At 37.0% G+C, this 288,358-nt stretch overlaps 1 protein-coding gene across 1 annotated transcript; it reads left to right on the forward strand.

Annotated features, from left to right (window-relative positions):
* The first annotated feature begins 28,860 nt into the window (after positions 1–28,860).
* Positions 28,861–148,351, forward strand: LOC149249732 (putative polygalacturonase At1g80170). Its single transcript, XM_089458774.1, has 9 exons — positions 28,861–29,067; positions 104,460–104,594; positions 104,695–104,865; positions 146,775–146,795; positions 146,913–147,120; positions 147,235–147,316; positions 147,399–147,507; positions 147,610–147,750; positions 147,854–148,351. Exons 1-9 carry the CDS (start codon positions 28,861–28,863, stop codon positions 148,100–148,102), a joined length of 1,323 nt encoding a protein of 440 aa, XP_089314900.1. The 3' UTR covers positions 148,103–148,351.
* Positions 148,352–288,358: the final 140,007 nt, after the last annotated feature.

The raw sequence follows: 288,358 nt of genomic DNA on the forward strand, positions 1-288,358 counted from the left end.
GATCAAGATGAGGATTTCAGGTATGGGTATAACTCTGCAATCAGAGGAAAGCATGCAAGAGAAACTGATGCTTATATACAATTGGGAGGGGGAAGGTGGAGCACGGGTGAAGAAAGAAAATCCATACTTTATGATGATAAGGACTATATATTGTTATTATCATATAGGAAAAATGTTTAGGAAGAATAATCTTTATGGTCACGGCTTGTGGAACGTGCATGAGTTGATGCCTCTTGCAGTGGAACTTTACCAAAAAATGTTGGTGTCATGATGGTAGCGTCATGTGATGTGCCCCCAAAAGTTCAAAATATTCTAGGCAATGTCAAGGAAAATTTCTTTCTCTACTCCTTAACTCATATTTTGCCCCATCCACGTTTTGATAGACCAATTATCAAGATCATAGAATGATCTTTTCTTTAATGAAGGAGTCCAAGGGCTAACAATTTAAGGATATGATCATTTTTTTTAAATGGATAGTCTTGTCTGACTTGCAAGGACTTGGGTGTCAAACTTGTTGTCGATCCAATGTTCTTCACATGTCAAAATTTTGAGTGTGACTTGGAGTTGAGTTTGAATGAGAGGATTTTGGTTAATACTGTTTAGTCAAGGAAAATAACCAAATTCAGAGTCCATTTGAATTATAATTCATGAAGCATAGTAACAAAGTTGGTAAGCTTAATAGGGCTTATCCTTGTTGTGATGTGTTACATTCGAATGGCATGAATGCATGAATTTCAAAAGGTTGAGATATGATATAAATCTTGGGGAATTTGACCAAATAAATAACCCAAACCTGACACTTGAGATATGATATAAATCTTGGGAAATTTTAACCAAATACATAACCCAAACCTAAAACCTAGTAGTGTGAAATACATTGTTTGAAGTGTGGCTACTAAAGACAAATTTCTTAAATAATTTTAAAAAATATCATACAAATAATTTATAAAATCACAGAATTTCGTTGTCAATCAAATTTCAAACCGGATAATGATTAAAGAGATAACTCGCAATGACAATCCAAAATTGACAAGGAATATTGGACAAATGTTAAAAACTCATTGGGAACATCCTAATCCTACAGGTTTCTCATCTAAAGAAACCGAAGATGTTGCCTTGCCTAGGAAACATGGAATGTTATTGATATAAATGACAAAAAGATAAATAATTAAAACTGATTATTAGAACCAGCGCAAACAACAAATGATAAAAAAAATGAAAATGGGGCAAAATGTCACATACCCACTCCATGAGATTGCCATCTACTTCCATACTTGATGTTGCCAAAGAATAAGCAGGTCATTCCACTGGTGTCCACATCCTCGTATCCACAGTAGAATTCATCCTCGTATCCACATACAACCTGCATTAGTCATACCCTTCGTAAAGAAAAAGAAAAAAGAAAATGAAGTCTGAAATCCTTTCTACTAGTCAACGGTCTAAAGATTTTGAAGCATGTACTTAAAAAGAAGATTCTCATACCAATATCCTTGCTTGTTTTGAAACTCTATTCAAATAAATCACTTCCTCCAAAAACTTTACATATCCTGGATCGTCATAATTCAAGTCATCAATTAAATGAAGTTATATCATCTCTAGAGCATGGGTGCTTTGAAGAAAGCAACCTAATACATTGATTTCCCTATCATGAAATTTAGTTATGTCTACATAAACCTGTATATACAGAGATGAGAGAGTGGCGATTTGAGACGTCGAGGTATGGGATATTTTGAAAGTTCTTGCATTGCATTTCAAAACCAGAATAAGCCAACTCTGCACTCATTTATGAGGTAAAAGACATAAATATTCATTATGAACATCATGGAAAAAAACCATGGAAGAATTTCATGGTCTTTTTGATTCTTATAGTAGGTTAACTTTTTTAATTATAGTTAACCTAAGCTACATCAATATATGTTTTGTATAATTTTTTTTTATGCTATACCTAAAAATTGTAGGTTTTAACCCCGTACAGAAATTACCTGCATACGAATTCTAAAACACAGAAAATAAACAATGCGAGAGCATAACACATAAAACACATATACACAGAGATTTTCCCCTGGATCCCAAAACCGGGACTACCAACTTGATTTTTCATTATGTTCCTTTCAATGTTACAATACATATTTATACATGCTGAAGCATCCAATACCATGGACCGAAAAGCATCACGTCCAAAACCATGGACCCAAAACCATCGCATCCAAAACCATGTGAGAAAACCATGCACAAAACCATGGTAGGTCCACTCAACCTAATATAGGGTCCAAAAAGATTTTTCCTAGGGCGTTGCCCCAAACCCCGTAGAGGGGGGCTGCCTACCCCCCTCAAATGCCCCTGTGACCCGCCCCGCTATGCAATCAGCGCAACGAAGCAGTGGCTCCCTCCCCCGCCCCCCCTTTTAACCCCCCGGTTCACTAGATAACCTAGTCGCGGAAAGAATATAACACAACCCAACATTATCCCACTTGTTGTTTTCTTTCCACAGGGGGCCATAGGAGAGCTTAGTCATTTATCCAGCCCTACAATGCCCATTGTTTCTTTACACCAAGAGAACTTCTTAGAGCTCACAGATTTTTTCAATAAATCTGCAGTATTCTTCAAAGTGTCCACCTTTACCAACAACACCTTTTTGTCTTCTATCATATCCCTCACAAAGTGATATTGAACATAAATGTGTTTTGTCTTTGAATGATAAGCAGGGTTCTTTGCCAAGAAATTGCACTTTAGCTGTCACAGTCTATCCTTATAACTCCCTTTACTAACCCCATACTTGAACACAATCTCTACAACCAAACTGCTTCCTTGTTTGCATGAGTGGCTGCCATGTATTATGCCTCTGTAGTTGAAAGTGCCACTACAGATTGTTTCTTACTCATCCAACTGACTGTACCTCCAAATAGGTTAAACACATACCCACTTGTAGATCTTCTCTTATCTAGATCTCCAACCCAGTCCACATCAACAAAGCCATGAATATCCAACACTCTGTCCAATCATGGTCTTCCTTGGTAGCACAAACCATAATCAATAGTTCTATGCAAATACCTGAAAACCTGCTTCACTACTGTCCATTACTCCTTCCCTGGTTTTGACATAAACCTACTTAATACTCCCACTGCATGTGAAATGTTTGGTCTCGCACAGACCATCGCATACATCAGGCTACCGACTAGACTTGCATATGGAACATGGGACATGTCCTCTTCCTCTTCTTGTGTCTTGGGACATTGTTCAGCAGATAACTTTACACCTACAGGAATAGAAACCTTCATTGATTTACTATCCTGCATATTAAACCTATACAATATTGTCTTGACATACTTCCTCTAGTTTAACCAGAGCTTCTTCTTTGCTCGATCTCTTTTAATTTCCATGCCCAAAATATAGTTTGCAGTACTAAGATCTTTCATATTAAATTTGGAGGACAATTGGGTCTTCAAATCCTGGATAATTTCTTTGTCATTTCCAACTAGCAACATGTCATCCACATACAAGACTAGATAAATAACATGGTCACCAATTAATTTAAAATACACATAGTGATCTGCTTTGCTTCTGGTGAAGCCAAGTCCCTATATAAATGTATCAAATTGATGATACCACATCCTTGGTGACTATTTTAACCCATATAGAGACTTCCTTAACTTGCATACCAGTTCTTTCTTACCCTTCACCGCAAAGCCTTCAAGTTGCTTCATGTGGATCTTCTCTTCCATATCCTCGTGAAGAAATGTTGTCTTCACATCTATATGTCCTACCTCAAAATCAAAAGCATATACAATAGATAAAAGTAATCTAATAGAAGATACCTTGGAAACACGAGAAACAATATCACCAAAATCGATTCCCAACACCTCAGAATAACATTTTGCTACCAACCGAGCTTTGTATTTCTCCACCTTTCCTTCTGCATTTGTCTTCTTCTTGAACACCCATTTGTTGACAATGGGTTTCCTTCCAACCGACAACTCCACCAGATCCAAAGCTTCATTTTTGTGGAAAGATGCCATTTCATCAACCATTGCCTCTTTCCAGAGTTTTCCATCCTTTGAATCTACTGCTTCCTTCATAGTTTTGGGATCATCGTCAGTAACAGATAAAGAAAAATTTGAAAAGAAAGCAGATGGGCTATACCTTTCTAGCTGCCTTCTTTCTCAAACTGATCTTCTCACACCCAAAGTTTGTGGCTCCTCATCTTCTGTAGAGTCTAATTCTTCCTCCTTGAGCTCAAAATATATCTTCTCATGTTCCTTTGGATGGACTTCATGTTTAATAACATCTTTCACCTCTCTGAACACCACATCTCGGTTGTACACAACCTTCCTTGTTACTGGGTTCCAAAGCTTATAACCCTTTAATCCATCCTTATACCCAATAAAGATGCCCTTTTCAGATTTACTGTCCAACTTGGTTCTTTTCTCCTTTGGAACATGTACATATGCATCACATCCAAATACCCTCAGATGCGAAAGAGTGGTTTTCTTACCAATCCATACCTCTTGTGGAGTCTTATCTTCCAACACTAATAAAGGTGATTTTTTGACCAGGTAACATGCTGTCTCCACTGCCTCTGCCCAGAATTCCTGTCCTAACCCAACACCACTGAGCACGCTTCTTGCCCTTTCCATCAATGTCTTGTTCATTCTTTCTGCAACTCCATTTTGCTTAGGTGTGTATGGAGTAGTATTCTGTCGTGCTATACCACACTTCTTATAGAATTCTTAAAATTCCTTGCTGTAAAACTCTCCACTGTTATCTGACCTCAACACCTTTATCTTCTTTTTAGTCTGTTTTTCCACTAGAGCCTTAAATTCTTTAAACCTGTCAAAAGCTTCAGATTTCTTCTTAAGGAAATATATCCATGTATTCCTTGAGAAATCATCTATAAATGATACACAGTACATATACTTACCCAGTGATGGAACCTTCAAAGGTCCAAGCACATCACTGTGCACAAGCTCTAATATCTGTTTCGCCCTCTTACCACCAGAGGGAAAACTCACTCGATTCTGCTTCCCATATACACAATTTTCACAGAAATAAAAATCCAAGGAGCTATTACTCATACCTTCTACGATACCTTTACCATGAAGTATTTGAAGGCACTTCTCTCCAATATGTCCAAGCCTTTGATGCCACAACATGGTCTTCTCTCCAGAGACCACTAGATTTTCTGCTCCACTTTCAGGAACCACATAACTGTTGCAGCCACAAAAAATAGTGATACCTTGTAGCTTGTAAAGAGTTCCAATCCAAACTCCCCGCATCAATACCAGTGCTTCTCGAACCATCTTGTAGGTATCCTTCTCAAACACTGTTTTTACACCTGCATCATCCAACTTGATTACGGAAATCAGATTTCTGGCCAATGCAGGAATATGCAGAACACCTAGAAGTGTTCTAACCCTTCCACCTTGCAACTTCAAATTTACTTTTCCACGACCAACGATTCTAGCCTTCCTGTCATCCCCCAAGAAGACATCACTACCATCATATTTCTCATACTCACAGAACCACTCTCTATGGGTAGTGAAGTGAAAGGATGCACCTCAGTCAATCAACCATGCCTCATGACCTACATGTGTACTTGAAGAAGCCAAGTACACATCCCCACCTTCATCTGAGGTGGTTTTCACCTCTGGAGAAGGAGCATCATCAGATCCCTTTCCTTTCTTAGGAACTTTAGATTTACAGTCCCTTTTGTGTGCCTTTCCTTTTCACATTTCTAGCAAACCACTTTTACAAGTTTTCCTGAAGATTTAGATCTCCCACTCAATGACTATTTTTTTTTTTGTTCTGGGACCGTCCTCATACAAGCAAGGCATCACCATTTTGGCTCTCCATATTTTTCCATCTCATCTCCTCTGTCAGCAAGGATGAGACTATTTCATCAAACTGCAAGGCAATTGCATTGCTACCTATTGCAATAACCATACTATCCCATGAATATTGTAGATAATGCAACAAACTAATGCACTTATCTTCATTTGAAATTTTAATATCAATAGATAATAATTGACTTACCACAATATTAAATTTGTTCAGATGGTCTGTCACCAAGTCTCCATCTTTCATCCTCAGGTTATACATCTTTTTCCGTACAAACAGTTTATTCACGAGAGAATTAGATTGGTACAAAGTCCCTTACTTGTCCCACAAAGCCTTCGCCATAGCTTCCCTTGATACATTCAACAATACTGAATTTGAAACACACAATCGTATTGTGCTCTTTGCCTTCCAATCCAACTTCTTCCATTATTCATCAGACACTCCCATTGGTTTAGTACCTGGATCAACCGTGATACACTGATCTTTATCCACCAACAGATCCTCCATCTTGAGTTTCCATAACTCAAAACTCTGACCATTAAATTTCTCGATCTTTATCTTTCCACTGCTCTCCATCTTCTTTCACCACTAGAATCGATCCTGCAGATCTCCCATTGAACAGGGTCTACCACAGGCCCGAGCGAAACCCCTCAGCGACAAAGGTATCCCCTTGAAGTAAAAACATCTCTGATACAAAAAGTAGGTTTGAACCCCGTACAGAAATTACCTGCATGTGAATTCTAAAACACAAAAAATAAACTATGCGAGAGCATAACACGTAAAACACATATACACAGAGATTTTCCCCTGGATCCCAAAACTGAGACTACGAGCTTGATTTTTCATTATGTTCCTTTCAATGTTACAATACATATTTGTACATGCCGAAGCATCTAATACCATAGACCGAAAACCATCGCGCTAAAAACCATGGACCAAAAACCATCGCATCCAAAACCATGTGTGAAAGCCATGCACAAAACCATAGGTACGTCCGCCCAACCTAATATAGGGTCCAAAAAAAAATTCCTTGGGTGCTGCCCTGCCCCACCCCAAACCCCTTGGACAAGTGCGGCTGTTGCCCCCCTTTTGACCCCTCCGTTGCGCAATCGACACAATGAAGGGGGGGCTCTGCCCCCCCTTCTAATCCCCTGATTCACTACTTAGGCTAGTCGTGGAAAGAATATAACACAACCCAACATTCTAGACAAGGCATCACCATTCTGGCTCTCCATATTTTTCCGTCTCATCTCATTTGTCAGCAAGGATGAGACTATTTCATCAAACTGCAAGGCATTTGCATTTCAAAACTAGCATAAGCCAACTCTACCTCATTTATGAGGTAAAAGACAAATATTCATTATGAACATCATGGAAAAAAACCATGGAAGAATTTTATGGTCTTTTCACATCTTATAGCAGGTTAACTTTTTTAATTATAGTCAACCTAAGCTACATCAATATATGCTTTGTATAAAAAAAAAATTATGCTATACCTGAAAACTAAGTCGAAAATGTAAACATTCTTAAACATTGAAACATGTCGTTCATTGCACATGTAAAAGAAAAGAAGGAATTCTGTTTGTACCAAGATAAAGTTGTCATCCATTAACAAAAATTGGAGATTAGGAAGCCTCTCGAACAACAAATTGAGAAGACACATATTTATTTAAGAAAAGTCACAACACATATGACCAGCTCCTTTAATGATTTAAAGCTCCCCATCATCTCAATCAATATGTCCACAAAGAAATTGTATGCATTATTGGGATATGAGTCCATTTCTAGTACGGTCAAACTACTTCCATGTTGCATATTGAGTCTCAAGATAGAGCATGAAATCTCTTGAAACAATATCCCATTCACTCTCAAATATTTTATCATGTATTCCCCTGCATACACATTCAAGACAACCTACGTTTATAGTGCTTTATATTTTATCCACATACAACCTGCATTTACACTGGTTTCATTGTAAAGCATTGAAAGTAATAGTAAAATCCAAACTTACATGGTTGTAGTTTGAAGTAATGTGATTGAAGAGGTTTTGTCCATATCTAGTGGCTTTTTGATGCAAATTCAGTGTTTCCTCTACGGAGGACCACAAACAGAGGGAGTGCACAGAAGGTCAAATACTGACGATCAAATATTCTTTATGATTTGGCTAGTCGAGTGGGGTGTCTGATAAAATCGGATGAGCATAAAACTAAGCTTCAAAAGGGTTCCTATGCAAGTGCTTTTAAATGATATCCCTTGGAAGCTTCAATAGAGTACTCGGTGTCATCATACAAAGGACCACCCAAAAACAAACCATATGAGCCTGTCGAAGTTTGAAGAACCAAGTCAACCTTTTTCAGAAGACCATTGCTACTGTCATTTTGAGCAATTATTTTAATGTCAACACCTAGGATTGCTGGCAGCACTGACCCTGAATGTACTTTCCTAGGCACCCCACAAAAGAAGGAATATCAGGTTGGCACCCATCAGTTTTAACAACAACGTGCCAACTTCTTGGATAAAACAAGACCTTTTCAAAACTATTTTTCTCACTAGCATTCCTTTTATCTCTCAGAACAAAGACCATTTCATCTTCAATATTGGCCCAGTGAGTGTACTTATATACAACAATGTTGCTTGGTCCATTATCACTTGAAACAAGTTTGAAATTATTGATCATATCTATAAATTTACCCTCATTTTACCATATGTCTACAATAATTCTTTGAGACAACTCATTTTCTTTGGGATAGGAACTTGAATCAACATGTATTTCACCACTCAGTAGATATTTTTCACCAGTCAAATATATAGGCTTATGGTTCAATACATTGAATTCTAATGAATACATTCCAAAGAAAATGCACGAGTTCAAGAAAATAAACATGTGCACATGAGAAGCTTCTAAGCAGATTTGCTACCATCCTTTCTCAATCAACAAATTTATTGGTTCTTTATTTAGCTATATGATGTCAGAAGCCACAGGATGAGTAGACATAATACGCAACCAATAGCCGTTTTGGATAAACACTATCTCTGAATGATCAAAAACACCAATATTAACATCAATAACCTTTTTCTCTGAACACCAGTCATCATCCCAATCTAAAAAATCAGATGAAGGTCCATGTTTTACCTCAAGGCAAAATGCATCAGGTAGGACTTTCTCAAATGTGAAGTCACTGCTCTAATTTTTTAAACTTAAAGAGTTAAGCTTCTCTGAACCTGGAGTTCAACAACCAGAGAAGTAAGTGATATAGAGACCAAGGAGTCAAATCCTTCCTTGCATGTCACTGATCCATGGATATCAACAAGGGCCTTTATAAATTCAATGCCAAACATTGGTCTAGTTACTGTCACATCAATATGTGATGGTGAAAATTGAAGACTAGAATCACATTCTGCTATTGTGGTTAGTGAGGATATTCGATATTAACATGGTTGAACCTCGAAGGGGAAGTTTCCCATATCATCAATCCTCTTTAGTTGAGGCTTAAAATTGTCTAGCCCATGTGTCAAGCCAACTTGATGCTTGCCATAATATCCATTTGTCACTAATTTTAGGGAACCACAAATATTATAATGTGTTTCTTCTATCTTTGGGATTGAAGCCATGTTTGGCACAACCATGAAATTATCCAAATTGCTAAACTCAAAGTGATCCTTCTCAGCCTTGATTGTGTAGCATGTTGATGTTGCATGATCAATTTTGTAATATCCCTAGACATTTGTTGTAGCTCTTTCTCTTCCCTCAACGAATATCTTAACACCAAAACGGACTCCTTTAGAAGTCACCACAAGTCCTCCAACTGAGAAACATGTGACCTGAAATGGCTTAGATATATTAACATGACTGTGCTAAAAAAGAACCTCTATAGATGGAAGTGAAACATCAAATATTGTATTCACACCCTTGTAGAATGGCAACAACCTTTATTTTCCACATGGAATAAAATTAAAAGCAAATTTCCCATATGCATTAGATATTGCATGACAAAGTGCTTGATTTGGCAAAGGAGCTTCTTTGAAGGCACTTCAACTCATGGACATCATCTGAATAAAGGTATACATGAACATATAAAATAGGGTTACCCTGAGAAACAAATAAGCCATCCATATCATAACTTGGGACATAAAGGTTGTCATCTACTACTAGATTTCCAAAGCCCAACTCCATCTCTCGATAGCCTCTTTGGAAAATTGTTAAGAGAACATGAGAATCACATATTCAAAAGATAATGTTATAGAAAATATACTCTATAAACCTCAATCATTGTACGTCATGCGCAACGCCATCCTAGCTAGGATCGACATAAGGTATGACCTTGTATCTTCTTCCTCTGTTTAACAATTGGCTCACAGAGCCCGCTCTTTCCACTTCTTCATGTTTGATTTCATGGAGGGCTACTGTGTCCTCTGGACACTCATCCCTAAGGAATATCCAAACTTATTTTGCGTATCAAATGAAGGCAAAGAGAGAAAATTATCATGGCCTTTCCTTTTTGAGAAAAAATGTAGTGGGATTTGATATGACCTGATATTTTTATACTGCTTGAGGATTGATGAAGTTTATGCATTCATGATGGGAAGAAACCAACCATTATTTTCTTGGAGCAATATTTGTAAACATGTAACTGACTCCCTGCAACATAAACACATCATTAATCAGATCATTACTGGTGGAAATGAGTTCAATGTTCAAATTGGCACGACCTCCATTTATATCTAGACAACTTTCTGCTCCAACAACCCCCATCACTCTCCCAAAAATAGTGAACCCAGTGAACTGAAAATTGATGTCTTCATGGCCATTACAACCATTGCGATCCACTGATGCATATTCACTCATTTAAGATATATTCACCAAGTCAGGGAATATAAATATTTCCGATGTAATTTTTCCATGCGATAATCTTAACATCAAATCCAATAGTGTCTTGTTCATCTTCACATCAAATCTGAACTTGTCTCGAGCTCTTGAAACAAATTTTCAGAATTGTATCGAATTTGCACAAATATATTAAAAAAATTATTAATGTATGCTGGTTGATTACCAATCAAAATGTTTAAAATAATACAACACCAATAAATTTGTATTTCATCTCCATTGGACATAATTCACCTTCCTTTGTAGAATGCAAATGGCTCGTAGATCTTTTCCAGGTGCTTCAATTGTTGTAACATATATTTTGTAGATGATCTTGATAGCCCTGCTGTTTGCAATATGACTATCACTTTGCAATGATTCATTTTATGTATTTTTTTTTATAATTGTGGTAAATCAATAATTCTTTAGATTAAATAACGAGTCTACTGCTTGAACAAAGATTATATGCAAAGTAAAAGTAAAATTTACATGAGTAAACTTTTAACTTTTTAAATTCCACTTATATTCATCAAAATTTCTAGTAAGAAAAACAGTATCCTTACGACTTACATTGTTTAGTGAACTAACAGTTGTGTTTAGAGCCTTGTTTGGTGAACTAACCACTATGTCCAGAGCCTACCCATAATTCTCCATAGTATTAACACAGGTCAATTGCTCCAATAATTTTATTGGGTTTCCTTTGCGATCAATGTAGGGATTACATTTAAAATGTTCAAATATTATTTTTAAAAATTCTTGAATTGTTATGGGATTTACCACCGAAGAAGCGACCTGATAAAACTTTAGGCCATGCTTTCCTGGGTGTTTGTCCATGGCTGCTAAAGTTGCATTCAGCAACCATGTCTGCCGATATCTACAATTTGAGTTCAACCAAAAAAATAACACATTTAAGAGAAAAAGGATAATGGTTTTCTAGGTCGAAGATTTGAATACATATGTGGAAGATCTGATCAACCAAGAGAAATAAATAATGTATAGAAGCTCTAAAAAATCAAATAAATATGATTTAAATAATAAAAAATGTAAAATCTATGTTTGGAACCATCCACTGTAATCTTCCAGATATAGATGAAAAATGTAATCTAATAAAAGATAATTAATATGGAAATACTCTAGAAAATCTAAAATTAATTACAAAAATATTTTTCTTACTTTGTTAAGAGTTACTCAGCAGATCTAGCAACCAAGAAGCAATATAGTTGACCTTTTCCATAGTGCGTAACGATTGGATCAATCATTCTGCAAGTTGAATATTTGATTTAGCTCAACAACAATGTGAGAGTAATTGAGCATCAGATCTGAAGGTTTCTTCAACTTTGTCAAATACAAGCTTTCGAAGGAACCTTGGCATCCATTGATCTATGGGTAGTGGTTTGAACTTCCAGACATTTAATCAAAATCTGAAGAACCCACCATGTCTCCATTACAAGGAACTTTGAATCTAAAAACCTATTATTTTTTTTCCAGGTTTCAACAACACACTGCATCTCTCTTTCTCTAGTTCCCAACTAGTTGTCGCTAGTTCAATGCCCATAGAATCTGAAATCACTCTGATGGTTGAGATGTCTATTTTCAGGCACCAAACACATGGATCCACTGAAAATCCAACCACACGATCTGGATTAGTTTTATCTTCCTAGCGATTTGGATAGGTGTTATCTTGGTAGAAATAATGCCAAATGTAAAACAATGCCTTTACATTGCCAATTATCAAGGCAAGATGATCTATAACCCCTACAGTTTAGAGAAAAATCACCCAAAACCCCAAATTTACTGTAGTTTAAATTATTAATTTATTTGTAATTCAAAGTTTAAATAAAATAATTACAAATTTCTTTACTTCCTTTGAAAATAGAGTGCATTTTTCATTCAAATAATATTATTTTAACTTTCAATTAATTGAAATTTATTTTATTTTAATTAATATAAAATTGTTTTTGGTTATTTATATGTATTTTTCAAAGTTATTTGTAATTTCAGATTAAAAATAAAATAATTATTGCGCCCATGGGGTAGATCTCGCGTAAAAATGTAAACATGTAAACTTAAATGTAAATGTAATATTTAACATTTAACATTGTTAATCTAATGTCGGCCCTATTTAAAAATCAATCTAATTATTATTATGTATAAAAGCAACATAAATTTAAACTATAAAATAGTTTACAAATAGGTGTTACTTGGTAGAAACAATGCTAGATGTAAAACAATGCCTTTACATTGCCAATTATCAAGGACAGATGATTTATAACCTCTACACCCAAAACCCCAAATTTAGTGTAGTTTAAATTATTAAATTATTTGTAATTCAAAGTTTAAATAAAATAATTACAAATTTCTTTACTCTCTTTGAAAATAGAAAGCAATTCTTCATTCAAATAATATTATTTTAACTTTCAATTAATTGAAATTTATTTTATTTTAATTAATATAAAATTTGTTTTTGGTTATTTATATGTATTTTTCAAATTTATTTCTAATTTCAGATTAAAAATAAAATAATTATTGTGCCCATGGGGTATATCTCGCATAAAAATGTAAACATATAAGCTTAAATGTAAAGGTAAATGTAAATGTAATATTTAATATTTAACATTGTTAATCTAATGTCAAATCAATCTAATTATTATTATGTATAAACACAACATAAATTTAAAGTATAAAATGGTTTATGAATAGTAAAAAAAAGCAGGACACATAATTATTAATACCATGGGCCAATCACCATATTTATAAAAGAGGTATGATAAATAAATAAATGTTAAAGTGGTATAAAGATGTATGGTAAATAAATAAAAACATATCAAATAAGATTAGAAATCAACATCTGATTATATACCAAGCCTATGGGCCAAATACTATTGTAAATAAAAGAAACATGATAAATAAATAAAAATATAAATAAACAAGAGGTATGGTAAATAAACAAAAACTATTTTTATATTTTCTCCATAAACCTCTTTACGCTTACCAACACTCAAAAAATAGGTTTTATTTAGGTGAAGCCTATGGGAAAAATATCATGGGCCAAATTATTATTAATACCATGCAAAAAATATTATTAACCATAATATTAATATTAAAAGATTATTATTATTATTATTATTATTAAATCTAATATTCATATTAATATATCATAATATTGATATTATTAAATATAATAACTTTGTTTTAATCCAATATTAAATTTTTTATATTATAATATATATTAATATATCATGATATATATTAAATCTATATATATGGGAGGTAAGAACAAAACATAAAGTTATAGAGGTGGAGAGATGGAGATAAACTGAAGGAGAGGGGAGAGGAGGAATAAAGAGAGAGAGAGGTAGAGAAGGGTAGAAGAGGGAGAGGGAGACACAAAGGTGGAGGGGGAAGAGAGAGGAGAGTGGGAGGGAGATAGTGAGAGGATTGGAGGGCAAAGAGAGAGAGAGAGAGAGACGGGGGAAGAGAGATAAACGTAGGAAAGAAAGGGAAAGAGAGGAAGGATGAGAGAGAGGAGGAGAGAGGGAGGGATAGAGATATGGAGTTGGAGGGGGGGAGAGGTAGGGAAGAAGAAAGAAATAGAGAGTGAGAAGTGGAGAGAGGGACTGACAAGGGAGAGATGGAGAGAAAGTGTGTATGTTTAGGGGTGAGATAACAAGATAAATAAGGAGAGATTGAGAGAACGGGAGGGAGAAGGAGACATAATGAGAGAGGGAGGGATATAGTAACATAGGTAGAGAGAGAGAGAGAGAGAGAGAGAGAGAGAGAGAGAGAGAATAATTGAGAGAGAGAAGGACAATGATGGGGTAAGAGAGAGGATTAGAGGGAAAATAGAGAGAGAGAGAGAGAGAGAGAGAGAGAGAGAGAGAGAGAGATTTATGGGGGAAGAGAGAGGGAGATAGGAGAGAAAGGGAGAAAGAGGAAGTATGAGAGAGAAGATTTGAGAGAGAGGAGGAGAGAGGGAGGTAGAGAGGACGAGAGAGGGATGGATAGGGATATGGAGTTGGAGGGGGAGAGAGGGAGGAAAGAAGAAATACATAGACAGTGAGAAGTGGAGAGAGAGAGGGATTAATAATGGAGAGATGGAGAGAGAGTGTGTATGTTTGGGGTTGAGATAAAGACAAATAAGGAGAGATGGAGAGAATGGGGGAGAGAAGGAGAGAGGGAGGGATATAGTAGCAGAGTTGGAGGCTGAAGAGTAAGAGTAAGAGAGAGAGGATGTGATAGAGTGGAGTGAGGGAGGGAAAGAGAGATGGAGTTGGAGGGGGAGAGAGAGAGGTAATAAGAAATAAATATAGAGAGAAAGGTGGAGAGAGAGAGAGAGAGAGAGAGAGAGAGAGGATGGAGAGAGAGCGAGAGAGGAAATAAGTAGGGAAGAGAGATAGAAGCAGCGGAGAGGGAGAGAAGGGGAAGAGAGAGAGAGAGAGAGAGAGAGAGAGAGAGAGAGAGGAGGAGGAGGAGGAGGAGGAGGGAGGGATAGGTATATAGATTGAAGAAATAAATTGCATGTTTTGGCAGTGATATAGAGAGAAAAATTGAGATAGAGATATAGATGGAAAGTGAAGAGAGGAAAGAAGAGAGAGATGGAGAGAGGGAGGGAGGGAAAAATAGACTAATAGATATGAAGTGAAATAGCATGTGTGTTTGGGGGGTTGAGATAGAGTGGAAAATAAGGATAAATGGAGGGAGATATAGATATATATGAGGGGGGAGAGGGAAGAATATTTCTTGCACTTGATACATTGATTTTAGTGTAGATGTTGATTTCTAATCCAATTTTATTTCTTGCATTAGATGCATTGATTTTAGTGTAGATGTTGATTTCTAATGATATTAGATTGCTTTTGCTAGATGCATTAATTTCAATGTAGATGATTTCTAATCCTATTTTATTTCTTGAATTAAATGCATTGATTTCAATGTAGATGGTGATTTATATTCCTATTTGATCGCTTGCACTAGATGCATTGATTTCAATGTAGATGCTAATTTCTAATAATGTTTGATTGCTTGCACTATATGCATTGATTTCAATGTAGATGGTGATTTCTAATCTTATTTTATTTCTTGCACTAAATGCATTGATTTCAATGTAGATGGTGATTTCTAATCCTATTTGATTTCCTTCACTAGATGCATTGGTTTTAGTGTAGATGTTGCTTTATAATCCTATTTTCTTACTTGCACTAAGTGCATTAATTTCAGTGTAGATGTTGGTTTATAATCCAATTTTCTTACGTGCAGTAGATGAATTGATTTGAGTGTAAATGTTGATTTCTAATCTTATTTGATTGCTTTCATTAGATGCAGTGATTTTAGTGTAAATGTTGTTTTCTAATCTTATTTAATTGCTTTCATTAGATTCATTAATTTCAGTGTAAATGTTGATTTCTATTTTGATGTAATTGGATGTATGATGGTACATTAATTTTAAAGTGATTGGATTAACATTGTGCATTGATTTCAGTGTAAGCAAAAAAACATATTGACAATTCACATTGATTTTTGTGTTATAGTAATTCAACCTATTAATATTTGAGAGAAGGAGAGACAAGGATGATGTTTACTACAATAGATTGAGCTAAATATTTAAATGGTTTATGGTTTAACCTGTCCTTTTCATACAATCGATATGAAAATACGACAATCAATATGAAAAGATGACAAAAGCAAAAAGGGTGACAATAAGAATAATAGAAGAAAATAGTTTTAGATTAACCACAATGAAGACTATTTGTAATTGACTATATTCTTATTATTCACATTTTCTATCATTAAACACTATTACATTGTCCCTTTACATTCAAAATTTATATCTCATCATTTTTCATCATTAAAGTTATTATCATCCCAACAAACTGCGGCAACTAAGCAAATTTAAAGTTAAAATATATAGATTAATCTGATACATATTAGCATATTTAAAATTATTATACTAATATTAGATGAATGTACGTATTATTGTTAAAATTAATCATATGTTCGTTAGATTTTATTTTGCCACACATGACTAAAACCAACCTAGATCCATCTTAACTTTGGATCTTTCAAGCACTGAGAGGGATCAAACCTCTCAAAGTACAAACCTTTCCTCAAGTTTTGCACTCAAAAAAGAGTTTTGCACCCCAAGAGATGTGATCCCTCTCATCGCTTGATAGATCCAGAGTTAATATGGAACTAGGCTGACTTTATTTTAAAATTGAGGAAATTACCAACATTTTTGAAAGTAATTTTTCATTAAAATAATAATTCTTTACTTTCAATTACATAAATTGATATAAAACTAGCTTGGATCTATCTTAATTTTGGATTTACCAAGGGCGGAGGGCATCAAATCTCTTTTCACTTTAAAAAAGGTTTGTATATGCAAATTTTTTATGCCTCTGACACTTGGTAAATTAGGAGTAATATGATTGAATTATTAATTATAATTATAATTACTAATCTTATATTTCAATTTACTTATTTTTATTTTTAAAATCTACCCAAACTTTATTTTGCTTAACATTTTTGACATTAAATTTTCTTTTACGGAGTTTAGTCAAATTAAATGTTAATATTGATTTTCAAATAAAATAAATTGGCTATATTTTTTAATATTAAAAGTTATTTTTAATTTGCCCCATGGTGTAGATTAGTTGACTATAGAATGGGTTGTTAAGGCATTTCTTATGATGTTATTGGTTTAAACTTCGATTATCTCAGTGTGCCACGTGTGAGGCAATGTTGGTACACTTGGAGGTGATTGTGGTAGCAGATAGAATCGATCCTTAAGTACAAACATGCTATAGTTGTCTATTCTCTCATATACAAAAAAATAACAATAACAATAATAATCTTATTTTTTAAATTTTATTGAATTAATTATTTATCAAAATTAGGTTTTATTAAAAGAACTTGATTTTATTGGAAGTATTTTAGGTGATGGAAATAAAGGAAACCATTTTTCTTGTAAGCATTTTCTAAATTGTATCTCTGCTCAAACAATCTCATAGAAAAAAAAAGTCTTGACCCCACCCATCAAGCAAGCCACCCAATGTCACCTTGGTGGCCTTCTCTCACTCTTTAGACTACAAGAAGGATATCCCTATCTAGGGGGGAATCCTTAAATATCGAGCTAAGCTAGGTCATTGAGTAATGAAAGGAATTTCCTTAACGAAGACTAGTGATTTGACACTACTCACTCTCAAAGTATAAGGTCAGGGATAACTGTGCGAATAGTCAAACAAACCATGAATTATTAACGAATTTTAAATGATTTTAATTACAAAACTATGATTATTCATGCAACCAGATTATAATTGAAAAATGAAAGATAAAGATTGCTCAATTAACCATATAGCATGAGATGCTAACTAGTTCATATTATTGTATTTTTTGTTAGGTAGTCATATTTTTTTCCTAGACTAAATTAGTCATTTATGTTAGTCGTTTTTAGTTGGGTCTCTTCATATTGCTAATTTTTGGTAGTATTTCACTTGGAAAAGTTATGGTGACTAACTTTTTTAGTCACCTAGTCACTAATTTCATCATTTTCTAGTAGTGTGTGGCTCATTTGTTTTTCAATGAGATCATTTGATTACATGGTTTTCCAAAGAGTATAGTCTCTAGCAGGGACACTAGGTTCATAGGACATTTTTGGAGGACTTTATGGAAGAAAATTGGAATGAAATTGAACTTCAACTCAGCCTATCACCCATAATTTGATGGGAAAACTGAAGTTGTGAATAAGAGTCTTAGAAACCTATTGAGGAGTCTTATGGGGGAGCATCCCAAGTAGTGGGATCGTGTATTAGGTCTAGTTGAGTTTGCATATAATGATTTACAAAATAGGAGCACCGAGAAGAGGTTTTTTAAGATCTTGTATGGAATGCACCCTAGAGGAGTTTGTGAGATGAGATATTTGAGAAAAATTGAGTATAGGAGTGGTAATGGGGAGGATTTTGCAGCAACGATGAGTGAATTACATGAGGAAATAAAATAGAATTTACGTGATAGTAGCCACAAATATAAACAAAGAGTAGATTCAGGATCGAGAGAGGTAAATTTTGAAGTAGGGGACATGGTCTTAGCATATTTGAGAAAAGAGAGGTTCCCAAGAGGGGAGTATAACAAGCTCAAAATGAAGAAAATAAGACCTTGCCGAATCCTTAGAGAGTTTTTTGTAAATTCGTATGAACTGGAGCTACCTATGAGCCTAACTATTTCACCTATCTTCAATGTGGTTGATTTGTATCCCTATCAAGTTGATGATAAAGGTTCCACTACAACAAGTGGGAGTAGTAGGGAGATCAATCAACAACATTGGATAAAGCATATGCCTATGGAAGAGGATCCAAAGGTTGAGAGAGTTCTGGACACCAGGGTTGCAAAGAACACCAAGGGAAAGGAGTATATGGAGATTTTGGTGAAGTGGAAGGATCGTCTAAATGAGGATTCTACATGGATGAGTGTTGCGGCTCTACAAGAAGTAAGTTTTTCTATCGAGCACCTTATGAGCAGGAGCTCATGTGTTTTTCCCTTTCGTGGGAGTCTGATGCAAGTGTATTAGACTAAGTTCGTGGTGGAAAATGAAGGGGGCTTAACGTTTGTGGTGGATTGGACACATGTTGGGCTAGAAAAGTTGATTTTGTCTCCTTTAGTGAGAGTTTAAATAATGTAAATACAAACTTTGAATAAGTTGCATAGTTTAGGAAATGAAGAGTCATTTTCCTTACATATTTTCGACTTCCCTCAATTATAGTGAAGAGTAAGTGAAACAATTACCAAGGATGTGCATAAAAATAGCTTCGATTAAGAGGAGGAGAGCTTCTTCTCTTGCCTGGAACATGTGTCTGTGAAGTAAATAAAAGAAACGTGTAGCATATTCTTTCCATGGCTCTGTATTATTTCTCTGTGTGGTTATCTCTATGTTTAAATTGCATATACATTTGATTTCAGTCTAGAATCAATGTGACCCTAGGCCTGTAGCATTATGTGTTGGTGGAACTTTTATTTTTAAGTTGTGGTCGTTATGTGCTCTTATTATTGTGACCCAAATCATTAGTTTGTAGAGTCTTTGTTTTGCAAGCAATGACATAGTTATGTTGACTGAGCATACTCAATAATTTCATGAGTGGATGTTGGGTGCAAATCGAGTAGGAGGAGATCATTTTCTGTAGAAGACAACATGAAACAAAAAAACCAAAAAAGAAAACCTTAGTAACTTGAGTGCTGGAAAAAGAGCGCTCGTTATGAATGTTGTCATAGTTTTGTTGGACACTAAGCATATCCATTAGTAAAGGTGACAAGGGAGTCCATTCCTAAGCGTGAAGGGTGTGTTCTAAGGTGGAGATTCTAGTTTGGAGAGAGCATGGGGCACTCTTCCTTCCTAGAGATGAAAACAAAGGTTTCATGGGGGCTACGAAAATATTACTCAGTGTGCTACGAAAATTTTCCACAATGCACTACGAAAATATTTCATAACACCTCAAGCAATGTATTTTTGCCCGGTGTTATGCGCAATTTTTGCATCTGGTTGCCTCTATTCTGTCAATCAGTATGGTTAGGAGTGCTCAATCTTCTTGACTTCAAAGATGTTATGGATTGGTCAAACATAAAAAATTTCCTCCTTCAGTGGCCTGTTGTCAAGAGGAAACACAGGATTCTCCCCTTCTTTCTCTTGTGGGGCATTTGGCGAGCTTGCAATGCTCTTTTCATTAACTCAACTCAACTAGAATCTTTTAGGACTTGCTAATCTATAGTGGCATTCTACAAGGAATCTTCTTCTACCTCCATCCAGACTCGCCCTTCTCGCCCCCACAAGGATCTATGCATTACTTTTCTTGTTTGCTTCTTTGACAGGGCCACCTCCTTCGATTTCTGTAGCAGTGGCATGGTGATCCACTTGGACCCTTCCCATTATTTCATGGTGTCTCAGACTCGAACACTAGGGCCAAACTACTGGCATTATGGGGCGTCCTTCATTGTGCTAAGTGGTTCAACTTGTCTAAGATCGCCGTTTTTGGGAGTTCCAAGTTAGCCGTTGACAGGGCAAATGAGCATTGCTATCTTCAAACCATGGTTCTTCACAATTGGCAAGAGAGGATCAGGTTTTTGATGTTTTCCTTCCAAAATATCTCTTTCACTCACATTTTTCGTGAACAAGACAATGTTGCCAACAAACTATCTAAGCTTGGATTGTTTGTGTCCTCGAGCTTGATACTTTTTTAGGAATTTGCCTCAGATATTCTGCTGCATTTGTGCTAGATAATCCTTTGATGCTTCTATTCTTAAGTATTTATCTTTTGCACTCTGTTCTTGGGAAATTATGCTATAATTCTGCTTAACATCGAGCTTAACTTATTGATCTGTTAGTTCTTTTTTCAACTAAAATTTTGATCCATCCTCTGTGTCATCAATAGTTAGGGCTAAGTTTGTTGCCCTCGTAATCCTCTATGATTTTGAACAATTTGGAATCATGACTTATGTATTGACATTAAACTTTCATTCGCTTTTGATGAAAGCTTTTTTTTCCTTTTCGAAAAAAATAACGTATCACACACAATCTCCATACAACGTATCACACAACAGAATTAGGATGGTTTCACCAAACCTACATGCGCCTCTGCAAACCCAAAAATCCTTCCAGCGGTGCCATATCTACCATTTACCAAGAGCTTTCAATGTAGTGTTGTGCATTGCTTTCCACTAGCATGCCCTAGTATGGGGCTAGCCAAGATTGGATCTATTCCACAACAAACATCTCCAACTTTAAACAATACATGGCTCAACGGAAGATTAACAAAAGCAACAACAGATTCAGTTGTAAAAGCAAGACACACCCTCCAATGAGAACAATGATTGGGTTACGCACTACAATCTCTAGTTTTGTAGAAAAAAAAGGATTATCATGTAATACTACTAATACTAGTGGTTTATTCAAATCCCTTGCACGATATCTACCTCAATTATCCACGATTGTTTTTGATGACGATACAAATTCACTGATCTGATTCAACCTAGTTCCACTTCCATAAAACAATGTAGTTCCTCTTGTAATAACACCGTGTTTATAAAGAATGATGAAGGACATTGCTTCATTTCCAACACACCTCTCAGGCAATCGCGTTCAGCAAATTCAACACAAGCATGATGGCACAACAATCACGTCAACTCAGATCTGGAGGGGAAAAAGGAGGGGGAAGAAGTTCAAGTAAAGGAAATTTACTCAATTTTAGTTAAAGGAATCCCTTCTCCTTTTCTAAAATTTTTCCCGATGTCTCTGTGGAAAACGGGGGTTCCCTATAAAATGATCCATTTCTCCTGGCTTGTTTTTCACAATAAAAACCTCACTTGGGAGAATCTTCAAAAAAGAAACTGGACAGGCCTGGGTATATGCCTAATGTGCAAAGAGGAAGGAGAAAACAACATTCATATGTTCCTAAAATGTAGTTTCTCTCTTCAGTTATGGAATGATCTTGCTTCCTATTTTGGTTCCAGGTTGGTGTCTCACTCATCTATGCAAGAAGCACTGTTCTGGTGGAGTACTAAAAAACCTACATTTAGATCTATTCCTCTACTTCTTCTTTGGTCAGTTTGGAAGTGGAGGAATAAATTATTATTTCAATATGGGAAGGAAGATAAGAATTATGTGTTTGAGAAGATTATTTCCCTTCATAACTCTCTCCCAACCAAGATGTCTCCACATAAAAACAAGAATTCAAAGGTACAGAGGAGGGTACATATGATTTTTCCGAGAGCTTTTTTTAATGGGGCAGCACAACAGGGTATGTGTGCTTGCGGCCTTCTCATATCAATGAATGAGTACTGCATTTTTCCGTTTATTAGAATGGAGGCAATGGTTCAAACAACAAGGCTGAAGCTATGGCCCTTGCTGGTCCCCTACATTTTAGCACCTTCCTTAATATAAAGAATCTTCAGATTTACAGTGACTCTAAAATCATGATCGAGCATGTCACAGGGAAATTATCTATAAAGAACTTCATGTTAACAGGGTGGATGAATAGGATAAAAGTATTATGGAACAGAAGAAACGACTTTTCTATCAATCATGTGGACAGATCCTATAATCATTGTGTTGATGTCTGTCAAAGAAAGGGCTATCATTCCAGCCTGGTGTATGGAAAATGGAGATTCAAATGGGACCAACCACATATCAGATTGAAGATTTTTCCTTGCTGGGTACTTAATCCATTTTGTTTTTTTTGTCTCCCCCAGACTACATCCTTTTTGCTCATACCTCTACCTCTTCACAAAGGTATGTTTTCTCTATTACCTTTTTTGATATTCTCTATCTGGTGGGGTCGTTTTTATCTATATGGACCTGAATGGTCATCCTGGTGTCTATGGGTGGAGATTGTTAGTTTTGTTATCATATTTAAACCTTCATCTCTCCATGCAAAGTTTTCTTCAGTTTAGCTGTGCTCTGTTCAGCACAACCTTTTTATCATTTTGCTTCTAAGCATATCTATGAATCTCTATGTAAACACGCTTAATATAAATATAAATGCTTTTTTTTTTTTACTAAAAAAAAAATACTCAGATCTCGACACACCGATCCGTCCACATCTTTCTTCACACAGTAAACACACCATGTCTATCCATCCACATCATTCTTCACAAAAAAAACACGCCCACACTAGGAATCTAGATCAGGTCTCTCATAACATGGCATTTCTTGGGGCTGATACCAAATTAGAAAAACCAAAGTTTTCCGTAATTCGAAAAATTAATTTTTCCATAACAGGACAGTGAGCAAATACCTACACTGGATTTTATTCATCACATTATAGTCTACATGTATAAGAACACTTTAGAATATTCTTGGACAAACTTGATCCTATCAATTCTGAAAAATAGCAAACTATCAAATCTACGAACTAAGATAAAACCAACTTAATAATTCACTCAATTATGAATACCCTTGGATTGAGAGTTAAGACAATTAAGTGGTGATTGGAATTGCTTCTTCCAACTAATGATATAGTGTGGAGGATGAATATTATTAATTTTGTATAGGAAAATAACATAAAATTTTTCTTAATTTGGGTTTACAGAAACCTTTTTTTCTAGAAGAAAAACACACCATTATCTATAAATGAAAACAAGATATGGTTACAAAGCATAGTTTAGAAACCCCAATTTAGAGACAATGAGACGTTGGATCTCAGAATACATCAAAAGAAACTACAATTAATATCAGAAGATGTCCAAAGTAGCAAATAAAAACTAAATGGATCCCAGTGTACATCAAGAGAAACTACAATCACAATCAATATCAGAAGATGCCCAAAGCATAAAAAAAAACTAAAAATATGCACCACTGCTAGCAAAAGAGACTGTTAGACGTCCAAAGTAGGAAGAACAAAAACCTGCTCTTTTGCCAGAGAAAGAGACTGTCAATATTGAATATTAGAAGCCATCTGCTTGAGAGAGCCCAACATTGAAAATCTGAAGAGGAACTAGAAATCAATCTGTCTCGATTGAATTAGAGTGTCTGAGGAGAGTTCCTAAAAGTGTATCAAGTCAGGAGATGCAAAGACACTGTTTTTTGACAAAATATCAGCCTCCTTGTTGTGTTCATGATAAATGTGTGAGAAGGAGACCTGTAGGAAAGAGAGATATAGATTCTTGATCTGTTGCTGCCATGAGAGAATGTTTGGAGCCTGGAGATTATAATTGTTGGTGGCCCAGTCGAAGATGACTTTAGAGTCTCCATAGACGGAAATGTTATTTATTCCAAGCCAGGAAGCACAGTAAAGAGAGCCAAATAAGGCCAATAGCTCGACCCTAGTGTTCGAGCCCATTCCACCGAACCAAGAGAATCTGAAGTGGTGATTAGGATCCATAAATATAATAATTCCATAGCCATAAGAGCCAAAGCAACAGGCTCCATCAAAGAAGCCAAAGGGAAAGGAGGACCAAAGATCCAAGGAAGAGCGGCAAGACGAGGAGAGGGTGGGCAGCACGTAGGTGAAAATTCTTTGAAAAATGGCACGGTTGAAGAGGTGATTCTACAAACATAAGGTTGGGAGGAGTCAAATATTAGAGCATTATGGGCTCTCCAGATACCCCACAATAGGAAAAATAGAAGGGTCCTGAGTGATGTGTGTAGGGAAAACCAATGTTGGATGCAGCTAGGGATGTGATCCCAGAAAGGGATAGCAGGGGAATCAAGGAGACAAAGCACTTCTAGCCACACTGCTCTGGATAAAGGATAACGAAGGAAGATGTGTGAGGCATCCTCACCAATATCCTTGCAAAGGTAGCATCATCCTGGACCCTAGAACCCCCTTTTGGACAGATTGTCCCAAGTCAAAATTCGATTGTGGGCCACCAACCATAAGAAACATTTGAGTTTTAGAGGAACTTGCCAACACCAAGATCTGGGGAGCGATGGAAAGGTTAGCATCGAATCTGGTTGAAGAGAGATGATTTGATAGGCTTGTTCAACATTTATTTGCCCATTGAGGAAGCCTTCCTTCCAAGTAAGTTTGTCCTCCACTTGTGAAAGCGAGATCCATGAGAGTTGTAGATTATGAATATATGTAGACCATTCTAAAGATATATGGGCTCGGATATTCAGAGAGTGTGCATCTAGCCAAAGGGTAGTGAAGGAACCTGCTTCTGAAAAGACTGCAATGTCTTTGAGGACCTAGATATTCACACCATGAAGAAAGGAAATCAGAGGAAAAGAGAGGGAGTGGGGACCATCCATACTAGATAGGATATCAAGGCCAATTTTAGTAGTAGCTTCGTTGCCAATGTTCCAATATAAATTAGCTAGGAACCATTTTTTTGAAATGAGAAAACTTCTCCAAATTTCTGAGATCTTTACTGACACATGACCTCCATCTTGTATCCATCCTGCTAGGTCCTTATTATGGAGGTATTTTGATTTGATAATCCTAATCCAGAGACCTTCACCATTTACAACCCTACCAAGATTCTTCAGAAGAAGAGATAAATTGAAAAATTCCATGTTTTCGATGCTGCAACCACTGAGCGCAACGGTCTAGACATCAAATCCATCTTGAAAAGATGAAATTTCCTTCGAAGTCCATGAGATGCAACCCAAAGGAATCGAGAAAAAATTCTATTGATCTTGTGAATGATTCCCTTAGGGATTTTATATATGTGCATCCAATATACCAATGTTCTCTGTAAAACAGATTGTATGAGGATGAGCCTTCCACCCAAAGAGAGCCATTTGTGAGACCAAGAGAAGAGGTGCCTTTCTAGCTTGTCAATCAACGAGGACCAACTATTGTTCCTGTATCTCATCGATTTTAGGGTGAAGCCCAAGTATGTGAAACCCCCTTCCAAGGGGATGGAATGGACTCCAAATATCGCTGCAATTTCCAGCAATATTTCCCCTTCGTGGTCTAGCGATAGCAAGGCAGACTTATCTTTATTCATGAACAATCTTGATACCTAGCCAAATTTATTGAGGATGTCATGTAACACCATCCATTCGTTGATGTTTGATTTTCCTATGGCCAAGAAGTCGTCTGCAAACATTAAATGAGAAATTGTAATGTTTGTGGAGATGCAACATCCAAAGAATCTACCATCTGTCCTAGCTGCAAGAATGCTTCTGATCAGCCCATTAAAGACCAAAAGGAAGAGAAGAGGAGATAGGGCACAACCTTACCAAAGTCCTCTCGATCCGGAAAAACTTTCTGTGAGACTGCCATTTATCAGAATTGAAAAATTGATCGAAGTGATAAAGGCCTTAATCCAATCTAACATGATTTTTCCCAATCCAATTTTTGCTAGAATCATCCATAAGAATTCCCAATAAACACAATCAAAAGCTTTGGAGATGTCAATCTTCATCAAGCAAGCATCAATGTCTAGTGTTTTGATGGAATGGATGCACTCTTGTGCAATTCCTATTGCATCGTGGGTCTATCACTTCTCAAGGAAGCTAAGTTGTTCTGGAGAAATGAAAATAGATAGAAAAGGTTTAATCCGGATGGCTATTGTCTTGGAAATGATATTATATATTGTGTTGCAGAGAGAAATCGGTCAAAAAATTTGAAAACGATTCCAGCACTCCATATTTTGGAATTAGGGCAATAAAAGTTTCATTCACCACCCGAGATAGCCTGCCAAGTCTTCTAGACTCCTCCACTAAGTCAGTGATTTCATCGATCATTATCTCATGGAAGTGTATGAATAGTTCTGTGGTCTATGGTCCATCTGTCTGGACCAGGGCTCTAGGCCCTTTCCATCCCTTTAAGAGTATGCAAGATTTCTTCTTTGTCTACAGGGCATTCCAGAAGTGAGAAGGTCTCTGTATCTATCAAATGTAGAAAAAAAGAAACAAATTCCATAAAGTTCAGAGAGGGAGAAGTATCTTTGGCTTGCAAGGAGGATTAGAAATATATGAAAGCTTCTCTTTGGATTTCATTTTGCCTATATAGCGTTTCCGCCGAGCCATTTTTGATTTGCCAGATTGTGTTTTTCTATCGATTCCTAGAAGTCTCCCGGTGAAAAAACTTGGTATTTTTGTCCCCTTCACTGACCCACACCTATTGGCTCTTCTATTTCCATTCTTCTACTTGATGCAAGAGGATTTGTGTTTTTTCTCTATCCAAGTTTGCTAATTTCAGTTTGGAAGTCTCAGAGAAGTAATGAGAGGATTGGGGATCTTCCATATGTTTGATGCCTAAATAAAATTAGTATGATTCCTTTTATGTTTATTTTAAAGGTTTTCCTTTTATGTTTTGTTTAGATATTGAGAGTCAAAGACTCTACTTTGTTTTAGATAATTGAGGCTTGAGAATGAGATGACTCTAAAAATAAATGTTTTTGAGAGTAACAAATTTTGAACCTTTGTTTTAGATAATTGAGGCTTGAGAATAAGATGACTCTAAAAATAAAGGTTTTTGAGAATAACAAATTTTGAGCCATTAGTAATTATCATGAGTATGAGAATATCTTTCGAAATGATATTTTCTTCTAAACATATGATGGCTGAGAAAACTATCAAATTAATGAATAATTCTAATATCTAAACAAAATAAAAATCAATTAAATTCAATTTCCATTATAAATTAGATAGGTAGAAATATGTTATAATGATGAAATAAATTAAAAGTATAATGATTAAATATTTAAATCTTAAAAATGTGATTTATAAATTGGAATTAATTAGTAGTTTAACTTTAGATGACCATTTAAAGGACAATTTTTCAAATCCATTTAATTTTAAATATGTCTTATTCTTATTTTCTCATGCATAGTTAAAGTAGCAAATATTTTTTTGGGAGAAGTAATAGGATGATAAACTATAATGTTTAAGGAAATTTTTTAATAAGTTTTATTATTAATTATAATAATAATTTAATTTTATGGTATCTGAAATAATATTTTTTTAATTAATATAAATCTATACTTAAAATAATAAATAATAAAAATAAAAATATTAATTATTAGTGAAGAGATAAAGAAAAAGAGTTTAAGATTAAATAAAATTTAATATTATAAAAATATGATGAAATATTTAAATTTTTGAAAGAAAAAGCGTAAGTTGAATATTTAAATTTTTTATTAATATAAAATGATAAAAATTAAAATATTATAATTATAAATAATAAACTACTAAATCAACCAAAAATAAATCTAATTAACCATATAGTAAATCGAAAATTTTAAATAAATAACTATATAAAATAAAATAAATAAAAAAATTATAAATATGAAGAACCACAAAACATATAATCTAGATAAATGTTAAATTATCTAAGAATATTTAATGAATGAATATGAAATCAAAGAATATTTAAAAAGAAATTGAAATACTAAAGTGGAAATAGCTAAATTTGATATAAAATTAGATATCTTGATGGCGTTTTTAAAGGAAATGAATTTTATTTTATTTTTTATAAAAACTGAAGGGAGGAATACAGAAAAGTTGAACGATGAGTATAAGAGTTTTCCCTGAAATTCTTAGTTTATTTTTTATTCGAGTACAGTGGAGCCAATATTTTGTTTAGAGCAAAGATTCTTATTTCTCAATTAAAAATTAATTCACATAAAATTTGGCGTAAAATACTTAGTTTATTTTCTATTCCAGTTATTTAATTTTGTGATTTATGTTCTTTATTAACGTCTGCATTGTCACTGACTAAGATAAGAATATGGTGTACAGACTCTTGGAAAACTTCAGCATCTGGACACGATTATGCATCGTCAGCATATTTCTCTATACGGTGCTTTCCACACAAGAGGGATTTCGCTTCAACAATGAGGGTAGTCGAATAGAGGGTAATTTTACTGCTACTGCACCAGTTTTTAATGTGGATAGCTATGGAGCCAAAGGAAACGGCGTCTCTGACGATAGTCAGGTAAAACATAAATCTAACCATTGTCCTGATTCTATAGTGTAGTTAATAAAGGAAATTCTTCCTTTAGGTATGTAATTTGTTTCCATTTTGAATTACAAAATTTTCAAGATAATGTTGTAAAGGTGGTAGAATTTGAACGTTTAACGATATAAAATTTTTGTACAATTTTTTATAATTAATTTTCTCGTACAATCATTAATATAGATAACTTGTTTATAAGTAAATGTCTTGTATTTTTCTTAATTTTTAATATTCAAAATCAATCTATCATTATCATTGTTCCATGGAGAAAGATGTCCATGTTCCAAAGCTTCTAGAAATCTGTTTCTAAATCCTTTCCCTAAATTATTGTTCATATATCTTAAAGCATCATTATCAATTTCTGCTTAATATTAACTATACTAATTTTATACTTTAATAATAAAATTTTAGAAAAGTATATATTGGTATACATTTAAAAAAAACATAAATTACTTTACAAATATAAATTAAATGAATGATTGAAGATTTTCTATTTATTAGCTCCATTGATATTGCAAGTTGGATCTTGTTCTGGGATGTTAATGGAGTCAATCATCTATGTTATTTTTTCCAAGATCAGTCATTGTGCAATAAATCATGAATGCTATTTTTTTCAAGGTTAGTCATTTGTGCCATATTATTCTCTTCATTATTCCCTTGTATCGAAACCTACTCATTTGATTTCATTCAAAATGATCTGAACCAATCATCTATGTTATTTTTTCCAAGATCAGCCATTTGTGCAGTCAATCATGAATGTTATTTTTTCCAAGGTTAGTCATTTGTGCTATACTATTCTCATTTTTTTCCAAGGTCAATCATTTGTGCTACATTATTCACTTCCTCATTATTCCCTTGTATCAAAACCTACTCATTTGATTCCATTCAAAATGATTTGAACTTAAATAGGAACGCAACAAATTATATATATAACCATAAATACGAAGATGCAATAGAAATAACACTTCATTTCATTAATATCAAAATACTAAAATATGCATTTTTTGTTTTTTTGGTTTTTCACATTTAATTATCGAAGAATACTGAAGTGCTCTGCTAGGGTTTCAAATAGAAACCTTAATTCCACAACAATTGAACCGTGATGGAAATACTATCCTGCTGAGTCCAGACCAGATACAAACTATGGCGCTGAGAGAAGGCATGACTAAATCATAGGGGAGGCATAGATCCCCTCCTATTGAAACATTGCAGCTGGAGAGTCGAGTAGCCAAGGTGCAACAAACGATAGCCTAGGAGGAAATGGGAAAGGACCTCTAGTTTTGGGTGCTCAATGGCAGGCCCGCATGTGAGGGCAATGCCTGCCAAGAGCAAAAAATAAACCCAGATTTGTGATCCCAAACAAGTTGGAGACTTACAGGAAATATATGAAAGATCATGCCCTTATATGAAAATTTATCGAAGACTGGCCATTGGAGAAAGATCTGGTGAGGTGGATACAAAACAAATGGTAGCCAAAGGGCCACATTGAATTAAAACTAGGAGCCTGAGGTTTCTTTACAGTCATTTTCACTAACCTCGAAGACAAGGAATGGGTTTTTGATATATTTCTACAACAATGGTGGCCTCTTCATTCGACATTGGGAGGAGTGCTACAACCTTGATTGGGAGAAATTTCTTGCAGCTCCTGTATGGGTCCGACTATTTGGTTTTCCTGTTGATTTTTGGGATTCAGAGATTTTGGAAGGCATCAAAAACTCGATTGGCAGCTTCATCAAGGTAGCAGATACCACTCGATGGGGAAGGTATACTTCATTTGCCTGAATCTGTGTATATATGAATATCACAGAACCCCTACCTGAATCCATTGAGCTTGAATACCATGATGAGGTATGGCTACAACCCCTTGATTACGAGCATATCTCTTTCCATTGTCGTCGTTGCCACGAATATGGGCACCTATTTCGCAATTTCCCACTGAATCAAAATGAGAGCGAAGAACATGCCCCCTCTAACAACCAATCCAAGCAACGGGAAGATTCAGAGGGCTTCCAGGAGGTCCAAAGAAGAAAGAGGAACCAAAAGAACCAGCCCAATCATTCCCAGTCAACACCAGGAAAAATCATGCAGAACAGTAACAGATACGAGATCTTGCAGGAAGAGGAAGAGGAAGGGATTAAGATTGCAACCCCCAATCCCGATCCCCAACCAACCCTTCAGAAAGGAGGCTTTCATTCCAAAAGAAAGGCAGAAGCAGCCCCGACCCAAGACATGGATCTGGTTAAGGAATCCCCTACCCAAGAGCCAGATCAGACCAATATGGAAATCGATGGGCATAAGGAGGATATAAGCACTAAGGAACATATCATGCGATGATTATTGAATGAGTGGAAGCACCTGGATGAAAGGTTCATCCCGGAAGATCAAAAGAAACTCTACAAATAAACCTTCTAGTAGTATAAAGCCAAGCAAGGCCCGCATGCCTCTGAACAACTAGATCAATTAGGTTCCCAATCAACCCAAGGGCTAGAGCAAGGCCTAATGGGCAAAGGAGGAAAGAAGAGGGGATGAAATAATCTGAATGAGTCACTACAAATGTTAGGTGAAATGTTGGTAAACTGAGGAAGGGTGATACTGGCGTTAGTGATATTCAACCAACTCAATAAATATTCTAAATGATTATTACATCCTAGAATATACGAGGCCTCAACAGTAGAGGCAAGAAGATGTTTTTGAAGGATAGACCAAGTATTATGCTGATTCAAGAAACAAAGATTTCAGAGGCCAAAATTCGGGAGTTTATGAAGAGATTTAAACCCCAGTACGAGGTAATTTCCTAGGATTCCCAAGGAATTGTGAGTGGATTGGCTATCTTATGGAATCCAACAAAGGTATGGTCTGAATACTGGCTAAGCCTTCAAAAAATACTATCTGGAAAAGTTCGCCACATTAGATCTCGGGACTGGGTTCTGCTGTCAGGGGTCTATGGGCCACACCTTCCAAGAGAAAGAGGGGTTTTTCTTCAAAACCTAGCCAACCTGAGAAGTGTCTACCCTAAGGAACATTGGATAGTAGCAGGGGATTTCAACATGATCACCTCCTTAGACAAGAAAAAAGGTGGGATCTGTAGAGCAGATTTGGATATGGAAAAATTTTGGGACCAAATAACTGACTTACATCTCGTAGATGTGCCAACCACTAATGGGATTTTTACCTGGAACAAACAGAGGGGGTGTATTCATCAGATTTCCTCCCACCTAGATTGATTTCTAGTCTCAGAAGCGGTGATCAAAAAATACATCTACATAGAAGCCTCGATTCTCCCATGCTCAGGATCAAATCATTAGCCAATTCGACTGGAGATTGACCTTAAAACAAGGCCTAATAACCGACCCTTCCAGGTTGAGTCCTTCTGGTTGAGAGACCCCAAACTCATGGAAAAAATTGAAGGTGGTGGAGGGGCAGTGAAGTGCAGGGGCGAAATAGGATGCATACATTCCAACTGAAGTTGAGAGAGATCAAACAAAAAATCAGACAATGGAACAAAGAGGAGTTTGGCCACATCATGAAAGACCAGATCCAACTCAACAACAAAATGTAGGAAATCTAGCAAAGAATCATTAACTACGGAAGATCGATGAAATGGCAGAAGTAGAAGGTCAGATTATCAACCAGTTGGAAGAAATAAGGAAGCAAGAAGAAATCCTTTGGAAACAAAAGTCTCAGGTTACGTGGTTGTGGGAAGGGGAAAGGAATACTCGATTCTTCCACAAGGAAATGATTCAACACTGACAACATAACAAGATTTTCTCCTTGAAAGATGCAGTAGGGAACATGAAGGTGCAGCACGAGGATCTAGAGGATCTGGTGGTGGATCACTTCCAATCCCTCCTCTCGGAACCCTTGCAAGACATATATGAAGCAATCCAGAGAATTACCCAACAAATTCCACATCTTATTTTGAGGGAATAGAACCTGGCCCTTATGAGAGTGGTGTCTATGGAGGAAGTTGAGGAAGTGGTAAAAGGAATAGCCAAGAATAAGGCTCCAGGCCCAGATGGATTCATGGTGGAGTTCTTCCAAGCGGCTTGGCATTTTATAGGCCGAGACATCTGGGAAGTGGTGGAGGAATCATAACGCAATCAAAAGGTATGCCATGGTCTTAATGTCACTTTCCTAGTTCTAAGCCCTAAAATAGAAAAATCGGATGACCTATAAGGATTCTATCCTATCGCTCTCTACAATGTCATATAAAAAATTATTGCCATTGTTATAGTCAAACATCTTAAACATTTATTACCTGGTCTTATCTCCCCTGAGAAAACAAGGTTTATTGATGGTCGATAGATCCTCAATGGATTTCTTACCACTCAAGAAATTGTCCACTCTATGAAGATTCACAAAACCCCTGGCATGATGATAAAATTGGACCTATCTAAAGCCTATGATTGGCTCAGCTGGAATATCTCTCTAGCATTCTTAAAGCCTATGGTTTTGATTAGCGTTGGATTAATTGGATCTCAACAATGGTTTCTTCTCATGTGTTCTCTATTTTGCTTAACGACTCCCCCACTAGAACTTTCAATGCCTCACGCGGATTACACCAAGGAAACCATATCTTCCATTTTTTGTTGATTCTAGTGGGTGAGAGCCTAACATGATACTTTAAAGAGGAAGCAAGGGCCTCCCACATCTGGGGACTGCGACTTTGGGGCAATGATCTACCCATCACCCATAAATAGTTTGTCGATGATAACATGCTCTTTTGCCATGTCTCTCTGTGAGAAGCCTGGCATATACAAGCCATCCTTCAATCCTTTATGGAGTCTTCAGGCACCCTAGGAAACAATGACAAATCCTGTATTTTTTTCTTCAATACTTTAGTTAATCTCCAATCCTACTTGGGTCAGGTTTTGGGTTTCGAAATCAAACCTCTCCCCACCAAATATTTGGGCATGGCCTTATCTATCAATTCCTTGAAGACGTCCTGCTAGAAATCATTGCTTCAAAAAATTAAAGCCAAGCTTAAAAACTGGACCTTTAGAGCTCTTAATCTCACTAGTAGGACTATTCTCTTGAAATTTGTTCTCTAGTCCATCTCGATTTACTAGCTCTCAGGCCTCACTGCCCCCAAATCCTCTTGTGTCGAGATGGTTGATATCTTTAAAAAATTCTTATCGGGTGGAGCATATCAACTGAGGAAATCGGCCTTGGTGTCCTGGACCAACCTCACAATGTCCAAGAAGGAAGGGGGGTTTGGCCTCCAAGACTCATTCATTCTAAACCAGGTCATGGGAGCTAAATTATGGTGGTGATGTATGAGAGGTGGAGCAGACCTATGGAAGCATATATGGAAATGGAATTATGATATTCCTACCCCAGCTAAAGATATCCTCTGATATCAGGATCCTCCAAAATGATCAACAATATGAAACCTAGCTTCCCAGAATAGGGATCTTATCAACAACCATTTCTTCTGGGAAATTAGGAATGGAAAATATGCCCTGTTCTGGCATGACTCCTGGAAACATCGAAGTAAACTATTAGGGAGACATGACTTTCATGAAATATTCCTCTACACCACTGGAAGGAACTTCCTCAATGTGGACTCCATAAACAGAAGGATTGAGGAAATAGAAGGAGCATAGGGATTGGGCTCAAGCTCTAGACTCGAACCAATGGTAGTAGATTCAAAGGGAGTTATCATCCAGGAGGATTTTGCTTGAGGAAGGAGATGACATTCTACAATTGGGGTACACACCAAAGAGCACTATTACCATCAAGGAGGCATATACCCTCAAGGCCAAATGGGGACAAGGACAACTAAGCTTAATTTGGAAAAGGATTTGGAAGGGGGGATGGTGGTCAGAAATTGCTAGTTTCCTTTGGCTAGTGGGAAGAGGTTGGATTCTAACATTGGACCAAATATAAAAGAAAGGAATTGAGGGGCAATCCTATTGTATCTTATGTAGAAATAATGAATAATATTTGGAACATCTCCTTAAGTCATTCCCCTTTGCAAACCGGAAATGGAGCCAAGTGGAAGAACTCCTTGGTAGAATGGACAGAGCTCAACATAGCACTAAAGAAACCATTTTACTTTAGCACACAGACCTATTCTTGAGCCTTGTGTTGAATAGGGCATGGGTTTTCACCATTAGTTTCACACTCTAGGCCATCTGGAAGGAAAGTAATAACATGATTTTCAAGGACAAATCTCAAACCCAGGGTATTGTATGGGAAGGAATTATCTGAAACAGTAGGGATACCATCTTGGCAGAGAAATGGAATCTAGAGGACTGGCAAGTCACTCCCCAAGAAGCCAGAATTATTAGTCGACTGAATCTTTCTTCATCAATGATAGCTCTGGGTTCATGGAAACCTCATCCTAGCCAGGTGCTTCCCCTAAAAAATTTCTTAGTGCCTCCTAAGGGATTCATTAATTTAAGTTTTGACAAAGCTTCGAAGGGAAACCCAGGATTAGCTGGCTTTGGAGGTCTCTTTTGGGACTCACAAGCTAAATCCCAATTCATTTATGCAGAACACTATGGGTATGCAAGTAATAATGAAGAAAAAATTTGTAGCAGTTAGACACGACCTCCTAATGGCGTCCAAACTAGGTTACAAAAACTTGTGGTGGAAGGGGGACTCACAACTTGTGATAAATTTTTTTAAGAAACTGAGCCAAGGAGCTACCTGGGATACACTTAGCCACAACTAGAGAAAAACGATGTTTGTTCAGGAGGTGGGGAATATGCTTCGCCACATTGACTACATAGTCACTACTCATGGACTGAGATAAGGGAGCAAAGCAGTTTATTTTTTAGCAAATTGGGGTAGTGCACATCCAAATGACCATGTGGAGTTGAATTGGCCCCCTCACACTCAGGACCAAAGGTTCAACCAGTTTTTAGATATTCTTCAACGAGACTGGGATGAGAATCATCAACAATCCCACTCTACCAACCAATATCCTCGATCGGGGTACGACTTAGATTACATATCGCCCATGGGCTCACTATGGTGATGGCATTGGGAAGTACATCCACCCCACCTCACATGCTCGAAGCGGGTGGTGAGGAGGGCAAGTGCATGTAGGATTTTAAGACATATATCGAAGGTGGGAGAGGCCTTCAACATAGTTTGTGGTTAACTGTCTTGGCAAGCAATTTTCATCACGCCCGAAGTATGCTCTGTGGGAAGTTCAAGGAGGAAGGGTGCACTACTGAAAAGCTCTTGGTGCAGAGGCGAGCTCATCTCCTCTTCTCTCAGTCTGTTAGGTATGTTTTATGTCTCTTTCCTTCCTACTACATTTATTGGCTTACCAGTCTTTGGAAAATGTGGGTGTCTGGCCTTTCCTTATTGAGTTATCAAGGTATAGGTCGCCTTTGGTGCTTGCATGTGACCGTATGAATTTGTAATGAGGTTTGGTTGTGGGAATGTACCTATGTGTCAATGTTGTATGAAATTTTCTTGCCGAATATGGGTCTATATCATTTCCTGGTCTTATAGTCTCGACTTGGGGTAATGGTTTTTGGATTACAATTAGGGTTCTCATTTGTTATGCATCTGGGTTTAGTATTTACACCTGTTCTTGGGTTGGGAAGGGTCCTCTTGGTCAGCTACCGAATAAATTGGCTGTCTGGCGACAACATAACATCACCATAGGTGCTTGGAATGAGAAGAGTCATGTTGGGTCCTCGGTCAAAGGTATTTCATGAATGAGTCTGTGGGTAGGTCTGTGGAAGCTCTTCCTCCTCTTTAATCTCTATCGAATTACTAGTTTGTATGGAAGGTGTGTTTTTTTTTTCATTTAGTTTGTATCCTGGGGTTGAACCTAAATTTCTATGGTCATAGGCAGAGTCAGGGTGCGCTCTCTCATATAATTCTTGTGTTATTATGGTATTCTGTTGCTTCTCTGATAGGGGTTCTGGATAGTAAGACCACCTAGAAGTGGTTTTCCTCCAGGAATGATCCCTCTTTTAAGATTACAGTTACACAACCCTTTGTTTATCAAGTTCATTGGTTTTGTAAGAGAATGACTCTCTCATCGACAGCGTCTAGTCACGGCTCTACCTCTTGGGGCCAAGGAAAAAGAAATAGAGGGGCTACTCAGTCGCACCAACTTAGCACCTCAGGGGGGGAAGAGGACGGAAGCCCATCAATAGTATTATCAATGACGTGACCTCTGCATATCATGAGGGTACTACAGAGGAAATCAACAATCTCATTGAAGAATGGGAAGGAGAATTAAATAAACAAGATGACAACATGGAAATTGATGTCAAAGAAGCACAAGAAATGGTGTTGGATCCTAGGCACACCTACGGAAGAGTGACTCAGTACAAACAAACTTTTTTTTTATACTGGTCAATGAAGAGCCTTCTAGGCAAGGCACTGGAGTAGGTTGCAATACACATGGCAGTGATAGTCCAAAGCTTCCCAAACTACCATAAGGAGATTCAAAAACTCTACTTCCAATTTCAGAAGAAGGATGGTCGCCTCAAGAGATTTGAAGACCATATCCTGCGCCTATTTACTCCAACAGAACTCCCTCACTCGAATGTGAAGGATCCAACTCTGATCGAGTCGGTTTCAGCGAAAGGCATTGACTAGTTTTCTTGTTGATATCTCTCTGTTTTTTTTAATAGTAGTATGCATATAGCTTTTAGATTTAAATATGTTGTAATTATCATTGAAGTCATTGTAGCTTTTAGATACAGTCTAAGCTTGCAGGCATATCTAGCTTGGTGTGACACACTCCTTATTTTTTGCTACTGGTTGACCTATAATGACGTTAGGTGGTCGATTAACTTGGTTTTCCTATGGGAAAGTTATGACCACTTAACTAACTGTTATGTTGCTATAATTTTATTTTAAATTAATGAAAAGGAATGTACTACCAAGCTTAAAAGAAAAAATACTGAAATATGCTTACAAACATAATGGAAATAAACTAGCTCGAGCGATGGTATCTTATCTCTGAGAAGAGATGTGGTGGCTACATGCCTTTGAACTGTGTTAAAATGAGGCTCGAAGGCCTATCTATTATTAAACAACAAGATAAAACCCTAAACAACCAAAACCCTAACCCCATGAGATGTAACACCAAGAATTTGTGGGCCCCGTTGGGGTTAGTTGGGTAGAAAACTTCCCAGGGTTGTAACTTCGTCATATTATCTCCATTTGGCATGTATGGTACATTGTTGGAAAGGTCTCTCCAAGTACTACAGGATTTGTGACATGCCTTTTCCTATGGCTATGGGCCTACAACGGACCTCAAAAAAACATTGTTTAGGGAGTCAAAACTGCTCCGAAACTTCAGGACTCGAAAAACTACTAAAAATAGTAAATGATGAAGTAAACAAGGAAACAAATGAAACTGATTGGAGGTCTAGGTGGAATAGGTTGTTGGCCACCAATATCAACCTAGTTCATTACTCCCCTCTTAGTAATAAATGGTTTGCATTGCGTGCAGAGCCTCCATGAGGTGAGGAAATTTCTTTTGAACTTGGTCCCTAGTGAACCACTTGCCCTGGTGAAGGAGTTGGTCTTCTTTGAAAACTCGATATAGCTGGATCCTATGTTGTCGAGTTTCCTTGATCTGTGTGTCCATGAGTTGATCATTTGTGGCATTTTCCATGCAATCTGGGTTGAGCTTTGTTCGTGTGAGTTGTTCTGCAATGTCATATGTATCCAACAATGGTGGAAAGTATGGCAGAAGGTAGTCTACATTGAATACTGGGTACATACCAAGGAATGGTGGGATGTTGAGCTCAAAGACATTGTCACTGAAAACCTTTGTGATGGTGTATGACCCATATTGGAATGAGCGAAGCTTGTGATGGAGTTCAACTAGGAACTTCTTCTAAAAATATAGCGAAAATTTATCGCCTACCTGGAAGTTGTGTAGCGCTTAATGCTAATCATGAATTACTTGTTCTTAGCATTGGCTCTCTCCAATATATCATGGACCCCCTGGTAAATGTGTTGAATGTGCTTAATGAAGTTGTGAGCCCTGTCGACTTTAGACTAGAAGGGAGCCAATCTCCCTGAGTGGATACAAATGGTATGACCACATGAATGGGACATAATGGCTAAAATCCCAACTCTACCTGAAAGGGGTTATGGACCATTAAGATGTGGAGAGCTCTATTGTAGCTATGCTGGACATAGGGAGAACTTTCAACCCATGTGCGTGGATGCTTTGAGTTGTACTTTCATAGAATGTGTACGATTGTCATGTTGACAACCTCTGTTTGGCCATCATTTTGGGGATGGAAAGTCATGGACTTAGTAAGTTTTGTATCCAACATTGACTAGAGACTTGACCAAAAAGCACTCAGGAATCTGCTGTCCCGATATGAGACAATGGACTGTGGGATCCCAAAGTGTACCCACACTCACTCAAAGAAGAGCTTAGAAATGGCCTCTGTGGTGATACTCTTCTTGTAGGCCACCATGATGACCATCTTAGAGAATCTCTCAATGACCAGAAAAATGCAGTTTTTGTCATGCTTAGTACAAGGAAGGCTTGAAATTTAATCCATGGAGATAGATTCCCAAGGTTGACTAGGAGTAGGTAGAGGAGTATATAGGCATTTCTTCTTGATGGTTGGTTTAGCAATGTCACAAGCGATGTAGGATCTAATGTACTTCCCAACATCTTGATGAAGTTTCAGCCAATAAAAATACTTCTGCAATACCACCACTATTTTCACTACTCTAAAATGTACATTGACTTGAATGTAGTGTGCCTCCCAAATCATCTTGGCACACTCACTAGAAGGAACATAGATGTCTCTCAGGTGGCATAACAATTCATTTTGAAGGTGAAAATTTAGAACTTGCCTCCCTTCCAGGAGTGTCTAGTATGTGCTGCCGAATTTTGGATTGCTCTGGTAAACATGCGACCACCCCAAAGTCTCGCACCCCTAAGAGTCGAGCACAATGATAAACACCATGATTGGTGGTCAACTGAGGTAGTATGTAACATTATTGGTGCTTCCATTCTTATACTTAATGTTCAAATGGAACTGTTGCAGGTAGGTGGACCATTTCTGATGGCGACTGTTCTACAACTTTCCTTGTGTCTGTATGAACTATAGGGGTTGGTGGTTTGTGTGGATGACCCTTTCCTTCCCCAGAATGTAATGCTTCCACTAACAGAAGGCCTTCATAATGGAATACATTTCTTTGTCTTAAGTGGGATACTTTTAGACTATGTCTGAAATTGTCTCACTATGGTAAGCCATTAGATGCCCCGATTGAGTGAGAATTGGACCAATGGCATAGTCGGAGCTGTTTGCCTCAATATAAAATGGTTGTTGCATGTCTGGTAATGTGAGCACTGGTGTAGAGAAGAGGTGATTCTTCAACTTGGTAAATGCCTTCTATTAGGTTTCAAAGCAAAAAAAATATTCTTTCGCTCCGCCCTTGGTGACTTGACTTAAAGGCCAAGTTATATGAGAGAACCCCAACACGAACCTGTGGTAGAAATTGGAAAGACCCAGAAAGTTGCGAAGCTATGTTAGAGTTGTTCGGGTTGGAAAATCTCGAATGAATTGTATCTTGTCTGGGTCCACATGCACACCCTTCTCATCAATGATGTACCCTAGATATTGAACCTGGATCATGCAAAAAGTGCATTTCTCCAAATTGGCACACAACTTGTGTTGTCGTAGGGTTTGAAGGACCTGCCAAATATGGTGGAGGTGCTCTTCCCAACTTTGGCTGAAGATAAATATGTCATCTAAATATGCCACCATGAATGCATTGGTGAAGTGTCACAATATTTCATCCATCAATCTCACTACAAGAAAAAAGGACATTGGTGAGGGGTGAAAAATGTCACCATAAGCTCATTGGTGATAGTCAAAAGAACCATCATCACCAAAAACTGAATGTCACTAAAGGTGGCGTCACCAAAAGTATAGGTGTTATAGTGAAATTAAAAATCCATCACCAATAATGATTTATGATGACGGATAGCGACCATCTCCATTTCATATGAGCAATAGTGACGGACCATAGCCTCTGTCACAAAAAAATGAACGTCACCAAAGGTGGTGTCCCCAAAAGTAGGTGTTGTAGTGACATTCAAAATCTATCACCAATAATGATTTATAATTACAGATAACGACCATCACCATTTCATATGAAAAATGGTGACGGACCATAGCCTCCGTCACCAAAAATTGAACATTACCAAAGGTGGCGTCGCCAAAAGTATAGGTGTTATGGTGACATTCAAGGTCCGTCACGAATATTGATTATAATGACGGATAGTGACAGTCACCATCTCATATGAACAACAAGGAATTATTGTGATGGATCTTTCATGGTCGTCATTGTTGCCACATATATATGATGATGTTAGTTGACCATCACCAAAATCCGCATTGCTAGAAGTATAGGTGTTGTGGTGACATTCAAGGTCCGTCACGAATAATGACTATAATGACGGACAATGACCATCACCATTTCATATCAGCAACAATGATTTATGGTTACGGACCTTTGAGGGTCGTCACTATTGATGCATATATATGGTGGCGCTCATTGACCATCACCATTTGATATTTTGGTGAAGGTCAAAAAATGTCACCCAAGCTCATTGGTGAGGGTCAAAAGAGCCTCTGTCACCAAAAATTAATAGTCGTCATTCCATATGGGTGTTAGGGCATGATGGAATTGAACCACCAACCTCTTGCTTATAAAGCAGGTGCTCTTCCATTGAGCTAGCACCCCTTAAAGAATTAGACTTTTAAAAAGTATACCTTGAAACTTCATAAATTGTAAATACTACAACTTTCAATAAATTAAAGTCTCGGCAATATTTTACTAAACAAGAAAAGAAACATCGAAGTTGCAGGTCCCTACCTAATGGTTATGGAAGTTATGAAAAGTGGGTGGAGAGAAAAATAATTATGTATAAGAAAATCAATATGTTCAGTTGAATACTCAATTAGAAGTGAAACTCTGAAGACATTTGTAATCTATAAATGACCTATAACTAGCAAATGCACCAAATATTGCAAAGGAAATGTCATAAGTGGATAGCATATGGAAGAAGAACATTGATGAAGACAGATGCAACATGTTATAGGTTGAGTGAAAGAAAAATCTCAATGTTGTTGTTGTTTTGTGTTTAGATATCTGAATGATATCTAAACTTATGTGCAAATGTAACACGGATCTCTAGAAACCATGAATGACATATGATAAATAAATAAATAAATAAATAAATATATATATATATATCTATATATATATATATATATACATATATCTCTGTCTCTCTGTCTCTCTGTCTCTCTCTCTCTCTCTCTATATATATATATATATATATACATATATATATATATATACATATATACATATATATACATATATATACATATATATACATATATACATATATATATATATATATATATATATATATATATATATATATATATATATCTATATATATATATATATATATATATATATATATATATATATATATATATATATATATTTCCCTTTACATAAACTAACATGCAATTTGGAATTTTACAAGTCCACACCCAAAACATGACAACAACCAACAAATAAAAGAAATTGACTTGGACATAAAGCAATAGCTTCACCTTCATTCTTGAGTTTCTTTTGCTTATTTGAATTTGACTTATGACATTCTTTACCTGACAAGGAATCAAAATCATCACTAGTATTAAATTCATCCAACACGGACTTTGGAGATCCCACTGACATCTGCGTTTTTGTTGCCATGCCTGAAAACCATGGATATCCATGTCAATAGTAGAATAAGATGTGTGTCTGCTGCTTAAGAACACATTCCTTATAAACCATTTTTCCGGATAGAAACCAAAGAGACAACACAATATCAGCTTACACAAAATCCCCTACCGAAATATAATCATAAGTTAGCTAAGAAGTCTAAAAGATGTTGTTAATTAATAAAATTTGTATTTGGAAATTTTGTTTCTTTAGATTTAAAAAAGATTATGTTGTACAACACTTCTATCTATTTATCTAGGTAGTTATATCATAGCATATGTCACATGGTAGGAATCTACAGTACCTAAAGTAAAAAGACAAATTTGCTCAAGAAAAGAGATTTAGAAAAGAACTTTGAAAACTATATGTTTGTCATCAAAGCTTTAATTAGTTTAACAAAAAACTAGTTGGCGTTTGAATATCAAAACCATTCAAAGGAAATGAATAGGACGATGGCCAAAGTCACTTTCATACAAATAAAGCTAGAGTCACTATTGTCGTTGCAGATAACTGAAATTTGGGCACTGGTTTAATAGTTAGAGCTTATTTGCAGGGAAGACTTGTCAATACCATCATTTTCTTTTCCACGGTTTTTTGTGTCTCTAAATCTAGATCAGATAGTTTATTATTATCAAGTTCTACCTTTCAAGTGTTGATTTCTGGCTCACCTTTTAAAACACAATCCTACCACTCCATTTGATTTTGTTTTGTCGAGAGAATTGGTAGGACCTTGCCATCCTCTGTTTTACATCAACCAATAACCATCCAGTAATGATATAAAGACTAACAGATACACAAAAAAGGCCAAAGATGAGCTTGTTGTATACCTATGTTCTAGGAATCATCTGACCTTACTGGTACAAAGAGATCACCCTAAAAAAGTAGCAGCCACATGGAATTTACAAAACTTTTTAAAATCAAGCTCCAAGTAAACCAATAAAAATATGAACATCCTTTTAATCAATAAAATCTTTGACTTAAGATAAAAGTGGCCTAGAATTGAATGCTATATCAACCATGTCAAGTAACTAACATCAGGTGAGAAATACAGGCCATGCATATTGGATTAGCGAAATAATTCATGCGATAAAGCTCAAAATCAAACACATGACTTACAGCTAAGAAACGTGAATAAATGACTTAGAACTAAGACATGAGGTTTCCCTTTCGACACTATCGTTAAATAACTCTTTTTTATGTCACAGACCATTAAAATTTTTATGGTACCAGGTGGAAGTGGTATTGTAACATTAACCTCTTATAGAGTCTATGTCCACAACTACTTCTCAAGATCCACTCCATTACCAGCATTTGGGGCTAGATAAGATACATGCAAAAACCATCAACATGAAAATGAAATCTACATCCTTGTAAAAAAATGGGAGGAAAAAAATAATCCACAAATTGAAACAAATTGTAGGATAACTCATTCCTACAACATGATTATCCTGTCATGAACAATAAAAAAAGAAATCAGGAGAAATGTAATTTTTGCCACATTTTGACAATAATTTCCTTTTGCATATTCTATGAGCAATTGATGAAAAAAGTCAGCTAAAGCTTGTCAACATCAAGATTATAGTAAAACATAAAGGAACGACTCCAACACATATAATCCTAAATATAAGTATCGATACATATAATTATTTATTGAGGACATTGTATTTTGTGAAAATATGGAAGTAAAATCTTTGAAATAACAAAATTTATCGTACCACTTACTTACGAAGTCCATTCATTTGAGTATTTATGAAGTCCATTCAGGAATTTCTTCAAAATTAAAAATTCAAACAATTAACATATAGCTTAAAAACACTCAGATTTGAAAAGGAGATAACCCAACAATGTACAGTATATATCTCACATTTAAATATCCTACTTTCCAGACATTGAAATGACACTTTTTAGCATACTATTGTGAATTCAGCCCAAAATGCTAGAAAAAAATATTGATGGTTATTTTTTTTAAAATGGAAACTAGGGCTAAATTCCACTTTGAAAATCTCCTTTGGGGAATATAATTGTGGCATTGAATTCCTCTTTTCTAGAGGATCAAAATTGATCTAAAGATCGTCAAATTTGGATAAGTAGAAGCGGAATTTTGAATTTATGTTTCTCTCATGTAAATTATTGAGGTCGGCCTCAACTATATGTTGACTTAAGAAGATCAAAAGTCACATCCCTTTAACTCCACTGAATTGTATATATAGAGGAGCATTCTCTCTCATTTGGGATACATCAATCAAAAGAGAAAGATATTAAGTGGAGATTAAGGAGGATAAATTCTAGTTATTGTTGGGACTATTTTGGTTAGGGGTTTGTCATAACAGGTCCAAATTTGGAAGCAGTGCTTTGCTATGGTTAAGGAAAATATTATATATGGGTTATGGCTTGTTTCGTATGGTACTTCTTCCTGTAGTTTGGTTGCAGCTAGAAGATATTCTCACAGCTTGAATGTAGGCCTTGAATCACTTGCCCAAGAAGCTGAAATACAACATAAAGTCGTTGACCTTATATGATAGTATTTAGGTGCTTGTTGAGGATGATATGGAAACTTAAAATAGGCTAGGACTACTACAAATAATAGATCCCTTGCAAGAATAAAAAGGCCACACTGATTACGGAATTCAAGGGCTGAAGCAGCATGCTTTAGAAGCCCTAATCTAGAACCACAAAGATAATATCAACGGTGACCTTAATGTGGTCATAAACCAACTCCTTAAGCCAGCAAAAGGGAGCATCATGTGAAATAAGGAAGGTTAAAGTATAAAGGAGGATTTTTGGATCAGTCAACTTAGAAAGCAATGGACTATTGTTTCCCTAACCAGATTGATCTTGTACAACAATATGATTTGTCCTCTATGAACAAACTGGCTAGATTACAAGATTGAATGGATCCAAGAGAAGTGATGCCTAATCTTCATGTTGGCAAGTTATATTATATCATTTTACTCTCTCTCTTTCTTTATTGAATATTTGATGATAATAATAAGAAGATTTAATCAAGGGTTTTCCCCATCTTGGGGGTTTTCCCTGGCTTGAGCCATATTCTCGTGTCTTTCTATCTTGGCTTGTCTTCTGCATCTATCATTTATGTTATTTCGTCAGTTACTGTTATATAATGTCTGATGTGATTGGTAAATGGATTAATGGGCATATGGTTGAATGAAGTATCTAACCTAAACAAAGAACATGTTAATTGAAAATTAACATGGTATCGGAGCTCAAGTGAGGACAAGCCTAAGCTTAAAGAGATTGAAATCATTTAAGGATTTCATTGATACCTCCATCTCTCTGTGGTAAATCAAGTCAGAGTTCAAATATTGGTTATTTCTCAAGGTATTATTCAAGCCCTAATCAGTAAAAATGGGCACCAATCCTAAATATATTCAACTATCACACGCAAAAGTTGGAAGACAACAAGGTATGTTCTTGTACTTTATAGTAGTCTACTCATCAAGCTTAAGACTGTATCATCATCGTAAGCTTATGGAAAGATATTTTCTATGATCCCTGGAGGTAAGGTCAATCCTCTATAGATCTCTGTTTGAAATACTATTCTCATCTCTAGAGGACTGATCAAGTGCAGGATATATCGAATAATTCAGATAACAAGTATAAGATTGCATTCATTTTATCATTACTTTTGAAGTTGAGATTCTTTCCTAAGAAGTTACAGTCCTGGACATCGATCAAGAGTACCAAATCCTAGACCAAAACATATTTCAGAAGGGTCCCGGAATGTAAAATTCCTCCATCAAATTCTAAGCATGATCACCATGATCATTGATTAGTATCAACTATTCAACACCTATTCTCTCTATCAATGCCTCTGGTTTTGGAAGGATATTTCACTTTGAAGATAGAAATTTTTTGCGATAGGGTCAAGTCACTATGATGCCTTGCTTGAAGGATCGAATCATTTGTCTTGCTGCAGGAATAAGGTCGAGGGATTGTGTAAGAGAAAAGTTAAATAAGGATCCTATTGATCCCAAGAGACATATTATGGTTATGTTGGAGGTATCCCTAAAACAAGGTTATCGATAATCTGAGCACAAGAAGTTTTGATTACTCAACACATGCCACTCGATGGTCATTTTACACAATCTCTTGGCCTCCTTGAAGGTCATTGTTGCAGTATAATTATAGTATATTCCTGTTGTTGAAAGCTGCAGTAACTATGCAGAATTGGTTATTATTATTTGGAAGGCTCATATCTTAACCCTGTGGCATATTGAACTTGCTCGTTGACTGAAGCATGATAACCTTATCATTAACATAACTATGTGGCCTCCTTGAGAGAGAATTGATTCATTATATCGTCCTACAACTCACAAGTTGATTAGCTATTAACTTTAGATATATGTGAGCATGAAAGTTTAAATAAGCCATCTTTGTCAAGATTTTGAAAGAGGTAAACTATAGCAACAAGACCAAGATGACTCTATTTTATGGAAAACAATAACACAAATGAGACTAAATGAACATAGTCCACATAAAAATGGTTTTAAACTTTTATTGTTGAATATCTTACAATTGTGATAATTATCATCAACACATGCATCTATTGTTTTTTGATAACACTACAGTTTGATAACTTAAAAGAAATATAGGTGAAACATAAACAAAGAATTTACTACATGTAGAATTGCTAAGACTCTCATCAGATTTGTAGTCATGTGTTTGTGCTTTATTGTTGTGACACTCACTATTTCCAAATGAAGGAAAACATAGAAAAAGATACAAATAATTTGTTGAAGTTGAAGGCTCTATTTTCCTTATTAACATCTTCCTTTGACAAGGATATTGGTCATGTATAGGTCTTTAGGCACTCAACACTGGATGTTAATTGGATGAATGCACAAGGTCATATTCAGCATACTTCATTATCTCCCTTAGCTACTCAGATGAAAGATTTATCTAGGTAGTTCCAGATAATCAGAACCTCTCATGTGTTCAAAGAACTTAATAGGATAACATGTACTCTCTCAAAGGAAGGACTGCAGTTGTAGGAGAACTAAGTTCTGGAGAAGGAATTCATTGGTGGTCATTTATCTTATTTAGGAGAAAATCATAATAGGTTCCACCACATGGATACCTTCCTTCAGAGCATTCATATCAAAATACAATTGTTTAACATTTTTAATTTGCAGTAAGCAGAGAAAGGTAATTTTATTAATGTCCAACAAATGACAAAAGAATGCCAATGAGACTAGAATGTAGAATCAATTATTACCAATCTATAGGGGTGTCCTGGGCTACCCTGAAGGAATAAAGAGAAACTTGTTTAGTTTTTTTAGATTGTACTTGTGCCAAAGTTTTAATTCTAAATTTGGTTGCTCTTTACATACAACTTCTACACAAGTCTCCTTGAGATCCCACTTTTATCAATAAATGATACCCACATTTAGTGTAAAAACCACTAGTGGAGTTTTAAGGCCTCCTAGTCATTTGGGAAGTTGATTATTAGGATTACTTGCGACATCCTATGTATTTTTCAAATGCTAATACACCATATATAATTCTTATGTATTTTAGAAACTCCAATACAAAATCAATATTACTAGGAATTATCAAGGCCAACAAATATATCTTCAACCATATAGTTGGCCTTGATGATCCTAGTAATATTTTTGCCTTCACTAAATGTATATGTAAGATGAATTCACTCACATCCAAATATATGCTTCTAAGAAATAACTTGCTAGTTATTAAGGATCATTTAAAAGGTAATGTCCAAATCATCCAGCTTAATTGTGTGTGCAATTGTTGTAAAATTTAAATATACCTGATTCTCTTGTGCAATGCTCTATTTACATTTTCCTAAAGGCAGATAACATCATGTACCTCATGTGGAGTGCTATGTTTAGTTTGTCCTAAAGGTAGATAACATTAACTAAAAGTGGTGAGGTATACTCATCTGGACAATTGAAAAAAGCTATTTTGTTTACTATCATGTCTTGAGGCTACACTTCTCAACATACCACAAACACTTGAAACAATGGTGGTGGAAAGGCATGAGACCATGGAAAAGGTTGTACCACACCTGTCAATGAACTTGTATGAAACAGAAGCTTCTAGAATTCCTGTAAACTATTTTATTGTTGTTGTTGCTTACCCTTCCCTTTCTTCTTAGAGCACTAAGAAGCATATTGGCCATCCATACTCGAAGGTTCTACAATTCTTGCAAACTATTTTACTGTTGTTTCTTACCCTTCCCCTACTTCTCAAGATACTGAGAAGCATATTGGCCATCGTTCTTGCACTTGATATGGCTCAAATTATTCTTTTATTGGTTAGAAGAGCTTGAATCTTCCTTCTTCTTCTTCTAACCCTTCACAAATCCTATTTTATTCCCTCCTTTCCTCACCCTCCCAATGAGGGCTAGCTTTGTTACATCCTCATCACTAACTGAAACCAACTCCAATCTCATTTCATCCTCGATAAATGCATCCAACAAACTTTTGATTGAAGGTAGCTTCTCACAAGCACATACAAACTGTAGAAAATGGTGCCAAGATGGACCAAAGCCATTCGAACTGATCCAAATTAGTCCATTCTATTCTACATTGTCATCAAGTGTAGCTCGTTGATATCTCAATTATTGATCTTTATTAGATGGATAACTACTGTAGTGGTGTTTCTCATGCAAGTAATGGATGATTTCATCATTAATAGAATTCTCCTAGACATGTTCTCGCTCCAATACAATGTAATCAAGGTAATATGCATTTCCCTATCAATCGTTTTCTCTACAATGAAAGGGGTTAGATGATTCTTCACCAAATCCAAAACTATTCATTCTAGTTTGGCCAATTTCTAATCATGCTGAGTGAACTCCTTGGTATTTGTTGAAAGTAAAATCTCCTTCTCCTCTACGCACCACAATTCAACCTCTTCCAAGAGATGCTACATCCTGAAGTATAATAGAGTTGGAAGTGCCCTCCAACATGTGACAATCCTAAAGACCCTAACTACTTGTGATTACAACTCTTTAAACAAACATGAAAACATATCAAGAACTAAGAATCAAACCTACAACCTCTTATAGGTGGAGGCCACCTTTCGCAAACACACAAAATAACACTCCAATCCCTGGAACAACTGGGACATCACACCCCCATGGGCCACAACCTTTAACTGGTCGAAATATGCTTCACTTGCTGAAATTCGAGCATCCCACCCTTGAAACCCTTCAACGACTCCCTCTAACAAGTTGCAATCCTATCCATGCACAACTTCCTACTAGTTTCAGTGAAAGTGCTTCGATACCATGTAATCTAGACAATAGTAAGTAAATTTTTCACTAAAAGAATATTCCTAAGATCCTAGGTAATTTAAATCCCTTGATGGGTATACTAGAATCTACAAAAGCATATTGTAGAAAAATAAAAAGAGCATGTACACAAATCTGAACTCTCAATCACATCTATCTTCTATTGAATGTAGAGCAAAGAAAATACAATGCAATACCTCAAAACAAAAAGCTTGCTAACCAACATGAAAATGTTCACTACATCTCCTTTATAGAATAGGAAGATGAGAAAATATACAAAGTATCTAGTCACATGCATGAAGCACTCAAGGTGACTTAGTCAAACCCTAGGCCAAGTTTAATCATCTAGTGTACCCTTGCTGAATGGATAATTATGCCAGGTAATTGCATCTCCACTAGAAGACAAACAGAAGCATGCATCCCCTTCCTTGAGAATTGTGCCCCCTACCAAGACTGGAACCTTATCATGCAAAATAACTCTAATTATCTAGGGTTTTGTGCCCTCCAAATATTATATCATGCATGCAGAATTGAATTGAATTGAATCTGAACTACAAACTAAACTAAACTGAAGAAAAATGGAATTTCTTAATCTTAAACAACATGCAAACTGAAATTAACCGTGGATAGAAAAATTGGAAATATACCCTCTACTCTCTTACATAACAACACCTCCCTCGTACTATAATGTGCACAGGAACCATGACAAACTACTTCCATTATTACTATTGTATGGACCTGCCAAAGGTACACCCTAACTACTGTTGTACCTGCCAATTAGTTGCACCCTGGTACTGTGGAGAGGATTGTCAGAGTTAAACAAGGTAGAAAATATAACAAAGGATATGAACCAATTGATCAAAAAAATATTACCACAATGATAAATTGAATCCCTGAAAGAGTGACTAGCATGGAAGAGATAGAGTTAAGTCAAACAAAGTATAAATCTTTGCCATAGATAAGACAAAATTTACTGCATGCTTTTAAGAAAATTCATCTGAATGGGATAATAAATTGTTTCAAACCCCAAGATTGAAAGGAAAATGACTTAATGTACAATAAAATGTTAGTATTTTGTTAAGCCACATCTGCATTTACTCAGAGGTGTTGATTTGATGCTATATAATTCTTAAAGCCATGTTCAACCTACAATGAGTCTCTAGCTTTTTTGTTGTTAAAGATGCAGGCCTATTTTAGCAAATCCATAGGCTTTGATCATGATGAAATGTAGTTAAAGGGTTTTTTATGGATTTATATATTTTTCACAGTTTAGTTTCAATTATGCATTTTTCCATACCAAGTAAGAAATAAAACAAACCATTAGCAGACAAATAACATATCAATGAGAGCTAAACATGTCAAATAGAATGGATAAAGGATTTACAAATGCAGATGGAAAGTTTTAACTCAGAAACTGAAGAGACAATGTGGTGTTAATAGTACCTATATAGTAGGATTTGATATCAGGAGTAAATGCACACCAAGTCCATCAAATGCCTCTTTCCAAGAACCCTCAGTAAGAGTTTTCCAAAGTCCCTTTGATTTCCCAAATGTGCTAGTTTACATCTGAGCAGAGGTTGTGTCTAGTGGCTTTCCAAAACAAAATAAACCACCACATAACATAGTGTTTATTTATAAATTTGAGCAAGAAATGTACAAGTCAAAATACCAAAATTTGGCTAGAAAATTCAAATCACTAAGACAAAATAGGAAGGAAAGGAGTTGTACCTATGTTATCATAGCTGTGCAACCTCTAGTTGTAGCAGATACAACCAAAGTTTCCTTTGTTCCCATATACTTGTTCTTATGTTTTAAGTAAAATCTATTAGAATATAGCTATAATAGTATTGGTTAAATTTCTGATGTATAATTACTTGATGAAAATTGAATAAGCCAAAATCATGGTAAATAATATCACAAGAAATCATATGTAGATCAAAAATGGTTTTTCAACATGGTATCAGAGAAGTGAGATCAGGCAGTGGAGTGCCTCTTGGTGGAATGATCTTGCATCAAACAAATCTGTGTATTTTCCCTGGAACTAGTTTATCTGCAGATATGATAATTCAAGTGTGCATTACGTAAAGATCCATTGTCTCTAGCACCATTATTATACACAAATGCTTTTGAATTTTTGTTTTATCGTATTTTGGAACAAGTGTAAGAAGGTGAGAATGATCATTCTCCATAGTCAAGTTGAAGGGAGTCATAACATTAGCTGTGTGGAACAATAAATATTAATTCATGACAATTTGCAATCCGAAGGGCATGGTTTAATGTAGTCTCCTCTACTCCGATTTGCTTTGAGCACCACAGATATCAAAAACTCAAGGAACGATGAGCTTGGGAAATTTAAAATGGAACACTTCATCATTTAGCAATGATTGGAAATGTGATGGAATATATTCATGATAAACCATTTGATGTGTGTTGATGTGCATTGATGGGGTAACATGAGGCAGAGGCTATTTTCAAATAGATGAGGACCATAAACATACCTTCCAATACCATCTTGTATTCTATTATGATAAATGGATTTTCCAAGAAAGCCAAAACAGACGATGCTTTCAAATTGTTTGATGCAATGGTGGACCATTATATCAAACTCACGGTTGTCATTTATATTGCACTCATTAGTGGTCTCTCCAAAGGAGGCAAGATGATGAAAGAAAATGCCCTTGTAGAGGAAATGATGCCTAAATGCATGTTACCAAATATTGTTACTTACAATGTTGCTCATTCAAGGATACTACAAGGAAGGGGACACTGAAAATGCATTTAATTTGCTTTCCAAGATTGCAAGCAAAGGTTATTCCCCTAATATTGTGACATACAACACTCTGATACATGGATTTTGTAAAGAAGGTAGATTGAGATATGCATTGAATATTTTGACCGAAATGGGCATTTTGTTTCCAAATAATGTAACATATACCACCCTGATTGATGGAAATTGTAGAGAAGATAATATGATTGGGGATTTCAAATTGTGGAATGAAAGGGCTAGTGCCAGGAATGGTGACATACAGTGCCCTCCTGATCCATAAGCTCTATGAGGAAGGGAAATTGGAAGAAGCCAATAACCTTTTGTGTGAAATGGAGAAGAAGGGTCCTGAACCTGAGCACTTCACATGCGATATGTTGATCAATTCATAGTGCAAGAGAGGTAACATGGCTAATTCTTGGAAACTTCACAACAAGATGTTACAAAGCGGGATATTTTTTTTGTGTATACATATAATGATTTTATTCATGGCTTTTGAAAGTTTGGGAAATAAATGAAGCAACATAGGTCCTATTTAAAATGATGATTGCAGGTTTATGCCTAATTTTAGTGTTTACTCATGGCCAATTGATGGCTATTGTTTCCAACACAATGAAGAGGAAGCTTTGAAGCTTCTTGATGATTTTTTCGAAAGAGGTTTATCTGAAGATGTTTTTAAATAGTAACACTATTCGAGGTTAGTAAACCTGAGCAGGGAAAAAAACACAATCAATAAAATATTTGGAAGGGTCTTGTTGGTGATGCCCTTATTTATACTACTCTTATTTATGCATACTTGGGAGAAAGTAAGAGAAATAAAGCTTCAAAACTTGTGAAGAAATGGCCTAAAAAAGGATTCTAGTCAATCTTAAGAAAAATAAAATGTTTTTGATGTATTCTTTAGATATAGATGGAAAACCTGAGGTTTTATGGAATGGGATGATAGAGAGAGGCTAGGTTGTCAAATGTGCTATCAGAATGTGAGAACTATTGCACAAACTTCCATTTCTAGTATGTTATTTTGATATCTAAGTTGTAACATTAAGACTCTATGATCTCTTTGAGTAAAATATTTTTTTTCCAATAGCTTGGGATGCCTCTCTAGAATTTTTTGAATGGTGTTTCGAACACAAAAAGAAAGTACTTTAATACTGTTGAAAAGAAAACTAAATGGTTCAATGATTACAAAAGAGAATTATAATTAATGTTGCACTCAAAGGCTTCTTCAAAAATGAGTTACATAAATTTGGGCTTGCAAAAAATATCAGAATAAGTCCATGCCATCAACATCTCAGTGTTTGATATGGGGAACTTAGGTCGCACCATTTCTGGGGCCTAGTTTCATGGAGAAAACACCCTTATAGAAGTAGAACTCAGAGATTTAGGATAATTTCAACTAGTTTTAAAGTTAAAATTGTCCCAAAAAGCAACGTAATTTTAGTGCTAGATATCCCATGCTCCATTTATCAGTTTCGTATGTAGAAATCAATGTGGTTCAAGTTTACATAGAGGCTAATATAATGTTTAATGTTATCGAGCTTGTGAAATTGCATTTCATGCAATGTAGAAATGAAAGTTCTCAGGAAAATAAAATTGTAGCATGCTCTTTAGGCCAATTTTAATGTTTCTTAAGTTCAAAAGAAACACTTTCACAAATGTAGGAGGCTGTTAATGCAAACTGCAAACATCTTTCAATGTTATTCTATGGATTTTTTTGTTTTTCTCTAATAGAATAAATTGTAACCTAAGGCAAGGAGTTGCACAAAAGATCCACAAGGAAAACTTCCCTGAAGCAAAGATGAAGTCAGTCAGCAAAAAACTGATGTGAAGATGCTAGCAGTCAATTGCCCAAGGGTGATTTTGTATACTCTTGCTAGAATTGAAGGCTGTATCCCACTATCCAAAGTATGTTCTCTCAACTACACTTGGTATGCTAATAAATGCTTCTGGGAAAAATTCACAGCCTATTTTGCATAATTCACTAGAAAATGTATTTATTGAACAAGTATTGACTAGGCAATTCAAGGCTTGATCACCATTTCCGGTTCAAGAGCATACAATAGAAGCCCTTGCTAGCTTGTATGGAAATATTTGCTTAAGTAGCATGCTACAAAATGCAGAAAACAACTATTTTCTAGTGGGTTTACTTATAAGGGTTACAGATGATGTTTAGGAGGAACTCATAAGGTCTCTTAAAATTCTCTACAACAGTGAAAATAATATGTGACATGCCATTCAAGGTAGGGAAGGAGTATAATGCTTGATTTTGATTCTTGCCATCTCTTCAAATAACAACAGGAATGTGCAGTGGCCTTGCTTTGTATGTTGTCAAATGAAAATGACGAAAGAAAATGGGAAATTACTACCGCAGGTGGCATGTCTCCTCTAGTCCAGATTCCAGAGATTGGATCTTGAAAAGTGAAAAAGCACTCTAAAAATGTTATTGTGAACCTTTGTAATCGCAGTGAAGATATCCATTCATCTTTTGAAAGTGCAGACGATGTACCTACATTTATTTGGTTGTTGAAAAAGTGGTGACTTACCAAAAACAAAAGTTCATGTTTTGGAGGCATTAAGATGTGTATTGAAGATAGTACTAGAAATGATGGAATTGAAACAATGACTAAAATCCTTTGTTCTACTAATGATAGTACTTGAGCTAAATCTGTTTCAGTTATTGCTGCATTATTTAACTGTAGGAATTATTTATGTGAAAGAAATATAGTAATTGAATACATTGGACTAGTCCTAAGGCTTCGTAATGCACAATCAAAATATATTTTGATTGAAGAAACATGTTCTCTTGCTGCTATTTTTTGTTAATAAAATAGAGCCAGGAAGGAGTGAAGTTGTTGATGACCATTAGTTAGCCTTGCAAAATCTTCAGTGATGTTTTCAGAAAATATGGTCGTGAATTTTCCTGCATATAGGGTACTCGTGAGATGTTGGTCTGAATAAGGAAAGCTTTTCAAAGCTCTGGGAGATGAGATGTTGAAGTTTTCCCATCTTTTCCAGCAAGAAATTTATGCTTGTTTTTTGAAATGTTAATATATAACAAGAAGGATTGAGGAAGCTCTTGACTACATCCATGAGATCAAGGAGAGAAGCCTTTTGCCTAAGCCCAAGAGTTTCCATATGCTAGTTAAAGATTGTGTAAAAAATGGAAAAATGGATTATGTTATGCATTCAATGTCATGAAAGTGAAAAATTACATGCCTAATGAAAATGTTATGGCATCCTTATCGATGATTTCTTGAAAATAGGCTAGGTGAAGAGAGGATTTAATACAATGCATATCATGAAAGAACTAGTTTGAATTCCTATTGTTTCAAGCTACACTACCTTGGTTTAGCATCTTTTTAGAGAAATAAAATACAAAGAGGATAATAACTTAATAGGTACCTTTGGTAAATGCAAGAATGTCATTGTGAACATGATTCTCTAATTATCATAGCAATGATTGTTGAAGCTAGGGCCACACTTCTAAAGCATGGGAATTTTTCAATGCCATGAAAAGAAAGGGACTAAACCCTATGTGGAAACCTGCTGTATATTCATTTGTATAAGAATGCCAACTCTTCAATTCTGTTGGATATTAAAATCGTGGGAAAGTTGATCCTGAACAAGGAGACACTCACTGAATGTGTCTGAGTCAACAAAAAGTTTCTCTGTTTGTCAAAGTTCCTTCGCAACTTCAATACAACTTTTCTTGTGCAGCTATTGTTTTAAAAGTTCTGTTGCTTGGCTATAAAACCCTATGGGAAAGTTGATCCTGAATGAGGAGACACTCATTGAATGTGTCTGAGTCAACAAAATGTTTCACTATTTGTCAAAGTTCCTATACTTAGTACTTTTCATGGCCACGAGCATTCAAATCAATTGTAAATAAGTAAAAAGAACCCATTGTTACTAATGCAGTGAATAGGAATTAAAAGACACAGCACTGGAGAGGCTAATTATGTATTGAGTAGATGGTTTTCACATTGGTAAGAAAAAGTGCAACAATTTCTCCCGTCAGAGCTAGACTTCTCCAGGGCGATGAGAAATGCTCCTTCACAAGCTCGGTAAACAAAACATTGAATTTTCTTCTGTAGTGATCATCTACATCTCCCTTTAGTTTTGCCAATGCATCTGTTTGACTCACGGTGACTCCCTTGTATAGACCATTGAAGAGCTTGACTACCTCTAAATCACTCCCAAGGTAATTTATAATGATGTCACTTGTCCTGAGCACAGCTACATCTTCTTCAGAGTCGATCAACTCGTCCATTAGACTCAAGTAACATGTCACACAATTGATTTCAGATTCCTTGCACACCTCAAAAGCAATCATATTATGGAAGAGCACCTCTGTGTGATTAGTGATATTGATGGGTGGAAGATAAATTGCGGCACTTTTTACGCTCAAAATTGATCATTTGGATGCCTCCATCGCATAACGCAAATTTGATCCCATAATTTCCTAATTCTATGGTACAAAGGATGTGTCTGACGCCGTTTACTTCTTTCTCCACAACATTGCAGTCGATTTGTATAAGAATGTCGACTCTTCAATTCTGCTGGATATTAAAAATCGTGGGAAAGCTGATCTTGAACGAGGAGACACTCATTGAATGTGTCTAAGTCAACAAAATTTTTCACTGTTTGTCAAAGTTCCTTCGCAACTTCAATACAACTATTCTTGTGCAGCTATTGTTTTAAAAGTTTTGTTGCTTGGCTATAAAACTCCATGGGAAATTTGATCCTGAACAAGGAGACACTCATTGAATGTGTCTGAGTCAACAAAAAGTTTCATTGTTTTTCAAATTTCCTCCGCAAGATTCAATACGACCTTTACTGTGTAGCTATTGTTTTAAAAGTTCTGTTACTTGGCTATAGAACCCGTTAAAGGAGAGTTTTATATTGAAAGTATATGCACACCCAAGAGAATGTGCCTTATTTAATGAACTTGGGTGCCATTCTTGATGGGATTTTACCCTTTTAAAATCTTGGCAATGAATTTTGGATATTTCTCAGAGAATTATGCCCTCTAAGCCATTGAGAACCAGCCAATACTTAATTATTTATTTTTCTCAAGATTTCTTTTAGCAATGGTTGGGAACTAAATGCCCTCGATTAAGCATTTCAACCTTTATTCTACCATATGGAACTACTTCAACCATACGAAACTACTTCAAACACCAATAGAAAGAGAATTGCACACCAAATTCTCTCGAACTTCACTCATTATACATGCAATTACAAATTTATCTCATGGTACAAATATTTGTGAAAGAATTCATGAAATTAGTACCTTCGTGAGTTCCAAATCCTACCTAGTTTGCACCAATGTCAAATTTCGCTTCCAAAACAATGCAGAAATCTTGCTACAATCTAGCTAAGGCAGCACCAATGTCAAATTTTACTTCCACGACAATGCATAAATCTCGCAATCTAGCTAGGGCAGTACCAATATTAAATTTCTCTTCCACAACAATGCAGTTAGTTGCGAAATCTAGCTCCAATCTACCTAGGGCTAGTTTCTCACCACCAAAACTAATTTCCCCAATGGTTTTTTTGGACACTGTAGCCTCACAAGATTCCAAACGCTCTAAGAGTTTTCTTCTTCAAAAATACAAATGACCAAAATAAGGAGAATGCTCATTTTCCCTTTTTACAATTTCCTTTTCATTTTTGGCTTTTTATTTTATTAAAATTATTATTTTTTCAATTTCCCTCCTATTTAAAAAAATATTATTTTTTTAAATTTCCCTCCTATTTAATATATATATATATATATATTTATTTATTTATTTTTATTTTTACCTCTTACTTTATAAAAGCTAACATAAGCTGAAGTGGGAAAGGAAATTGCTTTGAAAATAGAAATGACCAAAACTAGGAAAACTCTCATTTCCCTTTTTATAACTTCCTTTTCATTTTTGGCCTTTTATTTTATTAAAATTATTAGTTTCTTCAATTTCCCTCATATTTAAAAAAAATATGATTTTTTTCATTTTCCTCTCTGATTTTATAAAAGCTAACATAAGCTGAAGTGGGAAAGGAAATTGCAAAGTGAGTGAATGATAATGATATGTTGTTTAAATATTACATAAGTTTTTTAATTAATTTGTAAAAAAATAATAGAATATCTATGGAAAAAGATCTATGGATAATGTAATAACATGATCTTTAAGATGATTAAGAATATTTTCACATACTTTAAACAATGTGAAGATAAGGGTTTTTTAATTGGTCAAATATTACATGAGTAGTGATAAGATTGGTGGTATAAGTGCTAATATTTCCATGTTTTGGACAATTATAAGGGCCCTCCTAGGTAGGACATGGCTATGGATGTATTGTCTCTAACCAATTCTTTCAATTTGAGAGTTAATGTTTAGAAAAAAGAACGTCTTCCTATGTGCTTGAGCCCTCTATACCTATTGACAGAATGTGATGTTCAAGGAGTGTATAAGGAAAAATGTGGTTTTCTTGGCCTCTAAGGAAGGTTTTTGGTTCATTGGAAATAGTAATGATGTAAAGACATTAGAAGTTGAGGAAAAATGTGTTCTTAGTTGTGGGGGAATATATTGCAGTCAACCAAATCCTTGACCTTTCAAGACGCACTTTGGCATGAAATTTTATTGGCAAGAGCGTAGGGATGGACTACTTTATGAGATAAATAAAGTAGAGTCAGAGTTCAAGTTTATGCTATATACTAGCAACTCACATAGTAGCAAGAGAGATGCATTCTTTTTGTCTTTTGGAATGAAGAAGGTGTAGTTTCTATATCAAATGAAGTTTGATTTGTGGATAGGTGTTATTTGTCTATAAAACCCCACCACTCCTTTTTTATGATAGGGATGAGACCATGTCAGACATCCTAGTATGGATAAAACTTCTTGGCCTCCCCTTGGAACTGTAGACTATTCAAGATTTATGCACAATTGAAAACAAGCTAGGAAAAAGTATTCTCATGGATGAACTGATTATTGAAGAAATGCGAGTGTTCTTTACATACACTTTCCCAACCGTCGATCAATTTTCACATTTTTTTATGTTGTACATGGTGGCCATAATTGTTGGTCCTTCATTTTGTCATAGTAAATATGACTTGTAACCTTTTCCAATTAATCAAATAGTATTTATATTATAAACGTGACTTTAAATTTAATTGATTTATTAAAGATAATTCAACCAACTAATTATCCTTCCAACTCTTCGTGTTTTGTAAGATTATATCATGTAGTGCTTTGAAGTTAGAATATTTTGTTGTGATGGTGGTGTTTGATCATGGATTTGTGGAAAAATCTAGAGTTTCCCCCCCTCCTTAAGCCATCTTATGTGATATTTTTGGCACCAGAGAAATTCTTCCTAAATGAAACCTTCTTCTAATTGAGTGAGAAGCTCACTTTCTTCCTCAACTAATTTGTCAGATCAACCTTCAAGAATAATGCATTGTTGGACTTATTCCATGTGATCCTCTAATTCCTATTTGATTTGGTGGATGTTCCAAAAATATTCCCTATTCCATTTTTTTATTTGAGCTTTTAAGAACTTGATTTTCTACTGGAATTGGCTTCCTACCACCATTATTGGGAATTTTCCAAGAAGGAAGGATCCCTAAGAAAAAAACTTTCAAAGTGAAAGGGTCTATTTTTGGGGCTTGCTTTGATATTTTCTTCCAAGCTTACAAGCCAATGATATGATATGCAACAGGGAAGGATTAAAACTTCCACAAAGGTCTCATTGTCCCAAGAAGATTTTGAGACCAAAAATATGTCAAATCTGGAAGTAATTTGAGGGAAACCACCTTTTCGATTATTCCAAGTAAATATCCCATGTATAGTATCTGCATATGTGGCATGCAGGTCTTGGATGAGGTCAAGGAATAGCTACGCATCAGAGTCCAGTTATTGCAAGCCACCTTTTTTCTTCCATCAATTTAATGATGTGGAAGTTACCCACTACTATCCATAGGTATTTTAAATATATGGAGTGGAGATCAATCAATAGAGCTAGACCACATGCATTTATAATTCTACCTATTGACTTAAAACTTTTGAATTGAAAATGACCTGAAAGAATGCATGGGGCTATAATTAGATTGGCGATGGTAGTTTCCATGGGATTTCATATAAGAGATAGCCTTCCTAATTTTCCTTTTGCATCCAATTCAACTAAAGCACTACCTTTCTAACATTTCTCTGGGATTTCACTTACACGATCATTTAAGAATTTTATTTTTTTTGTAGTATGAGTACTATAGGGATTTCCTTATTTTTTTAACCTTTTGGGAGCCTCAACTTTCATTTTTAGTTGAGGCCCCTAATGTTCCATGTGATTAATTTCACTAAGAATTATGGGGAACAGAGTGGAATACATCCGTCATGAGATCCATCTTACTTGAATCGGCTAGCATTTCGCCCACTTCTTGTATGAGGTTTTTGTTGCTTTTTTTTGCCATTCCTTTTTGCTTCCTTGTGGTGCTTTCAGGGTTCTTTGAAGTTATGAGTTTGGATGCCATATATTGACTAACCTTACCTCTGAGAGGTCATCCCTTTATGATTATAGAGTTTCAAGTAGGGTTGATGCAACATGTACACTATTTGTTCAGGATCGTTTACAAATATTTTCCTTTTAGCTCTTCTACCATGCTTGCCAAGGTTGCTTCTTCCACATACATTTCTTTTGCATCATCCTAGGTATCTCACAGAATTGTTGTTTTGCTTCTAGTTTGTATTCTCATGGCTCTTCTTGGCTGGTTTCTGGTGCCTTTCTTTTGGTAGAGCTTTGATCTATATTTGGATCCACAAAGTTTATTTCTTGTGATGGGTTATCCACATCTACACCATTTTTTCCGTTATCGTTTGCAAATTTTTCCTTTTAGTGCTTCTACCATGCCTGTCATGATTACTTACTCTACATCCATTTCTTTTGCATCATCCTCCATATCTCTTGGAATTGTTTCTTTCTTTTTAGGTTATCTATTCATAGCTCTTCTTCATTGGATTTCGGTGCTTGCCATTCTTTTGATAGAGCTTCGATATGTATTTTGATCCATAGAGTTCACTTATTGTATTTATCTATCTGACATTTCCATGTCCTCATCTAATATAGTTTATTTGTTCTTTTATTTATCAATTTCAATTGCATGAAGCAAAAGAGATATTGGGAGAAAAATTCAAGGAAATTGGAAAATTGAAAGCGGTTGTTGAAGAATTAATGGAATGAAAAACTAACATGAAAGTGGGTAAATAAAATGGAGTTAATCCAAAACCATCAAACAATGTAATAATTACATGTGTAGACTATTTAAATTTTTATATATGTTTGACGTATGTTTGAAAATAAGTTTGAGTTTGACCTTTGTTTTCTCCTCTTAATTTGCGTCATAGCCCCACATATGTTGAGAGTATTTGTGTAATTATGTTTAGAAGAAATCCAATACTAAAGAGCGAGGTGTTATTCTCACTAAATGCAAAAGGTAGATCTAATTGTAAGATTACCTTGGTTATTTTGTATTGAAGGAGCAAAAAATGGGGTCAAAAGGGGATGAACCTAGATATGGATAGCTTGAAGATTGGCCATTCGTGTAGTTGAGGATTTCTTGTGTCAGTTTAAAATATACTTGGAGCAACTTGGAGATGAACCTTACTTTATGCCTGTGAACTTAGATGCACTTGTGGACATTAGAATAACATATTTTTTTCCCTTTGAAAGAAGATATGTAGAAGATATTTGGGACAAATGTGACTATCCATAAAATGTGGATCAAGTTTAGAGACTTTCCGGCTCTTTTCCTTGAACCCTGCTAGTTCTTGGAGGTTGTATTTGGAGGGGTTAGTAGACAAAAACCTAATATGACCAAGAATATTAGTGTTGGAGCACCTATTGATTTGGGAGAAATGCTTAGGGGTTCTAGGATTTAAGCGGTTTAATGGTTTAGGGATCAAGGGTAAAGGGAAAAGGGTTAGGGCTTAAGGGTTGGGGGGCTGAGTACCATGGGGTTGAGGTCTATATGGGTTATAGGTTAATTTCTTAGTTCTTAAGGGCTTAGTGGGAGCCTATGTGTAGCTCTTTGATGGATGAAAGAGGCTACTAGAAGGCAGATTGGAGCTTAGGGATTAGCCAACCTAGATGAGTAGATTGGATCATCCCATGTTCATTGAAGAAGAAGCGAATTGCAGTAGTGATAGGTGGCAGCCCTCCTGGACACTCTATGTGTTTTCCTTTGATGGACTAAGGGGCATTTAGAGAGAAGAATGGGAGTGAAGGACCAGCAGGACAAGATATGACAGAGAGTATGCAACATGATTGTCATTTTACCTTGTATTCCATAGACTGTTGTATTATTTAGATTGGTTTAATATAATAAAGATTGGGTTGTACATATCTGTACAATATTTTTGTCAAAAGTTGTGTATACTTGTGCATGTGTGATTTACTGTTATTTATTTTCCGCAGTGCAAAGTAGCTTTTGTTGAGATTCTAAGATTGTAAGATTCTATCCTAGACCCAAGATCGTGGAAATTCAATATTTTTTGCTAGTTAGCTAGGAGCAGCCTATGCACATGGATTGAGGGAATTAGATGAAGGGTCTTGCAGGTGTTTCAAGCTTAGGACAAGTAAAGAAAACTAGATTGGTTTCCAGTGAAACAAAGTTGTATTGTAAGAGATCCATTGCTCATTTTCTATCAATAAAATTCTCAATCAAGGATAAGGTCTTCCCAGTTGAGTTCCTTAGAAAAATTGTGTTTAGCGATTGTGTGACTGTTATTTAATTATGTTCTATTTTTTTGAAATTAGTAGAGAAATTGTGTGTCTTCGTGTTACAATTTAGTTTTAGAATTGTTTGCTACAGTTGTGCAAGGATTTTTTACATGGTATTAGAGCAAGGAACAAAGTAAAGACCAGCATAAGTTGATCCATATATCACAAGAAGCAACGCAATCATAGCAGAACTTCTGAAGCAACCATAGCCTCTTGATCAATCCACATCACCATTGAATTTCCCGAAATTCTTGAAGATCATAATTCCACATAATTTCCCAGTCTTGCTAATCACAAAAAAAATATGATTGAATTTATAAACTCTTGTCAACCCTAACCCTCCCTTCTTCTCCATAATTCGATATACAAGTTTAAATTCTTTGAAATTTTAACAATAAAATCATAGAAATGAGATCAGAAAAATACCTTTCAAACATATCCATACACCTTGGAGTTCTTGAAGGTTGCAATTTTATCCATATGCGGACAACATGTTTTCTACTCTGAATTGCAGCGAAAACCTCCAAATCCAAATCAGGAGAAGAATATCTCAATTAAAGCTCGAAAAAGAGTGAACCCAAAAATGTTGAATCACATCCATCTTTTAATGCATTTCACTAGGGTAAAAAAGCTCAATATACCCTACTATCTTTTCCGGAGCATTGATAAGATGGCCTATATTGTCTAGAAAAGAGAGTATGAACATCAAATGAAGAGTTTCTTTCATCATTCCCTCATTAAATTCATAGTCCTTTATCATCTCAAAGAGCTCAACATTGTTGTTCAAACCAATTTCAGACAAAGGGAGACTTTGGGTTGGGCACAACACTGTTTTGCCAATGACTTGGTTGGGTTCCCAAGTCGCAAAAATAGTAAAGCTATCTATGAGGGCATGAAAATTAGGGAGTGCCAAGGTGTGCCTAGATTCTAGTCAAAGTAGATATCAAAGATATTTTATTCAAGGCCATTGAATTGGTTTACGAGGAAAAAGTCTAGACCCATAACATTGATTATTGGAAAATCTCATTTCATTATTTCAATTGTTACAAAGTTGGACATGTTCAGACCTAGTGGTTAGAGTTGAAGGCACTTTTCTTCGACAACAAGTAAAGTTTGTGTAATCTCTTTCTTTTTCCCAAGGGTTTTCACTGTCTTGGTTGTCGGATAGTGGGTCTTGTCAACAATTAATTACGTCCCACCACAATTTTAATGGAGGTTGATATTGTTAACTATGAGCCCAATAATGTCTACATGAGGCATTCAAATCCTAGTATGAATTTACAGTTGACACTTCATTATCTTAATAGATCATCTCCAACCAAATCATGAGGTGTTTCCAAGATGGATGGTGTTCCAAAGTAGATATTTAATTTGAGCATGATTTGTCCAAGGTTTTTTTTTCATTTTGAGCAAAAATAGTAGTGCAAAAGAGCTAATCTCTCATTCTAGCTTTGAGGTAGTAACTATCCCTAAGTCTCAGCCAAACTCCCTTTCATTTAATCTTTTTAAGCCTCTTTTGGTCCCCCATGGTTCCAGAGCTTTGTCTAAGCCAAAGCTCTATGTTAGAGTGAAACAAGATAAGTTTTCAATGGTCATTGGTAAGGATATTAGGTTCTAGGAAATCCCAAACTTGTTAGAAACTACTTTTGTAGGAATATTTTATGGTAAGAAAATGCAAAAGGCATCTCTGACTACATGGGTTTTGGAATTGGATGTCAGCCCTGGGTTATATGTCAGTTTTCCATGGATTTGTTCATGGTTGGATAGGCTTTCAATTTTGGTTGAGGGTGGACTATAATAAGATGAAGGAGACAGAATGGGAATGGGTGAAATCGAGCCTAGTCCTGGAAACATGGTTGGTGGATTTTGATCCTGCTCACAAACATATCTCGGTGAAACAACTTTAGGCTATATTGTTGAGCCCTCCCTTTGTCTTCTAGACAGAGGAGGCCCTTCACATTATTGGCAAGAAACTTGGTAGATTTATTTATGTAGACCCTAATTGGTATGTTTCGATTAATAGGCAGTGGGTCTAGATTCTAGTCAAGGTAGATATCAAAGAGTGTTTATTCAAGGCCATTGAATTAGTTTACAAGAAAAATGTCTAGACCCATAAGATTGATTATTGGAAAATGTCATTTCATTGTTTCAATCATTATGAAGTTGGACATGTTCAGACCCAATGGTTAGAGTTGAAGGCTCCCATTTTGAGGAAAAAGAGAATTTGGAAGTAAGTTAGAAGCAAGTTTGAACCAAAAACAACAATTTGAAATTATCAAAAAGTTCATGTCAGGTTGGAACCTATCCTTAAGGTTAAGCGAGAAGTTCAAGTAAACATTATGCCTCCTTCTGCTAATATTAATTCCCCCTCATATTCTTCTTTGGTTTTATCTCTTCATATAAATTCTTTTACTTTGATGGATTTCCCTATTATTTTTCATTCTCCTCTCCATCTTCCCTCTCTTTTCCTTGCCCCTTCTATTCCTAATCGTATCTCCGCCCCTTTGACCTTGAACTGTCAAGCCTCCCTAAAGAGGTTAAAATTGTAGTGGATAAGCCTAAACATTAAAATTTCCCCAGCATTCTCAAGCTTAAGGTTAGACTAATAGAAGAATGTTTATCAAAAGGAGGATTAGCTTCAGAACCACAAATATCAAATGCAACAAGTTGAAAATCTCACCTTCTTAATGCACAACAAAAATCACAACAAAATATTAAAAGGGGAAAAGGAAAAGGAAAATGAAATACCTTTCAAAGAGGTTGGGAAAAAATAGGACTTGTAGGAGGCAAGCCTACAATTGTAATAAGGGGTTGGGAAAAAGTAGTTTCAGATAAAGGGAGACTTTGGGCTATGCACAACACTATTTTTTCAATGACTTGGTTGGGTTCCCAAATCACAAAAAATGTAAGGCTATCTATAAGGGCATGATGACTAGGGAATTCCAAGGTGTGTTACAAAATGACAAGAAGTGCTAACACATGTGAGATGGTTCCAAGACATGTTAGGCATGCCAAGACATGCCAAGATGTGCCAGGTTCTAGGGTGTGGCACCAACACATGTTAGGAAGTGCTAGGGAAACATAAGGGACCACTAGTTTCAATTGCATGGAAATGAATGAATAATAGTGTGTGATAGGGAGTGTTAGCGAGTTCCAGGTGTGCTAAGGAGGATCAACCCCACCAAATCTAAGCACACTGACCCAAGGATAACACAAGGATCTAGTGACCCAAATTCCAACCAGATATAAACCCATTTCAAAATACTCAACCCAGATGATTTCTAAGGAAATACATGTGTCAGATATTGAATTCAGCAAAACTCATTCGAAAAAAAAAGAAACAACCCAGTTTAATTCTAAGGAAAATATGCGTTGGAGTTACAAACCTGTATTTTTGTCGATCCCCAGCATAAACCTCCGCTTAGTATTCCGTCTTACATGTATCTAAGGGATACAATATGGTAGCGCTGCTGAACCCTGCTATGGATCTTGAAGTTGCGTTTTTCAAATATTCAAAATCGACCCCCATTGCATAAAAATTCCACTGAATAAGATCTTTATCTGATATATATATATATATATAGATATATATATATATATATATATATATATATATATATATATATATATATATATATTGTGGGGTTAGAAAATCAGGTATTTAGAACCCAAAGTGTGAATACATAAAATTGATGATTGATGTTGGAAGTCCAATAATAAGAAGTTGGGTTTCTCGCAACTGAGATTCGAAATCAAAACAAACAATCTCCCTAATGGATTAGAACAGAGACAAATCGACATGTTTAACTAATCCAATATATGGGAGTTTTATGCAACTGTTGACATTGGCTCTTGACTTACCCGACTATCAGTTATGACGAAGTTCAGATTGCAGCTGTTGTTGGCAATTTTGACAGTGTGGTAGGTAGTAGGATTGGATGTTTGGTGTCTCAATTAACCAAGCTACGAAAGCTTCGACTGGATCCCTGTGTTGGTCTGGATTGAAGTTAGAGTTTTTTTATGAAGCTAATTTTGAAATTGGGCTGGAGTGTTTTATGTAACTACATGTAATGGTTCACAATGCTATTGAATGAGGTATTGTGCACTAGTCGAGTGGACTAGGAATTGGAATTCAACATTGTTATTAGATTTATTTTAGCTTGGATTAATCAAGTATTCAAGAATTTAGATAGATTAAATTTCTTTTTATTTTTAATAAGGAAAAATTTATTGATTTTCATTAATAAAAAGTAGATATATACTTTGGTATTTCATTATTAATGCTTTTTCATGCCATATATTAGATTTTAAAATAAAATGGTTAAATTTCTAAGTATCTTATTACTATACATTATAGTTCTTTTATTTTTCAAAATTGTCTACTATATCAATTTTCACAAAAAAAGCTTAATTTTTTTTTATGATGACAAATATAACATATATGATTCAAACATGACAAAAACATATCATGATCTATGAAAATTTTCATGGATGGATGACAAATAAACGATATGAAGGAAAAAATTTCAAGGGCATCCCTTTATAAGTTCAAAATCCATGAGTTGCAAAAGGATTCCTTTGTCGAAAACTGAGTAGAAAGTCCTCCTTGGCACATGTACAGTTGCATCCCTTCTTTGATAGGAGATCTGCCACTTGATTCTACTCTTTATAAACATTATTAGAGGCCAGTCTTTGAAAGGTATTCATCAAAGATCTTATGCATTGCATCCAGAAAGTAAGGGAAGGCGGTCCAAATTTTATTCTCAATTGTACCCAATCTAGGATCATCTTGGAATCTCCAAACACGGGCAAATCTTCAATTTCAATCTAGTTAGCACATAGAAGAGCCCCCAAGAGTATGATTAGATCAACTCTATTATTTGACCCTATGCCACTATACCAACTGAAATGGAAGGTGTTGTCTGGCTTCAAAACCAAATGTGTCCCACTTCCACAAACCCTATTGGTGGATGCTCCATAAAAAATAAAAAAAATAAAGTATGACCATAGCTCCATGAGTTGAAAATGTCTTCTACGTTGTTCCTCCTTCATTAACCATATCTCCATGAAATATGCAAATATCTTTAAATAGGAATTTCTTGTATCTGGTTCTGTTTGTTCAAAAATCTTCTCATTCCTGCTTCTCCGTATGCCCCACAAAATATAGAAAGGCATGGAACGATATGTCTTGAAACCTTCAAACCATTGAGTGAGACATGTATCAATGGAAACCATGTTCTAGATTACATGTATTTTAAGTGTTTGAAGAACCTCACTCCATACCAAGATCGCAAAAGGACATGTTAGAAATATATTTTCCACGTCTTCTAAATCTTGTTTGCATTAAGAGCATCTTCCATGATCCTCAAAGCCCCTTTTATGGATATTATCCCAATTTAAAATATTATTGTGGACCAAAAGCAACATAAAACATTTTAATTTGAGAGGTATATCCCATCTCCATGTGTTATGAAACCAAAAAGAATTATCATTCAAGCCACGTCCATGAGAAATATGTTTATAAATCTCTTTAACCGAGATCTACTCATTATACATAACACCTTCCCAATTTAGCTTTTTTTTCTTCTTAGTGAGTTTTAAACCTGTTAGACTTAATTTTGTTGGTAAACGTGCCCATTCCACAAATAGATCCTCTGGAAATCCAAGATCAAATGCATTAATCCAATAACTTGTAACAGAATAAGATCCTCAATCACAAGAGATATATTTCATAAAATAAATCCTTTTCTTATGTAAATGCTGAAGGATGTGAATATAAAGAATATGTATTCCCTCCACCTCTTTGATATCATCTAGTCCTATTTCTATCTTATTCCTCCTTCCAACCTCCCATCTCAAATTTCATTGTAGCCAACATTTGTTTCTCATCATGCTTCTCCATATATAAGATGCCACCTTCTTCTTTGGATCTACCTCTTTAATCCATTCCTTAAGCTGTCTATTTTTTAGATATTTCTCTTTAATAACCTATTACCAAATACATTTTCCCTTCAAAGTTTTCCATAATTTCTTGACAATTAAAGCCTTACTAAAACATTATGTGTCCTTTATACCCCACCCTCAATCCTTCTCATGTCTCGCAAGCACCTCTAAATAGACCAAAAGTATCTTATTTGTGGATTTAGGCCTAGCACAAAGGCACCTAACTATAATAGCATCAATTATTTTGGTCTAAAGATAATGACGGGGGAAGATACTGAGGTTTGAGCCCTCTAATTGCAATGAAATCACCTCCTCCCCATTTGTCATGAAATTCTTTGAAGATGTCAATTGTTTAAGGTTTGTCAAAGAGTGTAAGAAGTAGGTTACCATGAGCATCTCACAGGTATATTTTCCCTCAACTTGAAGGAAGACAAGCTCACCATTGCAACAACTGATTTCATGTTTTCAGTGGATTTCATCTCTCAAGCTACAAGCATACCAAACCATGGTGAAAATTGGTTCAAAAGCATGAACCTAGACCTAGAAGAGTACAAACCCTACTTGAAATCACAATACAAAGGAGCACACTCACATGTTTCCCCATTCAGATACTTGTTGGAGAGATATGCACCATTGATGAAGGTTGTCATAAAGTTCTTCACATGTGAGGGCATATTTTTAGGCTATATCAATACCACATAAGACTGCTCATGCACTTTACAACTGCCAAACCTCTAAATTTGTCTAGCTACTTGTATAGGAGCCTAACCAAAATGTCTGAAAGGGTGCAATTGAAAGGCAAAGTGCATTATCCCAGCCTCTTTCACCATAGCCTGATAAAGGTTATAGTACTCCATCAATTGAAAGAGAAGAACATGACATGGGACACCTTCATTGAGGTAGCCTTGAAAACACATATAACCACTTCACCAAGCTAGCACCAAACCATGTCAATATAACCCATGGAGGCGGGGTCATCAAGAAAACATGATGAGCCTAAATTTTCCAAAACCCACCTAAGCCTAGCTATGTAGCCTAAAATCCTTTACATTCTAGTCATCTCTTGGTTGTGATTTCATAGAGAGATCCCCCTCTAATTTGTAGGGCTAGATACCAAACTAAAATCGTGGTCTGTGGTTACCTTTGTCGATCTCCTCATTATCTTGGGACATTATGGAGGAATATAATAGAGGGCATGACAACTAGGGAGTGCCGAGGTGTTCTAGTGAATGTAAGGTTCCCAAGCCATGGAAAAATGTAATGCTAGTTGTGAGGTCATGATTGCCAATGTGTGTTAGGGAATGCTAGGGCATGCTAACATGTTCTAGATAGTATGAAGACATGTCAAACAATCTAATATGTGCCAAGTGCTAACGCATGCCAAGATGTAAAAGGGTATGAAAATGCATGCTAGGGACTTTCAAGGCAACAAAAGGTAGGAACACATTAAACTACAAGGAAATGAGCACATAATAGGGTTAATAAGTCATCAATTTACCTTTTCCATGAGGGGCATGATAGGCACACTAGCACTAGGTGACAATAGGTGCCAAGTGCCAAGTGTCAATGCATTCTAAGTTCCAAATGTTCCTCTGTTTCTTCTCATCTAGTTTCCAATAATTGATCTCAGATAACTTTAATATTAAACCATGCCAAAGCATACTAAGCCATCTCAATGCATGCCAAACATGCTAAGACTTGCCAAGTGCCAACAAGTGCCAAGTGTCAATGTGTGTTAGGGAGTGTGATGCATGCTATGAAGTGGAAGAGCGTACCAAAGAGTGCTAAGTTGTGCTAGAGAGTGCCAATGCATGCTAAGGAGTATTGGGGAGTACTAGGACAACACAAGGGAGCACTAGGTCAAAATGCATGGAAGTGAATGAATATAAGGGTGTGTTGGGGAGTGTTAATGGGTGCTAGTTGTCATGCCAAGGAGGGAGTGAAAAGGTATGCTAAGAACGGGTAAGGCATGCTAGGGCATATCAGGGAATGTCAAGAAGTGCTAGAATGTGTTAGGTAGTTTTGAGGTGTGCTAACATGTGCGAAATAGTGACAAGGAATGCTAAGTGCTAAGACATTTTAGGATGTGCAGGGTGCCAGAGTATGCCAATATGCGTCAAGGAGTTTCAAGGAAACAAAAGGAATAACCAAGCTAAGTTGGGACTTTATCTTTTTCAAAAGGGGCATGCTAGGCACACTAATAATATCCTCCAATACATGCCAAGTGCCAATGTGTGCCAAGTGCTAATGTTTGTCAATGCAATATTATGCCAAGGTGTTCCAGGGCATGCTAGGGACTACAGGGCATGCTAACACATGATAGGGGAGTGCTATGCTATGCTAGGGCATGCCAACATGTGCTTGGGCGTCCTACTCATGGAAAGATGTTCTAGGTACAAAGATGTTCCAGGTACAAAGATGTTCCAAGACATGCGAGGTGCCAAGGAATGTTAGTGTACTATTCCAAAGCATGTTAAGGTGTGCCATGACTGTCGAGTAGTGATAGGTCTCTCTCATTAATAGAATTGATAGAGTTTGATTACGTATTAAATAATATAGTTTATATACACACTAGTGGAATTTTATTTAAAGGAAATTTGATAGATAATAAACCTAATAGAGATGAATCATGTGTTGACTCATAGGAAAACTATATTCTTATGACTTGAGGGAAATGATAAACACTAATTACTTCTTAACAAATTGACTGACTATTATAACCACTATGACCTTGGACACATAATGAAAAATACTCCACAACAATGGTCTTAAATTGTTATCTTTTGACAAAAAATATAGTAACAAGTACATAGCATCATCAAAAACTCATTGGAATGATCAATGATGATGAAAATTTTTTTACCATCACCAAAAGTAACCAAAAAGAGCATTGGTGAGGGTCAATAAAAGATCATCACTAGAAGTGTCACCAAAGAGAGAATTAGTGATGGGCCTTTAATAACCCTCACCAAAAGTGTCACCAAAGAGAGAATTAGTGACGAGCCTTTAACGAACCTCACCAAAAGTGTCATTGAAAATGGCTTTGGTGACAAACCTTAAAGGACCATCACTATATACACTTACAACAATGATTTTTTAAAGACCGTCACCATATGCGACATTGGTGACAGACCTTAAAGGTCTGTCACAGGCATGAAGTGTCATCAAAAACTCATTGGAATGATCAATGATGATGAACATTTATTGACCGTCACCAAAAGTAACCAAAAAAATCATTGGTGATGATCAATAAAAGATTGTGACTAGAAGTGTCACCAAAGAGATAATTAGTGATGGGCCTTTAACAACCCTCACCAAAAGTGTCACCAAAGAGAGAATTAGTGATGACCCTTTAATGAAACTCACCAAAAGTGTCATTTAAAATTGCTTTGGTGACAAACCTTAAAGGACCATCACTATATACACTTACAACAACATTTTTTAAAGACCGTCACCGTATGCGACATTGGTGACGGACCTTAAAGGTCTGTCACAGGAATGACCCTCACCAATGACCTTTTTTCTTGTAATGTCTTATGAAGGTTGTGGGGGAAATTCCTCAAACCGAAAGGCATGACCAACCATTCGAGAAGGCCATCCTTGGATTTGAAGGCAGTCTGCCACACATTGGAGGGTTTGATAGGCACCTGGTGATGACTTGACTTCAATTCAATATTGCTAAAATATTTGGCCCCCTTGAGATGGTCCAGAAGGGCATCGATCCATTGGATTGGGTACCTATTCCACATAGCGATCTTGTTCAGAACGCGATATTCAATACATGATCTCTAGGTCCTGTCCTTCTTTTGTACCAATACAATCAAGCTCCCACAGGGTGATGAGTTTGGCTTGATGTTCCCTTTCTACAATAGCTCATGAATATGCCTCTTGATCTCATCATTCTCCATAACAGATCATCGATAGATCAGTCCATCAGGTAGTGGTGTGCTCAGGGTCAAATCAATGGAGTGCTTGACTTGACAGTGTAGAGGTACCCCTATAGGTGAGGCAAATTTTTTCCTGTACTCATCTATGATCTTGTCCATCAGCTGCTGTTGTGTGGAGGAGCCTTGTTTGGAAGTTGTAGCCACAACCTTCTTCTTTCCCTGAGGGTGAATCATAAGGAAAACAAATTTCCTAGTCTAGGAAATGATATTACTGCATTGCTTTACAGTGATCAAAGAGATGGCGGTAGGAGGGGATACTTGCGGTATCCTGTACAACTTATTGCCTAAAGTAATAATCACAAAACAAGGTATAGACTCATATACAACATGATTCTTCCACAAGTATGGTTGTCCTACGTATACTTCACAAACCTCAAGAAGAGAAACATCACACAGTACCTCATCCATGAAGGGCTTGATGTTGTAGGGAAGGTAGCATGGCTGGCTAATGCAGATATATCTTCCTTGATGATGCCACCTGATGGTATACGACTGTGGATGTTTTCTTTTCAGTAGGCTCAGCCTCTTCACGACCTTAGATGAAATGATGTTATTTTGGCTCCTGTTGTCGACAATGAACTGCAGCAGAGAAACCTTCACCCACATCTCTCAGTGGAAGAGGCATCCCCCCTGCTTTCGATCTTTAGGCTCATTCTTCTGTATCTTGGTGGTGGCCATTGTGGCACCAGGCTCTGCATCAATTATCTGCTTCCCTTTTTCATTCCCCTTGTCGAGTTATGAATTAGAGTCGAAACATGAGTCTGATTTGGAAGCCTTCAGCTCAACCACTAGTTACTACTTGGCCAGACACTCATTTATATTGTGAGTGGATCTCTTATGGAACTCACATCATTGTTACATGTCTTTCTTTGTCTTCGTGGTGTTATTCTTTTCTTGCGACTTTAGTGGGTTGTCCTAGGTCACCCCTTCTTGGCTTTGGTCTTTTTTCTGTGGTTTGAGGGTGCCTTTTCCTTACTTTGGATTCGTAGATCCAAATTCTCGCTTCTTCTGTTTAAACTTCTGCTCAATCATGACAACATATCAGTATGCTGTGTCGAGTAAGGAGATGTTCAGGAACTCCATCTCGTCCTAGATGTAGTTGTGTAGACAACCATGGTACTTGATTACCAAATTACATCTAGAATCCTTCATACCCAACTTTTTGTAGAGGGTATGGAAAACGTTTGTGAACTCTGACACATATTGGTCCATTCATTTCCATAGCATGGTCCACTTATGTATTTATCTTCATAGTTCCCGACAGGGTAATATTGTTCCTTGATGGCATCTCAGAAATAATCCCAAGTGGGTATGGCTGAAAGCAATGAGGATTACCTCTCATCCTTTTGTTCATAGTAGGTTTCCCACCAGTCCTTGATGTGTGGGGTAGCTTTGAGAAGTGAAAAACTAATATTTTCCCTATTGGAAAAGTCATGAACTAAAAAATATCCTTCCAATAGATTCAATAATTTATCTATGATGCCTACATCTATCTTTCCATCAAATATGGGAATATCAAAGTTAACTTGTACCTTGAAAGGAGTGGCACCTCCAAAGTGGTTGCTGGATGAAGATGCGTCACCTATGGGTAGCTGTTAGAGGATCTAGGAAAATTTATCCATCATCGCTTTCCTCTGTCACTCAAGAGCTTCCTTAAGCTATATTTTAAAAGGATCTCCTACCCTCGTCTTTCTTTTCTTCCGCCATGGGAGTCCATCGGGGTTTGTGAGGTTGGTCTTGCAGAGGTTCAACTAGTTCGAGCCCTAACTCCTTATACCATGACCTCAATGGGGACATGCAAAGAAAAACAGAGAAAGAGAAGATCCATCTGATACCAATGATATGAACTTAAACAAGAATGCAAAAAATTATAGATATAATAATAAATACAAAGATGCAACAAAAATAACACTTCATTTCATTAATATCAAAATACTAAAATATGCTTAGAAACAAAATGGAAATAAACTAGGTCGAACGATGGTAGCTTATCTCTAAGAAGAGATGTTGTGGCTACATGCCTCTGAACTATGTTACAATGAGGCTCAATAGCCTATTTTTTATTGAACAACAAGAGAAAACATTAAACAACTGAAACCCTAACCCCGAGAGATGTAACACCAAGAGTTTGTGGGCCCCGTTGGTGTTAGTTGGGCAACCAACTTCTCGGGGTTCTAACTTCATCATATTATCTTCATTTGGCATGTACAATAACTTGTTGGAAACGTCTTTTTGAGTACTACAAGATTTGTGGAAAGCACTTTCCTACAACTACGAGCTTAAAACGGAACTCAAAAAAATGCCGTTTAGGGGGTCAAAACCGCACTGGAAGTTCAGGACCCGAAAAACTGTCTAAAATAATAAATGCTAAAATAAACAAGAAAACAGATGAAACTGACTGGTGGTCTAGGTGGAATAGGTGGGTGGCCACCAATATCCACTTGAATAAAAAAAACCATTGCTTATTGTTTCTACCATATGGTTGAGTTGATTGCACTACATCTTCAAAATAGTTAATTGTTGTTTTACATAGAAAACTATATTCATAATTTGTATAAAGTAAATAATACATTGCTATCCAAAATACTTGAATTTTGAAATTAGAGAAAAGGCTCATGTGAGTCCCTAAAATTATTATAAAAATTTCATGAAATATATATGTTTCTTTGTGAGAAAATAATCATAATCATTTCCTCAAAATAATTGAAAACTCAATTTTCAAATATTTACAATTTTTCTTGGTCATCAATGTCATTAGGATAACTTTGAGGTAAAAAGGGGTCTCTAAACAAAAAACATATTGTACAAATCAATTTCAAAATAACATGTATGATTCACCATGAAGATGTCAACCATAAGGGTAAATATTTTTCAATGGAAAGGAGGAAAGCTACCTTTTTTTAATTGTGTATTTGACTTATCTTGTTATAGATTTATTTAAATTTAAGTGTAGGGATACTTTGGATGCACAATTAAACTATGCATCCAAGGAGCACCAACTCTATAGAATTTTGATAAACTCATAGTGAGATAAAATATAAATATATAAAAAAGTATGTTTTTAAAAGTTTTTGGCAAATGAGCTTCTCGAATTCTATTTTTATGTAATTATTATAGTTTATCTCAGAATGAATATATCGAAATTATATAGTGTGACTACTCTTTGGGTGTGGAATATAATTATGCGTTGAATGAGTGCTTGCAATTGAGATTTCATTAAACCTATAAGGACATAAGTAAAAGATAAAATTTGAAAAGATAGTTTATTTTCTCATCGATTGAAAATTCATAACACTTATTAATTTAAATATTATTTAATTATTTTTATGTCGATATAGACCTTAAATTTCCATAATTGGTCCTTTATCTTGAATCAAACAACTTTAGACCAAAAGAAGCCAACCTTTAGGATGGTGTAAAAGATATCCTTGATCAAATTGAAAGACTAGTGTTGAGGTTAAAATATTATAACTCCTATGGTTAATAAAGAACTTGAAAATGTTACATGTAATCCTAACATAAAATAAGTAATGAAGCACAAAGAAGAAAAAAGTAAATAACTATGCGTCAAACCAAGACTGAAAAAAAAAGGAAAATGGGAAAATATCTTCAAGTATATGAAAAATATATTTCTTGAAAAAATAATAGCTAACAACAAGTAAACATGAAAAGAAATGAACATATAGGGTTAAACTCCATCCACTTGAAATTGCTACAACTGAATGACATTTCACTTGATGTTGGGCGTGGAATCCCCCCACAACATGTTTTGGGGCTCAAAGCCCAAGTTTTGAGTACTATTGTTGTAAAGACTTTGTGAATTGTGGGCGCAGAGTGCAAATTTTATGTTAGAGTCATATGGTTGTCTTCCCTAAGTTTTGAATGTACTGTCGGCCTACCCATGGTCCGCAGACCATGGGATTGTATAAAAAGAGCAAGGCTCTAAGCTGTAAAGAAAATTAGAAATACATAAAAAACCGAATGGAGTCTAGAAGATAGCGAGCATAGAATGTAGGTCTAAGTGATTTGGGTCATAGTTGTAGGAAGAGGCTCTACAACTGAGTGTGCAGAAGCCTAGTAGAGTCTGCATCTGAGTGTGTAAGGTGGAGGTGAGTCTGTAACCAAGGAAGAAGAATAATAAAGAGAAGTTTGATTCCAAATCTTGTGTATCTATTTTGAGTTATTATATGGTTGATATCTTTTGCAATTATACTATTTTATTTATCGTGCGCACTGGTATGAATGGTGAACACTATTAATTATAACTAAACACATGTAGATAAACTAAGTGATCAACTAATATCGGGTTAATAGTAAGGGATTGAGTACCAACACGGATCGAGCCTCAAGTAGGGCTGCGCGAAGGCAACATCACAAGCTGTGAGGTACTGAAAGGTGTGTGTAGCGACATGTGCGCAGGGTCAAACCGCGGACCACCAAAAATCATCCGACATCTCTAGGGTGCGGAAACCTGGTTATAGAACCCTCCCATACTACTTTGGGTGAGACCTCAGTCCGCGCTCCTTGGACTGTTGCCGAAAGGGCCACTAGTACTGAGATTTGTTTGGCTAAGTCACCTTTGAACCTGGGTCAAGCCCCCACAAGCCCAAAAATGGTTCCGTTGCGAGGACCGAGATTTGCATAAGGGATGTCTGATGTCGTGTCACTGGAATCCAACCAAGAAAGAAATTGAAGGGTGGTTGGACAAGAAGATTCACGAGTTCGATGCATAGGAAAACAAGAATCCATGAGTATCTAAGGAATAGTGGTTGGACCGCTACTTATATACAGAAATCCATGAAATTTTCTTTGCATCCTTTCCTTCTGAGTTGTATGAGTGGATTGCAAAGCTAGCAGACAATGAGGGAAGGCCTAGGATTGGAAAACCAATCGTGTGGACTCCAAAATTAGTGTGTAGACTAGAAGCGTCAGGAGATAAGATCAGATTATAGGAGGATTTATCACTGAGTTCGTGGTAGATACAACTGTCAGCTACAGTGAGGTGGAATGACACTTCCTCAAAGGACTGTGAGGTAAGTATATTAAATCTTTGAATACCTAGATTAAGATGCTATTGTGTGAAAAGTGGGTTATGCGAATAAATTAATGTTTGGGACTACGTGAAGTGGGAAGATCTATAGAAACGGAAGTAGTGAAGAGTTAGAAACTAGTCCCTTAATTTTACCCTCATGGGAAAGCGAGAAAGAGATTGCGAAAGTTTCTCCGAGAAGCGCGGTCAGTCTAATAAGGCAGAGAATTCTATGCTTACCACCTCCACCTACATCGCCACCCGTCTCACCCTCTTCACCTCCATCTCCACCCACCCCACCTCCGCCACCACCACAGTTCAATATGGCAAGTGTGATCAAACTACTGGTATTCAAAGGAGTAGGGAATGAAGATCCAGACCAATTCTAGTTCATGGTAAGGGCAGCATGGGAAGCACAAGGAGCGGTGGATGAAAATATAAAGAAGGCTACACTGGTAAGTGTGTTGCAGGATCGTGCATTAACATGGTAGATTAAGCATTCTAATGACCATCCAAAAGCAGGAATCATAGAAATCCAGGCCACGCTGAACAAGGAATTTAGAAGGCCAAAGTCGGAGACACAATCAATTATCAGGTTTAAGGAGATCGTGATGCTCCCAGGCGAGACCCCCTAGGATCTGGACCAGGGGCTGAAGAGTATGATTTTTGAATCCAACATGACTTTGACAGATGGAAAACACCGCACCTGGTTTGTAACATTATTAACACTGCGTTTAAGGACGACGCTGTCACAACAAAAGCTTTCCACCCACGCTGAAGCCATGTAAATGGCAATGAGATTTCATGAGACCCTTATAAAAGATCCTGGTCTGGGATTCCAACAAATCCACGCGCAACTGGAAAATTTGTGTCTGGAAATGCAGAGTTTGAAACAAGATAGGACACCTAGGCCAGAGGCGCGCGAGGAGGTATGCTGCATAAAATGTAAAGGCTAGGGGCATGACAAGGACCACTGTCTAATTTTCGCGAATTAATTGGCAGAGGGAGGGTTGATGCCGTTAAGACTTGAGGCACAAGCAGGATCAAGTGTTGTGCCTGCAATATGGTGCGTGACCTATCAGATAGGAGGAAAACACACTACAAATAATTGTCATCTATTGCAAAAGTATACACAGATGTCCCAATAATTTTTTTGTAATTTCTGGAGGTCGGTAGGCCATGATGAATGCACCTACAGAAGCTACGAACTAATGATGGATCAAACTCCTATGTACAGGGTACAGACGAAAATGCAAGCCATTGACCCAAATGCAGGAATGACATGCGTTGGATTTCAGTGGCACAAACAAGGTCGAGGTGGAATGGGACCAGGAAGGGGTCACAGACAATTAATTTGTTACAATTGTGGAGGGCCAGGACACTATACTCGCGATTGTACAAATTCGACGAGGACATCATGTTTGTACTGTACCTAGTTTGATCATGAGGTAGAAGACTACCCTACATTGATAGCGAGGTTGCGTGAAAAAGGGGTACTCCAGCCTCCTCCGACTCAGAATTTACAAAGGATGAGGTCCGAGTCGCACGAAGAAGACCCGAATGTAAACATATGCTCAGAAGTGGTATCACCACTAGCGATGATAAAGGTAAGTAGTTAGAAGAAAATGCATGGGTTCGCAAGGCTCCTACAAAGGAACCTAAATTTGATTTAGAACATGAAAAGGAGACATTCATGGAAGCTAAGAAGAGCTTCATAGAGGCATCCACTTTAGGTAGTAAGGATTAACTAGAACTTGGGATGGATCCTTCAATGTTCACTACCTTTCTAGAGACATGCATGAAACTGCTGCATGACAACAAGCTAGTAAAAGGACTACAAGAACTTATCACTAGGTAAGCGGGGTTAGGAGAACCACGCATGGTCTAGAAACTTTGAAAGCATGCATTGTGCATAGGAAGGGAAATGAGGTTGACTGCGCAAATCAACGAGTATGAAATGGATCAGGTAATCCTGGATCTTGTATCGGACATGAATGTATTGCTGAAACAAACATGGAACACGTGGGCAGACCCACACTACAATGGTCTCCTATTCAATTGCGAATGGAAAACTACCAGAAGATCCTCCGCATGGGGAGATTGCAAGGGGTAATGGTGGATATTGAAGGTGTGATTGCGTTGGCGGATTTCAAAGTGATAGAGATTATCGACGACAATAATCCTATCCCACGCTACTAGGAATAGACTAGGCCACCAATACGAATGGAGTCATAAATCTGAAGAAGCACAAAATGATTTTTGAAAAAAAGTCATTACACATAGTAGTACCACTAGATCCGGCCGAAGGAGCGTTATACACTGAACCGGTGCGTGACGATGATAGTGATGATGATCTCGATTGTATCTACAAGATAACTGCGTGAGAACAAGATTGGCTGAACCCAAATGTTATAGACATATTTGGGCACTACAATCCCAATGACATATGTCCATAAACCAAGGGTTTCTAAACCCCTAAAAGTGTTGTTTCATACCCTAAAGGAACAAGGTCAGCTGATTACATCATCTCTTAGAAGTTCTCCATGTTACTCAAAACTGGTCAAAACAAGACCATACAGACTAATCCATGCATCGGGTGGGGTGCATCTCTCCTATTACACATAGGGGGTGCGATGTATACTAGAAATCCCTTTTGTAGGGTGCGATGAGCAAGAGCAGACAAATAGCAGAAGTAGTTTGCTAGGTGGAAACCCAGAGAATATTCTAGAAACTGCTCATATGACACTTGCCTCTTTGAATTCGCCTAGGGATGAGTAAGAGATTTGAAATCTCCAAGTGGAACCAAGAACTATTAGTGAAATGACACTAATCAAAATCCCAGAAGCTGACTCACTCTCCTAAAAACATCTATATATGGATCCCTCATCCAAGAGATTCAGAGGCTGGAATTTTGTAATTTGCAAGGAAGTGCTGTTGGTTTCTCTTTGAAGACATTGTTGGGTGATCTTGCTTTGTATGAGGTGAAGAGGGCTTTCATGCTGGGAGGATGATGCTGGATCAGACAACCTGGTTTTAATCCTCTCTTCTACTATTTCTATCAATAAAGCTATTTGAGTTTTTGTCCATATGATTGTATATCTCTGAATCTTGTTTGTGTATGCATTTATATGGTTAATATACATTTGATCCTACATTATTTATGGTTATAGATCTTTATGCTTTGATGGTATTTTGCTGCCTTGACTCTATAGGTGTTCTTTGAAGCGGGACAAGTGAGAAAGGAGTGGCGAAAGCTCTATCAAAGGAGAGAGGAAACGAGCAAGGAGACTAGTGAAAGACTGAGGATGGTGCTCTCTACTTCTCACTCATCTATCTCTCATAAAGGAAAACACAAGTAACTTTAATCTGTTTGTTTCTAAGATAGATACCCGTCTTAGTGGGACTAGTAGCTTTGAATGGACACTAGTTTTCCCAATAACAAAATGGCAACTCCACTGGGGAACGAATAGTTTGTTTGTTTTGTTGCTGTTGTTTGCTTTATAAACCACAGACGGATCCTGAAGTTAAGCCAGCTATCCTTTGAACTGCTTTTGCTATGCAACTGCAAAGTAGATCGACGCTGCTTCAATCAATCTCTGGGTTGGTTTATGAACTAAACATCTAGCTTGCAAACGTCCTAAGTGCCCTGGTGGTAGCTCAAGTAACCTCATTAGATTAGCCCCTATACGTTGTGTTTCCAATGTTCCTCAAGATTAAAAAAGATACCTTGCCTTATAAATTCAGGTTTTATTAATGAATAAAATTAGAGATTCATAGTTTGATATCTTGATGGAAGCTATAAATTTTGATTTTACCAGCCACTATTGGAAGGAGCTACAACCCCTATTGATCTACCAAGCTCTACTAGAAGGAGCTATAAATTTTGATTTTACCAACCACTATTGGAAGGAGATACAACCCCTATTTATCTACCAAGTTCTACTAGAAGGAGCTATAACCTCTAGTTTACCAGCTCCCACTATAAGGAGGCAACAATATCCTGAAGGGAGCTACAACTTCCTTTCCTAGGACCACCCTGCCACCCTTTAACAATAAAATATAGAACAATAATTTTGGGATTTTGTACCAAGGAAAATGGCCCACTTACACTAATTCTCAATCCTCTTCAACAAATCACTATCATGACACTTCCTTTGCAACTATGTCATTGAAAACACATTGGTTGCATTCATTCAAAATTTTGTTGTCACTGAAACACTTGTTCTTGAACTACTTCCACAAGCATAGACCAATGCATGTTCTTCCTTATGAATTGCTTGTACTAGTATCAATTTGATCTCTAAAAACATACACTCATCACACTGTCACCTTCAAAATTAGGTCTAATCCTTAAATTGATATGTCTAATATGTAAGCTACTATAACTCTGCCTTCCAATATGTGGAGATCCTAAAGGTATATAATTCAACAAAGAGGTTGTAAGTCATACCTTTAATCATGCCAAATTCAACAATTAGGACAAACCTAACTTGGACCTCAATCACTTCAACACAACCTCTCAAACAAGAAAACGAGCTTCCCTAAGACAAGCCTCAGAACATGCCTAAATGTTCTCGAGTAAGGACCTTAGCTTCTACCTCATATTTCTTTCTTAGATGCTCAAACCCATCTAACGAATGTGTGCCTACCTCAAGTTTAGATCTCCCTCAGACTCCCTCATATTGGGACCTCTATCTCAGATGGACTTTTTCCTCACGAATGGGCCTCAGACCACAGAATACCTCAAACTACCACAAACTATGTTATGCTCATAACATGCAAAAAGATACCCAAATACAGAATATGCAAAGAAAGATACCTAGAACATAGAATAATGAGAGACAACAACAAATATTTTATTATTCAGAAAGCAATGTTCACTGGCCTCTTCAAGGGGGCAACCTCCAATAGAGCAGAGCTCGATTCAAAAATAAGACACGATGCTCCTCGCAGGGAGTCTCTATCCTTTATATATGACTCATACATGCAATACCATGGATCAATACCATGGGTTTTATTAATACCATCTATCTAATACCATGGCCCATTTGCATCTAACTGTGGTCCCGTCATTAAATGTGGGTTAACCACTTACAATTATTAATATGGGCTTTATTGACTCTTTACTATGACTTGATCCCACTAAATAAATAAGGGGGTTAGGGTGGCACCCTAACGTGCCCTCCCCCTTAAGAATAGCCTTGTCCTCAAGGCTGAAGCTGCGGAAACTGCTGAAGAATAATGGTTGGTTCCCAAGTTGCATCTTTCAGAGAGGTGTCTTTCCACTTGACGAGAACTTCCCTAATCATGCGGCCATGCAGATGCCTTTCTTGTGTGTCTAGGACCTGCTCAGGTTGGAGCCAGATTAACCTTTCCTCGTCTAATTCAGGTAGACTTGTTTGAATTCTGCAATTGTTCCCAATCACTTTCTTGAGGCATGAGACATGGAAAACTGGATGGATTTTTGCAGTAGGCGTCAAAGCCAGCTTGTAGGCTACTTCTCCAATGTGCTGAAGTACTTGATATGGTCTGTAGAATTTTGGAGATAGTTTCTGACAACCCTTGTCTTTGAGTGATGTTTGCTTATATGGTTGCAGCCTCAAAAAGACCTGATCCCCTTCTTGAAATTGGCGCTCTGAGCGATGCCGGTCTACCTGTTGCTTCATGCGGTTTTGAGCTTGATGAAGATTCTCTCTAAGATGGGTGAGCATGGTTGCGTGGTTTTGTAGGAGTTGATCCACTGCTTGTACCTTTGAGACCCCCTTGATATAAGAAGTAGGGGAAGGAGGGATTTGACCATATACTGCTTCATAGGGAGTCATTTTGGTGGTGGCATGATAGTTGGTATTATACCACCATTCAGCCAGAGGTAACCACTGTACCCAAAGATGTTGCTTTTCTGAAGTGAAACACCTAAGGTAGGTTTCCAGACATTTGTTGACGGATTCCATTTGACCATCCGTTTGTGAATGATAAGAAGTACTAAGTTTTAGTTGGGTGCCTTGTAGCCTGAAGAGTTCCTGCCAAAAATTACTGGTGAAGATTGGGTCGCGATCGCACACAATAGAAGTGGGCATGCCATGCAATTTGAAGATCTAATCCATGAAAGATTGAGCAACCAAGTTCGGTGTAAACGAGTGGGGTAGGGTGCAGAAATGAGCATACTTCGAAAGTCTGTCCACAACCACCATGATGATTGACTTGTTTCCTGACTTTGGAATAACTGTAATGAAATCCATAGAAACCTCCGTCCATATTGCTGCCGGGATGGGAAACGGTTGTAATGTGCTTGGTGCTTTGACAGTCTCCCCTTTGTGGCATTGACAGACATCGCATTCTACTACAAAAGTGAGGATGTCCTTTTTCATGCCTGTCCAAAAAAATGATCTTCTGGTGCGAGCATACGTCTTCTGAAAGCCTGAATGTCCTGCAATGGGGGATGAGTGCAATTCTGCCAAAATACGACTTTTGAGGGTGGATGTTGGTGATATTACGACTCTGTCCCTGTAGCGAAGAATCTCATCCTGCCATGAGTAGCCCTTGGTGGAATTTGGATCCGCCTGCAATTGAGAAATGAGTTGGGAGAGCCCGGGATGTGAAAACCATTCCCTACAAGCCTCTTCAATCCATTCTGGAATGGGAAGGGAAATTGCTAGCAGGGTACTTCCCTCGTCAAATTGGCGAGATAATGCATCTGCTACACTATTTTCTTTCCCTTTCTTGTAAATGATCTCATAATCATATCCTAGCATTTTGGCAAGCCATTTATTTTGTTGTGGGGAGGATAGGAGTTGCTCCAAAAAATATTTAAGACTGTGATGGTCTGTGTGGATTTGGAAACGTCACCCCAATAAGTAAGGTTGCTAGGTCTCTACTGCATGTAAAATGGCCATCATTTCCTTCTCATAGGTAGATTGGCCCAGATTCTTCCCACTTATTTGTTGGCTTGTGAAGGCCAAAGGTCACCCTTCCTGCATTAAGACTGCCCTAATACCTGTACCAGAAGCATCACATTCAATGACAAAAGTTTTGGTGAAGTTAGGTAGTGCTAAGACTAGAGTGGAACACATGGCATTTTTTAGAGCTGTAGATGCCTGTTATGCGTCCTCATTCCAGAAGAATGAATTTTTCTTTAGGAGTTGAGTGAGGGGCTTCGTTATGCGACCATATTTGCGGAAAAATTTGTGATAATAGCCTGTGAGACCCAAAAATCCTCTTAGGCTCTTCAAGGTCTTAGGTTGAGGTCAATCCTACATTGCCTGGATCTTTTTGGGGTCCACCTTGACACCTTGACACCCCACAATGTGGCCCAAATACTCAAATTCTTCCATGCCAAACGAGCACTTGGACATCTTGACAAATAATTTATGCTTGCGGAGCAGTTGCAAGAGTAGATCTACATGTTGAAGATGTGCGCCCAAGTGCAACTATAGATGAGGATGTCATCGAAGAAGACAAGGAAAAATTTCCTGAGATATGGTTTGAGAAGGTGGTTCATAAGGCTCTGAAAAGTAGATGGGGCATTACAAAGACCGAATGGCATGACCAAGAACTCATAATTGCCTTCATGAGTTCGGAAAGCAGTCTTTGGAATGTTGACTTCCTTCATGCGAATTTGGTGGTAGCCTAAGCGAAGATCTAGCTTAGTGAAGAATTGATCCCCATTGAGTTCATCCAACAAATCATCAACCACTGGAATGGGAAATTTATCTTTGACTATCAACTTATTGAGGGCCCTGAAGTCTGGACACATCCGCCACTCCCCATCTTTCTTGAGCACCATGACCACTGGTGATGAATAAGGATTAATGCTGGGACGAATGACACCCGCTTCCAAAAGTTCCTTGATTATTTTTTCTATTTCATTCTTTTGGGTGAACGGATATCTGTATGGGCACACATTTGGGGGTTGGGCCCCTGGAACCAAGGTGATGCTATGATCATGTTCCCCTCCCGAGGGTGGAAGCTCATGAGGCTTGTCAAAGACCGGCAGATGGTTATTTAAAATATGTTGCATCTCAGGATGAATCGGCAGAGACTTGGTTTCGACTGCCTGGATGGCATTAAATTGAGCTATAACTCCATGATGGCCCTTTTTTAGCAATTTTTCCATCCTATGTGAGCTGCTGATAGAGGGAGCTCTCGCCTGGAGTCCACGAAGGGTATGTGTGGAGTTGTTCTTCTTAAAACTCATATATAACTCCTAGAAATCCATTGTGATTGGCCAAGAGTGCAAAGCCATTCAACACCGAGGACAATGTCGCACCCTCCCATGTGTATGGAAAACATGTGGGTCTTCAACTGATAATCCCCCATTTAAAGTTTGACATTTTAACAACGGCCTTCACATTTCATTGTGCCCCCATCCGCAATTTGGACTTGGAAGTTAGAAACTGCTCGTACAAAACAATGCACTACTTCCGTGACTTTTTGATGGATGAAATTATGTGTACTTCCACTATCGATCAAGACTACTACTGGGCGATGTTTAATAAAACCTCTAATTTTGAGAGTTTGAGGTGAAGAAATCCCTGCTAAAGCATGTATCGAAATAACTGGTTCGTCAGGGACATTGTCCTCTTGGTTGTCCTCTTCTACCGCCTCATGTTCCTCCAGTGGTGGATCTTCCTCTCATGAGCTGTAATCATTGGCATCAATTTGAAAAAATTTGGGCTCCTTGCATTTATGACATGGGGAGTATTTTTCATCACAGTAGTAACATAATCCTTGCTTTCTTCTTTCGGCCATTTCTGCAGGTGACACCTTTTGAACCTTAAGTGTTTGAGTCATGCTGTGAGCCTGTAGGGGGAGACCCTTAGCGATGAAATTTGGGCGACTGTACTGGGCAGCTAACGCATGTTCCACGTTATGAGCTATCTTGCAAGTCTCTGCCCATGTGGGAGGGTGGTGCAGTAAGACGTGGGCTTTTATGGCTTCTTTAAGGCCGATGATAAAACATTCCGTGCAGAACACATCTGAGAGACCCCTAGTGCGGAAGGCTAAGGCTTCAAAGGCTGTAATATATTCATCCACTGTGCTAGTCTATCGGAGCTCAATAAGATGACCCAAAAAAGAAGATTCCTGGTCAAAGCGTTCTGTAAGAGATTTTTTGAAGGGGGTCCAAGTCACAAAAGTTCCATTGTAATGTTGATGCGATTCCCACCATTGCCACCTTTCATTGTCCAAGTACATGCTCCCCACCATAAGTTGAGTCTCATTATCTAAGATGTTATTCAGATTGAAATACTGCTCCATTTGTGCTATCCATGCTGCCAGGTGAGAACCATCAAATTTATGCATATCCAACTTGGGAGGTCGCGGACGGGATTGTTGGTGGGGGCCCCAGAGGTGAAGAGAGTGGCTAGACTCACCCTCACTGTGTCCATTGCCAATATACGCCTCCTCATGGGCTTCCTCCTTGCCCTTCGGGATTATGCTAGTTAGTCGGTCAAGCTGAATTTGGAGGGATTGCAAGGATTGTTCAAGTTTGTCCATCCTCTCATTGGCCATAGCTTGAGCTCTAGTTTCTACCATGCACCGACCTGATGTTCTTGAAATTTGGGACCGCCCAAATTTTTTTCACTAAGAATTGAATGGTACCACCATGCTCAGCTCGTCGTCCTGATTCTGATGGGCTAGATCACCAATAAGCGCCCCGGGAGATCTCAGAATTTTTTTTCCTCTTCTGAAAACTCCTAACGGAGTTTTACTCCTTCCTTAGGAATACTAGAATAGCTGAATCCTCAAAATGTCAATGCTGCCAAAAGTCCTGCGAAAATCATGCCCCGGTATAGGAACCCCACACAACTACTCAGATCAAGTGGATCTGAGAGATATGAATGGCAGATCGGATAGCTCTGAGTGGCGGAACAGATTGCTACTATGGATCTGATGGATCTAATAGATCGGAATGGCTGGTCTGCTAACTCGGAACTACGGGACTGATTTCTGCTGCAGCTGCACCCTTTTGCACGAGCGGATCTGGCAGAGATGATGCGTGATCCCAAGATAGAAAAGGGAACTATGGTCTCGAGGAGTGTCAGGTGCTACAAATCATAATATACATAAGGGTCTGACAGTAGTACTAGGCCCAATGTTTCAGGGCCCTAACTAAGGAGGATCAACTATACCCTTAGCCGTACAACCCGACTACCCTATCGTACGGGTGAGTAATCTCTCTGAGTGCTGTTCTTGCTGTACTGTAGCAGCAAGACAGCCGACGGTTTATCTATGGCTAGGTTGCAAAGGAGCTAAGGGGCTTCCGATATACCCAGAAGGTACTTGGAAGATAGTTCGTACACAGTTCTGTCTAATGCGCTACTACTCGAAGGGGTACCCGTAGGGGTTACAAGGGAGTCCAACAAGCGTGACCACCTCTTGTATTTCTTGTGTGCATGCCTCCCCAAATCTGCAGGTTTATGCGCTCAACGACAGATCCCGTGGTTTAAAGACGCCGGAACACGTCTCTAGCCAAAATTTTTTTTTGCTAAGAAATAGAGATCCCACAGGCCCTAGAAAGTGCCATGATACCACTTGTTATGCTCATAACCTGCAAAAAGATACCCAAATACAGAATATGCGAAGAAAGATACCCAGAACATAGAATAGTGAGAGACAACAACAAATATTTCATTGTTCAGAAAGCAATGTTCACTGGCCTCTTCGAGGGGGAAACCTCCAATAGAGCAGAGCTTGATTCAAAAATAAGACACAATGCTCCTCTCAGGGAGTCTCTATCCTTTATATATGACTCATACATGCAATACCATGGATCAATACCATCGGTTTTATTAATACCATCTATCTAATACCATAGCCCATTTGCAACTAACTGTGGTCCCATCATTAAATGCGGGCTAACCACTTACAATTATTAATATGGGCTTTATTGACTCTTTACTATGACTCGATCCCACTACATAAATAAGGGGGTTAGGGTGGGACCCTAACAAAATACCACAAACTTGAATCTATCTAATAATTCAAATCTACCTCAAGAAGCCATAGGTTTGGATTCCTCTAACTCAATCTCAAAATAACCTATGATTCATCCTTAGGGAAACCTAAAATTCGAGCTCAATTAGGCTCAGATTCTCCCATCAGATAAGAAAATAATTTTCCTTGGGGGGGCAGGCTGAAAATATGTCTCATACGTAGCCTTCAAAACCTTGAATTGTCCCTTGTCCAGTACAACAAGGAGATCATAGAAAATATGAACAATAATTATTAACCACCCTAAAAAACTCACGTTGATCTACCTTAGAATGTCCCATAAAAACCACCATAGAAATATAATCCAAAACTGTTGAATCTTGACCTCCTTTTCATATGTCCAACATAGTTCATTGGCCTTAGACTGTTCCTTATATATTCCTGGATTATATGTATGAAATCCCTTCTTGGAATGACCATGACTAAGGTGAATATATATAGATTGAAGAGGCCTATTACCTGATTGAATTGATCCTTTTAAAAGACATGTCATTCACCGGAGTTGACTTGAAATAATTAGAGCCAACTTGGATACAAAAAATTAGGTGATTGTTATTACAAATAAAACATTTATTAGGCTGACTTGAAACATGAGTAATAGGCTTCTTTCATTTTTTTTTTAATTTCATTATGGTTCCTGTTAGTGTCGGTCATGATGCCCTCCATCGGTGATCAAAAGCTCTTTGCATTATGCATAGGTAGGTGTCTCATCAATGTCAGTTTTGCATTTCGTTAGGCATGCCATAAAACTGATGGAGGAGCTGGTCCTGTTCCCTTCTTGGCTTTGCTGGATCAGGTCATATCAGTTAATGAGCTTGTGTCACATTTGTTTTGCTTTGTCTTGAAGTCCAAAGTCTTAGGTCTAGGGTTTCGGTCAAAAGTCTTTGTAATGTCATGAGTCAAAAGTCCATGAGTCCCCAGCAAGCCAGAAGGAGGTATGTAAATATGTTTCATTGATATTTTCATCAGGTACAGCTCATTTATACCTTGGATTTAAAAACCCTGTTTTTAAAGCCAAGGTCATGTCAATTTTGCAAAAAATAAGGAAATTTCAAAAATTCTTCAAAATGTCGGCAATAGCCCTGGTCTTCTCGCCAGATTCCATCAGATGGTCTACCTGCAAAAAGAACGGAGTTAAAGCACTCAAAGAGCCAAATTCAGGACAAAGAAAACTCAAATCAGTGTTAAAAGTGAATGCCAAAACAAAACATTAGAAAGTGGGTTTGGTAAGTAAATTTTTTCAAATTGGCCTATAAAGAGTCAAATTCCCTCTAAAACACCCTCATTGTGCATCTAAGAGCTTGCAAGGCAAAGAGATAGGGCGAAGAGGCGAACGAAGGCGAAGTGCAGAGAAATTGGTCGTTTTTCAGGTGCGCGACCTGTCAGGGACTGTGCGCGACCTGTTGGGCGGTGCGCGACCTATCAGGCGCCTCTCCGCAGTGTAAAAAACATAACGGGTGTGACCTGTCAGCCCGTGCGCGACCTGTCAAATCCTGTGCGCGACCCGTCAACCTGTCACTCACAAAACCGCTTCAAAATTTGCTCAATCGCCCTTGTGCTTGCCAAATCAATCGAGGTAGGGTCTTTTAACGTGTTGGATGCCTGAATCAAGGATGTTGGGCTTGTGCTTATATATATTTTTGCTACCAAGAATGTAAAGAGAAATGGATTTTAGTTATTGCTTGTTCATGTAGGCATAGTGCTAGGGTTGGTGTTTTTTCAAGGTTTTTATTCCCATTTATATTCCCTCCATTTTTTCCCATTGATTTCGCAATTGTCATTATACATCTCTATCATATGTCATTTGCAAAGAAATTAAAATTTTCCCATCTCCAAATGTCAAACCCTATCCCTTCCTAAACATATTCCCAAAACACTAATACCCTCCATTGTGATATAAAAACACACACAGCAAAAGAACAAATTTCTATGCAAGAAAAACAAAATGATGTGCAAAAAGAAAAAGGCAATATGATGGCAAAATGACAAAACTAAGAGAAAGGCAATATGGCTGTGCATAGTCATTACAAAACAGAGAACATATTGCTGTGTATATTCAAAGCAAAAACAAAGACAATGCAGCTGTGTATATTTATCAAAAAGACATATTGCTTTGAGTATTCATTACCAAAATAATGTTGCTGTGTCTCCCAAAACCAAACCCTGTTTTCCCTTTTCCCTTCTATCCCCTAATATCCTTGTTTCAATACAACTCTTTTCCCTTTTGAAGTTGTCAATGAAATCCCTTTTCCCCTTTTGACAAAAATGTAAATAAAGCCCTCCTTCCCCTATGACAAATGTAAAAGAATCCCTTGTTTCCCTTAGCATCAAATGTACATGAATCCCTTGAAAAACAGAGTATGCCTTATAATGTACAGTCAAAAGACAAAATCAAAGAGCAAGTTGTTGATGCTAGTGATCTATGCTGCCCCATACCCCTGTTATACATGCTGTCCCTTACCCCCTGTTGAGCATGTATATCCTTTCCCTTGGTTATTATCATCCATGTTTCCCTAATAAAAACATTTCTTTGCAAATGATTTCCCGGTGATTAAGATGAGATTGTATGTTTGACAGTTTGTGAATTGTCCCTTAGAAATTCCCTATTTTTATATGTTTCCCTTTCCTTATGAAAAATCCCCTCCCCTAACATTTCCTTCATGATTTTGTTCCCCTTGAAAACAGCATACAACTCAACATTTTTGCAGGCAAGGGCAGCAGTCTACTTTATCTATTTTCTCCACTTTGCTCAAAAGCACCATGTCAACCGCTGAAACCTATGAGCAAGGTGATGACCGGTCTTCTTCCACAGAGGTTGAGGTATAGCGGAGGCCTCGTAGGGGTGGCAAAGGTGGTCATCATAAAAGAGAGGAGCCCACCTCTTTGGCAGAGTTGCAGGCCTGTCCTATGGCAGTGAATTGTTTCCATTATATGTCATGTTTTCAGTTCTGTGAGAGGCTTGCCCAGATTCAGCACCACAGGGAGTTGGCCCACTTATTTGTTTTGCACCTTCAGGATGGGCAGGTCACTCTTGCAGGGGTGAATTTTGTGCTATCTCCGGAGGTGATTTCAGAGGCTACCGGGATACCAAATGTGGGTGAGGTGTGGCCCAAGCGCAAAATGCTGGATTATGTTTATTTTGAGCCATATGTCAGGCCAGCATTCATGAGCCACTTGTCAGGGGTCTTTCCTTTCAGATTCCTCCGGGGGGAGTATGCTCCGATCATGCGGCTTATCATGCATTACTTCACATGTGAGGGGAGATTTTCACAGGTCTTCTCTTATCACATTTGCCTGTTGATGCACTTTACCTGAGTGAGGATGATGAACATCCCGGTTTTCTTCTTCCAGGACATTCAGAGGATGGTGTCCGTGTTTCAAAGGCGGTCCCCAGCTCAGCAGTATAGGAGTTTGTGCCATCATGGTCTCATCCAGCTCATTGTTTCCCATCAGTTGAGTCAGTAGGGCATTCCATGGGCAGACTTCATTTCTCATGAGTTCTTTACAGTGCCACCACAGCCAGAGCCAGAGCCAGAGGCCATTTATGAGGAGGGAGGTCCGTCACACCAGCCCGAGATCACTGTTCCGAGACATGTTGCTTCCTCACCTCAGCTCACTTATCAGAAAGGCCCGAGGGCCTTGTTTGCAGCAGCTCGGCGAGTACTATCTCCACAGCAGGTGGAAGGGGTCTCGCCATCATCATCTACAGGTCAGCGAGTGTTATCTCCACACCAGGTGGAAGGGGCCTCGCGTTCTCCATCAGCAGTACGGGAGGGAAAACAGCGCATGACAGAGGAGGAGAGAGCCAGTGACACACAGGTTGACATCATTGATCTTCATGCTCGCTCCCCCACTTCAGATTTTCATGAGATCATCCGACAGAGAAAGGCGGAAAACCGCTTGTTACAGCAGAAGCTCGACATGGCCCAATGGACAATAAACTATCTTGAGCAGCGCAACAAGCAACTTGAGGATGAGAAAGAGTTGGATGAGCTGTGGAGGATTCGAAGTGACTGAGTCATCAACCGTAGGAGGCCCGGTGACTTGCTACCCAAGGAGAGGGAATTCATGCTTATCTGTGTGAATGCACACTTGGAGAGGCTGTTGGAGAAGGCCAACCAGGACAAGAGACTGCTACGGAACATGAAGAATCATTACTGGGCGAGGATGCATGTTTGCAAAGCAAAGATGAAGATATTCCAGAGGAGGTTGTCCGAGGCCCGCAAGAGGAAGAAGAAGACCAACCCGCTCCGTATCTTGGCTGAGGCCTCTCTCACTCACCATGATACTCATTATCATCCTCCTAGCAGCAAACCCAAGAAATTTTGAGATTTTTGAAGCATTTTTGGCATTTTTGGGAATTTTACAGGTTTTGGCCATTTGACGGGTCTCACCCCGCGCGCGACCCTACATGGGGGCAACTCAGAACGGGGAAAACTTTGCATTTTTGGAATTTTCATGCAAAAATACACTTGCCTATGGATGGGTTTCATAATTTATGGAGATTTGGGCTTCCAAAAGCTCAAAATACATGCAAATTTTGACTTTCTGGCCCTATTTTGAGTTGCAGAAAGCTGTCTTGGGAGAAATGACTTTTGAGGGGTCAAATCAACTCCACATTCAAACATTCCAGTGGAGTTGGAAAGTACACTCGCAGACCTTTCCAACGAGCTATCTTGCACCTGATTTGGACACCGGGAAGGCCCTCAAACAGAGCTGTGAATGTGCGCGACCTGTCAGAGTGATGTGCGCGACCTGTCAGGGAAATTTGGCTGTTTTGACCAGTTCGGCCAGCAAAACACTGTTTTCATCTTGGTTGACTTTTGAGGCATGTAAATGATGGATTTTTGTGTAATTTTCATGGCACTTAGATACTTTTACTCTCCTTCATCACTTCTAGAAGATTCTTTGATGTAAATGGTAAATATTTAATGCATGGATAGGTTTCCTAAGTTTTAGAGGCAAGTTGTTTTGACTGCCTATTATCTAGTGCTCAGTTTAGAATTAGTTGAAACAGCTCCTAGGAAGCTGAGCACGACCCTTAGAGGTGGGGAAAGGAGTTAGATCATCTATATTATGCCTTCTCTTGCTCATTTTCATGGTTGGACTCTTGAGGGAGAAGCTCCTATTGTATATTTTACTTGTATCTCTGCAATTTGAGGAAAAGGAAGACCAGGGTTTTGCAGACATCATTGGGATTCTTGTGGACTCTTGTGTTGATGGTGTGTTCTCTTATTGTAATTGTAAGTGTGTTTATGTGTTCCATCTCTTTCTTTACTGCAGCTTATTAAACAAATGAAGTGATAAAGTTTGAATTCATGCTTGCCATGCTCAACTTTCAAATTTGTTTAATGTTTATGTTTTCCACTGTCTAGAGAGGATTCAAAGTCATTGTTTGCCCTCTTTAGCTTCTCTTTTTTCTTCCTTGATCATCCATCTCAGCTAAAGGCATCAGCACAAACTCCTACCTTGCCCCAAAGACCCACCTGCAAAACCTGAGCTCAATCCCCGCACCCTGAATTGCACTCCCTCCAATTGCCACCAAAAACCCCAAAAACTTTAAATCAACCCTCCTTATCAGTTTACTAGCCTAATATCAGTGTTTCTAATTAGTCAGCTCATCCTATTGAAAAATCCACCGAGTTTGACCGGAGAGAGCCTTCTCCTGCCTCGTAGGGCTAGCTACGAGGCTGAATGGTTTGATGTAGCTTTGAGATTTGCCTTTTCAGCCTGAGGTGAAATTTCAAGTGCTAACAGTTCCTTTCATGGGTCACTTGGATACATAAACTTAGGCCAATTTAAATTACAATTTTGACCTTCTTTCATGGCCAACAATGACATCCTAATGCCATGAATTGTGGTGCAAGATCTAGTGACACATTCATCCATTTGTGGCATCAAAATTCAAACATGAATATCTCTTCAACCAAGAGGACCCATAAAGCATACTGCCTACCAAACGAAATGGCATGCCAAGGACCACTGATATAGAGTGTTCCTACCTCCAAATTCTCTAACATGTGCACACATATCATCAAAAAAGTTTTGTTCCATTCATCCTTTAACATCAATTGAAATTTCTTCCAACTAATGATTGGCTTGTAATTTATTCAAAATGGATATATAAGGTTGTGAGATACTAGTGCATAGTAGGAACATGTGATAATATTAAACAAGAAAAAATTAATATCTTGTGTGCATTTCGTAACATAATAATGATTATTATTAACATGCATTGATACCATAATTGATAATTAGACCTTAAAAAAAGGCGATTTTATGCAACCATATCACAAAACAAAAGAAAATATAGATCAACGACTTGAAAATTAGCCTCTTCAAGGGGGAAGACTCCTATAAATCACATAAATGAACAATTCTTGGATGATAAAAATGACAAGACCTCCTTGGAATATATAGGAGTCTAAGGGTTCACAATATAATTAGAGCCTACATAACAATAATAATGTAAGGGCACAACAATAACACTAGTGGCCTTCTTTGGGGCACAACAATAAAAGTATGGAGTTACATGGGAACAACAATAACAATATGGGGGTACATGGGCACAACAAAACAATAGGGGAATACACTAATAGTAATAATAAGGGCACTACACTAGTATTATAGGGACCTAACATGCCCCACTCCTTAAAAAAAAAAATTCTCAATGCTTGAGTAGTTCTGGATGCTTTTGTATAAAATTATTATCCTCCCATGTGGAATATTCAATGGGAAAGTTATTCCACTTAATGAGATGCTCTACAATTGTTCAATTCCATAGTTATCAGGTTCTTGTTTCTATGACTACTTCAGGTTCTAATATGATTTTTCCTTCTTCTCAAGTTTTGGAAATACTGCTTGAACTAGGAATTTCTCATAGATAATCTCTTTAATCATGAAACATGGAAAATTGGATGTACTCGGGATAATGGAGGAAGCTCCAATTTTTGTGCCATAGTACCAAGCTTTTGCAACACCATATAAGGACCACAATACTTGGGTGATAGTTTATTATCCTTTTTATCTTGCTTGAGGGTTATTTGTTTGTATGGTTGTAGCAGTAAAAATACTCAGTTACCTATATCAAAACTTCTTTAACTGCGATGCTAATTTTCTCGTTGTTTCATTCGATTCTACACAAGAGTGAGGTTATCCTTTAAGAGTTGGAGAACTTGTTTTCGATGATTGGCATGATCTTCCACTGCTTTAAACTTATAATTTTCTCTTAAATATGATGTGATGGATGGTGGATGCTATCCATAAAGTGCGATAAATGAGATCATTTTTGCTACAGTATGGAAGGAAGTGTTATACCACCATTCAGCTAGAGATAACCACTTGACCCATTGTGTTTGTTTATCATATACAAAATAATGAAGATATCCTTCTAAAAATTTGTTCATTATCTCATTTTTCTTATCAGATTGGGGATGATAAGATGAGTTATGCGATAATTGAGTACCAAGATAAGAAAATAATTCCATCCAAAAATTTCTAGTGAAAATGGGATCTCTGTTACTTAAAATAATCTTTGGGTTTCCATGTAACTTTTGAATTGTTTCCATAAATGTAGTAACTACTTTACTAGCTTTAAAAAGATGAGATAATGCACAAAAGTGTGTAAACTTCGTAAGTCATTGTGATGACACTCTTTCCTTTAGACTTAGGTAAAACTATGATCAAATCCATTAAGACTTCCTCTCGAAATTGACTTGGAATGACTAAAAATTGTAACAAACTCGAGGTCTTAATTGTCTCAACTTTATTTTGTTGGAAAACCAAACATTCTGCCATAAAAAATTGAATATAAAATTTAAAGCCATCATAGAAAAATTCCTTCTTGACCCGATAGTAAGTTTTTAAAAATCCTAAGTGCCCTCCTAAGGGTGAGGTGTGCAATTCCAAAAGAATCTTTTGTTTGAGTTGGGAATTATTACAAATATATAAGTGATCTTTATACCATAAGGAATCATTTTTTCAGCTAAATATATCAGATGTACTAGGCTCTTTCTGCAACTTTTGAATGAGTGTCCACACCTCTTCATCATTTTTCCATTCATCCCTTGCTTCAATTACCCAATTAGGTTGGATAGTAGAAATGGCATAGAACAATGCTACCACATCCTCATCCTTTCTTAAAAGTGCATCTGCAACAACATTTTTCTTCCCTTTATTGTAGATGGTTTTAAATTCATAACCCAACATATTTGTGACTCATTTTTGCTCCTCTTCTGAAGATAATATTTGTTCAAAAAAATATTTAAGACTATCATGATGTGTTTTTACCTTGAAATGTCTTCCCATTATGTAAGGTCATCGTTGCTTTAGTGCATGTAGTATTTCCAATATTTCCTTCTCATAAATAGGTTTGTGTAAATACTTTCCCTGTATTGGATGACTTTCAAAAGCGATTGGTGTTCCTTCTTCCATTAAAATAACACTAATTCCATTTCTTAAGTCATCACATTAAATAATAAAGGTTTTTGTGAAGTTTGGTGTAGCCAAGATTGGTGCTCGACACATTTCCTCTTTAACATGTTCAAAAGCCTTATTTTCTTTAGGAGTCCAATAAAATGCATCTTTCTTCAGTAATGGTGTTATAGGCACTATTATTCTCCCATATTTCTTAACAAAATTGCAATAATACCCTGTTAACTCGAGAAATCCTCGAAGATGCTTTAGGGTTGTGCGGATTTTCCATTCCTTAATGGATTTAAATTTGTTAGTGTCTACGTTAAAACCCTCATGAGATACAATATGACCCAAATATTCCACCTCTTGTACTCCAAAGAAACATTTGGAGGATTTTGCATACAATTGTTTCTCCTCGGATAGATTGAGAACCTTGTCAACATTTTAAACATGATCCTTCTAAGAATTATTGTATATTAGTATATCATCAAAAAATACAAACAGAAATTTTCTAAGGAAGGCTTTGAAAATGGAATTCATCAAAACTTGAAATGTGGAAGATGCATTAGTGAGGCCAAAAGGCACGACTAGAAATTCATAATGACCTTCATGATTTATGTATGCTATTTTTGGAATGTCTTCAGTATTCATTCTAATTTGATGATATCCCGAATGAAGATCTAACTTGGTGAAGTAAATTTCTCCATGTAATTTAACCAAGAATTTATCAATGACATCAATGGAATTTAGGTTTTTGGTTATTTTGAAATTCTAGATTCATCATTTAATTACAAATTTAATGAAATATGTATTATATGCATTGATCCATCCTTCTTGTGCACCAATACTAATGGAGAAGGGAAATAAATTTGACTAGGTTGAAGTATACCAGCCTCTAGTGTTTCTGCAACCTTACATTCAATTTCACTCTTTTGGGCATAAGGATATATGTAAGCCCTGATGTTTGGAGGAACAATTCATTGAATTAATTGATTAGCATGATCATAATCACAAATAGGTGGGAGGCCTTTGGGAGTCTCAAATACCTTGGAATGTTTGTCCAAGACTTTTTGGAGATATGGAGAAATAAATGATTTCAATGTTTGAACCTTTGATGAGCATAATTTCTCAATTATACCTCGTTGTTATTTCTTCAAAATCTTTGTCATGCCATTAGGTTTGATTATCTTCTGTAATTTCCCTATAATACCTGTTAATTCAATTGTTTTGCATCACAAAAATATTTCAAGAAAAGTTCTTGAAAATTAAAGCTATCATCCCCAAATATTGTAACCATTGGACTCCTAGTACAACATCAACACCACCCATTGGAGAAAGTATTGGAATATTCATTACATATTCCCACATGTTTAGCTTGATATTATGGCACTTTCCAGAACAATTTATAGTTCCTCCATTTCCAACCATCACTTGACACTATGGTGCTGGATATAGAAACTAATTCAATTCCTTGTCTATCAAAAAATGAATAAAATTATGAGTACGACCTGAATCAATCAACACTATTAACCTTTTTTTCTTGATATAATCTTCTATATTGAGAGTTTGAGGAATGGTAATTCCCACTAATGCATTACAAGATATGGCAATATTCATTTCTTCTTTCTCTCGAGTTGGTTCTTGGTGTATATCCACTTATTTTAATGTTTCCTTTTCCTTTTTCTCCCTCCTTTTCACAATCTATGTAAAATAATTTCTTCTTAGCACACATCACTTTTAGTGTATCTGCTATCACAACTGTAACAAATCCCTTTTTCTCCTTTTTCCTCCAATTATTTTGTGGTGTTGACCTTATAGATTGTCGAAGGTTATGAGTGGCAATGCTTCCATCTTTATATTTGTGAGTGGTAGAATTACTTGTTTCCATAATTTTTCTTTCAACTTTTCTTGCCACCTTGGATTCCTTCTCCAATGAATCAAGTTCTGTAAGGTAGACCTCATATTGGATGTTATTCTTTAAATTCCTTATAAGGACGTCAATCCTATGTTCCTCTGGAATATAAGTTACCTTGATATTCAATTTTTGGAAGTCTTCAATGTGCTCTACCATTGAACCCTTTTTTTTGATATTTATCAATTGGATAAAGAAGGTGTTTCTCTTTGTATCCTCATAATGTGCTATCATTATCTGCATAAAAATTAACCAAGTGACCAATGGTTTACAAGAGCAAAACCATTGATACCATATAAATTGATTTGGTTTCTAATATAAAGATGCAATGCGTATTTGTGTGTGTGTGTTGCACATCATGTATATCAAAATATTGCTCCATTTGTAGCATCCATGTTATCGGATCCTTGTCATCAAACTCCCTCATATATATCTTTGGAATGTGATGGGTCTTAAACCCAAAATTTGAGTCTCTAAAATCATAATTCATATTCCTTTTTTTCTCATCATGATTTTGATGGATTATCTTATCACCACTAGGAAGTCTTTCTTCTAGCAACTTTTCCAAACCTTGCTTCAACCTTCTATCTTGAAATTCATCATTGCTTCCATGTATACTTTTAAATCATCATTCAAAACTATAGTGTATCTTTTTATACCATCTATCTTAACATTCATCTTGGCTTCTAATTCATTTTTGTAACTTTTTGCTAGAGTGAAATTTGTTGCACTTGGTCTTGTAATTTTGATATATCATGTGACATTCCTTCCTCTTTTTTATGCGGCATAGTAGATATTTTTGTTTTCTTACTAAGTGTATCCATTATTTTGTTTCAAGGAATTGTGGAATCAAAAAATGATATATATGCTTTATTATGCCCCTCAAATCACTTCAAACTTATTTTTCAACCAAATTTGTTCAAAATTTAAAAAAATACACACGTTTTTCTTTCTTTTAGGAGCTAGATATTGAAACTATTGTATCTTTGTAATTTTGGCCTCAAAATATCTGAAATTATGTCTTGTGGTAGAACTCTAAGTCTCCTTTCCAATTCTAGAAGTCAGACCAAGAATGGATTCTTCAATATAAAGTTATGCCAAATCTCCTACGATGGCTTGATTATGGACTAGTTCAGTAGAGTTAACTTGTATAAGATTCCGCGTGTCACTTTTTCAACCTGCTTCCCTGAAATTTATACAAAAAAAACTATAGTACATGCAAATTCAATCAATTTTTATGGGATTCAAATCCAACTCTTGAAAATAACATTAAGATGATTTTCCCTAGGTCACTTGTTTGAGCCTCAATTTTGGAGCATGCAAAAACCCTAATTTCTTTTGAACATATCTCAGGAAATATAATTAGCCAAGATGTGAAATTTCTACACTAAGTTTACCAATATTTTGGCTCCACATGGTTGAAATATCAGCTTCTGAAGCTTCATAGAAAAAAATTTATAGTAAAAATGCCTATATAACCTGTTTGAAGCAGCGAAACCCTAGAATCGAAGGCTCTACTACCAAATGCTATGCAATTAGATAAGAAAAAAGAGAAGGTATATCAACGACTTGAAAATTAGCCTATTTGAGGGGGAAACATCCTTTATATCACATACATGAAAAATTATTGAATGATACAAACGATAAGGCCTCCTTGTTATATATAGGAATCTAAGGGGTCACAATATGATGAGAGCATACATAACAATAATAATGTAAGGGGAAAACATTAACAATAGTGAGCTTCTATGGGGCAAAACAATCACAATATGAGGGATACACTAATAATAACAATAAGGCATATACACTAGTATTATAGGGACCTAATAGATAATAGTTACTTATATTCTTTTATAATATTATTTCTATGATTAAAAAAACTAGTAATTTTTTGAGATTGACATAGTTTTTATGACATAATATGTTAGGAAAGTTAGTATTGTAATAGATAGTTTGAAATTGAGTTTTAATTTAGGAGTGCATAGGTCCCTCTAGGATAAAGTGTCTTATTTTTTCAACCATCTTATTTTTAGAAAGATGATAGATTCTTGCATCCATCGTGTTTCGATCCAATACCTAGTTTTACTACGTAGCTCATGGGAGTCCATTCATATTTTAGGAATTTTGATATATTTATTTTCTTTTTTGTTCTAATCAACAATGAGAGGTCCAGTAATTTACCCTTATTTTCATGGCCATAATAATTTTTCCACTGTTTTTGTTTATCTTTTTTTCAAAACTATAATTCCAATTGAACTTATGAGGGATATAAACTCAAAGATATTTTTATGAAGGTACTTTCGTGAGACTATATTGTTAAATATGATAGGTCCATACGTGATCTTATGGGATTTGATTATTGTAAGCCTTTTCTTTTTCTGAGTTCACATCCATACCCATGTTGGAGTAGAATTCCTTGGGGATTATTTGATTATTATTGAACTTATATAGATTCCATGCCACGATAACAATGTCATCAGCATAAAGAAGAAGAACCGTGACTATACCAACAATAATCGGGTTTGTATAACTAAGTTCTTCTCACTGACATTCTAACTTATGAACGTAAATGAGAAAAAGTGTAGTGAACATGAGAGAAACTTGCTTGACTCATGTGATACTATTAATTTGTTCAAAACACTCCTTATTTTTCCTAAATGTGGCAATGGCACTTTCATATATCCTTACATAACAACTTTCAATTTATAATGAGCTTTTAGCTCTCTAACATATTCGAAAGGTTAGTCATATGCACAGTGTCAATATTTTTTCTAAAATAAACTAAACAAAAAAGAATATTTTTTTATTATTGCATCATTCTTCCACAATGGTTGTTTAGCTCTGTTTTTGTGTACTTTAATCTATATTCTTGTCTTTTTTCCAAAATGCTTATATAAAAGCTAGCTAAGAAGGGGCTAAACATAATGATCCTATAATTATAGAGATTACTTTTATCCCACTTCTAAGGAGAGAAACAAATGGGACTTTGTGTTAGGTTTTAAGGAAGACTTGCTTGACTACTAAATAAAAAATCTTGTATATATGGGGGATAAGAATAAACCTTTCAATTTCCAAGATTTCAACTTAGCAACATTTGAGGTCCTTAGATTTCCTTTTTGCAAGTTACAAAGTTCAGGGTCGAGGCTAAAAGTCTATCATCAAAGTTAGGCTCATGGTCATTTAAAATGTCACAATTTACTATTTGATTATATACGACGATATTTGAAATCACCTAATCTATGAGAGTACTATCTAACCCATGGCTACAAATCATGTGGTAAGAATTTGGCCATTTCATTAGACAATTGCTAATTATACTATCTTCAGTCTAAGATATAGAACTTGATTAGTTCTATTCCAAATATTTCTTTTGGTAACATTTTCAGAGTTTCTTTTGTACATGTTAGTGGAAACATGGATCTGATAGGTTAGAAGAATTACTTGGTTAATTGTAGCTTTAGCATCAAAGCCTCTAGTAAGAGGGTACTACCTTTATTTCTTAGTGTGTAAATAACTTATTCTATGCTTTTGTCGAGACAATTATTATTTATATGGTTATTCTCATAAAAGCTATAATTGAGAGGCATAATGTAGAATAATGCTATATACATCATCCTAGCAATAATATTTAAAATTTCCCTCCATATGTACTAATTAAGAGGGTCTTTCTTGTACTACCTTTATTTCTTAGGGTGTAAATATCTTATTTAATGCTTTTGTTGATACAATTCTTATTTATAGGATTTTTCTTATAAAAAGTAGAATTGATAGGCATAATGTAGAAGACTACTATATACATATTCCTACATTAATATCTCAAATTTTCATCCATATACACTAATGAAGAGGGTCTTTCTTATGATGATGTATAATACTTGTGTTTATGAAACAAGCTATTCAGTCCCCCTATGGGAGGATTATTCAAATCCCTTAACAGTGGAGGAAGTTAGTTTAATCATACTCCCAAATTTCAAAAAGAAATATAATATCAATTTCTCTAGAGATCAAATAGAAATATAGTATCAATTTCCTTCTAGATCAACCATGACAATACCAGGAAATTTTTGGAGTGTAAAATATTCATATTTAGTATTATTATTTTATTTTGTTTATATTTTTAGTAATAACTTTCTGAGTTTTATAATTATGTGTTATTTTCATTTCCTCCTACCATTTTTAACTTTAAGCACAAATAAATTTTTTATTTATATAAAACTTTATGTAAATTATTTTGTTATTGTAAAAATTAAAAAATTATAATATTTCTACTATTTTACTATTCGTAAATTCTATATAATATTAAATTAAATTTTAATTTTTATAAATAATTAATAACATAAAATATATAAAATAAATGAGTGGAGATTTAAATTTTAAATATCATAGTTTATATAATGCTTTATAAACTAACCACCACTAATAAAACTACCACAAAATAAATATAAAAAAAAATTATATATGAATTACCTTTTCTATTTAATTTGTTGTGCATTTATTTCTTATGCATATCTCTATAGTGTAGGTGAAATGCTTTTCAAATTAAGTAGGGATAAAATCACATTATAAAATGTTAACGTTAATTATGTGATCAGGCCTTCCTGGCAGCTTGGAATGCAGCATGCAAAAGCAACTCGGATTCGGTTTTTCTGGTTCCACATGGGAAGAACTACCTGGTCAAACCCATCAACTTGACTGGTCCTTGCAAGTGTGTCCATTTGACTGCACAGGTAATAATCAAGATCTTTTCATTTTGCAATATATATTTTCATATGAATTTAAAAATCAGACATCGCTTGTTGTCATATAACATCCCTGAATATATAACAGATATCGGGCAGAATAATGGCCCCCCCTGATCCATGTCTCTGGAATCCCCAAGATCGCCACGAATGGCTTAAGTTCTCCAAGATCCAAGGATTAACTATCAGTGGCGGAGGCATTATCGATGGGACAGGCCAGAAATGGTGGGCTGGGGATTGCGATCGAGACCGAAACCAGGTAAGACATTTCTTGGCAAAATAAGCATGATGTGTTTTTATAGCCTAGTATCTATTGTTAAATAAAAGGATTGATTTGACATTTCATCCATCCTCATTTGTGCGGAAGCTTATAAAAATTTTATTTAATTTAATTTTTTAAATGACATGAAATATTTTAATGGAAGTTGTTGTTATTATTTTTTTTTACTAGTTTAGATTTATTTTAATTTTGGAGAAGCATTTATTTTATTTTTTTTTCATTTTAAAAAGATGTTTGCACTTTAAGAGATTTGATTTCTTTTAGCGTATTTAAAATTAAGATAAATCTAGGTTTGTTTAATTATTAATAATTGATAATTATAATTATTATTTTATTTTATTTTATTTTTATGTAATTTAACTTAATAATAACAATTTTTTTGGGAAAAAATCACATAGGATAGGAGTAATATCGTCGACGATATTACTCCTATGTGATTTTTTCCCAAAGATTTTGTTATTATTAATATGGATCACAGAAGTCTAAACTCAGAAAATAAGGAGTAATATCGTCGACGATATTACTCCTATGTGATTTTTTCCCAAAGATTTTGTTATTATTAATATGGATCACATAAGTCTAAACTCAGAAAATAATTTGACTTACTCAAAATGTTTTAATTAATGCGTATTCTAACTTATTGACGAAATGACATTTTTAAGGACATTTTTTCTGGTTAATTGTAAAAACTCGAGTTTAAGTTGTAAATCTAATTATAATTTCAAGTGGTAAATCTAATTATACATTCAAAAATGCATTTTAAACAACAAACTAGTGAAAAAGAGCATAATAAAAAAATATAAAGTGTAATCTACCAAGCCCCCAGATCGATTCTCTTGAGATGCAAATCTATTTTATAGTGAAAAGGGATTTGACCGTTTTATGCTCTTGGTAGATTCAAAGTTAAGATAGATATAGGCTCGTATTTTACCTCTATTTTATTTTAATTATGAATTGTACTTTTCTCTTATTATTAATTTTGTTTTATTTTATTACCAATGACAAATTGACTACTTTACCTATATTTCATTTTATTATGAATTCTATTTTCTATTTTATATATATTCTTATATAAGAATATCATGAGCAAAAACATAGGTTGTCAAAACCTAGAACCAAGAAACCATTAATGATAAATTGATTATTTTACCTCAATTTTATTTTAATTATTAATTCTATTTTTTATTTTATTTTATTTTTATTATTTTTTAATGTAATTTGACCTAGTCAAAATGGTTACAAGACAGGATATTACAACATCAACATCTTTATCGTAGCTGGTAGGACATTACAACATATTTACCATACCTGGCTTGAGGATGCAATAATATGGAATCAAATATTAAAGAAACAAGGTGTCTTTGGTGAGACTTTTTGGAAGTTTTTCCGGTGGTTTTTATGGTCTAATTTCTCTAAAATCTGGCAGGAATTTATTGAATTATTGAAGTTACAAGTTTGATGGGCAACCCCTGTACAATCCAAGTGCCCTAGGGGTTTTTCAGGGTGCTCAATCCATATATATACAGTCAAAAAATCAGTTTAAATAATACAAATCAAGATTCCACCTCAAATTTTTCTGCTAGATTCCGACACCGGAAAGTCCAAAAGGTTGCACTAAAGACCACTCAAAGAAATGATAAAATTTATCTTGATTTAATTTTTTCAAAATTTAAAATATTTAAAATTATAACAAATATAGTGTTCATATATATATACATATGAAATGGCTAGGTTAATTATATTATCAAAAAAACTAGAATGTGAGTTATGTCTCTAACAAAGTCCAAAGACATTGTATTCTTCATTCCAAAATGCTCATAGCCCATGCCTACAATTCTTTCTACCATCAATTCGATACATATACCTTCTGTAGACTAAAAAAATTCTAGTATCAATGTATATTTACATAACATAGCAAAATACTAAGTTTCAACAAACTAATTAACATTAGATGGTCCCGCTATGGGAGTTTTTGTATCTCTGAGATGATAATGGTACGCTATCATGCCAGAGCATCTAAGATAATTGTTTTGGGGGTTTTGTTTTAATTTGGAGGACCAATGTATGAAACAGATATAACACTTTAAGGCCTAACCTTGTGAACAATATTAATATCAAAGGAGAGGGCTGCTATAAAATTTCACCTGCAAAAATAAACCAACAATTAATAAAACACAGGCTGGCAGCGAGGTTATAATGGCTTCAGGAATAGGAAAGTTTGTGGATGGAGTTCGGAGCGTGTTCAGGAGGTAATCAACAGTTAAATTGGGTTGCAGATGCTCAGGGTGGTGCATGAAGGCTTAGGTGGCTTCTAGTAAAAAAAGAGTGAAAAGAGTGAAAATGAGGGTCTTCAGAGTTCTAAAGGGTAACGTTTAAAATTTGGCGTGGAAATCAATAAATGAACAACAGATGGTTTCGGCCTACGCGGGGAGGTGGTATTAAGGTTCATCACACCATTTTTGGCACCCGGGCGGTTTTTTTATGAGAGCATGCAAGTTAACCTAAAGCTGCCACGTAACCGAAAGGGGCTCGAGCAAAACCACGAATCTCGTGTGCTCTAGGGCTTTTAATTGTCAGACATCGGGAGCATGTGATATGGATGTGGGTCATTGGATTTTGAAGCAGGTGATCAGAGGGCTGTCACGTGGTCGAGATGCATGGAGGGAAATCGGCGAATATTATCGGGGCCCGGGTGTTAATTACCAGAGATTTTTAATTAATTTAATGAATAAAGTGTGGGTTGAAAATATAATGAGAAGGTTTAATACAGTGGGACCAGGGTTAAAATATAGTGAAGGTTTATTAATCGCACCAAGGGTGGTGGGTTAAAAGGATTTATATCAGAAAAAAATGAATTTACGGAGTTAATTAAGATAAAGTAGGGGGGAGACAAAACATAGGATAAAGGGTCTTTCTATGTTAAAACGGTTTTGTCGGGAAAAATATGAATGGTGGAGTTAAAGTTAAATAACGCAGGGTGGGGGGGGAGGGATTTAAACTTAGAATAAAGGGGTTTTATGGTTTTTTTTGGGTGAAATAAGGAAATTAAGAAGGGGAAAGTGATTTTTTCAAGGGGAAAGGGTTTCACACTAGGGAAAAGGGGTTTTGGGTAGGGGAATAACCTTTGGAGTGTAATTTTCTAGGAAAATGTGTAAAACCAAAGGGCAAGCATGAAAATGAATGAAAAAAGGGTATTTTCTCAGGAAATGATGGGATAATGGGGAAATTAGTAAGTATGTAGTGGGGGATGAAATGAAATGAGGGGAAGTTTAATTAAATGAGCTTGTGAACATCTTTTCACTTTCATAACTGCTTCTGCACACCGAAACATATGATCAAGCATGATAAATGTGCTTATGCTTTGACAACCTTGTACTTCTGCAACCTTTCTTCTACCTACCCTTTACTTACCCTAACTGTTACAGGGAAAAGTGTCTACACAGAACTGCTTATACCACTAAGGTGTGGTAGCTACCTTAGAAACAAACAAAGTAAAGCTACTTTCGTTTTTCCTTTGTGAAATATAGATGAGAGATTAACAAAGAAGACCAACCTCTGTCTTGCGCTAATCTTCTAGTTCGATTCCTCTCTCTCTTGATAGTATTTCGCTACTTGCTCCCTTGTACGTCCAGCTTCACAGAGTACCTGTAAGATCACAGTAGCATAGCACTATACAAGAACATGGATCTATAATCATAAACAATCTAGGATCAGATGTAAATTGACCATACAAATGCATAAAACATAAATGACACAAGAGTATGGAGGAAAAATTGAATAGCTTTTATTGATAAACAAGAAAGAGCCAAGGGAGTTACAACCAATTGTTCTGACCCAGCATCATCCTCTTAGCAAGTAAGCCCTTCTTCACCTCATACAAAGCTTAGATAACCCAACACTATGATGTTGTCTCAAGAAACCAACAACAATTCCTTACAATATGCAAAATTCCAGCCTCCAGATCTCTGGGATGAGGGATCCATATATAGATATCTGTAAGGGAGATGAGTCAGCTTGTGATTTGATTAGTGTCTTCCCTCTGATAGTTCTTGCTTCCAATTGGAGATTGATGATCTCTTACTCATCCTTGGTCGAATTCAGAGAGGCAAGTGTCACAGGAGAAGTTTCTGGAAGATTCCATGCCTCTCCACCTCGCGGAATGACACTGCCATTTGTCACTTCTCACCCATCGCACCCCATAGAAGGGCTTTTTGAAATGCAACGCACCCACACAGTGTATTTAGGTGAGATGCAACACACTTTGTCTATGGAGCAACTGAAATGATCCTGTTTTGACCAGTTCTGAGCAGTTTTTCATGGAGAACTTCTGGGAGAAGCTGTAATCAGTTGACCTTGTTCCTTTAGGGGTTAGAACAACACTTTTAGGGATTTAGGAGCCCTTGGTTTATGGAAATTTTATGCTTGGGGTTGCAGTGCCCAAAAATGTCTATAACAGTTGCCCCCTAAAGCATGAGGTCGTTACCCTTTTGATGTCGTGTGAAATGCTTTATTATGAGGATCCGAAGTTCTTTCAAGCTGAGAGGAGACCTGTAATAAGATACAATACAATACATTATCTTCATAATATTTTCATGATCTAGCTGAGGTGGGCATTCCCACGCTCAGCTTTATAAATTCATTTTCATGTACATAGGATAGACAATCATCTGAGTGTAGACTGATGATTCTGGTGGAGTCATCATCCCTTTGATTGGATGATTATCTGTGCAGCAATAATGTACATTTGATGTATTTATTTCCCTGAATATATATCGCAGCCTGGATGGATGAAACTAGATCCGGGGTCTTCAATCTCGTTCGATCTTCACTCGAAGTACAAGTCTATCCATGTGAGAGATGTTATGGAGTCGAACATGGAAAGACATCACCTGATTACCAGCCAATGATGTAAGTTGTTAACAAGCGCGAGAGCAATCACCGATAATGATAATGACCCTCAAGGTACTGCAGTACAATTCGCGTGGTGTGAATAAAGGACTTGGTGTCGAACACCACGCAAAATCTTTCGGTCGAAGGCCATTGATGTAAACCTGTCGCCGGAAGTGAGAAACTTGCCATTGAGGCATGCAAGCTTCAAAGTACTGAATGGGGTGTTCCTAGATCGACTTCTTGGATAATGAGCTGATGTCGACAAGAAGCGATCCATCACAACAGGGCCTTAATGAATCCCACATCAATGACACGGAACAGAGGAAATGATTTTAATGGAGGTGAAAACGATCTGATGACATAAGGTTCAGGGTGGCGGTCATGAAAGAATGGAGTGTAAATGTATTGTAGCGGGTGAGACACAGGTGAATTCCCTGAATGACTTCTCTTGAACATATCGACGACACTGACGTGATGGATCGGTAGCATTACCCCCAAATGTGGATGGTGTGATGGGACCATGGTGATGTGACCGGTGAATGAAACAACCCAACCCGACTTTGATGCGGAGTGAAAGTGTCATGTTCAAGAGCGACTTGCTACCAACAAAGTTTCTTCAAGTTTTCTTCCCAATTTTTCCCCAGTCATTGCTGACCAGTACCTCTTTATTTTTGTCAAGCTTGAGGAGGATAACATATGCATGTTCTATAATTTTCCCTTCGAGCAAACCCATCGCTATGTTTTAACGAGCCTAGCGATAGTGAAACTCGTTCTTGTCTGTTATGGACAAGTTTGTCGCTATTAAGTTTTAACGAGTTTAACGACAAAGATAACTCGGTCCTTTTCAATTTTAGAGAGTCTGAAAAGGGACGTAAAGGAAACTCCAAAAATCCTTTTTCGTCATCTAATCCCTTAAGTCCGAAAAAGTATAAAACAATACAGAAGGGATGAATTTTCGATACTTTTAATGAGCCGAATAAAACAAGCGCTCGATCTTTTTGTGTAATAATCCCTCAGGTCCAAAAAGATTAAAATCTAAAGGAGGGATAGCACTGTCGGTCCCTTTAACGAGCTGGAGAGGCCAATGGCTCGGAAATCTTTTCATATTTTACGAGTCAGTTGAAAATAGCTTAAAGGAGACTCGTCTTTGAGGAACGAGTGATAAAATTGGGTAGCAGATGATTCGAGGTAAGGTTTGGAATTTTCCAATCACGACAATGTTACAAGGATGGCTAATAGGATCACTCTTCACAGTTATTCCTCAAAAGGGGTAAACAATCAAATGGAGGTGAATGATCAGCCAATACAGAGTGGAGGTGATGATGAGAACACGACCAAGGCTTTAAAGGCTGAAGTAATACATTCACGATGGTTATTTACCGGGAATTGGTTCATTTTTTATTGAGCTTAAACGCTAAGGGAAACATGTGCTCATTGTTTATGTTTATTTTTTAACGAGCATGAAGTCCGCGTTAAAACTGCTCGAGGCGGGTTTATTTTTTAACGAGCTTGAACCCTGCAGTAACACTGCTCGTGATAAGTTTGCATGCCCCCAGCATAATAATGCAAATCAAGGTGCATGCCCCCCAAGCTTCATTGCATTCATCTCGGTGGTTGGAATGAAGGTTTACCTTCGAGATCTTCGAAAGACTCGACTTTGATTTTACGAGATCGTAATCAAAGACTCGATTTGGAAAGGGAGTCGTTTCATTTTTTAATGAGGTTGACACAGTAAAAGAACTATCCTCATAATCCACCGTATTTACAGTATTTGATAGAAAATCAAAAACTGAAGGATGATTAAGGTTGCTGGAATAATCTTCGTGGTAATCCGGAAGATGGGAGCGATGGTGGTAATCTTCTCATGGTGCCTCTCCTATCATCATTGATTAAATGATTCCTTCATCTGTAGAATGTACATGCGACTAAGGATCTGAAGAGGTGCCATATTCCTTAGACCTATCTATCCAAACACTCGATGAGCGTTGATTTGAGTTCGCCCTCCAGGCCAAGAAAATTGATTGCTACAATATTTCTAAAATTGCGATTATCCATGCTGACAAAATGTTTAGGAATCTTCCAAATCCATTAGATATAGAAGATTTCATATTGCAGGTTTCCACTGTGGCCACTTCCGCCAGATTACTTGGAGGCGGTAGGGCAAAAGTACCCATTAAGGCAGGGTCTTTCAGGAGACCTAATCCGATATTTTGAAGCGAATGATTGCTTCCATGGATCATTGGAATGCTTCCCGTAACTTGTGAACTGTTGGGGAGAAATGTTTGTTGGTCGACGATTGTAATTCTTCCTTGAAAGGGAAATGCAATCTTCCTGAAGTAGGTCGACACAACTGCGACTATGGCATATATCCAGGGCCTTCCCAGTAGGATGTTGTAATCGAGGTTTCCGTCGATTACTTCAACATCAATTTCTACTGTTTTTCCCCCTAGTTCAACTTGCAAATTACTTAAAATCCCGTATGGAATGTATGATCGTCCATCAAATGCTTTTAACGTCGTTGATGATCTCGAAAAGGGTGGTGAGCCTAAATTTTTCCAGCAACTCATCGACATAATACATGTAGATGCCCCCTCATCAATAATTGTTCGATGAACAGTTTTGTTGAGGGCTTTCACTTGAATAAGGAAAGCTAGTTGAGCTGGTAACTGAGGGTCATATCCTTTGTGATTAAAGGATACAAGATTGGAATCCATTGGGTCAACCCCACCTATTACTGATAATAGATCCTGCTTTTGGGAGAGGCAATTTTGCGGTACCTCAAGTGTCGACATAGCGGACGACGATTGGGCCAGGTCCTCTACTATATTATAATTCTGTGCTACTTTGGCACGAGGATTAAATGTCGATTTTTGTACTACTCCTTTTGGCGGCTTTATCATTGGTTCAAGAATGATGGGTGGCACAACTTCGGTCAAAGTTGTTGTCGAACTACTAGGTTGTTCATTAGCCTTGTTATTTGACAGCTGTGGATTCCCGTAATCTTTATTCCTTGTCAAAGCATCATTTTGCTGCTTTGAGATAGACAACATAAGCACTTGGGATCAGGAAGAATTTTGATTAGCAACCAGATTTGTTCCTGGATTCGGAAATGAATCAGTTAATACTGCTGAGGTCTTTGTATTCTTGAAGAATTTTTTAAGCTCAGCTTTATACGGACAATCTGATGTCCAATGATCCTCATCGCATATAAAGCATGGATGATTTGGTTTCTTATTTCGAGAAGGGTTTGCAGAAGATTTTTCAGGTGATGATTCTTCCTGTTTCTTCTTCTTCACTTTTCCTTTCTTCTTGCCCCCTGGTTGCTTGGTTTCTTGCCCTTTATCTGTCGATACGGCATTTATTTCCGAGGCAAGAAGTTCCTCTTTTGCATTTTGACTAGAAATCTTACGGGCCTTTTTAGATGTAGCCTTTGTCGATTTCGTGTCTGTTGCGCCAATCACACCATCGCCGGCATGAGAGTCATTGTTTGATTTAGGAGGAGGAGGGACTGAGAATTCCGGTCTAGGAGCGTCAGGTATTTTATCGTAGAGCGTGCCAGACTAAGTGTAAATCAAGTCCAAATATTGCGCACGAGCGATAACCTGCTTTTTGGTGACGACTCCTTTTGCCACATCTTCCGTGATGGAAGGCAATAATGACTTAATAAACCATTCAGCTAAAAGCTGATCGGGAACATACGTTTTTACCATTCTACAATGATGTCGCCACTCATGTATATGATCAGATATATGAGTGGCCGTTGTTTGTTTGAAATTGGTAAGAAGTTCCGTTCCCATTTCGTACCTTATCGGTAACTGAAAATGGGTTAAAAAGGTTGTGGCTAGGGTACTGAAGTTGTCAAATGAAGCTCTGGGCAATTCGATATACCATTTTGCTGCCGGACCAGTTAACGTCCTCTGAAAAAGGTGAAGCCTAATCGAATCATCGTTTAGGGTGTTTGATGAACACCACAGATGAAAGGTCATCACATGATTCGACGGATCTTCACCTAGATTTCCATTAAATTTAGGAATATCTGATGGAAGTTTATGCGGAATCGCTGGCCACCAAGGGGCGTAAGCGATTGGATCGTTTGTTAATCGATTTAAATTAGGTAACTCTAAAGTTGCCACGAAGGGTAACTGTTGATTCGGTTTAGGTGAAGCATACCCAGGATAAGATGGGATCGCCTGAGTAGTTGGCCTTTGCATACCAGCATAATGCATTTGATGTTGGTAACTTTGGTATGGTTGGTGGGCATGTCCATTGTAGAATGGTTGATTTTGACCGTTTTGAATATATGGCTGCCCACTATTTGCAAAGATTTGTTGCTCAGAACCTTGGTATACTTGTTGGAACTGCGGTTGTTGGTATTGCATTAGCCATGGTTGTGAAGCCATGTGCTGTTGCCCGATACTAACTATTTGACCAAGATGAGGGGTGATTGTACCCGTTTGAACCTGTGTCATTCCACCAGTCGGCGATTGTGGTTGAGTTGCAGGGTCAAGAGGCTGTTGCATTACAACCTGAGAAACTTGAGGTTGGCATACAACAGGTAGCGCTTGAACTTGTGACACCATCACAATAGCTGGCGTAGTTGGTATACTTGACATAGGTAAGCATTGTTGCATTGAATATACAACTCTTGGTTGTTGAGGTAGTATCGGTACCCAACCGCTTGACGTAATTCCAGCATAACCTGAATTTTGTTGTGAACTCCCGTATGGCTGTCCTCCTGGAGGGGACAATGAAAGGGTATACTGCCCCCCATACGGCGGTAATCCGGTACTTAAGGGAATGGTTTGCCCTTGAGGGCCGGACTGCCCAAATTGACCTCCAAATGGATCAATTTGTTGAGACTCAACATAAGAGTTTCTGGATATTATTCCGGATGAACAAACAGGAACAGACCATACCGTCAAAATAGCCCCTGAGTGGGCTCCTTCTAGCGATTGAGAACTAGTTGGGACAGATGGTATACCGACGAACATTGTTGGAGTGATAGCAGGAAGTTTTGCCGTCGCTGTGTCAGACAACACAGTCCTAGATGTTGACGGTTGTTCAGACATTTCTAGTCTATCCAAAAGATTACCTAGCGATTCCACAGGAGCTTCCGCTGGCGGTAGACTAATTTCTGATGAAGAAGGATACAGAGTGATCCCGACTCCAAATTGCGATGGATTACTAGATGAAGGATCCTCCACAATCTCTTCTATAGAAATCAGACCAGGTGGAAGGGGTAGACCGTCAGGTCCGTAGAATATTTCTGGTGCCGAAGAAGGTATGGAATCTGCAACGACAGATGTTTGGGGAACAACACTCTCCGAACCGGTTGTAGATGGAATTGGTTCAGTGATACAAGTGTTTACCCTCAGACTAGGATCAGTACTACTGTCCTTCTGTGGCTGTTGGACTTCTTCTGTAAAGGCAAGGATACCAGAAATGTTTGGAGTAACCAGAGTCTCTGATGTTGTTGGAACACTTGTTCTAACTTTACCAAGAGATTTGGAACCGGTTAAACGAGTTTGCTTTGTCCGTAATAGCTTTGATTCCGGAGACAAAGACGGTTGACTCGTAAGCCTCCGCGAACGACGGGGTTTCAATTGACTTTCTTCCACGATTGCGGATTACTCGATCAACTAAAAATCAAGGGGAAGTATGTTTCCGAATTAGATGAATTTTAGACGCTTTGACACAACTTGTTTTTTCAATTTTTAAGAGTCAAGAAAAAATAAAAGATGACTCTATTCGCCTTCGATTTTTAATGAGCCTGAAGTGACAAGTGCTCAGATGGACCTTTTTCGTTAAGGAGTCTAAAAAGGAACGAAAGGGACTACTCAAGAAATCTAGGCAGAGGGATTACCAAACCAATCGCAAAACTGCAGAATACTTTTTACGGTACAACAGTCAATCTTCCCGAATGCTGTGTTCCGTGCATTGCGATCGATAGGGCGGCAGACACAGCTTCCTAAGGATGAAGGATTAAGCCTATTGTGGTCTCCAAAAATATATTCGACGGTACATGGGAGCAAAAGTTCGTACTGGCACTTATCGTCTCAAAGTGGAGGAATCACCCAACCATCAGTGAGAACAACAGTTACCAGGCTTTACGACGCCAGAATACGTCTCTAGCCTAGACTTCTAGATGTTGTGCATTAGGTTCCAAAGCGTTGTTAGATTCATTAAATTTATTTTATAGTTGATCTTGCTTAAGAAATTTTCCTTTCAGGTTCACCACGAGATGTAGATGTACAATTCCTAAAATGCAATCTAAGATGATAAACAGTCTTTTATCTTCTTTGTGCAATGAAAATCCTAGCTACTAAGGAAAGAGAGACAGTATTCTTTCACAAAGAGCAAAGAGCACACACTAAATGCACTGTCCTAAATCAAACCAATCAAACAGTCTAAATGCAAATGCACATGCATGTATTTGTTTTCGGATTTCTTAGTATGTGAATGATAAAAAGAAAGCTAATGCGCAAATCTGAATTAGTTTTCAAGTGACAATTACTAACGAGTTTCTTTTCAAAATGAAAAATGAAGACAATCACAACACTTTACGATTTGGAAATGAATACTTGCTTTTGACACTAGAAAAACTACAAATTCAGACCAAATACAATAGTAATAGGGTAATCGACTATCAAGAGCAACCAAACTCTCTCCTATGACTGAAGACGACACTTGTGACACTTTCAAATCAAGAAACGATAGTACAATTACGTTACTTTTTGCAAAGGAGAACTGAAAATGACTCAACAAATACACAAAAACATTTACAGTTCTTTTGCACAATGGAGGCGGAATAACAGCAAGGAAAAGGGGTTTCAAACAGAGATATACTGATTACAGGCAGCAAAATTCATGAATAGAACTGAAAAGAATGAATCACAGAAACTAAAACTGAACAATGCCTAGTCTGATCAGCGCACCTGTAACATAGTGAACTTGAAATGTAGCGCACCTACTACACTCGGGAAGTGCGCTGAATTTCAGATTCACAGAACAGAACCTGCGCTGGGCTAGAGACGAGACTTTGCTTGGGTTCTGGGTCACAGTTTGCAGTTCAGTTCATGGGTTTTAGTTGAGCAAATGGTAATCAGTAATGCAACAATTAGGGGTAGATCTAAAGAGGTTCTAAGAGCTACCACGAGGGCAATTAGAGAGTTTGTGAATCAGTTGTTTAAGTCATAAACAAATCCCGAAGATTGATTGAAGCGGCATTTATCTACTTTGCAAATGCATAGCAAATGCAGTTCGAAAGCTACCTGGCTTGACTTCAGGCTCCGTCTGTAAGTTTATAAAATAAACAACAAGGAAGATAAACAAACAACCTAATTCGTCCCCAGTGGAGTCGCCATTTTGTTACAGGGAAAAGTGTCTACACAGAACTGCTTATCCCACTAAGGTGTGGTAGCTACCTTAGAAACAAACAAAGTAAAGCTACTTTCATTTTTCCTTTATGAAATATAGATGAGAGATTAACAAAGAAGACCAACCTCTGCCTTGTTCTAATCTTCTAGTTCGATTCCTCTCTCTCTTGATAGTATTTCACTACTTGCTCCCTTGTACGTCCAGCTTCACAGAGTACCTGTAAGATCACAGTAGCATAGCACTATACAAGAACATGGATCTATAATCATAAACAATCTAGGATCAGATGTAAATTGACCATACAAATGCATAAAACATAAATGACACAAGAGTATGGAGGAAAACTTGAATAGCTTTTATTGATAAACAAGAAAGAGCCAAGGGAGTTACAACCATTTGTTCTGACCCAGCATCATCCTCTCAGCAAGTAAGCCCTTATTCACCTCATACAAAGCTTAGACCACCCAACACTATGATGTTGTCTCAAGAAACCAACAACAATTCCTTAAAATATGCAAAATTCCAGCCTCCGGATCTATGGGATGAGGGATCCATATATAGATATCTGTAAGGGAGATGAGTCAGCTTGTGATTTGATTAGCGTCTTCCCTCTGATAGTTCTTGCTTCCACTTGGAGATTGATGATCTCTTACTCATCCTTGGTCGAATTCAGAGAGGCAAGTGTCACAGGAGAAGTTTTTGGAAGATTCCATGCCTCTCCACCTCGCGGAATGACACTGCCATTTGTCACTTCTCGCTCATCGCACCCCATAGAAGGGCTTTTTGAAATGCAACGCACCCACACAGTGTATTTAGGTGAGATGCAGCACACTTTGTCTATGGAGCAGCTGAAATGATCCTGTTTTGACCAGTTCTGAGCAGTTTTTCATGGAGAACTTTTGGGAGAAGCTATAATCAGTTGACCTTGTTCCTTTAGGGGTTAGAACAACACTTTTAGCGACTTAGGAGCCCTTGGTTTATGGACATTTTATACTTGGGGTTGCAGTGCCCAAAAATGTCTATAACACTAACATTTTTTCTTCACTTTATTGAGAGTGCATTTAAGCTAGCAACTCAATATTTCTTTTCATGAATAATCTACCTCTCTACCTTATTCTCTACATTGGCTCAGATTAAACTGTTGAGCCAATTTTATTTTCTACCTATGACAATCAATTTAAAACAAATCCAATTATGATTAAACTGTGTAATTGGATTAAATAAACTAGTGTGGCATCTAAACAAATTGCACACAACTATTATTTTCAAAAGTGAATTAGAGTAAAAGTAGTGGCATTAAGATTTGCAACACTTTTAGAGTTTATTGATTTTTGCTTTTCTCTTTAACCTAACATTTTATTTTTGCCTTCATTTTTTAGGGCATTTATTCTAACATTTTCTTTGATATGGACATATTTATCAAAATATTTCCTAACATTTTTGTTCAATATTCGTTTTGTCCATATCCTATCTTAACATTTTTTTTGAAAAATATTTTCATTTTTTGGACTAATTTACCAAAACAAAAAAATGCTACAACATCGTCTCCATCTGGGGACTGCTTTCTCCTGTAGAATATAGAGAACTTGCATATCCATGTGCCTTATCCTCGAGCTATGGAGTCTTTTGCTGTAAGAAATCACATTGACAGCTTGAAAAGTAAAAGAAACCAGAGTTTTTACAATGGTAGTAATGAAATCTACTTCAACTTCTAAGTACTGAATGTAATGTTTGAGAAACCTTCCATTTACAAGATAAGTGGAATATAGCCCCTCAATATTTTGTAGCAAAAAAGTGTTGTTTCCCTTCACTTCAGCAATTGCTAAAGGTCCAAACCACAGGTTGTCAAACTTGCCATGTTTTCCCTTTTCTTCTCTCCTGGAATTCCATCTTAGAACTAGATCACCTTCCTTGAAGTCCCTTTCCCTGGCTCTTCTGTCAAACAGGTTCTTCATCTTATTCTGATACTTTTTCAATTTGTATTGAACTTCATCTCTGTTTTCATTTAGTTAAATAATCTGATTTATTCTCCTTGAAAAATCATCAGGTTCATCTGTTGAATCCTACAGGAATTTTAAAACAGGGAAGGCCAAATTTGTAGGGAAGATTGCATCTTTTCCATAAACTAACTGGAAATGGGATTTTCCAGTAGATCTCTTTGGAGTAATTTTGTTCGCCCATACTACATAAATTAAATGAGAGTCCCAACTCTTTTTATAATCTGCTAGAGTCTTTTTGATTACCTTTACCAGACTTTTATTTGAGGATTCTGCAAGGCCATTACCTTGTGGGTAATATGGAGTTGAATGATGTAACATAATCTAATATTTCTGGTAAAACTCAATCATTTTAACACTAGAAAAAGTTGCTGCATTATCAGTGACAATTTGAGTTGGGCAACCAAATCTAGATAAGATGTTCTCTTCAGTAAATTTGATTACTACTAAATCAGAAGCATTTCACATTGGAATTGCTTCCACCCATTTAGTGAAGTAGTCTGTTGCAGTGAGGATCCATCTATGCTGACTACTTGAAGTGGTATGAATCTCTCCAACAAAATCTAATCCCCATTTGAGAAAAGGTTTTGAGACTATTGATGGAACCAATGGAAGAGCTTCTAAGTTTTTCTTACCAACAAACATTTGACAAGGAACACAACCTCTGACCTTTGCTCCTACTTGCAAGAACAATTTTGGCCAATAAAATCCTCCCCTTAATATCTTATATGCTGTTGCTCTCCAAGCATAATGTCCTCCACAAAATCCTGTATGAAACTGGTCAATGATTCCTTCAGTTTTTGATTATGTTAAACATAACAACAAAATATTTAGTGTGTCTTTCGAGAACAAATTTGCATTTATGATACAATACTTGACTGCTTTCAGTTTGAGAGTTTTACACTGGCTTTTGGAGAATGATGATGGACATTCAAAATGGATCAAGAAATTTACAATGTCTTGGTACCAATCTGACAACGAAAATTTGTCATCAATGTATAAAGGGCAGATCTGATTTGAAGGTAAAGGTTCTTATGGATTCTTTTCTTCAGGATGAAGGGAAGGTTCTTGTGGATTCTCACCTTCTACAAGGACAAAAGGTTCTTGTGTATTCTTCTTATCTAAAGTTTGAGAAGGTTCTTGTGGATTCTTCCCTTGTATCTCTAAAACAGAATTGATTCCGAGCACTTTATAGTTGGATTCAGATAGAAGCTTAGCTAATCCTTGGCCTTTTACTAGCTTTGTAGTTCTGATAGTTGGATCAAACTCTAGTATTTGAGTGATCCATCTACCTCTCTTTCCATCAGTGTCTAGTTGAGTTAAAACGATTTTCACAGCACTGTTAGGAAGATAAGAAGTAATAGGAGAATGTAGGACATACAACATAAATTATTTCAGGGCTTGAATAAGGGCATAGGCTTGCTTATCAATTATGTCATACTCAAGCTCGACATCTCTCATAACCTTACTGAAAAATGCTATGGGTTGGTCATGGGAATCTTCATTCTTTTGTAGTAGAACAACAACAAGGGTTATTTTTGAGGCAAAGGAAAAGATACTGAATGGTTTAGTGTAATCAAGGTTAGCCAAGGTGGAAGCTTCAAAGATAGCTTTCTTGATATGATCAAATGCATGCCTAGCAGAGACAGTCCATTTAACTTCATGATATTTTCGGAGCATGTTAGTTATATCTTTTACAATCTCAGCATAATTTGGGATGAATCTCCTTAAAAAATTAATCTTGCCTAGAAAAGCTTGAATATCTTTCTTGTTTCTAGGTAAGGTCAATGTTTTAATGGTAGACACATGCTTTGGATCAATCACCACTCCTTTGCTGGAACTTATATGGCCCGTTCAGTTTTCCTTCTTTGATAACAAACATATACTTTTTAGGATTCAATGATATTCCGAATTTTCTACACCTATCAAAAACCTTCATCAAGTGCTTTAGATGTTTCTGATCAGATTTAGAAAAAACAGTTATGTCATCAAGATAAATGACCACAAATTTATTTACCTGACCCACAAAAGCTACATCCATAGCTCTCTGAAATGTTGCTCCAACATTTGATAAGCCAAATGGAATTCTAGCATACATGAATGTACTCCAGGGTGTAGTAAAGGTTGTTTTCTCTCTGTCTGTTGAATCAACATTTACCTGATTATAGCTTGAAAAGTCATCAAGCATAAAAAATATTTGTGCTCCTGAAACCATTTGAAGTAACTGATCCATTTTGGGCAAAGGATAGTTATCCTTTAATGATGCTTTGTTCAAATTTCTAAAGTCCACACAGAGTCTGATTTCTCCATTCTTCTTTCTAATAGGAACTAAATTTGCAACCTCATTAGAATATCTAAGAGGGAGAATGATCTGGGAATCTAGCATTTTCTTAATTTCCTTTCCTATAGTTGGTAGAAGAGATGGATTGATCCCCCTAAGTTTATGTTGATAAGGAATTGCTTCTGGTTTTAAAGGAATCTTATGCTGTATTAATGAAGTATCATAGGTTTTTAGATCAGCATAGGTCCATGCAAAAACATCCTTATAATTTTGAAGTAACTTAAGATATTGAGCTTTAATCTCAGGATCTAGAGATGCATAGATTTTGATGCTTTTAATATCATTGTTTGTTCCAATATTAATTTCTTCTATGTCATCTTGTGAAGAAATGGACTGAGGATTTCGGAGGACATCATTTTGATCAAACAATTTTTCTAAAGGAATGAGGCCTTTGGGAATAAAATTGTTAGACAATTGAATAATTTCATGATCAACAAGTTTTGAATTGAAATTTGAAGTATCATTCCATTTGTATTTTCAATTATTTCTGTTCTATCTTCATCAATTTGTATAACTGAAAATTCATCTATAACATGTAGAAAACATTTCAAATGTTCATCATCTTCAAATATCTTCCAGTGTTTTAGATTGTCTGGGATGGATGGTCTATACTTGACTTGTATTTGATAGAGTACATTGGTCTGATCAGGAATTTTAAATGAACTAGCAGAAATAGCTAAGACATCTGCATGAATATTCAGATTTCTTGGAATATAAGTCAAATTAAAAGCATCAAAGAAGTTTTCGACTGAATCCAAAACTTCATTTCGATAAGACCTAAGGATGCTTAGTTTCGCAAATATTTCTCACTTGTTTGACAACAAGTTCTGAATTAGTAAAAACACTTTAGTTTCGAACCTTTAAGCTTTTGGCTAATTGCAGTCCCAAAAGGAAAGCTTCATATTCAACCACATTATTTGTAACTTCGAAGTTGAGTTTGCATGATTGGGTGATATTTTCTTTTTCTAGTGAAAGTAAAACTACCCCAACTCCTGCTCCATCTTTTGTACAAGAACCATCAAAAAATGGTTTCCATACATCAGTTTGATTTTGTACAGGACTTTCAATTACATCTTCTATTTTAACTTGAGTTTCATGTATTTGGTTTGAAGAGAGTTGAAAGCAACCAAAATCCTAATCAAGTGCATAAATGGGATGGTTCCTTGGCTGGTCTATTTTGCAAACAATGTGCAAAAATCTTACCTCTCTATATAACCTTAGTTGTTCTCCCCCATAAACTGGAATAGTGGCATAAGACATATCCTTTTGAAGAGTTCCCCCTAATTTGGCACAACAAGACCTAGAAAGGAGCATTCCAAATTTGGGAGGAATATCTATGACAACTATATCAAGCACTACACTTTTCACTGGAATTTGGGCAAGGGTGACTACTAAATCCTTAATCAATCCTAAGCAGGGCACCCTTTTAGAATCAAAGGTGTACAAGTCATGATAGGATCTTGTTATGTGAAGTTTCAAATGGTCCATGATAGTTTTTGTCATAAGGTTATGTGATGCTCCAGAATCAAGAATACAATTATATAACATGGAATCATTTGTCTTAAGAGTTACATAGAATGGAGGCTCTATTTCATCCATCATATCTGAGCTAGGACCAAAGACAACTGCTGGTTTTTCATCTTGCAGACTAATGATATCTCTTATAGCATCAACCGAGGTGTTTTGTATCCATTTGGAGACTTGACTTTTATACCCATGGTTTTTGGAAAGTTCTAAAAGTGGAATTGGGATTTTAACTCTTTCTAACTCTTTTTCAACATTAAATGTAGTCAAAGCATTTTTATCATTTTGAGTAGTATCAGTTGACTGATTTAATGGCCGAATAAAATTTTTTTGAGTTTCAGTAGCTTTGGTATGAGCTTCAATTATTGGAGTCTCCTCAGGAGGTCTTCCAGGGCTGGGTCTAGGCCTAAGATCATATCTCTTGTTCAACTTTGCAATTAAAAATTCAGAGAAGGCATGGTATTTAGAAACCTGTGAGGATTATTGATCTTCTTGAACCTGATTTTGTTGTGAGAGAGGAATAATAACTGTTTGATTAGAAGAAGTATCCATGTTATTGATATCTTCAGTAATAGTCATAGTATTTTCATGAGGTTGTTGGTCATCTATCAGTAAAGGAGTGGGAACCTGCTGATTATTACCAGGTCTCTGAAGAATTTGTAATTGTGGATTCCTTTTATACTGACCTTGATTTTGATTTTGGGGTCTAATAACTATTTGTTGAACTGTCCTAGGTTGAGTCTCAATCTTGGAAATTCTATTAGATAGATTTCTAAGAAGAGAAGTTATTTCATCTATTTTAGAATCTTTTGTTTTAGTCTTAGAAGAACTAGAGGAACTAGAGGCCTCTTAAATAGATTTGATCTTTCTTTGGGCCTTTTCCTCTTTAGCTTTCAAGGAAGTCGAAGCAGCCCTATTTTCTTCCACCTCTATAGCATTTGTTTGCATATCTTCAAGAGTTCTTGAAGTTCTTTCTCTTAGCATTACAACAAAATCATCGTCAAAGGCTTTAGAAAACATAGACTTAGCTGCTGCTACAAGGGGTTTACAATCAGGGGGCATCTTATGATAAAGTTTATTGAACCTTTTGATAAAATTTGATACAGGTTCACCAAAGTTTATTTCAAGTTCTTCAAACTCAGTCAGAAAGTAAAGAGGATCTTTCTTTACACCACATTGATTTTTAAATATGTTTGTAAGCTCTTCCCAATTTCTAATGGAATTTACAAGTAACCGCCTAAACCAGATTCTTACATTTCCTTCAAGTGACTGTACAAACAATCCCATGTAAACATTTTCTTGTTTGATATTAATGTTGTCTACAAAGTCTAGAAAATATTGAAGATGGTCCTCAGCTGAGGGACCAGTTTCTCCATTATACCTAGGAAGGTATTTCAAGTACCCAGCTGGGAATGCATCGAAGTTAGCAGGTAAGACTAAAGTTGCATATCTACCCTATACAATAGGTCTAAATTCCATAGTAGAAGGTGGTGTATGAGGTGTTTGTGTGGATGAAGAAGAAGATGATGAAGAAGAGGTAAAAGAAGGTAATTGAGGGGGTGTGTGACTATGTGGAGGTGAAGAAGGAGGGGATCTCCTAAATAAATTTAAAGGAGTCTTAAGAACTAACTTTGGGACCTATGAATGAATACCCTCTTTTGTTTCAAAGAGTGGATTTGAATATACAGAGAGGGTCTCTTCAGGTTGTTCAGAAGTAGAAGCTTCAGGTCATTCAGAAGTGGAAGGAAATGAATAAGTGGTAGGGGATATGAAATCTGCAGGTTTGTATTTAGGTAAATGAACACCCAAATCAGACTCAGTTTTAGGTGATCCTTGTGGTAGTGGGGGTTCTTGATGCATTTCAAAAGAATGACTGAGGGAAGCTGAATCTAAATCAAATCCCCTATCTAATAATTCAGAAACCCTAGGAGGTATTTGTGTCTAGTCAGGATCGGATGGAATATTACTAAAAGGATCAAATGATACTAAATCTTCAGACTGCAAGGCTGAAGAGGAAGAAGAAGATGGTTGATGTCTTCTTTTAGAACTGGATTTTCTCAGAATTTTTTCAAGATCTGGTACAGGATTAACTAAGTTAGATTCTGAATGAGATCTGGTGTACTTAAAAGGTTCCAGTTTGGGCTAGTGGAGTCCCCAGGTGAAGGATTTTAACCTTTCTAGACCTTTAATCACCTTAAAGGAATAGAATGAATATCGTTGCCCCAAGAAAAATTAATGAAATTCAAATCCTCGGCAATGACGCTAGATTGATTTGTATCTCTGAGATGACAATGGTCAGCTATCATGCTAGAGCATATAAGATAATTGTTTTTGGGGTTTTGATTTAATTTGGAGGACCAATGTATGAAATAGATGTCACACTTTAATGCCTAACATTGTGAATAATATTAATATCAAAGAAAAGGGCTTCTATAAAATTTCACACAGTGATATAGCTTGTATGGTGGCAAGCAGAAATAAAGAAATAATATGATTATCACAGTTTTCAAATTGAAAATTAAATAATCATAAGTATAAAAACCTTTAAACTATGTTCAGAAGGTTTAAGAGAATATACTTAAGCTTACAACAGATGTTGATGATTTATTGATTCAGAGGGAATTAATTAAACAAACAGTCCATTAATTCATTCTCTTTATAGATTATCACTTCAGAGGCTTATAGGAATAGATTGAAACCCAATTATTCCTACCTAGTTATCTCTGTAAGACATAAGAATATGAAGAAAAACATAATGAGTAATACTGGAAAAACTTATAAGAAACACAAACTGTGTAAAATAGAATTCAAAATCCTTTGCTTTGTATTAATGATCCAGAAAAGTCAAGTACATAAAATGTTTAGAAATGATTCTTCAAGGGTGCAACCCTTAGTAACTCATGAAGAGAGTTATTTATACAACAGTAGAAGTAAGAAAATATCCTAAAGTATTTTTACACAAATAGATTATTATAAAATCAAAGTAAAGACTACTAGTTGATTTGACACTATTTTGATGTTGCGATGTTGGTGACTATCATTGAAAAAATCGAAAATTGTTAAAGCTGGCTGACTGTTCCTCCAGAAGCTGAATTCTGTTCAATTTTCATGTTGTATGTCATATTTACTGATGACCTTTCATCTGCTACACTTTGACTTGTATTTCTTTATCTGTCTCCTCCGTTTATTCTTTTACCATGAATGCTCTGTCACCTGCTTTTACTTTTACCAGTCACAGTAAATCACATCATCTGGTATCTTTTACTCTTATCCTGCATTTATGTCTTTAGTAAAAGTGAATTTCACTAAAGACTTGTTTGACTTCATGTAAAAATGTGAATATGTTGTTTCTGATTTATCTCTCTTTTAACACTCAATGTGAATTCTTTCACCTTATTGCTTTGTTATCTTTTTAATTTTACCTTTTACAATAAGACGTAAGTGACAAGGAGTAAAATATGTCTTGGAGAGTTGCTAGTATGAATCTTTCATTGTTTGCTGGTGACAATGATTTCATCTCTGTTTTAACATTTATTGTGTAAATTGTTTCCTTCTGTGTAAATGACTTATTTCTGCTCTATTGCCTGGAATATTTTGTTAAGGAAAATCATTCGAATTCATTTCTTGAGAATCTGGAACAAACAAGTTTTTAATTAGTATAAAAACTATTTGTCTAGGTCTTATATGATCATCTACATAAATAAACCAATAGTTAATAAAAATACAGGTTGGCAGGGAGGTGATAATGGCTTCAGGGAACAAGAAAGTTTGTAGATGGAGTCTGGAGCGTGTTCGGGAGGTAATCAGTGGTTAAATTGGGTTACAGATGCTCAAGGTGGCGCAGGAAGGCTTAGGCGGCTTCCAGTAAAAAACGAGCGAAAAGAGTGAAAACAAGGGTCTTCGGCATTTTAGCGGGTAATGTTTAAAATTTGGCGTGGAAATCGATAAATGAATAGTGGATGGTTTCAGCCTATGCGGGGAGGTAGTATTAAGGTTCATCACACCACTTTTTTCACTCAGGCGGTTTTTTTATGAGAGCACGCGAGTTAACCTAAAGTTGCCACATAACCGAAATGGGCTCGAGCAAAACCACGAATTTCACGTGCTCTCCGGATTTTAGCTGTCATACATAGGGAGCACGCGATATGGATGTGGGTCATTGGATTTTGAAGCGGGTGATCGAAGGGTTGCCGCGTGGTCAAGAAGCATAGAGGGAAAACGATGGAGATTAGCGGGGGCTGGGGGTTAATTACAAGTGATTTGTAATTAATTTAATGAATAAAGTGGGGTTTGAAAATATAATGAGCGGGTTTAATACAGTGGGACCAGGGTTAAAATATAGCGAAGGTTTATTGACCACACCAAGTGTGGTGGGTTACAAGGATTTATATCGGAAAAAAATGAATTTGCAGAGTTAATTAAGATAAAGCCAGGGGGAGACAAAACTTAGGACAAAGGGTCTTTATAGGTTAAAAGGGTTTTGTCGGGAAGAATATGAATGGCGGAGTTAAATTTAAATAATGCAGGAGGGGGAGGGGGGGGATTTAAACTTAGAATAAAGGGGTTTTTTGGGGTGAAATAAGGAAATTAATAAGGGGAAAGTGATTTTTTCAAGGGGAAAGGGTTTCACACTAGGGAAAAGGGGTTTTGGGTAGGGGAATGACATTTAGAGGGTAATTTGCTAGGAAAATGTGTGAAAGTAAAGGGCAAGGATGAAAATGAAGGGAAAAGGGTATTTTCTTAAGAAATGATGGGATAATGGGGAAATTAGTAAGTATATAGTGGGGGATGAAATGAAATGAGTGGAAGTTTAATTAAATCAGCTTGTGAACATCCTTTCACTTTCATAACTACTTTTTCACATTGAAACATATGATCAAGCATGATAAATGTGCTTATGCTTAAACAACTTTGTACTTCTGCAACCTTTCTTCTACCTACCCTTTACTTACCCTAGCATTTTTTCTTCACTTTATTGAGAGTGAATTTAAGCTAGCAACCTAATATTTCTTTTCATGAATAATCTACCTCTATACCTTATTCTCTCCATTGGTTTAGATTAAACTGTTGAGCCAATTTTATTTTCTACCTATGAAAATCAATTTAAAACAAATCCAATTATGATTAAACTGTATAATTGGATTAAATAAACTAGTGTGGCATCTAAAAAAACTGCACACAACTATTATTTTCAAAAGTGAATTAGAGTAAAAGTAGTGGCATTTAGATTTGCAACACTTTCAGAGTTTATTGCTTTTTTCTTTTCTCTCTAGCCTAACATTTTATTTTTGCCTTCATTTTTTAGGGCATCTATTCTAACATTTTCTTTGATATGGACATATTTATCAAAATATTTCCTAACATTTTTATTCAGTATTCTTTTTATCTATATCCTAGCTTAACATTTTTTTTTGAAAAATATTTTCATTTTTTGGACTAATTTACCAAAACCAAAAATTCAACAACAGGAGCTTCAACTAACTGAGTAGATTCTTGGCCATAATTCTATTATTCCTTGTCCAGTTTGACCAAGTTTTTCTCTGGCTCCTTACTAGACTCATTGTTTGTGGCCTTGTCCTGGTTCCCATTATCAAATTTCTAATCCATCTCATTCAACCATATCTCCATCACAACAATTTCTGTCTTGCATTCCAACTCCATTTTTTCAAATTTTCCTTCCAGTAAAATCTGCTTCATTTCCAATAGTTGCATCTTGGCCCACATCCTTTGTTTGTCTAATTCAGTCCTCCTTGTCACTACCTGCATCAATCCTTGAATTATCATTGATAACCAATATAAGAATGTGTCCAATATCTTATGTAGTTGATTATGACTCTCATCATCATTTCTATTCATTGCTAATCGCTAGATAGAGCTCTTTGAAAGACTCAAGTTTGACCCTGCCCCCTATTGCTATCTCTCCTCTGTGGATTGTCCTTACTTCTTAGAAGAGTGATTACATAGAATATATAATTCCCACCACCCATGAAGAGCTATTCCTGAGCTCTTGAATGAAAATCTTCCATGCTCATGTGAACTTCCCTGCAAATTTTCTGAATTGAATGTTAAGGGAAAAACATACTGAACAAGTCAAGGAGAATTAAGGCCCTCTGCATATGAAAATACCAATAAATAGTCTTCCTCCTCCATCATCCTATTATTGGATTGTGAGCCTTCCTCCACTTGCTTGCGCCATGAATTACTTGGGCACTCTAGGTGTTTCTGTCCATCTAACATATATACTCCATATTTATTTTGTAATTACAATGCTCATTATTGTGCCATCTTCCAAATATTGAGGGAACTAGGGATGTAACTATTCTTGGCACCCGAGTATGTTGGAATTTCCTCAAATTGTTTATGAACGAGATTTTCCAACAAAGACAGTTAGATATATCAATCATATGAATTCTATTTCATTCAAGTTGTTCATTGAATAGGTTGGAAAAATGTTGAAACTGGATCTAATTCCATAATCCCCTGAGCCAATTTTGTTCCTTTATTGAACATTTCATCTTCCTCAGAGTTGAAATTTCTATACACATGATAGAGTTCAATGTTATCAAATTGAAGTGTTTGCATAATAATCCTATGAAGAATTGAAGAAAGAGAGGAATTCAAAATTTCCCTGGCTTTTGAATTTTTCTAAATCACGAGCATTCAATCAAGAAAAACCAAAATATTAGAGGTTTTATTTGTATTTCCTATTCTAAACCTTGCCACAATGCTAAATATTTAGGCTTATTATTAGATGAAATGCCCAATCCCCAAGCAAATTTAATCTTCTTTTGTTCCTAAGGTCAATAGATGACCCCTCTCGCACTTGCCACCCCTAGTTTTCCTTTAGAGGCTCCATATAAGAATAGAAAATGTTTCCATTTTCGTGCTCACCAATATTAAAATTAAGAGGAATCCATTCTAATGAACCAGTTCTATTTGGAAACTGGATGAAGTTTAATTCTTTTTACTTGATTGGATGGAGGACCTAATTTGATCCACTCCTTTTCAGGTGGTTAGATTTCTCCTAACTCATACTGTTCATATCCTTGAGTTGTGATAGCTTCAAAAAATAGACACAATGCATTATGAGTCACCATTGTTGAAGAAACTTGCTCCCCTTTGAAAAATGATCTGTTTTGAGAAAGTGAAATTAACCAACTAGTATTTTGGCATACATTCCAAACATCTCATTGAAATTGATGTTGGTTTTCTAGGCCATAGAAACTTATTCCTCCATTTTTCAAACATACCACTCCAGGATTCCAGAATTTTGATGATGATAGTTACCTTTTCAAAACCATCTCACCAAACTTCCAAAGAAAAATGTAAGTACAAAAAACAAGTGAGGTCCATGTATATTCCCTCTTTCAAGATTTTTTGCAGTTAATCATTTTCCATGAGTCAACACCTAGCATAATGTATTTATGTTGGGGATTCCATCTCTTTTCCATATTTTCTTCCATATTCTATTAGGCAGAGCATGTGGAATCCTTTTCACAAACAACTCATATCCCACTTTGACTAATTATGTTTGATGTGAGCTAACAATCCATGAGTGTTGATCTCTAATAGTCTCCAATATGGACAATAAGCCTTTTTACAGGGAGGTCAATTTATTCTATTGAGGCAAAACGTTTAAAGGAAAATTAGGAAAAAACCAACCTTTCTAAGTGCCTTGGCAGTCCCCTTTTGAGATATATTTCAACCTCACCCATCCTGTGCTCTTCATCCACTTCGTCAAATATCCTATCTCATATCATTCTCCCAAAGTACCATCTGAGATTAAAAAATCTTTCCAAATGTTTATTCATGCTCCATTGCTAGCTTGCCAACTTAGATTATCTAATATTATGTGAGTTTATTCTTTTCATAGCCTACATACCTTTGAACCAGTCCCATTCCACTTTACTTTTTTAGCCCTAAGGAGCTTATTTTTATAAAAGTATTTATGGACAAGTATTTCTTCCACCATTCCTCAGAATCATAGAGAAATTGTCAAACAATTTTGGCTCCCATTTCCAGGTCCATAAGATGCAGATCTTTGATCGCTAGACCACCATATATTTTGAGAAGGCGAACAACATTATAATAGAAAGATGGAACTTATTCTCAATTTTTTTACCTTGATTCCACAAAAAAAATGTGAATTATAGTGCACTTATTTGATTAACTACACTTTTAGGGGCAAGAATTCCAAAAAAAAAAAAAATTGGAAATGAGGATATAATATATTTGATCATAACTATTTTTCCTATAGTATTAAGCCCTTACACACCCCAAGAATGGAGATTTTTCTTGAATTTTTGAATCACCTCATCCGAGTTGTCTAAATTTGAAGCACCCATTGGTATGAGAACTCTGAGATATTTGAAGTATTTCCACCTCATTTCCATAGAAAATTCAAGAGAGATAGATATTTCTCTCAAAGTTTCTTCAAATCATTTCCAACCATATAGTTGAATCTTTCTTTTGTTAATGATACCACTAGAGGGATCAAATAGGAGTCAATAACTCTTTTAAATCTATTGTCTATAATTTTGGGTGCTCCTCCCAGCAAGAGCATTTCATCCATGAATTTTGAATGGTTAGTTACCTTGGTATTCCTTGTGATGCTTAGGACGTTTAGACATGCATCCATTATTTCCCATTCTAAATTCTTGATCAGAGTTTCTGTTATGGAACCAACTCACAAAATAGAAGAAAAGACAAGTCAATGACTTGAGAAATAGCCTCTTCGAGGGGGAAACCTCTTGTACATCACATAAATGAAAAATTCTTGGATGATACAAATGATAATAGATCCTTGGTATATATAGGATTCTAAGGGGTCACAATATAATTATAGCCTACATAGCAATAATAATGTAAGGGCACAACAATAACAATAGTTGGCTTCTATGGGGCACAACAATAACAATATGGGGGATACATGGGCATAACAATGACAATATGGGACTAAACTAACAGTAACAATAAGGGGGATACACTAGTATTATAGTGACCTAGCATGTACCTTTCCTCAAAAAAAGTGTTGTCCTCAACGCTTGAGTAGTTCTAGATACTTATGTATAAATTTCTCATCCTCCCATGTGGAATCTTCAGCGATTAAGTTCTTCCACTTAATGAGATAATATTAAATTAATCGATTCCATAACTATCAGGTTCTTATTTCCATGACTGCTTCAGGCTCAAATATTATTTTTCTTTCTTTGTCAAGTTATCGCAACACTGTTTGAACTTAGATCTTGTCACTGATTACCTTCTTTAAATATGAAACATGGAAAAATGGGTATACTTGGGAAGATGTATGCCATAGTACCAATATTTTTTAACACCTTGAAGGGACCAAAGTACTTGGATGATAATTTATTATGCTTCTTAGCTTGCTTGAGGGAAATTTGTTTATATGCTTGTAGCCGTAAAAATACCTAGTTGCCTACATCGAAACATCTTTCACTGCAATGCTGATCTTCCTGTTGTTTCATTCGTTTCTGTGATAGAGTGAAGTTATCCTTAAAGAGTTCGAGAAATTGTTGTTGATGCTCAATGTGATCTTCCACTGCTTGAAACTTAGAGTTTTCTCTTAAATATGATGTGATGGATGGTGGATGATATCTAGAAAGTGCCATAAATGGGGTCAATTTTGTTGTAATATGGAAGGAAGTGTTATACCGCCATTCAAGAAGAGGTAACCACTTGCCCCATTGTGTTTGTTTATCAGATACAAAGCAACGAAGATATCCTTCCAAACATTTTTTCACTCTCTCAGTTTTCCTGTTATATTGAGGATGATAAGATGAGCTATGAGCTAATTGAGTACCAAGAAAAGAAAGTAATCTCGTCTAAAAATTTATAGTGAAAATGGGATCTCTATTACTTACAATAATCTTTGGGTTTCCATGTAGCTTTTGAATTGTTTCCATAAATGTAGTAGCAACTATATTGGCCTTAAAAGGATGAGATAATGCACAAAAGTGTACATACTTGGTAAGTTTATCAACTACCACCATGATGACACTCTTTCCTTCATACTTGGGTAAACCTGTGATAAAATCCATTGAGAGCTCCTCCCAACACTGACCTGGAATAGATAAAGGATGTAATAGACATGGGGTATTAATTGTCTCAAATTTATTTTGTTGGAAAACTGATCATTCTGCCACAAACTTCTGAATATAAGATTTAAGGACATCCCAAAAAAAATTCCTTCTTGACCCTATGGTAAGTTTTTAAAAATATTGAGTGCCCTACTAAGGGGGAGGTGTGTAATTCAAAAATAATATTTTTTTTGAGCTGGGAATTCTTACAAAGATATAATCGATCTTTGTACTATAATGAATCCTTTTTCCAACTATATGTATCAGATCTTGCTGCAATTTTTGAATAAATGTCCACACTTCTTCATCATTCTTCCATTCATCCCTTGCTTCGGTTGTCTAATCAGGTTGGATAATAGAAATGACACAAAACAATGTTTCCACATCCTCATCCTTTTTTGAGAGTGCAATAACATTTTTATTCCCTTTTTTGTAGATGATTTCAAAGTCATAACCTTACATCTTTGTGACCCATTTTTGCTTCTCTTCGGAAGCTAATATTTGTTTCAAAAAGTATTTAAGAATATCATGATCTATTTTTACCTTGAAGTTTCTTCCCATTAGGTAAGGTCACCATTACTTTAGTGCATCTAGTATTCCCAACATTTCCTTCTCATAAATAGGCTTGTGTAAATAATTCCTTTGATTGGATAGATTTCAAAAGAAATTGGTCTTCCTTCTTGAATTAAAACAACACCAATTCCATTTATCGAGGCATCACATTCCACATTAAAGGTTTTTGTGAAGCATGCCATAGCTAAGACCAATGCTTTGCACATTTCCTATTTAATATGTTCAAAGGCCTTAGTTTCTTCTCGAATACAAGAAAATGCATCTTTCTTGAGTAATGTTGTTAAAGGTTCCATTATTATCCCATAATTCTTAAAAAACTTGTGATAATATCCTGTCAACCTGAGAAATCCTTGAAGATGCTTTATGGTTGTGGTTATTTTCCATTCCTTAATGGATTTAATTTTGTTAGGGTCTACCTTCACACCCTCATGAGATACAATATGACCCAGATATTCCACCTATTGCACTCCAAAGAAACATTTGGAGGTTTTTGCATATACTTGTTTCTCCTCCAATAGTTTGAGCACCCTTTCAAGATGTTGAACATGATCCTTCCAAGTCTTGTTGTAGATTAGTATATCATCAAAAAATACTAACACAAATTTTCGAAGGAAGGGTTTGAAAATGGAATTCATTAAATCTTGAAATGTGAAAGGTGCATTGGTAAGGCCAAAAGGCATGACCAAAAATTCATAATGACCCTCATGATTTATAAATTCTATTTTCACCATGTCTTAAGTTTTCAATCTAATTTGATGATATACTGAACAGACATCCAACTTGGTGAAGTAAATTTCTCTATGTAATTCATCCAACAAGTCATCAATGACAATAATGGGAAATTTATCTTTAAAAGTGAGCTTTTTGAGCTCCCATTAAGCTAGACACATGCGCCATGATCCATCCTTATTATGCACCAATACTACTCTCTTGGGCATAGGGATATCTGTAAGAGCTGATGTTTGGAGGAACACTTCTTGGAATCAAATGAAATTCATGATCAAGATCACGAGGTGGGAGGCCTTTGGGAGTTTCGAATACCTTGGAATTATTGTCCAAGACTTTTTGGATGTATGGATAAATAGACGATTTCTATGTTTGAACCTCTAGTGAGCGTAATTGTGCAATTACTACCCATTGTTCTTTCTCTAGAAGTTTTTTCATCCCATTAGAGTTGACTACCTTTCCTGATTTCCGTACAATACCCCTTAATTCAACATCCTTTCCTTCCCAAAAACATTTCAACAAACGTTCTTGAAAATGAATAGCCATCATCCCCAAAGATTGTAACCATTGGACTCCTAGTACAACATCAACAACACCCATTGGAATGGAAAGCATTGGACTATTCAATACATATTTCTCTATGGTTAGATTTATATTATGGCACTTTCCTAAGAAATTTATAGTTCCTCCATTTGCAACCATCACTTGACACTCTAGTGCTCGATATAGGAATCAATTCAATTCCTTGGCTATCTTACAATAAATAAACTTATGGCTACTACGAGAATCAATCAACACTATTACCTTTTTCTTCTTGATTTGTCCTTCTATATTGAGAGTTCAAGGAGTGGTAATTCGTGCCAATGCATTACAAGATATGGTCAGATTAATTTCTTCTTTCTATGGGGTTGGTTCCTGGTGTATATCCTCTTCTTTTGACGTTTCTTGTTTTTTTTCTTCCTACTATTCACAATCTACGTAAAATAATTATTCTTAGCACACTTATGACCTTTAGTGTAATTTCTATCACAACTGTAACAGAGCCATTTTTCTCTTTTTTCCTCCAATTTTTGTGTGGTCAACCCTACAGATTATGGAATTCTAGGAGCAGCAACTTCCATCTTTATAGTTGTGAGTGGTAGACTTCCTTGTTGCCATAATTTTTCTTTCAACTTTTCTTGCCACCCTAAATGCCTTCTCCATTGAATCAGGTTCCCAAAGGCAAACCTCATGTTGGATGTTATCCTTTAAAGTCACTATGAAGACATCAATCCTATGCTCCTATGGAATATCATTTATCCTAATATTCAATTTTTGGAAGTCCTCAATGTGCTCCACCATTGAACCATTTTGTTTGAGATTTATCAATTGGATAAAGAAGGTGTTGCTCTTTGTATCCTCATAACGTGTTATCATTTCCTCTGTAAAAGTTGCCCAAGTGACAAGTGGTTTACGAGAAAAAATCCATCAATACCATACAAACTGATTGGGTTCTAAACATAAAGACGTAATGCGTACCCTTTGTGTGTGTTGCACATAATGGAGATCAAACTATTACTCCATATGTAGTATCCATGTTACCGGATCCTTGCCATCAAACTTCCTTATATCGATATTTGGAATATGGTGGATCTTAATTCCAAATTTATAGTCTTTGAAATCATGATTAACATTCCTTTTGTTCTCATCATGAGTTTCATCGAATACCTTTTCGCCATTAGGAAAATTTTCTTGCAACAACTTTCTCAAACCTTCCTTCAAACCATTCATCTTAGCTTCCATGTCTGCTTTTAATCCATCCTTCAAACCTTCCATGTCTGCTTTTAATACATCCTTCAAACCTTCCATGTTTGATTTTAAACCATTCTTCAAACCATCCATCTTGGCTTCCACTTCATTTTTGGTTACTTTTTGCGTGAGCAAAATTTGTTGCACTTGGTCTCGTAAATTTGATGTATCATGTTGCATTTCTTCGTCTTCTTCACGCGTCATACTAGAGCTTTCTGGTTTCTTACTAGGTGTTTTCATTTTCTTTCTTCGAGTCATTTTGGAATCAAACAATGAAATTTATGCTTCATTATGCCTCTTGAATCACTTCAAAATGATTTTTCAAACAAAACTTATGCAAATTTCAAAAAAATACACACCTTATTCTTATCTTGTAGCAGCTCAATATTGTTTCTGTTGTAGCTCTGTAATTCCAGATCTCTAAGGTCTTAAGTTTCATCTTGTGGTAGTCCTCTAAGTCTTCTTTCTATTTCCACAAGTAAAACTGAGATTGGATTCTTCAAGAAAGAGTTATGCTCAATCTCCCACGATGGCTTGATTATAGACTGGTTCAGGAGAGCGAACTTATATGGAATTCCATGTGTCACTGTTTCAACCTTTGACTCTGAAAATGATACACGATAAACTACAGTCTGTTCCTTTCAGTCACTTTTTATGAAATTCAAATTCGATGCTCAAAGAGAAAGTTATGACTATTTTCCCTAGGTAACCTGTTTGACAGTGAATTATAGAGCATCCAAAAACCCTAAATTTCTCGGATCATATCCCCGAAAATATAGAGAAACAAGATTTGATATTTGTATATAATGTTCACCATGATTTCAGTTCCATGTGTACTCAATTTCAGTTTCAGAAGCCTCGTAGAAAAAAAACTATAGCAAAAATTACAAGGTGACATGTTTTAAGAAGTGAAACCGTAGAATCCAAAGCTCTGTTACCAAATGTTATGAAACTAGCTCACAACATAGAAGAAAAGATAAATCAACGACTTGATAAATAGCCTCTTCGAGGGGGAAACCTCCTTTACATCATATAAATGAACAATTCTTGGATGACACAAATGATAAGATCGCCTTGGTATATATAGGAGTCTAAGGGGTCAAAATATAATTAGAGCCTACGTAACAATAATAATGTAAGGGCACAAAAATAACAATAGTGGGCTTCTATGAGGCACAACATTAACAATATGGGAGATACAAGGGCATAACACTAATAATAGAGGACTGCACTAAAAATAACAATAAGGGGGATACGCTAGTATTATAAGGAGCTAATAGTTGAAAAAACCAAAAAGTATAAAAGTGGTGAGAGAGGACACCCTTTTCTTAAACACATATCTTCCATGAAGTAGGGTGATGGTCTGTCATTTACTAAAGGAGCTATTCAAGGGGAACCTATACAAGATTTATTCCATTTAATGAAATATGATTTGAATCAATTTTTTTCCATATTTAAAAAGAGGATGTAGTATTGAACTTGATAAAAAGCATTGGTCATATCCAAATTAATTACAATACTTAGTTTTCCTCTTTCTTTACTGGAATCAAGAGCTTATTCCACTAGAATAACATTATCAAAAACATGTCATTACTGCATGAAGATGCCTGATTCTCTAAAATTATAATTAGTAATATTTTCTTTAAATGATTGGCTATAACTTTGTTTAGTATTTTTTATGTTTCATTGCACAGAGATATGGGATTGAACCTTGAAAAATTAAGAGGCTTAGATTCATTTGGGATCAAAGCGAAGAAGTATGAATTTATACCTACCCCTAATTTTTCTTTTTCTCTAGAAAATTTAACATATGCATCAGATATTTTTTTATTAGTGAGTAAAACTTTCTATAAAAGTTAATTGTAAATCCATATGGTCTCGAGGCTTTGTCAAGATCGAGAGACTAGATTGCCTCAATGAATTCTACTTCCATAATTGGCTAGAGTAGATGCTGATTTTCTTGCTCAAAAACTATTGCATGGAAACTTGATAAAAAATCCTTTACATCATCTAGATCTATTTCGAGATCTTCATTATAAAGGGATTGAAAATGAAAGAAGGCCTCCTTTTTTATATCAACAAAGGAAATAATTATAAGATTACCTTTTGGAGCAATATCACTTACTCGATTTTGTAATGTTGGGTGTGGAGCCTGATTATCTTCTGTATTCAAAGGTTTCAGCCAGATGTATACCCTAGGAAGACTATACGCGCCTCCACAAGGGGGGGGTGTAGGGGGGGCTTGTCCCCCCCGCGGGGGTTTGGGGGGCTAATGCCCCCCCCGGTTGGGGGGTCCGAGGGCCAGTGGTCCCCCGGCAAGGGTTCGGGGGCAGCAACCCTGAAGCTAAATACATATGTAAAATTGCCTTGTAAAAGTCTAGTAATTTCTAGTCAATCTGGGCCGTTCATTAGGCGGATGATTTAACGGTAGAAGTTATGTTTAATTTAGGGTTTTTTGCCCTAGAAGGCAACCCCTCACTATATATGAGGGAATTGTATTGCGTCTATGTATCTCTCTATATTTTGAGTGAGGAAGAGAGAGGAGATTGAGAGCTAAGAGGGTGTTACAACGGATCTGCTGTAGGTTGTATCTCTTTAAATTTTGCTGGATAATATAAAAGGAAGGACTGGCTGTTTCTCCATGGATGTAGCCCAAATTGGGTGAACCACGTATATCTGTGTCACTCTTGTTTTATGCGTTTTCTGTGTTTATATTTCTGTAATATTTTATGTGTTCCATTGCTCTGTAATATATAATTTTCTAACAAATAGTATCAGAGCCGAAGGTCTATTTGGTTGATAAACTCGTAGGAGAGAAGGGTTCCTGGTTCGAGTGGGAGTAATGGTGGAAGATGGTAGGTTTAGGGTCGAAAATTTCAATGGCCAAAACTACCAACTGTGGAAGATGCAGATAGAATATTACCTGTATCAGAGAGATCTGTACCTACCATTAAGCAGAAAGACAAAGAAGCCGACAAGTATGACAGACATAGAATGGGATATTCTTGATAGAAAGGCACTTGGAACAATACAGCTGTGCCTAGCGGCATCGGTAGCGTTTAATATTTCAAAGGAAACGACAACAGAGGGTTTAATATCGGCATTGGCCAAACTATATGAAAAACCCTCGACCTCAAATAAGGTATTTCTTATGAAGCATTTATTTAATATGAATATGTCAGAAGGTGGATCTGTTGTAGACCATTTAAATGATTTTAATACAGTTACAAGTAAATTAAGTTCTGTAGGGGAAAATTTTGATGATGAAGTTAGAGCTCTGTTATTTCTGTGCTCATTGCCAGAAAGTTGGAATGGTTTAGTTATGGCCATTAGTAACTCTGTCTCTGGATCTAGTACTTTAAAGTTTGATGATGTTGTCGGTGCAATCCTTAGCGAGGAAATGCAACAGAAAAGCTCCGGTGAGACATCAACCAATGCTTTGACTGCAGAGACTAGGGGAAGAAAAATGGAAAGAGGAAAGAGCCCAGGATATCGTATTAAGTCAAGAAAAGGTAGATCCAAATCGAGATCAGGGATAGTGTGCTGGAAATGTAGGAAGAAAGGACACCTGAAGAAAGATTGCAAGTCTCGGAAGGGAAAATAAGGAGACGCGCAGCAAGAAACTAATCATGAAGTGAATGTATTAGGTGATGTGTTGCAAGATGCTTTGATTCTTTCATTAGAAAATATTATTGATGCCTGGGTGGTAGATTCAAGGGCCTCATTCCATGCCACACCTAATAAGAAACATTTTCATGATTATGTTCAAGGAGATTTTGGACAGGTTCAATTGGGTGATGATAAACCCTATAAAATCATTGGAATGGGTTAAGTTTTCATAAAACAACAAAATGGAAATCAGTGGCTATTGAAGGAGGTAAGGCATGTTCCAGATCTTAAGAAAAATCTGATTTCAACAGGGTAGTTGGGAGGTGAAGGTTGCGTAAGTACTTTCACAGATAAAACTTGGAAGGTCACTAAAGGTTCCTTGGTAATAGAGAAAGGAGGAAAGGTTGGTACATTGTATTTATGCAATGGTATTTCTAATTTTGTTAATGCTTTAACCTCTATAGGAGAAGATACAACATTATGGCATCATAGGCTCGGGCACATGAGTGAGAAGGGGATGCAGATTCTTCACTCAAGAAATTTTTTGCTAGGTTCGAAGCATGTTGATTTAAAATTATGTGAGAATTGTGTTTATGGAAAACAGAAGAGAGTCAGATTCCTTAGAGTTGGGAAAGAAAAGAAGAGCAAAAAATTAGAGTTTGTGCATACAGATGTATGGGGACCTGCTCAGGTATCATCTCTTGGTGGCTTTCGCTATTATGTTACTTTTATTGATGATGCAACCAGAAAAACTTGGATTTATTGTATTCGAAATAAATCTAATGTATTTGATACTTTCAAGAAATGGAAATCTTTGGTTGAAAATGAGACAACAAAAACGTTGAAGTGTCTCAGATCAGACAATGAAGGTGAATATTGCAGCAAATAATTTGATAGGTGCTGTTCAGAGAATGGAATTCATAGAGAGAAGACAATTCTAGGAACACCACAAGAAAATGGTGTGTCAGAAAGGAGGAACAAGACAATCATGGAGCGTGCAAGGTGCATGAGATTGCATGCAGGATTGCCTTTACAATTTTGGGTAGATGTTGTAGATACTACGGTTTATCTAATAAACAGAGGGCCTTCAAGTTCCTTGGATGGTGGTATTCCACAGGAGGCATGGGCAGGTAAAAAGGTAAACTACTCTTTTTTAAAGACTTTTGGTTGTGAAGCCTTTGTCCACATTAATAAAGAAAATAGAACAAAGATTGAGGAAAAATGAAAGAAATGTACCTTTATTGGATATGGTGTTAATGATTTTGGTTATCTCTTTTATGATTATGAAAAACAAAAAATAATTAGGAGCAGAGATGTCATATTCAATGAAAAGGTTTTGTATAAGGATCAATTGCAGGAAAATAAACAGGAAAAAGAAAATAGAGAATACACAGTACTTGACAATATCATAGGAAAAGTAATGGTGCCTGAAAATCATAATGATCAATAGCCAGAACAAAAACCACAATAGAAACAAGCACTTCAAACACCTGAAAGTGGTGTTAGAAGATCTACCAAGATGAGTAGACCCCCTGGACGATACTCTCCTTCATTATATTATGTATTGTTGACTGATTATGGTGAACCAGAATGTTATGAAGAAGCAGTGCAGGTAGAAACCAAGAAGAACGGGGAGCAAGCCATGAGAGAAGAGATGGACTCCTTAGCACATAACCAGACTTGGCACTTAGTCAGGTTGCCTGCAGGTAAAACAACATTGTAGAATAAATGGGTTTACAAGTTAAAGGAAGAAGATGGAGGTAGAAAAAGGTACAAAGCTAGACTTATGGTGAAGAGATATATATGCAGCAACCACAAGGATATGAGGTAAAAGGGAAGGAGAAACTAGTGTGCAGGTTGAAGAAGAGCTTGTATGGCTTAAAACAGGCTCCAAGGCAGTGGTATCTAAAATTTGATAGGTTTATGTCTGAACAAGGTTATACTAGGTGTCACTTTGATCATTGTGTTTATCTCAAAAGGCAAAATGATGGCAGCTATATTATATTGTTATTGTATGTAGATGACATGCTTGTTGCAGGTTCTAACATGCAGGAAATAAATGTGCTCAAAAGGAAATTGACAAACTCATTTGCAATGAAGGATTTGGGTGCCGCAAAACAAATTCTTGGTATGAGAATAACTAGAGACAAGAAGAATCACAAATTAACATTGTCTCAAAGTGAGTACATAGAAAAGGTGTTGAAAAGGTTTAATATGCAGAATGCAAAACCAATTGGTATACCTTTGGCTAGCCATTTCAAATTAAGTAAGGAGGCATGTCCCAAGACTTAGGAAGAAATGACTCATATGTCTAAAGTTCCATATGCATCAGCAGTTGGAAGCTTAATGTATGCAATGGTCTGCACAAGGCCTGATATTGCACATGCAGTGGGAGTTGTAAGCAAGTACATGAACAATCTAGGAAAATAACATTGGATGGCGATGAAGTGGATTCTCAGGTATTTGAGAGGTACCACAAATCAAGCATTATGCTTTGGTGGTTCAAACATTGCTCTACAGGGATATGTTGATGCAGATATGGCAGATGACAGAGATAACAGGAGGAGCACTACAGGATATGTATTTACTGTAGGTGGAACAACTGTCAGTTGGGTTTCAAAAATCCAAAGTTTTGTTGCACTTTCAACAACAGAAGCAGAGTATGTTGTTGCTATAGAGGCTAGTAAAGAAATGATTTGGTTACAAAGGATTCTGGATGAATTAGGTAAGAAGCAAGAGTTGGGGAGGTTATATAGTGATAGCCAGAGTACCATACATCTTGCAAAGAACTCTGCATTTCATTCCAAGACTAAACATATACATCTGAAGTACCATTTCATATGGTAAGCATTGGATGATGGACAGTTGAAGCTAGAAAAGATACAGACTAGCCAGAGTCCTGCAGATATGCTAACAAAAGTTGTAACCAGGGAGAAACTGAGAATCTGCTCAGTTTCAATTGGTCTTCAAGTATGATGAAGAAGATGAGAAACAACAAGGTCCAAAGTGGAGTCATTGTCTATCAAATGAAGTAGCGGTGGAGTTGCTATAATCAGTCTCCAAGTGGGAGATTGTTGGGTGTGGAGCCTGATTATCTTTTGTATTCAAAGGTTTCAGCCGGATGTATACCCCAGGAAGACTGTACAACCCTCCATGCCCGGGGGGGGTGTGGTGGGAACTTGTCCCCCCTGCGGGGGTCCTGGGGCGCTAATCCCCCCTGGCTGGGGGGTTCGGGGGCTAGCGGTCCCCTGGCGGGTGTTCAGGGGCAGCACCCCCGAAGCTAAAAGCAGATGTAAAATTGCCTTTTAAAAGTCTAGTAATTTCTAGTCAATCTGGGCCGTTCATTTGGCGGATGATCTGATGGTAGAAGTTATGTTTAATTTAGGGTTTTTTCCCTAGAAGGCAACCCCTCACTATATATGAGGGAATTGTATTGCATCTATGTATCTTTCTGTATTCTGAGTGAGGAAGAGAGAGGATATTGAGAGAGAAGAGGGTGTTACAGCGGATCTGTTGTAGGTTGTATCTCTTTAAAGTTTGTTGGATAATATAAAAGGAAGGACTGGTTGTTTCTCCATGGACATAGCCGAAATTGGGTGAACCACGTATATCTGTGTCTCTCTTGTTTTATGTGTTTTCTGTGTTTATATTTCTGCAATATTTTATGTGCTTAATTTTCTAACATGTAATTCTCTAGCCTTGGCCTACTTGTGAAAAAAATGTATTATGATCACTAGCTTTTAGCTAGGTGCTACCAGATTTCAGTCTCCAATACTCCTCCTACCTGTTCAGAGAATGAATTTTTTGGGTTAACTCCTTTTCTTTTTGAATGTGCCATTCGGCCACCTGGTATATTTCTATTGCATTTTGATTTTTCTCCAGTTGATGGATTACCTCTTTCATTTCTTGGCTTGGGGGTATATATTTCTCCTTTGCCTAGAGACACAAAGCCTTCTTAACCACTTTTAATTTTTTTTCGCAAACATAATAAGGAAATCCTTTAAATGAAGTCACCCAGGCTTGCTTAATTAGATTAGTCATTCCTTCCATTAGTCATAATGGATTACATATGAAAGGTATTGGTCATAAATTCTCCATGGGTTCTATCTCCAACGAAATTGGTTAGTGATATGAGTTACATTGAGCTAATATTCAGGAAGTACACTATTTTCCTTTAGTCATACAACTAATATGTAATAGGGATCTATCCAAGCATGCTGCTATGTGGCTCAATCCGATCCACCTACTATTCCAAGTATATTTTCCTTTCTAAGGATCAATGTCAAGAAGATCTCATTCACTAACTAAGTCTTACATATTTTCACAAAAATGATCCTCACAATATTAACTGCATGCTCTTCCTAAGAACAAATTATTGTTTTGAAGTATCTTCCTACAATGCTATATAAATGCCATTGTACATATTTTAGAGCCATCAATGAATTCCATAAGTCACTTTATTCTCTATAATTGACTGGGGAATATACATTTATAATGGGGATTCTTTCCTTCAAAACATTCCTTTGAGCAATATTGTAATCCAATGTTACAATTTCATGAATTCATGTAAAGGGAATAGAGAATGGAGACATAAAGTACCTAAAACTCTTGATGTGTCATAGGAGTCTTGAGCCACCCCAATGCAATCTCACCAAAATTTCTTTGCATATTCCAAAGAGTCTTTTTCTTCTAACTTTGTTTCCTATAGTCGTAACATCTACAACTTTTATTGATTATCTAGATCTTTGAATGATAGGGAGTTTGCAGGGTTTCCCAGTCCCCTTATATTCTAAAAAATAACGTTCACTTATTTTAGGAGGATTGGATTTTTTTTTTACCTCCGTCTATTTTCTTTGGCTCCTAATTCAAGATTATTACTAGTTTTAGGAATTCAGTAATTTGGAGTTGGATTCCCATATTTTTATTTTATTATGATTTTGTTTCTCTTTTTTCATTCTTAAATGGACTTTGTTTTCCTTTTTTGGTTCTTTGAGTTTCTTAACTACTAAATTTATTTCCCCATCTCATATTTTTTTTCTTTTCTTGTTACTACTTTCCCAAGTTCTATCCCCTTATCCTTTACTATTGATGGGGTTTCATCATTTCGTTAGAGTTCTTGAGGGTTGACTATTGTTTCTAAGACAAAAAGATTTTGATTATCCTCCAGAGTTATTTGTTCATTTCTCCTCTAATGCCTTTCTTCTTAATTCTCTGGCTCTCATATTTCCCCATCCTCCTCATCCATCTCTTCATGCTTCTCCTTAGGAACTTCTTCCCCTACAATGTTTTTTGTTGTTTCACATAGGTTTGCTTCCTGAGATTGAAGAATCTCAAAGGGGCTCGTTGATGAGGAGGTTGCATTTCATTTGGGAAGTGATTCATTTTATTTTCCACTACTCTCATGGAATTTCATTTTTACCTTCCCTGCTTCGAAATTTCATTTTTTGCAATCCCCAGTGAAGTGTCCATATTCTTAGTAGACGCTACACTTGAAAGACAAATTTTCATAATCCAGAACCTAGCAATGACACTGTTCACCCTGAGTTATATTAATTTCAAATGGCAACCCTTTCTCCATATCAAGTTCAACAAATACCTTAGCACATGCAAAATGGTGACCCCTGGGCTCTTCTCTATCAAGATATCTACTTAGTCCATTTCCAATTTCTCTCAGATAGTCTTCACTCTAGCTAGATAAGGGTAGTCTTGGAAATTTAACCCATAATAGAACTGTCACAGATATGTCATCGTCTAAGTTGAAATCTAATGATTAGGAGTTCAAATATATTCCATGGGCTCCAAAAAAATATGATCCATTACAACTAATAACATATATTTCTTCTTGAAGCTAAAACAAGAAAGAAAAGAACCCATTACGACATGCATAACGACCTATGTTGCCTTCCATCATGGATTCCTAAGTTTTCTTGATCCACAAGTTAGTTGATCTAGGTGAAGGCCACATCCTAGTGAACTTACCAATGGGAACGTGATCTAGAAATGTCAGAGAGGTGTGGCATAATTTAGCAGGCAACACAATAGTAGGTATGACCTCCTACCTTTTAACGAAACGAGAATGGGGCTTTGTCCTTGGTTTTTACTTGATAGAGGAGACTAAAGGTTGAAATGTTGTTGTGTCGTCTAGAGGAGGGGGGAGCCCCCTCCCAACCTTTGGCCATGAGGGCTCAATGTAAAGTTTACCAATGGTTACAATGTGTCTAGGGTTGCAAAGCATAACAAGGTAATATTAGTTATAAATATTTTTTTAACTTTTACATATATAAAATTCGAATGACATAAAGAATATTAGTATGACTTTGCTAAAAATTAACTTGTACAAATTTAAAATACAAATTTTACCAACTCAAAATGTTATAAAATTTAGTTTTTTTTAAGATAATCTCTAATAAAATAATTTTATATAATTTTTTATTTAATTACAATTTTTAATTATTATAATATATTTTGAATATATAAATAAGTTATATATATATATATATATAATTATAATTATAATTATAATGGATAATAAAAATTTACGAATTTTATTAAAAAAAATAAATAAATTATATATATGATTTAAGTAAGTTTAATAATTAAGAATATATATTTCTTCATAAAAATTATAAATTCAAACTCATTAATGCATGTATACTTTCTTAAATCTTAAAAATCAAATTGTGAGTGGCAACAGAATATATATGCTTGTTCATAAGAGATTATAATTTCAAAGTCTCTCTTATAATTTCAAAGTCTTGTTGACTTTTCAAAATGTTAGAAGTAAAATGGTTAGGGGCAGAAAAGGATTCCTTATCCAATAAAGAGATAGTGACCTTAAAGGTGAATGTTTATTATTACAAACTTTGACTTTAAAAGCATTTTATTATATTAAAACTTTTATGTTAATATTTTTCTTAAAAATATTTGTATTATTAACATTTGTATTTTTTATTTTGTGTTATACAGACTTGCCTGAGTGTCCCAACCGTAAGCTTTCCTAAACATTCCTTCTGTATTTTCTTGAACTGATTATCAAACTGAAAGTTTGACCTCAATTTCATAGCTCCTTTTTTTTAATCACTGCTCACCTAAAATTGAATGTAGGCACTTGTGGTACATTCTAGCTCAAATGTACATTTGAGAGATTTGACGTTCCAGGACAGTCCAAAAATTCATGTTGAAATAGCTCAGTCAACATATGTTCAAGTTGAAAACTTGCAAATTGTTGCTCCTGGTGACAGTCCGAATACAGATGGAATTCACGTCCAAACTTCCCAACATGTAGTGATTCAGAATTGCACAATTGCAACAGGTTGGTTTTGGTTACCATAACTAATAATATTCTTTACTTTCCTCTTTTGTGCTATAATTGACTGTTATGCAGAAAACAAGATTGTAATAATCAAAATCATATCAAACTCTACAGGAGATGATTGTGTTTCAATAGTTAATGGAAGCTCAGATATTCAAATCAACAAACTAGCTTGTGGGCCTGGACACGGAATAAGGTAACGACGTGGCGCCTAGTTTAATATCGAAAATTATATCTTACACACGAAGTAACTGTTAATGATGTTTTTGTATGAGCAGTATTGGAAGCCTTGGCAGCGGTGATTCACAAGATACAGTTTCAGACGTGTTTGTTAATGAAGCTTCTCTCAATGGCACACAAAATGGAGTACGCATAAAAACTTGGCAGGTAATTCCAATATTAAATCTTAATGTATCATCACAATGCTTCTAGTTTATTCAATCGCAGCTGATAAATTATGCTCCCCTGGTTCTATTTTTGCTCATACAGGGGGGTTCTGGGTATGCCCAAGGAATAATTTTCCAACATGTGAGGATGACTAACGTCGCGAATCCCATTATTATCAATCAATCTTACTGTGCCGCTCCATCGCGATGTCACAATCAGCCGTTAAAACCATGCCACAATGATGTAAGTAGAGTTCGCTCCCTATTTCCTTGAAACAAGGGAAAATTCGGTACCAAGTTTGTTTCATAGCATTGAGTCTCCTCGTTTGTTGTTGTGGTGAATGTAGACTTCCGCCGTTCGAGTTCGCAACGTGACATACACAGACATCACTGGCACTTCGGCAACGAAAGAGGCAATAAAACTTGCGTGTAGCGGGAGCGATCCATGTAAAAAAATAGTGATGGAGGATATCAGCCTTCACTTGGATAACGGAGACCCGGCGACTTCTTTGTCGGATAATGTGCAAGGTTCTAGCGATGGCCAAGTCATTCCTCCCGTTAAATTCACGTCACCGGGATTGGAACCAACAAATTGATTTGTTACTGCGAGTCATCGGTCCTTTCATTGGCTTTGCAATTATCTATGTCGGCCCCATGGTGGTGGGCACATCCAGTTTTTAGCGTGACAACATATTTAAAACTAGGTTGAAAATTATATGTGAATATCAATGTACTAAGTTAGAAAAGAAGTCATGACAAACACTAATATTGATCATAACTAAAGATATCATATTTATGTTTTATGGACAATAACTTAATGATATCATATTTATGTTATTCTACTATCTCATCACAATTTGATGTTAATTTTCGCATTAATTTTTTTATTTAATAAATTTATGATATGAGGATTGTTATTATAATTTTTCATTTTGATTTATAATTAAAAATGATTTAAAAATTATGTTAATCTTAAAATTATTTTTCTATCATTAAAACAAATTATAATTTAATAATTATTATGAATACTATAATTTTAATCAATATTATTTAAAATTTATTTATTTAAATAATTAAATTTAAAAAATTAATAATCGTCATTTTTATAATAATTAATCATATTATATATAATATTTTAATATTAATATTAATTATTAAACAAACATGAAAGGAAAAATGTGTCAATTGGGTTAAGCCATACAGTCTCTACCTGTATATGTCTACCTTGTTCTTGTTAGTTGATTGGATTCTATATTTTTGTTTGAGTGAAGATATTTATTGTTTAACGATTGTTATTAATAATTTTATATTTTGTTTTAATTATTTTAATTTATGGATTTGAGACTTCTGCGATTTGTGTTCTGTGTGGTTGTATCTTCCGGATTCATCGCATCTGTTGTTTTAGTGCATCGACGTTTCGAACCAGCCTCTGTGGTTCATCATCAGGATGAGAATTATTGAAGAAGTCAGAGATAGGTGATGGTGAATAAATAGGTAAAGGTAAGGGAGAGAGTAGAGCCGACAGAATCCAGGTAAGAGGAGAGGTTCATTTGTATATAATTGTTTTATGTATATTTGTTATGTTTTAATCTAATTGTGATAAGATTAGTTTATTTCTTTTTATATTGATTGATTTAATGTATTAAGATATGTATATATTGCTTTATATATATTTTGATTTAATATATATTATGATATGTGTTAATATGTATTGATTTAATATGTATTATGTTTATTTCTTTTTATACCTATATATGTCTTATTGTTTGATATTAATTTATTTATTGTTTAATGATTGTTATTAATAATTTTATATTTTGTTTTAATTATTTTAATTTATAAATTCTTTTTTTCTCCATTTAGGTTTTTTTGGTTTAACTTCCTTCTTATTTGTTACCAAATCTTTACTTTTGGAAATTTCATTATTATTAATCTACCTTCCGTCCAAAGCAAACTCTTTATTTTCTTAATCTTCCAATCATTTTGTTGCAAAATTTCCTAATGATGACACAAATTCCTTCCAAATTCTTGAGTCTACTAAGTTTCCTAAATATGAACTTTTGGAATATGAATGTAAAACCCTTCATTTTCATAATGATAAATTTCATGCTACTATATTCAAATACAATAAACGTGGCCCATCTATAATCCTAAAAACTTTGGATTGTAAAAATAAATTACTTTGGATTGTAAAAGTAAATTACTTGAATTCTTGTCTTGTTCCTCATACAAACATCTTTTATGAAGGTGTTGTAGTCAAATTACTAACCGTGTATTGAAGGTTATTGATGTCCTCCTTTACCATAATGTGAAAGCTATTTTTTCCTTGCAATCCTAAAACCTACAAGTTTATGAGTAACCTAAAATTAATGTGAATAAACATAATAATTTTGTTTTTTCTAAGAAATGGGATTGGTAACCTTGACATATATATATATTGTAAAAGGAATATACATAGTGCCAAACAAATAAAAATAAATTAGTTATGCAAGTTTTTTACATGCTTTATAAGTATAATAATGAAATGGATTTTTCGCTATGTTTTCTTAGGATATAAGCATCACATTGTTTTAGTTTACTAGGAATAATTAGAAAACCAAAAACACCATTTTTTAGTAAATAAAGATTTTCATAATTAAGATATCCAAATATTTCATGTCATGGAAGACTAGATGAGAATATACCTTCATTGTGCTAAGAAAGGTATGCATATTTATGTGTATGGAAAGTTGTTCCTTCCAACTTCAATAGTCTTTCCTCCAATACCTTAGTCATCAAAACCATGTTATCAGATACTTTCCTTATTTATACTTTTCCATGATACACATGAATAGAGTGGCCTTGCTGGAAAATGTGAACAAGCGACAATAGTTTTTTTCTCATCTTTGTAAGATAGAGTACATCATGCATAAGAAAATTAAGAAGTTCAAATGCTGAGCCTATCCCTGTCAGTCTGTCTAAAGCATGAGGCCACCCAATCCCAAATTTTGGTAGAAAAGGAACATAGATTAAGCAGGTGTTCAATTGATTCGTCCTGCAAGCCGCAAAGTTGAAATTTAGAGGGGCCAATGAAACCTTTCTTCATAAGATTTTCCCAAGTTAGGATTTTCCTTTGATGAACAAGCCAGATAAATAGTTTTATTTTCATCCATTGAGAGGTCTGCCATAGCTCCTGCCATAATTTCTCAGCTTTTACCAAGTTAAATCCAGTTATTGCCTGTTTAGCCTCTTTGAGATTGTAGTTACCTTCATTGTTCTTGCCCCATATTAATTTGTTAGAAGAAGAGGAGACCAAAATCCTTCTATGCTCTATGTCCTTAGCAAGAGCCTCTACCATGCCCTTCAAAGGGATTTCTTTGTTGTAACTTAGATTCTTCCATTTCCTCCATTTATCCTTGTTCCTCCCTTGATCCCAGAAGTCTTTTAGTAATATGAGACCTTTGTTGTCTGTGTCCCTTTTGAGGTCTGCCAATTCATTCCTATTCAAGATGGGTTCCTGTTGCCATCTGTCCTCCTAGAGGCAAGCTCGGTCCCCAACTCTAATTTCCAAAAAGCAATGCTTCTAGACAATGGTTTTGTTCTCCCATGCAAGGTTCCAGATGTGTGAGCCCCTGATTTGTCCTGTCATTCTAATGTGATCCTGTTCTTGCCAGTGCTTGGCATACTTTTGAGTTTAAATCTTGGCCCATGGTGCTCTCGACTCCTTGATCCATCACCACCATAGCTTGGCTCCCGAAGCCTAACTCAGAGTCTCCGGATCTTCCAGACCCAAACCACCATGGCTTTTGGGTTTGCAGAGCTTGTCCCAGGCAACTAGAGCCCACTTATTTTTCTTTTCCCCTCTGCCCCACAGAAAATTCCTTTGAATGTTTCTTATTTGCTGCTTTATGCCCTGAGGAGCCAGGATAGCTGCAAACATAAAAATGGGAATGGCCTGCAATACCGCCTTGGTGAGCACCAGACGCCCTGCAAAGTTTAAAGCTCTGTATGTCCAATTGCTGATTTTGTCCTGAAGCTTGTTTAAAATTGGTTCCCATATATGCTTACACAGGGGTTTGTCAGTAAGAGGAATGCCTAGATATTTGGAAGGTAATTGTTCCCTTTGAAAACCCAGAATTCTGGTGATATTTCTCTGTATTGCAATATTAGTGTTAAAGAAAAAAACCTTGGACTTGCTTTGGCTTACCTCTGTGCCTGCTGCCATAGTGAAGTCGTTTAAGATATCTTTGATTGCTTTTGCCTCCCTAACTATGGGTACACCCTGCAGCATCATGTCATCCACAAATTTTTGATGAGTGTTGGCCTCTCCATCCACGGTGAGGTTGATTCCCTAAATTCTACCTTCAACATTTGCCATTTTGAGTTCTTTACCAAACCCTTCCATCATGAGTACAAAGAGGAAGGGAGAGAGCAGATCACCTTATCTGAGACCCCTGGAAGGTGTAAAAGTATTGGAGGGAGCACCATTAAGCAGAATGGAGAAACTGGTCGAGGTGGCTAAAGCCATAATTCATCTTATCTAGTCTTGGTTAAAGCCATAGGCTTTAAGAATGGCTCTGATGTAAGACCAGCTGAGTTTTTCATAGGCCTTCGCAAGTTCTAATTGGATGATCATCCCCACTTGCTTGCTGTGTTTGAGAGAGTGTACCACCTCATGGGCTTGGATAATGTTGTTAACAATTTGCCTTCGCTTCACATAGCCTGGTTGCTCCTCAGATATGAGCAAAGGTAGCAGTGGCTTAATTCTGTTGGCTATCACATTGGAGATTATTTTTTAAACCACATTACATAAGGCTATGGGTCCAAACCCATCCAACGTGACAACATTTTCCTTTTTGGCGATTAAAGCTATAAAGGTTGTGTTTAGTGCTTTTAGAACATTTTTGTGTTGCCTTGAGTCTTCAAATACCTTGAGTATGTCCCGTTTGACTACATCCCAACAGTCTTTGAAGAAATCGACATTGAAGCCATCTAGTACTAGTGCTTTTCCATTTTGCATTTCCTTGATCACCTCACTAACCTCTTCTTCCGAGACTGGCCTGTTGAGATTGTGGTTGTCCTCATGGGTGATCAACCTGGGAATGTACTGAGTGATCTTTGCAATGAACCTGGATCTGTTTTCCATTGGCTCCTTCGCAATGTCCGAGAAATGTTGTACTAGAGTCGACTCCATGTCCTTGTGAGTGACAAGTTCAGAACCTTGAGAGTCCTTTAGCTTGTTGATTCTGTTATGTGCCCTGTGAGCCATAGTAGATTTGTGAAAGAACTTAGTGTTCCTTTCTCCCTCTTTGATCCATTGGATCTGGGATTTCTATCTCCAAAAAGTTTCTTCTTGTAGACAATGTTTCTCCCATTCTTCCTGCAGAGAATCAGTCAGTTTCTGTCTTTCCTCATTGAAGCCCTCAGTGATATTGATCATATTGACCTCCTGGAGCTTCTGTTCCATACTCATTCTGGTCTTGATGATATCACCAAATTATTTTTTGTTCCAATCCTTGAGTTTGGATTTAATGTATTTTAATTTTTGCTGGAGCATGTACATCTTAGTACCCTGGATGTTCAAATCCTCCTTCCACCAATTGGCAATGTTTTTGGTGAAGTTTGGGTTAGAGAGCCAAACATTTTTGAATCTAAAAGGTCTATTCCTCGGTGTGCCCATAAAGGAAGTTTCTAGCTATACAGGCCAATGATCTGAGCCACCAAAGGGTAGAATGGACACTCATATGGCTACTCTTGTGAGGATTAGATCCTCAAAGACAATAAACCTATCTAGTTTTGATGCCACTTGGGAAACTCCACCTCTTTTGTTATTCCAAGTGAATGTCCCATTTGTAGTTTTGGTGTCCACTAGTCCCATGTTCATGAGGAAATATTGGAAGGCTTCAGAGTCTCTGCCCAGCTGTCTGGTGCCTCCTTTTTTCTCCAAGAGAGATCTTATCATGTTGAAATCACCTGCTACAATCCAGGGTATGTTGGGATAACGTGCTCTGAGACCTTCCAAGTAGTTAAGAAGTTTAAGTTTCTCTACATGTTGTTGAGGGCCATACAAGTTAGTTATCATGTAGGTCTCCTTGTCCCCTTTAGGCTGGCACACCAGAGAAAGATAGTTCCTGGACACTTCAGCATCCAGAATTCCTGGCTTCTGTGGATCCCACAGCATGAGAATCCCTCTTGCAGAGTTAATGGCTTTCACCTCTAAATAATCATACTTAATTGACCATTTATTATGGATTTCTCTTATTTTTTCCATTGATCATTTTGTTTCTTGAATAAATACCATGTATGGTTTTTTGTCTTTTAATCTATTGCTAAGATCTCTTTGTTTTCTTCTACTCCCTAACCCTCTAATATTCTAGGTTGTGAGCTTCATTAAGAAAGGTTAGTAAAAGAGTAGCTGGTAAGATCTTTCATCTTATCTGAGTTAATCATCAGTTTCCCACACCTCGTTAGTAGCTCATTCTTTCTTTTCCTTCCTTTTTCTTTCCTAATATTTTTGGAGATGATGTCTGCGGGTTCTCCATCACTTTGATCCCACTCTGTTCTTGGCTTTCGTGGTTTCTTTTGACTCCAGTTCCCTTTGATTGTGCCCTCCATAGATAGAGTTGTTGGACTTGATCATAATCTTCTTTAGGCAGTGAGTCCACCCCTTTGTTCTTCCCCTGTTCCAAAAATTTCTCTAGATCTAGATTTTCTCTGTCTAGTATCTTCTACAGTTCATGATCCTCCATGCCTGCCTCACTTGGGGTCATTTCCTGGTCCTTGCTGATCTCCATGCAGCTTTGTAGTCCCTCTATTTTCTGATCATTTACTAGGATATCCTCCATTTCAGCTTCCATATCCTTCTCCTTAGGGATTTTATCCTTGACTGGGTTTGTTTGCACGTTCTTCTCCACTTCCTCGAGGATTTTGAAGCTATTATGTCTTTTCTATTTGTCTTCGCTTTTTTTCTTATTTGATCTTTTCCCCCCTTTCCCTTTTCCTCCAACCTTGGTAAAACCCTCATGATCTTTGTCCATAGGGGTCTTTCCACTATTTTCCATATAGTTTGTGGGGCAATCTTTGAATAGATGGCTATGTTCATGACATTTCCAGCATCTGAAATGTATGTGTTCATAGTCTACCATTTGCATCCATTCTTCATCATATACCTCTAAGATTATTGCATCTTGGAAGGCTCCAGATAGATCCATTTCCACACATATTCTAGCGAAGGAGGTATATTTACCTTTGAGAGTTGCTTCTGATATTTTCACAAAATGCCCCAGCTTGTTGCCTATGATTTTCAGTGACTCTAGTTGCCAGTAGTCCAGAGGTAGTGAGTATAGTCTGATCCAAACCAATACAAATGTGAATGTTTACCATTCCGGGACAAATTTCATTGTCCATGGCCGCATGTAAAGTCCTGTTGCGGCATAGAAGTACGATCCCCATTCAAGCACTCTATCCTTTTCCTCTAAGCTCACAAACACAACCGTGAAGAAGCCCTTTGAACCCAGATGCAAATGTATCTCTCCTTTGGGCTTCCATTGGCTCCTGATCCAGATGTGTAAAGCTCTCTCCATTGGCCATATTCCCATAAACTTCCAGATGATCGCATGTTCTCTCATATGGTCCCTATGTGCTTGAATTGCTGGATCACTTAATATGACCCTGGGGATGATGCTCAAATTGGGGTTGCATGCTTCCGTAGTGTTCATTTGAGGCCTTTTCTTGCTACTGCCTCCCTTCTCCATTTCAAGACTTGAGTCTTGTTTTTCTTCTTCTTAATTTGGAAACTCATTGTGTCCCACTGTTTCCTTTCCTCTTGTTTCTACAGTCTTTTCCATCGGTATTTTGAACTTTTTCCCTCTTGCCTCACTGTCTCCCTCTGTGACAGCTTGTCTATAGGAGGGAGTAGTGCTCCCTCCTGTGTGACCCGCCATGAAACCCTAAAATCGAAAATGGTGCCAACTTCAAGTTTCTTAAGCTGCAGAGCGTTTTTCACCTCTACGCTCGAAAGATGGGACAAATTATTATTAATACCATGAAAAAAATACTATTAACCATAATATTAATACTAAAAGATTATTATTATTATTATTATTATTAAATCTAATATTCATATTAATATATCATAATATTGATATTATTAAATATAATAACTTTGTTTTAATCCAATATTAAATTTGTTATATTATAATATATATTAATATATCATGATATATATTAACTCTATATACATGGGAGGTAAGAACAAAGACATATAGTTAAGAGGTGGAGAGATAGTGGTGTGACAAGGGAGAGATGGAGATAAACTGAAGGAGAGGGGAGAGGAGGAATAAAAAGAGAGAGAGGTGGATAAGGGTAAAAGAGGGAGATGGAGACACAAAGATGGAGGGGGAAGAGAGAGGAGAGTGGGAGGGAGATAGTGAGAGGATTGGAGGGCAAAGAGAAAGAGAGAGAGAGACTGGGGAAGAGAGATAAATGTAGGAGAGAAAGGGTGAGAGAGGAAGGATGAGAGAGAGGAGGAGAGAGGGAGGGAAGAAGAAAGACATAGATAGTGAGAAGTGGAGAGAGAGAGGGACTAGCAAGGGAGAGATGGAGAGAAAGAGTGTATGTTTAGGGGTGAGATAAAGAGATAAATAAGGAGAGATAGAGAGAAGGGGGGAGAGAAGGAGACAAAAGGATAGAGGGAAGGATATAGTAACATAGGTAGAGAGAGAGAGAGAGAGAGAGAGAGAGAGATAGAGAGAGATAGATAGAGTGAGGGAGTGAGAGAGAGGAAGAATGAGAGATAATACTTGAGAGAGAGAAGGAGAGTGATGGGGTAAGAGAGATGATTAGAGAGAGAGAGAGAGAGAGAGAGAGAGAGAGAGAGAGAGAGAGAGTGATGGGGGAAGAGAGAGGGAGGAAGGAGAGAAAGGAAGAAAGAGAAAGTACAAGAGAGAAGATTTGAGAGAGAGGAGGAGAGAGGGAGGGAAGAAGAAATACATATTGAGTGAGAAGTGGAGAGAGAGGGGGAGTAACAATGGAGAGATGGAGAGAGAGTGTGTATGTTTGGGGTTGAGATAAAGAAAAGGAAGGAGAGATGGAGAGAATGAGGGAGAGAGAGAGAGGGATGCATATAGTAATAGAGTTGGAGGCTGAAGATTAAGAGAGATAGAGAGAGAAAGAGATGAAGGAAGAGAGAGAGGATGTGAGAGAGTGGAGTGAGGGAGGGAAAGAGAGATGGAGTTGGAGGGGGGGGAGAGAGAGAGGTAAGAAGAAAGAAATATATAGAGAAAGGTGGAGAGAGAGAGAGAGAGAGAGTGATAAATAGGATGGAGAGAGAGGGAGAGAGGAAAGAAGTAGGGAAGAGAGATAGAAGTGGGGGAGAGGGAGAGAAGGGGAAGAGAGAGAGAGAGAGAGAGAGAGAGAGAGAGAGAGAGAGGAGGAGGAGGAGGAGGAGGAGGAGGAGGAGGAGGAGGGAGGGATAGGTAGATAGATTGAAGAAATAGAGTGTATGTTTTGGCAGTGATATAGAGAGGCAAATGGAGATAGAGATATAGATGGAAAGTGAAGAGAGGAAAGAAGAGAGAGATGGAGAGAGGGAGGGAGGGACAAAGAGATTGATAGATATAAATTGAAATAGCATGTGTGTTTGGGGGGTTGAGATAGAGTGGAAAATAAGGAGAGATGGAGGGAGATATAGATATATATTGGTGGGGGGGGGCGTGAGGGTGAGAGGGAACAATATTTATTGCACTAGATACATTGATTCCTAATCCAATTTGATTTCTTGCATTGGATGCATCAATTTTAGTGTAGATTTTGATTTCTAATGATATTTGATTGCTTTCACTAGATGCATTAATTTCAATGTAGATGATTTCTAATCCTATTTGATTGCTTGCACTAAATGCATTGATTTCAATGTAGATGGTGATTTCTATTCCTATTTGATTGCTTGCACTAGATGCATTGATTTCAATGTAGATGTTGATTTCTAATAATATTTGATTGCTTGCACTAGATGCATTGATTTCATTGTAGATGGTGATTTCTAATATTATTTTATTGCTTGCACTATATTCATTGATTTCAATGTAGATGGTGATTTATAATCCTATTTGATTTCTTGCACTAGATGCATTTATTTCAGTGTAGATGTTGCTTTATAATCCTATTTGCTTACTTGAACTAGGTGCATTAATTTCAGTGTAGATGATGGTTTATAATCCAATTTTCTTACGTGCACTAGATGAATTGATTTAAGTGTAAATGTTGATTTCTAATCTTATTTGATTGCTTTCATTAGATGCAGTGATTTTAGTGTAAATGTTGTTTTCTAATCTTATTTAATTTCTTGCATTAGAGTCATTAATTCTAGTGTAAATGTTGATTTATGTTTTGATGTAATTGGATGTATGATGGTACATTAATTCTAAAGTTATTGGATTAACATTGTGCATTGATTTCAATGTAAGCACAAAAAAATATTGACAATGTACATTGATTTTTGTGTTATAGTAATTCAACCTATTAATATTGGAGAGAAGGAGAGACAAGGAATGATGTTTACTAAAATAGATTGAGCTGAAGATTTAAATGGTTTACGGTTTAACCTATCCTTTTTCATATAATTGATATGAAAATATGACAATCAATATGAAAAGAGGAGAAAATTAAAAAATGGTGACAATAAGAATAATAGAAGAAAATAGTTTTAGATTAACCACAATGAAGACTATTTGTAATTGACTATATTCTTATTATTCACATTTTTTATCATTCAACACTATTACATTGTCCCTTTACATTCAAAATTTATATTTCACCATTTTTCATCATTAAAGTTATTATCATCACAACAAACAAAGGCAACTAAGAAAATTTAAAATTAAAATATACAGATTAATTTGAGACATATTAGCATATTTAAAATTATTATATTAATATTTGATGAATTTACGTATTATTGATAAAATTAATCATATGTTCGTTAGGTTTTCTTTGGTCGCACCTGACTGAAACCAACCTAGATCCATCTTAACTCTGGATCTATCAAGCACTGAGAGGGATCAAATATCTCGAGGTACAAACATTTCCTCAAGTTGTACACTCAAAAAGGAGGTTTTTACCTCAGGAGATGTGATCCCTCTCATCACTTGATAGATCTAGAGTTAAGATGGAACTAGGCTGGCTTTATTTTAAAATTGAGGAAATTACAAATATTTTTGAAAGTAACTTTTCATTAAAATAATAATTCTTTACTTTCAATCACATAAATTGATATAAAACTAGCTTGGATCTATCTTAATTTTAGATCTTAATTTTGGATTTACCAAGGGCAGAGGGGATGGAATCTCTTTTCACTTTAAAAAAAGGTTTGTATATGAAGAGATTTGATGCCTCTGACACTTGGTAAATTAGGGGTAATATGATTGAATTCTTAATTATAATTATAATTATAATTATTAATCTTATATTTCACTTTAATTATTTTTATTTTTATAATTTACCTCAATTTTATTTTGCTTAACCTTTTTCACATTAAATTTTATTTTATGGAGTTTCCTCAAATTAGATGTTAAAATTGTTTTACAAATAAAATAATTTGGCTATATTTTTTAATATTAAAGCTTATTTTTAATTTTCCCCATGGTTTAGATTAGCTGATGATAAAATGGGTTTTTAAGGCATTTCTTATGATGTTATTGATTCAAACTTCAATTAGCTCAGTGTGCCACTTGTGAGGCAATGTGGGTACACTTGGAGGTGATTCTGGTAGTGGATAGAATCGATCCTTAAGTAGAAACGTGCTATAGCTATCTATTCTCTCATATACAAAAAATAACAATAAAAATAATAATCTTATTTTTTAAATTTTATTGAATTAATTATTTATCAAAATTAGATTTTATTAAAAGCACATGATCTTATTGGAAATAGTTTATGTGATGGAAATAAAGGAAACTAATTTTCTTGTAAGCATTTCCTAAGTTGAAACTCCACTCAAACACTCTCATAGAAAAAAAAAGTCTTGACCCCACCCATCAAGCAAGCCACCTAATGTCACCTTGGTGGCCTTCTCTCACTCTTTAGACTACAAGAAGGATATCCTTATCTAGGGGGGAATCCTTAAATATCGAGCTAAGCTAGGTCATTGAGTAATGAAAGGAAGTTCCTTAATGAAGACTAGTGATTTGACACTACTCACTCTCAAAGTAAAAGGTCAGGAATAAGTGTGCAAATAATCAAACAAACCATGAATTATTAACAAATTTTGAATGATTTTAATTATGCAACTATGCTTATTCATGCAAGAAAATTATACTTGAAAAATTAAAGATAAATCTTGCTCAATTAACCATATAGCATGAGATGGAAGTGAAGCATATATACAATGGCACAATAAAAATAGAAAATGAATCATAAATTATTTATACAGGTAAGGCATTAGATCATTCATTCAATGTATTCATGAGCATTGGAGATTTAGAGTTCATTATCATCATCAAGAGCCCATTCCATGATTAAGAGATCATACACCAACAATATTGACTATGTTTGGGACAACAAAGAGTTATGTGTTTGCGATGATAAATAAAGGAAATATTCAAACCAGGGAAAATTTTAGGGGCTAATATTCGCCCATGGGCTAATTTTCTATACTTTTTCCAAAAAAAAAGATTCTCTAATTTCCATTTTTTTGTAAAAATGATGTGCCCAAATTTTATAGAATGAAATTATTTTACCCTAAAAATCACCAAAAGATTATATATAGACTATATAAAAATATTATAAATTTGAATATTTTTACAAAAATATCTCCAAACATATTATAGATTTCATATTATGGACTAGTGGGATTTTCCAAGGGTTCTAAACTTTAAGATAAATTTCCATGCTTAAAATTTTCCTTGATTCAAACTTGTCGTTGTTACTAAGGACAATGAAGACAACAAAGTTGAATGTGGACTAATTACATGTTTGTAACATACAAATGTCATCCATTTATCACATGCAAGTTGCATGAAGGAAATTTGGTAGTGGTACTAAGTGAACATTCTTTGATCAAAGTTCATACCCTCTCCTTAGCACTACCACTTTGGAAGATGAAGAGTAAATGTGAAATATATGTGCAACCAAATAAATAAGTTGGAAACATTGTTGCAACATATATATGTGGTCATGTCGTGTTGCAAAAGGAGGTCTTGGCCCACTCTCGTTTTTGATAATTTATCAACCTTTCAATTTGATTCCTTGTGAATGTGATCAAATGATATGACCCTAAACATTCTAATAAGCTCCATAATTTTAATCATCCTTCGATCCAATAAACGAGTGTACAAGGAAGTATAACCTTTCACCCAATCTAAAACAACCTTTGAATCCCCTATGACTTGTAAGTTTATATTGTTGAAGTGATGCAATTAAAATGACTAACATAGATGATTAATTCATATTGTTGTAGTTTTTGTTAGGTAGTCATATTTTTTTTCCTAGACTAAATTAGTTATTTATGTTAGTCATTTTTAGTAGTATTACTTATTAGCTAGTCGTATATTTTACCTGGTGACTCAAATAGTCATTTATGTTAGTCGTTTTTAGTTGGGTCTCTTAATATTGCTAATTTTTGGTAGTATTTCACTTGGAAAAGTTGTGGTGACTAACATTTTTAGTCGCTTAGTCACTAATTTCACCATTTTCTACTAGTGATGGCTTTACAATAGCAAAGACATGTATTTATATTATTCACAGTTCCTTTTCTCCTAGAGTCATGAACTTTAATCATATATCCAATACCATGGGTTTCAAAAACAATAAATTGTTATCGTGAAAACTAACGAATATTTGTATATGGTAAAAAAAAAAAAATTGTATGATTATACTTTTATTTTATTTTCATCTACCTCTCCAATACTATGGGTGGATATAGTTGATCAAAACCATGAGTTTGGAAACCACCACAGTAGAAAATAATTATTGATGGTGGTGATTTGATTGAAGAGGTAGATAGCCAACAATTTCCTCTGTGATCAATCCCCCCCATAGGAAGCAGTGGTCCCCATTCCATTGAATTCCCCCATCAGATGGGGAAACTTATACTAAACTAGGAATTGGGTGAGATTCCTTCCTTGGTGCATGAGTCTCCTTTATTTGACAACTCAATAAAGTTGTATCCTCTGTTGGAAAGATCCATTAACATACATTTCCATAATCTGATGAGTGATTTCATGTAATTGGGATTAAGCTCTACCAGTGTCAACTTCTCTGCTATATTTAATGTGTCCAATAATGGTGGAAAGTATGGCCAAAGGAAATCCACATTGAAAAACTGGGTGCAAGCCAAGGAAGAGGGGAATAATTAGCTCAAAACTATTGTCACCCATAGCCTTGGTGATGGTGTAAACCCCATAGGAAAGTGGATGAACCTTCCGATGGGTACCTTTAAGGCACTCTTTCTACAAATGCAACCAAACCTTGTTTCCCAACTAAAACTTGTGTAGCACTCAGTGTTGATCATGGCATTTCTTGTACTTGGTATTAGATTTATATAAAATATCATGAACTTGTTAACAAATTTGCTAAATTTTCTCAATGAATTTAGTGGCTTTGTCAACCACAAACTTAGCATGTGAAAATTTTGCCTATGTGGACACAAGTGGTAGCACTACAACACTTGGATCCAATGGTTGAAATCCCAAGCCCACATGAAAAGGGTTGTTTCTAATCAAGCTATAGAGGGTTGTATAGTAGTTGTGTTGAATATGCGGGAGACTTTCATCCAATGTGCATGAATGTTTAGAGTTGTACATGCACAAGATATGCATGAACACCTTATTGACAACCTCAATCTAGCCATTAGCTTGGGGGTAGATGGTTGCAGATTTAGCAAGATTTGTGTTCAATAAGGACTAGAGGCTTGAGTAGAATGTGCATAGGATCCTACTATCTCAATTTGCTATGAGGTCTATGGCGTCCCAAAACATACACACACCCATTTGAAGAAGAGCTTGGTTGTAGGTTTTCAGAATGGCCATTTTAGAAAATTGATCAGCCACCAAAAAAACACATTCAGTTCCCTACTTAGTTGAAGGAAGACCAAAAATGTAGCCCATTTAGATGGATTCCCGAATCCTATCAAGAGTAGGAAGAGGGGTGTATAGGCCTTGTTTCATAAGATTTGGTTTTCCAAAGGCATAGGTAGTGCAAGTCTTAATATACTTCTTGACATCTTATCAAAGTTTCAACAAATATAAATACATTTGTAGTACATCCATTTCCTTTTCCATACCAAATTAGCTTGAGTGAGATTCCTAAATCATCTTGGCACACCACTTAAAGGAACATAGAGATGATCCAGGCAACATAAAAATCCATCCTAAAGATGAAAATCAGTGGATTCCATCCATGTGCTCAACATCTAGTAAGTGGTAGTGAAGTCAAGATTGTTATCATAGAGTTGGGTCCTGTAATAAATGCAAAGTCACTAGGTCCCTTCTTTCTTTTGAACCAGTACAATTGGGTTCTTGCAAGGTGACAAACTTGGTTGAATGTTTACTTTTTGAAGAAACTCTTGTAAATGGTGATTAATTTCCTCATTTTCTAGAAGAAAGTGATGATAGACTAGCCCATTGGGTAGAGGTGCATTGGGGGTTAGATCAATTAAATTCTTGATCTGATATTGGAAAGCTACTCGAGTGGGTGAGGAGAAGATTTCTTTTTACTCTTCCATGACCTTGTCAAATTATTTTTGCTACTTGGAAAGTCCCTATGTGGAGGTGATGGATGTGGCTACAACCTTCTTCTCACTTTGAGATCAAATTAGAAAGAAGAAAAATTTCCTAGTCCAAGAGATGCCCTTCCTACATTTCTTAGTAGTGATCAAGGATATGGTTGTAGGGGAAGCTACCTCTAGTATCCTATGCAATTGTCTGCGCATATTAATAATGACAATGCAAGGTCTATAATCATATACAACATGATTCTTCCACAAACTTCAAATAAACATCACAAACTTCAACGAGGGAGATATCACACAATGAATCATCTTTGAAGGGCTTAATTCCATAGGGAGGGAAGAAATAATGATTAATACGAAAATCTCACCCTTGGTTGAGAACCCTGATGGTGTATGGCTATGGTCGTGGTGTTGTTGAAAGTTCCAACCACTTCAGAACATTCTTTGAGATGAGGATATTTTGACTTCCATTATTAACAATGAAGTGTAGTGGAGTGCTGAAGAACTAAGGGAAATAAGGTGTAGTGTGATTCTTCTTGACATGACAACAATTTGTGGAGTCCTTTTAATTTTTATTGTTATCTTAACCTTCTTCTTCTTATTATTAATGCATGTGTGTGTTCTTCATCAAAATTCTACCAAAACATACAAACAAGAACAAAAGATTTTGGCTTTCTACGAAGGCAAAAACCTCTCTTCCCTTGAGAGGAAAATCATTTAGTAAGTTTCTCTTATTGAAGCTTCTTATTGATCAATGCTAAACCCTATACCCTTGACTAGAATGTCCTCCAAGCACAAGTCAAGTCCTTCCTCCTTTTTGCACTTTGTTCCCCAATACTTCCTTCCTCTAGCACTTTATTTTCTAGCACTTTGTCCTCCTTCAAGTTGTTGTTAGATCTTGTTGCACTTGCTCTAGAAGAGATACCTTTGATGAGACCCTTTCCTTATGATGATCCCTTAATTTTCTTCACCAACCAACAAAATTGTATGACTATAATGGGAAGGTTGTTATGACAGTAGAGACAACCTTCATCTCCTCTCATGTGTGATTGTAATAGGCTTTAGAAAAACCCTATTACCTTCACTTTTCTTCCTTGCTACATCACTTGAGTGGGAGGCCCTTTAGGCCTATGTCTCTAGCCCAAATGATGAGATATGTTTGGCTGTGAGTCTATGTTGTTATGATTGCAAGAAAGCTTCCTCTTCCTCGCATGTGAGACTATATTTTCCCTAGAAACTAGCCCCCAACCTTCACTTATGATTCCCCTTACTTCTTTGCACTAGGGTCTCCTTGACTTCGTCCTTTTTCGTTCCTTTCTTGGCTCCTTTACTTCGTTGATTTCAAAGATATGAGTGACTTGTCTTTGGAGGAGTGGGTGACCTATATATATAGAGGATTATCCCTCCTTTAGGCCGACTTGAAGCCAAACTTGGTATCTTAGCTTCGGTTGGATTCTTTTGATGGTGTCTTTTCTTTGGAGGAGACTTGACTTTGCTTGGAGGAGTATTCTTTGACTCTTATACAAACATATACATGGTGCAACATGCCCTTAAGGTCTTCAACATTTTATTTTGACTATTTGACTCATCTATAACACTTAAACATGTGCTAGACCTATTTCAATGAGCAAGAAACTCATTGACATATATTATAAAAATAATATCTATTTTCTTGAATAAATTCAAATGTCAAAAGTAAATTTATGAATACTAAAACTAGTTACATTTCCTTCAACATCGAGCACCCTTCACCCAGATCTATGAGTGGAAAATGTGCTCACATTCCTCTGCTCCTTTTGGAGCCCTTGGCTAGACCTTGGTGGGAGAATTAGTGGCACTACGTTCTACATCAATGATCCAATTCCCATTGTGCAAATCTAATTTAGAGTAAAACCTACATATGAGTTTGAGGATTTCAAGTCAACCACCAATGACTTCTTTGAGAGACATTCATCAATGTAATTGCAGGGGGTCTTATGGAATTTATACCACTTTCTTATGTTTTTATTCATGCTCCCATTTCCCTCTTTTCTTTTCAGCTTAGATGGTTTTTCCTAGTGTGGTCCATCCAAGATCTATTCTTTATTTTGTAGTTTTTGGCTACCTTTTCCTTACTTTTTCTAAGAGGAATTCATAGATCCAAAATATTTCTTCTTATCTTTAAAGTTCTACTCAATTTTGACAACATATTGGTACACTACAGAAAGTGAAGAGATGTCCAAAAATTGCATTTCTATCTAGATGTATTTATGCAAACCACTACAACATTTGACCACCAAATTTTGGTCAAATTATTTGATACCCAACTTGGTGTAGAAGGTATGGAAGATATTTTTGAACTATAACACCTTTCAGTCCATCTCCTACCACAGCATGGTCTATCTCATGTACTAGTATTCATAGCTTCCAACAAGGTAATATTGTCCCTTCATGGAATCCTTGAAAGAGCCCCAAGTGGGTAAGACTACAAACATTATGGATTCCATTATGGCCTTTTTCTCACGATAATTATCCCACAAATCCTTGACATGGAGGATGAATTTAAGGAGTGCAAAGGTAATATTTTCTCTATTGAAAAAATTATGGACAAAAAAATACACTTCCATCAAATTAAACCATCTTTCTAGAGTATATGTATTTATTCGACCTTTGAATACAAGTATATCAAAACTAACTTGTAGCTTGAAGTGTGTGGAACCTCCAAAGTGACTATTTAATGAATATGCATTGGCTATTGTCATCTATCAAAGGATTTGGGAAAAAATATCCATCATTTCATACATTTTTTGCACCAAGGCTTCCTCGAGCAATAGTTTAATAGGATCTCCTACTCCCTCATCTTTCTCTCTTTCCACCATGGGAGGTTGATGGGGTCAATGAGGATGATCTTTCAAATGATTAAGTAGTTCAAGCCTTAATTACTTATATATTGAGCTCATTAGGGACATGCATGAAAAAAGGATTAAGAATAGGTCACTATGATACCATTGATCTAGGCTATATAAGGAATGAACTAAAAATACTTAATGGTTGTATATGGTAAAAGCCAATTTAAGATTAGATTTCTATTTTTTTTCATGAATCTCTTGAATATAATGGGTGGATACCATGGAATTGAAAACCACCAACAATAGAAAACAATTATTGAGCATGGTGATTTGAAAGAAAAGGTCAATAGACACCCATTTCCACTTGGATCAACCAAGGCTTCAACAAACAAAGCAATATTCCACACCCACTGCAAAAGGTATGACATAAAAAAGGGGATGAGGGAAGTAATTATAAATATTCTTATAAAAATATTGAAAACAACATCCAAGCAATACCAAACAATGAATTTCCATGGCATTCAATTTGATGCCAAACAAAATGTTTTTTTCTCACCTTAGGCCTCCATTGAGCCCTTATGAATTTATGATGTTGTGAAGGGAAAACCATGATGTCTTAAAAAAAAAGGGAAAATAGGCCTTCAATGATATTTCAAATATTTTGAGAATGGGGAAACAATTGATCTTCACCCAAAGGGTAATCAATGCAGAGTTTTGTTTGAAAACAAACCATGTGTGAGCCTTCTAAGAAGTGAAGTTTTTCATAGTTTTATTTTAGTATAGTTCAGAGCATAGGGAGAGAAAGGCAGTGTCAACACTAAAAGAGGAATTTCAACAGAAATAAGATCCTATGGGTAATCAAAGAGGCATTACTGTTGTGAGATGAAATGAGGGTTTCTCTACTTGGGAAAGAAGGGTTATGATAACAAAAATGGGCACAAGAGAGAGTGTTGAAAATGAAAAGGTGTGCAACAAGGATATTTTCAACCTTAGGAATCAGTATTGGAATGTGCATTGATTCATAAAAATAAACATATTTTGGTAGAGGTATAGGCTTTTGATAAAGAGAGGAATGATAGGGATGTATAAACTTGACCATATTACGATATTAGGACAAGGTAACTCCCAAACTTCCCTTTAACCAATAACACACACACACACACACACACACACACACACACATATATATATATATTCCATGACCATTGGTTTCAACTTTGAAGGTAAGTTTGATGACTCTTCCTGATCTATTATTTCATATTCATATTTACATATTTCGTCGTAGACGTCTCTATATTGAGCCCAGTAGATGAGCCGATGTTGACTTTTTAATTACGCTGTAAGGCGTTTCCCTTTGAAATCAACTTTCCTCTTAGGTTACGTGTACATTTCTGAGCCTTTGATTTAAGTGTTAGACGATGAAAATAATTTTAGCCATCCAATTGATTAGACCCGTATATGATGAAACCCAACGGTTCGATGGTTTCCCTCGCTCGCCGCTACGCTACTTCCAGGTGCTTCTCCATGTGGAGACCTTGCACTTTCCCTCGCTCTGCATTTGGTTTTAGGTTGGCTGTTCTGGGCGGTCTTCGTATTTTTCCTCTGCGTATTTACTCCACTGGGAGATTCATTCGTTGCATCGGGGAGACAAGTATTGGTGCTGAGCGGGGGAAGGGACAGAGATGGAGATCCATAGCACAGAGAATGATTTCTCAGAGTGGTTGAATAAGGGGAGGCAGCAGTGGAGGCCTGCCCCTTGGAATCCGTCCATTACTGTCCTTACGAAGATCCATGACGGAGTAGCCATTTCACCAGAGAAAGAAATGTTTACAGACGGAGTAGCCATTTCACCAGAGAAATAAATGTTTACAGAGAGAGGCACTGCCCTCCTCAAGATCAAAATCTCCCAATGTCATTTTTCTGTCTGCCAAAAATCATGCATCAAAGACTTGACTCAATCTTGGGTACTGTAGAATAGCTTAATTTAAAATCTGTTATTAAATCTTGCTGTTTGATTAAACCTGCATGGTAGATATGGCATAGCAATATGCCCCAAAACAATATTGTAGATCGGAAAGGGCATCAGGGCTGGATGAAGGCAGAAGGACCTTACTTCATATTTCTAGGTGGTGGCACCATGTTTCCCGATATTTCCAGGTGGTGGTACCATGTTTCCTGATGGAGCAATACAATACATTCAGAAGCTGAAACAATATTTACCTATAAGTGGTGGAACCATCAGGATAACTTTGGATGTTGGCTGTGGGGTTTGAACTTTCTCTCTTTCTCTTCTCCTTAATGTATTGTTTTTGAAGCACCTTTGCAATCTAATTTGTAAATGTACTAGTAGAGCGACGACCCATGAGGGGTTAAGACCTTGACACTTCTGGAGTTGAAAAACAAAATGGCGAGGTTGTAGTGATCGATGATAGAGAAGTGAGAGGAGACAATGAAGATGAGGTAGGATGGGGTTTAAAAGATTTGAAGCTACCTGCAGATGCCTAAGATATGAATGTTGCAGCTACAACTCATAATGTCATTAGTTACGCCATCACCTTGTATGCCAGTAATTCAAATCTGGATACAGAAAATATTTTATCCCAGGTGAGAATGCAGAGCTTCCTGTAACATTAATATGGCGATGCAGCTCTCAACAACTTGGTATTAAGAATTTCACTCCATTAAAAGTTAAAACCTTTGTTTTTGGATCTTTACATGGGCAACCATACCTTCCTGCATTTGGTTCTTCTCTTTGGTCTTCTTAGCAATAGAGAGAGGTTGGAGTAAGACTACTAGCTCAAATTTCAGAGGTCCATGAGCTTTGATATTTAAACTTTTTTTTATTAGATGAGAAACTTAGACTAGCTTACAAAGCCACAATAGATGGAAAGTTTAATGAAAATTCTTACCATCTTGCACACAATTCCATTTATTGATGTAGATTTCGTTTAGGAAGTTGAGAAGGTGAAGAAATTGATTGGAATTGCTAAAGAATGTGTTTCGGGTCTTCAAATGGAGGTCAAGAGGAAGTTAAGGATCATACTGTCGAACAGAAAGAGCTTGCAGCCTATTTTACTCATTGCAACCTTCAAAAAGTCCATTTGAGGTTGGCTTTGCCGAATGCCATAGGTGTTTGCCAGGGAACTTATACAGCTGCTAACTTGGTTTGATAACTGCTAGCAAATGAGCTTGCTGCAAACCATGCAACAAAGGCACAAGAAGTTATGCAGGCATGTGGGAGGCAGTTGCAAGATGCTAAAAACACTGAATTATGACTTCATAAATCTTTTTGTTGTTTTTGCAGCAACTTTTGCACCTGTATACTGTGGTTAGAAGTATGTGTCCTTTCCATATTGTGCACCACACTTTATTCCAATCATAAAGGGAAATCTATGTGCTATATGTGAGCTTGCAGTTGTGTTCTAGGTCTTCAGATGCAGGTCAAGGGAAAGGAAGTTAAGGATGATACTGTTCAACAGAAAGAGCTCACAATTTATTTTAGTCATAGCAACCTTCAAAAATTCCATTTGAGGTTGGCTTTGCTGAATACCATGGGTGTTTGTTATAAAGGAGGGAGCTTCAGTACAACAACTAACTTTGCTTGATGACTATTGGAAAGTGAACCCCTACAAACCATTCAAAAAAGGTACAAGTTCTACAGGCATGCGAGAAGAAGCTACAGGATGCCAAAAAACTGAATTATGACTTTGACTTCAGAAAGCCTTTTGTTGGTGGTGAAGCAACTTTTACACCTATATACCGTGGTCAGTCAGAAGGATGTGTCTTGTCCATATTGTACAGCATGATTTGTTCCAGTCATACAAGGAAATCACTGCCCTATATGTGAGCTTGCCATTGTGGGTTCCAATGCTTCTGGGTGCTGAATGTGCATCTTTATTTCAAGAAATTTCATCACCCATGCATATTTCCATATCAGTATTGCACTCTACCTTTGAGAACCATGTTGAGAGATATGGCAGGACATTCACTAAAAAGTCTTGGACAAACTTGAAGGTCTTCTTAAGTGATTGGAGGAGGCTATTTAGTGATCACTGAAATGACAGTAGAAGTAAAACTTTCCATGCTTTTTCATTGTTTACAATCTGAAATTCCAGTCTGTGTTTTTGCTTCCCTTTCTTAGTCTCAGACAACGAAAAGTGCCAGTAATTTAGCTTTAGGTCTGGAGAATTTTTGATAGACCCCCCTGGGTGTTAATCTTATCTTTATCGTGCAAGTGTTCTATTGGTTTATTTGAGTAGAAACAAGCACTAGGGTCTTATTATTCAACATCAGAAAGCAATGTAATTGTTTGAATGCTTTTTCATATGTAGGCCCTGTCCAAATCGAAACTGCTCAAATTGCCCTGTTGGACTGGGCATGGTATTGAACCAGCTTGCTGACCAGACCAATACCTAACCAGTACAAACTGGCCCTAACTGACTGGACAGGAGACTTAAATTTTTATGAAATTTCTGAATGAATTTTCTTGTACATGCACAACAGACTTAGGTTTATGATTTTGATGATGAATATAGATGCACAGTAAACAGTTGTGAAGTTTTATTAATGCATGGAAATCACAATCCTCTCTTAATTATGAATCAAGAGTCAAAATTTATATCTCTGAAGTTGTTATGTCTTCGAATGAAAACTATTGAAAAAATGCTTAAAAGAATTGGTTTGCATCTACATAACAGCATTCATGTCTATACTTGTATGTTGGTCATATTGCTTTAGATTTGAGTTGCTATCTTTGTTTACACAGGTATTCTAAGTTCAGAACATAACCATCACTTTTACACCAAAAAGGCTTGGAAATTTTACAGCCAGCTGTTTGTGCTACATGCACTTGAAAAGGTGTCATTTATTTGCTGAAACCAACACATCTTTTAATGCAATTGACTCGCAAGGAAATTTATGTCACACTTTAGATTTGCATTATTTGTATATTTATCTGTTTATATGCTGAAAATTTAGTAGTGGGGTATACTGTAATACTGTATTCACGCTGCCTGGGAAACTTACACCCAATTTGAACCCAAAATAACTATTTTCTGAATGCATACAAGTGGTCTGAGTTTTCCTTCAGGACAGCCACAAGGACAAGTTTTTTTCCATATTAAATCTTAAAGTGATTTTTTCATTAAAAACTAATCATTTTATGTATTTTTTTCAACTCTGGTTCATTGATTCTATTTCCTGTTTGAAACCCAGTTAGATAGCTGGCCAATTCAAAGCCCGGTTCCTGTTTTTAAGACCATACTTCAATCCCATGCAATTTTTAAGATCTTTATTCATTAATATTTAACTGTTTTAATTGCATAGCTGGTTTTCGAATGGTGTTTTGGACAAGAGAATATTAATGGAAATATAGGAAACTCTGATAGAATGTAATGGCTGAACAATGTGCTAGGAGCAGAAGTTCAGTGAAATGCTGATTAATGGGTTTGAAAATATGATAGTAAAATAGAAACACATGGAGGATGATGAAAATAAGTGAGTGGTGTGTTAAATGTTGTTAATTGGCACTTTTGTTATTGACATGGATATGTTGGCATATTTGGATGCTGTAATATTGAATGGAGAAGACTACATTATTTTACAAATTTCTGAGTTGGTTGGTGGAGAAGTGATGATTAGATTGATGGAAAAACAAAACAATGTGTGAGGAATAGTTAAGTGAAGTATTGACATTAATGGGTTTGAGAATACATTAGGAAAATTCAAATGCATGGAGGATGATGAACAAACTTGGATTGGTGTTCAGTATGTTGTTAACTGCAATTTTTATTGTTTTCCTTTGCATGCCAACTTTTTGTCTTTAAAATGCTGAATATTCTCTAGCAATGGAAGAGAATATGAAATTTCAATTCCTCCAAAGTGAGATTTACCACATAAAATCAGAAATTTCAGTGCTTGGATTAATATGCCCTGGATCACCATTCTGGACAAGAGATGATTAATGTCAAAAGGTTATTAAGGAACAATGTAGGAAGAGAAGTGTAATGAAGCACTGATATTAGTGGTTTTAAAAAAATGACAGGAAAATGCAGATGCATGGAGGATGATGAACCAAGTTAGGAGTGGCATGTAATATGTTATTCAACTACTACTTTTGTTATTGACATGAATGATGGGGCACTCAACATTTTATGGCTAATGGTAATAATGATTTAATGTGTTGCAGAATACCAAATGTTGACTCTCATTGTTGCAGTGATTAAAGTACAGTGTTACAGAAACCAAATTGAATTCGATCCAAGGTAACTTTTTTGTTGTATTCTTGTTGGTTTCTCTATATTTTGGTTTAGGAAGTTGAAAAGGTGAAGAGATTGATTGGAATTGCTAAAGAAATTGTTCTGGGTCTTCAAATGGAGGTCAAGAGGAAGTTAAGGATCATACTGTCGAACAGCAAGAGTTTGCAGCCTATTTTACTCATTGCAACCTTCAAAAAGTCCATTTGAGGTTGGCTTTGCCGAATGCCATAGGTGTTTGCCAGGGAACTTGTACAGCTGCTAACTTGGTTTGATAACTACTGGCAAATGAACCTGCTGCAAACCATGCAACAAAGGCACAAGAAGTTCTGCAGGCATGTGGGAGGCAGTTGCAGGATGCTAAAAACACTGAATTATGACTTCAGAAATCTTTTTGTTGTTTTTGCAGCAACTTTTGCACATGTATACTATGGTCAAAAGTATGTGTCCTTTCCATATTTTCCACCACACTTTATTCCAATCATAAAGGGAAATCTATGGGCTATAGGTGAGCTTGTAGTTGTGTTCTGGGTCTTCAGATGCAGGTCAAGGGAAAGGAAGTTAAGGATGATACTGTTCAACAGAAAGAGCTCGCAGTTTATTTTAGTCATAGAAACCTTCAAAAATTCCATTTGAGGTTGGCTTTGCTGAATACCATGGGTGTTTGTTATAAAGGAGGGAGCTTCAGTACATCAGCTAACTTTGCTTGATGACTATTGGAAAGTGAACCCCTGCAAACCATTCAACAAAGGTACAAGTTCTACAGGCATGCGAGAAGCAGCTGCAGGATGCCAAAAAACTTAATTATGACTTTGACTTCAGAAAGCCTTTTGTTGGTGGTGCAACAACTTTTACACCTATATACCATGGTCAATCAGAAGTATGTGTCCTATCCATATTGTAAAACATGCTTTGTTCCAGTCATACAAGGAAATCTCTGCCCTATATGTGAGCTTGCCATTGTGGGTTCCAATGCTTCTGGGTGCTGAAAGTGCATCTTTATTTCAAGAAATTTCATCACCCATGCATATTTCCATATCAGTATTGCACTCTACCTTTGAGAGCCATGTTGAGAGATATGGCAGGACAATCACTAAAAAGTCTTGGAAAAAATTGAGGGTCTTCTTAAGAGATTGGAGGAGGCTGTTTAGTGATCACTTAAATGACAGTAGAAGTAAAAATTTCAAGTTTTTTTCATTGTTTACAATTTGACATTCCAGTCTGTGTTTTTGCTTCCCTTTCTCAGTCTCAGACAACGAAAAGTGCCAGTAATTTAGCTTTAGGTTTGGAGAATTTTTGATAGACCTCCCCGGGTGATAATCCTATCTTTATCGTGCAAGTGTTCTATTGGTTTGTCTGAGTAGAAACAGACACTAGGGTCTTATTATTCAACATTAGAAAGCAATGTAATTGTTTGAATGCTTTTTCATATGTAGGCCCTGTCCAAATCGGAACTGCTCAAATTTCCCTGTTGGACTGGGCATGGTATTGAACCAGCCTGCTGACCAGACCGGTACCTAACCAGTACAAACTGGCCCTAACTGACTGGACACTAGACTTAAATTTTTATGAAATTTCTGAATGAATTTTCTTGTACATGCACAACAGACTTACGTTTATTATTTTGATGATGACTATAGATGCATAGTAAACAGTTTTGGAGTTTTCTTAATGCATGGAAATCACAATCCTCTCTTAATTATGACTCGAGAGTCAAAATTTATATCTCTGAAGTTGTTATGTCTTCGAATGAAAACTATTGAAAAAATGCTTAAAAGAATTGGTTTTCATCTACATAACAGCATTCATGTCTGTACTTGTATGTTGGTCATAGTGCTTTAGATTTGAGTTGCTATCTTTGTTTACACAGGTATTCTAAGTTCAGAACATAACCATCACTTTTACACCAGAAAGACTTGGAAATTTTACAGCCAGCTGTTTGTGCTACATGCACTTGAAAAGGTGTCATTTATTTGCTGAAACCAACACACCTTTTAATGCAATTGACTCGCAAGGAAATTTATGTCACAATTTAGACTTGCATTATTTGTATATTTATCTGTTTAGAAGCTGAAAATTTAGTAGTGGGGTATACTGTAATACTGTATTCACGCTGCCTGGGAAACTTACACCCAATTTGAACCCAAAATAACTATTTTCTGAATGCATACAAGTGGTCTGAGTTTTCCTTCAGGACAGCCACAAGGACAAGTGTTTTTCCATATTAAATCTTAAAGTGATTTTTTCATTAAAAACTAATCATTTTATGTATTTTTTCAACTCTGGTTCATTGATTTTGTTTCCTGTTTGAAACCCAGTTAGATAGCTGGCCAGTTCAAAGCCTGGTTCCTGTTTTTAAGACCATACTTCAATCCCCTGCAATTTTTAAGATCTCTGTCCATTAATATTTAACTGTTTTAATTGCATAGCTGGTTTTCGAATGGTGTTTTGGACAAGAGAATATTCATGGTAATATAGGAAACTCTGATAGAATGTAATGACTGAACAATGTGCTAGGAGCAGAAGTTCAGTGAAATGCTGATTAATGGGTTTGAAAATATGATAGGAAAATAGAAACACATGGAGGATGATGAAAAAAAGTGAGTGGTGTGTTAAATGTTGTTAATTAGCACTTTTGTTATTGACATGGATATGTTGGCATATTTGGATGCTGTAATATTGAATGGAGAAGACTACATTATCTTACAAATTTCTGAGCTGGTTGGTGGAGAAGTGATGTTTAGATTAATGGAAAAACAAAACAATGTGTGAGGAATAGTTAAGTGAAGTACTGACATTAATGGGTTTGAGAATACATTAGGAAAATTCAAATGCATGGAGGATGATGAACAAACTTGGACTGGTGTTTAATATGTTGTTAACTGCAATTTTTATTGTTTTCCTTTGCATGCCAACTTTTTTTCTTTAAAATGCTGAATATTCTCTAACAATGGAAGAGAATATGAAATTTCAATTCCTCAAAGTGAGATTTACCACATAAAATCAGAAATTTCAGTGCTTGGATTAATATGCCTTGGATCACCATTTTGGTCAAGACATGATTAATGCCAAAAGGTTATTAAGGAACAATGTAGGAAGAGAAGTCTAATGAAGCACTGATATTAGTGTTTTTAAAAAAATGACAGGAAAATGCAGATGCATGGAGGATGATGAACCAAGTTAGGAGTGGCATGTAATATGTTATTCAACTACTACTTTTGTTATTGACATGAATGATGGGGCACTCAACATTTTATGGCTAATGGTAATAATGATTTAATGTGTTGCAAAATACCAAATGTTGACTCTCACTGTTGTAGTGATTAAAGTACAGTGTTACAGAAACCAAATTGAATTCGATCCAAGGTAACTTTTTTGCTGCATTCTTGTTGTTTTCTCTATATGTTGGTAGAATCACAGGGAGAGTAACCAATATGAAATGATGTGCATTGGTATTGAAATAATAATTGGCCTTAATTGGCCAGTGTTCGTGATGGTGCAAGTAATTACAAAGTCAGGCAAATTGACTTGAAAGAAATAGGTGAAGATTACTTGTTTGATTATGATTTCAATGTGTGGTTGGCTTTTAAAAATCATAACAAGGTAATGGTGTTAAGCATAAACAACAGTTGGTGGCTTGAAGTAGATGGGATGTGTCATGCTGGGAGTAGCAATTTGATCAAATATATTCCAAACGTTTTCGATGACACCAGATAGGGATGTTACAGACTAGAACGCACATGCAGTGATAGTTTGTCGCCTAAATTGGTTAAGTTAATTTATGGCAATTCTGATATTTATCTTGCTTCACCCAAAGCTCCTTATCCTGTGGATCTTGTCCAAGAAAATCCTTATCAGTTTTCTGAGATTTTAATGTTGCATTTTCTATCTTACTATTTGCTTAGACTTAAAATCAAATTTCATATTAGCTTTTAGTCTATAAACTATCGAAGATACTCTGGAATTTAATATGGAAATGAGATTCCCTACATAAAAGAGGAAAATTTAATGCTTTAATTAATATACTCTAGTTCACCTTTTGCAACAAGTGACGATTAATTTCAAATCAAGGTTCTAGTTAAGTTTGGTTGGCTCTTGGAACAACATCTCAAGTATCATAAGATGGGAATATTTGCTGCCCATGGATTTCCTTGGTTTGTTTCATCTTTTCATGGGAGAGTGCAAGCAAGAACACATCTATACAATTTGAATAGTATGTACTTGCATTATGGTGAATTCTCTCTGGTTATCAAGGTGCTCCGAGAACTAGGGCATCTTCAGATTTACATGATATTTAACTATTTTCTAGAGAGATCAGGGGACTCTGGGCACAAGTTTAATAGGATGGTGATGATGGAAATATGATTGAATATTCTATGACTAGAAATGTGATTTGGCAGGTGTGAGGCCTTCTCTTCTTACCATCGAACATATGATTTTATTCATGCAATTGGCATTGAATCTCTAATAAGAGATCTAAGTAGAGGTGGAAACACGTGCCTTTCTGATGCTCCATTTGTCTTTTGGGTTTTCTTCAGATTCCTAAACCTATCACTTTATATTGTTTATATTCATGAACCTTGGTCTAAAGAATGATATCTCTCCTCCTCTGTGATAGGCATTCTTCAATCATCATTTTTAGTTCCATGTTAAAGTTCATGTGTTACTTACTCATTGGTTTTGGATTTTATGCTTACAGATGTAGTCTTGTTGACTTGATGATTGAAATGGATAGAATTCTCGGCCTGAAGGAACTGTTGTTGTCCGGGATACTCCTAAGGTCATTGATAGGGTTGCAAAGATTGCAAGTGAAATACGCTGTAGTACAGAAGTATATGACACTGACACTGAGGTATCTAATGTTCTGAAAAGTCTCATTGTGATATCCACTAACAGAAGGCATGGATCTAAAAATTATTTAGTTTGAGTTTGTGAGCAGGATGTGAAATGGTTCAATTTGTTTCTGCATGGTTGTTTTTTATTTTTTTTACAAAGATAGCCCTTCAATTCCTTGCATATTATGAGTTTCTTATGGATTCCACAATTTCCCCTGTTTAGCTACTGTACCTTCAGCTAATACATAGTCATTTGAAAAAGATGTACCTTCAACTCCTGTATCTATTTTTTCACCAACTTTATGACTGCAATCAGAGGAAAAATTAAGCAACATAAAACATCTCCCCATGACTCTCAAAATGTGTGGAGTTGTTACAGCCAATTCACACTTCCGAGTGTTATTTAAATTAAGGTGAATGAGACTAAATAATTCCTGCCCTTTGAACCAGAAGTTGTTAAGTTTTGTTATGGATAATTTTTAGTAACATCCACGACACACATATGCCATTATTTTTTAACTTAATCTCCACTATGTTTAACTTATTGTTGGAGGCAATCCTGAATGGAAAGAGAAGGAGGTACTGATGAGACTTGGTCCTTAATTCCCAGTGTACTTAAACCAAATATGTATAGAAATGGATTTTTATATTTTGTATCCCACCCACCTCATTGTGAATATATCATGTACGACTTGGTCAACAATGATCACTCACCTAACTCTATAATTTTTATTTCATGACCCTAATAATCTTGGCCAAAGATGATCACTCTCCACCAATTTTTTGCTTTCATAAATACCTAATACAATATAGAGTGTACATCATGCATAGTTACAACGATATTCTTTTATAAATCGCATTCTTTTTTTCACATTTGTAAGTATTTTGCATTGTTGTTGACTGTACTAATATCAGTGAGTATCAAAACCTCAGATTAACTACTTTGGGAGTTCTGCAATTCCAGCTTCATTGGTGTCCCCTTTATTCAGAATTATCCTCAAAATCTCACCTCCAAGCTACTCTAGGAATCCATAGCACATGAATTGTTCTCTTCTCCTATTACCAGGTCAATAGACATGCATGCAACACCTTCCCACTCGAGCTTCTTTATCCATTTTTCCACGGTTTTCCATGCATTTTCTACAATCATAGTACTCTTCACAACCTTGAATACCACATGTTTAATTGCCATGCTAGAATGGGTTCCTATTGTGTCTATCATGGATTCTTGGCACAAATCTTATCATAGATCAGAATTGAAGTACTGCAATTTTGGCATTCAACTTGCAATATCAAGCACACTTGCAATTTTTTCATGAATGTCTCCTCAACACAAATTCTTCCTGCAGTGCCACACTTCAAAACTCCATATCAATGTAGCTGGTGTTTCAGTTTTGCATCATGACTTTTAAACTTACCATTTCTCTCCTGGGGTGTATGATTGTCCAATTTTGTGCCTGAAATAAATACCTTGCCATCTATGTCTCCCACTCTGCATGTTGTTTGTTGATTAATTTCTGAGTTAGGATTGTCCAATATCTTCAGAGATTGTAATGGAAGCTAGCAAAAGCTATTCACAACAAACATATCAACTTTTCCAAGGAGTGTCACATGATTTTCTTTTCCACTTGGTAAGTATTGTCCAATTATGGTAAGAGACCCTATTTTTTGTCTTTGCTAGTGGGCTTCAGTACAAAACCTTTGAGGAAAAAATAACCTAATAGTCACTCTATGCTTGGAAGGTTTGAGAGATGAAGGCAAATTACTTCTGTCATCATGGGGTGATAAGAAATTTAATATTAAAAGAAGAGGAGGTACTAGTAGATTCTAAATAAATTAGCAATGCAACAACATAAATGTTTGCAACAAATTTAGAGAGATCCACCTTGTTGAATAATGCACACACTACATGGATTTCCATACTTTATGCCTTACCACGTTTTCTTTGCAACATCAAGTGCAAATGCTAGTTTTATTTGAATGTGAAGTAAATATGCTTCATCTTAGTCCGAAATCCATGGCTGTGTCCTGTAAAAAGAAAAATTTGAAAGATTTTTGAAAGTTTGAATCGCTGTAATTTGGTTGCTTGGTTGCTCGGTTGCTCGTTACGTGGAGCGCACCTGTGTGAAGTCGAACAACCACCGCTTCGATTCTCCATGGATGTTATTGAATAGATAGCGCCATTATTCGAGATGGCTTTCCAAGAGTCATAAAGATAATACACATTATATGCAACAGTTACCCAATAGGCAACGCCATGGAGGTTATTCGATCGTGTCAGGATTGCTTTGTTAATAATAAAAAACCATGCAGATTATTCGATCATCTCAGGATTGCTTTGTTAATAGTGAAAAACTACACAGCGTATCCATACCCATCTGGAGACCCTGTCTACAATCTGAACAACAAGATATCAAATTCTTCATCGAAACCACGCCTGGCACCATGAGTTCTGGGGAGAATCGATCATCGACTCAGATTCTTGAAAAACTGGTTGAATACCGTCGTCCCCGAAAGAAAAATGCAGCGCAGACGAAGTACTTGGCCATGTCTCAAAAACTGGAAATGGTAGAACACAGGTCTCAAACGATAGCGAAAAATCATCACAATTTAAAGTTAAGTCGAATCACACACAACATTTGAATAATTTTTTTTTCAAATGTGTTGGTTGTATTTCATTCCCTAAGCATTTTACTATAATTTGAATCATTAACTACCAACAACTTTCTTTAGTTATTCTGCTTACGACAACTTTCTTTCATTATACCCACCATAAGGCAATGACTTGTTTGTGGGGTTCTGCATATATCTATGAATTTAGTTTCTCTAGAGTGTTACCCGTAATAATTTAAAGAATGGACATAAAATGGAAGTGAATTTCACACTCACAAGATGGAATTTTTCGCAGTATTGCATTTAATGGCAATGGTGAATTCTGAGATTCTGGTATCAAATCATATGAGATCCAACCACACATATTTATATTGAGAATTACATAGCATCACATTCTTTGTTTTGAAAGAAATAATTAACGAATCTTTTTCAATCTCCAATGGTTCATGTTATTAGTTTTAATATGTGAATAGGAATGTATTTATACATATTAAACAGAATGTCCTCATACTGCGTCATATAAATAATAATAAGGGAAAAGCTACAAATAGAAGAACTCGCCAGGCTTGAGTAATTGTAAGGTGCGCCCAAATGTGGGAGACTTGTTTCAAACTCGGTGAAGTTTGAGCATGACATTGCCATCTTTTTCTTTTTTTTCAGAAGAAAAATCATAATATATTATATTTAGGAAATATAAAGATCTGTATACAAATCAAAATCTGTGATCAATAGCTGAAACAATCAGCAGGTCATTGGCTGTTGCGACAGCATATAAACCCCTGAAACCTATCATGATAAAGCCAGCAAAAAAGTTACGGGAACAAGCCACCTATAGCCAAACTGAGTGAAACAAAAAACGCCTGAGGACCATCATCATATTTACAGGGCGCTTCATAAGGGGAAGCAGACATATGACGCATCCAGGGGATGGAACAGAACCGCTATTGGAAACTATTGAATCAAAAAACAGAACAACGAGCCATAATCCTGTAGAAACACCCACATTGAGTGAAACAGGTCGAAATAGATGAAGAATAGAAACATATCAGACCATGTGTTAATCTGAGGGGGGCATATGGCCCGTGATTGAGATGAGGACGGAATCGAGGGGCTTCCTGATGTTCTGAAAAATGCATGTATTGCGCCACTTCCATAGGAACCAACAGGTGAGGATAAATAGTGAGCGCCAGGAAGGATTCTTCGCGCTCCACCAATTGAAAGCATCCTGTACAGATAAAAAAGCTTGATGAGGAAAGCCATAAATCAAAGATAATTCATACCAGATTGTTGATGATGAGGCACAGTTGAAGAACATGTGCGAGTTGGATTCAGCTTCCGAAAGGCACATTTGACATCTACCCGGGCCCTGCCACCCCTTTCTTTGTAGAACGTCCCAGGTGAGGTTCCTGTTGGAGAAGATAAGCCATGAGAAGAGGATCATCTTGAGCGGGCATGCAACCTTCCATAATTTAAGTGGAAAGATAGGGGAGGAGAGCGCATGGCCAGACTGCAGCATAGATATCTCTGACGGCGATGGGGTGAGATGAGTTCTGTAGAGACCAAATAAGAACATCCTTTGGTCCCGATTGAATGAGGCCTTTTGAAGTGAAACTGTTTATAGCTGATGTCCATGAAGGACGAAGAGAGAGGGGCATAGATAATTCCTCCCCATCCTTCCAAATGGGGGACTGAGTTAACCATGATTTTATTAATTTATCCCATGTGAAATAGCCCCTTGAGAGAAAAAAAGAGAGGGGATCGACGATTCCAAATTGTGCACCATTGAATCAATGCCGATGAAAATGCTAGATCCCGAGCAAAATTTCCATCTCAAATTCATAAAGAAAAGACACTGTATCTTTCTCAAAACTTTGTCAAATGGGGGAGCCTCTTTATAAGGAACTACTTGAATCGTAGTCTACTGTCTGGCCTCCTTTTAAATTAGTTTTGGGAAAAAACTTAATCAAATTTTATTTTCCATACTTTGACACATGACATAAATTAAGAACTTCAACTAAATCCCACTGTTTAAATTTTCTTGAAATTACAAGAATTAAGTAAAAGTTCATCAAGAAAAGCTGATAAATGACAAGAACACAGTATGAAGAAAAGATAGAGGAAGTACCAAACCATGAAAACTAGGTTATTTTGACCATATTGGCGTCCCTTGCCAAGCCTTTTTAACTGAAATTTGGCAATCTTTTGCTTTGTGAAATCAATTTATTGACTGTGCCGGCTTTCGAGGCTTTTGAATCCATCTGCGACATCAACAACATCCATTGTTATGCGTTTTTTACTGAATTTCGATGGTGGCAAGGATGGTGAACAACAAATAAGATACGTGTAATTTTCCCACGATGTTTTCATTATAACGTGGAAACTTAGATGAGAATAACTCGAAGAAACACTCAACCTGACCCTGATTACTATATTTTAATGTGGAGACTATTTTATGTAAATACCTAGGAAAAATTAAGGACTAATAAATGTGTATTCTAAACATGTTAATATAGTTAATATAGTTAAATAAGTTTATTTAATAATTTTTAAATATAGTTATAAATTTATTTATTAAATTATTCAACATAGATATGTATTGAGAAATTAGTAATTTATTAAAACTATGAAAAAAGAAGTTTTCAATTTTTAAAATATATAAAATATTTAATTATTTCCAAAAAAAATAAAAAACATAAATTAAAATAAAAGTAATTAGGATAATAATTAATTTTTGATTTTAATTAATTAACAACAAATTAGAATAAAACTTAAAATTAAATGTATAATTATTTTTAAAAATTTCCTTCGCACATATAATTTTATAAAAATATTATATAATTTTTTCTCCTATTATGATTTAAAAAATAATGAAACTTAAAAATAAATACATAATTATTAAAATATTTTAAAATTATAATAAAATAAATACATAGTTATTATTATATTTTAAAATTATAATAAAATTAATTTGGTAAAAAATATATAATTTTATTTCATATTATAATTGGAATAATAATAAAATTAAAGAATAAATACAATATTAATAAAAAAAAATTAAATTATAATAAAATTAATTTTATAGAAATCTTCTCATATTTCATTTTATTACACTTTAAAATATAATAAAAACCTTAAAATAAATACATCATTAAAGAAGATTTAGAAATTGTAATCATATTTCATTTTATTACTCTTTAAAATATAATAAGACCTAAAAATAATTACACCATTAAAGAAGATTTAGAAATTGTAATAGAAATTAAAATTAAAAGATTTTAAGGTTTTAATTATTTTATTTTAAAAAAATATTATTTTATTTTTATGTGATGGATACATTAAAATAATAATAATAAGATAACTAAAATTAATATAATTTAATATCAAAATTTAATATATTTTAAAGCCTCTTATGTGATGGAATTAACGTGATGATGGTATTCAAACTATTATAAAAATAAGATTTGTACTCACACCAAACCAATTCAAAAATTTTCTTTAATGGTTCGTAGTGAGATTTTAAATATGTCTTTAATAGTCGGTAATAAAGACATAATATGACATATATAGCCACTTATCCACTTACCCAAACAAAAATACACTTCTAATTCACAAAATTTCATTATTATTAATTATTAATATTTATTTGTAAAGATTTGATAAATTATTTAATTATTATTATTTATTAGACCCTTGGTTTTATAGTATCAATCCCTTGGGTATTTTAATCTAAGGGTTCATATTCTTAGGGTGTAATATTGTCCATAGGGTTTATAATATTTATTCTAGGGTTTAATATAAATCCCATGAGTTTATAGTCATAGTCAACCATGGTCATCCATGGTCCAATGTCACATTGTAACAAAGATTTTCTTAATATGAAAATCAACTATCATTAACCATGTTCAATCATGGTCAACCAAAACGTCCAACATTGCATTGTGACAAAGATAGTCTCAATGTTAAAATCGAACATGGTCAATCATGGCCAGTCATGGTCAACCATGGTCAATAATGGTTAACCATCAGCAACCAATGTCAACCATGGTCCAACGTCACATTATGACAAATATTGTCTCAATATGAAAATCAACCATGGTCAACCATGATCACATTGTGTCCAAGACTATTTCATGGTCCAACGTTACACTATGACAACCATGGTCAACCTTGGTCCTACGTCACATTGTGACAAAGATGGTATCAATATGAGAATCAACCATGGTCAATCATCGATAATCATGGTCAACCAGGGTCTGATGTTGCATTGTGAGAAAGATTCTGTCAATATGAAAATCAATCATGGCCAACCATGGTCAACCATAGTCCAACATCGTATTGTGATAAAGATTGTCTCAATATGAAAATGAACTATATTTAAGTGTGGTCAACCATGTTTATTTTAGGGCTTATAATATTTATCTTAGGGTTTATGTAGCTTGTGTTAAAAAAATTAATCTCTCAGATTGAATATTATTCTCTTGGGTTTATAATATCAATCCCTTTGGTTTATTAATCTAGGGGTTCATATTCCTAGGGTATAATATTATTGATAGGGTTTATAATATTATTCCTAGGGTTTAATATAAATCCATTGGAGTGATGTGGAGAGTGCGGTGTCCGAGCGGTGATGTGCAGGTAAAGAAAACCAACCAGCGTTCGGATTAGTGGTAAGTTAGTCCATACACTAAGCATAGATGCCCTATGCACATGTTTCCTTCCCATGCTTATGCCATTTAGTCTATCTGCATGCTTCTTTTCTACATCTACCAGTTATCATCTGACATAATGAGCTTAGCATGCCTAAAGCCTAGTCTGTGCAACAGAGCCATGCACGCAGTAGGCTAAATCTCCTCCCTTTTCACCTGACCAACTTTTTTACTGATTCCGCTCTTAGTGGAATTCCTATCTCCTTTCACAGTGCTTCAAAACAATGGTGAGCCCTCTCTTCTTTATTGGAACTCCAATTTTTGGTTTTGGTCCTCATTGGCTTGGATGGTTTTCTGCAACTCCAGGTTAGTTTATTCCTGTTCCTCTTTCACTATTCTTCTGGTTAAAGGTTTTTAGCTTAAGGAAGTTATTAGTTTTTCTCTGAATGAGCAAAATAATGGATATGAATTCTGTATTAAGAAGCTGAACTACTGGAAGTTAATCGTTAGTTTTTTTTATGATATGAGCAAAGTGAATACTGGTTTCAGAAGTAGATCTTTTAGAAGCTACGTTTTTCTCTTTTCTTCCTCTCATGACTGGAATACCATTCTCATGCTGGTCGTGGCTTCCGGTACCAAAGATACAGAATTTTTGTGTTATCACCAAGCCATGCACTGATATACGGTTTAAGCTAGGGCCCTGGTGGTGTGTCTGCGTGGTTCTGTGTTGTTGCATAGTTTGTCCTGAAGAAACAACATGAAGAACTGTGTTATGGTAAAGCATAATTTACTCTGAAACAAGGTTTTGCTTTCAGTTTCAAGTCTGGAAAGACCTTCGGATTGTCAATAGAGTCTTGGGCTCCCGCTTCACTTCTCACTATCCTCCCTAGACTTTCCAGTTCTGATCTTTTCCGGGGTCACCAGTTTCCGGTTGGTAGTTCAAATTCTAGTCCTCTTTCACTCCCCTCGATTTTCCAGGACAAAGTCCTTCTAATCCCAATATACTTCGTTTCAGGAAAATTTATTATCGTCGGACGCGACTTGAATTCCTGAAATAAATAGAGCCGTCAATTTTCAAATATTCTCTCCCCTCTGTCATAATCCAGCTCATGATTCCGTCATCCGTCTATTAATAGGGGGACAACTGGCCTCACTTTTGAAATCTACCCTCTTTTAGAAGTTGTCTCTCATTCTCGAGGCTTCCACGCGCCTGTACTTTGGTCAGACATGAAGTATATTGAACTCTCTCTCTCCAGGTTTTTATAAATGACCACACCTGTCCTTCTCTGTCTTTAGCGTCCGACACATATCCTTCTTGGATCTCCTCACGTACCCTCGAGATAAGGTTTAGGTGTGGTATTTATGAATGGATTATCTGTCGGACACCCCTGCCATAGAGGCCATGGTACAAGCAGCCATTCAGGCGGAGTCCCTCCACGACAGCGCCAAGCTGTCAAATGACTGGCAGCCCACCCTGGATGCCATGGTAATCTGCCCCTCAGGCTCTCAAAAGGATTTGGGCGGATCTGATAAAATAAGATCGTCGCGAGGAAACAACAATATCGGGACTGAACCCCCAGGCAGAACATATGAAAAAGACCACTCAAGAAAATGCCAGAAGCCTGTAAAAACAACTCCCCCTCCTGCTGCAATAAAGATTGATAGCGCTTATCTGGCAGATCGCATAGGAAGCCTTCAGCAAAAGGCTTTAGTAGGCCGGTGGCATTTCCCGGAGATGGATGACCAAAAAATGAGAAGCTGGCTTGAGAAACAATGGAAGCCATTAATCGGATATGTTCCTATCGCGGCCAGATTACTAAAGGAGTGGTATTGCTTTCACTTTCTTAATACAGGTGACTTGGAAACCATCTTGAAGCAACAGTGGGTTTATGGAAGAAGCTTTTTGGCATTACACAGATGGTATCTAGGTTATAACCCGCTCTCGAATATCCCTCCAATAACTTAATATGGGTAAAGCTTCCCGGTTTGCCTCTGGAATTATGGTCAAAGGAGACTTTAGCAGAGATAGGAAATGCCATAGGGAGGTGTGTGTATGTAGATCCATGGTGCTTAGGGGAGAAAGATAAAAGAGTAGCTTGGGTTCTGATTGATAAAGCGTTCAGAGGCGGCTTTCCGGCCCATATAGACATTTTCTGGAGGGAGCAAAAAATCAGACAGAGGCTAGACTTCTGGGGAGTCCCCTTCAGGTGCTCAGCTTGCCACCGCACTGGCCATCTTATCAAGAATTGCCTGCGGCGCCCTCCAAGAAGCCGAAAGCACCATGTTTTTCCTCATATCTTCCCCAGATTTGGAGAAAACAACATCTCCAAAAAGTCAGTCTCCCCTTGGTCCGATTGTACAACATAAACAATCTTCCGAAGACCACTAGCAAACTCCTCCGCCGCTCTCTAAATTTGACCCTCTGTATAGAATCTCTCCTTCGATGCCCCCTTTGGAGACAACCTCTGAACATGAACTCTCTTGTCCGCAGAACCCTCCTTTGGAGCCTCTCTCTGACCATCCTGTCCCAAACCCTCCCTCAATTTCACGGCCTTTAATAAATATCAGCAAGGAAATCCATCTTATTCAATCCTCATCCCCGTCCCCGAACAAGAACAAACCTCGTCCTGGAATAGGGAATGAGCCACTGGTTTCGCCCACCCCTGCTAATTCTCCTACCTCTTCACCCACAAACTCGATTGGTAGTGATCTGGACTACCTTTTAAGCAAGAAATCTCTGGAGCTCGAGCCTCTCACCATTCATAAGCCAGGAATCCGAAGATCTCCCCTGATAAGCCCCAATTCTGCTAGTAATATTACGGTCAGGAGGAAAACCAACAGAGGCTCTAGACATTTCAGGGGGAGGGGTGATGGAGCAGGTAGAGGTATCAGTAATTTATCCCTTATCGATATCCCCATCATCGATATGACTGAGGAAAGGCCCCTTAGAGCAAGCAAGGCCGGAAAGCCTTCTCAATGAATTTTATCATATCAGTGAATATCAGAGGTCTGGGGGCAGACCTAAAATTTGTGGCCTTAAAGAATTTTTTACTGTCAGCAAGCCCCAAAATTATTTTAATTCAAGAGACCATGCATCCCTCTTCTGTAACAGTTTCTTATTTCAGAAAGATGTTCCCCCTTTGGCACATTTCCGCCTTGGAAGCAAACGGCCTTTCAGGCGGTTTGGCGGTATTATGGGATCCTAGCTGGATAAAAGCCAAAACCTACAGCTGTCTCGCGGGCATTCTCATCTCGGCTCAACTCAGAGGACACAAATGCCCTATTAATATTCTGAACATATACGCACCATACAAGAACAGACTACCTTTCTGGGAAACTCTTTTTGCATCAGAAATATTTGATGTTGAATTTTTAATGATTGCAGGTGACCTTAATTTCACCTTAAACATGGACGAAATCTGGGGCATAAACAAGAAAAAGGATCCCATTGCCGACAGAATTAAGAACGAGTTTCTCAGTAGGAATTTTGTTGACATTCTCCCTCCCAAGCTGCATCCGACGTGGGAAAATGGAAGGGCCGAGAAAGCTTATATTGCCAAGAGAATTGATAGATTTATACTTCATGCTAGTCTAATTGACAAATTAGGCATGCCTTTCTCAACAATTGAGAACGTCTTCATCTCTGATCACAGACCGATTATGCTCGGATGGAGGGCAAAGGGGTTTAGAAAAGGTTACTCCTTTAAATTCAACAGGACATGTCTAGAAGGCCCAGAGTTCAATGACATCATTTCAAAATCCTGGTCTGAGATGTGATCTCCCGAAGTTGTTCCTCTTCTAATGACTTTCAGAGAAAAAATGGAGGCCATACGAAAGATGGTAAAGGAGTGGCAATACAAAAAAAGACACGCGAACAGAAAGGAGCTCCAGTAGGTTCAACTAGAATTGGATAGCGTTGCGTATTCCATGGCCACACACGTGCTACCTTTAAAAATAAGATGCCGAATAAAGGAGCTCCAAAAGAAAAAAGAAAAAATTTTAGAACAGGAAGAATCTTTCTGGAGGTTAAAGAGCAGAGCGATTTGGTTGAAGGAAGGAGACAGGAATTCAAAGTTCTTTCATAATTTCGCCAGCTCTAGACACAAAAAGAATTCTATATGGAAAATCAACAATGGGAAAGGAGGTTTTCTATATTCCCAATAGGACATTGCAAATGAGGTGGTGAAATATTTTGAGAACCAGTACAAAAGGTCTGAAGAATGCAATATTCAAGACATTCTGTTGGGCATTGAAGAGTTTCCTCAGATGTTTGATGATGATGTAAATGACCAAATCTTTCAGCCGGTTTCTGAGGAGGAGTTGTTGAGAACAATAAAATCCTTCAAGAGGGACAAGTGTCCGGGCCCTGCTAGCTGGATGATAGAATTTTTCTCTCACTTCTTTGATATTATAAAATCAGACCTATTAAGGATGGTGGAAGAAACCAGGATGTCAGGTTGCATCAATCAAAAAATCTCTTCCACTAACATAGCCCTCATCCCAGAAAAAGGTGATGCGGAATCCTTCAAGGATTTTAGACCGTTCTCTCTTTGTAACATCTCCTTCAAAATCATTTCGAAGATCATAGCAGAAAGAATAAAAGGAACCTTATCAAAACATCTCCCAAAGGAACAACACGCCTTTCTAAAAGGTAGAAATATCCTAGACACAGTCGCAAGCACATAGGAAGGTCTGTTTGCTATTCATTCTAAAAAAAGTGATGCGGTTATCCTCAAGATTGATCTCTGTAAAGCATACGATTGCCTTGACTGGGGTTTCACTAGGTGCCTTCTCGTAAAGATCGGTTTAAGAGACAGCATGATAAATTGGATTATGGCTTCCGTTGAAAGGGTGGACTATGCAATCATCATAAACGAGATCCCATCTTCTTTCAGGATGCCCCCTTGCACTGCTCCTATTTATCCTAGTCATGAACTCCGCTTAGCCTTCATATCAACAAGGCTGTCAAGGAAAACAGATGCCGCCCCCTAAAAATTTGCAGAAATATTTCTATCTCCCACAACTTATTTGTAGATGATGTTATCCTTTTCAGAATGATTTGTAGGTTCACCTAGATATGCTTCTATGAAATCCTAAAAATATTTCAAATGGCTACAGGACTGCAAATAAACTATGTGAAGTCAACTATTTTCCACAATGACTCCAATCCGGTTGAAGTTGCATGGCTGGCTAATCTTTTTGGAATAAAAATGTAATCTATCAGTCTTGGTATCAAATATTTGGGCTTTCAGTTAAAAGAAAATGGCTACTCAAAGGCAGATTGGAGTTGGATCTCAGACAGATACTACAGGAAGATCTCAGCTTGGGAATACAGATGTTTAACACTGGCGGGAAGAGTGACTTTGGCACAATCAGTACTGAATCAGCTTGCGGTTTATTGGGCTCATTTATATTTTCTCCTGGCGAGCATTATTCAAATTATGAATAAACTCACAGCAAACTTTATTTGGGGCAGTCAAGCGGGAAGAACGAAATATCACCTCTCAAAACTGTCCAGTATCTCGTTGCCAAAGAGCATGGGTGGCTGGGGTCTGCTCGACATGCACACTTTTGGGAAGGCTCTCCTATGCAAGTCAATGTGGAGAGCGATTCATGGAGAAGGATCATGGAGTTCCATTATACAGAAGAAATATTTGGGTAGGAAGGACCTAACTTTTTGGTTCAGGGAGGGAAGGATTGGCGCCCCATATGGTTCTCCAATTTGGCTCAGCTTTCGTAAGATTGAAAATTATTTTTTGAAGAATTTAATTTGGTGCTTCCAATCTGGCAACAAGATCCTTATCGGGAAAGATCAATTCTTAAGCGGTGCCGAGGAGATCAATGTGCCTGTACCTTTACTAAACTTATTTCATAGAAGGGGCCTCTTCTTTTGGGGCTGTCTGATTGCAGCATGGCAAGGATATATTCCATTGTGGAAAGATGCAGGAACTCTAAAAATTCCTGGTCTGATTTCCCTTCAATGGGAACATATCAGGACGTGCCTAAGGAACTGAAGATTTTTTTGCTTTGAAGAATTTGATAGCCTCACCTAGAAAATATCGAAAGCGCTGAACAGTGTCTGCATCAAAGATGTATACCTGAACTTGATTGGTCTAAAGTAGCCCTCTCACAATCCCATCTTCCCTCGCATTTTTTGGAAGGAAGATTACCCACCCAAAATGATTTTCTTTTCCTGGCTCTCATTCCACAATAAGAACCTATCTTGGGAAAACTTAAAGAAGAGGGGATGGCATGGTCCCGGCCTATGTCCCATTTGTAAGTTTGAGGAGGAAAACAATGACCATTTATTTCTGCAATGCAAAGGTTCTCAACAATTGTGGCATGCCTTGGAGAATTATTATGGAGTCCAGCACAATATCCACACTTCTATCATTGATTCGCTCCTCTGGTGTAGTGAGCAAAAGGAATCATGGAGGACAATCTTCATCATCACTTTGTCGAGTATATGGAAGTGGCGAAACAACTCTATTTTCAATGGCTGTCAATCCCCTTTCTTGGATATTTTTCTCAATATTGTTTCTCTTTATGAAGCTCTTCTGCAAAAGTCTCTCAAGCAAAACAAGAGCGCCTGTAAAGATTTATCAAAGGATCCTTGTTTTTATCCAAGAGCGTACTTCAATGGAGCTGAATAGCAAGGTTCCTTTGGATGTGGAGTTATTATTATGGTAAATGAAAACAATCAATTTTTTTCCCACTGGAATGGTGGGAAAGGCACCAACAGTAAGGCTGAGGCGATGGCCCTAGCTGGCCTTCTAAAACTTTGCCTCTTTCTAAACATACAAGATGTCTCGGTTTTTGGAGATTCTAAGGTGGTGGTGGATTTCATCTCTGGAAAAAATTAATATTTTCATGCCGCACCTTGTTGGATGGATGGACAGGATCAGTTTATATTGGGGAAGCTTGGAAGGTGGATCCATTCATCATATCAGTAGGAATCTAAATCAGCAGGTTGATTCGCTGTCAAAAAAGGGCCTTCATTCAGCACCGGATCTTTGGTTCTTGCAGTTTTCTTTTGAAGGGAATCTTTTTCCTATCCGGGAATTTTCTTTTCATGATCTCTAGTTATTCGCAAGCAATCTTTCAGGTTTACTCTTTCTCTTTTTATTCTCCATGATGAAGTTTCTATCATATTCCTTGCGAAAGCCTCCTTTCTTGTGATAAAAAACATGAAGAATATCTTGAAGATGGACGATTTTGCATATGTTTTTTTGTTTCCTGGTTATGTTGGCTTTAGTTTTCATATTTGTCATTTTCCTGGCAGGCTTTGTATTGGGCCATCTACAAAATCTAAATATATGTATGAATTTTTATATTTCTCATATAATATAATATCACGCTTTTTCTTCTTGAAAAAAAATATAAATCCCTTGTGTTTATAATGCATCGGGTTTATTAATCTCTTAGGTTTATAGTGATGCAAATATGGGTTTATGACATAGATTTTCTCAATATGGAAAGTAATTATGGTCAACCATGGCCAACCAAGGTCAGTCATGATCAACCATGGTCAGTCATGGTCCTCATTGGTCAAACATGGTCGACCATGGTTAATAATGGTCGACCATGGTCCAGCGCCACATTGTGACAAAAATTTCATCAATATGAATATAAACCGTGGTCAACCAAGGTCCAACATTGTATTGTGAGAGAGATTTTATCAATATGAAAATCAATCATGATCAGTTATGGTCAATATTGGTCAACAATTGTTAATAAGCATGGTCATATTGTGGCAAAGAGTGTCTCATGGTCTGACGTTACATTTCGACAACCATGGTTAACTATGGTCAATCATGGCCCAATGTCACATTGTGACAAAGAATGTCTAAATATGGAAATCAACCATGGTCAACCATGGCCAATCATTTCCAATCATGTTTAATCATGGTTATCCATGGTGAACCATGGTCCAATGTCACATTGTGACAAATATTTTTTTGAATATGAACACCAACCATGGTCAACCATTGTCAACCATGGTCAACCATCATCAATCATGATTAACCATGGTCAACCATGGTTAACCATGGTCAAACATCGCATTGTGACAAAGATTGTCTCACTATGAAAATCTAGCATGGTCAATAGCCATGGTCATCCATCGTCAACCATGGTCCAATGTCGCATTATGACAAAGATTGTATCAATATGAAAATCAACCATGGTCAGTCATGATCAAGCAGGGTCCAACGTCGCATTGTGATAAATATTTTCAACCATCATTAACCATTGTCAACAATGGTCCAGCATCGCTTTGTGACAAAGATTCTCTCAATATGAAAATCAACCATGGTCACATTTTGTTCAAAATTATCTAATGGTCCAACATCACATTATGGCAACCATAGTCAACCATGGTGGAACGTGACATTGTGACAAATATTTTCTCAATATTAAAATTAACAATGGTTAACCATCATCAAGCATGGTCAAACATGGTCAACCATGGTCCATCTTTGCATTGTGGCAAATATTGTCTCAAAATTAAAATCACCCATGGTAAACTGTGGTCAACCATGTTTGTTTTAGGGTTAATAATATTTATCTTAGGGTTTATATACCTTGGTTTTACAATATTAATCCCTTGGTTTTAATATTATTCCCTTTGGTTTTTAGTATTAATCCCCTAGGTTAATTAAGGCCTTGGGTTTTTTAATCCAAGGGTTCATATTCCTAGGGTATAATATTATTGATATGGTTTATAATATTATTCCTAGGGTTTAATATAAATTCCTTGGGTTTATAATATAAATTCCTTAGGTTTATTAATCCCTTGGGTTTTTAATATTAATCCATTGGGCTTATTAATCCCTTAGGTTTGTAATAATGTCAATGTGGGTTTGTGACAAAGATTTTCTAGATATGGAAAACAACCATGGTCAACTATGCTCAACCATGGTAAATCATGGTCAACCATGGTTAATAAGCATGGTCATATTGTCACAAATATTGTCTCATTGTCTAACATCACATTTTGACAACCATGGTCACCTATGTTCAATGATGGTCCAACGTTGCATTGTAACCAAGATTGTCTCAATATGGAAATAAACCATGATAAACCATGGTCCAATGTCATATTATCACAAAGATTATCTCAATATGAAAATCAATCATAGTCAATCATGGTTGAATGTCGCATTGTTACAAAGATTGTTGAAAATAGCAACAAGAAATGCTAAAAATAGCACTACTATAAATAGTAGTTCACCGAGTGTTGAACATAGCAACAAGGAATGAAAAATGGAAGTGCTAAAAATAGCATTCTATAAATAGCATTTCGGGATACCTTCCTATTTTAGTCAGTCCCTGAACTAAAATAGTGAAGTAAAATTTGAATTTTATCTTAGGAGTTGTTTGTAAATAATTAATTAATTCATATTGAGTTAATTAGTTAAGGAAAATCAAACATGAAGTCTATGTGGGGACATGCAACAATTTATCCATTAATTGAGGAATTTATCCATCAGTTAAAGAGATAAGGATGAGTTGTAATATTGAGTTGTAATTAGTTGGCCCAGTTAACTGAGTCAAGTCCAATTAGATTAATTCAAACAGTTTGTTGAATTAATGTGAGTTAAGTTAGTTAATGCTTGCATGCATGTAACTACTACGCTTCAGATAACTGAACATTATCTCATAAATAACTCATGCATGTTAGTTCAGTTAAAGACCCAGTTGAGATTAGATGGAGGGACAGTGTACTATCAATTGCTAGAACATTCTGTTGTGAATATTACTTGCATGCATAAGGAATTCTTTCCTTGAGGATTACGTAGTTACTTCTTCAGGTTTTGTGAGTGTGATGAGGCCAATTCACACATGTGGCTTCACTAGACTCCAAGAAAATATGTGCAAGGAAATAGGAGGCTTGGAGGGCTTGAGGAGGACATATACTATGTCTATTCAGTCTGTGAGCTATATTGTTTGATTGCAGAGAGAGTAGGATAGCTTGAGAGCTGATTCTTTTTTCAACTTGAACAAGATTTCCACTTGTATGATAATACAAAGATTGGGGTTTTAGGCTGAGGCTTTCCCTAGGTTATTTCTTCTGTGTTATGCGTGATTGATTTCTCATTCTTAGTTATATGTGTTCTCTTGATCTTGCTCAATTCGATTAAGCTTCCGCAAACTGTTATAGAAGTAGATCTTGTATTTTGTTTTAGTATATTGCATAATCTATTGATCTACAGTGGGAATTTCTACAAAGATGATCTCAATATGAACATCAATGATGGAAAACCATGGTTAATCATGATCAACTATGGTCAGCCATGGTCAAGCATGATCCAACATCACATTGTGACAAAGATTATCTCAATATGAAAATCTTCCATGGTAAAATATGTTAGTCATGGTCATCCATGGTAAATAACCATGGTCAATTATGGTTACCCATGGTCAATAGCCATGGTCATCCATGGTCAACCATGGTCAACGAGGGTCCAACAATTTTCAGCTACCATCAACCATCATCAACCATCATTAACCATTCTCAACCACAGTCTAGCGTAGCATTGTGACAAATATTGTATCAATATAAAATTCAATCATAGTCAATCATGCTCAAATAACCATGGTCACATTGTGTCAAATATTGTCTAATGGTCTAACGTCACATTCTAATGACCATGGTCAACCATGGTCTAATGCCACATTGTGACAAAGATTGGCTCAATATGAAAATCAACCATAATCAAACATCGTCAATCATGGTCAAACATTTCCAACCATGGTCAACCATGGTCCATCATTGCATTATGGAAAATATTGGTCAATCGTGGTCAGCCATGTTTGTTTTAGGGTTTTGAATATTTATCTTAAGGTTTGCATACCTTTGGTTTGTAATATTAATCCCTTGGGTTTAAGATTATTCCCTTAGGTTTTTAGTATTAATCCTTTAGGTTTATTAGCGCCTTGGGTTTATAATATCATTCCAATGGGTTTATTAATCCAGGGGTTTATATTCTTAGGGTATAATATTATTGATAGTGTTTATAATATTATTCCTAGGGTTTATAATACATTGGGTTTATTATATTAATCCCTTGGGTTTATTAATCCATTCGGTTTTTAGTATTAAACCTTTGGGATTATTAATCCCTTAGGTTTATAATAATCCCAATATGGGTTTGTGACAATTATTTTCTCAATACGGAAAGAAATCATGGTCAACTATTGTTAACCATGGTCCAACGTCGCATTGCGACAAAGATTGTTTCAGTATGAAAATCAACAATGGTCAACCATGGTCCAACGTCACATTGTGATAAAGATTATCTGATGGTCCAATGTAAAATTGTCACAACCATGGTCATCCATGGTGAAACATGTTCCAACGTTGCATTGTGACAAATATTGTCTCAATATGAAAATCAACCATGGTCCAACATTGCATTGTGACAAAAATTATCTCAATATGAAAATCAATCATGTTCAATCACAGTCCAATGTCACATTGTGACATTGGGCTATGATAATCATATTTTCTAAATATGAATATGAACCATGGTCAACCAAGGTCCAACATCGTATTGTGAGAGAGATTTTATCAATATGAAAATCAATCGTGATCAACTATTGTGAATATTGGTCAACCATGGTCAGATTCTGACAAATATTGTCTTGTGGTCTAACATTAAATTTCCACAACCATGGTCAACTACGGTCAACCATGGTCCAATGTTGCATTGTGAATAAGATTGTATAAATATGGAAATCAACCATGATCAATCATGGTTATCCATGGTGAACCATGGTCCAATGTCACATTGTGACAAAGATTATCTCAATATAAAAATCAATCATGTTCAATCATGGTCCCATGTCACATTGTGATAAAGATTTTTTCAATATGAATACCAACCATTTTCAACCATTGTCAACAATCGTCAACTATCATCAATCATGATCAACCATGGTTATCCATGGTTAACCATGGTCCAACGTTGCATTGTGACAAAAGTTGTCTCAATATTAAAATCTAGCATGGTCAATAGCCATGGTGATCTGTCATCAACCATGGTCTAATGTCGCATTGTGACAAAGATTGTCTCAATATGAAAATCAACCATGGTTAACCATGGTCAACCAGGGTCCAACGTCGCATTGTGATAAATTATTTCAACCATCACTAACCATCGTCAACCATCATTAACCATTGTCAACCATGGTCTAGTGTGGCATTGTGACACATTCTGTAAATATGAAAATCAACCATGGTCCAACATGACATTGTGACAAAGATTTTCTCAATATGAAAATCAACAATGGTTAACCATCATCAAACATGGTCAACCATGGTCCATCTTTGCATTGTGGCAAAGATCGTCTCAAAATTAAAATCACCCATGGTCAACCATGTTTATTTTAGGGTTTATAATATTTATCTTAGGGTTTATATACCTTGGGTTTACAATATCAATCGCTTGGGTTTAATATTATTCCCTTTGGTTTTTAATATTAATCCCTTGGGTTTATTAGTGCCTTGGGTTTATTAATCCAAGGGTTCATATTCCTAGGGTATAATATTATTTATATGGTTTATAATATTATTCCTAGTGTTTAATATAAATGCCTTCGTTTTAAAATCCATTAGGTTTATAATATAAATTCCTTAGGTTTATTAATCCCTTGGGTTTTAGTATTAATTCGTTGGGTTTGTTAATCCCTTAGGTTTATAATAATGCTTATATGGGTTTGTGGCAAATATTTTCTAAATATGGAAAAGAACCATGGTCAATTTTGCTCAACCATGGTCAATCATGGTCAACCATGGTTTATAAACATGGTCATATTGTCACAAATATTGTCTCATTGTTCGACATCATATTTCGACAACCATGGTCAACTATGGTCAATGATGGTCCAACGTTGCATTGTGACAAAGATTGTCTCAATATGGAGATAAAACATGTCCAACCATGGTCCAACATCACATTATTAGAAAGATTGTCTCAATATGAAAATCAATCATAGTCAATCATGGTCCAATGTCACATTGTGACAAATATTGTCTCAATATGAACATCAACCATGGTCAATCATGGTCAACCATGGTCAACCATAGTCAATCATTGTCAATCATGATAAATCATGGTTAACCATGATCAAGCATGGTCCAACATCGCATTGTGACAAAGATTATCTCAATATAAAAATCTACCATGGTAAACCATGGTCAATCATAGTCATCCATGGTTAATCATGGTTATCCATGGTCAATAGCCATGGTCATCCATGGTCAACCATGGTCCAATGACGCATTGTAACAAATATTATCTCAATATGAAAAGCATCCATGGTCAACCAGGGTCCAACATTGTGTTGTGTCATTATATTCAACCACCATCAACCATTGTCAACCATTGTCAACCATCGTTAACCATTCTTAACCACGGTCCAACGTAGCATTGTGACAAATGTTGTCTTATTATAAAATTCAACCATGGTCATTAACCATGGTCACATTGTGTCAAATATTGTCTAATGGTCCAACATCACATTATGATGACCATGGTCAACCATGTTCTAATGTCGCATTATGACAAAGATTGGCTCAATATGAAAATCAGCCATAGTCAACCATCGTCAACCATCGTCAACCATCATCAATCATTGCCAACCATGGTCAACCATGTTCCAATGTTGCATTATGGAAAATATTGGTCAATCATGGTCAACCATGTTTGTTTTATGGTTTTTAATATTTATCTTAGGGTTTATATACCTTTGATTTGAAATATTAGTCCCTTGGGTTTAATATTATTCCCTTAGGTTTTTGGTACTAATTCCTTGGGTTTATTAGTGCCTTGGGTTTATAACAACATTTCCATGGGTTTATTAATCCAAGGGTTCATATTACTAGGGTATAATATTATTGATAGGGTTTATAATATTATTCTTGAGGTTTATAATCAATTGGGCTTATAATATTAAACCCTTGGGTTTATTAATCCATTTGGTTTTTAGCATTAATCCCTTGGGATTATTAATCCCTTAGGTTTATAATAATCCAAATATGGGTTTGTGACAATTATTTTTTGAATACAAAAATAAATCATGGTCAACTATGGTCAACCATGGTCCAACGTCGCATTGTTACAAAGACTGTCTCAATATGAAAGTCAACAATGGTCAACCATGGTCCAATGCCACATTGTGACAATATTATCTGATTGTCTAATGTCAAATTCTGACAAGCATGGTCATCCATGGTGAAACATGGTCCAACGTTGCATTGTGACAAAGATTATTTCAATATGAAAATCAACCATGGTCAACCATGGTCCAACATCGCATTATGACAAAAATTATCTCAATATGAAAATAAATCATGGTCAACCATGGTCCAACGTTGACAAACATTGTCTCAATATGAAAATCAACCATGGTCAACCATGTTTGTTTTATGGTTTATATTATTTATCTTAGGGTTTATATTCTTTGGGTTTACAATATTAATATCTTGGGTTTAATATTATTCCCTTGGGTTTTTCGTATTAATCCCTTGGGTTTATTAGTGCTTTGAGTTTATAATATCATTCCCCTTGGTTTATTAATCTAAGGGTTGATATTCTAAGGGTATAATATTATTGATAGGTTGTATAATATTAATCCTAGAAATATGAATATAAATCCCTTGTGTTTGTAATCCTTTGGGTTTATCTTATAAATTTCTTAGGGTTATTAATCGTTTGGGTTTATAATATTAATAGTCACTTATGTTTGTAATATTAATCCCAAGAGTTTAATCCCTTAGGTTTATAATAATAATCCCTTGGTTTATTAATCTTAGGGTTTATATTCCGTTGGTTTGATATTATTGCTTGGGTTCAATGTTATTCCTTTGAGTTTACAATTCCTTGGCTTTTAGATATTAATGTCTTAGGTTTGTTGATCCTTTGATTTTATAATATTAATCGAGATGTTTATAATATTAATATTAAGGTTTTATGTTTATCTTAGGGTTTATATCCTTGGGTTTATAATATTAATCCCTTTGGTTTGTGACAAATATTTTCTCAATATGAAAATAAATCATGATCAATCATTATTAGCAATGGTTCAATCATGGTCAGAATTGGTTAAACATGGCTGACCATGGTCAATTATGGTCTACCATGGTCCAACGCCACATTGTGACAAATATTTTCTCGATATGAAAATCAACCATGGTCTAATGTCTCATTGTGACAAAGATTGTATCAATATGAAAATCAATGATGGTCAACCATGTTTGTTTCAGGGTTTATAATATTTATCTTGGGGTTTATATACCTTAGTCTTACAATATTAATCACTTTGATTTAGTACTATTCTTTTGAGCTTTTAGTATCAAAACCTTGGGTTTATTGGTGCCTTGGGTTTATAATATCAATCTATTGGGTTTATTAATCTAAGGGTTCATATACCTTGGGTATACTATTAATTATAGGGTTTATAATATTAATCCTAGGTTAAATATAAATCCATTGGGTATATAATATAATAATATCTTACATTTAAAATATTAATCTCATTGGGATTGTAAACCCAAGAGAATAATATTAAACCCTAGGAATATGAATCCTTAAATTAGTAAACCCAAGGGATTGTAAACCCAAGAGAATAATATTAAACCTCATGAATATTTATGCTTGGTTTTGTAATATTAACATTCTCTTAGGTTTTTGATATTAATCGCAAGGGTTTTTTAATATTGATTTAATGGGTTTATTGATTGCTTAGATTTGTAATATTAATAATCCCGTGTGTTTTTAATATTAATTTCTTTGGCTTATTATTATTATTATTCTCTTGAATTTTCAATATTTATTCATTGGGTTCGTTAATCCTTGGGTTTATAATATTAATAATCCTTTGGATTTATGATTCCTTGACTTTATAATCTTTGAAGTTTTGATATTAATCTTTTTTTTTTTTTGTAAGCTTGGTAGGACTCTCCGATTTTCATGTCCATTACACACCCTGCTACAGGGGAAGGGTAGCGCAAGATTTGAACCCAAGACTTCCAGTTCGGTGAGACTTCATTTCGACGGCCACTGCCATTTGAGCTACCCCATGCGAACAATTTTGATATTAATCTTAGATTTAATATATTAATATATTAATTTAGCATATTAAGTTTATAATATAGCATATATTAAGTTGACGCCGATGGCCTATATCAACCACATTTATTAATGTGGTTGTTCTAGTTATAAAAAAATTACAATTTCACCCAATCTCCAAGGTAAATGTGGTTGTTCTAATTATTAAAAAAAATACAATTTCACCCAATCTCTAAGGATTAAGTGTCTAACAAAGTGTTTACAGGAAGAAATATTTTGTAAAAACTAATAGAATGAAAAGTTGTTGGAATAAGATTCTAAACTACAACTAAAGAGATTCTAACTAATCAAACTCCCAAATTAAACCCTTACTTATTTGGTGTGGTGTATCTCACTAAAATAAGTGCCTCCAACTAATTCAAACTTGAATGGTTTGTTATCTATACTTTATGTGCGAAAAGCTAACCTACTATATATAAGATTAACTTGAACCTGTTGCATAGACTCAGCATTAAAGAGAATAACCCTCAAAAGGAGGGCATGAAGCGGACTGAGCAACTAGTCACTACAATCATAGTAAAAGTTCGTTCCAACAGTGAGTTCAGGACCAATTCCCAGAATGCACAAAAAGATTGCACTGTCTTAAGATTTGCAGACAAATGCGATGACACCAGGCTGCAGAAAAGCTAGTAAAAAATTTCTCTTGACAGGAAGCTTCTTTGCAGCGTGCGAAATGTGACTGGGTTTGAACTAAGTGTTGAAACTGCATTGTCTTCTAGAGCTTGCTAAAAGTGCACTAAATGCATAGGTTAAGTAAACTTGCGCTCAGAAACCTTACCAGGTGGTATGACAACGCAAAAAGGGCTCAAGAAAATGCATTGTGCAGTGAACTTGTGCCCAATAACTGGCCTGTGCGAAAGGGCCTATGAAAATGCGCTAAGTGCAAAGATGTATAAATATTGCGCTAAGCACATATATCAAATTAGATTAAGTTCTGATTGGGCTCAACCAAGTAGCAGGAAAACTCACTCCTCGTAAGGATCTTAAATGAAAACACATTAAAATTACACTGTATATAACTTAGCTCAATGTGCAAATAGTACTGAGGAAAGATATAACATAAGAAAATAATTCCTTTATATCAGATTAAAGAGTTTTTGAGCCAGGATAAATTATGAGTCCATAATGATATATACAAAGTCATAGAAAGAATTCTTATAACAGGTTTTAATTTTCTTAAGTCATGTTTGTCTCGAGAACTATTATAATTTAAAAATATGATAAAAGAACTGTGGAAGGAGATAGTTCTCATACTTACACAACCATCAAATAAAATATACATTCAATAATTTGATAACTGATGTGCAGGAAGGAAATAGTTCTCTTACTTACACAGCCATCAAACTAAATATACATTAAAAGATTTGATAACTAATCTCATTCAAAACAGAGGTTGCACTATATAACAAAAATGCATCAGAACACAACTCCTGGAATCAAATCAGTTTAAAAAGCAGAATCTATATTCAAATTTGAATGTAAACCTTGGAGTCTGCAAATGCATCCTTCAGCTCACAACAATTGCTCCAAATAGTTCCAGCTGAGCTCCATGTTCTGGCACTTGAAACAACTCATAAAAACACAGAGGTCCTCCTGGGTACAGAAATGAAATGTCTCAAAGGAAATTGTTGCAAAATCCCTTCTCCAAGCTCCAAAAACTCCGAAGTTTGTTTAACAAATATTCTTTTAACTACGACCGTAGGCGAATTTGGGAATTTGTGAGTCAGACTCAATTTTTGACAACATCAAAATTGTTTATGGTTAGTGTCCTTTCAATCTCCATTGACCAACAAAGATTCTTGGGCAAAAATGGCGCCACTATACTTGGTATTGTATTTGATTCCATTCACATCCAGCTTACAAAACAAGGACAAGATATATTAAGGAAATCGTTGTTAAAATTTTTGATTAAAACGCAATCCAAAATATCTATTTAAATCAGAAAACCTAACAACATGTTGCTTTTTCAATGGCAAAGAATCACATTACGTGTGTGAATCTTTTTGCTTTATGTATTAGGGTGGGTTTTTATGTTTTATGTCATGTGGATTTTAATAATATTTGAATAGGTGAGTTTGTATAATGATGGTAGAATTTTAGTCCACAGGGTTTTGGATTGACAGTGAATGGGTGCGCTGTTAAAAAGCACTCCTTGCGATAGGTCACCGGTTCAAATCCCCGTGGATACGTAGGTTAGTCTTAACAAGAAAAAAAAATAATGATAGATTTTTAATAATATGTGTACATATCTATGGAATGTTTTTTTACTATGGTTTCGTTATATATATATATATATATATATATATATGCGCTGTTTCTTCTATATACGCCTTACAAATCTGTATAATTACATCACGCTGTTACAATATATATTTTAAATATAAAGTTTTAAAAGTTAATAAAATTTATTATATATATAATATAAACTAATATTATATTTACCAGTTTTTTTTTGATATTATAAAATATATATTTACATGTTTTTGTTAAAAGGTTTCATAAAAGTAAATATATCATAAATATATCATGCATATTTATATCATGAACTTATATAAATATATATATCATACGTATTTATATTATGAAGTTTTATTATCTATATATATATAATTTGTTTAGGTTAGTATTTTTATTAATTTATGTATTTATGTTTCTCGTGCGAAAATTTATTCAAATATTGATATAGAGTTTTTAAATAGTACCAGGTGGACCAGGACATGCTGACCTGAGTATGCAGTGATGTCACTAAACCAATGGAAATAACTTGAGATTTTGAACAATCATGACATCCAAAAGTTAGCATTTCATGAATTATATATTGTTGGAAGACTTTTAGAGAGGCTAAAACAATGACACAATAAAAAATGAAAAGCAAGGAAAGATAAAATCACTCACAATAATGCAAACTAAATCAATTCAAAACTGATATTAACAAAATTTACATGTGTGCCCCTTAATTTTTCATGAAAAATTAAGATGTATAGTTGTCATGACAATACAAAGGTAAACCTCCACATTTTTATAGCTTGTAGAGTGATCAATGATCAATACTAAAGGGATGCTAGAAGATGTTATAATTTATGTTGACTCTTGGGAATACCTAGCTGTTTTTATAGTCTTGTAGCCAAGGTCTACTCAATGTGGTCATCCCCTTATCCTAGGAAGACTATCGTTAGCCATTGTTGATTCTTACATTGTCTATATGATGAGTAGCATCACAACATATCATGGCACCTCTACAAAATTTCTTACTCTATACCCCTTTCCAAAACTCAACATAGATCATGAAAACCATATATGGATAGAACATGAAGAAGTGGGTGAACACAACATTCAACAAATTCTCACTATAGATATAACACCCTACCTTCAATATGATGGAAAATATGATAAAATTAATGAGTTTCTTAGAATCCCTAATACTAAGGGCCCACCTTATGAATTCCTTAGAATCCCTAAACTATCTTCTTTTGTATCAGTAACTCCATCTGAAATAACATACCCTCCTTTTGATACATCATTATTTTCTTTAGAAACAATATTTCCTGTTGGTCCTCCTTATGAGAAATATTCCTTTGTTTTTCTTTATGGATTTCCTATAGTTCGTCCCATACTTCCTTTGCAGTTGTATAATGAATAGCCCATTTTAATGTTGAATCATGTATGCTTTTAATGATTCCACTTAATGCCTTATTATTTTTTGCACTTCTTCACTTGATGGGGGAATTTTACTGTAACTAAATACCAAACATTAGAACTAAGGTCTATTAGATTATACATCATATTTTCTTTACATTCTTGATCATTATCATTACATAGTATAGGCATACATTTATTATCTATTGTTTCTTACTTGCCTTGTTCTTCTGTTGTAGATTGTTGCAACGTATAAATGCATATATTTCAACAAAATTAGACACATCATTGTCACTGCTTTCCTGAATTTATTTCTTCCTTTGAGTTGCCTTCTTCTTTCTCTTCCTTCCCATCATCCCTGATCCACTTCAAGTAGTTAAACTTTAACTGCAGTGACCATCTTTGATACCAAATGTTAGGAAAAATACTTGGGGGGGGGGGGGGGGGGGGGGGGGGGGGGGTGAATCAATATTTTAAAGTCACTTTAACTTTTCATTTCATATTCTGATTTTTGTATGCTACTATGATTCATGAAATACATGTATGTACGTGACTGTGGTAAATGTAAATTGCGTATATCCAGATAACTATTTTTTATATGTTTCATTAGATATTCATCTTCAACTAGTACTTCATTATTTCATTATTCATTAATTAAATAGTAACCATGAGTAGTAAGAGAATAATAAACCATCACACATAAGCCACACAACAACACACGAGAAAACCAACATTTTTAGGAGGAAACCTAATGTGGGAGAAAACCACCATTCCTATCGTCTTTGTCTTATTCTTTATTATTAAGAAAAATTCATTACATCTTGTACTAGGGCATATTCTTACCATCATAGAGATACCCAACCATAGGAGGTTACAACCTCCACTCACTCTTCATTACCCACTGGAAGGGATCTATAATCCCTTGATCTCGTTTACCTGCTCCTACCAGAAGGGAACACCTACCCCTTGTACAAATTTACCAGCTACCACTGGAAGGAAGATATGACTCTCTCATTGAAGGATCCAACCCTTAGCACTCCTTGTGGACAACGTTTCATAATATTTTAGACTAGATCCAGCTGACTAAAAACATAAAAAAATGTAGCCAAAATTTCATCATAGTTTCAAACTAGACCCACTTCCAACATTATGGTCAAACCAAGTAACAGCTTTGAAACCAAATACTGAATCAAATCATCGAATAATTGAACCAACTAAATCACTACAACATCAACAAAATAATCATTGAATCTTATCCAAATATTGCAACAAAAAAAAATCCATAATAGATATAAGCTATTAGATCATACCAACCATTCATCAATAAACCATACATTGTTCACCATCACAGAAGCAAAATGTTGTTCCTGCAAACCTTGATCAGACATACATTAAAATATATATGCCATTGTTCTGAAGAAGACCCATGTATATGCGTGCTTCCTATGTTTCATACTTGTGTACAGATCTCAAATCACTGACAATTGAATTTGAGCCATGATATTACTGAAAAACCACTGGATCATGCATTGAATCAATCATAGATCACTGAAGCAATTACAAATCACCACATTGTAGCATCATCACTAATCAATATTCCATTCCATAACGAATTCAACCCAATCAATATTATCAAACAGAGATGATCATAATAGGGACATCATCGATAAACATCAGCAAATAAAATAAAATTGACCAAATGTCATCAACAAGCCATACTACAAAACCCTAGTATATATACACAACTTCCATAAAACATATCAACATATATACACAACTATCATGCATAACACATAGGTACAGATCTCAACATACAATATAAATTTGAATAATTTATATGCCACCCTACAAATACAGATCCATGTATGTATGTGACCATTCAGAGGAAAACCAATGTACATATATGAAATCACTGAATTATACTTTCCCTGCATAACACAACATATGTCAAACCCAATTATAAACCTACATAATGTTACAATCACACATCTTATATGTATATTCATACCACCATCATAGATATATCAAAACATAAACTTATTAAGCAATATGTATTCATTTCATATCATTTTTGAGCCATCTCCATGCTCCCTAGTGTGTAGCTGTTTCAGATTAGATTACTCTTGTATAACCCATAACTTGTACACGTAACACCTTGATCTTAATCTCCTTATATATATTTAGCCTTAGTCAATACCTTAGGAAAATCCCTTGGTAATTTCATTAATATTCTTTGACAGGATTAAATAACCACTTTCGCTCCCATTACTATGGGCTAATACCATGGTAAAGACCCCTCATATCCATATTACCATGGTGCTAATTTTATACATGATATTTCTTCACAATACTTGCATATGTACGCGACCTTGCTTCACAGGACCTACTTATACTTTCTAAAACTTCACCTTTACCATCCATCTCTCTTTGAACTAACATTCTTATTTGCATATCACCTATAACATATGTATCAATCTGCATAATCATCATGTTGTCACAAGGTTTACATCTTTATCAAGTAGGTTTCCATAATTCATTATCCATAAGGAAAACACATTATCCATAATTCCAATAGAGGATGTGGGTTGAGATATGAATCTATGGAGCCCTATAACAACCTCAGTCCCTTGGAGGTTGCGGGTTGAGATAATAGTCCCTAAATCCATGGAAAAATTGGGAAGATACTAGTCTTGAGTTAATACCTATAGTGGATTCAATACTTCCTAGAGATGAGATGAATCCCTAGCGTTATTCTTGAGGGTGGAGGTGGTGAACTTATGGATTCCCTGTGCAATGTTTACTATAGCAGACAACTAGTGGGATGGAGGAAGAGGTCCTCTAGAGTCACTGTTCCAATTGGCATTTTGGTATTATAGTCCTGAAAGAAAGCCACCCTTAGTCTCTAGAATTTGGATCAGTGGTGAAAAATGCAAGTGAACTTGGCTCCAACCATCTAAGGTTGGATGGAGAGTCCCTATCACAAATTTAGTTCCCCTGCAAATTAAGATAAATAACCTTTTGTACTCGTTTAAATGTTAATGAAGGTATGATGCATTTCTGGTTGAAATAGCCCTAAATGTATGGATTGTAACAATACTATTACTGTAATGAGCATATGGATACACCTTTGTGTGGAAATGGAACTCATACTTATGAATGAATAAATAAATATATAAATATATTTCGCATCTATGAAATTAATGATGTTGATAAACAAAGTTGAGAAAGTATGTGCTTCTCAATGGGAATGAAATGTTGTGTTAAATTCTCGTTGGCATTGTTCATGACATATAGCATGCGACACATTGAATAATTCTTACATAATAGCTAACTAGAGGTCTATCTCTATACTAAAATAATAATCTATATGCCATGCTTATTTTTGTTGTTTAACTATGCATTTCCAAATAATACACAAACATATGAAATGCTATAGGTAGTGGAGTAATCCATGGGAATCTGGATTAAAACCAAGTAGAATTGGTCTTGAAAAGCATTTCCATTAATATAAAATGATTACATAATGTAATTCCATATTAACAGGGTTTGAGTATACATATATAGATTTATCCACTTAGTTACAAGCCTTTTGACTTTACACAGGAGGTGTTGCATTAATACTGAAAGAGATATTATCTCTTTTATAGGTTAAATATAGCCTAAAAATCCTTGCATGAAGGCTTAGTCAACTTTGCATTATAAATAACATGTGTTTCTTCCACTAGCCACATGACATCACTAGCTAGGCCTTGAAAAGTCTTTCATAGCACCATGGAGTTGCTTACATGCATGCTTTAGAGTCTCAAACCCTCAACGTGTGGTAGGAGAGGTGGAGACCTCATAGAGTTCACTCTAGGTCCATAGTAGATTGTGGTTGCAAGAGTTCCTACATTTTCACTCCAAGAATTTCCTTATTCTGATATGGGGAACGTGAGATTGCAAAGAACTCTTTGGAGTGGCCAACCAAGCTCAAGAGTCATAGCACCACAAGGAGTTTTAGTGAGAAACTATCATCATCATCGAGAATCTATATTGACTTTAAGGTCATAGAACCTCTGTAGAAGTGTCATGGTCATGGTGACCAACAAGTAGTGAGCGTTGAAGGGGTGGAGTGTGCTCTCTCAATATTTAGTGAAATATGACTTAGGCGCAACAGATACAACTAGGTGAGGTTCCTCTAGTTGGCTTATGGTGGTGATTGAAGGTAAAATATGATGCGACACAGGAAGGAACGAGCCCTGAAATTATAAGATAAATTAGTGAAACTTTCTTGCTAGCTAGGAATAACCTTATTCATGGAGGCTTCTCATTGGCGCAACATGATTTCCCCTCGAACGTGATTGGATGAGGATAAGATGATCTCGCTCAAAGGTGAAACTTGGAAGGTTTACCTCAGAGATTTGTTTTAGATAACAAGAATATTGACTAGGATGATGTCAGTCGAGATGAGATGGTTGATTTTCATCCCAGTGTATCCGCCATTGGTTGGTGGTGGTCCCCACAAGGTAGCAATCCCGGAGTCGCTAGCCCAGAAGAATTAGATTGCATTATAAAAAGGTCGGTGGTATGATGTTAGCTAAATGTGTTGGTATCCATACTAGCATAGTGGATATGCTATTGGCCAAAGGTGGCCCCCCAACATGTTAGCCCACACTAGTGAATGCGAAGGTATGAGGAATTGTGGCAAAGGAAAGCGTAGGGACAAACTAAGGGGAATGGTGTGCACGAAAATATTTACATTAACTGGAGGTTGAAAAGATGGGGTTAGGCCATGTGGGCCTCCACTTGTGCCTAGGCATGGAATTATTGGTGTAGAGGAGGCCTCCTGCTAGGTAAGCTTGGTGACCCCCACTCGGGGGTGAAAAGTGGAGCGACTAAGGAAGAAACCATATGTAAGAAGCAGGACGACATAGCCATGACCCCATGGATAGGTACGTTAGATCGATTGCTTCCCCAATGGTTGAGGAGTTGCCCCAATATCGACATAAGCATGGTAGAGGGGACTAACGAGTAATAAAGGAGATTTCCAAGACAAGGGTGTCATGATGATGTCATAGGGTGGGACCGACCCAGTTCGATCAAAAGGAGTTTCCTAGATAGTGTGCTAGGGTGAGATGATACTAGATGATGAAGTGATGCCCCTATGGACCAATCAGAGGCAGGGGTGATAGAGGAAAGGCCCACTGGGCACATGGTTGCAACACCCTACCTCAACAATGTTAGCAGTAAGTCATCAAATAGAACTCCGTGAGTGAGGGTTGTCTAATGTAAGAAGCAGACCCCTGATATGGAACCTAATGGTGCCACCTATTACTAAGTTTTATCAATTGATCATGTTATCCTAACACAATTCCACTCACGCCATTGATCTCCCTCTGCATTTGCCAACTGTTGGATTAGGTAGGGATGTTGTGAGACTGACCCCAACTAGTCCAAGAACTTGACTTCCAGTCGGGCTAATGAGGGAATGCAATGTGGTAGTTAGACAGTGTGGTAGGGTGATGTGAGGCATATCCTTGAGAGGTCATATCATTCAATATGGAGGTTGGATTGAGGCAAAATTTTATGGTTCTATCTTGGTTCGTTGGCACATTTTTGGTTCCACTGATTGGCATAGCCTTGGTTCTAGCTCATTGGCACAACTTTGGCTTGGCTAGCTTGATCACTTAGTTTTGGGTCTATTGGTATCTAGGTTGAAACATTGTTGGTTCCTACCTATTGGTATGAAATTCGTTCTTCTTATTGATAGAAACTTATATATTACAGAGCATTAGCACACATAAAATATTGTAGAAATATAAACAAAAAAAATTCACCTAATTTGAGCTACATCCACAGAGAAACAACCACTCCTTCCTTTTATATTATCCATAAAAATGAAGAGATACAACCTACAACAGATCAATTGTAATTTCCTATTTTCTTTCACACAGTCTCCTCTCTCTTTTTCACTTAGAATAATAATACACTGAAACAACACAATTCCCTCATATAAACCAAGAGTTTTCTTCTAGGGAAAAAAACCCCAAATTAACATAACTTCTGCTGCCATATCATCTTCCTAATGAAACACCCAGATTGACTATGAAATTACAATATTTTACAAAGGAATTTTTCATCTACTTTTACTATTGGAGGAACTGCCCCGAACCCCCCAATCAGGGGGAGATAGTTTTACCTACACCCCCACCCACGTGGAGTAGTGCATATTCTTTATAGGGTATACATCCAGCTAAAACGAGGCCTTTGAATCAGGAAGATAATTAGGCTACACACCCAACAGTCTCCCACTTGGAGATTGATTATAACAACTCCATCGCTGCTTCATTTGCTGGGAAAGGCTTCTAGTTTGGACCTATATGTTTCTCATATTCATTATCATACTTGAAGACCAATTAAAACTAAGAAGAAACTCAGTTTCCCATGGGTTACAACTTTCGTTAACATATTTGCTGATTCTAGATGGTGTGTACCTTTTCCAACTTCAATTGTCCATCCTCTAACACTGGCCATATGAAATGGTACTTGAGTTGTTTATGTTTATTCTTGGAATGAAACGTTGAGCTCTTTGAAATATGAATGGCACTCTAGTTGTCACTGTATAACCTTCCCATATCCTACTTCTTAACCAATTCATCCATAAACCTTTGCAACCAGATCATTTCTTTACTAGTCTCTATAGCAACAACATACTCTGCTTCCATTGTTGAAAGTGAAAAAACACTTTGCACTTTTGAAACCCAACTGATAGCTTGTCCACCTACGATAAACAAATACCCTATGGTGCTCTTCTTGTTATCTCTATCACCTGCCATATCTGCATCAACATATCCTTGTAGATAAATTTTTAAACCACCAAAGCATAATGCTTGATGTGTGGTACCACTAAAATACCTAAGAATCCATTTCACTGCCATCTAATGTTCTTTTCTTGTATTTTTCATGTACCTATTTAGAACTCCCACTCCATGTGCAATATCAGGCCTTGTGCAAACTATTTCATACATTAATCTTCCAACTATTGATGCATATGGAACTTTAGACATATAATCCATCTCATCCTGGACCTTGGGACACATCTCCTTACTTATTTTGAAATGGCTAGCCAAAGGTGTACTAAAAGGTTTTGCATTATGCATATTAAATTTTTCCAACACATTTTCTATGTACTCACTTTGAGATAACATTAGTTTGTTATTTTTCCTGTCTCTATTTATTCTAATACCAAGGATTTGTTTTGGAGCACCCAAATCCTTCATTGCAAATGAATTTTCCAATTTCATTTGACCACATTTATTTCCGGCATGTTAGACCTTCCAACAAGAATGTCATCTACATAGAATAGAAATATAATATAGATTCCATCATTTTTCCTTTTAAGATAAATTCAATATTTAGAGTGACATATAGTGTAACCTTTTTGAATAATGAGTCCATACATTGCCAAAAACACGCCAAAAAACTCCGACCCTTATCTGGAAACACTCCATCATACATAAAAAAACTCCACATCATTTGTTCAATGGATAAAAGACCTAAAAATGAAATATGAATAAATCATGGTATGTTTTAACATTGTCTCACTTTATACAATGATTGCAATAGATGAAGATATTAATTTCATGAGGACAATTACTAATGAAGAAAGTGTAGGCCTTTTAAAACTTATCCTAAAATCTTCATATTTTAGTTTTAAAGGTAAAATTTATGAACAAACCCATGGGATGGACATGGGATCTCCTTTATCCCCTATAATAACAAACATCTATATGGAACACTTTGAACAAAAACCCCTTAATTTGTTTCCCTACAACTTAGAATACTGGAAAAGATTTTTTGATGACATATTCACCAAATGGAGCCATGGGAGAGATATGTTGGATAAATTCCTTGCTCACATCAATACCCTCTCCAAATACATAAAATTGACTATTGAAATTGAATAATACAATCAACTTCCTTTTCTTAATACCCTTTTAACCAAGAAAAATAGAAAACTAGGTTTCAAATTTTTTAGAATGAAAACAAAAGATATCTACACACAAATTATCATCACCATCCCAAACAAAAGATTGGAATCATAAAAAAGCTAACCACTAGAGTAGCCAAAATTTCAAACTTTGAACACCTAAATCATGAGCTTAACCATCTTCGCAAGGTCTTTGAACAAAATGGATACAATAGAAACACCATCACCAAAACTATACACCGAACCCTACATAGAAAAAATAATAAAAATAAAATAGATTTGAACATACCAGAAATATCCCTTCCATATATAAAAGGCACCATAGATAAAATTGCAAAAATTTTAAACAAACATAATATCAATGTGGCTTTAACTCCCCTAAACACCATTATGTAATTAACTAACTCTATTAAAGACTCAACAAACCCTAACCAATGAAAAGGAGCATATAGTGTCCTTTGTTCCTATGGAAAAGAGCACATAGGAGAAACTAGTAGATCTTTCAACATTAGGCTTAAAGAACACACTGCTAATTTATTAAGAGAAAGAAACACAAAATCTACCTTCACAGAACATGGTTAATCTTCCTTGCACTACATTTGCATGGAAGAAGCCAAACTCATAAAAAGAGAAGACCGTTATCTTAAAAGAAAAATAAAAGAAGCCATAGAAATTGAAAAAAAAATAAAAAGAACATGAACCATGATGATGGATTAAAACTAAGCAACACACGAAAACCATTATTAAAAAATATTAAAACTAATAATTATCCTTCTAATAGACTATAAAAACAATATCTTGTAATTAGTATAATAAAAATATTCAAATTAAAAGATATAAATTAAGTTTTAATTAAATTCAAAATCAAAATATTAAATTAATCATATATATATATATATATATATATATATATATATATATATATATATATATATATATATATATATATATATATATATATAATAGGTTTAATTAAATGCAAATTAAAATAAAAAACCTAGTTGACCATTTTTCCTATTAAACACATTTCATGCATATATATACATACAAGAAACATTATCTCTATACAACAAAAACATTAATCTTCTCAGAATAAATGGTGTTCCCCTCATGATGGACTCACTTAGAAGTCTGAAATGTTGGGTTCAAAAAACTCTTTAAATAGTATAATCTTGTTCATACATAAGCATGTCAAATTTTAGATACCACTACCTTGGAGCTTGTCTTAATGCATTAAAGCTCTTATTCAACCTGCACAGAAATTTCTTCTTCTCCTTGACCTCATACTGTTGTGGCTGGCGCATATATATTTCTTCCTCGAAATCCCCATGGAAAAATGTTGTCTTTACATCTAAATATTCAAGATGCAAATATTATGTTACCATTAGACTTAAAATAGTTCTAATTGAGGTCATTTTAACAACAGAAGAAAAAATTTCATCAAAGTCTATACCTTTCTTTTGTGCAAACCCATTCACAACAATTCTAGCCTTATACATATGTTTCCCTCCACCGTTCTTCCTTAAACCTTTAAACTCGTTTATTCTATAATGTTCTTTACATGTAGGAAAATTGACTAAATCCCAAGTCTGTTTATGCATCAAGGATTCCATCTCTTCTTCCATGGCTTGCTCCGTACATAATATAACAAAGGAGAGTATCATTCAGGGGGTCTACTTATACTTGTAGATTTTCTAACACCACTTTTAGGTGTTTTAGGTGCTTCTATTATGGTTGTGGTTGTTGATCATTATGATTTTCATGCACCTTTACTTTTTTTGTAATCTCATCAAGCACTGTGTATTCTTTGTTTTCTTTTTCCTGTTTCTTTTCCTGCATCTGATCCTTATACAATACCTTTTCATTGAATATAACATCTCTAGTCCAAATCATTTTGTGATTTTCAAAATCATATATGTGATAACCAAAATCATTAACACCATATCCAAGAAAGGTACATTTCTTTGATTTTTCCTCAAGATTTGTTCTATATTTTTTCATTGATGTGGACAAAGGATTCACAACCAAAAAAATTTAAAAATGAATAGTTTATCCTTTTACATGTTCATGCCTCCTTTTAAATACCACCATCCAAGGAACTTAAAGGCCCTCTGTTTATTATATAAATAACAATATCAACAACATCTACCAAACATTTTAAGGGAAACATTGCATGCAATCTCATGCACCTTGTACACTCCATGATTTCCCTGTTCATCCTTTTTGACACACCATTTTCCTATGGTGTTCTTGAAACTGTCTTCTCTCTCCAAATTCCATGCTCTGAACAGTAGTTATCAAACTCTTTGTTGTAGTATTCACCTCGATTGTCTAATCTAAGACACTTAACTTGTTTCCTGTCTTATTCTCAACCAAACATTTCCATTTATTGAAAGTATAAAATACATTACTTTTATTTTGAATACAATAAATCCAAGTTTTCCTAGTTGCATCATTAATAAAATTAACATAATAGCGAGAGCCATTGAGATATAACACATGAGCATGTCCCCATACATTTGTATGAACAAACTATAACTTTTGGCTCTTACTTTCTTTCCCAACTCTAAGAAATTTGACTCTCTTTTGTTTGAAATAATCACAATTTTCATAGAAATCCAAATCAACATGCCCCGAACCTAGAAACAAAATTCTTGAGTGAAGAATTTGTATCCCTTTCTCACTCATGTGCTCGAGCCCATGGTTTCATTATCATATTTGCTCCTATGGAGGTTAAATCATTACCAAAATTAGAAATACCATTGCATAAACACAATGCACCAACCTTTTCTCCTTTTTGTGTTACAAGGGCTTCCTTTAGTGAGCTTGTAGGTTTTGTCTGTCAAAGTAGTTACAAAACCCTCACCTCCCAATTGTCTTGTTGAAATTATATTTTTATTTAGATCTAGAACATGTCTTACCTCCTTTAATAGCCATTGGTTTCCATTTCTTTTCTTTATAAAAGCCTTATCTATTCTATTGATTTTATATGGTTTATCATCACCAAAACGAACCTATCCAAAATTGCCTTGAACATAGCCATGAAAATGTTTCCTATTAGTTGTGGAATGGAATTAAGCACTTGAATCTACCACCAGAGCATGAATAAAATTTTCTAATGAAAGAATCAAAGCACCTTGCAACACATCACTTGTCACATTCGCTTCATGATTGTTCTCTTGTTGTCCATCTCCTTCTTTTCCCTTCTAAGATTTGTAGTCTTTCTTCAGGTGTCCTTTCTTCCCACATTTCTAGCACACTATCCCTGATCTAGATTTGGATTTGCCCTTTCTTGACTTATTGCAATTTCTTGGGCTCCTTCCTCTTCCCATTTTTCTTCCCTGGTCTCTATAGTGAAAGCATCACCTAATGTCTCACCGGAGCTTTTATGTCACATTTCCTCTCTAAGGATCACACCAACAACATTATCAAACTTTAAAGTACGAGATACAAAGACAGAGTTACTAATAGCCATAAATAAGCCATTCCAACTTTCTAGAAATGAGCATAAAAATACTAGATCCCTAACTTCATCATCAAAATTAACCTCTACAGAACTTAACTAAGTGGTAACCGTATTAAATTCATTTAAATGATCAACAATAGACCCACCTTATGACATCTTCATATTAAATAGATGTCTCATAAGAAATACCTTATTTGAGGCCAATGATTTTTCATCTAGTTTGGTCAATGTCATCATTAAATCTTTTGTTGTCATTTCCTTTCAAATTTTGAATGCCGCTAATGTTGCTAAACACAACTATATTTTTGCAAGTGCCTTTCTGTTGAGAATCTACCATTCTGCGTCTATCATACTCATCGACTTCTTTAATTTTCTTCTCAATGGTAGGTACAAATCTCTCTCATACAAATAATCTTCCATTTACATCTTCCATAGCTGGTAGTTTTGGTCATTAAGTTTCTCGACCGTAAACCTACCATCTTTCGCCATTTCTCCCACTCAAACTAAGAACCATTCTTTCCTATGAGTTTATCAGCCAAATATACCTTCAACACTAATAACAGTTGTTAGAAAATTATATATTACAAAGAAATGGCACACATAAAATATTGTAGAAATACAAACATAGAAAACACATAAAACAAAAGAGACATAGATATATGTGGTTCACCCAATTTGGGCTATGTCCACAATGAAACAACCGATCCTTCCTTTTATATTATCCAACAAAATGAAGAGATACAACCTACATCAGGTCCACTATGATTTCATCTTCGCTCTCATAGAATCTCCTCTCTCTTTCTCACTTAGAATAATAATACACATCCACAATACAATTTTCTGAAATAAACTGAGGGTTTCATTCTAGGGTAAAAGACCCTAAATTAACATAAATTCTACCATCACATCACATGTTTAATGAATGGCCTAGATTGACTATGAAATTACAATATTTTACAAGGCAATTTTTTTTTATTATCTATTTTTAGCTTCAAGAGTGTTGCCCCTAAACCCCTAGTCGGGAGGTAGTCCCCCCCAAAACCCCATGGGGGTGACAAGTCCCCCATACAACCCCCCCCGCATGGAAGGGCATACAGTCTTCCTAGAGTATACATCCCTCTGAAAACAAGACCTGTGAATTAGTAATATAATTAGGCTCCACACCCAACACTTGTTGACACAGTTTTGGTTCTAAACCATTAGCACAATCATGGTTCATTCGTTGGCATGAATTTTGTTCCATCTAATTAAAAAAATTTGGTTCTATCTCATTGGCACAATTTGGTTTTATTTGTTTTAAAGTTGGCACAATATTAATTTTTCTCACTGGCATAGTTCTTTAGCTTATATATAGTTGGGTTTATTAGGACAAACAAAGAACAACATGGTCGAGTTGGTATTGATTTTTGTTTGCACCATATGATTTAGGAGGTCGGTTTTTATTGGACTCACCAAAATTATTATTTTTATGTTGGGATATTATCATGTCGGAAGGTGCATTTTTTAAGCCCATAAACTTGCATTCTATAGAACTATAAAAGTACATTTTGTCGACTATTTAATATTTCTTATGTTTTTAAAGCATTTACTAATTTCTTAGAAATGGAAAACAGCTAGAATATTTTTGTGATCTAGTAGAGTGACATGAAGAGTCATTTTAACATACTTTTGATGTCAAGAAGCTATATTTATGTTATTGTTACATTTTAGGGCCTATAAGAATATTTTATCTTTATGATCATTATGATAATTGAAAAAGATGTTATGTTTGAATATTGGTGAAAAAATCATGATTGCACTAACATGAACAAATTTGTGATAGGGTATTGTGGTTGATACTTGTTTATCTAGCACGAAATATTATGAAAAGTGATCCACTACAATTTAAATAAGGAGTGGATGCCTCCATCAAGGATCGTTCCTCAATCAGGTTGGAGGCTACTACAGTTCAGTTATAGCATATTTTCAAGGTTGGTACCTCAAATAGGTTGTAGCCTTATAGAAATTAGGTTCCTACTCACCACTAGTGGCTAGTGCCTCCAGCAAGATAGTACCTACAAATATACTTTGAGGATCGATGGTCCAAAAGTTTGATGTTTGAAAATCTATTTTGATGGTTGGTGCCTCTAGAAGGATAGTGTCTGCAAATCCATTTTTGGGAGTTGGCGCCTGTAGTAGGTTACTGCATGTAAATTAATGTGATCAAATGTTGAAGCAAATAAAAATATTTTTGGTTTTCTCCTGGAAGGGTTTGTATGTACATCTAATGTTTTGATATGTTTATGTGATGGTGATGTTTATTGACACTCTTTCATACTTTAGTTGTGATAAAGTTGTAAAATTGTGTAATTTTGTAAAATTCGCCACTACTTTGATTCAACACTCCCTCTAAGTGGGATCATTATTCTAAGATATTGATGTTCATTATTAATTCATGAGAGACTTGATTTAAGATAAGAATTTGCTAATAGAAAAGGTGGACACTTTGAAGAATGATGTAGATTCATGAGAATAATATGTGAGCACTAAGAAGTTATCTTAGTGTAGAGAAACAATGGGAATTATTTCCATGGATTATTGATCATTACTCCTCTGACCCCCTACATGCAAAGAAAACAACAACTAGGAGAATGGCATGCATGTGTTATATTCTTCACATGACTATTCTCACAAGTTTTACACTACACCAAGTAGATGGATGGAAGTCCCCTTCCCCCTACTTGGGAGGTCTGTAGAGGGATGGAAGCCCCCTACTCAAAATTTGTATATATATATATATATATATATATATATATATATATATATATATATATATATATATATATATATAGATATATATATATATATATTGGGTTTTCTTAGTTTGGGTTTCTAGCATAAAATATATATGTTAATGTGCGTGTGTTCCATTTCATTTTTTAATTTTTATTATGAATATATTTTTAGTAATTAATTGTACATGGTTGAAACCTACATTGACTTCAAAACCATAATTATTAGATTTTTAGTGTTCCACTTATCATCAAGTTTCATTATAATAAACTTGGTTCAATTTCTAAGGTAAAGGCTTCATACCAAAGAAAGTCACAAGGTCAAATACTCATGATCTATAAAATATTATCCTCATATAATAGGAAATAAAAATAGAAATTTATCACAACCACTGAGAATGAAAATGCTCAATTCTTTAATGAAATATTCTACCAAAAAGAGAAGAGCGCTACAATGACATATTAAAATCTTGATGCTATTATTTTATTTTCATAGAGAATACATAGAAGAAAATACAAATTTATAAAGTATGCATTATTTCTATCAACATGTAACAAATTTGACTAATTTATAAATAAGACAAAATTTCATCATATTTATGCATAACATATTCAAATTTTATAGCCAAGATAATATAATGAAATATCAAAGGTGGGTATTGAAACTTTATTGAATATAACAAGGATGATTGCAAAAGCCTAATAGATTGAGCGATTTCCACCCAACCATAGGTATTTCATTGTATAAATTCACCCCATACAAATCATATGATACCATAAGGGACAAGTAGGAATAATGGTTTTGTGTCCATCCTATAAGGATTTTAACAATATAATTCCAACCACCAAGTTCTGAAAAAGATACAATGCCTCTAAGCACACTCATTACCTACCCCTCACAATATAAAAGTACTTATTTCTTTGCTTCTTCTTTCTCAGAATTATCTTCTTCTATTTTTTTTTCACTAAGGACATACCAACATTCAACTATTATCGAAAACATTATTTGTATATTTTCTAGTTTCATGGCTATTTTAGCAAAAATATAGCTATTTTCGATGACTAGACTAAACTATATGTTCATGGCCCTCTATTTTCTTCTCTTCTTCTCTCTAAAAATTCTCTTCATGTCACTTTTCCCAACCTCATTCCTCCTGTTTTTCTTTTCATGAATTCCCATCTAACAATATGTATTTCCCACTATTTAATAACATGAAGATGATTAGGTAGATGATATACGAAGAATAATCAATAAACCTCGTAGACCTCCTTAACTTTCCCCACTTGTGGTATCATATCCCTTATAGTTTCTCATGTTTGTTGGTCTTATTCACCATCATTTTATTAACTATAAAAGTAAAATTATTTATAATATGCACAACACCATGGTTTATCTACCTTATGATGGTTAGTGTAGTATAAAAATAAAATATCCATACATAATTCAATACAAATTTAACTATAAGCTTTTCAAGGAAAAAAATTTGGATATTACAAGTATCTTTTAAAACTAATATCCTTGACAAACAATGAAATCATAGTGACAAGGCTCATAAACATCATGAAATTTTCATATATTATATTGTGCTAAAATAACATCACAACTTGAGTGGGGAAGTATCACATAGTACCTCATCTTTGAAGGGCTTGATCTCATAGGATAGGTAGTACTACTTGATGTAGATATCTCATCTTTAGCTCAACCAATTGATGATGTATGGTTGGGGATGTGGCACTTTTGAAAAATTCAGTCTAACTAAAATCAAGTTCTTCTAACTTCCATTTTCAACAATGAAATCTAATATGATCACCTTCACCCACGTCTTTGAATGGAAGAGGTGCTCCTCATCCCTAAAATCATATGAGTCTTATGGTTGGGTCTTTGTGGTTGTGATGCTAGCATTAGGTTCTACATTGATGATACACTTTCATTTATCCTACTCTGAATCAAAATTCAAAGTAGTGCCTATTTCTTTTCCTTTAAGCTCAACCAACAATGACTATTTTGCGTGACATACACCAATGTTGTGCGTGGATATTTTGTGGATATCATGTGAGTTTCTATTTCCCTTATTTAACTTCTCATTACCCTTCTTTGGATGTAACTTGAGCTATTTATATTCAAGTTTGATATTCTTTATATGTCCCATTGTTCTATGAGTCAAGGAAAACTTTTATAGGATTCTATTATAATGGATTTACAAATATAAACTCTTAGTTTTTTGTCTACTTAAATTTTTGTTCAATTTTCATAGCATATTGATAATCACCTCCTAGTGAGGATACTTCAAGAAATACATCTCTATTTTGATGTACCTATGTAAGTTTCTATGTCACTTTAGAACTATGGGCCACTTAGAGTCTCTAATATGTAGCTAATTTTGGTGTTTAAGGTATTGGAAACATTGATGTAATCTAGAATCATTTGGTGTCTTTCTTATTGTATATTTTTCCATCTTCTATATCGGTCAACATAGTTCTGAACAAGGTAGAATTCCTCCTTGAATGTATAAAAAAAGGTCTCCTAAGTGGTTATTTCCCTAGATATTACAAACCCATCTTCATTGTGTCTCTTGCAATAACCTTCCCACTAATGTTTAATATAGAGAAGTGATTTTAGGAGCATAAATATTATATTTTAATTAATGATATTTTTGGATAGAGTAATTATCATATAATATATTTAACCATTTATATAAGTCATATTCATCCCCCTATCCTTCAAATAAAAGGATATAAAATTTAGCTTGTACCTTGAAGGGTGTTGCACCTCCAAAATTGTCACTTTTCATAGGTATGTTGACCATTGGTGGAAGTCACCAAATGATTTGGGTGAAACTATCCATCATATACTTCTCTATTGTATGTGTACTTCCTCAAGCAACAAGTTGATATAATCTCAAACATTCTTCCACCATTGGAGCCAAATATGCAAGCTACAATGGCTTTTCCCACGTGAAACTAAATAAAGACCCAACTGTTCACACCTTGACCTCATTGGGGACATGCACTTAGAAACAACAAGGAGTATATTTCTCTAATATCACTAATATGGTTTGTAAAAGGAATTAGATGTAATGTGGGGAAGTAAATTGAATAAAAAAACAAATATAGTAGAGAGAATAATAATATATTGAAAATCAAACTTATATTAATGAATATAATAGTAGACTTTTTTAAAATAGATACTACCTAGAGTTATGGTATATTGTATCTTGAGAGAGAGATGGTTTCTACACTCATTCATAAAATTGATTACAATAGGTTAATAAAAATCCTTTCAACATAAAGAAATAATCCTATAGGTCCAAAACCCTAAACCCTAAACCTAGAAGGTGAAACACCAAAATATTTTTGAGCCACAAGGTAATTAGTTGACATGAACTCTATTTACGGTGCACAAACTCATTGGAAAGAGATATGAAAGTGTTTGAAATTTTGGCTTATTCCAAAACAACTTCTGGGTCCCTTGATGGCCCAAAAACAATATTTAAGGCCTAAAATTCGCTCTAAACTTTTAGGACCCAAAAGAACATAGAAAAATCACCAAGAATATATGGAACCAATGATTTAATGGAAGAGGAGGGTTGTTAGTCATAAAATCACAGAGAAATAAAACCATAATGAATACATAAACTTAAAACATAGAATGAAACAATATAAAAGAGACACCAATATATATGGTTCACTTGATTTGATTATTCCCATGGAGAAATAGCTAGTCCTTTATTCCATTTCATCCAATAAAATGAGGGGATTACAACTTGCATTGCATCCACTACAACCTCCTATTCTCTCTGAAACAACCTCCTCCATATGAATTATAATGCTCTCTCCATAATAAAAATCCCTAATATAATTCCCTCACAAAATAGGGTTTCCTTCTAGGGAAAGAAACACTAACATAACTCCTATTATAAAATCTATGAACTAGTGATGAAAATTCTATATTGACAATGAAATTACAATATTTTATAAGGAAAATTTTCCAAATATTTATCTTTGGGGGCGATGCCCCTAAATTTCTACCACAGGGAGCTCCAACTAATACTCTTTCCCTCTCCTATACCCCTTAATGACACTACTAGGGGTGGAATGACCTGTTAAATTGCCATTGGGAACTGGTTCCATATGTGTCTAAAAGATAGGACCTCTAAATCAGTAAGATAATCAAGCTCCACAACCAACAAAAACCCACTTGAAGATCCATTACTATAATGCCACTACTATTGTACACGTCGGATTATCCTTGAACACTAGACCTGGCAAATTTCTCATCTTCATCCTCATGCTTCGATACCAATTTAAACTTAGCAGAAAATCAGTTTATCCTTAGTTACTACCTTTGTTAACATTTCTGGAATATTTTGGCTAGTAAATATCTTTTGCAAATTCAACTATCCATCTTGCAAAATTGATCATATGAAATGTTACCTAAGTTATATATGATTATTATTAAAATGAAAGGTTGATTTCTTTATAAGATGAATGTCCTAATTCCTCCATTAACCTATGTAATCATGCCATCTCTTTACTAGCCTCCATAGCAACAACATACTCTACTTCTTTTGTTTAACGTGAAATAACATTTACAATTTCGAAATCCAAGTTACTATTATTCCATCTATAGTGAAAACATACCTGTGATGCTCGTCTTTCTATTTATATCACTTATAAATAACTCAACATATAATTGTAGAACAATGTTTAAATCTCGAGGCCATAATTCTTAAGTAGTAGTACCTGTCAAATACCTAAGAATCCAATTTACTACCTGATGAGCCCCAAATTTGGTAATATTTTGGGCTCATTTGGCCTCACTACCCTTGCTCAACCCTTCATTTTTCATGACTTATGCATCATTTTTTAGTATATTTATGTTATTTGTAGGAATGAAGGGCAGTCACTATTCCTAGGTGGCTAATACATGTTTATTTCAGGTTTTTTGACATTAAATGGAGCAAAACCATGCAGATGAAGGTTAGGAGACAGCCAAGATGGGATTGCGGTTTTGTAGGAAGGTTGTCCATAGCATTGAATGGCCTTCCTCATGACCTCCACCCCAACTCCGAGCTCCAACCACCACCGAGCTAGAAGGTAGCCAAACGAATTGAAAGGAAACAACAAATTACTCTTAGTTTGGGCAGCCAAACCCCACTAATTAAGGAGGCCAGCTTGGCCCTTGTAATGTATAAAGGATGAGGCTGTAGCCTTCGATGGGGACTTTTGAAACTTTGTTGTTTATTCTGGACTACGAGCTGATAGCTCTGTTTTGCTCTTTGTAAGCCATTTTTGGCATGTTATCAGACTTTTGACTATTATCTTTCAATGAATAAGCAGGCAGATTTGAGGCAGCTCTGAGTTCTTAAAGGAGCTTAAGCTCTCAGGGTTGGGCCCAACCTGAGAGCCTAAGGCTTCCTTCCTTTGTATTGTTACCTTTCTTTCTTTCAGCATTATATTTCTTTTCCTTTACATGCACTTGGAAACACAGTTTGCTGATTCGAATTTCTTGGTGTGGTTACATAGGTTAGTGTTATGAACAAAGTGCTTTCAGTAGTGTAGATTAGAGTAAGGAGATTAGAGTTAAGCGGAGCACCAAAAAGGGTTGATTGCACACTCACTTCCACCTCTGTTTAGAGATTGGGATTGCAGCCCGTTCCACCCACCAAAAACATAGTTTTACATGTTCATGCAAGCTTTAACGTAATATTTCAATTTGTAGAAGTGTCCATGCATTTAGATCTTGAGCAATAACTCTTTGTTTCAGCACCATGCACGATTTTCCCTTAAAAACGACATTGTTGTTCTTTGGTTTCTAATAAAACAGTTAGAGTAGGTTGATGACATTTCGGTTATACGCAATACATGGGTGATTTGTTTCATTTACACTGCGCAGCACCACTCCATCGTTTCCTTATCCTTCTAAGCTATGCCTAGGCCATCTACTTATCTCCCAGTTACATCATTTGCCTCCCAACTCTTCTATCATCCACATTGTTTTATCTTTTCGGCCTTCCATTGCCTCTACCCTCCTCTAGACCAACCAGCTTTACACACCCCCTCTCCATCTCATCTCTCTGTCCATAAGCCATCACAAGCTCCCATCCTACCTCCCTATCCACCCATACAACTCATTCACTCATCCATCACCCAAAACTCCGATTGCAGAACATCCTATAGAAATTACGGGACTTCCTGTAGAAATCTTGAACTTCCTGTAGAATCCCATGCATACATCCTGTAGAAGTTTGCAAACATGGTTGCTAGGCATCTGAACTTTGTGAACTTCTGTGGAATGATGTTAGGGATCCCTTGGACCCTCTCAGAGTCCTCATGACCTTTTCCAAGCCTTCCTCCCCTTGATCTACCCCTGCACAGTCAAGACCCAGTAAGAAGCACAATCATAATAATTCCAACAACTTGAGCAAAAATAAAAAAACATGTTCTCTTCAGATGAAAGTAGTTTAGACACATGCATATCATCTCAATAGAAGTAATGGCAACGCTTTTAGAAGTTGCATTCCCACCACTGCATCATAAGGATTAAGCTGGTAGAATTAGGGTTTACTAGGGTTTCCATGTTTTGTTGGCTTTCAGTTCATTCTTGCAAAGTAGGTTAATTTCCTTTGAGATAGCTTTCGTTCATCACTTAAAAAGCTTCTTCTGAGAACATATAGAAGTTGGCTTGAGCCCTAGTGGACTTGTGCCAGCTGACCAAGTGACAGCTGCGACAAGAGCTAGTACTTGTGCATACAGCACCGTCGCTTCCAAGTTTGTTACGAACTACCGGGTTGATAAAATTAGAGAAGGAAGCCCCAGGAGTTGTAGCATTATTGCTACAATACTGGAGCCCACCATCTTTTTGGCGCCATTGCCGGGGAAGCGTCAGAGTATTAGTAATTGTTTCTTTTCTTCCATTTTCCTACTCTTGCCTTCTGCCAAGTAGTTTATTTCATTTCCATTCTACAAAAGTAGCATAGACATTTCCTGCTTTCATAGATTAACATTTCAATTCCACAATTTCATTTTGCAAGCATAGATTAGCATTTCAATTCTGCAAGCGTAGACTAGCATTTCCTGCAATTTCATTTGAGCAAAGTAGATTAGTTCTTTCCTGCTTTCATTTCAATTCTGCATTTTCATTTCAGCAAGATAGTTAGTTGTAGATCAATCTATTTCAGTTTTTGCAGGTACCAGAGAAAAAACACAAAAGCAATCAAAAGTCTTTCCATTTCATGCCTCGTAGGAATCGAGATAAAACAGGCAAATTCTTACCCAACACCCCCACTACATCACTGAGTCACCCTTCTCTCTTCTTCGGTGACAGTGATCCTAAAGAACCTATAGGTGAACCTCTTGAGATATACGAAGATCCTATAGCAGAAGAAGAATTAGAGACCATTCCATCTGAAGCCATGGCTGACAATAGAGGAGAAGATGAGAGAATAGAAGGTGCCTTCCCCATCCGAGAGACCAATGGGGACATGAAAATGAAGAACATTAGCCCCTCCGCTTTACCTCACTTCCATGGACTGACTACTGAAGATCCTGATACCTTCCTGTTTGAGTTTGCTGTCCTTTGTCGAACCTATGACTATACTGAAGATGAGCAGAAGCTGAAACTCTTCCCCTCAACCCTTAAGGATGCAGCATTACGCTGGTTCATGGGCTTACCTGGGAACAGTATCACCACTTGGGCTCAGATGCAGCAAGCTTTCAACACTAAATACTGGGACTACTGTAGGTCCAAGGAAACCAAGGGAGAAATCTTTCAGATGACCATGGGAAATGATGAGTCCTTAGAGGATTACGAGGAAAGGTTCCAACTTAGTTATAAATGGGCCAGGTGCACACTTGACCCTGAATCCCTCAAGTTGGTCCTGCTCCGAGGAGTCCCTGAAGACCTCTTAGATACCCTTCACATGTTAGCTGGAGGAGATATTTACCAACTACCTTATGAGGACATAAAGACTGTGTTTAGAAACCACTCTAGGACAGCCCGGAAACGAGGTAGAGGAAACCTCCTCTCAGCTGGTATTCCTTTCTCCAAACATGAGTTTGCAAATCAATTAGAGGATCTCAAAAGTGAGGTGAGACAGACCATTGCCATGCAACTTGACACATTCAGGATCCAGCAGAAGAAGGAAGAAGCTGAGAGGGCCTTAGCTATCTTCTGCCCTAGGTGTACAAGGAGACACCCTAAGAACGAATGCCCATTACATTCGGTTGAAGTATGTTTCGTTTGTGAGGAGGACCACCCCACAAACCAGTGTCCAACCTTACCTGGGCTTAAAGCCATGTATCAGGGGACAGAAGCCCCCACTGAACCTCTCTATTTCCTCAACCAAAGGAGGCCACAAGGACCTAGACCTTACCAGCAGGGGATGCAAGGGGCACCCTAAGCTTATTACAGCCCCAACCAATCTACTCCTATGCCTTCCTGGGGTCCCCCTGCTCATCCTTCCTGGTCTGTGCCTCCTCCATGGTCTTATCCACCTCAGTACCATACTCAACCCACTACTCATTCGTATCACTCACAGGCCCAGCCACAGCCTCAGTGGAATGCACCTCCATCGGGGTGGAGGCCCCAGTACAACACTCCTCCCGCCATTTTGCCTCCACCACCAGTTCAACCTCAACCATTACCTCCTGCTCCTCCAAGGCAACCTCAAATGCCTGCTCAACCGAACCCAAACCCCAACAATAGACAGGCCCAGCAGGTATACACTGGGGAAACATCATTCCCTACCTACGCTGTGGAGATCTAGGAGATCAATCTTCGATCTGGAAAGACTCTTCTGCATCGCCAACCTCCTCCCCCAGAGGATGAGGAGGATAAAAAGGAAAGTGAACCAAAGGCTATTCCACCCTTTCCTGAGAGACTAACAGCCACCACACAACCAAACCCAGAGGAGGATGAGCTTCTGGGAGAGCTCAAGCAGTTGTGTGTGAAAATACCACTTCTCCAAGCCATCAAAGATGTACGAATATACAACAAATTGGTTAAGGAAAAGTGTTTCAGACACCCAGGCAGGCGAAAGAGAGATGCTTCAACCATCAATGTCTTAGGACAGCTGTCTGACCTTATGTTAGGACAAGTCATCTGCCCAAAGTATCTAGATCCTGGGAGTCCTATAGTAGATGTCCACATCATTGGCACCATCATACCTCACACCTTGATTGATCTGGGGGCTGCCATTAATGTGATGACCAGGGATACCATGCTCAAACTCAACCTTCAGGGTTCCTTGAGGAAGACCTCGACAGTCCTACAACTAGCAGATCGCTCCACCGTGACTCCCGAAGGGATTGTGGAGGATGTCTTGGTCTCTGTTGACTCTTGGGAATACCCTGCAGATTTCTTGGTGCTACAACCAAAGGCAAAGCTTACTGGATACCCTCTCATTTTGGGAAGGCCTTGGTTAGCCACTGCAGATGCTTACATAAGCTGTCGTGTAGGAAACATTACCATAAAAAATGGTCCTATGTCCAAGCAGCTAGTCCTATACCCTCCTGCCCAACCCTCCTTAGAGCATGACTTACCACTTTGGTTGGAGGAAGGAGAAGAGGACGAGGTGTACTCAGCACCTTTGTGCACCCTAGACACCACTAGAAGAGACCCCCCAACCCAGGATGACTTGATTGAGACCTTGATCCAGAATCCACCTCCCAGTGCACTATCCTTAGAGAAATTGGTGGAGGATGCCAAGACAACGCCCTAGTGGATCTTTGTGCGACCAACCCTGTCACTCCCAGAATCAAAAATGTGGATTTTGGCCCTCAGAGAACGTTAAAGATCGGCTCCTCCCTATCTCCTTCCCAGGAAAAGGAGCTGTGTAGCCTGTTGGCCAGTCATCTAGATGCTTTTGCTTGGAGCTATAAGTTGATGAAAGGAGTCCATCCTTCGGTCTGTACCCATCACATATACATCAAAGAGGACTGTAAATGGGTTAGGCAACCCCAGAGGAGAATGAATCCCGCCCTTAAGGACATTGTGAAGGAAGAACTGCAAAAACTGTTGGATGTCGGATTCATTTACCCCATCTCAGATAGCGAATGGGTGTCCCCTCTGGTGTTGGTTCCCAAGAAAAATGGGAAGTGGAGAATCTGTGTGGACTACCGAGAACTGAACAAAGCTACCAAGAAAGACCATTTCCCTCTACCTTTCATAGATCAAGTGTTGGATGGACTGGCAGGAAAGAAGTTTTTCTCTTTCCTAGATGCGTTTAGCGGGTACAACCAAATCCAAATCAGCCCGGAAGACCAAGATAAGACCACCTTCACTTGTCCTTGGGGTACCTTTGCCTACTGAGTTCTTCCCTTTGGGCTATGCAATGCTCCTGCTACCTTCCAGAGAGCCGTCTTGAGCATCTTTTCTGAGCTGGTCCATGATGCGGTGGAAATCTATATGGATGACTTCACTCCTTATGGGTCCAACTTCCAGGAAGCATTGTCCAATCTGGGAAAAGTCCTAACCAAATGCATTGAGATGAACCTGTCCCTTAGTCCTAAAAAATGTGAATTCCTGATGACTGAAGGGACTGTGTTAGGCCATACCATTTCTTGCCAAGGGTTACAGGTGGATCCTAACAAAATTGCTCTCATCAAGAAGGTTCCACCTCCTCAAAAGGTAAGGGATGTTTGGAGTTTCTTAGGATTAGCAGGGTATTACAAGAGATTCATTAAATACTTCAGCAAGTTATCCTCGCCATTGTTTGGCCTCTTGGCAAAAGATGTGGAGTTTAAATGGACTGACGATTGTTAGAGGGCTCTGAATGAATTAAAGGACAAGTTGGTTTTTGCCCCAATCTTGAGAGGTCCAAACTGGGCCCTGCCTTTCCACATCCACACTGATGCCTCGAACAAATCCATAGGGGCAGCCTTAGGACAAGTTGAACAAAAACTTCCATATGCCATTTACTTTGTTAGCAAAAACTTATCCAAAGCTGAACTGAATTACACTGTAACCGAGAAAGAATTCTTGGCTGTGGTCCATGCACTGAACAAGTTCCGACATTATATCACGGGCTATCAAACATTTGTACATACTGATCATGCTGCAATTAGATATTTAATGAATAAACCAGATGTGAATTCTCGTATTATTAGATGGTTACTTTTGTTGCAGCAGTTTGATTTGACTATCGTTGACAAACTAGGTAAATAAAATTTTGTTGCTAACTTTTTATCTAGATTGGATCTATCTGCAGATGAGGATGGAACAGTGGATGACCAGATGCCCGATGAAGATCTGTTTGCTATCTCAGTACTCTCTCCATGGTTTGCTGATATAGCAAACTACCTTGTTTCAGCACAGTTCCCTCCGCACCTATCCTCAAGAGAGAAGAGCAGAATCATCAGAAAAAGTGCCTCATTCACTTGGATCGGGGGCAACCTGTTCAAGCTTGGCCCTGATCAGATCTTAAGGCGTTGTGTAAGGGAGGAGGAAGTCTTTGATATCCTCCTCACCTGTCATGATGGGCCTTGTGGAGGACATTTTGCAGCAAAGAGGACCGCCTTCAAAATCTTGCAGGCAGGCTATTATTGGCCCACACTTCATCAAGATGTCAGAAGGTATATCAGCCAATGTGACCAATGCCAAAGGATGGGGAAACCGACTCAAAGGGATGAGATGCCTCTCCAACCTCAAGTGACTCTTGAGCCATTTTAGAAGTGGGGTATGGACTTTGTGGGTCCAATCAACCCTCCTTCGAGGCAAAGGTCTTTCATCATTGTGTGCACTGACTACCTAACAAAGTGGGCAGAAACTAAGGCAATCAAAGTAGCAACAGAAGAAAAGGTGGCTGAGTTCTTAAGAGAAAACATCTTCTAAAAATTTGGCTACCCAAGAGAGCTAGTCACCGATCAAGGAAGCCAGTTCACATCCAACCTAATTGAAGACCTACTAGCTCATCACAAAATCAAGCATAGGACTTCCACCCCCTATCATCCTCAGGCAAATGGGCAAGTGGAAGTCACCAATAGATAATTGGAAGGGATTTTGACTAAGGTGGTGAGCAATAGTAGGAAAGTTTGGGCAGATCGCCTGGTTGAGGCCACATGGGCTTACAACACCACTTGGAAAACCACAACCGGCTTCACACCTTATGAGCTAGTCTATGGGAAGAAAGCTTTGCTCTCAATCGAATTTGAATAAAACACTTTGAGGATGGCAGCTCAGCTGGACCTGGAACGTAGCCATGCCCAACAAGAAAGGTTATTGCAGCTGAATGGATTGGACGAGCACCGAATGCAGGCCCTCCTTCACTCAAAAGTGATTCAACTTCAAAGGAAGGTGTGGCATGACCAACACCTCAATGACAAGAAATTTCAGCCAGGAGATTGGCCATTGTTGTATGATTCCAGGCATAAAGATTTCAAGGGGAAGCTGAGAACTAGATGGCTGGGACCATATGCAATAGAGAAATTTCATGACAATGGATCTATCCTCATTCGGACCATTGACAAGGAGGCCATCCCCATGCTTGTCAATGGGCATCGACTGAAAATCTACAGGAAACCTCTCTCAAGACAAGAATTCATTAAAACTGTGGAGAAATCAGTGCTGGTCATAGAGAAGGGTTTTGCCTCTATTTTTGGCATACCTTGAAGGTCTTAAAAAAAAAAAAAAAAGAGAAAAAATTAAAGATCCTTGGGTGAAAACCTCTCCGAGGCTCCCAAGGCAGATGGTAGGGGTGAAAACCTCATTGAGGCGCCCCTGCTGTCTTTCAAAAAAGAAAAAAAAAAAGTATGAAAAAGACCCTTGAGTGAAAACCTTTCCGAGGTGCTTGAGGTAGATGGCAAGGGTGAAAACCTCCTTGAGGCACCCCTGTTGTCTTTCAAAAAAAAAAAAAAACAAAAAAAAAAACAAAAAAAACAGGGACAACAAGTTCACAATGTGGTAATGCATGCAGGTTGCAGGTTTATGAAGGAAGAAGAGGTCCCTCAACATGAAGAAAAGGGTCCATATCATGCTGCCAGGATACCCTACCAGCACCTCCTCCGAGAACACTCATCTTCTCCAAGGTATGGGTACGATTTCATCACAGCTTAGTCTTCTACAGGAAGTTACAGACTTTCTACAGGAAGTTACAGACTTTCTACAGGAAGTTCTGTATTTCTACAGGAAACTTCCTGTAGAAGTTTTAGACAGCCCAGAACTAATTGTATGAGGAGATCTAACGACCAAGGTCCGGTATGGATGCATGCAAGCTACTATTTTCTCCCTCACACACTGCTGTCACCTCCTTCTACCACCCCTGTCGACATGCAATGAAGATACCTGCACAATCAAAGCAGATCAGTGAATTATCAAGAGGAAGCAATTCTAAAATGAAAGAAGACGCTGAGATGCCATGCAATACTAAACCCAGCTATCCAATGGCCCTGCGAGCATGATCGTGATGCCACTGTCTTCATCGTTCAGCATGCACCCAGGGAGGACAAACTGCTACAGGACATCCTACAGGAATCTCGTAGCAGTTTAGCCAACTAGAGTGTACACCATTCGATCGCCTGCAACATGCAATAACAAAGCGGGTGCATGCAGCGGAGTCATATGCTTCATCATCATCAGCAAGCAAATCCGGACCTGTGCAAATAGTAGCAGCAGCAAGCAAATCCGGACCTGTGCAAATAACAACAGTAAGCAAATCTAGTCATCGTCGTCCTGAAGCCTGGAAAAGCATGTCGCGACCGCACAGGTAAGTGCCTCGCCCTTTCTTTCGTCGAATTACATGAATATTACTTTGAAATGTTTGCAAGCATGAAATGAACGGGTTGAGCAGTTGCATGGCCATGTCGACCAGTCAGCTGGTCTAGTCGGATGTGTAGAATGGTGGCCGTGGAAAAAGAACGGGTAGTGGACACGTGGGAACCATCCAGTCGGGGAGAAACGAGTTGTAACAGAAATGGCAACAGTGGATCTGCGGGGAATAATGCGGCAGTCAGGGAACTTGCAGTAGAATGAGTAGACGACGTCATCCAATGGTCCGGCAGGGACATCTCACCCCTGCGCCACGAATTCTGCTGGATTCAAATCTATCGGCTAGATCGCCACCCCACGCATTTATCATCAGCCGTTTGGAAGTCGAGTGAGCATCCGCATTCCTCTGAAGCTCGACAATCCAAGCCTTTGGCCGTTTGAACGTCTGATAGCAGCACAGAAGGTGCAGACCCACTGTAGTATCCTCTAGAATTCATGCGCTGCTTCTATAGGAAATCGGGTTCCTCACGTCAAAAGGTGGCGGATTAAAAAGGTAAGCCTGAACATTCCATGCAATTGGTTTCGAGGGTGGCAGAGTCGATGTTCTACAGTCTGGTCGTAAAAAAAAATTGCAAGTATTGTCTGTTGTTTGCATGAATTGTCGCCCTACAGGATGTGAGTTATAATTAAGCCATGTTAAGGCTCATCGGGAGATAAGTTTTCATGAATTGTATGCATGGCAGAGGTGTAATTCTACGCTCTGTCCTGGTAGGCCAATTTTCTTCGGCACTCGCCACCTCCAGCTAACGCAGCAGTTTTTCACCATGCCGGGTGGGTTCATTAGAAGGGAACCAACCGACTCAACAAAGCTAAGAGAGAATCCTGAGGTGGTGGAGCTGTTCACGCAAGCGCAATGGATGTCGTTCTGCGACAAATTGCAGGGCTATGACGATGAGGTGGCAGAGGAGTTCTTGCAAGCTCTGAAGCCGAAATCCAAAACATTGGCCACCGTCAACTTCAGGGGTTTGAGTCTCAGACTCACCCCACAATTCATCAGCCGAGTTACTGAGCTCCCAATGGGATTACCATGGGATAAAGAAGAGAGGAAATTGGGCCAGAAGGCTAAGAAAGAATTCTTACCACCTGAGGAGCAGTTCTTAGAAGATAAGAACGAGGTTCGCAGGACTAGCTTACTGCCACTGTGGAGCGAAGTTAGCCTCCAAATCATGAAATACATCACCTGCGAAGGTTGGTTTAGCATTGTGTATGGGTACCATTTTCAGTTACTCACAGAATTAAGGCATCAGATGGACCTACCTGTATAAAACAAACTAAGTATCCCCTACTTCCTACTACAGTCTATGATTGAATGTGCCACCAAGTTGAAAGAAGGCACACCAGACCAAGTAGCCCACCATGGACTCATTAAACTCCTCGTGGAGGATGCGCTCCACACATACAAGGTTCCTCTCTCATGGGAAGCCTTCAGAAATTTGACCAAGGATGGTGATATAAAGATGTTGACCGAAGAGCTCGGTTCATCCAGCAGTGAGGAGAAGGAGTCAGTGCCCGCAGGGAAGAAAGAAAAAGGCCAGAAGACCACGACCACGGAGCAGAAGAAAGAGCAAAAGAAGAAACAAGAGAAAAAGGGTGCCAAAGAGAAAGAGGACACACCCATATTAACACCCCGAGAGAGGAGATTACAAAGCAGGGTGGACAAGACTGAGCAGGTCCACATCAACAAAGGCACCTTGACAGTAGCCTCGACCAAGTCAAAAAGTAAAACACCCTCAGCAAAGAAACCTAAAGTGGTGCCACCTGTTCCTACAGGAAAACCGAAACCGGCTTCTACAGGAAGCCCGAAATCAGCTGAAAAAAAGCCTTCTACAGGAAGCCCTGAGAAAAGAAAACCAAGGGAAAAGAAAGCCGATGTTCTTGCAAGGGAGGCAGAAGCTATGCTGGCTGCCCTCAGTACACCTCCTAAGCCCAAGGAAAAGAGAAAGAGGGAGGCTCCTCTATATTTTAAAGCTAGGAGAAGTGTGAGAATAAAGACGGGCAAGCCACAGCCTCCGTCCAGTAGCCCAATCACTATAGATGATGCCCCTACTTCGCCCAAGGAGAGGTCCCCCTCAAAGATATCAGTCACCTATGAGAGGGGGAGCCTGAAAACGACTAATTGGAAAGAAAGATTAGACCAATTGGCTTCAAAATCCCGGCTACAGGATGTTGAAGCTGCTCTACAGGAAACCTTAGCCCGGCTTAAGGAAACAGAGACAATGGAAGGAGAAGCACCCTCATCACCACCGAGGTAGGGCGAAGTAGAGCCACCAAAAGAAGTAGAGAAAGAGCATATTCCAGAGCGTAGCCCTCAGCCAAGTCTGAGTTCATATTACAACTTCTTGGAAGCTGGTAAAATTATACCACAAAAATTCACTATGCCATTCTTCTTTGCATTTGAGGAAGAGAGAGTACGATCACACACGTGGATGAAAATAGCCGAATCAAAAGGTGTGGCGGACATGGGCCCCTTGGAAGAGCAACTTAAGGAGGCCAGAAGTGAATTAACCATGGCTAAACACGTGGCAAATTGCCAACGGGTGTTCCTACAGGAAGAAAACGAAAAACCTAGACTGCAGCTACAAGAGCTGAGGAGAGGAATAGGCACACCCTCAAGGGACAGCACAGCAGAACAACAAGGCAAAAAGGAACTGCAAACCGGTCTTGGGGAGCCAACCTTGCATCTACAGGAAGCAGAACAGCAAGCACAAATTGAGGTGCAAGCTCTCAGACAACAGATGCAGCAGAAAGAGGCACAATTGCCCTGCATGGCCAGTTGGGCCATGGATGCTATACAATGCAGACAGCCGACCAAATCCTATGGCCTGTACCTGAAAGACCAATGGATGCAATTTCAAATCAATACCTTGGCGCAAATGGGTATCTCTCAGCTCCAAGACCCACAACAATTCACTGAATTATGCAGTACCAGCTCATCAGAGGATAAGGCCAAATTAGCGGAGTTCTACCTCCATAATTTGGCCCTGCCTAATGTAATTTCATGGGATCCCAATACGGCCTTAGGAGATATGGAATTAATGGCATTTGCCTCATGGTTGAACCATGAGGACAAAAGAGCAGCAGAAGCCAAAGCGGTCATGAACCGAGAGCTGAATGAGCCATTGCTAATTAGAGCAGAACCAGGGGATCCAGTTGCACTAATCTCGGCACACCAACACTTGTCCACCAACCCTCAAGCTTCATTGAGATATATGGATCAGCAGGCCCAGGCCATAGCGCATTTTGAGGACATGGAGAGACTGTTAGGAGACAACTCTGTCCAAGCTTGCACCCGCCGATGGAATACATTGGCCCACAGTCTGAAAATCAGAGAGTAACATACCCCAACTCGGATGAGGGAAGCTCTTGTACGGGTGGCCCTCTATAAAAAATCCATGCAAAATCTCCAGGCCAGCTGGATTGGCCTCAAGCTAAGCCCACCACTGCTGCTAGGATTGATGGAAGGCAACACAGAGAAAGATGATAATGAACAGTGGGAAGAGGTGAACAGAAAGGCTGGGTTCCATATCAGCAAGGAGGACACTACTACAGAGGCTTGGGATGTAAGGGTGGCAGTAAAGGCAATGAAGGATGAGGAGCTGGATTAGTTGCTCAAGGATGAGCAAATATTTTAGCTGGGGGGTGATGATGAGCCCCAAATTTGGTAACATTTTGGGCTCATTTGGCCTCACTACCCTTGCTCAACTCTTCATTTTTCATGACTTATGCATCATTTTTTAGTATATTTATGTTATTTGTACGAATGAAGGGCAGTCACTATTCCTAGGTGGCTAATACATGTTTATTTCAGGTTTTTTGACATTAAATGGAGCAAAACCACGCAGATGAAGGCTAGGAGACAGCCAAGATGGGATTGCGGTTTTGTAGGAAGGCTGTCCATAGCATTGAATGGCCTTCCTCGTGATCTCCACCCCAACTCCGAGCTCCAACCACCACCGAGCTAGAAGGCAGCCAAACGAATTGAAAGGAAACAACAGATTACTCTTAGTTTGGGCAGCCAAACCCCACTAATTTAGGAGGCCAGCTTGGCCCTTGTAATGTATAAAGGATGAGGCTGTAGCCTTCGATGGGGACTTTTGAAACTTTGTTGTTTATTCTAGACTACGAGCTGATAGCTCTGTTTTGCTCTTTGTAAGCCATTTTTGGCATGTTATCAGACTTTTGACTATTATCTTTTAATGAATAAGCAGGCAGATTTGAGGCAGCTCTGAGTTCTTAAAGGAGCTTAAGCTCTCAGGGTTGGGCCCAACCTGAGAGCCTAAGGCTTCCTTCCTTTGTATTGTTACCTTTCTTTCTTTCAACATTATATTTCTCTTCCTTTACATGCGCTTGGAAACACAGTTTGCTGATTCAAATTTCTTGGTGTGGTTACATAGGTTAGTGTTATGAACAAAGTGCTTTCAGTAGTGTAGATTAGAGTAAGGAGATTAGAGTTAAGCGGAGCACCAAAAAGGGTTGATTGCACACTCACTTCCACCTCTGTTTAGAGATTGGGATTGCAGCCCGTGCCACCCACCAAAAACACAGTTTTACATGTTCATGCAAGCTTTAACGTAATATTTCCGTTTGTAGAAGTGTCCATGCATTTAGATCTTGAGCAATAACTCTTTGTTTCAGCACCATGCACGATTTTCCCTTAAAAACGACATTGTTGTTCTTTGGTTTCTAATAAAACAGTTAGAGTAGGTTGATGACATTTCGGTTATACGCAAGACAGGGGTGATTTGTTTCATTTACACTGCGCAGCACCACTCAACACATATTTCATTAAAATTGGAATTTTTTATTACAAGAACATCACTAAAATTGAGCTTTTTGGTTATTTTGAAAGTCTAGATCCACTGTTTAATTCCAAATTTAATGAAATATGTATTACTCCATTTTCCTTATCCTTCTAAGCCGTGCCTAGGCCATCTACTTATCTCCCAGTTAGATCATTTTCCTCCCAACTCTTCTATCATCCACGTTGTTTTATCTTTTCGGCCTTCCATTGCCTCTACCCTCCTCTAGACCAACCAGCTTTACACACCCCCTCTCCATCTCATCTCTCTGTCCATAAGCCATCACAAGCTCCCCTCCTACCTCCTTATCCACCCATACAGCTCATTCACTCATCCATCACCCAAAACTCCGATTGCAGAACATCCTGTAGAAATTATGGGACTTCCTGTAGAAATCCTGAACTTCCTGTAGAATCCCCTGCAGACATCCTGTAGAAGATTGCAAACACGGTTGCTAGGCATCTGAACTTTGTGAACTTCTGTGGAATGATGTTAGGGATCCCTTGGACCCTCTCAGTGTCCTCCTGACCTTTTCCAAGCCTTCCTCCCCTTGATCTACCCCTGCACAGTCAAGACCCAGTAAGAAGCACAGTCATAATAACTCCAACAACTTGAGCAAAAATACAAAAACATGTTCTCTTTAGATGAAATTAGTTTAGACACATGCATCTCATCTCAATAGAAGTAATGGCAACGCTTTTAGAAGTTGCATTCCCACCACTGCATCATAAGGATTAAGCTGGTAGAATTAGGGTTTACTAGGGTTTCCATGTTTTGTTGGCTTTCAGTTCATTCTTGCAAAGTAGGTTAATTTCCTTTGAGATAGCTTTCGTTCATCACTTAAAAATCTTCTTCTGAGAACATATAGAAGTTGGCTTGAGCCCTAGTGGACTTGTGCCAGCTGACCAAGTGACAGCTGCGACAAGAGCTAGTACTTGTGCATACAACACCGTCGCTTCCAAGTTTGTTACGAACTACCGGGTTGATAAAATTAGAGAAGGAAGCCCCAGGAGTTGTAGCATTATTGCTACAATACTGGAGCCCACCACTACCTTCCAATTATCTTTACCTATATTATTCATATACCTTCTCAAAAATCCTACTACAAGTGAAATATATAGACTTGTGCACACCATCACATCAATCATGCTACCAAGTGTTGATGAATGTCAAACCTTGGACATGTAGCTTATCTCCTCTTGTGTCCTAAGACACATATCCTTAATTCAATTTGAAATGGTTAGCCAAATATGTGCTAACTAGTTTTGCATCATTCATTTAAAATATTTACAACACCTTTTCTATGAAATCACTCTAAGACAATGTTAATTTAAGATTATTCTTGCCTCTTTTTGTTCTCATACCAAGGATTTTCTTTGCAATACCCAAATCCCTCATCGCAAATGAATTAACGTATTTTATTTTGATCACGTTTATATATTGCATGATAATTCCTATAGTGAACATGTCATCTAAATATAATAACAATATAATGTAGCTTCCATTATCTATTCTCTTAAAACAAACACAATGGTTAAAATGAAATCTATTATAACCTTATTCTGTCATAAACTATAAAACATCAAATGCCACTATCTTGGAGCTTGCTTTAAACCATACAAGTTCTTCTTCAATATGTTTATTAAGTCTTCCTTGCCTTTCACATCATACCCCTGTGATTGTTTCATAGAAATATATTCTTCTCTGTCCCCATGGACAAAACTACCATTACATCTAATTATTCAAGATGCAAATATTCTTCTACCAACAAACTTAAAATAGTTATTTTGACAATAGGAGAAAATATTTCGTCAAAAACCTATACCTTTCTTTTGTGCAAACCCATTTACAACAAGTTTAGCCTTGTACCTTTAATTTTCTCTATCTTCTTCCTTCAACTTGTAAACACATTTATTGTACAATGATCTTTTACCTATAGGAAATTAGACCATGTCCCAAGTATGGTTATGTACTAAAGAGTCCATATATTCTTCTATGACTTTCTCCCATTTCTTTCTAGTTATTGTTTCTCCTATATTTGTGGTTCACCAAAACCAATGAAAAATATATAATACAATGAAGGAGAGTATAATTTAGGGGGTCTACTTAACCTAGTTGATGTTCGAGTAGCACTAGTAGGATTTTGAGGTACCTGCCATTGTTGTTGTTGAACATTTTTATTTTTTGGGACCTTTGGAATTCCTTTTTCTATGATTTCGTCAAGTATATTCTATTCCATGCTTTCTTTTTTGTATCTGTTTCTCTACAATTAATATTTTTATATGAATTTCTCGTTGGATACCACATCTCTACCTTTAACGATTTTTTCATTTTCATAATCCCATATGTGATAGAAAAATCATTAACTCCACATCCAATAATTGTACATGTCTTGGATTTTTTGTTAATTTTTTTTTCGATTTTCTCTATCAATAGGAAAAAAATATTCACAACAAAAAGTCTTCATAAATTATTATTTTACCTTTTTAACTACCCATGCCTCTTTTGGAATGCCAATATCCAAGGAACTTGAAGCCCCTCTATTTCTTAAGTAAACAACAACATCCACAAAATCTACCCAAAATTGTAAGGGGAATCATTCATTAAATCTCATAATCATTTCACATACCATGATTGCCTAACATCTTTTATTATATACCCTTTTCTTTTGGTGTTCTTGGAATTGTCTTCTCTCGATGAATCATGTGGTATGAATATTAGCTACCAAATTACTTGTTTCAATATTGTCCTTCATTATCTTATTTGATACACTTTGAATTATTTCCTATATTATTTCCAATCTAATATTTCAATTTCTTAAAAATATCAAAAACATTAGATTTGTTTCTCATGCAATAAACCCAAATTTTCCTAGTTGCATCACCAATGAAAGTAGCATAGTAGTAAAAGCCACCAAGAAGTGGTACTTGAGTTGGTCCCTATACATTTGTATGCATAAGCACCAACTTTTCACTCTTGTTTTCATTCCCAACTCTAAGAAATATATCTCTTTCTATTTTCCATAAACACAATTCTCACAAATGTCCAAGTCAACCTTAATCAAATATGGAAATATATTTCTTCATTGGATAATATACATCCTCTTCCAACTCATGTTCCCAAGCCTATTGGTGAGCTCCAGTATTGCAGCAATAATGCTACAACTCCTGGGGCTTCCTTCTTTACTTTTATCAACCCGGTAGTTCGTAACAAACTTGGAAGCGACGATGTTGTATGCACAAGTAATAACTCTTATTGTAGGCTGTCACTTGATCAGTTGGCGCAAGTTCACTAGGATCTTAAGCCAACTTCTATGATTTCTCAAAAGAAGCTTTACTGTGATGGAAGAAAGCTAATTCTACAGGGGCTATTCTACTTGCAGAAAGAGAATGAAAACTGAAATGAAACGCAAAACCTAGTTTACCCACTAACCCTACTTTTGCAAGAAAATGAAACTAGTGAAATGGGTGCCATTAACTTTTGAAAAGGTAAATTGAATTTATTCAAGCTACTTCTGAAGGGAAATGGAAAGAAATCATCTTTTTGTACTTTTGAGTATTTTTATGTGGAACTATTATGCTTGTGATTTGACTAGTTGTGGTTGTGCAGAGGCTTGGTGACAAAGGAAGATGGAGTTGGCTTTTGAAAATGATGAGGGAGGTGTGGGTAGGCCCTAAGAAGTCACTAGTACCATTCTGGAGACCTGCATTGTGATCAGACTTCGAAAAATAACTCACATGAACTTCTACAAGAGGCTGCAGGGGATCTACAAGAGGTTCTATAGGAAGATCTATAGGAGGAGGCCGAAAGTGGTTTTTGGAGGTTTGAAGGTGGAAAAATGATGGGAAAAAGGGAAATGAAGTCTGGATGAAGGTTTTGAAAGGTCTAGGACTCTACCAATGAAGATCAAGAATGAAGGAGATGGATGGATTTGTTCAAAGGGCAATAAAGCAACTTTGTGGAAAAATGCAGGAATTAGGGCAGATTGGCGAAATATGGTGAAAGAGTGGCGAAATATTTGAAATATGAACTGGTACAGGCTGTGATATGGAGGAAGGATAAGATGGAATGTTCTACAAGTGAGCTGCACACTTACTTCTCAAAACTGACCAAAGCAAGAACCGAAAAACAAAGTTTTGTCTACTTTGACCTAAAATCTTACCTAAAAACAGAGAGCTGTTGAACATAACTTTATGAAATAAAAATTATGCGAGAAAACCATGGTAAATGAACATGAAATGTTCTAAGAATGTGAATCCAAACTAATATCAACTTCTCCAACTCGAAATATCACACTAGCAATTGCACTGGAAGAGCAAAGATTGTGTTTTTGGTGGCAGAAGTAGTGCCTTGACCTCAAATCATGGTCCCAAGGAGGGAGAAAGGAGATCAAGACCTGCTGGTAGCCTTTTTGGATCTTTTTCTATCACTGCAGCAAACTTACTTAAGCAACTTGAAGCAAGAACAATTATTCTAACCATCAAAAGCAACCTAATTTACCAAAGCAAGATTTAACCTAAACAACAGAAATTATCTTATGAATGCAAGAAAAATCATATAATACACAAAGGAGGTGTTGGGCAACTTGGGTTGTGTTAGGATATTCCGACACATAGGATATAGTTAAGTTCAACTTGGTCTAGTATAGAGTTAGGTTAGAGTTAGGTAAAGTGTGTTTCTTTACCGTTGTACATTTTGTAACTTACAATCCGACGGTCACGATATGTAGTGATCCGACGGTTCACTCTCACCTCGGTATTACCGACACTTGATCCGTGGCTTGACACCCGATTGGTCCATGAGTTCTATTTAAAGCGCATGGAGGGTCATTGTTCGGGTAATCCGTGCATGAGAGAAGCTTATGTAAATTTTCATTCTTTGATTAATAAATTGCCTGTAGTACCCACGTTGGGACAGGCCGTGGACTGTTTCCCTCCTTGCACTCTGAGGGTTTTAACCACGTCAAAAATACTGGTGTATTGATTTGAGATCTGGTTGTGAGCAGTGTCCTTTTGGTATTCTTTCCGTGGAACTTACCCTGTAAATTCCTACATGGTATCAGAGCTATTTGAGGGCCGCGTCCGTTGGTGATCCAAATCTGAAGCCGGTAGAACTGCATGCGGCTGTCGTTTCCTAGATCTGTTGTTTCTGACTGCTTTCGGGCTGAGAGGACTACTCTGTTGCGTTCGGAGCATCTGTTCCAGTGAGGAACCCCTTTCGTTTCACGCAAAAAGGTTTCCGGTAGCCCTAGCTGCGTCATTTTTCAGATCGGGAGGTATACAATGTTTTTTTTTGCAGTTTACTGTTATTTTCTCTCTGCTTATTTCGGTCTCAGTTTATTTAGCCTTTTTTTTAACCGGATCTATACCTTTCATTTCTGCGTATGCTCTTTGCCCTGCGACTCTGTGCGATCTGGGAAAATCAGAAACAGAAAGGAAGGATTTTTCTCATGCGTATGCTCTTTTCCCTGCACCTTAGTGTGATCTCGGAAAATCAGAAACATTGAGAAAAATATTTAGTTTTTCGGCTAAAGCTAACTTTGAGATTTTTTTTTTTAAATTTCTAGTTTTTTGGCTAAAGCTAACTTCGAGCCGCAAGGTTCATTTTTCTTTGCATATTCGTGTTGGGTTTTGTGTTTTGTGTTTTGTAGGGAAAAAGAGCTTTCTCAAGGCAAGCACGCAAACCAAGGCCCCCCCCCCCCCCCTCTCTCTCTCTCTCTCTCTCTCTCTCTCTCTCTCAAATTTTTTGTATAGATCAATTGGTTCAAAGCTATTTTAAGAGAGTAGAGGTCTTGGGTTCAAGTCTCCATTTTGTGGGGGCGGATTTTTTCATTCCCGCACATTCGCGCACTTTGTCGGCAATGTCAACAATTTTTTTTCAAAAAGCCATAACTTCTTCATCCGGAAGCCTTTTTCAGAGCCGTTTTTTTTTAAACCGCCTATTTTTTCGAGATCTATCCATTGGAACACTTACTTTCAGCATCTTCAGCTTCAGTTTTTTTTTTTTTTAAATGGAAAGTCCATGCCAAGTCATTCTTGACAGCACTAACTACTTCCAATGGGTAGCCTACATGGAAGATTTACTTAGAAGTAAAGGTCTCTTCAGAATAGCCACAGACCAAGAGAAGAAACCAAAAGATGAAGACAAGGCGGCAAAATGGGAAAATAGACAAGATCAAGCACGTGGTTTGATAGGGATGTCTATTTCTCCTGATCTTAGATTCCACATTGCAGGACTTGAGACTCCTCATGAAGCATTAGAAAAACTTGCTAAAGTTTTTGGGATTAAAAATGAAATTAGAGCCCATCAACTTGAAAATGAGCTGCTTACTTTGGATCCTAATAATTTTTCTTGCATTGAAGATTTCTTGTCCAAATTCAAGACCCTTAGATATCTCTTGGAAGGTGTTAAAGTTAAGAAAGAAGATGGTAACCTTATTTATTCCATCCTTACTAAGTTGGGACCAGCCTACTCTGTATTTGTTTCCACTTTCCATTCTACAAGGGAAGCTTTCATTTGTCAAGGACAAGACTACAAGGCCCCTTCCTTTGACTCCTTTTGTGATTCCTTAATAAGAGAACAAGAAAAACTCTTACACCTTGGTCTTCTTAATCTTGGAAACTCTTCCACGAAAGCGTTAGCCGCCCAGCAACAACCAAATTCAAAGAATCCTAAGAAGTCATATCCTCAAAAGAATGGTCCTAAACCATCTCAGCCTCAAAATGAAAGATCATTTCAGCAAAATGATAAGACCAATAAAAACAAATGGAAGAAGACTGATAGACATTGTAACTTTTGTAATCGAGATGGCCACTTAGAATCTAAATGCTTTAAGAAGATGGAAGCCTTGGAAGCCGCAATGAAGAAACATAACATCCATGTGGAGCCTACTTCAACTTCAACTTCCGGAATGGCACTTTCTGCATGTCATTGTCAATCATCTCAGTCTGGTTATGCATTAAATGTATCTTCTTCTTCTTCTCATTCTCATGAGTGGCTCATTGATTCTGGAGCCTCTTGTCACATGGCCAAAAACCAAGCCATGTTTTCTTCTTTAAATGATTGTAACACCAAAAATATATATATTGGTGATGATAGATCTCTTAATGTTGTAGGGACTGGAACTGTTCATCTAGACAATGGTCAGTTTAATGATGTATTATGTGTTCCAACCTTATCCTGCAACCTTCTATCTGTCTATCAGATAACTCATTCAGGTGAAGGTAAAATTGTTGAATTTTCACCTCATGATGTTGTAATCAAGGATCTAAAAGATCCTAAACAGATTCTAGCTACTGGTCTTGCTGATGATTCCAAAAGGTTGTATAAGTTTCACAACTTTGGGTCATCCAATCTTCCCTCAGTATTTGTTGCTCATAATGATGAAGTGAGCAAACTTTGGCATGAGCGATTTGGTCACTTAAACTATCGCTCCCTTCAGCATCTATGTAAAGAAAATATGGTGACAGGTCTTCCTATGGTATCTTGCAGAGATGGTGTTTGTTCCGGATGTGTACTCGGAAAACATCATCGGGACAGTTTTGACAAACGTGCCTCTTGGCACGCCTCAGCCCCTTTACAGCTTGTGCACAGTGATTTATGTGGTCCTCTTCCTGTTGCTTCATTCTCTGGCTGCAAGTACTTCTTAACTTTCATTGATGATTTCTCCAGACGCACTTGGGTATACTTCTTAAAACTCAAGAGCGAAGTATTTAACACTTTTTTGGCCTTCAAAGCCTTCGTTGAAAAACAATCTGGACATCAAATTCTTAAGCTAAGAACTGATAATGGTGGAGAATATTTTAAAAACACATTCATCAACTTTTGCACCGAAAATGGAATTCAAATGCAACATACTGTTCCATACACTCCACAACAAAATGGTGTAGCTGAAAGGAAAAATCGCACCTTAAAGGAAATGGCTAATTGTATGCTGCAATCTAAAGGACTCAGTCTTAGTTTTTGGGCCGAAGCAATTAATTGTGCAAATTATATAATCAATCGCACTCCTACTAAGGTTCTAGAGAATATCACTCCAGAAGAAGCTTGGAGTTCCATTAAACCAGATGTAAGTCACTTTCGTGTGTTTGGAAGTGAAGCATGGGCCCATATTCCAGATGAAAAGCATAAAGCTTTAGAACCTAAGAGTGAGAAATGTACTTTTGTTGGATATTCTGAAGATGTAAAAGGTTATAGACTTATTCCATTTAAGTCCAAAAATGTTATCATTAGAAGAGATGTAAAATTTGATGAAAATAAATCGGCCTGCGAGCCTAGTCCGGCGGATGTGCCACCTCTTCCTATCTCTTCTATTTTTGAAAACATTTCTTCTTCAGATGATGAAAGCGAGGATGATAATCCTCCCCCACCTTCTCAGGATCCTCAACTTCCAAGATGGGTCCGTGCTACTCGGGATGCAGCAGGTGATCTTGCCGGTGATCCTACAGATCAACGACGTACACGTTCTCAGTTTGAAAGAGCCTCTTCTTTACTGGCTCAAGCTCCAGTAAATCATGATCCTGACACTTTTGCAGAAGCTTCAGGCCATCCACATTGGGAAGCAGCTATGAATGAAGAATATCATTCATTAATGACAAATGATACATGGGATCTTGTTCCTCTACCAAAGGGACGCAAACTTGTTAGATGTAAATGGGTTTACAGAACCAAGTATGGACCAGATGGGAAAGTTGATAAACATAAAGCTCGTCTCGTTGCTAAGGGCTTTTCACAGGTTGAAGGCATTGACTACACTGAAACCTTCTCCCCTGTTGCCAAAATGAACTCTATCCGCCTTGTTCTTTCCCTTGCTGCCTCTTTAAAATGGGAAGTCCATCAGATGGATGTTAAATCTGCCTTCTTGCATGGGGACTTGCAAGAAGAAATCTATATGGAACAACCCATTGGCTTCATACAAACAGACTCCAGCCTTGTTTGTCGACTTAAGAAATCCCTTTATGGCCTCAAGCAAGCTCCTCGGGCTTGGTATGCCAAAATGGATAGCTTTCTTTTAGAATCTGGCTTTTCTAGGTGTCATTCTGACAATACTGTCTACACCAAGAAAGTGGGAAACTCTCTTATCATCCTTGTTCTTTATGTTGATGATCTTATTCTTACTGGTAGTGATCCCAACCTTATAAACCATGTGAAGTCTAGCCTTAAAAGGAAATTTGAAATGACAGACTTAGGACACTTACACTATTTTCTCGGTCTTCAAGTCTTGCAATCCCAAGAGGGTATTTTCCTTTCCCAGTCCAAGTATGCTTGTGATATTCTTCGTCATTTTCACATGGAAGACTGTAAGCCAGCCCCTTCTCCCTTTCAGTCTGGAGTCAAACTTCCAGTCTCTTGTACTTCTCCTGAAGTTGATGCTACCTTATACCGTCAACTTGTCAGAAAACTCTTGTATTTAACCCATACTCGTCCTGATCTTTCCTTTGCTGTTGGCCTTGTTGCTCGTTTTATGCAAAACCCCCGTGAAAGTCATTGGAAAGCAGCTAAAAGAATACTTCGTTATGTTCGAGGTACAGTACAGTTTGGGATTCATTACAGTGCCAAAGCAGCTCCTCTGTTAGTTGGTTTCACTGATTCTGATTGGGCTGGTGACCCTAATGATCGGAAGTCTACTGCCGGTTATGTCTTCACTCTTGGTTCAGGACCTATTACATGGGCTTGTAAGAAACAGGCCGCCATTTCTCTTTCGTCAGCAGAAGCAGAGTATCGTGGTGCCGTGGAAGCTAGTAAGGAAGCCTTGTGGCTTCGTCAGATCCTATCAGAGTTTGGCTTTGAGCAGCAGCATCCAACCACACTTTGGTGTGATAATCAAAGTGCCATTCAGCTATGCAAAGATCCAGTCCAGCATCAGCGCAGCAAACACATTGAACTACACATGCACTTCATCAGAAAGCTCATTCATGACCATGTTCTTGAAGTGCAATATTGTCCAACAGATGATCAGGTTGCAGACATCTTCACAAAGGCTCTCACAGAGGCGAAGTTCACTAAACTTTGATATATGCTTGGAGTTCAGGAAGTTGTCACTAAGGGGGGATAGGCTCTAGTGCCTCTTTCCTTCTCCTATTGTGTCATATTTGTAAATCCTTCAATCCTATCCCAATTTGTTCTTAAGGGGGGATGTTAGGATATTCCGACACATAGGATATAGTTAAGTTCAACTTGGTCTAGTATAGAGTTAGGTTAGAGTTAGGTAAAGTGTGTTTCTTTACCGTTGTACATTTTGTAACTTACAATCCGACGGTCACGATATGTAGTGATCCGACGGTTCACTCTCACCTCGGTATTACCGACACTTGATTCGTGGCTTGACACCCGATTGGTCCATGAGTTCTATTTAAAGCGCATGGAGGGTCATTGTTCGGGTAATCCGTGCATGAGAGAAGCTTATGTAAATTTTCATTCTTTGATTAATAAATTGCCTGTAGTACCCACGTTGGGACAGGCCGTGGACTGTTTCCCTCCTTGCACTCTAAGGGTTTTAACCACGTCAAAAATACTGGTGTATTGATTTGAGATCTGGTTGTGAGCGGTGTCCTTTTGGTATTCTTTCTGTGGAACTTACCCTGTAAATTCCTACAGGTTGGGCCCTAACCCAAGAGATTCAACCCTCTAGAAAAGATCAGTGCTGGTTCAAAACTGGATTCATCTTCATTGATAAAAAAAATAGCAGTTACATCACAAAACTGTCTTCAAAAGGAGCTCAAAAATGAGTTGAGTACAGGGCTGCACAAAAGTGCAAAAATAGACTATCAAATGGCTAACCTACTGAGGCTTGAAGCCTTCTTATTTATACAAGTGGGGACTTTCAACAGTCCTCCTAAACTTAAGGAACTCGGATGCCTAAAACTGAAGATAACAACAGCCCTACTTGACTTGCTCGGCCGCCCCTTGGAATCATTGATGTGGGCCTTTGTACTTCGAGCTGTTGATGGAGAACTCGAGGAAGGGGTCATTAATGAAGGATACACCCCTCCTATAATTCCTCGGCCATGTTTCCTCGAGTTTGGCTGCCATTCTGCTCATAAATGCCAGGTCCTTGTCCAAAATTGCCCATAAATCTGAAATAAACACTCATTAGACTATGTGGAAAAGTGACTATCCCCATTCACTCTATTGACATAAATATATTCAAAAAAATGCACAAAACTATTGATAATGGTGGATTAAATGAAAATAATAGTCAGAATTATCCCATATAGTTACCCATTTCTAGGGCTCATCATCACCCCCTTGCTGAATGGGTTGCTCATCATCTAAGCAACTAATCCAGTTCTTCATCTTTAATAGCCTTAACAGCTTCCTTGACATCCCAAGCCTCTGAGGTGATGTCCTCTTCTCTTTCATGAAAACCTGATTTCCTATCTACTTCCTCCCATTGTTTCTATTCTTCCTCCTCCTTAACCCCTTCCAACAGTCCTAGAAGTAGTGGAGGGCTAAACTTAAGACCAATCCAGTTGGCTTTCAAGTTTTACATTGATTTTTTGTATAGCGGCACTCTCACCATATCCTCGCTCATTTTGGTTGGGGAGTGATACTCCCTGATATTTAGGCTATATGACAATGTATTCCACCTTCTCATGCAAGCATGAAGGTAGTCATCGCCAAATAATCTCTCCATATCTTCAAAATGAGTGATAGCTTGTGCTTTCCTGTCAACATAATCAGGGAGAACTTGAGGATTGTTTGCTAGGTGTTGATAAGCATAGATGAGAGTTGAGGTGCCTTCTGGTTCAACCCTTATCATCAGGGGCTTACTTAGCTCTTTTGCCATTATCTTTTGAATTTCCGCTGCTCTCTTTTCCTCATGGCTCATCGAAGAAGCCATAGCCATGAGCTGTAGGTCTCCCAATCTAGCATTTGGATCCCATAAATTCATGTCAGGGAGTGCCATATTGTGTAGGTAAAATTCTGCTAATTTGGCTTTATCCTCAACTAAACTATTGTCATATAGATGCATAAACTGACCATAATTTTGGAATGGGATTGTGCCCCTCTGGGCCAATGTTTTAATCCGGAATTGGAGCCACTAGTATTTGAGATATAGTGCATAGGATCTAGTTGGTTATCTACACTACAAGGCCTCCATTGCCCAGCTGGCCATGTAGGCCATCTGGGCTTCCTTTTCCTACAACTGCTGTTTCAAAATCAACACTTCAGTTGCTGCCTAAGATTCTTTTTCTAACTGTTGTTTCATCAACTTTTCAACATCCATTTGTGGTTCTTCTTCTTGCTGCTATTTTTGTGTTGCTTCACTATCTGCTAGGGGTCCTTCTTGTTGTTGCTACCCTTCCAAGATTGGAAACTTGTCTCCCCTTTCCTGTTCCTCTAACTACAAGTTTTTTAACAGTTCATTTTCTTCCTATAGTTGGGCTCTTCTATTGCTCTCTGTGTACCTTACCATGCCCAACTCCCTTCTCAATTCTCTTAACTTGTATTCCATGTGCCCTATATATTCAACACTTTTAGATTTAGCATTTTGCGTCCAGGTGTGGGTTCTAACCCTTTCTTTTTCTAATTCAAAGAAAAGAGGCACAACGAATTTTTGTGGGATGATCTTCCCACCTTCTAGAAGATTGTAATAGGAGCCTAAATTAGGCTGAGGGCTTGGCTCGGGTATTTCCTTTTCCTTTCCTTCCTCTTGTGACTGTTCTTCTACCTGCTTTTCCAATTTTTCAGTTTCTTTAAGCTTGGTCAGTGTCTCCTGTAGAGAGGTTTGAGCCTCTTGTAGGACTGCTTTGGAGTCCATTAATTTGATTCTTTCCTTCTAGGTGGAGGTTTTGGGACTCCCTCTCTCGTAGGTGATAGAGAATTTGGAGGGAGATTCCTCCTTCTTCTTAGTAGGTGCATCCTCAATGATTATGGGTTCTTCTGATGGTGGCTAGGACCTGCCCACCTTAATCTTGGTGCTCCTCTGGGCTTTGAAATACATAGATGTCTGCCTTTTTCTCTTTCCCTTTTGATTAGCTGGAGTGCTTAGTGAAACAAGCATAACTATTGCTTCCCTTGCCAATGTCTCAGGGGACACTTCTTTTTATTGTTCTCCTTCTTCATCATCTGTCGTTTTCCCTATGTCTGTTGTTTTTGCTTTTGTCTCTGCTGCCTCTGGTGGTGATTTCTCCTTTTCTTGTTGAGTCTCTGTCTTTCCTGTGGCAATCTTTTTCAGAGCTTTCTTGGGCTTCTTCTTCTCAGCTTTTGTTATTTTCCTCTTCTTTTCTTTTGATGCTACCTTCTTTTCTGCCTCAGGTTTAACTGTTGTTTTTTCAAGTTTCTCCCCTTATTTTTGTTCCTCCTCTGTTTTCTGTTTCTCCTTTGTTTGAATATTTTATGCCTCCTCATGAATTTCCGTCTCAATTTCCTCTTTCTGATCCTCCTCTTCACTGTCAGATGGGCTAATGTCCTCAGTCAAAGTTTTTATGTCATCTTCCGTAGACATGTTACTGAAAATTTCCCAAGCTATGGGGATGGTGTATGTGTGTAGGGCATCTTCCACCAATAATTTAATGAGGCCATGGTGGGCTAGCTGGTCTAGAACCCCTGCATTCAACTTGGTGCCACATTCTATCAAATACTAGAGGAGGAAATATGGGAGACTGAGTTTCCTAGCTGCTGGTAGATCCATCTCATATCTTAATTCATGCAATAACCTGAAGTGATAACCATAAACTATATTGAATCTTCCTTCACAAGTGATGTATTTCATGATTTGGTAGTTGACTTCACTCCATGGAGGAAGTAAGCTTTTCCTTCTAACCCCATTCTTATCCTCTGCAGGATGTTCATCAGGCTAAAAGAAAGTCTTTTTAGCAACCTGTCCCAATGGTTTTTCCTCTTTGCTCCAAGGGAGCCCAAGTGGAAGACCTGTGATTCTGCTAATAAAATCTGGTGTAAGTTCTAGGTGTTGGCATTATGATTCAAGTGTTGTCCTTGATGGCAACTCACTCAGAGATTGGTACAGGTGCTCAGAGACTGGTACAGGTGATGGCAACTTAACTAGTGGACAGATCTCAGTACAACAGGACAAGAAAGAGATATACGCAGGTTCAGCAAGGAGAATCAGCGTGTACATGCAGGTTGGCTTCAGTAAAAGCGCGTACATGTGAAAACGTACCTTTGGTCAGTGGCAGTTAGTCCTTGGAAGTTGTGCCTATGGTTTCGGACCATTGTGTCTCAACGGGCGTGTCGATCCCTAGTTTTGAAGTTGATGGTATTGTGTTTCTATGGTTTTGGCTCTTGGTATTGAACAAGGCCTAAGGCTATATAAGGAGAAGATCACTAGGCAAAGATATGTGTGTGGGTGTCTGACGCAGTGAGAGGATCTGGTATTGCTGGTTATCTGTTCGGGACGCTTGGCAAGGGTCGGATCTGACAGCAAAGGCAGAAGTAATCATTTCTAGATCTGCACGCGGGTTGCCTTTGGCGAAAGCGCGTATACACGCGGTTTTGGTACAGTGAAGTAGCGTATGCATGATAAGGGTTGATATTTCAGGTTGTTGCTGATTCTGGTGGTTGTTGCAGAGTTCTAGATTCTGGTTTGGGTTCTGTGTTCTTAATGACAGGGTTTCAGTGATTCGGTATTGGGTTGTTTAATGAATTATGATGCAAGTATAAGTTGATGATTGTATTGCGGTAATGTTTGATTTGTACTCTTGGATCCAGTCTGAAAATTGATGAAACGTGGTCCCTGAAGGTTGTAGGGTCAGCACCTACGTACTAGTAAATGGATCAGCTAGTACAAGAGCTGAGGGGGTTGTAGCTCCCTTCCAAAAGTAGTTGGAAAACGAGAGAGGGTTGTAGCCCTCTGCAGGTTGTAGCCTGCGTGCTGGTAAAGGACTGTACCAGTACATTGTAAAAGAAGTTTCTCATTAAAGAAGAAAGAGACAAATTGCAGTAGGTGGTTTTCACCCACATTGGGTTTCCACCTTATATCATGGTGTTCATGTGTGTGGCTTTTGTGTGATGATCTATTCTGTTATACTGCACCTGTTTACTGTTAATATGCTTAATAATATCCTGATGCATTTACTGAAGATAAGATTAACTGAATCATAAGATCTCTGCATATACGCTAGTTTCTTTAGACACAGTCGCGTGTACACGCGGGTTCACTTAACTGAAGTCGCGTATATGTTTCTGAGTATGAAATTGAAAAGTTTTATCTGATCTGATAATACTGATTCACCCCCCCTCTCAGTATTATTTCCAACAATTGGTATCAGAGCAGGTCCTTCAGAGAAAGCTTGATCGCTTGAAGGAAAAGATCCATCAAATGGCTAATCCAGAAAGAGAGGCACACATCAGGCCACCAGTCTTTGACGGGAACAATTTTACTCACTGGAAGATAAGAACCACTGCATATCTACAGTCGCTTGGAGCAGAAGTTTGGGGAATCGTAGAAGGAGGATACAAATTCCCATCAGCAACTCCTACAGATCCAGCAGAGAAAAAGCAATATGAGCTCAATGCCAAAGTAGTTACTGTCCTATTGAGTACTTTGACTCAATCAGAATTTATGAAGATCATGCATCTCAAATCAGCTAAGGAAATATGGGACAAAATCGTTACAAGCTACGAAGGAGATGATCACGTAAAAATAGCAAAGCTTCAAACTCTCAGAATCCGATATGAAACTCTTAAGATGCGAAGTAATGAAAGCGTAGCTAATTATTTCCTGCGTATGGATGAGATTGTGAATTGTATGAGGGATCTGGGTGAAGAATTTGAGGAAGTTGTCTTAGTTCAAAAGGTTTTGAGATCTCTGTCTACTAAATTTGATTCTAAAGTATCTGCCATAGAAGAAAAGGAGAATGTGCAGAAAATTACCATGTCACAGCTTCACGGGATCTTAACTGCTTTTGAAATGCGACAAGAGGTACCACCAGAGGCCGCATTCGAAGTGTCAGAGGAAGAAGATGAGGTAAATTTTGTCAAGAATCTTGAACGGGGATCTGGACGGTTCAAAGATAAGCTACCTTTCAAATGTTTTCTATGTGGTAGAGTTGGTCACTATGCTGCTAGATGTCCTCATAACAAAGAAAAGATATATGAAGAAGATGGTAGAAGCTATTATACCCATATTAAAAGTTCATTAAATGATAGTGAGGATATTAGAAGTCTCATGGCACATAAGAAGAAGAATGCTTCATCCAATAATAGCGAGGATATTAAAAGTCTCATGGCACATGAAGAGAAGAATGCAGAAACTGAAGAAGTTGCCAAACTAAAAGAACTATTGGAGACAGAAACCAGGGTAAGGGAGAAATTGCAGGATATAGCAAAAGATCAGAGCACAACTATTCAGAGACTTGAATCAAAGATCCTCTCTCTAAAAGAAGATCTAGAAGATCAAGAACATGAAGTGATCAAACTAAAGCGACAAGTGGAAGAAGGGAGAAAAGTTGAAGAAGACCTAAGGAAGCAGTATCTGAAAAAGGAAGAACAACATCAAGTTGAGGTAAATATCTTGAAAGGTAAACTAGAAGAAAAGGATAAGCTTTTACGATTTCAAGATAGTTCTAAAGTCTTGGATGATATTCTTAATAGTCAAAGATCTCCTGCTATCAAGACTGGTCTTGGTTTTCATGAATATGTTGAAGGTGAATCTAGTTCACAAGGTGAGACAAGAAACTCTAATGAGAAATCTGAAATGCTTAAGGAACAACCAAGGAAAGAAATTCCTCAAGGAAGATCCTTTACTCCTAACTATGGACGTGATAGACGATTATTTCCTCCGCTGAATAATGTTGAATGTTATGTATGTCATAATCTTGGACATGTTGCAGCCAGATGCAGAAGTAGAATGGTTCAAGAAAGATCATCGCATCCCAGGTACTTCAGAGGGTATTGCTTTGCCTGCAATGCATATGGACACAAAGCAATTGATTGTGATAGAAGGAACATGAAAAATATAAGGTGCTATACATGCAACAACTATGGGCATAAAGCAAGGGAATGCAGGAGCAGATTTCAAAATTCAAGACAAGAGGACCATACATCATCACAGTTGCAGGAATTGAAGAAGACAGAGACAGAAAGGTGTGGGATAACTCAGTCAGCTGACATAACAGACACAGGGGAATCTGAAAGTGATGAAATTCAGTATTCCATCCTGCATACGCTTATATAATGAAGACAAGTCGCGTATATACGCGAGTTACAGGCTGCAAAGTCGCGTATATGGAGAAAGGGCAGCAGAACAGACCCAGGTTCAGTCATGGTTGGCTCAGGCTCAGGGGGAGCAGAACAGACTCAGGAAATGGTTCAGACATGGTTGGCTTACACTCAGGGGGAGAATATTCTTCAAATAATGCATTGTTGGCATTATGGTTAGAAGGTGTTGATAAAGTCTATGAAGCTAAATGATACATCTTACTGTTTAGGAATGGTATTGCAGGCTGATGCTTATGGTACAGATCATGATGCTGTTGGTGGCTTTCATAAGTCTTGGTCTAGATATTTCATCACTATGTCATGTATCTCTTTGTGATATCTCTTTTATGATGTCAAGGTCATGTAACGGCCTATGTTGGTTTCCCCACTATGCCTGGGATGAATGATGAAATGTTATGTATTGTCATGAGTAAACTCTTAATGTATCTCCACATGGTTAGGTGGATGAGTCAATATTGGTATATCCCCACTAGGTTGGGTGATGAATTGAGTCATTGGTGATAGGAAGGTCTTCTATAATGTATAAGTCTTTGTTCTTCTTGAAGAACATCTTTTGCAGATCTTGCCTACAGTCAAGGGGAGCATGAACAGCAAAATTCAGCAAGAGTAGAATGGATAGATTGGTACACTTTGGCATACACAAAGGGGGAGCACATTTGGAGATTTCAGCATGTACTCAGGGGGAGTATGGACAGCAGAAGGTATACCAAAGAAGAGAATATCTTGGTCCACCCTTTGCCCTTGATGTCAAAGGGGGAGAGTGACTTGGTGTGGTGGTTGCCATCAAGTCCAAAGGGGGAGATTGTTGGCATTATGATTCAAGTGTTGTCCTTGATGGCAACTCACTCAGAGATTGGTACAGGTGCTCAGAGACTGGTACAGGTGATGGCAACTTAACTAGTGGACAGATCTCAGTACAGCAGGACAAGAAAGAGATATACGCAGGTTCAGTAAGGAGAATCAGTGTGTACACGCAGGTTGGCTTCAGTAAAAGCGCGTACATGTGAAAACGTACCTTTGGTCAGTGGCAGTTAGTCCTTGGAAGTTGTGCCTATGGTTTCGGACCATTGTGTCTCGACGGGCGTGTCGATCCCTAGTTTTGAAGTTGATGGTATTGTGTTTCTATGGTTTTGGCTCTTGGTATTGAACAAGGCCTAAGGCTATATAAGGAGAAGATCACTAGGCAAAGATATGTGTGTGGGTGTCTGACGCAGTGAGAGGATCTGGTATTGCTGGTTATCTGTTCGGGACGCTTGGCAAGGGTCGGATCTGACAGCAAAGGCAGAAGTAATCATTTCTAGATCTGCACGCGGGTTGCCTTTGGAGAAAGCGCGTATACACGCGGTTTTGGTACAGTGAAGTAGCGTATGCATGATAAGGGTTGATATTTCAGGTTGTTGCTGATTCTGGTGGTTGTTGCAGAGTTCTAGATTCTGGTTTGGGTTCTGTGTTCTTAATGACAGGGTTTCAGTGATTCGGTATTGGGTTGTTTAATGAATTATGATGCAAGTATAAGTTGATGATTGTATTGCGGTAATGTTTGCTTTGTACTCTTGGATCCAGTCTGAAAATTGATGAAACGTGGTCCCTGAAGGTTGTAGGGTCAGCACCTATGTACTAGTAAATGGATCAGCTAGTACAAGAGCTGAGGGGGTTGTAGCTCCCTTCCAAAAGTAGTTGGAAAACGAGAGAGGGTTGTAGCCCTCTGTAGGTTGTAGCCTGCGTGCTGGTAAAGGACTGTACCAGTACATTGTAAAAGAAGTTTCTCATTAAAGAAGAAAGAGACAAATTGCAGCAGGTGGTTTTCACCCACATTGGGTTTCCACCTTATATCATGGTGTTCATGTGTGTGGCTTTTGTGTGATGATCTATTCTGTTATACTGCACCTGTTTACTGTTAATATGCTTAATAATATCCTGATGCATTTACTGAAGATAAGATTAACTGAATCATAAGATCTCTGCATATACGCTAGTTTCTTTAGACACAGTCGCGTGTACACGCGGGTTCACTTAACTGAAGTCGCGTATATGTTTCTGAGTATGAAATTGAAAAGTTTTATCTGATCTGATAATACTGATTCACCCCCCCTCTCAGTATTATTTCCAACACTAGGGTCAGACCCTTGAAACTAACTGTAGCATTTGTTTTCGAATGGGGTCTTAAGGACATTAAAAATTCTTCAGTCACCTCCTCATCATATCCATGAATTCTCTCAAAGAAAGACATCCAGTTTTCCCTGGTGAAGAGGGCCACCACCTCGGGCTGCTCATGCAATTTGTTGGAGTTCAAAGCCTCCTTTCTCATAAAACCTCCTGGCATGGTGGTTTTAGTGGTTTCTAAAAATACTCAGGTGAGGAAGAAGGAAACAATTTCCAAAACCAGAAACAAAGGGATAGCTAAGTTTTTTTTTTTTTTTTTTTTTTTTTTTCTGAAACTAGAGAGGGAATTTCCCATGTGCTTCTTCTTCACAACATCAACTTTCAATTTTTCCCTCTCTTCAAACTATTTTCACCCTAAATTTGCTTCTCATTTGCTGGAAAAAAAATCAATACTTTGACAGAACAGAGAATATATAACACAATGTTTTTTTCTTGAGAGAGTAGATAGACTTGCAAATTCATTTTTTTCTCACAGGCTTGGTTTCTATGGTTGCATCTTTTTTTTTTACAAAAGAATGTGAGGAAGAAAAAGACTGATTTTGCACGCAAAGAAGAAAATGGAGAGACTATGTAGAACACAGAAAAACACAGGCAGACTTTTGAGCTTCTCTTTTCCTTTCTTTTTCAACCCAATACTTTACTTTTAATCCACCACCTTATATAGATATATCATATGCAGAGCAGGTTTCTGAGCCTACCTCATTCCAAGCTCGAATTTGACAAAAATTCCGACTTTTTCTGCTGCAGAGCTGCTCTCTGGCCTTCCTGTAGAAAGCCTCCTGTAGACGGTGTTCCTGCTCCTGTAGAATGCAGTAGTGCTCCTATAGAGCCCGATAGGTGGGAGGGTTTTGAAAAACTGGCAGAAAATGACTGGTTCGCTATTCTGAAGGTGGTAGATGAGTACTCAGGCAAGAACTTCGTAAATGAAAATGAAACAGAAAGTGGTGGAGGCTTAGACCGCACTGTACTTAACTGATGGTGTAATCCACAGTGAGGAGATGAGGTGGCCGGATGGGTACGTTATCCCCATCCGGACTGTTGGTCCTACGCCAGTGTCATTATGGTTCTTCATGTTGCCTGACCACCATCACCTCCCTCATTCCCATTATACACCACCACCACTACCGGTTCTAAATTTTTTTCTTCCAGAGTTGACGGGCCACATGTGTTAACTGCGTATCTGATCCGTGGTTTGAATTGGATGAGGCTCATTTGAACTCCACAAGGATGTGTGAACTGAACTACGGTGGCTAGTTATCTAGCCACTAATTCCGTTTAATCGTGACCATTCTCATAGTTCATGTAGTTTGTAAATAATATTCATGCAATCGAGGAATAGGTCTAGCCACTTACCTATTAGTCGTTGTTGTGTTCTACATGCTTTAGAATTTGGCACTTCATTTCCTCATTGTTGTTGCCATTGATGCTCTGCATGCTTGGCCTTTGGCTTATGCTGGTGATTTCTTCGATCAAGCTCTGCTCCTTACATGCTTCATACGTCCTGCTACACTGACCCTGTCTCTAGAGTTTGTTTTTCAAAGGGATCAACTGCTACAGGAATCCTGTAGGATTTCCTGTACCTATTTCTCCTTCTGAAATTTAGGCTGATACTTCAGTAGGGGCTGAAAACACTGCTGAATAAGGTCTTGAATGAAAATAAATAGCATCTAGAAGGTATCAGGTAGGAATAAGCAAAAAGCACTACTACTTTATTTGTCATCATTTTTTTGTGTTTACAGAATGAAGGGAACAAATTTTTTGTATTTGTCTGTGCAGGGAAAGAAAAAGTGATTGGAAATGTGGGTGTGCAGGGATGGAATGGAGATTTAGGTGGATGGATGGTGGCGGGGAGGTTCAGGGCCTTCTAGACAAATTTCCAGCCCTCGGGTTCTTCTCTGAACTTGATTTTGGCCTCTCTGTGATTTCTACAAGAGCCTCGTGTAGAATACACAGAGTTTTCTATAAGATGCGAAATTTTTAGGACAAATGAGACCAAGGCTTGGGAAAGGATAACAATGATGGAGGGATGGACTATGAGGGGTGTATGCAGCCTAGCCATGTATTTTTCTCTTGTGTGACCCTCCTGCAACCTGCAATTCATTCAAAAGAAGTTAGGTTTTTTTTTTGTTTTTTTTTTTTTGAGATAGCTGGGGCGTCTCCAGGAGGTTTTCACCCTCATTGCCTACCCTGGGTGCCTCCAAGAGGTTTTCACCCACGGATATTTTATTCCTTTTTCTATTTTTTTCTCTATTTTTTTCTTTTTCCTTTGTTTTTTTCTTTTTTTCTTTTTGCTCAGGGTGTGGGTGGAGTGAAGACAGGGACTTGCTCCACTACCAACACTGTTTTACCCAATTTCTCAATGAACTCCTACTTGAAAAGGGGCTTCCTATAGATCTTCAACCTATGCTGATTGATGAGCATGGGGATGGCTTCTTCATCCATGGTCCGAATAAGGATTGAACCATTATCATTGCATTTTTCTACTGTGTTTGGTCCTAGTCATCTTGTCCTTAGTTTGCCCTTGAAATCTCTATATCTCGAATAATATAGCAGCGCCCAATCTCCTTGCTAGAATTATTTTTCTTTGAAGTTGGACTACCTCTAAGTGGAGTAGGGCCTACATTCTCTGTTCATCCAATCCCTTTAGCTGAAGAAATATTTCATTTTTTGCATGGCTGAGATCTAGGTCCAGCTGAGCTGCCATCCTTAATGTGTTATATTCAAATTCTATTGACAACAAAGCCTTATTCTCATAGACCATCTCATAGTGTGTGAACCCTGTGGTTGGTTTTCCACGTGGTGTTATAGGCCCAAGTGGCCTCAACCAATTGATTTTCCCAATCTTTTCTGCTGCTGCTCACTACCTTAGTCAAAATCCCTTCCAAAGCTCTGTTAGTGACTTCCACTTGCCCATTTTCTTACGGATGATAAGGCGTGGAAGTCCTGTGCTTAATCTTGTGGTGTGTGAGTAGGTCTTCAACCAAATTGGAGATAAAAAGACTCCCTTGATCTGTGACTAACTCTCTTGGATAGCCAAACTTGTAGAAGATATTTTCCCTTAAAAACTCAGCTACTTTTTCTTCTGTTGCTGCTTCGATTGCCTTTGTTTCTGCCCATTTTGTCAAATAATCAATACACATAATGATGTAATATTTCTGTTTTGAAGGAGGGTTGATAGGACCCACAAATTCCATGTCCTACTTCTCAAATGGCTAGAAAGTTACTTGAGGTTGCAGGGGCATCTCATCCCTTGGAGTAGGTTTCCCCATCCTTTGATTTCGGCCACATTGGCTGATATATATCCTGACATCTTGATGAAGAGTGGGCCAATAGTAACCTGCTTGCAGAATTTTGAAGGCAGACCTCTTTGCTGCAAAGTGGCCCCCACAGGGCCCATCATGACAGGTTAGGAGGATGTCAAAAACTTCCTCGTCCCTGACACATCGCCTCAAAATCTGATCTGGGCCAAGTTTAAAAAGATTGCCCCCAGTCCAGGTGAATGGGGCACTTTTCCTCACGATCTTGTTGTTCTCTTTTGAGGACAAGTGTGGTGGAAACTGTGCTGAAACCAAATAATTTGATATATCAACAAACCATGGAGAGAGTACTGAAATATCAAATAGGTGTTCACCGTCATTTGATCATCCACTATTCCTTCTTCACCTACAGGCAGATCTAGTCTAGACAGAAAATTAGCAACAACATTTTCCTTACCTAGCTTATCAACAATGGTCGAATCAAATTGCTACAATAAAAGTAGCCATCTAATGATATGAGCATTTATATCTAGTTTATTCATCAAATACCTAATTGCATCATGATCAGTGTGTACAAATGTTTGATAGCCAGTGATGTAGTGTCTGAACTTGTTTAGGGAATGGACTACAGCTAGGAGCTCCTTTTTGGTTATAGTGTAGTTTAGCTCGGCCTTGGATAGGTTTTTACTGACAAAATATATGGAATAAGGTAACTTCTCCTCAACCTGCCCCAAGGCTGCTCCTATCGCTTTGTTCGAGGAATCTGTGTGAATGTGGAAAGGTAGGGCCCAGTTTGGACGTCTCAATACTGGGGCAGTTACCAGCTTACCTTTCAAGGCATCTAGAGCCTCTTGACAGTTGTCAGTCCATATGAACTCAGCATCTTTTCCCAAAAGAAAAAACAATGGAGAGGCTAGCTTACTAAAATCCTTAATGAATCTTCTATAAAACCCTGCTAAGCCTAAAAATCTCTGAACATATCTTACCTTTTGAGGAGGTGCGACCCTTTGGATGATAGCAATCTTGTTGGGATCCACTTGTAATCCTTGCTGAGAAATTGTATGACCTAGCACGGTCCCTTCAGTCATCAGGAATTTGCATTTTTCAGGACTGAGGGACAGGTTCATTTCAATACACTTGGTTAAAACTTTTCCTAGGTTAGTCAAAGCTTCCTAGAAGTTAGAACCATAAGGGGTAAAGTCATCCATATAGATTTCCACTGAATCATGAACTAGTTCAGCAAATATGCTCAATACTACTCTCTGGAAAGTGGCGAGAGCATTGCACAACCCAAAAAGGACTCGGTAGGCAAAAGTACCCCAAGGACAAGTGAAAATGGTCTTACCTTGGTATTCCAGGTTGATTTGGATCTAGTTGTACCTGCTAAACCCATCTAGGAAGGAGAAGGACTTCTTCCCTGCCAAGTCATCTAACACTTGATCTACGAAAGGCAAAGGGAAATGGTCCTTCTTGGTGGCCTTGTTTAGTTCCCGATAATCTACACAGATTCTCCACTTCCTTTTTTTCTTTGGCACTAGCACCAAAGGAGAAAGCCATTCACTGTCAGAGATGGGATAGATGAATCCTACATCCAGCAACTTTTGCAATTCTTCTTTGACAATGTCCTTAAGGGCTGGATTCATCCTCCTTTGAGGCTACCTGACTGGTTTACAATCTTCCTTAATGTAAATGTGATGGGTAGAGACTGAAGGGTGGACTCCCTTCATCTCCTTAGAGCTCTAAGTAAAAGCATCCAAGTGATTTTTCAATAAGCTACATAATTCTTTCTCCTGAGAGGTGGATAGGGATGAGTTGATCTTCAAAGGTTTTTTTGGGCGAAATTCCACATTTTTAACTCAGAGAGAGGTTGGATCAGTGACCTAGAGATCAACTAAAGGACTAGCTTGGGTTTCTTCCACCAGCTCTTCTAAGGGCAACACATTGGGGGGTGGATTCTGAATCAAGTTCTCAATAAGATCATCCTCGGTTTGTGGACCCCCCATGGTAGCTTCTACTGTACACAATAGTGCGGAATAGACTTCATCCTCATCTTCCTCCTCCAACTAGAGAGATAAATCATGTTCTAGCAGAGGTTGGGTAGGAGGATAGAGGACTAATTGTTTGGACATATGCCCATTCTTGATTGTCATGTTCCCAACTCCATAGCAGATGTAGGCATCTGCAGTAGCCAACCAAGGTCTTCCTAGGATGAGAGGATACCCAGTGAGCTTTGCCTTTGGTTGGAGAACTAGGAAATCAACAGGGTACTCCTAGGTATTAATAGAGACCATGACATCTTCCACAATCCCGTCAAGGGTCACAGTGGAGTGGTCTGCTAACTACAGTACTGTTGAGGCCTTTCTCAGGAAACCCTGAAGGTTGAGTTTGAGCATAGTTTCCCTAGTCGTCACATTAATGGCAGCTCCTAGATCAATCAAGGTATGGGGTATTATGGTGTCATTGATGTGGACATCTATTACAGGACTCCCAGGGTCTAGATATTTCAGACAGATCACTTCCCCCAACATCAGGTCGGAAAATTGTCCTATGACATTGATAGTTGTGGCATCTCTCTTGTGCTTGCCTAGGTGCCTGAAGCACTTCTCCTTGATCATCTTGTTGTATATAGGCACATCCTTTATGGTTTGGAGAAGTGGTATTTTTACACATAATTGTTTCAGTTCTCCCAAAAATTCAGTTTCTTTTGGGGTCGGTTGTGTGGTTCCAGTTAGTCTCTTATGAAAGGGTGGAATGACTTTTGGTTCACTTTCCTGTTTTTCTTCCTCATCCTCCTTAGGAGGAGGTTGGCTATCTGGGAGAACCTTCCCAGATTGTAGGTTAATCTCCTGAATCTCCACAGCATAGGTTGGGCATGATGTTTCTCCAATATATACCTGTTGGGCCTGTCTGTTGTTAGGGTTTGGGTTCAGCTGAGCAAGTATTTGGGGTTGTCTTGGAGGAGTAGGAGGCAATGGTTGTGGTTGAGCAGGCGGTGGAGGCAAAAGAGTGGGAGGAGAGTTATACCGGGGCCTCCTTCCCTGATGAGGTGCATTGCACTGAGGTTGTGGCTGAGCATAAGAGTGAAACGAGTGAGCAACATGTAGAGCTTAGTATTGAGGAGGATACAACCAAGGAGGGGGTGTGGACCAGGAAGGATGAGCAAGGGAACCCAAAAAAGGCATGGAAGTTGCTTGATTGGGGTTGTAATAGTTTTGGGATGTCCCTTGCATTCCCTCCTAGTAAGGTCTGGGCCCATGTGGCCTCCTTTGGTTCATGAAACAGAGTGGTTCAGTGGCTTCTTCAGCTCCCTGATATGCAGCTTTGATTCTAGGCAAGGAACGGCACTGGTTCGTAGGATGGTCTTCTTCGCAAACTACAAACACCTCTATAGAGTGTAGTGGACACTCGTTCCTAGGGTGCTTCCTATTGCACCTGGGACAGAAGATGGCCAAAGCCCTATAGGCTTCCTCTTGTTTCCTTTTGATATGCAGGGTATCCATCTGCATGGAAAGAGTCTACCTCACCTTGCTCTTCAAATCTTCCAGCCGATTCTCAAGTTCGTTTCTAAGGGATGAACTAGATGAGGATGTACTGGCTAAAGATTGACTTCCCCTACCTCTCTTTCTAGCTGACCTGGAATGGTTTCTAAACACAGTCTTTATGTCATCATAAGGTAGTTGGTAGATGTCTCCCCCAGCCAGCAAATGGAAGGTATCTAGAAGGTCTTCAGGGACTCCTTTGAGTAGAACCAACTTCAGAGATTCAGGGTCAAGTGTGCACTAGCCCTTTAATAATTGAGTTGAAACCTCTCTTCATAGTCTTCTAAAGATTCATCACTACCCATGGCCATTCGAAAGATCTATTCCTTGGTATCCTTTGACCTGCAGTAGTCTCGGTATTTGTTGTTAAAGGCTTGCTATATCTGAGCCCAAGTTGTGATACTGTTTCCAGGTAACCCCATGAACCAGCGCAATGCTGCATCCTTGAGGGTAGAAGGAAACAGATTCAACTTCTGCTCGTCTTCTGCATAGTCATAGGTCTGACAAAGAACAACAAATTCAAACAAGAAAATATCAGGATCTTCGATAGTGAGTCCATGGAAGTGAGGTAAGTCTGAAGGACATATGTTTTTCATTTTTGTGTCCCCATTGGTCTCTCGAATAGGAAAGGCACCCTCTATTCTTTCCTCATTTCCTCTAACGTTTCTGTTTTCAATCTTGGTCTCAGGAGGAATGGTTTCTTTCTCTTCTTCTGTTATAGGATCTTTGTATATCTCTAGAGGTTCACCTATAGGTTCTTCTAGATCACTGCCACCAAAGAAGAGAGAAGGGTGACTCAGTGATGTCGTGGGGGTGTTGGGTAGGAATTTCCCTGAATTTTCTCTATTCCTACGAGGCATGAAAGGAAATCTCTTTTTTTTGGGTGATTTTTTGTTTCCTTTTTTGCTTGTACCTACAAAACTGAAATGGATTGAACAACAAATTGCAACTAACTGAAATACCTTGCTGAAATGAAAATTGTAGAATTGAAATGAAAGTAGGGAAATGCCTAATCTACTCTTGCTAAAATGAAATTGCAGAATTGAAATGAAAGTAGGAAATGTCTAATTTAAGCTTGTTGAAATGAAATTGCAGAATTGAAATGAAAGCAGGAAATGTCTAATTTACGCTTGCTAAAATGAAATTGAAGAATTGAAATGAAAGCAGGAAATGTCTAATCTACGTTTGCTGAAATGAACTACTTAGCAAAATGTTGTAGGAGAAAAGAGAAAAAAAGCAGTAATCACAAAATACTTTGATGCTTCCCCAACAATGGTGCCAAAAAGAGTGGTGAGCTCTAGTATTCCAACAATAATGCTGCAACTCCTAGCGCTTCCTTCTTTACTTTTATTAACCTGGTAATTCGTAACAAAATTAGAAGCGACGGTGCTGTATGCACAAGTAATAGCTCTTACAGTAGGTTGTCACTTGATCAGCTGGAGTAAGTTCGCTAGGAGCTTAAGCCAACTTCTATGAGTTCTCAGAAGAAGCTTTACTGTGATGGAAGAAACCTAATTCTACATGAGCTATTCTACTTGTAGAAAGAAAATGAAAACTGAAATAAAATGCAAACCCTAGCAAGCCCTAGTTTACCCACTAACCCTAAGTCTTTTGCAAGAAAAGGAAACTACTGAAATGGGTGCCATTAACTTTTGAAAAGGTAAATTGCATTTATTCAAGCTACTTCTGAAGGGAAATGGAAAGAAATCATCTTTTTGTACTTTTGAGTATTTTTATGTGGAATTATTATGCTTGTGATTTGACTAGTTGTAGTTGTGCAAAGGTTTGCTGGCAAAGGAAGATGGATTTGGCTTTTGTAGATGATGAGGAAGGTGTGGGGAGGTCCTAAGAATTCCCTAGTACCCTTCTAGAGACTTCCATTGTGATCAAACTTCAAAATATCACTCGCATGAGCTTCTACAGGAGGTTGTAGGGGATCTACAGGAGGTTCTACAGGAAGATCTACAAGAGGAGGCCGAAAATGGTTTTTGGAGGTTTGAAGGTGGAAAAATGATGGGAAAAAGGGAAATGAAGGTTCGATGAAGGTGTTGAAAGGTTTAAGACTCTTCCAATGAAAATCAGGAACGAAGGAGATGGTTGGATTTGTTCAAAGGGCAAGAAAGCAACTTTGTGGAAAAATGCAGGAATTAGGGAAAATTGGCAAAATATGGCAAAAGAGTGGGGAAATATTTGAAAGATGGACTGGTACAGGCTATGCTATGGAAGAATGATAAGATGGAATGTTCTACAAGTGAGCTGTACACTTCTCAAAATTGACCAGAGCAAGAACCGAAAAACGGAGTTTTGTCTACTTTGACCTAAAAACAGAGAGCTGCTAAACATAAATTTATGAACAGAAAATTATGCATGAAAACCATGGTAAATGGACATGAAATGGTCTAAGCATGTGAATCCAAACTAATATCAACTTCTCAAACTCGAAATATCACACTAGCAATTGCATTAGAAGAGCAAAGACTATGTTTTTAGTGGCAGCAGTAGTGCCTTGACCTCAAATCATGGTCCCAAGGAGGGAGAAAGGAGATAAATACCCGCTGTTAGCCTTTTTGGATCTTTTTCTGTAACTGCAGCAAACTTACTTAAGCAACTTGAAGAAAGAACAACTATTCTAACCATCAAAAGCAACCTAATTTACCAAAGAAAGATTTAACCTAAACAACAGAAATTATCTTATGAATGCAAGAAAAAGCATATAAATACACAAAGGAGGTGCTGGGAAACTTGGGTTGGGCCCTAACCCAAGAGCTTCAGCCCTCTAGAAAAGATCAGTGCTAGTTCAAAACTGGATTCATCTTCATTGATAAAAAAATAGTAGTAACATCACAAAACTGTCTTCCAAAAGAGCTAAAAAATGAGTTGAGTACAAGGTTGCACAAAAGTGCGAAAATAGACTATCGAATGGCTAACCTACTGAGGTTTGAAGCCTTCTTATTTATACAAGTGGGGACTCCCAACAGTCCCCTTAAACTTAAGGAACTTGGCTGCCTAAAACTGAAGATAACAACAACCCTACTTGACTTGCTTGGCTGCCCCTTGGAATCATTGATGTGGGCCTTTGTACTCTAATCTGCTGATGGAGAACTCGAGGAAGGGGTCATTAATGAAGGAGATACCCCTCCTATAAGTCCTCAGCCTTGTTTTCTCAAGTTTAGCAGCGATTCTACTCATAAATGCCTGGTCCTTGTCCAAAATTGTCCAAAAATCTGCAATAAACACTCACTAGACTATGTGGCAAAGTGACTATCCCCATTTACTCTATTAACATAAATATATTCAAAAACATGAAAAAAACTATTGATAATGGTGGATTAAATGAAAATAATAGGCAAAATGAGCCCATATAGTTACCCATTTCTGGGGCTCATCACCTATGATGTGAAAATGTTTTAATAACTCTTGTACAAGATAAATAAATATAAAGATCAACATTAATAGTACAAAAATATAATATACTCACCTTCTCTCCTTTTCCTATTATCAAATATACTCTAGTGACCTTCCAAATATTTCCTCTAAAAGTGACTATACAACCTTCATTTCCCATATACCCTATTGAAATTAGATTTCTTCTTAAATAAAGAATATTCGTTACCTCTTTCAACAACCATTGGTTTCCATTATATAATTTTATCTATACCTTACACCTTCCAATAATTTTACATGATCCAATATCACCCCAATAAATGTATCCAAAACAATGTTGAACATAATCTTGAAAATATTTCCTATGGGGTGTAGCATGAAAAAAATTTCTAGACTTGCACCCAAGAATAAAAAATGTTATATACTAAAAAGGTTAGGGTATCTTGTAACAAATCACTTTCTAAATTTTCTTCCTTATTATTATCTTCTTCTCCATGTCCTTTTTCTTCTTTTAGAGACCAATATTCTTTATTCTAATATCCTTTTTGCCCACAATGAAAACATTATAGCCTCTCTCTATATTTGGATCTAACCTTCTCATGCATTCCGTCACTCCCTATATTCTATCCTCTCTCCCATTTCCTTCCCCTATTCTCTACAATTGAAGAATTACCTAGAGTCTCACCTATGCTTTTCCATTTCATTTCCATAGTAAGGATAACATGAAAAACATAATAAAACTTTAAAGTGTTTGAACCAGAAACAAAATTATCCACAATCATGGTCAAGAAACTCTAGCTTTTTGGCAAAGAGCACAAACTCAAAAGAGCCCTAACCTCATCATCAAAATTTATTCCTACAAAACTTAATTATTGGTGTCTGTCTTAAACTAATTTAAATGATCAGCAATAGAACCACCTTATGACATATTAATATTAAAATTTGATTCATAAGAAATACCTTTTTTCAAGATATGAGTTTCTCATACATTTTATCCAATGTTTTCATCAAACCTCCATTTTCTTCTCTTTTGAAAATTTGAAGCTAGTGTTTCCATGAACAATATTATCATTTTCAATGCCTTTTTGTCAGGAATCTCCCATTCTTCACCTTTAAAGGCATAGTCATATTGTTCATAGTTCCTTTCTATCAATATTCTCCAATTCTATATCATTTATAGTCATTGGATTCTTTGTTATTCCACCCAATGGTAGAAAAGATTATTTGATGATATTAATAGTCCCCCGTTTGCATATTCCATAGCTTATATTTTTATCCACTAAAATTCTTGAATCTAATATATTCTTTAACCATTTCTCCCACTTGAACCAACAAGCCTCCTTTATTATGAATTTTATCAACCAAATAAAACTTTGGCATTGATAGCCATTATTAGGATTAAATTTACAAAGAAATAAAATCAAAATGAATTTGGAAACAAACATAGAATGGAACAATACAATGGAGACACCGATATACATGGTTCACCTTATTTTCTCTACATACGTGGAGAAATAGTAAATTCTCACTTTTATTCCATCCAATAAGATGAAGGTATTACAACCTATATCACATATGTTGCAACCTCCTCTTCCCTCTGTCATAGTTCATTCCCCCTCAATTATAATAATATCTCCATAATTCATTGTTGTATTACGATTCGCTCATAAAAGAGAGTTTCTTCTAGGGAAAAATGCCTTAACATGACATGCACCATTAGAAATGTGATCTAATGATGAATGACCCATATTGAATATGAAATTTCAATATTTTACAAGGTAATATTTCCAAAAAAGGTCTCTTTGGGGGTGTTATCACTGAATCATCATCATGGGGCTCCAAATAATTGTCTCTACCCCCTTTGATCCCCTACTGATACTAGTAAGGGGAGAATCCAGACTACACAACCCATTAGGAACTGGAGTCCAAATATGGATAAAAACCAAGAGCTCTAAATAGGAAGATAATCTAGCGCAACAACCAACAAAGGTGGCCACCAACATCCACAAATATATAAAAACACCAAATAACAACTCATTTAATGAATATTACCATGTTAATCAATTGTTGATTGGTATGATATATCCCTTAATTTAAATCATGGAAATATTTATGTTGCATTTCATCATCAATAATATTGATATATCTAAAAAAAATATAAAAAAAATTGTGGATTTAAAAGTTATAGAAAACTATCTCATAATTTATGTGTAATTCATTATCGATTGCTTATGTGAATTTTCACGAAGTGATCATTTAATTAATTACAAAAATGATGGATGAAACAAGTATATAATGATGGGAAAAACCAATATTCTAGTATCAATCACATAGACTTTCAAGTTTTAAACACATAAGCATAAGGATGAAAATTTCACTATAAGAAGATAAACTTAATCTTAAAGGAACTCTCTTAAGGGAAACTAAACTCAATATTGAAGGAACCATCTTAAAGGAAATAAGCTTTGAATGGAAAGTCTTATAAACTCAATCTTGAAGGAACGCTCTTAAGGGAAACTAAAATCAATCTTGAAGGAACCCTCAAGGGAAACAAGCTTTGAATGGAAACTAATTTGGAAAGAAATGACATATAACTCAAAAGTTTGAAGTTAGCTGGGTTCTAATGCTCCTCTTTCCTAACCTCCACACACATCCATTATGTTGTAGCGGCTACAACCACCCTCCAAAATTTTTTCCTTAGCCTATTTTGGAGCCTCCCTACCAACCTTACAGAACACTTTGTCTTGCTTCATCAGGTTGTCAAGCTTGAGTGCTTTCCTCACACAAACGCAGCCTGTCGATCATAGTCGATCTATTCCCCTCATAGGTTGCTTACCAGGACTTGGTGTAGTTGCAGGATGAGAAGCTTCCCCTTGAAAATTGCACATTCCTAGAGGGAAACCAAGCTTCCCTCAAGGAATTGTGCAGTCCTTTCTGACAGCTTACTGGTGTCCAGGATTGCGCAATCCTTCTAGCCAACCCTCCTAGTAGGATTTGCACAATTTTTCTTAATAACAGTTTATTCAACCCAAGATTTGTGCAAATCTAGGTAGCAGTCAGCTCCTTTGCAAAAAATTTCACAATCCCCTTGGGAAATCAACCCAGCTTATTGTCAGGAATGTGCATATTTCCGAAGCAGTTGAGCACTGGCATGCATGGACAGTCTCATTGACTAGTTCCACCCAGGACTGAGGAAACTTGACTTGCATGCATGCATGACCTGATCTTTCTAGAATAGCAAGAGACAATAAGAAAAAGGCATCCCATTATTCAGGGAGATATTTTTAGCAGTCGGGGGTTACATGCAAAGTTATTTTAGAAGTTTCCCTCCAAGTGTCGTTTTTTCCTAGATTTGTGGCATGCACATCATAAGGCCAAATCTATTTATTCGACGCATTAGAGCTCATTCATTCACATCGATCTTGGAACTTTGACATTCCATAGCACATCCAGGACTCTCCAACACATCTGGCTCAACTACTCACTGGTAAGTGGCCTCAACTTGTCTTTTTCAACATTTCTGTCACTTTTGGTGTATTCGCTTGTGTGAGTGTGGTTTTCTTGACTTATCTGAACGCTTTTTGTTGTTTACATGCATTCTAGCTTATCCTAGCTTTTTTTCAATTTTCATTTCTATCTCACTATTGTCACATGCATGAAACTATTTTGCACAGATGTTCGCCCAACAGGTGAACAACCTCACCACATGCATGTTGATCTATTTGTTGAATCTTCCATTCATGTTTTTTATGCACTATTTATCACTTCAGCTATCACTTAGTGTCGCCATGCATTTCATCGACTTACTTGCTTTCAATTTCCCGTCAGGGAGTCAAGCCAACCTTGGCCTGGTCTCTCCCTTCACCAAGGCCGCATTATGCAATCTAGAGAATGAAGGCTCAACTTCCTCTCAAGATTTGCACATTCTGGCCCAACACTAGCTCCTGGACTAATTTTCACATTCATGGAGGGTAGTGGCTGCCTGGCCCAAGAATTTGCACAAATCTTCCCCTGAGCCAACGGTCCTTCCCAACTAGGGTTGCGCATTGCCCAATTGTAGTAGCCAGCTGCCCAACGGGATTATGCATTTCATAGATCCAGCAGCCAGTCCAGCCTCCCAGTTAGTCTAGACTACCTTTTGTATAGTTCTGGTAGCCAATCACTTAGCCTCCTAGTAAAATTTGTGCAACCTTGCTCATCAGCTTCCCAGGTGTGTGTTGTGTCCTTTCCTGGATTTGCTTTGTTTTCACTAACATAATTCTTGGCATGCATGCTTCTTGTTTCCATATCATTCAGCTGTTCATCTATCTCAATGGCTTCCAAGGGAGCAAGATCTCAGGACATTGATGGTATGGCAGTTGGAGCAAGAGCTGAGCAGGTGTCCTCTGGTCTGCCGATCTATGAAGATATGAAGCTATATCTAGACTAGGACATCAAAATGAAGTGGAAAAGGTGAATGAAACATTCGTAGGTACTTTTGGGGAAGACCTTAAAGACCGTGTTATCACAAAATCACTACTGAGGGCTGCAACCAAGCAAGATTTCATGTAACTCTTTCAACCTAACTTTAGATCAAAGATTAGCCTCTTTGATCAGAGAGGGCTCTCTCACAAACTCTTGATAAAAATCCTTCACTACAACAGATGGCTAACTCTTTACTCATTCATGAAAGCAAAAGCTGGTTGGATACATATCAAATTGGTTCTCATTGGGCTATGGAGTCCCATATACTAAGTAAACAAGAAAAACATAGTCATTTCATGGAAGTCAAGGCTCTTTGCATTAAATGTCAAACATACTCCATCAAAACCACAGCTTGCCAAACACACAGGAAGTCAGAGCATAAGATTATGAATTCTGAGTGATTGTGTTACAACAAGGCTGTAAAAGAACATAAAATATAAAACACCATCATTATATTTGAACACAATAATCCATCGAGAATCTTGAGAAGAAATCAGCACTGTTTTACTATTACTGTCACAAGTCTTACAATGGCCCAAATAACTCTGTTTTTGTATAAAATGTCCAACCTTTTTTACATCAGAGTCATTTCTATATATAGCAAACCAAAATACTACTACCTGAGACTCCTCAACAAGCATGAAGGGAGCTCGGAATTCTATCATTAATTATCTTATCTATATCTTAAACAAACTAATTAATTACAAAGGTATTGTGCTGCGAAAACATAGGGTTCCATTCCCATTGAAACTTCAAGTCTATCTCCTCATGTGCATTGATGCGTTCTTGAAACTTGACACCTGTAGCACTTCAATAACAGCCAAGCCAAGCTGGAAGAACATTCACTGAATGAGCAGCTTCGGATGCATGATATGTAGATGATTCATCAACAAATAAGAATCTGTGCCCTATGTTCACGGTCTCTGCCTCCCATTAGTGTTCATGCATTTAAGATCATGCTTCAAGCCATTTAATCCTCTAATAGTCACGTATGATGGAAGAAACTTAATGATCTGGCCATCTCATAAACTGAACAGGTGTACCACTCAACATCTCGGCAACCCTACCAGAACCCTAAAAATTCGGATATAAAGTGAAAACTTTAACAAAAGACAAAATTTCACCTTTTCCTTGAATACTTACACCTGGCACCTTTTTAAACATCTGAATGGCTTTATATAATCTCCATGCTAGCCTCAAGTCATCCCTTTAAGATTTGCTGACCTCAGCATCAATCTCAAATTTTTCACATAAACAGTCATCTACAGCAGTTTCGTAGCGCGCTACGAAACTGCTGTAGGTAATCAAAACTAAGCATATGAACCTTAAAGCAATAATGACTTGACTCTGTGATTTCTTCAGCCATTTTACATAGGTGTAAGGACTTCAAAAAGTTTCAAAAAGTTTCAAAATGATGACAGCCAAAATTTACCAAAATTTACCAAAATTTACCAAAATTTACCAAAATTTGGAAGGAAAATTTCCCCTTGGATCAATTAGCTAGTTTGCCTAGCTTCCTTTTCAAGCTGCTAACTTCTTCCTTTAACACCTTGTTTTCTGCTCTTAAGCTTGTATTCATTTGTTTCATGATTTTTTCCTGCTTCAGAGCTGGCACTGTCCACACATATGCATCAGATACTGAGTCAGTTTGGCTAATCAAACTTGTTCTGCCTTTCATTACAGCCTTTTTATAATTTGTATATCTTACTGCCCTTTCCTTAGAAACATTTTTAATCTGAGGTATTTCTTCCTTTGTTGCTCCAGCTTGTTTCTTGATAGCAATAACATTTCCACTTTGACTGATGATAACCTTATTATCCTTGTTCTTGCTTTTGGCTGCTTGAACTATTCCGGTGAAAACCTCAAGTACCTCTGTCCTAGGCACTTCTAAAGGTGCCTTCTCTTTCTGCGCTTTCTCCACTTCTTTGATTTGCCTTCTTATAACTGGTCTGCATGGCTTAAAAGCATATTCTTTACTTGGCTCTTCAAATTTCAACCTTTTAGAAGCCCTTGATTTTTTAGAACTTTCAGGTGAGGACTGAGTGAGGTCAATATGCATTGGCTGCACCGAGTGATCTTGCTCAAATTCTAGTGGTTCAATTTGTATTGGTTGATCTTGCTCTAGTTCAATGGCTTCAAGTAAGTCATTTAAACTACCTTTTGAAATAGGACTTTCTTCCACAGTGACTGACTTTCCTTTCTCCTTATTTAGTTGACCTCTAGTTCTCACCCTTGAAATCTTTTCAACTTCACTTGATTTAGCTTCATCCTTCCTTTTCTAAGTCTTCTGCTTTGATGACTGAGGTGTTTCCTTTTCAGATACTCTAGATGACTTAGGAGTTTTCTTCACTGATGCTTCAGGTATCTCTTTAACTAATGGCTTAGGAGTTTTCTTCACTGATGCTTCAGGTGTCTCTTTAGCTGCCACAGACTTCTCTGATTTCCTTGATTTAGTTTTAGGCTTCTTATGGTCTGTCACTTCTCTTCTAAGTTCTGCCAAAGTGGGTTCTTCACTCCTTTCTTCCCTTTCTCTCACAAGCAATGGAGTGAGGCCTGTTTTGCTTGGGAAGCCAACCATAAACACAAATGAATCCCAATCTCTGCCAATTTTTTGTAAACTATCCAACACCAGCACCTTTACTAGACCATGATGAAAAAGGGATGTTTCACAACCATCTTTCTTTAACTGAATTTTATCACACATTTTGCTAATGCTCCTGAACAAATAGAAAGGTATGTCTATTGAAACCTTACCTGTGAAATGTAACAGAAGTTTGAAGTGGTAGGAGTAAACTTTATTGTACCTACCCTCGCATGTCAGGTATTTCTGGATGCATGTGAGGAGCATAGCATAATTCTCTTTTATATAACTCCTTGGCACCGCTTTGGTGAGGTCTTCATCTTCATAAGGTTCCTTCAAAAACTCTTTACAGGGACTCATGTCGAACTTGAAGTTTTTGAACCATTCTTGGCCACCCCTCGGAATTTCAGTGACAGTGGAAATAACTTCAGGAGACACCGGAAATTCTAACATTGCCACCTTCGAATTCAGTCCAGTGAAATTTAATGCGAAAGCCTTCGTCACTTCTGCATGTCCTCCCTTCAATTTTTCGCAAAACCGCCAGCAGCCAGCATTTCGAAAGGCTCTTGCTACACCTTCATCCCTGAGAGTAACATCTAACCCCTCCGGCTCTGTCCTCACACACTTACCGGATCGGTGTTCCCTCCTTTCCATCTTGCTTTGAATATTTCACACAGGAAACTTAATGGTAGCTTGTAGCACGAAAACAAACTTTGACTTTGGAGTGCAGGCTCGCTTGTAGTTGTCCTTTTAAATAAGAACTTGGGCTTCTCATACAGCAAACATGTATTATGAAAAACCCATTATGATATAACCATTCCTTGTAACATCCCTTAAACTAACACTCAAATGCATGACTTTGGACCTTATGGCGGAATAATGGTTTATCATGACATGGAGAGGACGTAAACTGACAATCATGAACGGACCTATGACTCACTTCTCTCGAATTTGACATTCAAAGGAAGAGCGCTACAAAAAACCCTGAAACCCCGATTTCGTAGCGCGGGCAGTTCAAACTTAACAAGATGCGCTACTAAATCGCTGACAAACAGAACGGTGCGAAAAAACGAAAACATCATTTCGCAGCTAAACTGACCAATCAAACCTGCGCTGCGAAACTGCGCAAAGTACTAATGACATCAAACCTGCGCTGCGAAACTGCGTGAAGTACTAATGACATGACATGCTTTAACTAACAATGATGGAGGGTGTCTAATGATTTTTCCTTTACACAAATTCACATCAATACCTTTTGAAATTCAAATTTCAAATTGACATACACCAATAAACCTATTCACAAGACTTAAAATCTTTATATGAAACTTATGGACAACCTTATATACATGAACTATAGTTCTAAGTGATAACAGTGGCTCCACTTGGGATAGTGTGCCCCTGTGGTACACTAAGAACACGTAGTACCAGTGCCTTATCCATTTATTACACTCACATATGGCTGACAAGCATCCCTTTCAAACCTTGTGGGCCTTCTCCTCGGGCTAAAGTCTTCTTGTTAAGCTTGTCACTTATTTCTAACATGAAATACTCAGAAAATGATTATTTACAATGATCATGGACTACTTGGCAAATTTTTCACTGATAATAATGCTTTAAGAACCTGCCATTAACAGGTCCACCAGCATACTGTGATCCATCAACTTCTTGTAGAATATAAGTATTGTTTCCATGGAAAGCAGAGATCAAATATGGCCCCTTCCATAAATTTTCAAATTTGCCATGTTTGCCTTTTTCTTCAATCTTGGCTTCCCACTTCAAAACCTTGTAATCAATCTGAAAGGTCACATATTTAATCTTCTTGTCAAAAGCCCTCTTGACTCTATTCTGATTTTGTTGATAGTCTTCAACCACTTCATTCCTTTTCTCTTGTAATGCTATCAATTGATTAATCCTTCGCTGTATGGCATTTGGCTCTTCTTCAAGTCCTTGAATTAGCTTCATAACTGGTACACCAAGAGACGTTGGAAAAATAGCTTCTGCTCCATACACAAGTTCATAAGGTGAGGTTCCAATAGATCTTTTAGTGCAAATGCGATCAGCCCACAATGCATACTTCAGCTTTAAGTGCCAAGTCTTTTTGTTTTCTTGCAGCAATTTTTTGATAATCCTCACAAGACTTTTGTTTGAGCTTTCAGCTAGACCATTGCCCTGTGGATAATAGGCTGTTGAGTGACCAAGAGTAATATGGTATTGGTGACAAAAATTTATCATTCTCTTAGACTTAAAAGCCTGAGCATTGTCTGTGATAAGCTTGAGTGGACATCCAAACCTTGATAAGATGTTGTTCTCTAAAAGGGAAATAATGACTGCATCATTAGCTTGCCTAGTTGGTACCGCCTCTATCCACTTTGTAAAATAATCAGTGGCTGTAAGTATCCACCGATGTTGGCCTGATGAAGAGGGATGTATCTCACCTATAAAATCTAGCCCCCACTGCTGAAAGGGTGCTTCTACATAAATAGGAACTAGTGGCATAGGCATAAGCTTCCTTTTACCTTCAAACAACTGACATTCATGACAGGCTGCAACCTTTTTGTAAATGTCTTTGAACATGGTGGGCCAAAAATACCCGGCTCTCAATATTTTATTAGCAGTAGCCTTCCAATAATGGTGGCCTCCACAATCTCCCTTATGAAATTCCTCAATCACCCTATCAGCCTCTTCTTCAATCAAACAACTTAATAGAATTCCTCCAGCATCCTTCCAAAATAAATTCTGCTCATAAAAAAAATATCTAAGGGATTTCAGCTTGATGAAACGAGCTTTAGACTTGGAAAGGTTGTCAGGGGCTCTGTTGTGCTGTAGAACAAATGAGACATCCTTATACCATTCAGATATCAGAAATTTTTCATTGATCTGAACCAACTCTTCCTCTTCTTCAAAAATTTCTGATATTTCTGCATTGAAATTAATGTCACTGTTGTCTAGATTTGAGTGAGTTAACAGCTTTGCCAACCCTTGACCCTTCACCAATTTAGTTGGCCTAATTTCAATATCATATTCCAACAATTTGGCTATCCATTTTCCTCTTCTACCATCCGGGTCTGCTTGTGTAAGAATTTCTTTAATAACAGCACTTGGCACAAATGCAACAATATGAGAATGTAACACATAGATTCTAAAATCTTTGATTGCCTTTACCAATGCATATGCCTGCTTCTCTAAAATGTTATACTTTAATTCAGCATTAGCCAATGTTTTAATAAAGAATGAAATAGGCTACTCAGTACCTTGATTTCCTTTTTGCAATAGAACTCCAGCAATTGTATCCTCAGAGGCATATGTGAATATTAGAAATTCCTTGGAGAAATCAGCGCTGATAAGAACTGGCGCTTGAGTGAGTGCTTTCTTAATCTCTTCAAATGACTTCCTTGCCTCAGCTGTCCACTTGAAGTCTGCTCCTTTCTTTAGCATTTTTGTGATGTGTTTAACCACTTCCGCAAAGTTGGGAATGAACCTCCTAACAAAATTAACTTTACCAAGAAAAGACTGAACCTCTTTCTTGCTCCTTGGCAAATCCAACTTTGAAATAGCACTGACTCTATTAGGATCTATCTTAATTCCTTCTTGAGAAATGATATGCCCAAGCAATTTACCAGAAGTCAAAGCAAAGATACTTTTGGTTGGGTTCAAGGAAATGCCAAACCTCCTACACTTCAATAGTATCTTTTCAAGATGCTTTAAATGATCTTCCTCTCTCTTTGAAAAGACTGTGATATCATCAAGATATACCACTACTGATTTATCTTTTTCCTCTGCAAAAGCAATGTCCATAGCCCTTTGGAAATTCGCCCCTGCATTCATGAGGCCAAAAGGCATCTTTGCATACATAAATGTGCCCCATGGTGTAGTAAAGGCTGTCTTCTCCTGATCCTCTGGATGAACAAGGATTTGATTGTATCCTGAAAAGCCATCTAACATTGACATTCTTTGAGAGCCTACAATATTCTGCAACATAAGATCCATTTTAGGAAGAGGATAATTGTCTTTCAGTGAAGCCTTGTTCAAATTCCTGAAGTCTATGCAAATCCTTATCTCTCCGTTCTTTTTCCTAACTGGTACCAAGTTAGCTAACCAATTTGAAAATCTGATAGGAACAATAATCTTTGCATCAAAAAGCTTCTTGACTTCTTTCTCAATCAATGGCATTAGCAGAGGATTAATTATTCTCAATTTTTGCTTAAAAGGTTTTTCATTTGGCTTGATTGGGATTGTATGCTGTATAACTGAGGAATCATATTGTTTCAGATCAGTATAATTCCATGCAAACACATCAATGAACTTCTTCATTAACTCAATGTACTTAACTTTTAGATCAGCTGATAAAAATTTTGAAATTTTGACCAATTTAGGCGCTACTAAATCACCTAGATTGCAACTCTCTATTTCCTCTTCATTTGCTTGCAACCTTGGCGCCTTAAACACATCATTCTGATCAAAGAGTTTCTCAAGTGGAATCAGACCTTTAGGAATCAGATTATTTTGCAGCTGTAACACTTCAAACTTTTCTTTTGTTTCTACTAACATGTTTTGCTGATCAATTTGACAATGTTCAAATTCTCCTTTCAATTCTAGGAAACTTTTCACCTGCTGGTCATCTTCAAAGACTTGCCAATTTAGTATATTATCCGGGATCACTGGCCTATGGCGGACTTTCACTTCATAACTATCAGAAGCATGTTTGGGAATAACAAAAAGACTAGCTGCTACAGCAAGAGAATCTGCCATGGAATTCTGATCTCTGGTTTTGATATTGAAAGTATATGACTGAAATTTCTCCAACAATTCCAACACCAAGTTCCTATAAGCTCTCATTCTTGCATCTTTTGTTTGATAAGCACCTTGAACTTGCTTTATAACTAGCTCAGAATCTCCATACACAGCAATGTTCTTTGCCTTAAACTCAATCAAATTTTCTAAGCCTAAAACCAAGGACTCATACTCGGCCATGTTATTTGTGCAATCAAAATTGAGTTTATAAGACAGAAACTTACTTTCATCAGCTGGACTCATGATCCAAATTCCAGCCCCAGCACCTTCTTTCCCTGCTGCTCCATCAAAATACAAAGACCAGCAACCAGAAATATCTTCTTCATCACTTTGCTGCAACTCTTCACACTGATTTTCTGCTTTTTCTTTCTGTGATTCTTCTCCCACTGATTCATTAAATAGAATAGCTGATCCAAGGCCTGTGTCACAAGAATAAATGGGAAAATTTTGTGGTTTGTCCTTGCTGCTCACCATATATGCCATCCTTGTTTCACGGTATAACCTTCTCTGCTCTCCAAATATTGGAATAGTAGCATAAGTCAAATCCATCTGCATGGTACCTTTAATTTTAGCTGCCCATGACCTTGAGAGTAATATTCCAAATTTAGGTGGAACATCTGCCATAACAATATCCATGACAGTGGTTTTAGCTGGGATTTGTGTGAGTGCCACAACCACATCCTTAATCAACCCAATACAATGAACCCTCTTTGAATCAAAAGAAAATAAGTCTTTATAAGGCCTGGTCACTTCCAATCCTAATCTTTCCATAATGACTTTAGGCATAAGGTTATGAGATGCCCCTGAATCCAACAAGGCATTATGAAGAGTCATCTCATGTATATTGATGCTTATATAAAAAGGAGGAAACTCATCATTTTGCTCATCTTCAAGCCTTGGACCTAAACAAATGACAGGATTGTCTTCTTGCAAATTTAAAATATCAGCTCCTCCTGGGGGAGAATTAAGCATTTCCACAATCTTACTTCTATACTTGTTCACTTTCAAGATTTCATTAAATGGGACTGATATTTTAATTTTAGCAATCTCATTTTCTATATTGAACACAGGGGTAGACCTTTCAATTTCCTTAGGAAAAGCAAGAGTTTGATTATCCTTCTTCTCAAGAGGAGAATCACTTTTTTCATCAGCTTGTTTTGGCTTTTCTTTTTTGTCTTCCACTGCTTTTGAAACATTCTTCTTGGGTTGAACCTTATTTGCTGTAATGGGGACATCTCTATTTCTGAGGTTGTATTGCTTTTGGATTTCAAATATGGCATGCTGATAACCCTTTAAAAAATCTGAAGGTTCTTCCTCGGCTTTTAGTTGACTAGACTCATCATGTTCCTCTTTTGTTAGAAAGATCTCTGAATCTTCTTCACCAAGACAATGAATAGATTCCTCAGGTTCCTCAGGTTCTTCCTCTCCATCTACCATATTTTGCTGAAACAGAGGTCTTACAGGAGGATCAGCTTGTTGATTTCTATTCTCCCTTGGCCTTTGTTGATTTTGAGGCCTTCTAAACTGAGGGTTTCTAAACCGAGGTTCTTGTTGTGCTTAAGGAGCAGCAGTATTCCCAAGTGCTAATTGGTCCATCAATTTCTCCATAGTCTTCATCATGGTTTCAAATTTATCTTCTTGAGCAGAGGTAGAAGGCCTCTCCTCTTCCTTTATCTTAGTCTTAGCCATCTTGGACTTTTTAGCAGCAAGTATATTCACCTCCACTTTGATAGCATCATTTTGCATGTCAGCCAGTGTACCAGACTCTCTTTCTCTGAGTAAGAGAGAAAAATCAGAATCAAAGGACTCAGCATATCTTAACTGTGCCAAAGCTCCAGGAGGTTTCAAGTGAGCTGGAATGGAATTATAAATTTTATTAAACCTCTTAGAAAAATTTTGAATAGTCTCATCTGGAGCTCTTCTTAAATTATTGTATTCAGTGAGGGCCTGAACTGGATTAGTTCTATTTCCCCACTTACTCAGAAAACTATCTTCAAACTCAACCCAAATGTGAATGCTACCAGCTCCCAAGGCTTTAAACCATTTCCTGACCTCTCCAATGAAAGACTAAGCAAACAATCTCAGTTTGACATCTTCATCATCCACTTCATACCTATCAATAAAGTCATTAAATCTATCCACATGCTCTTCAGCTGTAATGTCTTCATCTCCTCCCCATGTTGGAATCCTAGCAGCATATTTATTAGGTAGATCATGCAGAACAGTAGGGAGAGCTAAAGGAGCATACCTAGCAGGTACGGCCATAATGAAAGGAGGAACAGTGACAATAGGTATGCTATGACCAGAAGGACCAGAACTAGTATGAGATGTAGTCTGAGGGCTATTTGGACTAGCAGAGGCAGATGACAAAGTATGAGTACGGAAAGGGCTATTGGGGCTTTGTAAACCACTAACAAAAGAACTCCAATTTGGGAGAGGTAAACCAATCTTTGAGTTAAGCAAAATTTCGAAAGGGTCAAGCTCCTTGAGCTATTTTAAATCTTCTTTCTCTAATAATAGCTCAGAAGAAACAATTTCCCAAAACTCCTCTTTATCTTTTTGTGAAACTAAAGAAGAAGTATCAATACCTCTCTTTTGTAGATCCAAAATAATACCAATTAATTCTTCTTCATTTTCAGACCTTAATATAACCTCTTGAACTTTATCATCAACAAGTTTATTCTCAGGACTTCTAGAAAACTCAGGAAATAATGACTTTGAAATACTTGAAGTACCTGGTATATCAGAGAATCTTTGTTTACTCCTTGAGATGATATTAGGATTTTCCACAGGACTAGGTGGGTTTGGATCAGGGTTACTCCTTGTGTATCTTCCTTTCGAAGCCACCTTTAAACTTTAAAAAACAATGGAGTCACCAAGGTAGAATGCAGCCTCGAAAATCATTTGAACTCCTGCTACCTTCAGAAATTCAATCTTAAGCTCCCGGCAGACGCACCAAAATGTTATCACAAAATCACTACTGAGGGCTGCAACCAAGCAAGATTTCATGTAACTCTTTCAACCTAACTTTAGATCAAATATTAGCCTCTTTGATCAGAGAGGGCTCTCTCACAAACTCTTGATAAAAATCCTTCACTACAACAGATGGCTAACTCTTTACTCATTCATGAAAGCAAAAGCTGGTTGGATACATATCAAACTGGTTCTCATTGGGCTATGGAGTCTCATATACTAAGTAAACAAGAAAAACATAGTCATTTCATGGAAGTCAAGGCTCTTTGCATTAAATGTCAAACATACTCCATCAAAACCACAGCTTGCCAAACACACAGGAAGTCAGAGCATAAGATTATGAATTCTGAGTGATTGTGTTACAACAAGGCTGTAAAAGAACATAAAATATAAAACACCATCATTATATTTGAACACAATAATCCATCGAGAATCTTGAGAAGAAATCAACACTGTTTTACTATTACTGTCACAAGTCTTACAATGGCCCAAATAACTCTGTTTTTGTATAAAATGTCCAACCTTTTTTACATCAGAGTCATTTCTATATATAGAAAACCAAAATACTACTACCTGAGACTCCTCAACAAGCATGAAGGGAGCTCGGAATTCTATCATTAATTATCTTATCTATATCTTAAACAAACTAATTAATTACAAAGGTATTGTGCTGCGAAAACAGAGGGTTCCATTCCCATTGAAACTTCAAGTCTATCTCCTCGTGTGCATTGATGCGTTCTTGAAACTTGACACCTGTAGCACTTCAATAACAGCCAAGCCAAGCTGGAAGAACATTCACTGAATGAGCAGCTTCGGATGCATGATATGTAGATGATTCATCAACAAATAAGAATCTGTGCCCTATGTTCACGGTCTCTGCCTCCCATTAGTGTTCATGCATTTAAGATCATGCTTCAAGCCATTTAATCCTCTAATAGTCACGTATGATGGAAGAAACTTAATGATCTGGCCATCTCATAAACTGAACAGGTGTACCACTCAACATCTCGGCAACCCTACCAGAACCCTAAAAATTCGGATATAAAGTGAAAACTTTAACAAAAGACAAAATTTCACCTTTTCCTTGAATACTTAAACCTGGCACCTTTTTAAACATCTGAATGGCTTTATATAATCTCCATGCTAGCCTCGAGTCATCCCTTTAAGATTTTCTGACCTCAGCATCAATCTCAAATTTTTCACATAAACAGTCATCTACAGCAGTTTCGTAGCGCGCTACGAAACTGCTGTAGGTAATCAAAACTAAGCATATGAACCTTAAAGCAACAATGACTTGACTCTGTGATTTCTTCAACCATTTTACATAGGTGTAAGGACTTCAAAAAGTTTCAAAAAGTTTCAAAATGATGACAGCCAAAATTTACCAAAATTTGGAAGGCAAATTTCCCCTTGGATCAATTAGCTAGTTTGCCTAGCTTCCTTTTCAAGCTGCTAACTTCTTCCTTTAACACCTTGTTTTCTGCTCTTAAGCTTGTATTCATTTGTTTCATGATTTTTGCCTGCTTCAGAGCTGGCACTGTCCACACATATGCATCAGATACTGAGTCAGTTTGGCTAATCAAACTTGTTCTGCCTTTCATTACAGCCTTTTTATAATTTGTATATCTTACTGCCCTTTCCTTAGAAACATTTTTAATCTGAGGTATTTCTTCCTTTGTTGCTCCAGCTTGTTTCTTGATAGAAATAACATTTCCACTTTGACTGATGATAACCTTATTATCCTTGTTCTTGCTTTTGGCTGCTTGAACTATTCCGGTGAAAACCTCAAGTACCTCTGTCCTAGGCACTTCTAAAGGTGCCTTCTCTTTCTGCGCTTTCTCCACTTCTTTGATTTGCCTTCTTGTAACTGGTCTGCGTGGCTTAAAAGCATATTCTTTACTTGGCTCTTCAAATTTCAACCTTTTAGAAGCCCTTGATTTTTTAGAACTTTCAGGTGAGGACTGAGTGAGGTCAATATGCATTGGCTGCACCGAGTGATCTTGCTCAAATTCTAGTGGTTCAATTTGTATTGGTTGATCTTGCTCTAGTTCAATGGCTTCAAGTAAGTCATTTAAACTACCTTTTGAAATAGGACTTTCTTCCACAGTGACTGACTTTCCTTTCTCCTTATTTAGTTGACCTCTAGTTCTCACCCTTGAAATCTTTTCAACTTCACTTGATTTAGCTTCATCCTTCCTTTTCTGAGTCTTCTGCTTTGATGACTAAGGTGTTTCCTTTTCAGATACTCTAGATGACTTAGGAGTTTTCTTCACTGATGCTTCAGGTATCTCTTTAACTAATGGCTTAGGAGTTTTCTTCACTGATGCTTCAGGTGTCTCTTTAGCTGCCACAGACTTCTCTGATTTCCTTGATTTAGTTTTAGGCTTCTTATGGTCTGTCACTTCTCTTCTAAGTTCAGCCAAAGTGGGTTCTTCACTCCTTTCTTCCCTTTCTCTCACAGGCAATGGAGTGAGGCCTGTTTTGCTTGGGAAGCCGGCCATAAACACAAATGAATCCCAATCTCTGCCAATTTTTTGTAAACTATCCAACACCAGCAACTTTACTAGACCATGATGAAAAAGGGATGTTTCACAACCATCTTTCTTTAACTGAATTTTATCACACATTTTGCTAATGCTCCTGAACAAATAGAAAGGTATGTCTATTGAAACCTTACCTGTGAAATGTAACAGAAGTTTGAAGTGGTAGGAGTAAACTTTATTGTACCTACCCTCGCATGTCAGGTATTTCTGGATGCATGTGAGGAGCATAGCATAATTCTCTTTTATATAACTCCTTGGCACCGCTTTGGTGAGGTCTTCATCTTCATAAGGTTCCTTCAAAAACTCTTTACAGGGACTCATGTCGAACTTGAAGTTTTTGAACCATTCTTGGCCACCCCTCGGAATTTCAGTGACAGTGGAAATAACTTCAGGAGACACCGGAAATTCTAACATTGCCACCTTCGAATTCAGTCCAGTGAAATTTAATGCGAAAGCCTTCGTCACTTCTGCATGTCCTCCCTTCAATTTTTTGCAAAACCGCCAGCAGCCAGCATTTCGAAAGGCTCTTGCTACACCTTCATCCCTGAGAGTAACATCTAACCCCTCCGGCTCTGTCCTCACACACTTACCGGATCGGTGTTCCCTCCTTTCCATCTTGCTTTGAATATTTCACACAGGAAACTTAATGGTAGCTTGTAGCACGAAAACAAACTTCGACTTTGGAGTGCAGGCTCGCTTGCAGTGGTCCTTTTAAATAAGAACTTGGGCTTCTCATACAGCAAACATGTATTATGAAAAACCCATTATGATATAACCATTCCTTGTAACATCCCTTAAACTAACACTCAAATGCATGACTTTGGACCTTATGGCGGAATAATGGTTTATCATGACATGGAGAGGACGTAAACTGACAATCATGAACGGACCTATGACTCACTTCTCTCGGATTTGACATTCAAAGGAAGAGCGCTACAAAAAACCCTGAAACCCCGATTTCGTAGCGCGGGCAGTTCAAACTTAACAAGATGCGCTACTAAATCGCTGACAAACAGAACGCTGCGAAAAAACGAAAACATCATTTCACAGCTAAACTGCCCAATCAAACCTACGCTGCGAAACTGCGCAAAGTACTAATGACATCAAACCTGCGCTGCGAAACTGCGTAAAGTACTAATGACATGACATGCTTTAACTAACAATGATGGAGGGTGTCTAATGATTTTTCCTTTACACGAATTCACATCAATACCTTTTGAGATTCAAATTTCAAATTGACATACACCAATAAACCTATTCACAAGACTTAAAATCTTTATATGAAACTTATGGACAACCTTATATACATGAACTATAGTTCTAAGTGATAACAGACCGCGAGGTGTACGTGAAGACTCATAAGTCTGGCTTGTACTGGATTGCATGTAGATACCCCCCGTTCCCATGCACGAACATGATCCACTGGATTGTCTCTAACAATGACCCCGAGACGATGACCTTGAGCAAGGTTAGTGGGATAAATCTTACAACCTTTTGGGCACGAGATTATGATGAGATGTGTAAGATGACCGAGCCCATGACTTTCATTACTCGCCTGTTTAGTGTGCCCAACAGCAAAGGCCACTCTAGAGATTGGGTAAAGGAGCCATCTCATTTTAGGATGACCCCCACTCAGATCTATAAGATGAAGATATTGAGGAAGGCATACCAATACTTGGTCATATTCACATGTCAACTAAGTGGCCAAGCGAGCACTGAAACCTTCCTTCAAAGTTGGGTGGTTGCGATGGACCAACTGGCTAGAGAAGGAAGATCATGTAACTAGTCTGGCATACTAGCTCATCAGCTGAAGGAGAAAGTCACGAAGGCTTGACAGTCACCTGAAGGTATGCATGTAGAGATTTATATGTCTGCGTACATTCTAGATGCAGTCTGTGCCCGACATAAGTTCTTGGGCTTAGAGTGGGCATGGTCACCATTAGAGACTATTGTGAGCATGTATTTCAAGTTATTGTCTTAGTGCAGCTTTAGAGGAGTGATTATACAGTTGTCCAACCATCTTGTCACCCTAGTGTATAGGTTGATATTCAAACAAGATCCACCTTGCATGTCAAAAGAAGTGATGAATTCATTGTTAGGCATTTCGGATTGGTATGCCTCACTAGATGGCACATTCATTAGAGTGTTCAGTGCGGAGAAGCCTCTGCATGCTCTACCAAAGTTTGCTTTGGACGTGCTTGTCATGTAGGAAGTAGCATATCATATCTCAGCAATATTAACAGCTAGGTTGCAGTGGAAGAAGAAGGCAGTTGAACAAATGAATAAGTACTCATTCGACCTCCGAAGCTTCAATCAACATGACCCACATTGGATTGTGAAGGATCACTACATGAGAATTCATTTCAATTGGATCCATGGGGAATTTCATTGGGCTGAGGAAAACTCATGGAGGTATTGTTGCCATTACTTGAGATACAATGAATAGGCCAGTTTCACCATAGAATGGTTGGCATGACAACATGAATCAACACCACAGAGAACACCAACAGTAGTAGCAACAGGAGAGGAAACAGATCCAAGCATACCTATGTGTGACAAAGGGAAGAGGAATATTGTTGACCACATGGAGGAGGAGCAAAGCTACAAGTTTCGAGCAGATCCACTTGCAGAACAAGAAGCTATGGCTATTCAACATAAGAGGCAATAGCTCGAAAAGAGAATCGCACGAAGGCTGAGGGATAAGAATAGAATAGAAGAAGCAGAGAAGGAGTTGCATGAGCTGAGGGAGCAAATTCAGAAAGGAAAAGAGTTGTGCCAACATGATAAGGATGCACAACAACATTAGATTCAGCAGGGGGCACATCACATGCAGACAGATGAAGCAGTGCCCATACAAGTAGTTGATTCTTCTGAACAACAAGTATCAAGCGAACAGGGTGAACCCTTGTAGAGGAAAGACTTTTCTCATGAGATAGAACGGGGTCTTGAACAATTGGATGTAGTCATGGAGTAGTAGGAGGTGGAATAGGACACTGACCTCATGCCTCACGAAAAGAGAGGTCGACTCACCTGCTTCAATGCATCGAGACAGTGAGAAAGTCTCAAATGACCAAGGAGGCACTAAGATCCTTGGTGGTCAACCAGAAGCAGAGATGCACAACTTCTCCTTTGACGAATCTCATCACAGATTTGTGCAGTCTCAGAGAGTACTGACTTCAGAAGACTAAACATCCCCTGTGCAATTTGAAGAGCAAGTGATCGTGACTATTGTGTACAAGCATCTAGTTCTGTTGGCTAATGCAACTAGAGTGTATGCCAAAGCCACTAGCTCCATTATTCGTTTTCTCATAGCTAAGAATGAATGAATGGCAAAGGAACTACAAGTGGCCAATGAGGGAGGAGACTTCGTGACAATGTCCACCCAAGTTGAACTAAAGAAGGAAATACTGGATGCAGTGGTGTCCTTAGACATAGTTATGCAAGCATTGTACTCCAAGTTTGGTGTCGTGCATCAAGCAGTCATTCATCTCCATGGATGGCAACAATGATGTGCAAGAAGAGTACGCATCTTGAAAAACATACATACAACCATTGATAACATGTGAGAGTGGACGATGAAGTACAAGGGAGCCCTGCTTCACTTGTGAAAGTTGATGAAGGCCAATGCGGTTGAGCTGCAAGCATGTATCTGGAGTCAGATCTAGAACTATGAAGACCTACCGCAAATCATCACTAGCATACAAGCTTCCCGTGCATGAGTATTCAAAAGCATAGAGGTTATAGTGCACACTCATACGATCCCATCACTTGGGACCCTTACTCAAGTGAAGGCCAAGAAGCATGTCTAATAGGAGCTTGACTCATACTTCGATGAGCTGATGTGCACTGCCACTAGCCCAGACTTGCCTATCATTATAGACATCTTGTGCAAGTACATTGCTGGTCCAGCCACACTAAAGACATTGATGCGCATGCTCATAGATGAGTTGGATAGAGGAGCCTGAGTAGTGTACCTAGATGCTATGTAGGCAATGTTTAGGTTTCAGATGGATGTCATAGTAGAACACATGAAAACTCTCAAGTACTACCAATCTTGGCATCAATATGTCACTGTTGATCAGCATGAGAATGTCGAGCAATTGGACTTATATGGTTGTCTAATTCTGAATGATGTCTAGTTTGCCTTGTCCAAGCCATTTTTCACATGGGTACATGTGCATTGTAATGTTGAGTCATGTCAAGTGTAAGTCAAGTGTCAAGAGTGTATGTAATAATCATAGAGTAGGCGAAGAGTCATGTGAGTAGTTGAATGGTCACAAAGGGAAATGTCAAGGGTCACCCGACCCTTTGCTATAAATAGTTTCTCATAACTCATTGAATACTATTTTGGTCAGCCAAGCTTCTACTAAGACTATCTTGAAGAAGTCTTGGATAGTATTGTAATGCGCCTTGGCATCTCCACTGCACGGAGCTAGTACATCTCTTTGGAGGAGCAGGCGGATGTGGCTGTAATGTTCGACTATTGTAGCTAGCAGGTTTACATGGTGTATTGTATGATTATGACTTACACTTTTTTAATAATAAGAGCCAG

This window comes from Pinus tabuliformis, chromosome 7, assembly GCF_031772625.1.
Source record: "Pinus tabuliformis cultivar Carrire ecotype Pingquan chromosome 7, CPIR1, whole genome shotgun sequence".
Classification (NCBI taxonomy): domain Eukaryota; kingdom Viridiplantae; phylum Streptophyta; class Pinopsida; order Pinales; family Pinaceae; genus Pinus; species Pinus tabuliformis.

What these genes read in the sequence shown, in the direction of transcription:
- LOC149249732 (XM_089458774.1), top strand. Translation starts at nt 28,861, where the DNA reads ATGGTGTACAGACTCTTGGAAAACTTCAGCATCTGGACACGATTATGC. An exon ending in GCGATCGAGACCGAAACCAG is followed by an intron (nt 104,866 to 146,774) that starts GTAAGACATTTC and finishes TGTGTTATACAG; the next exon opens with ACTTGCCTGAGTGTCCCAAC. An exon ending in TAAAACCATGCCACAATGAT is followed by an intron (nt 147,751 to 147,853) that starts GTAAGTAGAGTT and finishes TGGTGAATGTAG; the next exon opens with ACTTCCGCCGTTCGAGTTCG.